Genomic DNA, 227,236 nt, shown 5'->3' with positions numbered 1-227,236 from the left:
TATCCATGTCCCCTCACTGGGGATTCCCCCACTGGTGGAAACATCTGGACATCCACCCTGTCAGCCCCCAAGGATCTCGTGTGTTTCAATAGGATCACCCTTCTTCTAAATTCCGAAGATCTAATTTCCTCAGCAGCTATCCCAGTAATTACTAGTGCCTCCAATACCAGTATTTTTTTTACCCTGTGCTACCCCAAGATAAGATTTCTTTATTAGTCACATGTACATCGAAACACACAGTGAAATGCATCTTTTGCGTAGAGTGTTCTGGGGGCAACCCGCAATTGTCGCCACGCTTCCGGCACCAACGTAGCATGACCACAACTTCCTAGCCTGTACGTCTTTGGAACGTGGGAGGAAACCGGAGCACCCGGAGGAAACCCACGCAGACATGAGAAGAATTTACAAACTCCTTACAGACAGCGGCGGGAATTGAACCCGGGTCGCTGGCACTGTAAAGCGTTACGCTAACCGCTACACTACCGTGCCTGCCCTTACACTACCGTGCTACCTCTCTGTACTCTCTGTACTACCTCAATGCATTGTGTAATGAATTGACCTGTACGATCGGTATGCAAGACAAGTTTTTCACTGCACCTCGGTACAAGTGACAATAATAAACCAATACCAATACCAATATATCATTTCTTAAACAAATGGACATCGACCTCATCATGGCCCTTGCACCTTATTGTCTTCCTCACTGCACTTTCTCTGTAACACTATATTCTGCATGCTGTTATTGTTTGCCCTTTGTATTACCTCAATGTACTTCTGTTTTGAAATATGGATGGCACGCAAATCAAAGTTTTTCACTGTATCTTGTTACATGTGACAATAATAAACCAACTACTAGCTACCAAAACTGTGCATGATACTCCAGGTGTGATCTCCAAAATACCCTGTACAATTGTAACAACTCTCCCCCATTTCTAAACTAAGAGGATGGATATACTTCACATCAGTCCCCTCAGCTTCTGGCACAGTTCCTTTCACTTGACCTGTAGGATAAATGGATTGTGTTTTTTATTATCCTTTAATCTTTCATTACATTATATGTTAAATGTGTTATTTATTTGTTTAAAAAATTGCATTTTTAACAGTTTCTAAACTTCAGGAGCATGAAGAAACCATGAGTAAGGCCATCGACAGTCTGAGCTGTGGGAAGGCCATAAGGGTGGTCCGTGGGTGGGGTCTCTGGTTCCACCCCTGAGGTCGAGTTGCCAGCCATGAACTGCCCCACCTTGTGGTATGGCCAAGCACTGAGGCCAGCGGGATGTTAGAAGCTTCGCCGCAGAAGGTAAGTGCGACCGTGGACATCTCCCAAGAGGTGAGCTCAAGGTGCGGGTCGGGGCAAGTATGATCCAACCCATTGTCAAGTGCATCACATTTCAATCTTGACAATTATCCAGGCAATGCAAACGCTTGATCAACTTCATTTGGAGCTGCAGTTCAGAACACATTTTAGTTAGTTATATCCTTCACCTCTCCGTGATCCGCCAATCACCTACTGGCCCCTGTCTCAACCCTCCCCTTCACCTCTTTATATTGGCAATCTTCCTTCTCCACTCTCAGTCCTGATGCAGGGTTTTGACCTGAAATATCAACAATTCCTTTCCTCTCCAATAGATGCTGCTCAACTTGCTGAGTTCCTCCAGCAGATTGTTTGTTACATTGCTAAAGCATGTTTCACTCGAATATATTGCTACTAGTATCCTGAAGAAGGGTCCTTTCCCAAAACATTGACCACCTTCTTTTCTCCACGGATGCTGCCTGGCCTGCTGAGTTCTTCCAGGATCATCGTGGTTTTCATCTAGAAATATAGAAATGTAGAAAAACTACAGCATGATTCAGGCCCTTCGGCCCACAAAGCTGTGCCAAACATGTCCCTACCCTAGAAATTACTAGGCTTACCCATAACCCTCTATTTTACTCAGCTCCATGTACCTATCTAACAGTCTCTTGAAAGACCCTATCGTATCCGCCTCCACCACTGTTTCCAACAGTCCATTCCAGGCACTCACCACTCTCTGAATAAAAAACTTACTCATGACATCTCGTCTATATCTACTCCCCAGCACGTTAAACCTATGTCCTCTTGTGGCCACCATTTCAGCCCTGGGGAAAAGCCTTTGACTATCTACCCTATCAATACCTCTCATCATCTTATACACCTCTATCAGGTCCCCCCTCATCCTCCGTCTCTCCAAGGAGAAAAGGCCGAGTTCCCTTAACCTGCTTTCATACGGCATGTTCCGCATTCCAAGCAGCATCCTTGTAAATCTCCTCTGTACCCTCTCTGTGGCTTCCACATCTTCCCTGTAGTGAGGCAACCAGAACTGAGCACAATACTCCAAGTGGGGTTTGACCAGGGACCTATATAGCTGCAACAATACCTCTCGACTCGTAAATACAATTCCCCGATTGATGAAGGACAATACACCATATGCCTTCTTAACCACAGAGTTAACCTGTGCAGCCGCTTTGAGCGTCCTATGGACTCGGACCCCAAGATCTCTCTGATCCTCCACACTGCCAAGAGTCCTACCATTAATACTATATTCCGCCAACATATTTGACCTACCAAAATGAACCACTTCACACTTATCTGCATTGAACTGCATCTGCCACTTCTCAGCCCAACTTTGCATCCTATCTATGTCCCTCTGAGACCTCTGACAGCCCTCCAAACTATCCACAACACCCCCAACCTTTGTGTCATCCGCAAACTTACTAACCCACCCCTCCACTTCCTCATCCAGGTCGTTTATAAAAATCACAAAGAGTAAGGGTCCCAGTACAGATCCCTGAGGTACACCACTGGTCACTGACCTCCACTCAGGATATGACCCTTCAACAACCACTCTTTGCCTTCTGTGGGTCAGCCAGTTCTGGATCCACACTGCAATGTCCCCTTGGATCCCATGTCTCCTCACCTTCTCCATAAGCCTTGCATAGGGTACCTTATCAAACGCCTTGCTGAAATCCATATACACTACAGCTACTGCTCTCCCTTCATCGACTTGTTTAGTCACATCCTCAAAAAATTCAATCAGGCTCATAAGGCAGGACCTGCCCTTGACAAAGCCATGTTGACTATTCCTAATCATATTATACCTCTCCAAATGTTCATAAATCCTGCCTCTCAGGATCTTCTCCATCAGCTTACCAACCACTGAGGTAAGACTCACCGGTCCATAATTCCCTGGTCTATCCCTACTCCCCTTCTTGAATAAGGGAACAACATCCGCAACCCTCCAATCTCCCAGAACCTCTCCCGTCTCCATCGACGACGCAAGGATCATCGTCAGAGGCTCAGCAATCTCCTCCCTCGTCTCCCACAGCAACCTGGGGTACATCCCGTCCAGTCCAAGCGACTTATCTAACTTAATGCTTTCCAAAAGTTTCAGCACCACCTCTTTTCTAATATCTACATGCTCAAGCTTTTCAGGCCACTGCACGTCCCCACTACAATCCCCTAGATACTTTTCCATAGTGAATACTGACGTAAAGTATTCATTAAGCACCTCAGCTATTTCTTCTGGATCCATCACACTTTCCCACTGCTGTACTTGATAGGCCCTATCCTTCCTCATCTTATCTTCTTACTCTTCACATACTTGTAGAATGCCTTGGGGTTTTCCTTAATCCTGCCCGCCAAGGCCTTCTCATGTCCCCTTCTGGCTCTCCTAATCTCTTTCTTAAGTTCCTTCCTTTTAGCCTTGTACTCCTCCAGATCTCTAACATTATCTAGCTCTCTGTACCTTTTGTATGCTTTCCTTTTCCTTTTGACTAGATTTATTACAGCCTTCATACACCACGGTTCCTGTATCCTCTTGTGACTCCCCTGTCTCATCGGAACATGTTTATGCAGAGCTCCACACAAATACCCCCTGAATATTTGCCACATTTTTTCCGTACTTTTCCCAGAGAACTTCTGTTCCCAATTTAATCTTCCAATTTCCTGCCTGAGAGCCTCATAATTCCCTTTACTCCAAGTAAACGCCTTTCTAGTCTGTCTGTTCCTATCTCTCTCCAGTGCTAACATAAAGGAGATAGAATTATAATCACTATCACCAACATGTTCACCTACTGAGAGATCTGACACCTGACCAGGTTCATTTCCCAATATCAAATCAAGCACAGCCTCTCCTCTTGTAGGTCTATCTACATACTGTGTCAAGAACCCTTCCTGAACACACCTAACAAACTCCACCCCATCTAAACCCCTCACTGTCTGGAGATGCCAGTCAATGTTTGGGAAATTAAAATCCCCCATCACAACAACCCTGTTGTTCTCACACCTTTCTAGGATCTGCATCCCTATCTGCTCCTCAATAACCCTGTCGCTATTGGGCGGCCTATAAAAAACACCTAGTAAAATTATCGACCCCTTCCTGTTCCTAACCTCCACCCACAGAGACTCCGTAGACAATCCCTCCACAACGTCCACCTTTTCCGCAGCCGTGACACTATCTCTGATCAACAGTGCCACTCCCCCACCTCTCTTGCCTCCCTCCCTGTCCTTCCTGAAACATCTAAAACCCTGCACTTGAATCAACCATTCCAGCCCCGAAGCCATCCAAGTCTCCGTAATGGCCACCACATCATAGCTCCAAGTATCGATCTAAGCTCTAAGCTCATCCTCTTGTTCACAATACTCCTTGCGTTAAAATAGACACATCTCAAGCCTGTCTGAGCAGGTCCCTTCTCTATCACCTGCCTGTGATACTTACTCCTAGCTTCCTCTATTTGAGAGCCAAACACCTCTTCCCCAGTCTCTCCAGTATGGATCCCACCCCCCAACAATTCTAGTTTAAACTCCCCCCAGTAGCCTTAGCAAACCTCCCCGCCAGTATTTTGGTCCCCCTGGGATTCAAGTGCAACCCGTCCTCTTTGAACAGGTCATACCTGCCCCAAAAGAGGCCCCAATGATCTAGAAAACTGAATGCCTGCTCCTTACTCCAATCCCTCAACCACGCACTTAACCTCCTCCTCATTCTGTCCCTATACCCACTGTCTCTTAGCACAGGCAGTAATCCGGAAATTACTACCTCTGAGGTCCTGCTTCTCAACTTCCTTCCTAATTCTCTATAGTCTCTTTTCAGGACCTCATTCCTTTCCCTACCTATGTCGTTGGTACCAATATGTACCACGACTTCTAGCTGTTCTCCCTCCCCCTTCAGGATATCTTGGACGCGATCCGAAACATCCCAGACCCTGGCACCTGGGAGGCAAACTACCTTCCGAGTTTCTAGATTCCAGCATCTGCATTCCTTTGTTTCTCTAGAATCCTGGTAAACCTCTTCTGCACCCTCTCCAAAGCCTCCACATCCTTCCTGTTATGGGGCAACCAGATTTGAATGCAATCGAGATGTGGCCTAACCAATGTGTTATAAAGCTGCAACCTAACTTCCCTGGTCTTGAACTCAGTGCCTCAATGAGATTCACTATCCTCTGAGGAAAGAAATGTCTACGGTCCTCAGTTTTAAATGACCAGCCTCCAATTTTGCAGCTATGTCCCAATTGTTCATGACTCCCCCAGTAGCGAAAATGTCTTTTGCTGTTTCCTGAGACTGTGATCCCTAATACCAAACCCCACAGCCAGGGGGAACATCATTCCTACATACAGCCCACTAAGCCCAGTCAGAATTACTCATATCTTGTATTATACGAATGAGAGTCCACTCTTGAATAATGAAAACCTCATTTGATCTGGTTCCATCTGCCATGCACCTCTCCCCTAATGGTTCCCATTATCACCTCCTTTGCTTATCAGATTTTCCAGCGCTGATAGTCTCTTGTGATCCTGCTTCTCCCCCTCCTGCAGCTGTCTCCAGCCTTCACCCTTCCCTCCCCCCATCTCACTCCATTTGCCTCTCATTTTCTCTCTCTCTCTCTGTCTGCCTCCATCTATCATTCACCTGCCACCATCTTCCAATTCCACCCCTTCCCTACCTGGCACAATCTGCGTGTCATCTTTCACCCCTCCTCAGTCCACCAATCACCTCGGACTCCTTTCTCATCACTTCCCTTACCATAGAAACCATAGAAAACTACAGCACAGAAAACAGGCCATTCGGCCCTTCTAGTCTGTGCCAAAATGTTATTCTGCTAGTCCCATTTACCTGCCCCCAGCCCATACCCCTGCAGACCTCTCTCGTCTATGTATCTATCCAATTTACTCTTAAAAGTTAAGAGCGAGCCCGCATTTACCACGTCAGATGGCAGTCCATTCCACACTCCCACCACTTTTTGACTGAAGAAGTTCCCCCTAATGTTCCCCCTAAACCTTTCCCCTTTCACCCTAAAGCCATGTCCTCTTGTACTTATCTCTCCTAATCTAGGTGGAAAGAGCCTACTCGCATTAACTCTGTCTATGCCCCTCATCATTTTGTAAACCTCTATCATATCTCCCCTCATTCTTCTCTCCTCCAAGGAATAATGTCCTAACATGCTCAATCTTTCCCTGTAACTCAAATCCTGAAGACCCGGCAACATTCTAATAAATCTCCTCTGCACTTTTTCAATCTTACTGACATCCTTCCTGTAGTTCGGCGACCAGAACTGCACACAATATTCCAAATTTGGTCTCACCAATGACTTATACAACCTCACCAAAACATTCCAACTCCTATACTCAATACTTTGATTTATAAATGCCAGGATGCCAAAAGCCTTTTTTACAACCCTGTCTACCTGTGACTCTACTTTCAAGGAATTATGTATCTGAACTCCCAGATCCCTTTGTTCCCCTGCACTCCTCAGTGCCCTACCATTTACTGTGTATGTCCTCCCTTGATTTGTCCTTCCAAAGTGCAACACCTCACACTTGTATTCACCTCACCCCACACCTCACACCTTCACCTCTTTACGCCGACCATCCCCCCTCTCCACTCTCAGTCCTGATGCAGGATCTTAACCCGAAACGTCGACAGTTCCTTTCCTCCCACAGATGCTGCTCGACCCATTGAGTTCCACCGGCAGATTGTTTGTTGCTCCAGATTCCAGCGTCTGCGGTCTCTTGTGTCTCATTGGATGTGTTCTGTCAGCACCTACAGAAAAGCTATCACTCAGCTAGCTCTCCTGAGGCAATGTTTCTTCACTGCTTACATTTTTTAATCAAATTGAACAGAACCACCAGGATCTACCAATTTAAGTTGAAGCAAGTCCAAGACATTCATGCATACTCGGCCACACACATAGGTCCCAGACTTACTGACGGTTTTGGAATGCTGATCGGTCAATTCACTCTGTCCCTGGCCTCCACATGGAGTCCTGTAGCAAAGCTCATTCTTGTTGACATCCCCCCTTGTTTCCACTGGGGAAGCATTCCACAGACCCCTGCACCAAGCTAGACGAGGCATGGGAATCGAGACCTCCATTGATGTCAAGGGGGAAATCACAGTGCAGCAGGTAATAAAACAGATGGGAAGGTGAATTATTTTTTTGTTTACGTTTAGTTTAATGTTTTTAATTATTTAAGTGTCGTTTGGAATTTTGGCTTTTTTGTTCATATTTTTAAAATATTATTTCTTGTTTTCCTTTAATGTTTTTGATTATTTATGTATCTTTTGGGATTTTGGCTTTTTATTCATATTTTTGAAATATTATTTCTTGCTTTGCTTTAGTTTAATGTTTTTAATTCTTTAATTGTTTTTAGGAATTTTGGCTTCGTTTTATTCCACCACTCCTTGAAAAGGGAGGCCCACTCACCTCGAGGAGAAAACATTCTTCTCTCATCTCTTCAGGATTTACTGGTGTCTCAGTCAAACCCTCTCTCACCCTTCTGAACTCCAATGGATGCAATTTAGCCTGATCGAACTTTCCTCATAAGCCAATCAGCCCAATACAAGTTTTAGTTTCGTGAATCTTTTCTGAAATTCAAGGAATGCGCTGCCTAGGGTGGTGGTGGAGGCTGACACGTTGGTCAAGTTCAAGAGATTGTTAGATAAGCATATGGAGGAATTTAAAATAGAGGGATATGTGGGAGGAAGGGGTTAGATGGTCTTAGGAGTGGTTTAAAGGTCGGCACAACATGGTGGACAGAAAGGCCTGTATTGTGCTGTATTGTTCTATGGTTCATATGTTGCTCCAGTGTATCAAACCATGAGGGGCCTAGATAGGGTGAATGCACACTGTTTTTTTCTCAGGGAAAGCGAACCAAAAATTAGAGGGCATAGGTTTAAGATGAGAGGGGAAAGATTCAAAAGGTGGTGCGTATATGGAATCAGTTGCCAGAGGAAGTGGTTGAGGCAGGAACAATAACAACACTTAAAAGACATTTTGGACAGGCACATGGCTAGGAAAGGCTTAGACGGACATGGGCCAAATGCGGACAAATGGGACTAACAGGTGGGCATCTTGGTGGGCATGGACGTGTTGGGTCGAAAGGCCTGTTTCCACGCAAAATTACTCTATGACACTATGACATACTTACAAAGGCCGGAGCTAACTTTGCTCTCTGCCCAAAAACAAGATAATGCAGGTGCTGAATACATGAAATAGAAGAGTAAATACTCAGAAGGTCAGGCAGCATCTGTGGAGAGTACAGAATTAATTGGTACACTTGCAGTGAGCTACTGGTTTTATAGAGAATTGTTGGCTTGCTGCCATGCGAGATAGTGACAGGCAGGTGCGGGGGACGGAGGGGAGAGCAGATCCACCGGGGGATGGGACAAAGGTAAGGAGAGAAAGGAAAGGAAAGGGGGGGAGTAAAAAGAGAGAGAGGCCAGGAAAGGGAAAAGGAGAAGCATGGTGGGGGTGGGGGCTTGTGGGGAAGTGGGTGGGGATTACTTGAATTCTCCCACTTTAGGTAAGTGTCTATCTCTTACCTGCATCTCCCTATCACCACCTTGTGCCCACCCGCCTCCCCTCTTTTGTCCACCTATCACTGCTCTGCTTTTCCCTCCTATATATTGGGCTTCCCCTTTTCCTATCTTCAGTCCTGAAGAAGGGTCCTGACCCGAAACGTTGACCGCCTGCTTTTCTCCACGGATGCTGCCTGGCCTGCTGAGTTCCTCCAGTATCACAGTGTTTTTCCCTTTCCAGGAAAAGGGAAGCAGAAACCAGAAGACATAGGTTTAAGGTGAGAGGGGAAAGGTTTAAAAGGGACTTGAGGGGCAACTTCTTAACTCAGACAGTGGTGCATATATGAAACGAGCTGTCAGAGGAAGTGGTTGAGGCAGGTACAATAACAACATTTAAAAGACACATGGATAGGAAAGGTTTAGAGGGATATTGGCCAAACATAAACAAATGCAACAAGCTTAGATGGGCATCTTCTCAGTATGGACGAGTCGGGCCGAAGGGCCTGTATTACTCTATGACTATACTGTATAATATTCACACCACACAAATGCCAGACAATGACCATCTCAGCATGAGCATCTAATGCCTCCCCTTGTCACTCAATGTCAATCCTCCACCATCAATAACTTGGGGTCACCACAGACCAGAAACTCAATTAGACCAGCCACATAAATACTGGGTCAGAGGCTGGGTATACGGGGATCAATGACTCACCTCCTGGCACCCCAAGGCCATTCCACCATCTACAAGCCACAAATCAGGGACATGTTTAACTACTCTTTACTTGCCTGGATGAGTGCATTTTGAACAGTGCACAAGAAGTTCAACACCATCCACAATAAAGCATCCTGTCATATTGGTATCTCATCCATCATCCTGAACATTCATTCAGTAAGCTATTCTAACATCATCTCCCAAACCCATCATCTCCACCACCAAGAAGTTCAAAAGAAGGAAGCACATGGAAATACCACACCAGCAGGTTCCTGACTTACAAATGCATTGCCATCCCTTCTTTGTTACTGGTCTAAATCCTGCATCTCCCCGTCCACCATGGGAGGGCTGTGGTAGTTTAAGATGGTGGCTCACCACTACCTTTTGGATGGACAATGATGTGCACACACTAAGAAAGAAATGAGTCAAAGAACTATGCAGATGTTGTGCATTCTAGGGAGTTGTTATAGCCAAGAGTGTTTAGTGAAAGAGTTGATGTATAAGATTAGAACATAACCACAAGCTTTGCTGGAGGGCTACAAATGAAACTGCAGCTTAACAAAATAAAGGAAAGAATAGTCTTGTTGGAATGTTTGTCATGTTGCAGTTTGCTAGGGTGCTAAAAGTGATAGAATGTTCCAACAAGCATAACGTACCGTATGTACACCGTGACAATACATGGCAGTCAGTGAACACACTGTGGTCCTTGGGCTCTGGTTTGGAACCAACAACATCAACTTGTATTTGTATAGCCCCTTGCTCAGTTAAATATTTTAAAATGTTTCACAGGAGCAATCATCAAACTATTGACACTGGAGTTCATAACAAGACCTTAGGGGAGGTTGCCATTGGAGTCTGGCAGACTGACCTCTACCTGGCAGAGGCTAGGAAGCAGCTCTCAGGTAGCTCCTCATACCTACCCCTTGAGAATGACTGCACCAGTGATCATCAGGCCACTGTCCCTCATACCATCACAGATCTCATCACTTCAGGAGATTTTCCTTCCAAAACTCCAACCTGAATGTTCCCCAACCCTGCACTGCCTGTTTCTATCTCCTACCCAAGATTCACAAACAAGATTGCCTTGGTAGGCCCATTGTTTCTGCCTGCTCTTGCTATAGTCCAGATGAAGGGTCTCGACCCAAAATGTCGACTATCCATTCCCCTCTACATGTGCTGCTCAACCCATTGAGTTTCTCCAGCAGTTTGTTTTATGGTCCAGATTCCAGCATCTGCAGTCTCTTGTGTCTCCTGTGTAGACAAATCATAATCTGGGAGGTAGGTTTTGCGGTCTTCTTTAAAGGGAATGAATGTTTACTGAGAGAGTTCCAAAGCTGTAGGACGGATTGCCCAAGTGGTGGAGATACTAAGGGCCAGAATCAGAGGAGCATCATGTTCTCAGAGTTCTGTAGGGCTGAAGGGAGTTAAACGGACAGAGCAGAGGGGATGGAGGGAATTAAAAATAAGGATCAGAATTTTATTAGTGAAGTCAAAGTCAAAGTTAAGTTTATTGTCATATGCATAAATATATATATGTAATGAAAATCTTACTTGCAGCAGCATCATAGGCACACAGCATCAGATAAACAACATTCACAAGAAAAACATAAATTAACAAAATAAATTATACAAAATTATACAAGAAAGAACACAATTAGAGCAAAAAAAGTCCATTGTAGTAAAAAGTGGTCAAAGTGGTCATAGTGGCGGTCTACTGAGGTAGTGATTAGGGTTGTGCAGGTTGGTTCAAGAACTGAATGGTTGAAGGGAAGTAGCTGTTCTTTTGTATAAGATATCTTTATTAGCCACATGTACATCAAAACACACAGTGAAATGCATCTTTTGCGTAGAGTGTTCTGGGGACAGCCCACAAGTGTCGCCACACTTCCAGTGCCAACATAGCATGCCCACAACTTCCTAACCCCTACGTCTTTGGAATGTGGGAGGAAACCGGAGCACCCGGAGGAAACCCACGCAGACACGGGGAGATCGGACAAACTCCTTACAGACAGCGGTGGGAATTGAACCCAGGTCGCTGGCGCTGTAATAGCGTTATGCTAACCACAGGAACCTGGTGGTGCGGGACTTCAGGCTTCTGTACCCCGTGCCCGATGGTGAAGCACTGCTGAACTGGGAGCTAACAAAGGTCAGTGAGCAAAGGTTGCTGGGTGACTGGGACTTAGACTTGGATACGAGTTAGCATATGGGAAGCAGATTTCTGGATGAGCTCAACATTCCACAAAATACAAAGCAGAGAGCTAAAACAGTGGTGCAAAAAGAAGCAGTTCAAGCTTCTGCAGCCGTATAGATGAGAGGGATGCATTCTACTACAGGGGTAGAATATCTGGCAGTGCGGATACTGTCTATTTTATGTTTCAAAGGCCACACTATCATAGTTTTACATTGATTCAGTGCCTAAACTAACCCTGCTGGTGATGGCATCTGTCACAAGCAAGCTTATGAAAATAACAGCCAGGAAACAATGGCTGATCCATCAAGCTAACCACACAATCTGATACCTTGAACACTGAGTCTCGGCATTTCCTACCCACCCAACCTCGTAATCTTCTGGGAAAGGCACAGGATCTTTTCTCCGCAGCCTCTCCATCAGACCATCAAAACAAGTCAGGGACATTGCATTAACCATTAACATTTAACATATGTTAATCCACTTAACTTCTATATACTGCACACATATTTATGTTTGTTTATAATAGAGTCATAGAGTCATACAGCACAGAAACAGGCCCTTCAGCCCAACTGGTCCAGGCTGACCGAGATTCCCATTTAAGCTGGTCCCACTTGCCCGCATTTGGTCCATATATCTCTAACCTTTCCTATCCATGTACCCGTCTAAGTACCTTTTAAATGTTGTTAATGTACCTGCCTCAACCACTTCCTCTGGCAGTTCATTCCATATATTGACCACCCTCTGGGTGAAAAAGTTGCCCCTCAGGTTCCCATTAAATCTTTCCCCTCTCACCTTAAACCTATGCCCTCTAGTTCTTGATTCCCCAACCCTGGGAAAAAGACTGTGTGAGTTCACCCTATCTATGTCTCTCATAATCTCATGCACCTCTATAAGATCACCCCTCATTCTCCTACACTCCAGTGAAAAAGTCCCAAACTGCTCAACCTCTTTCCCTCATTACTCATTCCCTCGAGTTCCGGAAACATCCTCGTAAATCTCCTCTGCACTCTTTCCAGCTTAATGGCATCATTCCTACAGAAAGATGACCAAAACTGAACACAATAATCCAAATGCAGCCTCACCAACATCTTGTACATTATATTTCCCTGATCCTCCTCAGCTGCCTTCTTTCAGTGGCCTAAAAGCAGCCCCTTGATTTACAGTATGGATCCCTTCCATCGAGAGGCACATGGACATGTTCTTCACCAAGAGAGAACTCCAAGATAGGAGACCACCAGCCACTATACATGGCCACCTTCACTCCCACGAAAGCCTTCAATTCCATCAATCAGGAGGGATTGTGGAATACCCTTCTCAAATTTGACTGCCCTCAGAAATCTGTCTCCATCTTACGTTTGCTTCGTGATGGTGTACAAGCCATGAGACTGACCAGCAATCTACAAAAGAAACAATCTCATTCAAACAAGTCTCCATTATCGCCCCAAAACTTTTCTCAGTCTTTCTCACCACAATGTTGCATTTCATGTCCAACAACCTTCCAATGGGGGTGGAGCTAATCTGCACTGTTGGGAAACTGTTAAACCTATAGTGAGTACACTCCAGAACCAAGGCAAGGTTGTGGAGTACACTCCACAAACAATATTTGTGTTTGCTTGTAAGCTGAGCTCATCAAAGCATATGAGGGAATGTAAGATGTAAGATTTCTTTATTAGTCACGTGTACATTGAAACACAGTGAAATGCATCTTTTGTGTCGAGTGTCCTGGGGGCAGCCCGCAAGTGTCACCACGCTTCCGGCGCCAACATAGCATGCCCGCAACTTCCTAACCTGTACGTCTTTAGAATGTGGGAGGAAACCGGAGCACCCGGAGGAAACTCACGCAGACACGGGGAGAACATACAAACTCCTTACAGACAGCAGATGGAAGTGAACCCGGTTCGCTGGTGCTGTAAAGCATTACACTAACCGCTACACTATGGGCCTTACACTCAACACTGTGAGACCAAAGTCCTCCACCAACTCTGCCCCCTTTGAACAACACTGCACTCTTACGCTAAAGGTTCATGGTGAGACCCTGGAAGATGTGGACCTCTTCCCATATTTCAGGAAGAGCTACCTCTTGGTGAAGGCAGACATTGATAATAAAATTGGTGGCCACCTTCAATGTGGCAGCACAGCCTTTGGTTGCTCAAGGAAAAGAGTATCTGAAGGTCAAGTCCTCCACCGGCCATGGTGCACGTCAGTAGCATTGGCATGGGTTGGAAAGGGATGAGGTCCTGCAAGATGAATTTAGGGAATTAGGTAGTAGACTAAAGGGCAGGACTTCTAAGGTTATAATTTTTTTGCACTAAGGTCTTGTTTCTTTCTCCCTCTCTTCACTGTCTTGTATATTTTATATTCTGTGTGTTGTCTGTACCTACATGCCTGTGATGCTGCTGAAAGCAAGTTTTTCATTGCACCTGTACCTCACCGTACTTCTGCACATGACAATAAACTCAACTTGACTTGATCTCCTGATTATTTCCAGTGGCATGTGCTGCTGAGTGTAGGAATAGGAAGGCAGGTCAGATGAAAGCATGCCTAAAGGCACAAAACCCATGGTCTACTGGGCAGCAATGATCCCTACTGTCCTACGTGCTTCTGAGACCTGGACTACCTACAGCAGGCAACTGAAGGCACTAGAAAAGTACCACCACCACTCTCTGTGTAAATTCTTCCAAAGGAGGGATAAGCAAACCCTCGTCTGCATCTTCCCTTCAGCTAACGTCTCTAGCATTGAGGCCCAAGTTACTCTCAGTTGGCGAGAGTGAGCAGGTTGCATCGCTCCATGACCCTCACCAGAGTCCCCAAACAGACATTTTACTCTGAGCTCTATCGTGGGTGGACGCAACCTGCCGAAAGAGAAAAAGATGCAAGGGTGTGCTCAGAATTTCCTTGAGGAAGTGCAACATTCCCACTGAGTCCTGGAAACCTCTGGCCCATGTGAAAAAGGAGCAATGGGGATGGGATTGAGAACCTTGAGGCCACGCATCAGGAGCAGACAAAAGCCCCTTTTTACCAATGGAAAGAGGAGACCACCTCACAGATTACCAACCCACCCATCCATCCACCAACTCCTGACCCATCTGTAGAAGAGTCTGCATTATCCACATTAACCTCTTTGGTCACCTCAGACCCTACAAAACTAGAGTGGAACCAAGTCGTCCTCAATCCTGTGGCAGTATCTGAATGCCGAACGTCAGCTATAGATCAGTTGGTGGGACTCTTGCCTACAAGTCAGAAGAGCAGTACAGAGGCAATGTTGTACTCCTGGAACTGCTATAAAACACAGAACATAGAACAGTACAGCACAGGAACAGGCCCTTTGGCCCACAATATCTGAGCTGAACATGATCCTAAATTAAACTAAATCCCTCCTGCCTGTAGATGATCCACATCCCTCCATTTCCTGCATATTCATGTGCCTGTCTAACAGCCTCTTAAATAACACGATCGCATCTGCTTCCACCACCACCCCTGGCAGCCTGTTCCAGGCATCTACCTTTCTCTGTGTTAAAAACTGCCCCGCACATCTCCTTTTAACTTTCCCCCCTCACCTTAAATACATGTCTTCTAATATTTGACATTCCTGCCCTGGGGAAAGGATTCTGATGTCTGCCCTATTTACGCCTCTCATAATTTTATCAGCTTCTATCCCCTCAGCCTCTGACACTCCAGAGGAAACAGCCCAAGTTTGTCCAACCTCTCCTTACAGCTAATACCCTCTAATCCATGTAGCATCCTGATAAACCTCTTCTGCACCCTTTCCAAAGTCTCCACATCCTTCCTGTAATGGGGCGACCAGAACAGATCTCATGTTATTATCTATAATAATAGCAGCAATTGCTGGAAATAGTTAGTAGATAAAGGCAGAGGATCAGCTTCAATGTTTCAAGTCTCTCTTTTCACTGACGCCACCTGATACTTTCATCTGAAGTGCTAAATCTGTTTCTGTCTTCATCTCTGCTGCCTGACCTGCAGAGTATTTCTGACACTTTCTGGTTTTATTTCATATTTCCAGCATGTGCAGGATTTTGCTGTTGCTCTGCTACCGTTGGGAGTTTGCTGTGTGAAAATTTGATTGGCACCTTTTCTATTTTACAACAGCGACTGTCTTTCAAAACTTTTTCACTTTCTTCCGAAGCAGAACTTGGGCATGAATCAAAGAAACTTGCTTCATGGTTTCTTCTTGGATTAACATCTTAAACTCACTTTGGGTATGCAGTAATTTTTGGAAAATCTTTATGCAAACATGATGGAACCAGTTTAGAAACTTATCAAAAGGAGAAAGCTATTTAATTCACTGCTAATCAATAGTAAAACTATTAAATATTTTAGTCATAGAGTCATAGGGTTGTACAGCAGAGAAACAGGCCCTTCGGCCCACCATGTCTATGCTGACAATCATGCCTATCTACACTAATGCGCAGGCACGGTAGTGTAGCGGTTAGCATAATGCTACTACAACGCCAGCAACCCAGGTTCAATTCCCGCCACTGTCTGTAAGGAGTTTGTACGTTCTACCCTTGACTGCGTGGGTTTCCTCCAGGGGCTCCAGCTTCCTCCCACATATGGGTTAGGAGGTTGTGGGCATGCTATGTTGGCGCTGGAAGCATGACGACACTTGCGGGCTGCCCCCAGAACACTCTACACAAAAGATGCATTTCACTGTGTGTTTCAATGTACATGTGACTAATAAAGATATCTTATCTTATCTTATCTTATCTTACTCTTGTTTGTCTGTATGAATTCCATATCCCCCTATGCCCTGCTCATTCAAGTACCTGTCCAGATGTTGTTCCCACCTCCACCACTTCCTCTGGTACCAACTCCTTTCTGTGTAAAAAATTTATCCCTCAGATCCCCTTTAAACCTCCTCCCTCTCAAACCTATGTCCTCTGACTTCAGACACTTCTCCCATGGGAACAGACTCAGACCGTCTATCCTATCTATGCCTCTTCTAATTTTATACACTGCTATCATGTCACCTCTTAGCTTCCAGGGAAAACAGATCTAGCCTATCCAATCTCTCTTTATTATTCAAGCCCTCCAATCCAGGCAACATCCCTGTGAAGCTTTTCTGACCCCTCCAGCTTAATCATGCTTTTCCTGTAGTGCGCAAGCATAACTGAACACAGCTCCCCAAGTGTGGTCTAACCAACGTTTTGTACAACTCAAACATAACGGCCCCACTCTAGTCCTCAGTGCCTCGGCCGATGAAAGCAAACAGGCCTTCTTCACCACCCTGTCTACCTATGTTGCCACTTTCAGAAAACTATGTTCTTGTATCCCTCGGTCCCTCTAACCATTCACTATGTATTATCTTGCCCTGGTTTAATTTCCCAAACTGCATCACTTCACACTTGACTGAGTTAAATTCCATCCACCATTCCCAGTTGATCGATATCATGTTGTAACGTTAGTCAAAGTCAAGTTTATTGTCAAATGCACAAGCATATGTAAGCACAGGTGCAATGAAAAACTAACTTTCAGCAGCATCATCAGACAACCTTAGACAACCTTTATCATTCTCCACTATACCACCAATTTTGGTGTCATCTGCAAGCTTACTAATCATGAACTCTACCAAGAAAAGTGCTGCTAAAACATTACATTGATCTACTTTAATGCAAATGAACCAAAGCTACATAGCCAGCAGTGTTTTGAATGTTCTTTATGTTCAGAAGTGAAAAGGGGAGTTCTGTCACTTACCATCTCTTCCCTTGTGTTCTAATAATAAATTTAATTTTGACTTCTGTCTGCCAATATTCTGATAAAAAATATCGTTGGGATTGCCATCAGCAGTGTTATAAGACAACTCCCTATCATGAAAATCAAAACTAAAATTAAAAAGTTTCAGATGCTGAAAATCTAAATTAAAATTGGTTTATTATTGTCACATGTACTGAGGTACAGTGAAAAACCTGTCTTGCATACTGTTCATACAGATCAATTCATTACACAGCGCATTGAGGTAGTACAGGGTAAAACAATAGCAGAGTGCAGAATAAAGTATAAGATAAGATTTCTTTATTAGTCACATGTACATCGAAACACACAATGAAATGCATCTTTTGCGTAGAGTGTTCTGGGGGCAGCCCACAAGTGTTGCCACACTTCCAGTGCCAACATAGCATGCCCACAACTTCCTAACCCGTACGTCCTTGGAAAGTGGGAGGAAACCAGAGCACCCGGAGGAAACCCACGCAGACACGGGGAGAACGTACCAACTCCTTACAGACAGTGGCTGGATTTGAACCCGGGTCGCTGGCTCTGTACTACCACCAGTTTTGAAACAAAAGAAGGCAAACTACAAAGGCATGAGCCATGAATTGTCTGCAGGAGATTAGGAAACTACATATAAAGCTATAAAGAAAGCAAGCAATGGCTAATGTTTAAAGAAGGAATACTTTGTTTTCAACTAATATATTTCCCTTTGAGGCACAAATCCCAACAGGAAAAGTGATCCAGCTGGATCTAACAAAAGAAGTTAAAGATAATATTAGATCAAAGGAGAAAGCTAACTATTGCTGCAAAGAAGAGTAAATGTGAAGATTGGGAAAGCTTCAGAATTCAGCAGAGAACCAGGGATGGGATGAAAAGGGAAAGTAAAGTTCACGAGTAATCTAGAAATTTAAAACTGGATAGTAATATCTTCCACAGGATTGTAAAAGGAACAGAGGAGCAGAAGTTAATATGGTTCGTGTATAAACTGAGGCAGGAGAAATTATCCTGGGGAATGAGGAGATGGTAGAGGAATTAAACAAATACTTTCCATCTGTCTTCACAGAGTAAGACACTGAAAGCCTTCTGGAAATTGTGGAGAGCAAATGAGGAACTGAAAGAAATGTGTGTAAAATAAAGCCCAGATGAAGGTCTCGACCCAAAACTCCGACCGTTCATTTCCCTCCATAGATGCTGCCTGACCTGCTGAGTTCCTCCAGATCCTTTCTGCGTTCAAAGTCAAAGTCGTGTTTATTGTCATACGCGCAAGTACATGTATGCACAGGTGCAACGGAAAACTTACAGCAGCATCACAAGCACATAGCATCACGTTAGCAGCATTTACAAGAAAAACATAAATCAAACATAAAATATACACAACTTTTACAAGAAATAACACAGTTATAACAAAAAAGTCAATTTTAGTGCAAAGTGGTCATAGTGTTGCTAAACTGTAGTGATTAGGGTTTTGCTGATTGTTTTGAAAACCGAATGTTGCTGCAGATTCTAACATCTGCAATATCTTGTCTCTTTGGTAAAATAAATCATATTGGAGAAATTAATGGAACTGAAAGTTGATAATTCCCCAGGACCTGATGATTCTCACCACCACAGTTCGAAAGAGGTGGAGATAGTGAATGCACTGGATGTCATCTCTCAAGACTTCATAGATTCTAGAACAGTTCCCATTGATTAGATTAAAGATGAGATATCTTTATTAGTCACATATACGTCAAAACGCACAGTGAAATGCATCTTTTGCGTCGAGCGTTCTGGGGGCAGCCTGCAGAAGGCAGCAAATATAACCCAACTATTTCAGAAAGGAGCGAGAGAGAAAAGAGGGATCTACACACAGTTAGTGTGAAATTTGGAATGGGGAAAATGCTAGAAGCTATTATTAGAAGTGGTTACAGGATATTTACAAAATAATACTAGGATTAGGCAGAGTCAACATGTATTTATGAAAGGAAAATCATGTTTGACAAATCTGTTACGGTTTGCTGAGGTGGTAGCTGGTTGAATGTATAAGGACGAGCCAGTAGTTGTCGTGTATATGGATGTCTGTTGGGCCTTCAGTAAGGTCCATTGAACAAAATAAGATGGTGGGTAAATTACTGACATGATTGAAAATTTGGTTAATGGACAGAAAACAGAGTCATAGAGCACTACGGCACAGAAACGGGCCCTTCAGCCCATCTAGTCCATGCCAGCCTGATCTTCTGCCTAGTCCCATCTACCTGCACCCGGACCATATCCCTCCAAACCCCTCCCATCCGGGTACCTATCCAAACTTCTCTTAAATGTTACAATTGAATCTGCATCCACCACTTCCGCTGGCAGCTCGTTCCACACTCGCATCACCCTCTGAGTGAGGTAGCTCCCCTTCAGGTTCTCCTTATATATTTCACTTTTCACCCTAAACCTATCCTCTAGTTCGTCTCACCCAACCTGAAGGGAAAAAGCTTGCATGCATTCACCCTGTCTATACCCCTCATAATTTTGTATACCTCTATAAGATCTCCCCTCATTCTCCTGCACTCAGGTAATAAAGTCTGAATCTATTCAACCTTTCCCTGTAACTTAGGTCCTCAAATCCCGGCAACATCCTTGTAAATTTTCTCTGCACTCTTTCAAGCTTATTGATATCAAGAGAATAGCAATACTCCACGATATTGTAATGAATTGAATCAGAGAATAGCAATAAGTGGGTCATTTCTGATTGGGAGGCTCTGTCTAGTGGGGTCCTACAGGGATCAGGGCTGGGGCCACAGATGTTCACATTCATTCATTGATTTGGAAGAGGCATCAAGTGATCAAATGATCAAGTGATCACTTCAGTCCACATGCTATCAAGAAACATCTGAGACACTGGTTGCACAAAGTCTACTGGATGAGTCAACATCCCAGTTATAGTATTAAATACCTGCTCTCCAGAACTAGTTGCACCTCTATCCAAACTGTTCCAGTGCGGTTACAATACTGGGTAATTACCTGCCTGACAATGTGGATAATTCCTCCAGGTATATCTTGTCCACAAACAACAAGATAAATCCCAATACGGCAAATCAATCAACTCTCAATCATCACTTGCCATCGGCAATGCTACCAAGTGGTACTTACTCACCAATAACTGAGTTAGCAATGCCATTCTGGGTTTCACCAGGAACATTTGGCTCGAGATCTCATCACAAACGTGGACTAAACAAGGACTGAAGAACCGAATTCTTGAGGTGACATGAAGATGACTGCCCTAGTCACGAAGGCAGCAGTTGACCAAGTGTGCCGTCAAAGTGCACTGGTAAAACTGCTCAATGGGCATCAAAGGACAAACACTCCAGTGGCTGGAGTCACACCTCGCACTAAGGAAGGTAGTTGTGGTTGTTGGATATCAATCACCCTCAGGACATCATTGCTGAAGTTCCTCAGGGCAGTGTTCATTAGGAGGTATAATTTTAATGTGATTGGAGGAAGATGTAAGGGGGATGACAGAGGTAATTTTTCACACAGAGTGTTGGGTGTGTGGAACGCACTGCCTGCAGAGGTTGTGGGGGCAGATACATTAGGGACATTTAAGATAGACATATGAATGACAGAGAAATGGAGGGCTATGTGGGAGGGAAGGGTTAGATAGATCTTAGAGCAGGATAAAATGTGGCAACAAGATTGTAGGCCGAAGGGCCTGTACTGTGCTGTAATGTTCTATGTTCTATGTTCTATTAATGGAATTGAAGGGTATGGAGTTAATCCAAGTACAGGCCATACCTTGGTTCCCCACAGACTCTGTTTTTATAGCCATCCATAAGTCAATTTTGTCCAAAAGTTGGAACATCTCTCAACACAGTGGCAATGTTCCACAGTATTGCAGTGAATAGTTCTGATGAGGGCCAATTAATATCAACATTTACTTATTGTCTTTCCCCTGCCTAGTTACAATGGTACAGAATCAGGATGTCACATGTTCGATGGCTGGTTTTGATTGGCTTGAAGTATCAGTAGGTTCTGTTTTGTTTCATAGAGTGGAAAAAAAGGAAATTACAGTGACATGAGAGAGGAACTGGCCCAAATTGATTGGAAAAGTAAGCTAGATGGAGGGACGGCAGAGCAGAAATGGATGAAATTTCTACAAGAAATGAGGAAAGTGCAGGATAGATATATTCCAAGAAAAAAGAAAATTATGAATGGAAAAATGGCACAAATGTGGCTAACGAGAGAGGTTACGACTAAAATAAAAGCAAAAGGGAGGGCATACAAGGAAGCAAAAATTAGTGGGAAAACAGAGGACTGGGAAACTTTTAAAAACTTACAGAAAGAAACTAAGAAAGTCATTAGGAAAGAAAAAATGAATTATGAAAGGAAGTTGGCAAATAACATACAAAAGGATACTAAGAGCTTTTTTTAAATATATGAAGAGTAAAAGAGAGACACGGGTAGATATAGAACCGATTGAAAACGATGCTGGAGAAATTATAATGGGTAACAGAGATGGTAGAAGAACTAAATGAGCATTTTGCATCAGTCTTCACTGTGGAAGATATCAGCAATATACCTGATAGTCAGGGTCTGAGGGAATAGAATTGAGTACAGTCAAGATTACCAGAGAGAAGGTGCTTAGGAAGCTAAATGGACTAAGGACAGATAAGTCTCCTGGATCAGATGAAGTGCACCCACGGGTTCTGAAGGAGGTGGCTTTAGAGATTGTGGAGGCATCGGAAATGATTTTCCAGGAATCAATAGACTCTGGCATGGTTCTGGAGGACTGGAAGGTCAGAAATGTAGTTCCGCTGTTTAAGAAATGAGAGAGACAGCAAAAAGAAAACTACAGGCCTATTAGTCTGACATCGGTGGTTGGAAAGTTATTGGAGTCAGTCCTCAAGGACGAGGTTATGGAATTCCTAGAGGTGCAGGACAAGATAGGTCCAAGCCAGCATGGCTTCATGAAGGGAAGATCTTGCCTGACCAACCTATTGGAATTTTTTGAGGTAATCTCAAGTAGGATGGACAAGGGAGAGGCTGTGGATGTTGTGTATTTAGATTTTCAAAAGGACCTCGACAAGGTGCCACTTAAGAGGCCGCTTAATAAGATGAGAGCCCATGGAATTACAGGAAAGGTATTAGAATGGGTGGAGCATTGGCTGACAGGCAGAAAGCAAAGGGTGGGAATAAAAGGATCCTGTTCTGGTTGGTTGCCGGTTACTAGTGGTTTTCCACAGGGGTCGGTGTTGGGGCCGCTTCTTTTTACACTGTATATCGATGATTTAGATTATGGAATAAATGGTTTTGTGGCTAAGTTTGCAGATGACACCAAGATAGGTGGAGGAGCAGGAAGTGTTGAAGAAACAGTAAGGTTGCAGAGAGAGTTGGACAGTCTAGGAGAACGGGCAAAGAAATGGCAGATGAGATACAATGTTGAGAAACGAGCGGTTGTACACTTCGGAAGAAGAAATAAATGGGCAGATTATTATCTAGATGGGGAGAAAATTCAAAATTCGGAAGTGCAAAGGGACTTGGGGTCCTCATGCAGAATACCTTAAAGGTTAACCTCCAGGTTGGATTGGCAGTAAGGAAGGCAAATGCTATGTTGGCATTCATTTCAAGAGGAATAACGTATAAAAGTAAGGAGGTGTTGATGAGGCTCTATGGGGCACTGGTGAGGCCTCATTTGGAATACTGTGTGCAGTTTTGGGCCCATTATCTTCGAAAGGATGTACTGATGTTGGAGAGGGTTCAGAGAAGATTTACGAAGATGATTCCCTGAATTCAAGGGCGAGGAGCATTTGTTGGCTCTTGGACTGTATTCATTGGAGTATAGAAGAATGAGAGGGGACCTCAGAGAAACATTTCGAATGTTGAAAGGATTGGACAGAGTAGATGTGGCTAAGTTGTTTCCCTTGGTGGGTGAGTCTAGGACAAGAGGGAACAGTCTTAGAATTAGAGATTACCCACTTAAAACAGAGATGAGGAGAAATTTCTTTAGCCAGAGGGTCATGGATTTATGGAATTCTCTGCCACATACAGCTGTGGAGGCCCGATCATTGGGGTGTTTAAGGAAGAGATTGATAGGTATCTAATTAGTCAGGGTATCAAGGGATATGGGGAAAAGGCCAGGAACTGGGGCTAGATGGGAGAATAGTTTAGCTCATGGTGAAGTGATGGAGCAGACTCGATGGGCTGAATGGCATACTTCTGCTCCTTTGTCTTGTGATCTTGTGATCTTGTGAGATTATCGTTGCACAAGTATCAATAAAAGTGATCGCTTGCCAATTTCCAAAGCAATTGTCCTAAGTGGCCTCCCATGGTGAAACTGGCAACCTGGGTTCTTAAGAGACAAGAGTGTCTGATTACTGTTATACAAAAACTTGTTTCAAGGCTGCCTTTCATTTAAAAGTTAATAATATGGGAGCTCAGTTATATGTATAGATGTCCATAAGTCAAGTGAATGACTTTGGAGAGAAGGAGGACGAGAGGGGACTTGATAGAGGTGCACAAGATGATAAGAGGCATAGATCGAGTGGACAGTCAGAGACTTCTTCCCAGGGTGGCAATGGTTAACATGAGGGGATTGGAGGAGATATAGAGGGATGTCAGGGTAAGTTTTTTTTACACAGAGAGTGGTGGGTGCGTGGAACGCACTGCTGACAGAGGTTGTGGGGGCAGATACATGAGGGACATTTAAGATAGACATATGAATGACAGAGAAATGGAGGGCTATGTGGGAGGGAAGGGTTAGATAGATCTTAAAGCAGGATAAAATGTCGACACAACATTGTGGGCTGAAGGGCCTGTACTGTGCTGTAATGTTCTATGTTCTATGTTCTATGTTCTATGAATGGCCTGTAAGTGACAGTGAGGTAACTGATCAGCCTTGATCATACAGAATAGTGAGGCAGGCATGAGAGGCTGTATAGCCTATTCCCTCTTTCTATTTCTTATGTGGTAATATTCTTTTATCTTGAACATCAGCTTTAAAAATGGAAAAGGAGAAAGAATTTTAAATCATGTTCTACACTACATAGTCTGAGTCTGCAGTTAGTGATCGATTTTACAGTTAGTTCGTAAGTCTAGTTCAGAGATGTGTCTGTCTGTTTCAGTAAAAATATATGTTCTGGATTCTGTGGTCGGATTGTCTTCTCTGAGATCTTTTCTGTGGTTCAGCAGGTAGCACTCTTGCGTCTGAGTTAGGAAAATGTGCTGAAGCCAGAGATTTTCACACAAAAATCCAGGCTTCTGTTTCAGCAGAGAACTGAACGAGTGCTATACTGCTTGAAGGTGTGTCTCAAGTAAGTGAAGCTTGCTTATGTGAGATAAGATATCTTTATTAGTCACATGTACATCGAAACACACAGTGAAATGCATCTTTTGCATAGAGTGTTCTGGGGACAGCTCGCAAGTGTTGCCACGCTTCTGGCGCCAACATAGCATGCCCACAACTTCCTAACCCGTACGTCTTTGGAATGTGGGAGGAAACCAGAGCACCCGCAGGAAACCCACGCAGACACGGGGAGAACATACAAACTCCTCACAGACAGTGGCCAAAATTGAACCTGGGTCGCTGGTGCTGTAAAGTGTTATGCTCACCGCTACACTACCGTGCCTCGTACGTGGATGTAAAAGATCCCATGGTACTGTTCTGAAAAGGAGCAGGGAAATAATTCCTAGTGTGCTGCCTAATATTTCTCCCTCTTTCAATATTGCTAGAACAGATTATACGCCAATTTGCTTTGGGAGCTTTCTACATGCAAGGTGGTGTAGCGGTTAGCATAACGCTATTACAGTGCCAGTGACTCAGGTTCAATTCCCACCACTGTCTGTAAGGAGTTTGTACATTCTCCCCGTGTCTGCGTGGGTTTCCTCCGGGTGCTCCGGTTTCCTCCCACATTTCAAAGACATACGGGTTAGGAAGTTGTGGGTACGCTACGATGGCGCCGGAAGCGTGGCGACACTTGTGGGCTGCCCCCCAGAACACTCTACGCAAAAGATGCATTTCACTGTGTGTTTCGATGTATATGTGACTAATAGAGATCTTATCTTATTTTCTATATTATGACCGAAAGTGCATTCTTGAAGTATTTCATTGGCTCTAACATCATAGAGTTGAAGCAGACCCCTCAGCTCATTAAACCATACCAAATATCAACTATGCATTTACACTAATCATTCACTAATCCCATTTTATCCTCCCTACAATGTCATCAACTCTTTCCTGATTCTGACACTCATCTAAACAGTTGGGACAATTTTTACAATGACCAATTAACCTCATCTTTGGGATGCGGGAGGGAACCAGAGCACCCAGAAAAAAAACCCACGCGGTCACAGGGAGAACATGCAAACTCCACATGAACATCACCAGAGGTCAGGACTGAACCTGGCCCACCGGAGTTGTGAGGTAGCAGTTCACTGCACCGCCCAAAAAGGGACTGGGATGTCCCAAAAGAGATGTGAAAGGCCTGTATTCTATCCTCTAGCTGCTTTTCTTGTCAGGAGGCTGTCACTCCTTAAGGATCTTGAACATATGTATTAATGCCTTTCATTGTGTGAAATTCTGTCCTAAACAAAATGCCTGCAGTTGTGTTGATGATTCAGGATGAACAACGTCAACACATTGGTCCAAAACATTGGTGAGGCTGCACTAGGAGTACAGTTTTGGTTATGCTGTTATAGGAAAGATGTCATTAAGCTGGAAGGAGTGCAAAGAAGATTTACAAGAATGCTGCCAAGTTTCAAGAGCCTGAGTTGTAGGCAGAAATAGGGGAAGCTGGGACTTTATTCATTGGAGCATAGGAGACTGAGGGGTGACCTTATAAAGGTGTGTAAAATCATGAGGGGTATAGATAGCGTGAATGCACAGTCTTTTTTTCCAGAGAATGGGAACTAGGAACTAGAAGGCATAGGTTTAAGGTGAGAGGGGAAAGATTTAAAATGGACCTGAGAGACAACTTCTTCATGTAGAGAATGGTGTTTATATGGAACGAGCTGCCAGACGAAGTAGTTTCTTCCCTCATCTGAATCTCATCTGAAAGTGTCTACTGGATCTGTGTTCATCATAGAGTTACAGAGTCATACAGTACTGAAGAAGGCCCTTCAGCCCAACTCATCCATGGAATCAAGATGTCTATACAAGCTAGTCCCATTTGCCTGCATTTGGCCCATAACCCTCTAAACCTTTCCTATCCATGTACCTATCTAAACGTCTTTTAAATATTGTAATTGTACCTGCCTCTACCACTTCCTCTGGTGGCTCATTCCATACACCCACAACTCTCTATGTAAAAAAGTTTACCCTCAGGACCCTTTTAAACCTTTGCCTCTCACCTTAAATCTATATGCTTGTTTTAGACTCCCCTACCCTCGGAAAAAGTCTGTGACCATCCACCTTCTCTGTGCCCCTCTTGATTTTATGTACCTCTATAAGGTCACCCCTCAGCCTCCTACATTCCAAGGAAAAAAGTCTCAGCCTATCCAGCCTCTCCTTATAACTCAAGCCCTCCAGTCCTGGTAACATCCTCGTGAATCTTCTTACACCCTTCCCAGCTTAATGATGTATTTCCTCCAGCTGGGCGACCAGAACTGCACACAGTACTCTAAGTGTGGTCTCACCAACGACTTATGCAGCTGTAACATGACATCCCAACTCCTGTACTCAATGCCCTGACCAATGAAGGCAAGCGTGCCAAACATCTTCTTCACCGCCCTACCTATCTGTGTCACCACTTTCAGGCAACTTTCAGCAAAACCTAAATCACTACAGTTTAGCAACAATATGACCACTTTGACTATTTTGCACTACAATGGACTTTATTTAGTTCTAATTGTGTTCTTCCTTGTAAAAATTGTGTATAATTTATGTTTAGTTTATGTTTTTCCTCGTGAATGCTGCTTATCTGATGCTATGTGCCTGTGATGCTGCTGCAAGTAAGTTTTTCATTGCACCTGTGCACACATGTACTTGTGCATATCACAATAAACTCAACTTTGACTTTGACTATGAACCTGTACCCCTAGATCTCTCTGCTCCACAACACTCTTCCAGGTCCTACTGTTTGCTGTCAAGCTATGAATTTCCCTCACAACTCATTGGTAAGCATGGTAGTGAGGCGGTTAGCGAAATGCTATTACAGCGCCAGCGACCTGGGTTCAATTCTGGCTGCTGTCTGTAAGGAGTTTGTACGTTCTCCCCGTGTCTGCGTGGGTTTCCTCTGGGTGCTCCGGTGTCCTCCCACATTCCAAAGACGTACAGGTTAGGAAGTTGTAGGCATGCTATGTTGGCGCCGGAAGCGTGGCGACACTTGCAGGCTGCCCCCAGAGCACTCTACACAAAAGATGCATTTCACTGTGTGTTTCGATGTACATGTGACTAATAGAGATATCTTATCTTAATATTGGTTTATTATTGTCATTTGTACAGAGGTACAGTGAAAAACTTGTCTTGCATACCGATCGTACAGGTCAATTCATTACACAGTGCATTGAGGTAGTACAGGGTAAAAACAATAACAGAATACAATCATAAAATGCTAACAGTAACCATCATGTCTGCCATCATTGTGGAGAGTGAAATGGAGTTTGCATTTCAGCTTGATGGTGTTTTGGATCATTACATTAACAAAATGTTGTTTCTGACTTTTTTTTGCCAATAACTCAAAATATGTGTCCTCCGGTTATAATGGCCCCAAACTGGATGATGGTCCTTTTCCTGATACTTAAGAAAACTAACACAAGAACACAAGAAAGTAGAGGAGGTAGGCCACTTGTTCCCTCAAGCCTGCCCGACTATTCAATATGATCCCAGCTGCTCCACCCCAGGCTAGTCAGGAGTTGAAGGAAGCTGTGTTCCTTTCACAACATAGGAACATAAGGAAATGAGAGCAGTGGTAGACCACTCAGTCCCTCACACTTGTCCTGCCAATTCAGTCCAAGAATGTTCATGGCTGATCTGCCCAAAGCCAGTTCCCCAAAGCCTCACTTTATTCTGCATTCTGTTATTGTTTTCCCTTGTACTACCTCAATGCACTGTGTGGATGGCATGCAAGACAATATACCTCGGTGCATGTGACAATAATAAACCAATTTACCAATTTACTAATTTAATTTACCAATTCCCTGATCTTTTAAAAATGTCCCTACTTTCTCTTTAAGTTCCTCCAATGATCCAGCCTCCACAACCTCCCAGTGCAGAGGCTTCCTGAGATTCACCATCCTCTGCAAGAAGTTCCAACATACCTCAGTTTTAAATGACCACGCCCTAATGTCGTAACTATGTCCTGTCATTTGAAAATCTCCCTCCAATGGAAATATCTCAATACCTTCCCTGTCTTGTCCCCTGAGGTTCTTCCAATGATCACCCCTCATTCTTCTAAACTCCAAAACATACAAATCCAACTTCCTTCGCAACTCACGATAGAACAACTTCTCATCCCAGCAACTAGCCTGGTGAACCTTTCACAGACTGCCTCCAACGCTTGTATGTCCTTTCTTAAATAAAGGGGGCAAAACTGTGTGCAGAACTCCAGTTGTGGGCTCACCAGTAGCCTGTGCAGATGTAACAATACTTCCTTATTTCTACACTCCAACCTCTTGTAATAAAGGCAAATATCTAATTTGTGTAACACTTTCAGCTTGTTCTTCTCCTTCTGGTAATGAGTTTTAAACAAAGTTCTTTGCAGGACAAAGAGTTAGATTTATCATTGAGTTATACAGCACAGAAACAGACCCTTCAGCCTCTCGCTGTCTTGGTGTAGCAGCCAGCATAATCAAAGACCCTACCCACCCGGTACATTCTCTCTTCTCTCCTCTTCCATCGGGTAGAAGATACAGGAGCCTGAAGGCACGTACCACCAGACTTAAGGACAGCTTCTACCCCACTGTGATAAGACTATTGAACAGTTCACTTATACAATGAGATGGACTATGACCTCACGATCTACCTTGTTGTGACCTCGCACCTTATCGCACTGCACTTTCTCTGTAGCTGTGACACTTTACTCTGTACTGTTATTGTTTTTACCTGTACTACATCAATGCACTCTGTACTGACTCAATGTAACTGCACTGTGTAATGAATTGATCTGTACGATGGGTTTGTAAGACAAGTTTTTCACTGTACCTCAGTACAAGTGACAATAATAAACCAATACCAATTCATCCGCGCTGACCAAGATGCCTGTCTCAGCTGGTCCCACTTGCCTGCATTTGCCCGATATCCCTCTGAAACTTTACTATTCATTGGATTATATCTGAAGATATAAATCTTGGTAGTGCAGCGGGCAGGCACGGTAGTGTAGCAGTTAGCATAACACTTTACAGCGCCAGTGACCTGGGTTCAATTCTGGCCACTGTCTGTGAGGAGTTTGTACGTTCTCACTGTGTCTGCATAGGTTTCCTCCGGGTTCTCCAGTTTCCTCCCACATTCCAAAGACGTACGGGTTAGGAAGTTGTGGGTATACTATGTTGGCACCGGAAGTGTGGCAACATTTGCGGGCTGCCCCCAGAACACTCTACGCAAAAGATGCATTTCACTGTGTGTTTTGATGTACATGTGACTAATAAAGATATCTTATCTTATCTTATCGTATCTTGACGTGTACCCTTCCAAACCTGAGCCTTTGGTTTTTCAGATCTTGCCCACTCCAACAGTGGGGTGAATGGACCAAGATGCAGCCCGCCAACCTGATGGTACCTGTCCTCCCCACCCCCTGCCCCTCCACCCGCCTCACCCAATGAGGAGGACAGAATGAGTTAACCACTGCCCCCTACCAGCCACCACCACAGTGGACACACATCCACACACCCAGGAATTGCCTGGGGAGGTCTAGTCACAGAGACATAAAACACAGAAACAGGCCCGTCAGATCCACACCAACCATCGACTATCCATTTACACCAATCCTACACCAATCCCAGTTTTTATTCTCCCCACATTCTCATTAACACCCTCTAGATTCTACTACTCGCCTACACGCTAATTGGTAATTGGTTTATTATTGTCACATGTACCAAAATACAATGAAAAACTTGGTCTTGCATGCCATCCATCATTTCAGAACACAAGTACGTCAAGGCAAATTAGCCTACCAACCTGCACAGTAGTGGGAGGAAACTGGAGCATTGAGAGGGAACACACGCGGTCACAAGGAGAATAAGCAAACTCCACACAGACAACACCCGAGGCCAGGATTGAACCTGGGTCTCTGGAGCTGTGAGACAGTGGATGTACTACCTACATCACTGTGCCGTGGGGCTTCAGTGGTGACTCCCTACCTATCTGGGAGTCACTGATGTCCATACCCAGCACCAGTCAGCTCATCGTCATTTCTACCACTTCATCCCATACAGGCAAAACTGCAAGGAAGAAGAGAAGAGCAATGTTAGTATAGTGGTGAGCATAGCTGCCTTCCAAGCAGCTGACCTGGGTTCAATTCCCAGCCATCACAATTTGTTGTGTTTTAGGCGGCACGGTATTGTAACGGTTAGCGTAACGCTATTACAGCGCCAGCGACCCGGGTTCAATTCCGGCCGCTGTCTGCAAGGAGTTTGTACGATCTCCCCGTGTCTGCGTGGGTTTCCTCCTGGTGCTCCGGTTTCCTCCCACATTCCAAACACGTACAGGTTAGCAGCTGTGGGCATGCTATGTTGGCGCCGGAAACGTGGCGACACTTGCGGGCTGCCCCCAACACGTTCTCAGTAACACAAAAAAAGACGCGTTTCACTGTGTGTTTCAATAAATAAACATCTTAAAATATCTTAATTAGTTTTCATATCCCTTACAGTTCTCTCCTTCACCTTGTGTTTCCCTTTCCCTAGGATCTCCTTCAACCCTCCGAGACACCAGCACTCCATCAATGTTGGTCACTCCACCATTATACCTTATGCTGCCCAGCACCGGAATCCCCCTCAAAATCCTTGCAGCCCCCACCTCTCCTCACAAGCATATCTGACCAAAGGTCTGGTGGGCTGCCCTTACATGACTTCCTGCGAGACACTTGTTATTTTTGTACTACCCCACAGTCAAGTTGTGGTTGCTTTAGCCAAAGATACCGGGTGAGCTATGGAGACACAAGAGACTGCAGATGCAGGAAACTGCTGGGGGAACTCGGAGGGTCGGGCAGCATTCATAGAGGGAAATGGACAGTCGACGCTTCAGGTCGAGACCCTTCATCTGGACTGAGAGGGGAGATAGCCGGTATAAAGGGGTGAGGGGTGGAGCAAGAGCTGGCAGGTGATAGGTGGGTCCAGGTGAGGAGGGGTGATCGACAGATGGAGGAGGGGAGAGTGGGAGTAGCGACAGAGGCTGGGAGGTGAGAGGTGGAGGCGACAGAGGGCTGAAATCTGACAGGAGAGGAAGGTGGAGCCTGGAACCAAGTGTGGGAGGTGGGGAGGGCAGAGGGGAGCAGTGAACAGGAGGGGTGGGGACCCAGTGGGTGGAGTGTCTGGGTGATGGGCAGACAGAGTAGGTTGGGGAGGACGACAAAATTGGTTCATAGGGGGCTGGGGTGTGTGCAGGAGGACCTGGGCGCGTCAGAAAAAGGGATGGTGGGAGGGGAGTGGGGAAGGTCATCTGAAACTGGAGAATTCAATGTCCACGCAATCAGCTTGTAGACTACTCAGGCGGAATATGAGGTGCTGTCCCTATAGTTTGTAGTTGGACTCACCCTGGCAGTGGAGAGAGGGCAAGCACAAACTGGAGGACCAGCACCTCATATTCCTCCTGGGTAGTCTCCAACCTGATGGGGTGGACATTGAGTTCTCTAATGTCGATTTGGTGGGCTGTTGTCTGTGAATTTATTGACTGTGATCTGGGTTGGAAGGAAAGGCGCCCGCTGACTATACAATGAACCCCCTGTTATCCTCCAAGTCTGGACTTGCTGCTTACGTAGTTTTGTACAATCTTTATGTCGATTTATGAAGTCGACTTCGCTCCTTATAAGGAAAATGACGCGGGGGCGAGGCTCTCCAAATGGATTTAACTGTTTGATCCCGACGGATTAAAAAGCAGAACGTGAGGGAAAGATCCAAACACAAGCAAGGGAAATATTTATACTAGATTATATTTCTCAAAAGGAAAATAAAATCGCCGAGGAAGTGCCCCAGCAGAAGACACACGACAGTAAGAAACTCTTTACATACTTTGCTGAATATTTGCTTGATGTTATAGGGTTTTGCTCGACTAACTCCTTATGCGAGGAGACTTTATCTCTGTGACGAAAATGAACTTCGGAAGTCTGAACGTATGCCTGAGGATTGTTGTTCAGTGTTTGGCTTTAGATGTTGGCGACTGGGTATTGACGTGCTGAGACACAGTTCTCTTTGTGGACACTGGATAAGATTAACAACCCCTCACCCACCAACTCCAAATCAAATTAGGAAATGTTGGAGAAAGGTTATGGCTGATGTGTCCTAGTCTGTGTTTACACACTCAGACACAATAAACAGGACCGGTCTGGTATTGGTGAGCAGTCAATGGGCAGCATTGTGAGTATGAAGACGTGTCACTTTCCCTGAAATGTATGAATGATTACTTATACTGGGGTGGCCCCTGCTTGCACAGACCTTGGTAGAGATGGTCACAGCTCACGACCTCTGATTTCCACTGTGCTCCACACCGATAATACTCTGGGGAAAGGCAGATTTGTAACCATGCCTCATTCGAGCAAGGATTGTATTGTGCTTCTGTCTTTACAACCGCAGTGCATCGTCGCTTCAAAGCCTATTGCTCTTGTATTTTGCTGGTAAGAAGTTAAATGATCTCCATGTGAGGCTCTCTCTGTGCCCCGCTAACACGGTGGAGTAAGTGAGCAAGGTACTAGGACCTCGCTCTGTATGAACAGTTGATGTCACAACTGTCCTCAGTGCGATGGTTCAGTGGTTGAATAGCCAGTGGATGCAGTGAGAGAGAAAGGCAGGCGATGTTTCAGCGATAACGCACTGCGTTAGGGGCTTGGTTCAAGAGACGCAGGTCATTCACACAAAATGACTGGAATATTGAAGTTCAGATGGGTCAGGATTTGAAGGAAACTGTGTTCCTTTCACAACATGAGAACATAAGAAAATGAGGGCGGGGGTAGACCACTCGGCTCCCCCATTCAGTCCAAGAATGTCCATGGCTGATCTGGCCCAGGCTTCAATTCCTCTTCAGTACCAGTTCTCCATCGCACTCAATTTCAAGATCTTTCAAAGATGTATCTCCCTCATCGCCTCTGTGGTTGAGAATTCCAGAGATTCACCCTCTGTGAGAAGATGTCTGACACAACCCAGCTTTGTATGACCACCTCTTATTAAAATCAGAATCAGGTTTATTATCACTGACGTAGATGATGTGAAATTTGTTGCTTTGCAAAGACACAAAATGACTATAAATTACAAAAATAAATAAATAGAGCCAAAAAAAAAGGAATAACGAGGTAGTGTTGATGGGTTCATGGACCGTTCAGAAATCTGATGGCAGAGGTGAAGAAGCTGTTTCTGAATCATTGAGTGTGGGTCTTCAAGCTCCTGTACCTCCTCCCCGATGGTAGTAACAAGAAGAGGGCACGTAACAATGATGATGTTACAGTGTCCCCTCATTTGAGATTCTTCCACCAGTGGAAACATCTGGATATTTGCCCTGTCATGCCCCCTTAGGATCTTTTATGTTTCCACATTCTTCTAAACTCCTAAGAATATAGATCTAAACTCAGGGCATTCTACAGCCAATGAAGTACATTTGAAGTATAGTTATTCCTACAATGTGTGAAATCGGGCAGCCAATCTGCACCCAAGAACATCCACAGAATCAATGAACCACAGAGGACCACTTAACCCATTGAGTCCATGCCTATCACTGTGTAAGTGCAATCAAGCCAGACCCACTCCCCAGCCTCCTCCTCTTAGCTCTGCAAATACTTTCCTTTCAGATATCCATCTCCCTTTTGAATACTACAATTGAATCTGTCTCCACTACAACCCCAGACTATGCATTCCAGATCCTAGCCACTCACTGGGTATGAAAGATTTTCGTCATGTTACTTTAGCTTCATTTGCCAATCACCTTCTTCCTACATTCCCTAGTTCTTGACTCCCCTCCAACAATGTGAACTGTTTTTACTCTTTCTCCCCTGTTAATACCCTTTATTATTATAAATACTTCTGTCAGATTTCTTTCCAACATCCTCTATTTCAGGGAGAACAACCCTAGTTTCTCCAGCCACAATGGAAATCCCTTATCACGGGAATCGTTTTGGTAAATTCTCTGTCTCCAGAGCCTTCAAATCTTTCCTAAGGTGCAGTGCCCAAAAGTGGACACAATACTCTTGTTATAGCTGAACCAGTGTTTTATAAAGGTGAATCCTTACTTCCTTGGTTTTGCATGTATGCCTTTTCTTATAAAACCCAGGAACCTGTATGTTTTTGTCTGAATCACAAGAGCGATACGATTTTTTTGTTGATGTTGGCTGTGGGATAAATATTGGCCAGGAGACCGGGGATAAATCATTTGCTTCAAGTTCCTGGGTGTCAACATCTCAGAGGGTCTATCCTGGCCCCAACACATTGATGTAATCATGAAGAAGACACTCCAGCGGCTCTACTTCACTAGGAGTTTGACGAGATTTGGTATGTCACCAAAGGCTGTGCAAATTTCTATAGATGTACGGTGTAGAGTATTCTGACTGGTTGCATCGCAGCCCGGTATGGAGGCTCCAATGCGTAGGATCGCAAGATGTTGCAGAGGGTTGTAGACCCAGCCAGCTCCATCACGGGCACAACCCTCCCCGCCATCGAGGACATCATCAAGAGGTGGTGCCTCAAGAAGGCAGCATCCATCATTAAGGTCCCTCACAATCCAGGACATGCCCTCTTCTCATTACTACCATTGGGCAGGAGGTACAGGAGCCTAAAGACCCACACTCAGCGATTCAGAAACAGCTCCTTCCCCTCTGCCATCAGATTTCTGAACGGTTCATGAACCCATGGACACTAACTCATTATTCCTTTCTTTGTACTATTTATTTATTTTTGTAATTTATAGATTTTATGTCTTTGCGCTGTACTGCTGCGACAAAACAACAAATTTCATGTCATATGTCAGTGAGAACAAATCTGATTCTGATGCTCTTTTTCAGCATAGTGCTATGGGATCTTTTGCATCTGTGTGAGAGGATGGAAGTTGCCTCAGTTTGACTTCTGCAGGAGTTTCTGGGACGGCAAGGATACATGATGAGTTTAATTACATACAATTGAAACAAGCGATTTGCTCTGTAATGAGCTTGCAGTAAAGCTTTACATCTTAAATCTGTTATTTTTATAAAAAATAGTTTGCAATTTAATCACAGGCTGGTGCGGAGAGCAGATATTCCCCACTGCCATCCCCTCCTTGTGTGGGTATAAAGACTGTTTTTAAGATAACTCATGGCAATTATATATATAGCTACCACTTCACAGTGAGTATGTAATCTTTTGAAGACTGAAATGGTAATTTTCCCTTGACTTTAAATTATACCATTCTACAGAACAAAGGAAATAGCTCAGCATCCAGAAATTAACCATTTGACCTTGGTTAACAAATGTGTCCTTGTTATTGGTGCTGGCATTCAAGCTCAAAGCACCAAATCACAGCCACGTTTCATGAACCAAGGGAGACAACCCTCTATAATTATAGGGCCATTATGCTCAATATTTCCTCATAAGAAAAATCAATTCAGTGGGTCAAGAAACATCAGGACTAAAGCAGGGTTTCAACCTGAAAAGCTGACAATTCTTTTCCCCCTACAGATGCTACTCGACCTGCTGAGTTCTTCCAGTAGATTGTGTGTTGCTCCAGATTCCAGCATCTGCAGTCTCTTGTGTCTCCAACCCAGGAATCAATCTGCACCCCCTCCAAGGAAGGCAGATATAACAATTCCTATATAAGGAGAACCAAATTGTGTGCTCCTGCCTTTTCCAGTCAGGATAATTCAGGGTAATTTTCTACATTGTTGGGAAGATACTCATGTTGTGGTTCTGCTACAAATACTTGGTTAATTTTAGCATCTTGTGCAGTATCATACTTGGACCAGACAGAATATTTCTTTCCCTAAAGGACATTAATGCAACTTGTTTTACAACAATCCAACAATTTTGAAGTTGATCGCATTGCTAGCAACATTCTGTTTAAATAAAGTTCTATTTCTTAAATTGCTATGTTATTTTGTCTGGATTGTTAATGTGGACCTTCATGACACTAGTCCAGTGACATAGCAACTACAATGGAAAACAATATGTGAAGTTGATGAATGAAGGGCAAGTATGTCATTGTCCTGCATATCCCAAAGGACATAGTCCAGGAATTCACTGTTTATTTGTCCCTGTTCAGTTTTCTCTGATATAGGTGAGGACTCTGGGGTGTTTCTACAATCATGTTGCCATGTTATCCTTACACAGGCAAAGATGTAGCCTTTCATTAATTGTGAAGACAAAAGGCCATATATACAATGGCAACAGAGGTCCTCGCTGGATCAGAGATGATTGAATAATTCCCCTGTGATTCAAGTCTGGGATTGACATCATACACAGAATTTTTATTCTGCTACTGAACTGAATTTGGATGGAGAAATAACATTGCTTTTATCAGGAGAATTTACGGCTGTTTCTGTTGAGTCCTGTTTGCTGTAATTCTTAGAGATTCTGCTTAAATAAATTCTGTTTACCGAGCAAATAGATCGTTTTCTGCTGTCAAATAGAATCCAATGGTTGTGAATTTGCCTTTAACTTGGACAGGTTAGTGCAGTGGGTAGACACGTGGTAACTGAAACTCAATGTGGAGAATTGCAAAATGATATATTTTAGTAGGGACAACAAGGAGAGACATTTTCATCTAAAGGATACAATCTAAAGAGAGTACAGACAGTCCCCTGATTACGTAAAGGTTCCATTCCTGAGAACTGTCCATAAACCAATTTCCCTGTAAGTCAGAAATGTCTGGTTTCTATAGCTACCTGTATTGTATTGCTCTACATACACTTGCTATAATCCTTTCATTTCATTCAATAATCAACCTAACATTATCCGTAGTTAAACAACTGGAATATATTGTGTCCAGTCATTAATAGATAACATGAAACATTGTATTATTTCTATTACTTGCTTGAAAAATGCTTTAAAATGTATCGAGAATTGGTGTAATGTCAAATTACTGTAAGTCAGGTCATTCATAACTCAGGGAGCCCTGTACATGATTATCCTGGTACCGAAGAAAAACAAGGTAATGTGCTTTAATGACTACTGACCAGTGGCTCTGACATCCACCATCATAAAGTGCATTGAGATGCTGGTCATGGCACGCATCAACTCCAGCCTCCCAGACAACCTCAATCCACTGCAATTCGCCTACTGCTGAAACAGGTTTACAGTGAATGTCATCTCCCTGGCCCTACACTCATCTCTGGAGCATCTGGACAGTAAAGGCACCTACTTTAGACTATTGTTTATTGACTATAGCTCCACCTTCAATACTATAATTCAAAGCAAACTCATCGCCAAACTCTGAGACCTGGGACTCAACACCTCCCTCTGTAACTGGATCCTTGACTTTCTGACCAACAGACTGCAATCAGGATAGGCAGCAATTCCTCCGGCACGATTATTCTCAACACTGGTGCCCCACAAGGCTGCATCCTCAGCCCTCTACTCTACTCCCTATACACTCATGACTGCATAGCCAGATTCTGCTCTAACTCCATCTACAAGTTTGCAGATGATACCACCGTAGTAGGCCGAATCTCAAATAATGATGAGACAGGAAGGAGATAGGGAGCTTAATGACATGATGTCATGACAACAACCTTTTCCTCAATGTCAGCAAAACAAAAGAACTGGTCATTGACTTCAGGAAAGGGGGCGGTGTACATGCACCTGTCTACATCAATGGTGCTGAGGTCGAGAGGGTTGAGAGCTTCAAGTTCCTGGGAGTGAACGTCACCAATAGCCTGTCCTGGTCCAACCACGTAGACACCATGGCCAAAAAATCTCACCAGCACCCTTACTTCCCCAGGAGGTGAAAGAAATTTGGCATGGCCCCTTTGACACCAATTTTTATCAATGCTTCATAGAAAGCATCCTAACTGGACGCATCATGGCTTGGTATGGCAACTGCTCTGCCCAGGACTGCAAGAAACTGCAGAGAGTTGTGGACACAGCCCAGCGCATCACGGAAACCAGTCTCCCTTCCATGGGCTCTGTCCATACCTCTCGCTGCCTTGGTGAAGCAGCCAGCATAATCAAAGTCCCCACCCACCCGGGTCATTCTCTCTTCTCTCCTCTCCCATCAGGCAGAAGATACAGCAGCCTGAGGGCACATACCACCAGGCTCAAGGACAGCTTCTATTCTATGGTGATAAGACTATTGAATAGTTCCCTTATATGATGAGGTGGACTCTTGAACTCACAATCTACCTTGTTAAACCTTGCACCTTATTGTTTACCTGCAATGCACTGCCCTGTAGCTGTGACATTTTACTCTGTATTCTGTTATTGTTTTTACCCTGTACTGCCTCAATGCACTGTGTAATGAATTGATCTGTACGAATGGTATGCAAGACAAGTTTTTCACTGTACCTCAGTACAAGTGACAATAATAAACCAATACCAATACTAATACCAATGCAGTGACAGAGCAACCTCAAGGTGTAACTGCACAGACATTTGCAGGTAGCAGGACAGGTTGAGACAGGGATGAAAAAGCATCTGGGGTCCTGGAAGACTGGTTAAGTACTTGAAGAGAAAAAAAATTACAAGACTATGAAAAAGAATCTGCGGATCATCACAAACTGGATCACTTTTACAAAAATCAGACACAGGCCTGATGGACTGAATGACTTCCCTCTGAGTTATAATGTTCGAATGATTCCATGATTCCTGTCCGTTAACCCAGTCCGCAGGAGGTTAAGAATGGTATTAAACTAAAAGGAAAGATAAATAATATTGTGAAGATTAGTGCAGGCTAGAAGACTTGGCAGATTCTTAGAAACCAGCAAAAGATGATTAATAAAATAGATAGTGAGATCTATTTTCTAAGCAAACAAGAAGTATAAAAGATAATGAAAGAAAGAGAATAACTAAGTTAAGTGATAGCCCCTTAATGGATGAGACTGAGAGAATTAATAATGGAGACTCAGAATATTCTACATTCTGTTTTCTTTTTACTACCTCGATGTAATTATGCATGGTGTGATCTGTCTGGATTGCACACAAGCAAAAGCTTTTCACTGTATCTTGGTACGTATGACAATAATAAACCAATAATAAGCCAATAATAATAATAAATTTACAAATATATAAATAACTTAGGTGAGACAACCAAGTGTTTTGCAGCTAAATTTTCAATGATAAGCAATTCATGAGGAGGATGCAAAAGGATGTGGATAGGTGCAACTACATTTGGAGTATTGTGTACAGTCTAGACTCCTTACCTGAAAGGAGATGTACTTGTGATAGCGGGCACGTAACAAAGTATCATCAGGCTAGTTCCTGGGATGGCAAGTCTATCATTTGAAGAGAGATTAAGTAGGCTAGTCCCCTGTTCTTTAGAGTTTAAGTGAATACAAAGTGACCTCATTGAAACAAAATTCTTACAGGACTCGACAGGATAGATGTAGGGAAGATATTTCTCTTGACTAAGCAGTCTCAAACTATGGGTCATGGTCTTAAAATATGAGGTGGGCTATTTCAGACTGAAATAATAAAAAGAATTTCCTCAGTCAATGGGTAGTAAATCTTCGGAATTCTCAATCCTGGAGGGCTGTGGAGACTTGGTCAGTGATTATACTCAAAACTGAGATTGATAGAATTCTAGATATCATCAGGAACAAAGGATGTTGGGTGAGGGCAGGAGAAGGCTCTGATACAGAAGAACATGATCTTGAAGAATGATGGAGCAAGCTTGGTGCAGGCCAGAAGATTGGGAAGATTCTTAGAAACCAGCAAAGGATGATGAACAACGAGGATAAAATAGAATGTGAGATCTATTTTCTAAGCAAGCAAGAAGTATAAAAATAGACAGTGAAGGAAAGAGAATAAGTTACCCTTAGAGGATGAAACTGGAGAATTAATAACAGAGACTCAAAATATTCTGCATCCTATACTCTACATTCTGATTTCTTTTTACTACCTCAATGTACTGATGCATGGAATGATCTGCCTGGATGGCATTCAAACAAAAGTTTTTCACTGTATCTCTTCTTATGTACCTTGGGGTGGCATGGTAGCGTAGCATAGTGGTTAGCCCGACGCTATTACAGCACCAGCCATCGGGGTTCAATTCCCGTCGCTTTCTGTAAGGAGTTTGTACGCTCTCCCGTGTCTTTGTGGGTTTCCTCCGGGTGCTCCAGTTTCCTCCCACATTGCAAAGACGTACAGGTAGGTTAATTTAGGTTTAAAATGGGCGGCGCAGACTCATTGGGCCGGAAGGGCCTGTTACCACGCTGTAAATAAAATTTAAATTTAAAAGTTTACTTGCGTTAAGCGAGTAGGCAAAAATATGGCAGGAGTATAATTTGAGAAAATGTGAGGTTATCAATTTTCATAAGAAGAGTTGAGAAACAGAGTGTTATTTGAACAGAGAGAGACTACAGAATGCAGCTGTACAGAGGGATCTGAGTATCCTTGTATGTGGAACATGGGAAGTTAATGTGCAAATGCAGCAAGTCACTCAGAAGGCAAATGGAGTGTTGGCCTTCGTTGCATGGAGTATAAAGCAGGGAAGTCTTGTTCCAGTTGTACAATGTTGCTCTTACATCACCTGGTGTAGTGCTCTAAGTTTTGACTGCCTCACTCCAGGAGGGATATACCTGTACTTCAGGCAGTTCAGAGAAGATTCACAAGGTTGATTCCTGAGATGAAATGATTGCCTTCTGAGAAAAGGTTGGACAGATTGGCTTGATCTTCATTGGATTTGGAAGAATGAGATCTTATTGAAACATGTGAGATATTGAAGGGGCTTGACAAGGTAAATACTGAGAGGATACCTCCCTTTACAGAGCAAGCAGATTTGATTTCAAAATAAAGGGTTGCCCTTTAAGGATGGAGATTTGGAAGAATTCCAGTTCTCAAGGGATGTGAATCTATGGAATTCTCCACCTCACAGATGTGTGGAGGTAGATTTGTTGAATTATTCCATTCTGTGAGACTCCTTATCAACAGGAGAGGGAAGGACAATGGGGAAAAGTCAAAAAAGTGAACTGAGGTAAAGTTCTGATCAGCTGTGATTTTATTCATTGACAGAACAGGTTCGAGAAGCTTTATGACCTCCCCCTGCTCCTATTTCTTATACTTCCTCCCTCTAACTCATTAATTGAGGTCAAAATTTCAGCCACTGACAATGACACATGTATATGGTGGGCAAAAAGTATGGTCCTGTCACTCCTATCTCCAACCTTTCTTGAAGCTGCAGCAATGAGATGTCCACTTTTGTCATAGTAAATCAATATTTTAATGTAATGTCTTTTAAAAATGTCTCAGATAATGTTAAATTCACAATTGCACATTTATAAATTGATAGTTATTAATCACTGCAGCTGAATTTCTGCTGATGCCTAAAGGGGAATCAGCAACTGACATGAAAATCTCCTGTCAAATGTACTCTTAAATATGAAAGAGAAAATCAACCAAATCAAGAATTCCATTGTCAACTCTCCAGTTCAACTCTCCCTGACAACAATAGAGATTCAGCGAGGACTGCCATTGCTGGACACCGATTATTCTTTTAAAACACTCTAAGATTGACATGAAAGTTATTGAGTCATGCAGAACAGGAACAGGCCCTTCTGCCCATCACATACCCATCTATACTAATCCCATGCACCAGCACTTGGCTGTAGCCTTGATGAATCAAACACTCATCCAGATACTTCATAGATGTTGTCCAAGTTCCTACCTCCGTTCAGGCAGTGTGTTCTAGATTCCAGCCACACTCTAGATGAAAATATTCTTCCTCAGGTCCCCTCTAAAGCTCTTACCCTAAACAAGTGCACTCTAGCTTTAGATACCTCCACTGTGGGGAAAAACTATCTGTCCTATCTACATTCCTCACAATCATTATCGGTACTGTCCACCTCTGCTTTCCCCTGAGGAAGTGATAGGCCACCTTCTCACCATGAGGCAGCCCTTACGGTGAAGGTGCTGCCGCAATGCTATCCGGCGAGTTGCGCAACTCTGAACCAAGTGACAAGGGCGAAGGATGGTGAAACGAGGGGATGTGAGTGTAGTCGAGCACGTAGTGAGAATAGGTGGGAAACTGGGAGCTGGTGACATTCCCACAAGCCTGAGGCCCTTGTCTTCCCTTGGTGTCGGAGGCCATAGATTTGTGGGGTGCAATATCAACTTGGATGGTACCTGGCATTAGCAGCTATGTGCTAATACAGTGGCAATACATAAGCACATGGAATACATGAGTCCCCCTGGATGTAACTAGGGGCACTCATGTCCTGCTGACTGGATTGCTTTAGAACCACCCATCCCCTTCATACATTTCAGGGATTACACCCCTGACAGTCAACCTACTGTAAATGTTTGCCCTGGAGCATCACTGCAAGTGAAATTCCTCTGATTCCGAGGGCACAGCCTCAGAATAAAGGGACGTCCCTTTAAAACTGAGATGAGGAGGAATTTCTTCAGCCAGGGGGTGGTGGATCTGCGGAATTCGTTGCCATGGAGGGCTGTGGAGGCCAAGTCATTAGGTGTATTTAAGGCAGAGATTGATAGTTCCTTGATTGGTAAGGGGATCAAGAGTTACGGGGAGAAGGCAGGAGAATGGGGTTTGAAAAAACTATCAGCTATGATTGAATGGCGGAGACAACACGATGGGCTAAGTGGCCTATTTCTGCCCCTATATAAGACAAGAAGATAAGATATCTTTATAAGTCACATGTACATCAAAACACACAGTTTAATGCACACACACAGTTTAGTGCACCTTTTTGCATAGGGTGTTCTGGGGGCAGCCCGCAAGTGTCGCCACGCTTCCAGCGCCAACATGGCATGCCCACAACTTCCTAACCCATAGGTCTTTGGAATGTAGGAGGAAACCGGAGCACCCAGAGGAAACCCACGCAGACACAGGGAGAACGTACAAACTCCTTACAGACAGTGGCTGGAATTGAACCCGGGTCGCTGGCACTGTAATAGCGTTACGCTAACCGCTACACTACCTGACTATTGTCTTATGGATTCTTATACCCTTTCATTCTTACCAGGTACTCACATAATTCTCATGCCCTGTATGTTAGCTCACAGAAGTAACCAAGAACATACCACTAAATCTATCAATCACAAGAGCTGCTTTTTGGATGAAAATTTATGCCAGTTTGGGACCAAGTATTGGCACAACCTAGTGTGAGGGAATAACTAATCCTTTCAGCTGTTGCTTAGGTCAAAATAATACACACAGGGTAGAGTACAAGCATGTTCAGTGTTTGGAAGTGAACTGTGCCAGAGCTTGCAGCTTACTGGCTGACTGACATGTATTTCAGTATGGAGCTTTCTTTGTAGCTAACTTAGAAACATGCACTTATCTGCTGAGGCTGTGCTTACATTGAATTCTGGTGGATTTTACAGCTGCCTTTTAATCATTTATACAGAAAACAGTGATTTTAAATGGGTGCTTACGTGGAGGGTAGCTCACTGAAAGGTGACATCATGTGCTGGAAACTATTGGAACTCGTGACTATAATAAGAACATGAGGCCATTGTGCCCCTCAGGCCTATTCTATCCTTAGATCAGAGCCGATCCATAACAACCCCTTCTATCCATTATTATTCCACAATTCCAAATATCCTCACTCAACAAAAACACTTCCAATCCATCTCAAAAGCTCCAATTGATCCCCTGTCTCCATAGTTTTGCCAAGGAGAGAATTCTGGGTCTACACAACTGTGATGATATTTCACCCTTAAAGTGGAACGCACCTCACATATGCTAAAAGATGAACTCTTGATCTCCCAACTTACCATCGAGTCCACCATCGAGGACATCTTCAAGAAGCAGTGCCTCAAGAAGACGGCATCCATCATTAAGGACCCTCACCATCCGGGACATGCTCTCTTCTCGTTACTACCATCAGGAAGGAGGTACAGGAGCCTGAAAAACCACACTCAACGAGTAAACGATTCTGAACGGTCCATGAACCCATGAACACTACGTCATTATACCTCTTTTGCACTTTATTTATCTTTTTTGTAACTTATAGTAATTTTTATGTCTTGCACTGTCCTGCTGCCGCAAAACAACAAATTTCACGACATATGTCAGTGATAATAAACCGATTCTGATTCTACCTTGTCGTGGCCCTTGCACTTCATTTGTCTACCTGCCCCACACTTTCTCTGTAACTGTAACACTATATTCTGCATTCTGTTTTCCTTTTCACTACCTCGATGTACTTACGTGCGGAACGATCTGCCGAGATGGCACGCAAACAGAAGCTTTTCACTGCACCTCGGTACATGTAACAATAATAAACTAAACCATAGAACCATAGAACCATAGAACCATACAGCACAAAACAGGCCCTTCGGTCCGCCATGTTGTGCCATCCATCAAACCACCCTCACACTATCTAACCCTTTCCTCCTGCATATCCCTCAATCTCACATTCCTCCATATGCCTATCCAACAAACTCTTGAACCTGTCCAACGTATCTGCCTCCACCACCACCCCAGGCAGTGCATTCCATGCACCAACCACTCTCTGGGTGAAAAATCTCCCCCTGACATCTCCCCTGAACCTCCCACCCATAACCTTAAAGCCATGCCCTCTTGTCTTGAGCATTGGTGCCCTGGGAAGGAGGCGCTGACTGTCTACTCTATCTTTTCCTCTCAATATTTCTCTCAAAAACCTATTTATTGAACCAGAGAGATCAGTTTCTCTCTGTTCTCTCTCTCTGATCCACTAATCATTTACATTCCTTGACCTTTTATCCTCGAGAGAATACAAGGTTAATCTACGCAAACCATCCCATTACACAATTTATTTGGTCTCAAAACCATGTTACACGTGGAATAAAGAGAGAAAATGCTGAAAACACTCTGCAAGTGAGGCATCGCTTGTGTAGAGAGCAAAATGTTTCAGATCAGGCCTGGGAGATGTTAATACTTGAACAATTTTCAAGCAAGTATATTGTCAGGTAAAAATGGTGGTGCAATCGTTGGATGGGGGTTAAAGGGGTTTTTTTTTGGAGAGCTGTGGGTACATCAGGCAGGTACAGAGTGAATCAGAGAGGTTTTGTGATAGGGTGGAGAGTGGAGCTGATAAACTGGCAATTGGAAATAGCAGCCTGCTTGAAGGACATCCCAACCACACCCATTCACTCAATCCACCACCGACGCACAGTAGCAGCAGTTTGTACCATCTACAGGACGCACTGCAGCAACTCACCAAGACTCCTTAGACAGCACCTTCCAAACCCACGACCTCTACCAGCTAGGAGACAAGGGCAGCAAAAGCACGGGGAATGCCACCACGTGGAAGTTGCCCTCCGAACCACCCACCATCCCGACTTGGAAATATATCACCATTCATTTACCTGGGCCAAGATCCCGGAACACTCTCCCTAACAGCACTGTGGGTATACAAACACCTCAAGGACTGCAGTAGTTCAAGAAGGCAGCTCACCACCACCTTCTCAAGGGCAACTGGGGATAGGTAATTAAATGCCAGCTCAGCCTGCAAAGCCTACATCCCCTTGGATGAATATAAAGAAGTTGCACCGTCACCCATTCTGATTGGCCAGCTTGACTATGACTCTCCACATAATGCCTCTGGAGTTTTCATGACCAATGACTCAAGCGTTTTCACCCTATTACTCATAATTTACGCAGTCACCAAGGAAACGTTCAGTTTTTCGTCATTCCATTTTACTAATAGTTGAAGAGAAATATTGTTCACATTATACTCATCACTATGAGTTCTGACAAAGAGTCATAGACCCAAAGCATTGAATTTTCTCTCTCTATAGATGCTGTCTGACCTGCTGAGATTTTCCAGCATTTTCTCTTTTTATTTCAGATTTCCGGCATCTGCAGCTTTATTTTTTACTTTCATTTCACAATAAGTGTTAAGATTTCAGGTCCCCACACCGTCTATTGCACATTTCTTTACTAACTAGAAACATAATTAACCACATGTGTTATCAGGAGAGGCTGGACAAACTTGGGCTCTGTTCTCTGGAGTGGTGGATGCTGAGGGGTGATCTGTTGGAAGTGTATAAAATTATGAGGGGCGTAGATACGGTGGACAAGTAATATCTTTTTCCCATTATTAAGCAATCCAATACCAGAGAGAATGCATTTAAGATGAGAGGGGGTCGGTTCAGAACATATGTGAGGGGTACATTTTTTACTGAGAGAGTGGTGGATGCCTGGAATGCATTGCCTGATAGGGTGATGGAGGCAAATTCATTGGGGGCTTTTAAGAGGGGCTTGGATGGGCACATGAATGAGAGGAAAATAGAGGGATATGGGCATTCTGTAGATAGGAGGGTTTAGCTATGTCGGCACAACATTGTGGGCCGAAGGGCCTGTTCGGTGCTGTACTGTTCTGTGTTCTATGTTCTATGTTCGCATCTGAATTTTTAATCAGTGAAGTATGGTACTGGCGAATTTATTGTGTCATATGAGAGTGTTTTTTGCCTTGTGCCTGCTTTCTGTTGCACTTGTTATTGCCAGTCTGTTTATTGATTACTGTCAGGGCTATCGAGGGAATGCTTTGCACTACAGATGGGTATCTTGGCAGGAGTCAATGGACATAAGGGAGAGCAGTTGGGCTTTAGGCTATGTTGACTTTTCTGGGTTTATAATTTTTTAATGCTGTCACTCAGTTTATGCTGTTCTAATCATTGTGGAGTTGTATTTGATGGGTCAGCTCTTACACGACTATATTTTCATTTCCACTGTCATCAAAGTTGAACAGACCAACATGCATTTATAAATCATCTTTAACACAAGAAAATGGCCCACAGCACTTCACAGCGGTGGAAACAGAACACAATGAACACCAAATCAAAGAAGGAAGTGTTAGGAGGGAGGGTCAACAGTTTGATCCCAGAGGTGGATTTTTAAGAAGAATCCCATTGGAGGAAAGGGTGAGAGGGGGGGCTTCAGGGAGTGAAGCGCAGGCTGCTGAAGTGTAGGATGGGGTGATGGGGAGGGCAGTGGTAAGGTGCAGTGATTTGAGGATCTCAGGTTGGAGAAGGTTACTTTTTTTTATTATTCCAAAATAAACTTTATTCATCATAAAAAAAAACAAACTATGTACAACAATAAAACAGCGCAAAACCTTTACATTCGTGTACGGATCAATCATTAGTGTTACCTTATATAAAAAACACAGCACCGATGCCACTCGTGTGGCTCCCTGGGGTGCTACCCCCAATCCCGTATTTACAATATTTAAGGGGCTTTCTCGCCTGACCCTACCCCTCCCTAAATGTGAAGCCATGGTTTGATGATGAGGACAGGCATTTTAATTTTGAGGCTTTGATGTACTGGGATACACTTTTAGGTCAGGGAGAAGGAGAGTGAAGTGTGGGTGAGACCTGGAATTTTACAGCAGACCTTTGGAGAAATTCAGGATGTAAAGGTTGAGATGTTTGCTGTTGGTTGTGAAAGGGTGACTTTAAGGCTGCCTCATCAAGTTCAGAGTCATGTGACTGGCTTCCCTCTGAGCATGGTCGGTCGAGGCTTGTGCTGATCTCTTGAGATTGAGAGTCTGTGCAGTTCCTCACACACATGCTGACACAAAGGACCCGGACAGTACAAATAGCTGACTTGGAGAAGAAAATCGCCAAATCTGCAGACAAGAAAAGCCTGGAGTTTGAACAAAGAGCTGAGGTTTTGGACAATCTGGCTCAGCTTGAGCCGTATCCAAATTTTGCTGGTAAATGCTGGCAGGCACGGTAGTGTAGCGTTTAGCATAACGCTTTACAGCGCCAGAGACCCAGGTTCAATTCCGGCCCTGTCTGTAAGGAGTTTGTACATTCTCCTCATGTCTGCATGTGCTTCCTCCGGGTGCTCTGGTTTCCTCCCACGTTCCAGAGACGTACGGGTTAGGAAGTTGTGGGCGTGCTATGTTGCCGCCAGATGCATGGCGACACTTGCGGGCTGCCCCCAGAACACTCTACGCAAAAAGATTCATTTCACTGTGTGTTTCGATGTACATGTGACTAATTAAAGCTACCTCTTAGTTTAGAATGAAATCACTGGATTTCACCTATTTAACTGGCAATATGTATCTGACTGTACTCACGCATATACAAACATAAAAGTCTTGGACTTACTTTGTGCTGCGTCAGTCAATACTTCCAGAGCTGGACTCACCAGAGCACTACCCCACCTTCCACAAGGGAATCACCACTTGAATCCAATGCCATTTCAGACTGGATGGCACTCTGTTGATTTCAATTACAAGCCGTCCCTGGGTTACAAACACCCTACTTACGGTCGACCGTGCATGCAAATGAGCTCCCATAATATTACAGAATTCAAAGCCCAACATACGTATGCACATACAGTGTGTTCGTTCCTACAAATGGCAGAACTAGTTTACTCTCTCTCTCTCTCTCTCTCTCTCTCTCTCTCCATTTTTAGTGATTGTTCTTTAGTATCAGTCTTATGTGTTTTTGATGCCATTCATTACAATACTGTGGAGGTGTGATTACCGTATCGTGGGATTTTGTGCATTTTCCAACTTATGGACAGAATTGACTTAAAGACATCTGTAAAAGCAGAATGCATCCATTACCTGAACTCGGCCTGTAGGTTTGTAGGGCTGGGTAAGCTCCAATCATAAAATTAGTTTGTTTCATATTTTACTTATTTAAATTTTTAAGGACTTCCGAGAATTTTTTTAAAATATGCTCATTAAAATATTTCTAAATTTCTAACTTCCACGCACCCACCACTCTCCGTGTAAAAAAAAACTTACCTCTGACATCCCCGTTATACCTTCCTCAAATCACCTTAAAATCATGCCTCTCATGTTAGCCATTTTTGCCCTGGGAAAATGTCTCTGACTGTCCACTCGATCTATGCCTCATCATCTTGTGCACCTCTATCAAGTCACCTCTCATCCTCCTTCTCTCCAAAGAGAAAAGCCCTAGCTCACTCAATCTATCCTCATAAGGCAGGCTCTCCAATCCAGGCAGCATCCTGGTAAATCTCCTCTGTACCCTCTCTAAAGCTTCCACATCCTTCCTATAATGAGGCGACCAGAACTGAACACAATACTTCAAGTGTGGTCTAAACAGAGTTCTATACAGCTGCAACATTACCTCGTGGCTCTTGAACTCAATACCCTGACTAATGAAGGCCAACACACCATACACCTTCTTAACAACCCTATTAACCTGCGCAGCAACTTTGAGGGATCTATGCACTTGGACCCCAAGATCCCTCTGTTCCTCCACACTGCTAAGAGTCCTGCCATTAACCTTGTATCCTGCCTTCAAATTTGATCTTCCAAAGTGTATCACTTCACACTTTTCCGGGTTGAACTCCATCTGCCACTTCTCAGCCCAGATTTACATATGTTCTGTTGTAATCTACCGTAACCTTTTGCACTATCCACAACACCACCGACCTTCATGTCATCAGCTAACTTACTAAGCCATCCTTCCACATCCTCATCCTCACACATGTCCCACTTGAGGGTTGAGAGAACCACACACTGCATCACAACCTGCACCAAAATAAAGCAAGTGGAGCTCCACTTATGTGAACCAGAGAGTGGTGGGCCCAGCCAGTTCCATCACGAGTACAGCTCTCCCCACCATCGAGGACATCTGCAGTTCACGATGTCTCAAGAAGGCGACATCCATCATCAAGGACGCCCAGCATCCGGGCCATGCCCCCTCCTTAACGCTGCCTTCAGGCAGGAGCCTGAAGACCCACACCTCAAGGTTCAACAACAGCTTTTTCCCCACTGCCATCAGGTTCTTGAACCCACCTGAAGAACCTCGGTCTCTATTTCCCTCAACTTGTACTAATGTCATTATGTTTATTTTTGTTTTGTTTATTTTGTCATGTATTTATGTTAATTTAAGTTTATGTAATTTATGTTTGTCATGTGCGTAATGTACGGTGTCACTGCTGCGGAAAGTTAATTTTCATTGCATTTAGAGCCTGGGTATGTGTGCCCATGAAAATAAACCTGAACTTGAGTTGTGGAGGTTAGATCATGAGAAGTTTTTAAAATGGAGGTAGATATATTTTTGAAAGGTTGGGGGTTGATGGTACAGGAGAGAACTTGAGGTCTGGGGTAAATCAGCCAAGATCATATCTTGTGTTTCTCGTGACTTGCCCACCATCCAATACCTAACAAGCCCCAGTAGCAGAATCTCCAGGCACACTTCTTGGCCTCAGTACAAACTGGAGAATTGCGAGGAAGTTTTTTATGCAGAGATGGTAGAACACGCTGCCGGGGGAGGTGGTGGAAGCAGATACGATAGCAATGTTTCAGAGGCATTACACAGACACATGAACAGGCAGGGAACGGGGATACAGACCATGTGCAAGCAGATGGGATTAGTTTAATTTGGCATCATGGTCGGCACAGACATGATGGGCCGAAGGGCCTGTTCCTGTACTGTACTGTTCTATGTTTCTAGTTCCTTTTCTGGCTGCCTCACCTTCAGCAGAGTGGGAAGCAAAGGCTCTACTCTGATAAGACAAAGTGTGAACTCTCATCCTGGGTGAGTCTTGGGTAATATCCCTGGAGATCCCATCAGTGTCCAGCTGATGTTCCGATGTTGAATGTAAGTTGTAAATAAATTGGTTTATTAGTGTCACATGTACTGAGGTACAGTGAAAAACTTTGTTTTGCATGCCGTCCATACAAATCGTTTCATCGCATCGGTGCATTGAGGTAGTACAAGGGAAAACAATAACAGAATGCAGAATAAAGTGTTACAGTTACAGAGAAGGTGCAGTGCAGGCAGACAATAAGGTGCAAGGCCATAACGAGGTAGATTATGAGGTCAAGAGTCCATTTTATCGTATAAGAGGTCCGTTAAATAGTCTTATAACAGCAGGAAGAAGCTGTCCTTAAGCCTGTCCTTGGCTCTGTTTGAGATGAAAAATTATAGTCTGAAGTATTGAAGAGATACAGAAGGAGGCCTTTTTACCCATCATGCCTGTGGTGTGTGCTTTCAGGCTTTTGTATCTTCTGCCTGATGGGAGGGGGGGAGAAAAGAGAATGACCCAGGTGGGTGGGCTCTTTGATTATGCTGGCTGCTTTACCGAGGCAGTGAGAAGTGTAGACAGAGTCCATGGAGGGGAGGCTGGTTTTTGTGACATGCTGAGCTGTGTCCACAACTGTGGACCAGGCAGAGAACTCTAGGCCCTAAATTAATTAAATTTGGTGCAAGAGACTCAAAGATAAAATAAAAACTAACCTAGCTATTTTCTTGATATAATGCTTCTTGTTTTCATATCAAGACTGTGCACATCGGTATTCCAACTATTTTGGTCTGCTCTATTTTGGAAACCACATTAAATAGAAGAGATGAAAGGATTTTCCTGATGTTACACAGCAAGGAAATGAAGCAGCAATTCTTTGTTCGGATTACAACTGGCAATTCTGTAAACACATGCAGCAACATCAACAAAAAAAAAGGCAAATACCAACTTCGACCAAATACTTCCTGTACGATTCATTTGGCATTTGAGAAAGTCTGGGTTGTGGGATTATACTGGGCTCCTTTCTCAAAGGGCTAGCCCAGGCATGATGGATAAAAATGCCTCCTTCTGTGTCTCTTCAATATTTCACACCATAATTTTTCATCTCAAACAGAGCCAAAGGAAATCAATTTAAAAACAGTTCCAGTCAGGGGACCCCATATAAACCTGGCATTCAACAGCTACAGATAAACATTGCAGCTGGGATTTTCCTTGAATAAAACAAACGCTTGCTTTCTTTCCAAAAAAGTCCATATCCTGGCTCTAGTCAACCTTAGTAGGGGTGGTTCCCAAACCCTGAGCATCTGAATGGATACCATCAGCCGAGCTCTCCTGCTGAGTTCACAGAATCCTTTCATGGTCAACGTTCCTTCCATTCCTTCAAGCTGGTGACTGACAGCAAGGAATTCTTTGTAGGGAGACCTTGTCCACAGTTGGATAAAAAGTGGCACTCAAGTTTCTCGAGAGCCTAGCTGTGCTGGTGGCATAGCTACCAACTGGTTAGTGTAACGCTATTACAGCGCCAGTGACCCAGGTTCAATTCCGGCCACTGTCTGTAAGGAGTTTGTACGTTCTCCCCGTGTCTGCGTGGGTTTCCTCTGGGTGCTCCGGTCTCCTCCCACATTCCAAAAAAAAGACGTATGGGTTAGGAAGTTGTGGGCATGCTATGTTGGTGCCAGAAGCGTGGTGACATTTGCAGGCTGCCCCCAGATCACTCTACGCAAAAGGTGCATTTCACTGTGTGTTTTGATGTACATGTGACTAATAAAGATATCTTATCTATAGCCAGAGACAAAGCTACTTACAACAAGAAGGAAAGGATACTTAACAATAAGGCTTCCTGGGAATATGTCAGGATGCTACTCAGAGACAGAGCTCAGCTTTTAACACCATAATACCAAATAAGCTCATCTCTAAACTCCTGGACCTTGGCTTTAGGGTCCCCATGTGTAACTGGCTTCTGGACTTCCTGACCAGCAGACCTCATTCGGTTAGAGTTGGTCATAACATTTCATCCACCCTGACCCTTAACACTGGTGCTCCCCAGGATTGTGTGCTCAGTCCCCTGCTCTGCTCCCTGTATACCCATGACTGTGTGACCTGATGCAGCACCATCTCAGTCTCAAAGTTCACTGATCACCTCACTGTTATCAGCTGGATCAACAACAATGAGACAAGATATTGGGAAGAGATTATGAACTTTGTGTCATGGTGCCAGAACAACAACCTCGCCCTTATTGTCAGCAAGACAAAAGAGCTGGTTGTCGACCTAAGGAAAGAGGAGGATGAACACAACCCTGTTCTCATCAGCAGAGATGCTGTAGAGATGGTCGACAGCTTCAAGTTCCTTGGCATCCATATCACCAGCTGCCTCTCCTGGTCCCTTCACACTGATGTGGTGATCTAGGGTATGTACTTTCTTAGGCAACTGAGAAGATTGGGCTTGTCCATGAGGATTCTCTCAAACTTCTACTGATGCTCTGCAGAAAGTGTCCTGACAGGTTGCATCTCAGCCTGGTACAGCAACTGTTCTGCTCTGCTCTGGACCCTTGGAACCTGCGGAGAGTGGTAAACACTGCCCAGTCTGTCACAAGCTCCTCACTTCCTTCCATCCAGCCCATCTTCACCGTGCGTTGCTTCAGGAAGGCTGACAGTGTTGTCAAGGATACCTGCCACCCCGGCCATTCCCTGTTCTCTCTTCTACCTTCTGGGAGAAGATACAGGAGCTTGAAATCCCAGACGACCAGACACAAGAACAGCTTCTCCCCCACTGCTATCAGACTCCTGAACCCATCACCTCTCTCACATCCCCTTCCCGGTAGTGTTGCCCCGTTCTCATGTTCCTAACTCCCTCTCTCAGATATTCCTTTATTGTCACTTTAGCATTTCATTTTATACTACTTCAGATTGCTCTACAATCTTTGTATCATTCTGTTGTTTTGTGCTCATCCTTATATTTATTGCTGTATTTATTATCACCATGTACACTGTTTACTCTGTGAGCTTCATGCGAGCAAGGAATTTCACTGCACCCTGGTGTATATGACAATAAACTAATCTAATCTCTGCAGATTGGCTGTCTCATTTCCTATCTTCAAACAGTGCCTACAATCACTTTATGCCTTAAAGCACCTTGGTACATCCTGAGTTGATGCAAAATGCTATATAATTGCCAGACTTTTTCATTTTTGACGAATTACTTTCCATGAAATTATACACCTTCCATAATTTAATTAACAATACATGGGATGTCGCCAGGCACAGGGACAAAAGTACTTGTACATGGATGAACTACCTGTGTTGGTCATAGAGGGATCCATGGTAATATGGTTCACTGAAATGGTCCCTCAAGATGGTTGGCTCAGTACAGGCACAATGGACTAAGTGGCCTCCTCCTGTGCTTGTGTAACTGCTGATGATATGATTATCTGTTCACTATTGTTAACTACAGAATAATATGGATTGCATAGTATTTTTTGATATTAAATGGATTCAGAGGTAGACACAATGTCAGTGATGCTATTAAGTTAGAAAGAATGCAGAAAAGATTTACGAGGAAGTTGCTAGGACTCATAAGACTGAGATATAGATATTTAAAATATAAGATATTTATTTATCAGTCATATGTACATCGAAATGCATCTTTTTGTGTTACTGAGAATGTTCTGGGGGCAGCCCGCAAGTGTCGCCACTCTTCCGGCGCCAACGTAGCATGCCCACAGCTCCTAACCTGTACATCTTTGGAATGTGGGAGGAAACCAGAGCAACCGGAGGAAACCCACGCAGACAACGTACAAACTCCTTACAGACAGCGGCAGGAATTGAACCCGGGTCTCTGGCGCTGTAATAGCGTTATGCTAACCGCTACACTACCATGCCGCCCACTACGTGCAGCCTGGGACTTCAGTCATTGGAGCATAGGAGCATTAGTATGATATTATAAAGGTGTATAAAATCATGAGGGGCATAGATGGGAGTGAATGAACACAGTCTTTTTCCCAGGGTTGGGGAATCAAGAACTAGATGGCATGGGTTTAAGTTAAGAGGGGAGAGACTTAATAGGAACCTGAGGGGCAACTTTCTCACCCAGAGAGTGATCAGTATATGGAATGAGGTGCCAGGGGAATGTTGGGGAGGCAGGTACATTAATAACATTTAAAAGACACTTGGACTGGTAAATGGATAGGAAAGCTTGAGAGGGATATAGGACAAATGTGGTCAAATACGACCGGCTTAGTTGGGAACCTTGGTCGGCATGGACCCGTTGGGCTGAAGGGCCTGTTTCTATGCTCTATGACTCTATGATTCTCGAGTTGTAACAGCCCTGAAAAAAAATGACGTTGCGCTGCATTAGGGTTAAGTTTAGTGTTAGGGTTAGTATCTTGTGAGGTCAGGTTGTTCTACAAGGAAGATGTCTATTACATCAGCCAGCATAGCTGGGAGTAACATAAATCAGCCTTGACCACATTAAATGGTGGTGCAGGCTTGTAGGGCTTGATGGCCTACTCCTATTTTCTTGTGTTTAATGAGAATCAACAATAAAGCAATTTCTGACTCACTTTGTGCACAATCACTTACACAGTCAGAAGCACCTTGAAGTAGTCTAACAGGCTTCTTGATCTGCTGATACAGTGGTTAAATTACTGAACAAGCAACTAGAGGTGTGATCCTGGTGTGAACTCAGATCCCATAACGATAGCAGCAAAACAAGTGGGTTCAGTAAAATCTGAAATAAAATGCTGGTGTCAGTAATGACAGCCTTTAAACCACCTGACCGTTTAAAGTGGAGTTTACTGTGATATGCACAAGTACGTGTATGTACAGGTGCAATGAAAACCTTACTTGCAGCAGCATCACAGGCATCATATAAGCAGCACCTACAAGAAAAACATAAACATAAACTATACACATTTTTAAAAAGAAAGAACACAATTAGAACAAAAAGAAAGTCCATTTTAGTGAAAAGTGATCAAAGTGGTCATAGTGTTTCTAATCTGTAGTGATTAGGGTTGTGCCGGTTGGTTCAAGAACCGAATGGTTGAAGGGAAGTCGCTGTTCTTGAACCTGGTGGTGTGGGACTTCAGGCTTCTGTACCTCCTGCCCGATGGTAGGTGTGATGGTAGCTTGTTGTGGAAACCATCAAGTTCTCTGACGTCATCAACGGAAGGAACTCTGCCAGTCGGGTCTACATGTGACACCAGACCCACAGCAGAGTAGTTGACCCTTTAATCCCAATGCTTTCCCCACCAAATCACTCAGCAATGCTCAATCCAGATGGACAATAAATGTTGGCCTTGGTAGTGATGTCTGTATCTCTCAAATGAATAAATAAATAAATGAATGTGCATTTAAATATGGTCAGTTGTGGTGAATAGGCAAAGCATAATGCTGAAACCTTCTGCCTTAATAAAACGTGAATAATATAACTGCTTATACCTGTGAAATAAGGCACCAAAACATGTTTTTTTATATTCATTCAATGGATGTGAGCTTCACAGGCTGAGCCAGCATTTAATTGCCCATCTCTAGTTGCCCTTGAGTAGGTGGCGGTGAGATGCCTCCTTGAACCACTGCAGTCCATGGTGTGGGTCTACCTACAAATCTGTTGGGGAGAGAGTTTTGGGATTTTGAGCCAGTTTCAAATCAATTAAAATAGGGGACACAAAGAGGTTTCTAGTTAAACAATGACAGTCATGCCCTTAACAAAAGGTCTCTCAAAAGAATAGTCCCTAAATATTATACATTTCTTAACCACAACAGTGATATAAAATTTAAAAATATAGTTTGTTTTAACCGGGCTTTTGAAATACAATATTGTGCAAAGTGATTCACGACTGGACCAATGTTTGCATTTCATTGCTATTCATTTGATATTGTTAAGGTGAAAGGTTAGGGTGAGAGGTTAGAACAAAGGTCAAAATGGAGTTTCATGTTCTAATGAAGAAGTTTCTCAAGAGATTAGTCCCACTTCCCATTCCCTGGTGAGATTTATTGATCATTCATTGCCATTTAGTTGGCTGGTACCAATGGGTAAATAGACAGATAATTCGTCTTGTGATATAGTTAACAATGTTTATTTGCCAGGGGAATTTGAGATATGTGCTCAATTCTGTAAAATATCCCCCATAAAGTATAAAATTAAAGTCATTTATCCTTCCCTGCCACTGTGTTATAAGTTAGAGTGACAAGCAGGTCCATCAATAATAATAAGTTCACAAACATAAGGCCACTTCTCCAAAGGACACCACAATTCTTGAAGTCTCATCCCAATCCAAAGGAAAGGAACAGTTAGAAATTGTATTTCTATAATGACCGCACATAACTCAATGCATCATACAGCCAATTAAGTACATGTTTTTAGAAGGGTAGTTACTCAAATTGATGCACAGCAATCTTCCACAAACAGCAGTGAGATAATGATCAATCCACCTCCTATTTTAGTCATGTTGGTAGAGGGATATATATTCACCAGAACTTCAGGGAGAACTTTCCTGGTGTCATGGGATGATGTAGTTCCAACTTAAAAGTGCATTCAAAAAGCTATTCCTCACGTTCAAAGTACTGCAATGTAATCCAACCCTAAACTAAAATCGGGCAAAGGTCAGGTGTATATTTTGGTCCATACAGATTTCATTGGATTGAGGGATATGCTACCCATGTCCCTCACATTACCATCCGATGGGCTATTAGTAGCATTGTGGGTAAGTTACTGGACTAGTCTTCAGAAGTCCAGGCCATTGATACAGAGACAAGAGTTTAAATTCCACTATTCCAGGTGAGGGATTTAAAATTCAAGTAATTAAATCGATCTGGAACTTAAAGAAAAGATAGTCTTAGTAATGGTGACCAAGATGCCACTGGATTATATGTAACAAAATAAACCTCTGGTTTACCAATATCCTTCGGGAAGGGAAACCTGCTGCTCGTATTTGCTCCACGTGTGACTCCATAGCCTCCAATACGTTTGACGCTTGACTATCTCTGTTGTTCAGGGACAATTAGGGACAGAATAAATGCTAACATTCACACATGTAAATAAATAAAGATGCCAAATTATAAAAATGTTGCTGATGACAAGAGTTTAACCCCAAGTGTGTGTTTCATGGAGTCACAGAGTTATACAGCACAGACACAGGATCTTCAGCCCATCATGTACATGCTCACCCTTTTGCCTACCTACACCAATCCCATTTGCCCATGTTAAGATCGTATCCTTCTATGCCTTGCCTATATGTGTCCATCTAAATGAGTCTTGAATGTAGTAATTATATCTAATTCTATCACTTTCTCTGCCAGCACGTTCCAGATATCAACCAATCTTCACGTAAAAAACTTAGCATAGAACATGGAACAGTACAGCACTGGAACAGGCTCTTCGGCCCACGATGTTGTGCTGAACTAATCAAACTAGTAATTAAATGCCCAACTAAGCTAGTCCCTTCTGCCTGCGCAATGTCCATATCCCTCCATTCTCTGCACATTCATGTGCTTATCGAAGAGCCACTTGCATGCCCCCATTGTATCTGCCTCCACCACCACCCCTGGCAGCGCATTCCAGGCACCCACCACTCTCTATGTAAAAATACTTGCCCCGCACTCCTCCTTACTCCTCAGATCCCCATTAAAACACCTTCCTCTCATCTTAAACCTATGCCCTCTTTTTTTTTGTATACCCCTACCACAGGAAAAAGATTTTGGCTATCTGTGTCTCTCATTGTCTTATATACTCTAATCAAAAGCAGTCCCACAGGCCCCTTGGGTGACGAACTCAGATCTTTCCATTAAGATCAATAACAGGGTTATCTCAGTGAAGAAATAACAAAGTCTTCTGGATGAATTGGCCAGTATTATGAAGTTATATTCCCATCAACTTCTGAAGCTCATTGAATGTATTGTATCTGATTAATAACTTTGAAGAATTCCTAGTGTTCATCCGAAGGGTAAAGAGGTCCTGGGATCAAATGTCACAAACTCTCATGCAGGGTATATGGCTTGTCCTGTCAGGAGGGAATTTCAGATTTTGGGTTCAGAGACCACAGGGGTTAAATGGTGTTCTTTCATTAAAATTAATGGGGAGAGAAGCTAAATTGGTGACATACGCATCAGGCCATCAAAACCCCACATTAAAAGTATATGTTCTTTAAATGCCCTTTATATTAATTTGAAAGAAAGCAAGTTGCTGTCATAAAATATTTGAATTAAGTTGTAATAGCAAACAATGCAATTTAAAAACTATGAAATTAACCTTTTGAAATAGATTTGTTTTGGTGAAGTATCATGAACATAAACTCATCCAGGAGATGTCCTGCATTTCAAGTAACAGGAAAACATTCATCTTCCTGCTGATAATTCCTCATGTTTACACATGGTTGATGGATGACTTCCTTTCATTAGCTTAATGAGTAGCTTCTCTGTCCTATCGCTACAGACCTTCCTATGAACTATGGAATATTAAAAACAGCTCAACATTCTAATAAGAGTGATATCCACATCAATTATAAGTAAGAGATCCTAAAATTAACACTATAAATTAAATAATTTCCTTTTTTCTGCAGGTTATAGCGTTATATTCTGGAGCTCACAGAAAATTAACATTTCAAAGTAATAGGGGAAAATAATGTAATACTTTAAGACATTTTATCTTTGCTTTCAGACCAGAACTGCGTTGGGGAACTATGCACTTAAGTCATAGTTCTCCGCAGGACACAGCCCTACATGGTTAAACCTAAACTGTACCAATTAGGTGAGCCCGCACTGGAATATGTGTGGTCAGTTTTGGTCACCCGGCTATCAGAAAGATGCACATTAAGCTGGAAGGAGTGCGGAGGAGATTTACAAGGGTGTATTGGTTTTGGTTTATTATTGTCACTTGTACCAAGATACAGTGAAAAAAACTTGTCTTGCATACCAATCGTACAGGGTCAAATCATTTACACAGTGCAGTTACATTGAGTTAGTACAGAGTGCATTGCCGGGACTCATAGGGACTGACTTATGGAGAGAGGTTTGAGCAGGTTGGGACTTTATTCAGTGGAGTGTAGGAAAATGAGTGGTGATCTTATAGGGGTGTATAAAATCACGAGGAGCATAGATAGGGTGAATGCGCATAGTCTTTTTCCCAGGGTTGAGGAATCAAGAACTAAAGGGCTCAGGTTTCGGGTGAGAGGGGGAGACATTTAATAGGAGCCTGAGGGGCAACTTTTTCACCCAGAGGTGGTCAGCTCTTGAACGAGCTGCCAGAGGAAGTGTTTGAGGCAGGTACATTTACAACATTTACACTCGGACAGGTACGTGGATGGGAGAGGTTTAGAGGGATGTGGGCCAAAACGTAGACAAATGGACCAGCTTAGATGGGAATCTTGGTGGTATGGAACAGTTGGGCCGAAGGGCCTGTTTCTGTGCTGTACGACTCTATGACTCCAGCATTTGGTTTCAGAAGTGTCAAGTTGGTCGATAGTTACAGATGACTAAAAGTGAAGATGCCACATTTCCACAGTTAACATGTGTTTCTGATCAACAGTGTGTCAAGACAAGCAGAGAAATATAGACTTGCACTTTTTGAAATAGCTTTGAAACTACCCTGGACACTTTACAGTCAGTGAAGTACTTTTGGAATGTAGTCATCGTTGTAATGCAAGAAAATTTAGTGGCACGACCCTAAAGTAGCAATGAAGCAAACAGCCACATGATCTGATTTAGGTGATCCCACTAAAACTCTGACAATCATAGAATCATACAGCACAGGAACAGGCTCTTCGGCCCATCTCATCCATCCTATCTACACTAATCTCATTTGCCCGCATTAGCCCTTTCCTATCCAAGTACTTGTCCAAACACATTTTAAACACTGTAGTTATACCTGCCTCCATCACCTCCTCTGGCAGCTCGTTCCAGATATTCACCACCTTCTACGTGAAAAGAACTACCCCTCAGATCGCATTTAAATTTCTCCTCTCTCACCTTAAGCCTGTGTCCTCTAGTTCTAGACTCCCCTGCCACAGGAAAAAAGACTTTGACTATCCTATCTATGTAGCTCGTAATTTTATAAGGTCACCCCTATATCCACTGAGAATAAACCCAGCCCATTAAGTCTCTCCTGATAGCTACAGCCCTCTGTTCCAGTCAATGCCCTGGTGAATCTCTTCTGCATTCTCTTTATTGCTACCACGTCCTTCCTGTAGGGTAGTGATCAACCTGACGTCCCAAGTCGTATACTGAATGCTTGACCTATGAAGGCAAGCGTACCGAATGCCTGTCTCACGATGCTATCCACTTGTGTTGCCATTTTCGGGAACCTAATAACTCGCACCTCAAGGTCCCACTGTACGTCAATAATGCAGCACCTGATTAGAGATTCTAATAGTTTGACATCAGGCTCACTCATTGGGCTGGAATGTGAGTTGGAGTTCAGTGTGGAAGTGGGGTGTGTGGCCAGATCCAGGGGTCTGGAATGCAGCCAAGGCTGGGGTCTGGATCATGAGCCAGGTTGGTGTCCGAAACACCAGGGGTCAGGAATATACCTACAGAAGGCGCTGCCCCAAAAAGACAACATCTGTCATCAAAGATCCCCACCATCCGGGCCATGCCATCTTCTCGCAGCTACCGTCGGGCAGGGGGTACAGAAGCCTGAAGTCCCACACCACCAGGTTCAAGAACAGTTATTTCCCTTCAACCATTCAGTTCTTGAACCAACCTGCACAACCCTAATCACTACCTCAGTATGGCGGCACAGTAGCGTAGTGGTTAGCATAATGCTATTACAGCGCCAGCGGTCAGGGTTCAATTCCTGTCACTGTCTGTAAGGATTTTGTATGTTTTCCCCATGACTGCGTGGGTTTTCTCTGGGTGCTCTGGTTTCCTCCTACATTCCAAAGATGTACGGGTTAGTAGGTTAACATGGGTGTAATTGGGCGGTGCGGGCTTATTGGGCTGGTAGGGCCTGTTACTGTGTTGTATAAATGAAGTTTTAAAGTTTTAAAAAAGTTTTATGGCAACACGATGACCACTTTGCACTCTGTTCTAATTGTGTTCTTTCTTGTAAAAGTTTGCATAATCTATGTTTAATTTATGTTTCTCTTGTGAATATTGTATCTCAAATGCTATGTACCTGCAGTGCTGCTGCAAGTAAGTTTTTCATTGGACCTGTGCATACATGTACTTGTGCATATGACAATAAGCTTGACCTTGACTTTGATGTTGGTAGGTTTGCAGCTGGAGCTGGGGTCTAGAGTGCCATATATTTCCCACTCCATTTAGGCTCTGTGAGTTCATTGGAAAATTTATTATAGTACTTTGAAACATGTAAAAAATGTGAATTAAATGCATCCCATTGGAGAAGTAACATTTATCCTATCCCAACTTCCATTCCTTAAGTTCCATAGAAACTGGAAAAATCCTTGGATGTAGGAAGCTTGCCTTTAAATAATGACACAGCAGTCTGGAAGCTTAGTGTGTCAATGTACAGATGTGCTGTATGATCACTGTAGACCCCTGTAAACATTTTCACTACTGGGCCTGCTGTTATGAGCTACAGTATTGTGAGGCAGCAGGCTGTAGGAAGAGCTGTCATAGGGATTGAGGCCAGGACTGTTGAGTGAGGGTGGATAGAGACCGAGAGTGGACCCAAGAGGGTGAGGATGGTAGTGTCAGACCAGGGGCAGCTGGGAGGTGGAGGGAGTTTGGTGTTGTCAGAAGATTGGGTGTCTGGGGAGAGATCCGCATCAGAGGACCAAGGCGTTGGTTGGGATCAGGACCTCCCTGAGGGATTGGAGGACCTGGAAATCAGGAAGGTTAGAACATAGAACAGTACAGCACAGAACAGGCCCTTCGACCCACAACGTTGTGCCGACATAGCTAATCCCTCCTACCTAAAGATTGCCTATATCCCTCCATTTTCCTCTCATTCATGTGCCCATCCAAGCCCCTCTTAAAAGCCCCCAATGAATTTGCCTCCACCACCCTATCAGGCAACGCATTCCAGGCATCCACCACTCTCTCAGTAAGCAACATACCCCTCACGTCTGTTCTGAACTTACCCCCTCTCACCTTAAATGCATGCCCTCTGGTAGTGGATCACTCAATAATGGGAAAAAAGATATTGCTTGTCCACCCTATCTATGCCCCTCATAATTTTATACTCTTCCAACAGATCACCCCGCAGCCTCCACCGCTCCAGAGAGAAGAGCCCAAGTTTGTCCAGCCTCTTCTGATAGCACATGCCTTCTAATCCAGGCAGCATCCCGGTAAACCTCCCCTGCGCCCCCTCTAAAGCCGGGACATCCTTCCTATAGTGAGGTGACCAGAATTGCAGGTCTACAGGGTTGGAGCCTGAAGCTCCTAGAGGCTGTTGGTTCGGCGGAGGGGGTGGGGGTGCATGGTGAGATCACTGGGTCAGGCAACACACACAAGACACTTACAGCATTTTCTGTTTTTATTTAAGCAGAGCAAAGAAAGGTCATGCACAATACCTCTCAGATAACCACGTAAAACACACTATCTGACTATTATTTACTGCTGTTTGTAGGGCCTTTCTGTGTGTGAATTGGCTGCTCCATTTCCCACATTACAAAAGGATCCACACTATATTAAATCGCCTGTAAAATCCTTTGAGACATCATGAGGCCACAAAGGCGAAAATGAGAGACTGTTTTTTCATTATCATTTATCAGAGGATAACGTTGTCCTATAAATGGCTCTCAAGGTCCTACAGTGCCAGAGGCTCCCATCGGTTAGTCACTGTCATTTGACACACCGATATCCATTTCATTGTAACAAAACGTTGCTGAATTTCAAGAACTGGACATTTGGAGATAAATGTTATGGAGCAAATGATTGACTCTTGTTGGGTCCAGCGAGCAGAGTGTCACTGCTTCAAATGGGAGTATACTGTGCATTACAAGACCAGAAGAAACTAATCTATTTTATCCTTTGTTATCTCCTCAATCGTCCAGGGAGAAGATGATTGATAACATCGGGGTTGATTTGCCAGTGGAACTAACTCACTAAGGTCAATAGAGAGCCATTCATAACTAATTCAACTGTAAATTAGTAGATAATGAGCTTCAAGAAATAATTAACCTCCCTCATCACTTCATCAACATGCTACATGAGCAAATTGTCACTCTGACTATCCACTAATAATGTAAATGTGGCTGAGATTAGTTAATTACTAGTTTTATTACTGACTTTAACTAGATCAGTTAAAATCAGTAATAAAACCATCAACCAGAAAGTGGAAATTCTAGAAAATCAAATGCTGCCTTGAAAATCCTAAACCCCTCCATTAAAGTTGATTTAAATCATTTTGCAACAAAAGCACTTTGTATGGACTGAAATATTCTGGCACACCTCAATATTTTTTTTTATTTTCTGTTCAGGAAGTGGCAGACTATGTACTGAGGAAGTCAGGAATGAACCAACATTCCATCTGTCCCACCAAAGTCACAAGTTGACATTATGGGAAGGCACAACTCCTTCCAAGGAATACTGAAGCAAGGATAGAACTGAGATCTGTACAGCACAGGAACAAGCTCTTTGGCCCACAACGTCTGCGCCGAATACGATCCCGAATTAAGCTAAATATCTCCTGCCTGCACATGATCCGTATCCCTCCATTCCTGGCATATTCATGTGTCTGTCTAAAAACCTCTTAGACACTACTATTGTATCTGCCTCCACCACCACCCCTGGCAGCCCGTTCCAGGCACCCACCACTCTCTGTGTAAAAAAAACTTGCCCCACACATCCCCTTTAAACTTTCCCCTCAAGGACAAAAGACACAGATCAGAGGTGAGGCAAAGCCTTTTTTACAGAGAGTGGTGATGATCTAGAATTCACTCTCCAGAAAGATGATAGAATCAATCAGGGCTTCCAGAAGGTATTGGATGGACACTTGAGGGAAGATAATTTACATGACTACAGGAAAAATACATGGGAATGGAGTTCAGTGCGGGTCTGTACATGACTCGATGGACAGAATGGCCTTCTCTGCTTTGGATGGGGAGGAATTCATTCAACCTTTCCTCCCTTACCCTTCATGGCCTGTTCTGCTATTCCATACCTGGGTCTTAACTCTACCGTTCCCCCTTCTATCTCCTCTTCCATCATTGCCAAACAGAAGTCCCTTCACCCAGCTACAACGAGATCCCACCACCAACCACATCTTCTCCTCCCCACCCCTTTCCACCTTCTGCAGGGACCACTCCTTCCGATACTCCCTGGCCCACTCATCCGTCCCCACCCATCCCTCCAAGACCCCTGGCACTGTCCCCCTGCAGTCGCAGGAGGAGTAACACTTGTCCTCACACCTCCTCCCTCACCACCACCCAGGGGCCGAAACAGCCCTTTCAGGTGAGACACAGATTCACATGCACTTCCTCCAACCTTGGCAACTGGATTCAGTGGTCCTGATGTGTCCTCCTCTACATCAGTGAGACTCGGCGGCTGATTCTCCAGAGCACTGATGATCTGTTTGCTACAGCTGTCCCGAGCTCCCGGCTGCATGTCACTTCAACTCCCCTTCCCATTCCCACACCCATCTGTCCGTCCTTAACCTATCCATCCAGGGTCAGGCACAACGCAGACTAGAGGAACAACACCTCGTATTCCACCTGGGTAGTCTACAACCCAATGGTATGAACATTGACTTTTCCAATTTCGGGTAACCCTTGTCTCCCGTAGCCCTCTCCCCGCCACCTCTCTTTTGGATCAACCTCTAAGTCCTCCCACATTTGTTCTCTTTCCCACCCCTCTAACGGCCCCCTTCATCCATTTTCATTCCCCTCCTCCTCCTGGTTCCATCCACCTATTACCCACACAACTCACCCACTGGAGTCTCCCCTCTCCCATCCGACTCCTTCTGCCCTTCACCTCTCTCCCAATGGATTATCATCTTCCTTATCACATTCCAGCCCTGGTAGCCTTTACGTTCCCACGTCACCCTCCAGCAGTTGTCTCCACCTTCATTTCCCTCCCCCCACCTGGCTCCACCTCCCTGTCATACTTCACCCCTCCTCGGTCCATCAATCACCTATAGGCCCCCGTCTCACCCGTCGCTCTTCAATTTACGCTGTCTACCTTCCCTCTCCACTCTCAGTCCTGCTGCAGCGTTTCGACCTGAAACGTCGACAATACCCTTCTGCCCCCCACCCCCCAACAAAGATACTGCTCGGCCCGCTGAGTTCCTCCCGCAGCTTATTTGTTGCTCCAAAAACCCTCCCAGTCTCAGCTTTGCAAGTTTCAACTGGGAAGAGTGGAGAGAGTGTTCCTTATTTCGATGGCCTTCCACATGAAGGAGTATTACTTAACACAACTGCAAAATAACTATTTAGCTTTAGGTTTCAGATTATGTGCCCTTGTTCCATCCCAACCAAACCTTCAACTGCCTTAAACATCTTGAACAATTCAATTAGTCCACCCTTTAATCTTTTATATCACAGATCCATTCTTTACAATAATTTAACAGCTAATTTGATGCTATCATTGTGGTGAACATGTCCTGCAACCCCACCTTAGCCACTGTATCCTTCCTGAGGTGCACTGCATACTTTTAGACATTGGTTTGAATTTGACTTTATTGAGTTAGATGCGATATTCCTCAAAGGCAGTATCTTTTGCCCAAACCTCTTCCTTTCTGAGTTGACTAAGTTGTTCATTATTTATTCTTGCTACAGATGACCCTTTCCATCCCTAACGGAAACATGATCCTAATCATTTTTAGATCAGATGCATCTGAGTCATAATCCTCCATTCCATCTGACAGATTGAAGACATTATGCTGAAGGGATTATTTTTCAGCCTTCTCTATGAGTTCCTGGCTGGTCTCCCATCTGCCACTTCATGTGAACATTTAAAATTTCGTGGCCTTATCCTGTCTCACAGCAAGTCTTTTTTTACCTGCCATTCCTGTGTTCAGTCCCTTGGGGCAAGACCCTAAATGTCCTTATGCTTGACCTCTCGCCCTTATTTTTGATTTGTTCCAAGGTTCTGCCCCTCCCACTTTCTGTTACTTCCTTCACTGGGACAACTTTCTGAAAACTCTGCTCTCCTCCGTGTCTGGAATTTTGTGCACTTTCCCTGTCTTCACACAGCCATTGTGTGAAGTGCAATGCAATAAAAGTCATGGAGTTGTACAGCAAAGATACCAGACCCTTTTGACTCCCCGTGTCCTTGCAGACCATTGCACTTATCTGGAGTAATACACAAGATGCTGGAGGAACTCAGCAGGTCAGCCAGCATCTATGGAGGGAAATGCACGGTCGACGTTTTGGGTCGAGACCCTTCATTTGGACTGCTCGTCCAGATGAAGGGTCTCAACCATAAATGTCGACTGTCCATTTCCCTCCATAGATGCTGCCTGACCTGCTGAGTTCCTCTAGCATCTTGTTGTTTTGCTCCAGATTCCAGCATCTACAGTCACTTGTATGTCCATTCTACTTAACTATACTGGTCCCATTTACCTGTATTTGGGCAGTGGCCTTCTATGTCTTGGCATTGTTTTCTCTGCCTTGGGATATTGCCTTATGTTAAAGAAACTACATAGATGCAAATTGGTATTGTTGTAATGCATGAGTTTGGATATACACTGGGGTGGAGCTTGCTCCCAGTGACTCATACCCTGCACACTGATAACATAAATGTGTGGACTGCTATTTCGCCAATTCCCAATGCTCTTGCTGGTATGTGCTATTCAATTCCAAAGTGACAAGGTCCTGCATGTCACTAAGGCCTCTTGTGATGAGATGCCATCACCTAGGTAGGCAAGAACTAGCTCTGCCCATGGAAAAGCTGATAACATTTTGACATTTTTCAACCCACACCCCAGGCATTGCCAGCTGTTCAAGCTTTCACATATTTTAAATGCTTCTGAATGTCAAAACAATTAAAGCTCAATTAAACAATTGAAACACTTGAGAATTACTAAAATATGTTGCAATATTAAATCACAAAGAACACCTTTACTAAATTTAAAATATTAAAATAAAATCATACTGTAAGAGAGAGAGGGAAAGTACATAAACAGGCCCTTCCACCCACTGGGTCCAGGCCAACCGCTAACCACCCATTTACGCTAATCCTACATTAATCCCAACTTTATTCTCCCCACATTCTCATCAACTTCCCCCAGTTTCTACCACTCACCAAGCTAGGAGCAATTTATAGCGGCCAATTAACCACCAACTTATATGTTTTTGGGATGTGGAAGGAAACCGGAGCACCCGGAGGAAACCCACATAGTCAAAGGGAGAACGTACAAACTCCACGCAGTCAGGACCCGAGGTCAGGATTGAACTCAGGTCACTGGAGCTGTGAGGCAGTGACTCTACTAGCTGCACCACAGTGCTGCCCTAGTGATTCAAAACACATTAAACTCGAGTATAAGACATCCCCGGGTTACGAATGCCCAAGTATAGACACCTGTACATACATACAAGCTCCCATAATATTAAATTCAAAGTCTGACGTATGTACAGATGTTCATTCCTATGAACGGCAGAACTAGCTTCCTTTGTCTCTCCACTTTTATTAATTGTTCTTTCTTATCAGTCTTATGCGTTTTTGATGCCATTCATTACAATAATGTGGATGTGTGGTTACCATATTGAGGGAAATTTGTGTATCTTCTGACTTATGAATAAGATCGACATGAACATCTGTAAAAGCTGAACCCGTTCATTACTGGGCGACGGCCTGTATCTCAAAAACCTAAATTATCCTACACTTACCATTCTCCTGCACATCTGATCCTCTCCATTCATCTGTTCCTGGTCCAGGTTCAGAATCAGAATCAGCTTTATTATCACTGACACATGTTGTGAAATCTGTTGTTCTGTGGCAGCAGTACAGTGCAAGACGTAAAAATTACAATAAATTACAAAATATATAAATAGTTCAAAAAAAGGAATAACGAGGTAGTGTTCATGAGTTCATGGACCATTCAGATATTTGATGCCGGAGGGGTAGAAGCTGTTCCTAAGTCATTGAGTGTGGGTCTTCAGGCTCCTGTACCTCCTCGCCAAATGGTAGTAACGAGAAAAGGCATGTCCTGGGTGGTGAGAGTCCTCAGTGATGGATGCCACCTTCATGAGGCACCGCCTCTTGAAGATGTCCTTGATGGTTGGGAGGATTGTGACCGTGATGGAGCTGGCTGAGTCTACAACCCTCTGCGTCCTCTTGCGATCGTATGCATTGGAGCCTCTATACCGGGCTGTGATGCAACCAGTCAGAATGCTCTCCACCGTACATCTATAGAAATTTGTAAGAGTCTTTGGTGACATACCAAATCTCCTCAAACTCCTAACAAAGTACAGCCGCTGATATGCCTTCTTCGTGGTTGCATCAATGTGTTGGGCTCAGGATAGATCATCCAAGAATTTGACACCCAGGAACTTGAAGCTGCTCACCCTTTCCACCGCTGACCCCTCAATGAGGACTGGTGTGTGCTCTCCTAACTTCACCTTCCTGAAGTCCACAATAAATTCCTTGTTCTTGCTGATGTTGAGTGTGAGGTTGCCCCAGTGTGGCGCTGAGGCATTCTGCAAATTCATAGTCTGCTGTTGGATTCCTCCTGAAGTCCAATCCTGGACCATGAAATCTTCAGTGGAACTTGGGCAGCAAGTTTGGGACAAAGGTTTTTGCGCAGGATCTCCAAACCTCTGCCATCTTTGATGGGAGTCAATACCATCATAACATGGAGGCACTCCTGGACCAATAAATCTTTGCACTGTCCAGCATGTAATTCAGGCTGAGGCTCCATTGTAAAACCGAGGAAGTCATGCACACTCAGAGCTACAGCCTTTGGATGAAAATCCTAGACCCTTCTCCTTATATGGACATAAAACTTCACAGTGCTATTTGTATACCCAATGAGGTCTCCCTACTTTCCTAGACAACCTTTTTTCCCTCAACGAGCAGCACTAAAGCAGATCATCTAGTCATTATCTCACTGGTGATTATGGGACCTTACTGTATGTAAATTGGCTTCTAGACTTCCTATGTTGCAATAGTAATTATGATTGTACTTCAATGGCTGTGAAACACATTGGAAAATCCCCAAACTTACTTATACTAGACTGTTTTCCATAAATATTGGTTAGTACAGAGACAGTCCTGAAGATAGCACACAAGGAACATGTACAGGTATAGCCAGTACTGCTTGTCATGTGAGATCACAGTATCTAACATAAGACCAAAATATTACACAGAGAGTGGTGGGTGCATGGAATGCAATGCCGGCAGAGTTTGTGGGAGCAGATACATTAGGGACATTTAAGAGACTCTTAGACACATGAATGATAGAAAAATATGGGGCTATGTGGGAGGGAAGGGTTAGATAGATCTTAGAGCTGGATAAAATGTCGGGACAGCATTGTGGGCCGAAGGGCCTGTACTGTGCTGTAGTGTTCTATAACCAGTGATGAGACAACATCATTTGCCACTAAGAGAGTGAGGAGTGTGGTTAAATTGCTTCTTGCTGAGAATTGTTGGAATGTAGAATGTAAAAATGCAACAATCCCATAAGCTTTCTGTTATAGGATAGTTGGATTTTTATCTGAAGGAAGTTTGGTGAGGCTGATGGAAGGGGAGGGAACACTCACCAATAGTGACCTCCAGGGCAATTTCCTGCCCCTTTCGCTGCAGTGTAGTGTTCATGGTATCAACTCGAGCATAGGAGGTCAAATTCCACCATGGCTGTGAGCTTCAGCAGGTCAGGTTGCACTAGATAGTTACCAGAAAACAACACCAAATAAAGTCCTTGTAAAATGAATTAGGGTTAAAGGAAAGGAGGAAAGTGGAGAGGTCCAGTAAATTTCACATCCTAGGTAACAGTCGGGTAACCACCACTGGTGACCAGAAATGGAGCAGTGCAGAGATCTCGGATGGTAGAGGACATCACAAAGAGGGGGATTCGTGGAAGGATTTGAAATCAAGGATGAACATTTTAATATCAAGGACATGTCAAAGAAGGACTCAATATGTGTCACTGACTGCAAGGTGATGGGTGAACTGAACTATAAGAGACTGCAGATGCTGGAATCTTGAGCAACATCAAAAGCACTGGAGGAAGTCCCTTGCTCCATCCCTTTCTCTCCACCTTTTTATACCGGCTATCTCCCCTTTCTTTCCAATCCAGATGAAGGGTCTCGACCTGAAATGCCGACTGTCCATTTCCCTCCATAGATGCTGTCTGACCGGCTGAGTTCCTCCAGCACTTTTGCTGGTGTAATTTAGGATATAGAAGTTACAAGAGTATTGCATGAACCTAATTGGCCTTCTAACCAAGACCAGATCCTTAGAGTCTACATGTAACACCAGTCCCAGAATAGGAATAAAAGTGCAGATACTGGAAATTCAAAACAATATCAGAAAATGCTTGAAACATTCAGTAGGTCAGGCAGCATCTGTGGAAAAAGCTAATGCCACAGGTCAAAAGGTCTTCCATTTGAGGTCCTCTGTCTCTTTCTCGTTCCGTGGGCAATGTCTGATCTGCTGATCAGCATTTTATGTTGTTTTTAAGATAAAGGCTCGAGAGTTTACAAAGACAGACTTATCCTCAAACGTTTTTCAGAGTAGGAGGACAAATAACAGTAACCAGAATAGATATTTTCTGCACCTCTTTGCACTCCCAACCTTAAAAAGAGAACATCTGTTGCCTGTTGAGAGTTGATTAATAATCAGATGCCATAAATTCTTTAGCAAATGATCTAGGGTGGGGATGAGAACTACCCATAGATAAGGTGACTAGCCAAAGTCTTTTCCCCAGGGTAGGGGAGTCCAAAACCAGAGGGCATTGTTTAAAGTGAGAAGGGAAGGATTTAAAAAGGACCTGAGGGGCAACTTTTTCACGCAGACAGTGGTTTGTATACGAAAAGAGCTGGCAGAGGAAGTGGTAGAGGCAGGTACCATTACGACATTTAAAAGCCATTTGGAACAGGCACATGGATAGGAAAGGTTCACCAGGGTATGGGACAAATGTAGGTAAATGTGACTAATTCAGTTAGGCAACTAAATAATAGGGGAGTGGGTTCAACAGAATGGAAAAGTATGGATAAAGTTAAAGGGAAGGAGAGTGCAGCAGAGGTTACTGAAGCCTCCCGAATAAAGAATAAAATGGAAAGTTTCGAAAGGGATAAAAATTTAACTTCAGGCAACATGAAGACAAATTTGAGAAAAAGGGTGGTGAATTCAGGACTGAAGGTGTTATATTTGAATGCACACAGTATACAATATAAGGTAGACGAGCTCATAGTGCAATTAGAAATGGACATTGTGGGCATCAAAGAGCTGTGGTTGAAAGAAGATCACAGCTGGGAGCCAAACATCCAAGGATACACATCCTATCGAGAAGACACACAGGTGGGCGGGGGGGGGGGGGGGGGGGTGGTGGCTCTGTTGGTAGAAAAATGAAATCAAATCCTTAGCAAGAAGTGACACAGGATCAGAAAATGCAGAATCCTTGCGGGTAGAGTTAAGAAACTGCAAGGGTAAAAGGACCCTGCTGGGAGTTATATAAAGGCCTCCAAATAGTGTCCAGGACGTGGGGTACAAATTACAACAGGAGATAGAAAAGGCGTGCAAAAAGGGCAATGTTACCGTGATCATGGGGGATTTCAATATGCATGAATATTGAGATAATCAGGTTGGTACTGGCTCCCAAGAATTTGTAGAATTCCTACAAAATGGCTTTTTAGAGCAGCTTGTGGTTGAGCCCACGAGGGAAACGGCAATTCTGGATTTGGTGCAGTGCAATGAACCAGATTTGATTAGGGAGCTTAAGGTAAAGGAACCCTTAGGAGGCAGTGATCATAATATGATAGCATTCACCCTGCAGTTTGAGAGGGAGAAGCTGAAATCAGATGCATCCATATTACAGTTGAGTAAAGGTAGTCGAGGCATGAGAGAGGAGCTGGCCGAAGTTGATTGGAAGGGGACCCCAGCAGGGATGACGGTAGAGCAGCAATGGCAGGAGTTTCTGGGAGTAATTTGGAAGACGCAGAACCAGTTCATCCCGAAGAAGAAGAAGCATTCTAAAGGGAGGATGAGGCAACTGTGGCTGACAAGGGAAGTCAAAGACAGCATAAAAGCAAAAGAGAGGGCATACAATATTGCAAAAATTAGTGGGAAGCTAGAGGATTGGGAAGCTTTTAAAAAACAACAGAAGGCAACTAAAAAAGCAATAAGGGGAGAAAAGATGAAATATGAAGGTAAGTTAGCCAATAATATAAAAGAGGATGCCAAAAGTTTTTAGATATATAAAGAGTAAAAGAGAGGCAAGAGTGGATATCGGACCGCTGGAAAATGATGCTGGAGAGGTAGTAATGGGGAACAAAGAAATGGCAGATGAACTGAATAAGTATTTTGTGTCAGTCTTCACTGTGGAAGACACCAGCAACATGCCAGAAATTCGAGAGAGTCAGGGGCAGAAGTGAGTGTAGTCACTATTACTAAGGAGAAGGTGCTTGGGAAGCTGAAAGGTCTGAAGGCGGATAAGTCACCTGGACTGGATGGACTACACCCCATGGTTCTTAAAGAGGTAGCTGAAGAGATTGTGGAGGCGTTAGTAGTGATCTTTCAAGAATCACTGGTTTCACGAATGGTTCTAGAGGACTGGAAAATCACAAATGTCACTCCGCTCTTTAAGAAGGGAGGGAGGCAAAAGACAGGAAATTATAGGCCGGTTCGCCTGACTTCAGTGGTCGGCAGGATGTTAGAGTCCATTATTAAGGATGAGGTCTCGAAGTACTTGGAAGCTCATGATAAAACAGGCCGACGTCAGTATGGTTTCCTTAAGGGGAGTTCTTGTCTGACAAATCTATTGGAATTCTTTGAGGAAATAACAGGCGGGAAAGACAAAGGAGAGTCAGTGGATGTTGTTTACTTGGATTTTCAGAAGCCCTATGACAAAGTGCCACACATGAGGCTGCTAAAAGAGCCCATGTTATTACAGGAAGGTACTCGCATGGGTAGAAGATTGGCTGACTGGCAGAAGGCAAAGAGTGGGAATAAAGGGGGCCTTTTCTGGTTTGCTGCCAGTGACTAGTGATGTTCCACAGGGGTCAGTGTTGGGTCCGCTACTTTTCACGTTATATGTTAATGATCTGGATGACAGAATCGATGGCTTTGTGGCCAAGTTTGCGGATGATACAAAGATAGGTGGAGGGGCAGGTAGTGCTGAGGAAGCAAGGAGTCTGCAGAAGGACTTGGACGGGTTGGGAGACTGGGCAAAGAAGTGGCAGATGGAATACAGCGTAGGGAAGTGTACGGTCATGTACTTTGGTAGAAAGAATAAAGGCACAGATTATTTTCTAAACAGGGAGCGAATTCAGAAATCAGAGGTGCAAAGGACTTGGGAGACCTAGTGCAGGACTCCCTAAAGGTTAACTTGCAGGTTGAGTCAATAGTAAGGAAGGCAAATGCAATGTTAGCATTCTTTCAAGAGAACTAGAATATAAAAGCAAGGATGTAATGCTGAGGCTTTATAAGGCGCTGGTCAGACCACCTTTGGAGTATCGTGAGCAGAGTTGGGCCCCATATCTAAGGAAGGATGTGCTGGCATTGGAGAGGGTCCAGAGGAGGTTTATGAGAATGATCCCAAGAATGAAAGGGTTAACGTATGTGGAGCATTTGATGGTTCTGGGCCTGTACTCACTGGAGTTTAGAAGGATGAGGGGGGGATCTCATTGAAACCTACTGAATATTGAAAGGCCTGGATGGAGTGGACGGGGAGAGGATGTTTCCAGTGGTGGGAGAGTCTAGGACCAGGGGGCACAGCCTCAGAATAGAAGGACGTCCCTTTAGAACAGAGATGAGGAGGAATTTCTTTAGCCAGAGGGTGGTGAATCTGTGGAATTCATTGCCACAGACAGCTGTGGAGGCCAAGTCATTGGGTACATTTAAAGTGGAGGTTGATAGGTTCTTGATTAGTGAGGGCATCAAAGGTTACGGGGAGAAGGCAGGAGAATGGGGTTGAGGGGGAAAAATAAATCAGCCATGATTGAATGATGAAGCAGACTAGATGGGCCGAATGGCCTAATTCTGCTCCTATTTCTTATGGTCTTAACTCAGTCCGCACAGATGTGTTGGGCTGAAGGGCCTGTTTCTGTGCTGTATAACTGTTACTATGGCTCCAGGGAGTTATCAGGGTGTGGACCAATGACCTAAAAGGTGTTGGGAGCTGAGTGTGTGAGTTCTTTTTAATGATAGGGAGTTGGACAGGACTTGAAGAAGTTGCAGTTGTGGGACTAAAATGCAAGTAATCTGAAGAGCTAGCTCAGGTACAACAAGAACGCGAATTAAAATAAAGCCCACAGAATGAACAAAATGCTTAACAGGACATAGGCTAGAAATGCCAAATGCAATTAAAGTAACAGCTTATGCAAAGTTTTAAAATGGGAATGAAGTCAGCAATGGCGTTTTAAGTCCAGGGACAGGGGCTGCTGAGTTGTTGTACACTTTTCTATAAACCCATGCTTGCTAAAAAAAACACATCACTTCCTCGAGGCAATTTCTACCCATTTAGTAAGTGAGGGAAATCATTGACCGCGTCGATAAAAACAATGTCAAGCTACACATCTGGCCTCTGAGATACCATGGGCATGGGGAGGAGAGTCGGGAGGGAGGAGGTTGGGTCCCTCGGGAATAGTGGCTGTGGTTACATGTGTGGAGTATTTTGGAGGCTGCTGTGTTCTGGCGAAGGGGCCTCTTATTCGTGTCATTCTTGAGCGTGATCAGTGCCTTGACTGGCTGGTGATCAGACACATTGTAGAGTCGGTGTGTGTGTGTGTGGCCAGTATACTCAACAGAGAACCACTGACCGGGACCCATGACTTGGAGAGAGTGGAGTGGGGAATGAGGTCTCTCTGACCAAGGATGGCGGGGCTTTATTGCTGTCTTCGAGGCAGCTCTGGGTAAGAAAAAGCTGTTTTATTTTTCTCTCTTAAAGAGGGTGGAAATTATCCTGTTATCTTGTGCGGGGACAGAAGGTTTCTTTGCAATCCCGACTGAATCACAGACACCCAGTAATCAAGTAAGAATTAAGTTGGGAGAGGAAGGACTTTTGTTGCATGGAAGCTTTCTCTGAACAGTGGATTCTTATTGAAAGAAATACTCCTGGTTAAAATGAGATACCTTTTTTTTGTGAGGGGAGTGTTTACGTTGGGGCATGACAGTGAAATTTGTGTTCAGTTTGTCTCTGATGTACCAGGAAGGGAGTTGGAAAGAGTCGGCATTACTTTAAACTTGCAGCCATGATATACAAGGTTTGTCCCGCTCACTGTGAATCCTTATCACCGGCCTCCCGTGGGTCTCTCACTGTCTGAAGTTAAAAAAGTAACTCATTATCCACACTGACTTGTATGTGGAACTTGTGGCAGTTCCTAGGCACCGTTTTCATGCAGTCCATCCGAGTGACTAATGAAGCGAAGAATTATTCTTGCAAAATTTTTACAAGAGATTTGGTCACATGAGGAAGTTTTCGCTGCATATTTCTGTGGAGGCAGTGATTGTATTAATTGTAACTGATGATTAAACTGGATAGATTTCTCAGACAGAATGTTAAAGGCGGGAATCCTGAATGTTTAGCCTGTTTTATTAATAATCAGGAAGATTTTAAAACGAAAACTCTGGTCTTCAGTTATCGATTCACTGGGGCAATTAAAGCTACCAGTTCCTCTCTCAGGAAGTGATGAGTTTGCAAGCCGACTACTGGCCCTGGGTATCACGCATCCTGAAGGAGAAGGAACAACATTTTGGTTCTGCGTGTGGTTTGCGGGAGGAGTGAATGGATTAAGGTTCGGCAGGGTAGATACAGAGGAGTATTGTCTGGCTGTGGTGGGAGGAGGCATGGGTGAGAGTGCCCAGATGGTATCCGGCTGACAATACCAACGAGGTCACAGTTGAAGCTCAGTCATCTAGTTCTCCGGTCTTCCGATCTCACTGCTTATTCTGAAAGTCATTTGAGTCTGCATCTCAAAGCATCATCTACCAAGGATAATGAATATGCATTTCTATAGCACCTCTCCTAGCCTCAGTTCACCATGGACTCTGGCTGCACTTCTCTCTGTTTCGATGTACGTGTGACTGATAAATAAATATCTCCTATCTCGCTGTCATAAGACTATTGAATGGTTCCCTAGTACGATAAAATGGACCCTTGACCTCACAATGTAGCTCGTTATGAACTTGCACCTTATTGTCTGCCTGCACTGCACTTTCTCTGTAACTGTAACACTTTATTCTGCATTCTTTTATTGTTTTCCCTTGTACTACCTCAATGCACTGATGTGATGAAATGATCTGTATGGATGGCATGCAAGACAAAGTTTTTCACTGTACCTCAGTACATGTGACAATAATAAACCAATTTACTAATTTACCCTAAAGCACATTACAGCCAATAAAGAATTGCACATAGAATACTGCAACACAGGAATAGCCCCTTTAGCCCAATCATCTGTGTCAACCATGATGTCAAATTAAACTAACCCTGCTTGCAAATAAGCCATATCCCTCCATTCCCTGCATATTCATGTGCCTGTCTAAATGCCTCTTGTAATCAGTACTGTTGGATTCGACTGTTTTAAGTACTTTTTTTTAAACATGTATAGTGTTTAATACACCTCAAGTGTCTGCACAAGGAATGGACGCTTCCTAGCTTATTGGTTCATCCATCAGGTGAATATGTGTTTTCTCATTGGTTGATTTTGCCGCAGGTATCTGCTAGGTTTCCTGATTGGACCATTGTTATCTAAGGAGTACCTCTTATCTCAGGTATAAAAGGTGTTGCTTTTTGTTAATCGCCCTCTTGCTTATCTCTGTCTCTCTCTCTCTCTCTCGCCTCTGTCTCTCTCTCCTGCTTACCTTGCTCTCTTGCTCTCTTGCTCTCTTCCCCCCCTGGCCCCAGCTCATCTTTAGTTCCTTTGTCTCTGCTCATCTCCTAGTAGTAAAGCTAGTGCCATGTATTCTGTGACTGTTTCTTTGTTTTAAACTTTTCCAATGAAACTTTGTGAAGCACCAAGTTGTTTTCAACTCGTTCCTGGACTCCTGAAAGAACCTGTGGATTCGAAAATAACCGGATCTGACAGTACAGGAAATTTGGCAGCAATTTGGAGTGGCTCAGTCACATCCTCTAATCAAGCCACTGCTTCACAGCTCCAGCTCCCTGGGTTCAATCCTGACCTCCGGTGCTGTCTTTGTGGAGTGCACATGGTCTCCCTGTCACAGTATGGGTTCCCCCCCCACCCCCACCCGGTATTCCATGGACTTTACAGGTAGATAGTTCTTGGCACTTTCCTAGTGCTTTGTAGTGCTTGTTCTGTTTCTCCCTTCACAGATGCTGCCTGACTAGTTAAATATTTCCAGCATTTTCTGTTTTTATTTCCTATTTACAGGAGACCATGTCTCCAACACAATCAGGAAGGCAGGGGTGACTGCTGCCCAGAAGACCATTGGAATTGGTTTATTATTGTCACATGTATGAGATACAGTGAAAAACGTTTATTTGGTGCCATCCAGGCACAATCATGTCATAAGTACATCGAGGTAGTAAAAAGGAAACAGAAAGCAGTATGTTGGTATTGGTTTATTATTGTCACTTGTACTGAGGTAGAGTGAAAAACTTGTCTTGCATACCAATCGTACAGGTCAATTCATTACACAGTGCAGTTACATTGAGTCAGTACAGAGTGCATTGATGTAGTACAGGTAAAAACAATAACAGTACAGAGTAAACTGCAGTGCAATAAGGTGCAAGGTCACAACAACGTAGATCGTGAGGTCATAGTCCATCTCATTGTGTAAGGGAACTGTTCAATAGTCTTATCACAGTGGGGTAGAAGCTGTCCTTAAGTCTGGTGGTACATGCCCTCAGGCTCCTGTATCTTCTACCTGATGGAAGAGGAGAGAAGAGAGAATGACTCGGGTGCGTGGGGTCTTTGATTATGCTGGCTGCTTTGAGTCCAAATAGTGGAGGCTGGTTTCCGTGACGCGCTGGGCTGTGTCCACAACTCTCTGTAGTTTTTTGCAGTCCCGAGCACAGCAGTTGCCGCACCAAGCCGTGATGCATCCAGATAGGATGCAGAAAAATTGCAGTGCAGGTAGACATATAAAGTGCAAGGGCCATGACAAGGTAGATTGGGAAAAAAAGAATTCCTCTTTAGCATATGAGAGGTCTGGTTCAAGAGCCTGATAACAGTGGGATAGAAGTTGTCCTTGAGCCTGGTGGTACGTGGTTTCAGGCTTTTGTATCTTCTGCCCGATGGGAGGGGGGAGAAGAGAGAATGTCCGGGATGGGAGGGGTCCTTGATTTTGTTGGCTGCTTTCCTGAGATAGCAGGAAGTATAGGCAGAGTCAGTGGAGGGGATGCTGGGCAGAGCAGTTGCCATACCAAGCTGTGATGCACCCAGATAGGATGCCTTCTATGGTTTATCTGTAAAAATTGGTAAGAGTCAATGTGGACATTCTGAAGTTTCTTAGCCTTCTGAGGAAGTTGAGGTGTTGGTGTGCTTTCTTGGCCATGGCATCAACATAGTTGGACCATAAGCTTAATGCCAAGATTGAGCTTTTGATCTCTGAATGTGTAAACCATAGTTCTGATCAGTGACATAAAAGAAGGCATCTCTGATAGTCCCGCACACCCTTGGTACTGAACTGGAATATCAGCTAGTTTTTTAGTCAAGATACGCTGTGAAGGTTAAACCCAGGACCTTCTCAGCCAGCGCTGGGACTGCTGTCTACTCAGGAACAACTGACATGCATTGCTCGTGCAGCTACCTGTGTGAGGAGAGAATGAATGGGGTACCGATTTATGAATAAAAACACATCCTGAGCCAATAAGAGTGAATTGAAACAACATTTTAGTTTCAGTTCAGTTGGATGTCAACTTGGACATTGGATCCAGTTGGTAAATTGTGCAGGTGCTTAAGCACTGTGCATCAACGTGTGACAATGTAACGGCACCCCAGGACAGTGAGATGGATCTCAACTTTGCGCCATAAGTGAGATGGTAAGTCAGTAGTCTTCATTTCATGTCTCTCCATCTCACTCCCAAAGTTAAAGTTGAGTTTAATGTCACATGGCACAAGTACATGTAAGCACAGGTGCAATGAAAAACTTACTTGCAGCAGCATCACAAGCACAGAGCATCAGTCATGAGAAAAACATAAATTAAACAATTTTTACAAGAAAAAACACAATTAGAACAAAAAAACACAAAGTCCATTTTTAGTGCAAAGTGGTTATAGTGTTGCTTTACTGTACTGATTAGGATTGTTCCGGTTAGTTCAAGAACCAAACTTTTGAAGGGAAGTAGCTGTCCTTGAACCTGGTGGTGTGGGACTTCAGGCTTCTGTACCTCCCGCCCAGTGGTAGCTGTGAGAAGATGGTATGGCCCTGTTGGTGGGGATCTTTGATGATGGATGTTGCCTTATGTACATACCACCAATGGCGGGCAGGGATGTGCCTGAGATGTATTGGGCTGAGTCCACTGGATTTTCACAAGATCAAACTAGATGAGGCCCTAGATTTCAAACAAGAACTGGGCGCATGGGGGAAACAGGGGTATGAGCTCTCCCAAACAGTCAACTGAAAAGTGAGGCGATTGCATGTTCACCACATAACATTAAGACGTGTACATAATCCTGCTGGTATGAGTTCCTTTGTATGCTCTTGCTTCAGACAAGAGTGATGAGACAATGACCCTCTCCTACGCCTGAGGTTCATTATGAATATTGTTTCACAGCATCACTAATTCTGTATGTACTTGTCAAAATTCCTGATGACAACGCCTGTTGCTTAAAGATATACTTCCTTGTTGAACATGACGGGTCATTGACTTGAAACTGTAACTCTATTTCTCTGTCCACAGATGCTGCCTGACTGCTCGAGTATTTCCAGCCTTTTCTGTTTTCATTTCATACTTACAGTAGTTTTTTTTTTGCAGCTTATTACTTTCCAATCCCTATTGAACTCAGTGAGTTCAGGCATAATTGAAACATGATACACAGTTCAGGTGAATTACATTTAAATATAATATTTTAAGTGATGTGACAGATGACATAAGCTCAATGACAGCGGCCATATCGTAGAGCCCCTTATTGTACTCTTATGTGGTCTGTTCTTGTGTTATAGGGTAGGTTCAGACAACCAGATGTTCCATGATTTATGAAAGGGATGTTTTCCTGGAAAACATTTCATTCAGTGTAATTGCAAAGGCTGGGTGAATTGCATTATGGAATATTGGTACAAAGTAGTTCTATGCACAGAGAGTGGTGCGATACTCACGTCAGCAAAAAATAGCTTCGTAAATCAAAGGCACCTACCCAATGAGTCAATGGAGTTATAACAAAAAATGTAAACTCAATGGTCATACATCAAGGAATACTTCTATTATATTTAAAATTTTGCAAACAAATGATGCATTAAAAAGCTTTGTGCTGCTAAAAGCTCCTGAAAGAACATTATTAGTTTCACTACCCTATCTGCTTGACCCTGAAGAGAAAGTCTGAGTTCTAGACAGTTCTTCAGGCCATTAACAATCCTCCGCAGAACTTCAGTATGGTTTTGTTTATTCCAGTTTATCTGGTGACCAGATGAGTCTCAGTTGAGTGGTTTAGGCACAGACTTACTTTCTTATCGAGACCAAGAGCTTCCCAAAGTCAACCCAAGAACACAAAAGTACCTCCAAATGACAGCAGGCTGCCCCAGGAGCACAGCACATGACCTTTCTGTTGGGAGTCAGGCACTTAACTGCTTGAATTACCAGGTTGTTGCTAATTAGTTTTCAATGAACAAACATTTCTTGCCACCAGCACTGAACAGCTGGTGTCCCCTTCCCAGAACCTCTCTGTTGATTTAACATGAGCAGAAATTTCAAAATGAAGATGCTACATTTAGTTGGAAGTCTATATATAATCTGGTTTGTAATGATGGGGGGAAATAAACATTAAAGTATATTTAAAAAATGAGACACAAATGCTTGCAACAATATTCCTCCCCCCCCACAGCCCCACCCTGGGACAGTTTGAATAGAACCAGGAGGATATCCACAATCTTTTAAGATTGTAGCTTTTAACATAATGTCGAATTCTGACCCCAGTGTGTTTCTAGCAAATTGGCAAATGTAGTTCTGGGGTTTAACCCCCATCTCCTCACCATTAATCCCTGCGTATACACACCATTAATCCCTGCGTATCTGCACCACTAAGCCCCGTCTCCTCACCATTAACCCTTGTGTATCTTCACCATTAACCCCCATGGTTCCCCATCATTAACCCCTGTGGTTCTTCATCAATAGTCGCTGTGTTTGTTACCATTAAATCCCATGGTTCCTCCCCATTAATCCCTGTAGTTCGTCCCCATTAACCCCCATGGCTCCTAACCGTTAACCCCTGTGTTGCTCACTACTAATCACCACGTTCCTCACCATTAACCCCTGTGGATCCCCAACACTAATCCCTGTGTTCTTCCACACTTAACCCAAGTGGTTCCTCACCATTAATTCCTATTTGGCTTCTTCGGGTTCCTTCACTCTGCCATTAACTTCTCATACAACCCACCTCTTTGATCAGCCTTTTCATCGTGGAAACACAGTTACCTATGGCACGAACAAGGCCTTTCAGTGTACTGTGTCAATGCAGATCAAAAAAAGACTTTGTTAATATCTCTTCCTGATACCTTATTCATTGTCCCTATATGCTCACTTGTGGGATGTATCTCAGAGTCATTGCCTGCTTTAGAGATTAAATTGTTGACATGCTCATTACAAATGGCTTCATAGCCATGTTGGTCTTGCTAGCAGCAACCAGTGAGAAATGAATGTGTCTGAGCTGAAACCTAATTTTCTTTCTTTGCAAATCAGAATGTAAACATCTTCATTTGAGCTAAATTCTTCAGCTGAATTACCTTTAAGCAACACAGCAAAAAGACCCAAATGGTCTCTCAGGGATTAATCATGAGAAGCAATGAAGTTCAAGAGTGCATTGTGGTATGGGGTAGGAGGGAGGTGAAGTGGGCTGGATAATGAAGAGCTATGCCAGTTTTATGATGAAGCCATGGGGATTAATGATGTTATGGTGTTAATGTTGAAGAGCTGTTGGATTTATTCTTCTTCCCAGGTAGTCCCTGGGCTTCCACTCTGGTATGGTGGGTTCTGAGGTGACTAATGAGGCCAATGCAGGAACCACAGACTCCTCCACCGCTGGGGCAGGAGATGGGTGATGTGGATGGGTAGTGTGTGAGGTGGTATACTCTTTCTACCCCTCTGTGTGTACCCGAGGTCTCGAGGTTCTCAATACCACCCTGAATGTTCCTTCTCTGCTTTGAGCAGTCATGGGGTAGGGGTACCCAGGGGTCAGTGGGGATGTTGCACTTCTTCACGGAGGCTTTGAATCTTTTTTCTCTGTCTGCCTGTTAATCTCCTGCTGTGACAGAGCTGAGGATAGAGTGTCTCTTCCAGGACTCTGGTGTTGGACATGTGAGCAACATGGTCTGCCCAATATGGTTGATTGAGAGTAACTTGGGCCTGAGTGCTGGAGTAGATGCTGGCATTGATTCACTTATCCTTCCTCTAAATTTGGGGGATATCGCAGGTATGACATTCATGGGATTTTTCCAGAGCTTTGAGTTGCCTGGTGTAGGTTGTTAAGGCTACAGAAGCACGTAGGAGGGCAGGAATCACCATGGTAGACCATGAATTTTGTGCCAGGTCTGAGGCCTTGATCTTCAGATACCCTTTTTTCCTCAATTGATCAAAGACTATGCTGGTGTGTCAAAGACAGTGGACTTCAGTCGGAGGTGGCCACTGAGATGTGGGAAGTAAGATAAGATAAGATATCTTTATTAGTCACATGTACATCGAAACACACAGTGAAATGCATCTTTTGCATAAAGTGTTCTGTGGGTAGCCTGCAAGTATCGCCACGCTTCCGGTGCCAACATAGCATGTCCACAACTTCCTAACCTGTACATCTTTGGAATATGGGAGGAAACCGGAGCACCCGGAGGAAACCCACGCAGACATGAGGAGAACATACAAACTCCTTACAGGCAGTGGCCGGAATTGAACTCGGGTCGCTGGTGCTGTAAAGCGTTATGCTAACCACTACACTACCGTGCCTGCTTTTGGGTTTTATTGTGAATCTTTATTGCTGGAGGAAGGTGTGGTGCGGTGAGGGCTGGTTGGTAAAGGAACTTGGTCCTGTGGATGTCGAGTGTAAGGCCCATCTTCTCACGTTCTTCAGTGAGGGCTTTGACAATGTCTTGGAGCTCAGCCTGTGAGTAAACACATGCACAAGTGGCTTTGGCATACCACAGCTGGACTAACAAAGTTTGGGTGATCTTGGTCTGGAGTGTAGTTGCTGTTTATTAGTGAAGAGCAGTTGGATTTTCCACAAATACAGTGTGGTTTTGAAGATAATAACCTAAAACAACCACAAGAATTGTGGATAAGCATAAGGAATTGGATATACAGGTGACCCCTGCGTTAAGGCCATTCAGGTTATGGAAATCTGACCTCACAGAATTCACAAATTTGAGATATGGAACAAAATTCACTTTCATAGAATTTATGTGAAAAATATAGTAAAGAAATCAACATAAAATTTATTGTTTTTCAACTCGTGTTTCTTGACGCATGTGCAGATAATGTAGCTTTGTGTTATGGACATTTGCAATACAGCCCATTTTCTAGGAACGTAACCCCCTCCAGGATCACCTGTATTAGTTTGAGTCCCTGTAACTCACAATGCATTTGATGTGCAACCAATTTTACTGATGTAAAAAGAATGAAAGTCATACTAATGTGTCATAAATGTGTCCAACTGTGAGTAGAGGCAGTTTACTGTGTACAAAATTAAAAGGGCCTGTTGCGAAGTTAGGAATTGTGTGAGTTTTATTGGAATAATAGTTGAACACAAGAGTTGTGGATTCCATTGCTGAGCTTCTAGTCCTCCTCACTGCAATAAAAAGTGTTTTTCTCTCATTGTTCAACACTCAAAATAGGATATAGATTTGAGATAGTGATTTGACATTTCCTTTTTCCTACCACGGAGAGACCTTGTTCAGATAAACACATTGAATGTCAGCTGAGCCTTGGGGTTAATCACTGAATTTCACAGGAGTGCCATCAATATTGCTGTTTCTTTGCCGTTACATCTCAAAGACGGAAACCAGAATAATTCATCTTGCTTTCATACGTTCATCAGCAGTGAAGGGTTCGTTTCTTTAGTATTGGTATTGGTTTATTATTATCACTTGTACCGAGGTACAGTGAAAAACTTGTCCTGCATACCGATCATACAGCTCAATTCATTACACAGTGCAGTTACATTGAGTTAGTACAGAGTGCATTGAGGTAGTACAGGTAAAAACAGTAACAGTACAGAGTAAGGTGTCACAGGTACAGAGAAAGTGCTGTGCAATAAGGTGCAAGGTCACAAGGTAGATGGTGAGGTCAGAGTCCATCTCATTGTATGAGGAAACTGTTCAATAGTCTTGTCACAGTGGGATAGAAGCTGTCCTTAAGCCTGGTGGTATGTGCCCTCAGGCTCCTGTATCTTCTACCTGATGGGAGGGGAGAGAAGAGAGAATGACCCGGGTGGGTGGGGTCTTTGATTATGCTGGCTGCTTCGCCAAGGCAGCGAGAGTCCATGGAGGGGAGGCTGGTTTCCATGACGCGCTGATCTGTGTCCACAACTCTCTGCAGTTTCTTGCGGTCCTGGGCAGAGCAGTTGCCGTACCAAGCTGTGATACATCCAGGCTAAATCATGCACCTACTGCACCCCCTACCTCCCAACCCCATGTGTATTACACTAATTGTTTCCATTACTTTGTGTGTTTGTACAGGCGATGTTCCTTCAGCATTCAAAAGATGTATATATGCAATCCATACTGTGTATATTGAGAGTACATATTAATGCATTGCACAGGTTTGAACCTTCTAAGGGGCTTCTAATTAGTTTTCCATGCACTTTGTGTATTATAAACGGTAAAACAAAAATTTTGGGTTACCTTGTCCTCCAGATATCAGAAGGTGTTGGACAACAAAAGGATAATTGAGGTCCAAATATAGAATAATACAGTTCAGAGGAGGTCGTTGTGCCTGTGAAAGGGACCCCACTCATCTGCTACTTCCCTGCAAGTACTTGTTGAACTTTCTTTTGAAAGTTCTCCCAGTGACCACATGGGTTTCTCCCCGGTGCTCCAGCTTCCTCCCACATCCCAAAAACATGCAGGTTGGCTGATCAAAAGACGATGTAAATTGACCCCGGCGTTAACGAGGAGTGGTGGAATCTGGGAGGATGGGAACGTGGGAAAAATTTTTTAAATGGGATTTTAAGAACGTAGAATTAAGATAAATGTTTGCTTGATGGGCACAAAGTCTGTGGGCCAAAGGACCTGGTTCTGTGGTGGATGTCTCTATGATTACATCTACTTTGATTTCCTAATATAATTAAATTCACTGTGTTACTTAAGTAGGGCTTGAATTTTTTAATATACTTTAACAGATATAAACTGAAAAAAATACCCTCAAAGCCCATCTGAAAATAGTTTTTTTAACTATGCTTTTGCCAATAAAACTCCATTACTGTAATACATATCAGCCATACAGAATTTACAATTTTCATTTGTATTGCTAAAAGGATACTGCACTTAGCTTTTAGAATGCAAGTGTAGACTAGTAATTAAGCCCATTTCTTAGTGGGATACTCTGGTGACAAGTTGGTGGTAAATTCAAAGAAGATAACACGACTTTGAATATGCATACATGGTTATTACCAACTTCAATTTAATTGCACTTTATGGGGCTTGCAAATTTATTCAGAACTTGATGGAAGTTTTTTTTAATAACAAAATCACTCGTTAAAAGAACAAACTAATTTAGAAATAAAAATCAAAAAATTCAAACACTATGCCTCAGTAAATAAGGCAACTGATCAGCAATGTTTTGCAAACAGCAAATAAGTGATCAGATGATAGTTTTAAATGGTGTCAGCAGAATATTTATGAAGACTTTGAATCTTTCTGTGTTTGGAAAACATACTCAGGGACAGTGTGCCAAACTCTATTACTGACATAAAGACTCGAGTGTTCCATGCTCCCCTGTGTCTGTTGAATAAGCAGGGATTCTGCACTCTTCCATTTATTCAAATGCTGTCATAATTCAATTGTGCTTGACATATTGATGTGCAAGAATTGTAATAACTCCAGCACTGAGTGAGTTTTTATTTCCTATATTTAGGGTTGGAAGAGTTGTTGAGGTTTCTCCCACAGTTGAGTATTTGGACATTGAGTGTAGGAGTTGAGATGTTATGTTGTAGTTGTATAAAACGTTGGTGAGACGGCACTTGGAGAATTGTGCACAATTTTGGCCGCGCTGTTATAGGAAAAATGTCATTGAACTGGAAAGAGTGCAGAGGAAATCTATAAGGATGCTGCCAGGACTCAAAGGCCTGATTTATAGGGAGAGGTTGGGCAGGCTGGGACTTTATTCCTTGGAATGTCAGAGATTGAGGGGTGACCTTTATAGAGGTGTATAAAATCATGAGGGGCGTAGATAGGGTGAATGCATGTAGTCTTTTTCCCAGGGAAGGGGAACTAAAAACTGGGGGCATAGGTTTAAGGTGAAGGTTGAAAGACTTAAAAGGGATCTGAGAGACATCTTCTTCATGCAGATGGTGCTACATATATGGAATGAGCTGCCAGAGGAAGTAGTTGAGGCAGGTACAATAATAACATTTAAAAGGCATTTGGATAAGTGCATGGACAGGAGGGGTTTGGAGAGATGTGGTCCAAATGCGGGCAAATGGGACTAGCTTGGTATGCACCATGGTTGGCATGGACGAGTTGGGCTGAAGGGCCTGCTTCCGTGCTGTATTAGTCTACGACTCTATAATCGTAATAATGTCACAAATGCTGTGAGTGTAATTCTCAGAAGTGGCTGAGTAATCCTTAGCGAGTTAACCAACATGTAGTTCAGAGGAAGTCTTTCCAAATTGCTTTCCAAATTTCCTTGCCTGATTTGCTTTCCTTTGGCTAACCTCTCTAATCTGCCCCCAAGGAATTCCTTCCTCCCAACAATGCCATTTACATCCATTCTGTTTTCCCTGGTAAGTCTCATATAGTTGATGCCTTCTACAGAAATCTCCAGAAATCCACCTTCCTTCAGACACACTTGAAGAACACATAACAGTTCCACATGCCAGTTACTCCCTTACGTCCAATCTCAATCAGATTCCTTGTGACATTACCAGTGAGACACAATGTTCTAGCACCAGGCTCCCTATTGAGGCACGTGCTTAGTTTTGACAAGCATTCATTCCCGAAGGGTATTACTAATGGCTGAAATAAACATGAGTCCCCGTTTCTCCAATATCCAGTGTTGTGCTTGATACCACATTCTCTACCACTGTTTTAACGTTAGAGTCAGTTTAAATAAATCCAGACATTAGCATGCAAGTACTCAGATTATGTTGCAACATTACCACTGAAACTTCAATTAATTATTTCAACATCCAATCTCACAGTGAAGTTTACAAAAACTTGCTTTTACTTTTTTTATATACTGGAGCTTGCTGAGGTAATCTCTCCATAGGAATTTCCTTTTTCCCTGCATAACATTCAGAATTCAGCCAAGGGCAGAGCAGCTGTACTCTATTACACATTTATAAACACAGAGTGGTATTTGATGCACTCAGCCACACTGCAAAAGAAAATAAAGATGTCTACATATATGACATATATCGAATCCTTATTATGGATGAACTATTTGCCACTAATATGGACACACACACACACACACACACACACACACACACACACACACACACACACACACACACACACACACACACACACACACACACACACACACACACATACAAAATACAGGGAAATGTTTCAGGATACATGGTCAGCCATTTAAGATTAGGATGAGTAGGATTTTTTTTTCTCTACCAGAGAGTTGTGAAACTTTGGAATTTTCTATCCCAGAGAGCTATGGAGGAGTCGTCACTGAATAGAATTAAGGCTCAGAAAGATATCTGCACTTCAGGGAAATTAAGCATCATGGGCACCAGGCAGGAAAATGGAGCTAAGGCCAAAGTTTGAATCAACCACAATCTTATTGAATGGCAGGGAGTCAGCATGGCCAAGTCCTTTTCCTATTTCTTGTGTTCCAGTGTCTACGCAGTACATGACGAGACATGGTACCATATACAATAGGGACTACACTTCCTATGTAATCTGTGGCTGTAGAGGTGACCTGAGATCTTGAAGGACTCTTTATAAATGTGTTTTTCTTCCTTCCTCAAACATATTGTACACAGACAGACAGTGACACATGCAAAGGCAAACATCTACAGACACTGGAAATCATGAATATAAACAGAAAATGCTGCAAATGATCAGCAGGTCAGGCAGCATTGTGGAGAGAAACAGTAATGGCATTTCAGATCAAGGACCTTAATCAAACCCTGCCATCCTTTTTTTTTGCGCAGACTTCCTGCCCCTATAAAATATTGGTATTGGTTTATTATTGTCACTTGTACCGAGGTACAGTGAAAAACTTGTCTTGCATACCGATCATACAGGTCAATTCATTACACAGTGCAGATACGTCGAGTTAGTACAGAGTGCATTGAGGTAGTACAGGTAAAAACAATAACAGTACAGAGTAAAGTATCACAGCTACAGAGAAAGTGCAGTGCAATAAGGTGCAAGGTCACAACAAGTAAATCATGAGGTCAGAGTCCATCTCATCGTCTAAGGGAACCGTTCAATAGTCTTATCACAGTGGGATAGAAGCTGTCATAGTTTTGTTTGGTTCCACATACCCAGTGAATGGTTTCAGTGAAGTTCAGGAAGAGTCAGTATAATTGCTGTAAGGCTTATACCAATGTGTGCTCCCCACAAAGGAGGTGCTTCATAGAACACAGGATACCAATGTCTATTGTAGATGGAGCTCTGTTATTAATCAGCATGGGATTCCTTATTTTCAGCAGGCAATCCTCAAGAAATAACCAGTTTTCATTTGGTTACATCAAACCTTTGTGACAGTTTCATATCTGACTGTAAGATAAGTGAATGAGAAACATGGTGTAACTATGTAGTGTTAGATTTATCTTGTCCTGCCTTAAACCCAATTCCATCATCCTTTGTGTACAGGTAATAAAATTGATGCTTCTGTTAAGAGGCGGAGAAGAATATTTATTAACCTACTAATGAGAAGGATAGGATGCCCAGTATAAAGTCACAGAGTCATACACCATTGAAGCAGGCCCTTCGGCCCAACTCATCCATGCTGACTGTGTTGCCCAGCGAGCTAGTCCCATCTGCCCCATAGCCCTCTAAACCTCCCCTATCCATGTACTTGTCTAGATGGCTTTTAAACATTGCAAATGTGCTCGCCTCAACCACTGTTTCTGGCAGCTCATTCCAAATACGCACCACCCTTTGCGTGAAGAAGCTGCCCCTGATGTGCCTTTTAAATCTCTCACCTCTGATCTTAAACCTATGCCCTTTTGTTTTAGCACTTCCTTCCTGGGAAAAAGACTATGTGCTTTCACCCTGTCACTCCTACATTCCAGGGAATAAAATCCTAGTCTACACAACCTCTCCTTGTAACTCAAGGCCCCAAGTCCAGGCAACATCCTGGTAAATCTTTCCTGCACTCTTAACAACATCGTTCCTATAACACTATAACAGGGTGACCAAGACTGTATACAATACTAGTTATACTAGTTTAAGTGTTGTTGTTGATGCCGAACTCTGTGTTCAGTTCTGGTCGCCGCATTATAGGAAGGATGTGGAGGCGTTGGAGAGGGTGCAGAGGAGATTTACCAGGCTGCTGCCTGGATTAGACCGTATGGAATATGAGGAGAGGCTTAAGGTGCTAGGGCTTTATTCACTGGAAAGGAGGAGGATAAGGGGAGACATGATAGAGGTATATAAATTATTGAGAGGAATAGATAGAGTAGACAGCCAGCGCCTCCTTCCCAGGGCACCAATGCTCAAGACAAGAGGGCATGGCTTTAAGGTTATGGATAGGAGGTTCAGGGGAGATGTCAGGGGGAGGTTTTTCACCCAGAGAGTGGTTGGGGTGTGGAATGCGCCGCCTGGGGTGGTGGTGGAGGCAGATACATTGGACAGGTTCAAGAGCTTGTTGGATAGGCTTATGGAGGAGTGTGGGATGGGGGGATATGCGGGAGGAAGGGGTTAGGTAGTGTGAGGGTGGTTTGATGGACGGCACAACATGGTGGGCCGAAGGGCCTGTTTTGTGCTGTATGGTTCTATGGTTTTATTCATAAGCTCCATTCACCTCGTCTTCTCAATGCCTCCAAATAGTAAGCATTGAAACAAGGCATCCAGAGGCTTAGAATTCTGCCCATAGCCATCCATGGTGCCAGCAACATATTCCTCCTTTCTCCATTTCATACTAGTTCGATGGACTGAATGACCTCCTTCAACTGTGTTTGGTGTCAAAAACCCCTTTCAGAAAATCCTCACCTCCTCACACAGCAGCATTTCATTGAAGAGCTGGGTGAATGCAGAAAACATCATAGAATGCACTTTGCAAAAGCTGGTTCACTATTTAGAGCCTGACTTGCTGCTTTAGTAACCAGAGAATGGGGGAAGACCATGTCCTGGGCACTGACTTTAGACCCAATTCTCCAATATGCTCCCCTGATCAATGGGTGTGAATAGACTCTGCAATAGTTTTCATGCTATAAGATGAAGATGTCTTCTCAACATACAGGGGTTTCTGCATTTGTTGCTCACCCTTTATAGCCTGTCTTTGAGAAGGCACAGTAGTGTAGCGGTTAGCGTAATGCTATTACAGCGCCAGCGACCTGGGTTCAATTCCGGCTGCTGTCTGTAAGGAGTTTGTATGTTCTCCCCATGTCTGCGTGGGTCTCCTCCAGGTGCTCTGGTTTCCTCCTACATTCCAAAGATGTACGGGTTAGGAAGTTGTGGGCGTGCTATGTTGGCAATGGAAGCATGGCGACACTTGGGGGCTGCCCCCAGAACACTCTTCACAAAGATGAGTTTCACTGTGTGTTTCAAAGTACATGTGGCTGATAAAGAGATCTTATCTTGATTCAACATTGGGTCATGCCAGCCTCTTTCAAGGGTGTCCTCCTCTGGTGTGAGACTGGAGTCACATAAGAACCACTCTTTGCATGTTTATAATTCAAAAGATCAGTGATTCAGTTGGTGTTTAATTGGTATTGGTTTATTATTGTCACTTGTACCGAGGTACAGTGAAAAGCTTGTCTTACAAACCAATCGTACAGGTCAATTCATTACACAGTGCAGTTACACTGAGTTAGTACAGAGTGCATTGATGTAGTACAGATATAAACAATAACAGTACAGAGTAAAGTGTCACAGCTACAGAGAAAGAGCAGTGCAAAAAGGTGAAAGGTCAGAACAAGGTAGATCGGGAGGTCAGAGTCCATCTCATTGTATCGGGGAACCATTCAATAGTCTTATCACAGTGGGGTAGAAGCTGTCCTTAAGTCAATCTAACAGCTTGATGATCGACTTACTGACAATCTGTACTTATATAGCACCTTTAACATGGAAACTATTTTAAGGTACAGTCAGACAAAACTCTACGAACTGGAAATTGGGATTGGAGGTTAAAAACATTGGTTTTAAGGAGGGCTGTAAAGTGGATGGAGAAATAAAATGGCAGCGTCTTAGACCATATTTTAAATTTAGCTCAATTTAAATTCCCAAGCAATGATGGTGAGAATCGAATGCATATTGCAGGCTACTCGATCACTACTATATTATCATAACCACAAGACTACCCAGCAGGAGACTGGTCCGCAGCCTGGCCAAGATTTAGATTGATAGACTTAAGCAATGAATAAGGATCACCCAGACACTCATCCTGTTAAGACTTTATTGGGACTTCATCACAATAAAAGTAGTAAAGCTAATTCATTAGAGTTCAAATTGCAAACCCCATTACTGCCTAACAATGAATCTTGTTCACACCTTCTTATCATTTAGCACAGAGCTGCTGTTATTGATGGTTTAATGGTTCTACTTCTTGTCCAGATCCACAATCAACTTCTGGATGAAGGAGGCCTCATTGTTATGATGCTGTTTTCTTAATAACTTGATTAAACAAAGGAAACGTTTTTCTCTTGAGAGGAGTTCTCCCAGTATATAGTCATGTTTATTTTGGTAATGTGTTATTCCTCTGTTACATTGTTATAATTCGACAGTCAACATTAAGATAAGATAAGATATCTTTATTAGTCACATGTACATCAAAACACACAATGAAATATAGCTTTAGTGTAGAGTGTTCTGGGGGCAGCTCGCAAGTGTCGCCACGCTTCCGGCGCCAACATAGCATGCCCACAACTTCATAACCCGTAAATCTTTGGAATGTGGGAGGAAACCGGAAACCCGGAGGAAACCCACACAGACACAGGGAGAACGTACAAACTCCTTACAGACAGTGGCTGGAATTGAACCCGGGTTGCTAGCGCTGTAATAACGTTGCATTAACTGCTACTCTACCATGCCTGCCCTAAAAGAATAATAATAGATTTTATTCTGGGTGAAATCACTGGTGATTACCAGCAGCTCAAACCATGACTTGCTCAGACTCCAAATCGGATCTTCCTGACTGCTGTTTAATTATAAGGTTTATTTGAGAGTATATTCTGCTACATCGTAACACAAGTTTTAAGTTAGTTTACATATGCTGTAGCATACAAAAATTAGAAATATTTTCAGGATGTTCCAACACACTTTAGAGCCAGTGAGACACTTTTAAAGTGCAGACACTCTTATTCAAACAGACAATGTTGGAAACACTCAGTAGGTCAGGCAGCATCTGTGCAAAGAGAAACAGTTAACATGTCAGGTCGAAGACCTTTCATCAGAACTCGTGTGATAAGTCCAACAGAATGGGCAGCACTGCTGGGATATATGAACAAATAAATATCTGATAACAATTTAATAATTAATTTTAGGAACATGAGAATCATGGAGTCACACAGCGTGGGAACACACCCTTCGGCCCAACTGGTCCCTGCTGACCAAGATTCCCATCTAAGCCAGTCCCATTTGCCTGTATTTGGCCCTTATCCCTCTAAACCTTTACTATCCATGTACCTGTCCAAGTACCTTTTAAACGTTGTTAATGTACCTGCCTCAACCACTTCCTCTGGCAGCTCGTTCCATACACTGACCACCCTCTGGGTGAAAAAGTTGCCCCTCAGATTCCTATTAAATCTCTCCCTCTCACCTTAAACCTATGTCCTCTAGTTCTTCTCAAACCTGGGAAGAAGACTGAGTGCATTCACCCTTTCTATACCCCTCAGCTGATGAAGCATACTCCACTGTTCAACAACTTCATGGTTAACTTGTATATCTCTTCCTTTTTACATCTTTTGTTCAACATCTCTTGATATCTTTAAGTAAAATAAAATAAGATATCTTTTTTAGTCACATGTACATCGAAACACACAGTGAAATGCATCTTTTGCATAGAGTGTTCTGGGGGCAGCCCGCAAGTGTCGCCACGTTTCCGGCACCAACGTAGCATGCCCGCAACTTCCTAACCCGTACGCCTTTGATATGTGGGAGGAAACCGGAGCACCCGGAGGAAACCCACACAGCCACAGGGAGGACGTACAAACTCCTTACAGACAGTGGCCGGAATTGAACCCGGGTCGCTGGCGCTGTAATAGCGTTATGCTATCCGCTACACTACTGTGACTGCCCTAAAATACTAAGCTAAGGGGGCACCCGGATTTGAACCAGGGACCTCTTGATCTGCAGTCAAATGCTCTACCACTGAGCTATACCCCCATAAATAAAACATCAACTTCAGTCTTGAAAGCTCTAATCCTCCCTCGGTATCTCCATTTCTTCACAGGAAGAGAGGGCAAGGTTCCTGCTACCCTTGTATAATTTGCACCAATCTGCCACTCTCTAATTTTAATATTGTCTTACTTATCCTGTGAGCAGCTGAGTCCATCCACAGGCTAAAGCAAGTTTCAAATCACATTTGTGGTAAATTGGCTGAACCTAAGTGGTAATTGGCCACAGTATTGCCCTCATTTGTGGGGTGAAATAATCTGTTGCTGCCAGGCAGCTGGTAATTCAGACATCGTGAGCACTGGATACTGTCAGAAATAGGCTTGAATGTAATCATCCCTGTGGTTAAATAGCATGCCAACATTCATTATTGAGGTGCATTCATGAATAATGCTATTGGTATAACACACACAAAACACTGGAGGAACTCAGCAGGTCAGGCAGCATCTATGGAGGGAAATGAACAGTCGACGTTTCGGGCCGAGACCCTTCATCAGGACTGGAAAGGAAGAGGGCAGTAATCACATTCTGCCCTGATGGCATTCAACAACTGAAGGTATCAGAGCATTTTTCCATTGCTCCAGACAAATAATAGAAGAAATTTAGCTGAAACACTTAAAAATAATTAAAAATCATGACTAAAAATTTTTTTTAAATATATTTATCTGTAAACACGTTTACCTCATGTAAATTAACTTGAGGCATTGCTATCAATTGAAAGGTGAAAAGGAACACTTAACCACTTTTTAATGAAGATCAGTGATCCCATTTAAATGAATGAAGTCTCTCTGCTCTGCACAAAATGCGTTGAGAGTGGTGGATGCCTGGAATGTGCTGCCAGGGGTGGTGGTGGAGGCAGATATGATAGAGGCAATTAAGAGGCTCTTGGACAGGCACATGAACATGCAGAGAATGGAGGGATATGGGCTGTGTGCAGGCAGAAGGGATTAGTTTAATTCAGTGTCATTGGCTTAATTGGTTTGGCACAGACATCATGAGCCGAAGAGCCTGTTCCTGTGCTGTACTGTTCGAGGTTCTGTGATCATATTTTGCTTTCAGAACAGGAGGTCACCATCTGATCTCTAGTACGTTCTGTATATCCACAGACACAGAAGTCCAGGATGTACCAGCTAACTAATTAGTGCGATCAGACCCAAGAAGGAATTGCATTTCTATAGAGCCTTTCACGTCCCCCAAAACTCTAGTTAGACCACACTTGGAGTACTGTGTCCAGTTCTGGTCGCCTCATTATAGGAAGGATGTGGAAGCGTTGGAAAGGGTGCAGAGGAGATTTACCAGGATGCTGCCTGGATTGGAGAGTATGCATTATGAGGAGAGACTAAGGGAGCTAGGGCTTTACTCTTTGGAGAGAAGGAGGATGAGAGGAGACATGATAGAGGTGTCCAAAATATTCAGAGGAATAGATAGAGTGGACAGTCAGCGCTTCTTTCCCAGGGCACCAATGCTCAATACAAGAGGGCATGGCTTTAAAGTAATGGGTGGGAAGTTCAAGGGAGATATCAGAGGAAGGTTTTTTACCCAGAGAGTGATTGGGGCATGGAATGCGCTGCCTGGGTCGGTGGTCGAGGCAAGTACATTGGTCAAATTCAAGAGATTACTAGATAAGCATATGGAGGAATTTAAAATAGAGGGATATGTGGGAGGAAGGGGTTAGATAGTCTTAGGTGAGGTTTAAAGGCCGGCACAACATTGTGGGCCGAAGGGCCTGTATTGTGCTGTACTGTTCTATGTTCTATCAAAGCACCTCACAGCCAATTAAGCATTTTTTGAAGTGTGCACACTGTTGTAATGTGGAAAACAAGGAACCTTATTTCTACACAGCAAGCTCCTACAAATGATATGATGGCAACCAGACCGATTGTTTCTGGATATGTTGAATGGGACGACTATTGGCCAAAATGCAGGGGATAAGTGATTTCAAGACAGCATTTTGAGATCTTTTCAATAAACTGAGAACGTAGTTGGGACCCTGGTTTAGCACCATGAATAAATTAGCTAAAATGTTTGCTATATTATAAGCATGTCTCCATTTCAATCAGTGCCTTTGACAGTGAGATTTGGGACATTCTGAGGTTATGAAGGATGGGGGAAAAATATAGATTTATTTGCCATTATGTCATAGGTTTTGAGATCAGCAGTGGTGGGCGGGGGAATGTGGAGGCCAAGGGGGAGGGGAATTCCTGGGCCTCAGAAGATCAAGTATTTGTTGACCTGAAGTGAATTTTGGAAAATTTCTACGCTTGTTGATTCATAAGCACAGTACTGGTGGAGCTCTTTCAGTAAATACTTTTAAATATTGGTAATAAACCTCAGAAGCTATGAAAAACAATAATCATATTTAACAATCATATTAATATGTGCAGGGAATTATCATGATTGCATTCACATTTTCATAGAATGCCTTTGAATCGAGGAGTGTATCAGGATCCTCAAGAATGCATCATTATTTATAGGAACTCCCAAGGACCGTATCGGTATTTGCAGGGATCCCTAGGCCTATATAAATATTTGCAAAGATCCCCAGAGGCGTATGTGTTTTACACAGAATTCCCAGGACCGATTCAGCATTTCTGGTAAATTTAGGCAGCCAATTTTTACACAACAAGATTGCATAAACAGGAAATTGACCAATGTCCAAATAATCTTGTTGGAAGTGTAAATGTTGGCTTAGACAATGGAGAGAAGACTTCTGCTCTACTTCATTTTGGTGCCTTTTTAGACTGGCCTTTAATAAAAGAGGGCATCAGTTTAATGTGAATGACAGCACCCATATTTCTCCATTTGGCCCATCAAGTTTATACCAGCTCTCAGAAAAATCCCATTCCTCCCACCATTAGTAATGATGACCACGCAACTACTAGATTGTCTTGGAAACCCACCTGGTTCACCAACACTCCTACTGTAACCTAGTATCTTTCATATGCCCATCAACTCCATCCCAAGTCTCCCACCAGGCGTTTGCACACTTGGGACAATTTACAGTGGCCAGTTAATTTCCCTACAGGAACATTTTGGGAGGTGGGAGGAAACCGGAGCACTTGGAGGGAACGCATATGGAGGAAAGGTGAACACTCCATCCAGACAGCACCGGAGGTCAGGATTGAACCCTGGTCACTGGAGCCATGAGACAGCTGCACTACACACGACACTACCCTAACACGGTGCAGCAGTACCTCACCATCTTACTACAGTGTCTAGGTTTTAGAGCCAGATCTCAACCCATATCATTTGGGTATGGTGACAATACAGTGTTAAATTGTTGAACTAGTAAGCCAGAGGCTGGAGTTAGAATCCTGCCATTAGTAATGATGACCACACAACTACTAGATTGTCATGGAAACCCACCTGGTTCACCAATGCTCTTCAGGGAAGGAAATCTGTTCTCCTTATCCAGTCTGGCCTGTATGTGACTCCAGACCCACAAATGTCCTTGCAACCGCCGCTTGTTTTAGGTTGGAGGAGGTGCCCATGAATCTTTGCCTCACCTGGAAGGGCTGTTTAGGTCTCTGGATGGTGGTGAGGGAGGAGGTGTAAGAACATGTGTTACAGGTGCTGTGATTGCAAGGGAAAGTACCAGAGGCCAGTGAGGTGTGAGGGAGGAGGGATGAACCAACTTGGGAATCACAGAGGGAGCAGTCCCTGTGGAAGACAGAAAGGGATACGGAGCAGAAGATCTTTTCTACCAGCTGGTGGCGGGATCTTGTTGCGGCTGGTGGAAATGACGAAGGATGATTTTGTGGCGGTTGCTACCGCGGAATAAAACAAGACTCACTCGGAGGATTGCCAAACAGAACTGGTTTATTTTCCCGCCTTGCGCGGGCCCTTTAAGGGAGAAACTCCCGCCCAAAAAAACAGGCAATGACGTAAGTCCTACATCATCAGGACTTTCCCGCGCGCAGGTTCTCCCCGTCGCTCGGAAAGACGAGGCCCGCCGCCATCTTGGGCCTCGTCGCTCTGACACCGCGCGACCCGACTGCCGAGCCGGTTCGCCCGACTAGACAGTGAGTCGCCACACAACCCCCCCCCAGAACCGCCGAGACAGTCCCCAAGGTCCGTGGGCTGTGCCAGCTGCCGCTTAGGGGGGCGGCCTCTGCGTCGCGGCGTGGCAACTTCGACAGGCTGTTGCAGATCCAAATGGGCCGGTTTGAGGCGGTCCGCCGTGAAAACCTGTTCCCTGCCTCCATTGGGCCTCGTCGCTCCGACACCGCGTGACCCGACTGCCGAGCCGGTTCGCCTGACTAGACAGTGAGTCGCCACAATGTGCTGAATGTGAAGACTACTAGGGTGAAAGGTGAAGTCCTGATGCAGGGTTTCAACTGGAAATGTCGACAGTCCTTTCCCCCCCACAGATGCTGCTCGACCCGCTGAGTTCCTCCAGCAGATTGTTTGTTACTACAAACATGATTGACTTCTAATTGAGTGGCCCACTCTGTTCAAGGCAATTTGGAATGGACAATGAATGCTGACCTTACCACTGATGCCCAGATCCCAAAACTAACAAACAGACAATTCAGACTGCAGAGAAAACACCATCTCTGTTTTAATTCTTTACAAGGCTTGAAATGATACTTTGCTACATTTCAAATCTTGACCTGAATAAGTTCAACTGGACAAGTTCAACAGCTGGAATCAGTTGTCACTGTTAGTTATTTTCCTGGCACACAAGAAACATTAGAACTAGAAACAGCAGCAGACCATTCAACCTTCTGTGCCTGCTCTACCATTCAGTACGATCATGCTGATCTTTTCTTGTTGCCAGTTTCCTGCACTAAGACCCCTTGATTCCTTTAATATACAAAAATCTATCGATCATTATCAGTAGATCAGAATCTGATTTATTATCACTGAGATGATGTGAGATTTGTTGTTTTACAGCAGCAGTACAGTGCAAAGACATAAAATTACTATAAATTACAAAAATAGATAAGTAGTGCAAAATAAAAAGGAATAACGAGGTAGTGTTCATGGGTTCATGGACGGTTCAGAAATCTGATGGCGGAGGGGAAGAAGCTGTTTCTGAATCACTGAGTGTGGGTCTTCAGGCTCCTGTACCTCCTCCCTGATGGTAGTAACGAGAAGAGGACATGTCCTGGATGGTGAGGGTCCTCAGTGAGGGATGCCGCCTTCTTGAGGCACCGCCTCTTGAAGATGTCCTCGTTGGTGGGGAGGGTTGTGCCGTGATGAAGCTGGCTGAGTCTACAACCCTCTGCAGCCTCTTGCAATCCTGTGCATTGGAGCCTCCATACCAGGCGGTGATGCAACCAGTCAGAATGGTCTCCCCTGAACATCTACAGAAACTTGAAAGAGTCTTTGATAACAAACTGAATCTCCTCGAACTCTTAACGAAGTAGAGCCACTGGCGTGCCTTCTTTGTGATTGCCTCAATGTGTTGGGCTCAGGATAGATCCTTCAAGATGTTGGTGCCCAAGAACTTGAAGCTGCTCACAAATCTCATAACCAAACTGCTTTCCTAGTTTACAAAGCAAGAATCCAGAGAGGGAGAAGGAATTCCTCTATGAGAGTGATCTAAGATATAAAAACTAAATTAATCCAGGGTGAGAAAGATCAGAGAGCCCCACAGCCTAGTGTTATGTTTCCAAATGAACTCTGTAAATATAATGTTCACAGCCAATTTCGGCACTAGATCATTCCAATACCTTAAGAAAAATACTGTTAGTCTAAAGCAGGAAGCAAACTTTTAATTCAGCCACATATTATGTTCCTAAGTTGTTTTATTTAGATTAACTTCTATTTATTTGATTCTGCCGGGGCACTTGGACAAGCTGAATAAGCACAAACTGAGGCTCCTGACGGTATGCTGATATCTCTGACAACTTTGTAGCAAATGCGACATGTTTAAGAACAGGACAAATGCTAGTTTATCACGACAGTCTGGAATTTGTCTGTCGGATGGCATATTGTTTACAGACTGAAACACTCAGCAAATATGTTCACAGGCTGACAATTCAACCACTCTCCACAAATTCCAACGTCCATAGTTCTGCCTCATGCATCCCAGACCCACAGAGTCATAGAGACGTACAACATGGAAGAAGTCCTTTCGGCCCACTGAGTCTGTGCTACCATCAATCACCATCCTGTCTAATATTACTTGACACATATTGCTGCCCTCCATTGGAGCCATAGTATACCTTCCATTCAATTTTAAATGATTTGTTCCTTGTCTTCAAAATTTCTTGTAGTCTCATTCTAGCTCTGCAATCTCCTCCAGTCCAATAATCCATCTTTCTTTTGTGCCCTTTGGTAGAGAAATCCATGTTTGGTCACAGTCATGACAATACTGCACAGAAACTGGCCCTTCGGCCCAACTGGTCCAGACTGACCAAAATCCCCATCTGAGCTAGTCCCATTTGCCTGCATTTTTATAAGATATCTTTATTAGTCACATGTACATTGAGACACACAGTGAAATGCATCTTTTGCGTAGAGTGTTCTGGGGGCAGCCCGCAAGTGTCACCACGCTTCCAGCGCCAACATAGCATGCCCACAACTTCCTAACCCGTACGTCTTTGGAATGTGGGAGGAAACCGGAGCACCCGGAGGAAACCCACACAGACATGGAGAGAATGTACAAACTCCTTACAGACAGCGGCAGGAATTGAACCCGGGTCGCTGGCGCGGTAATAGCGTTACGCTAACCGCTACACTACCGTTCCTGCCATTTGGCCCATATCCCTCTAAACCTTTCTTATCCACGTATCTGTCTAAGTGTCTTTTAAATATTGTAAATGTACCTGCCTCAACCACTTCCTCTGGCAGCTCATTCCATGAACAGACCACCCTCTGGGGTCCTATTAAATCTCACCGCTCTCACCTTAAGTCTGTGCCATTAAGTTCTTGATTCCCCAACCCTGGGGAAAAAGACTGAGTGCATTCACCCTATCTCTGCCCCTCATGATTTTATACACCTCTATAATATCAACCCTCATTCTCCTACACGCCAATGAATAAAGTCCCAACCTGCTCAATCTCTCTACATAACTCAGTCCCTCAAATCCCAGCAACATGCTCGTAAATCTCCTCTGCACTCCTTCCAGCTTAATGGCATTTTTCCTATAGCAGGGTGACCAAAACTAAACACACTATTTCAAATGCGGTCTCACCACTGGCACTAAATGTGTTTGAGACTTCTGGCCCCAAAATGTAGAACAGGATTGTGCTCCATCTGACCTGTTGAGGCTGGAAAATGTTTAGCTCTGAGGAGAGATTAGTTAGGCTTGGGTTGTTTACTTTGGATTGGAAGAGGCTGAACAGAGACATAATTGATGTGTGTAAAATGATGAGGAGCTCAGATAAAATAAATCACAAGATCACAAGACAAGGGAGCAGAAGCAGGCCATTCGGCCCATCCAGTCTGCTCCAAGGAAAAGGGAAAAAAAGAAATGAGAAATGGGGAATGGGGGGCAGGTGGGGGGAACAAAAAAAACCTATTCTAATCCCAATTTCCAGCCTTATCCCCATATCCCTTGATACCCTGACTATTTAGATATCTATCTACCTCCTCCTTGAACGCCCCCACTGATCTGGCCTCCACTGCTGTACGTGGCAAGGAGTTCCACAAATTCACCACCCTCTGGCTAAAGAAATTTCTCCTCATCTCTGTTTTGAAACCCTCTAATTCTAAGATTGTGCCCTCTGGTCCTGGACTCACCCACCAAGGGAAACAGCCTAGCCACATCTACTCTGTCCTTTCCTATCAACATTTTAAATGTCGCTATGAGGTCCCCTCTCATTCTTCTGTACTCCAGTGAGTACAGTCCAAGAGCCGACAAACGCTCCTCATACGTAAGCCCTTTTATTCCTGGAATCATCCTCGTAAATCTCCTCTGAACCCTCTCCAACGTCAGCACATCCTTCCTAAGATGTGGGGCCCAAAACTGCGCACAATATTCCAAATGAGGCCTCACTAGTGCCCCGTAGAGCCTCATCAACACTTCCTTACTTTTATACACTATACCTCTCGAAATGAATGCCAACATAGCATTCGCTTTCCTTACCACCGATCCGACCTGGTGATTAACCTTTAAGGTATCCTGCACGAGTACCCCCAAGTCCCTTTGTACTTCCGTACTTTGAATTTTCTCTCCTTCTAGATAATAATCTGCCCGCTTATTTCTGCTTCCAAAGTGTACAACTGCACATTTCTCAACATTGAATCTCATCTGCCATTTCCTTGCCCATTCTCCTAAACTGTCTAGGTCTCTCTGCAACCTTCCTATCTCCTCAATACTCCCTACTCCTCCACCTATCTTGGGTGTCATCTGCAAACTTAGCCACGAAACCATTTATTCCCTCATCCAAATCGTTAATGTACAAGGTAAAAAGGAGCGGCCCCAACACCGACCCCTGCGGCACACCACTAGTAACCGGTAACCAACCAGAACCAGATCCTTTTATTTCCACTCTTTGCTTCCTGCCAACCAGCCAATGCTCCACCCATTCTGTTATCCTACCTGTAATTCCATGACCTCTCATCTTATTAATCAGTCTCTTGTGAGGCACCTTATCGAAGCCCTTTTGAAAGTCTAAATACACAACATCTACCGCCTCTCCCTTATCCACCCTACCTGTGATTTCTTCAAAAACTCCAATAGGTTGGTCAGGCAGGATCTTCCCTTCACAAAACCATGTTGGCTAGGACCTATCTTGCCTTGCGCCTCTAGGTATTCCGTAACCCCATCCTTGAGGATAGATTCCAATAACTTTCCCACCACTGACGTCAGACTAATAGGTCTGTAATTTCCTTTATGCTGCCTCCCTCCTTTCTTATACAGCGGAACTACATTTGCGACCCTCCAGTCCTCTGGAACCATGCCGGAATCTATCGATTCCTGGAAAATTATCACCAATGCCTCTGCTATCTCTAAAGCCACCTCCTTCAGAACGCGGGGATGCACCTCATCCGGTCCGGGAGACTTATCAGTCTTTAGCCCATTTAGTTTTCCTAGCACCTTCTCCCTAGTAATCTTAACTGAACTCAGTTCCATTTCATGAGACTCCTGACTAACCGGCACATTGCTGATGTCCTCCACGGTGAAGACCGTTGCAAAATATTCATTCAATTCCTCTGCCATCTCTCTATCGTCCATTATATCAACCCGTGTCTCTCTTTCACTCCTTATGTATTTAAAAAAACTCTTAGTATCCTCTCGAATGTTATCTGCCAACTTCCTTTCATAATTCATCTTTTCTTTCCTAATGACCTTCTTGGTTTCTCTCTGCAGGTTTTTAAAAGCTTCCCAGTCTTGTGTTTTCCCACTAATTTTTGTTTCTTTGTACGCCGTCCCTTTTGCTTTTATTTTAGCCTTCACCTCTCTCGTTATCCACATTTGTGCCTTTTTTCCATTCAAAACCTTTTTTCTTGAAATATATCTATCCTGCATTTTCCTTATTTCCTGTAGAAATTCCTTCCATTTCTCCTCTGCCGTCCCTCCAGCCAGCTTACTCTTCCAATCAATTTGGGCCAACTCTTCTCTCATACCATTGTAATTTCCTTTGTTCCACTGAAATATCGATACACCAGTTATCAGCTTCTCCTTCTCAAACTTGAAACTGAACTCAATGATATTGTGATCACTGGTTCCCAGTGGTTCCTTTACCTTTAGTTCCCTAATCACCTCCGGTTCATTACACAGCACCCAATCCAAAACAGCCGACCCCCTGGTGGGCTCATCAACAAGTTGCTCCAGAAAAACGTCCCTTAGGCATTCCATAAACTCCCTCTCCTGAGTTCTACTGCCTTGCTGGATTTCCCAGTCCACCTTCATGTTAAAATCCCCCATAATTATCTTCACATTGTCACTCTGGCATGCTTTTTCTATCTCAAACTGCAATTTATCGTCCACTTCCTGGCTGCTATTAGGGGGCCTATATATGACTGCTACTATTGTCCTTTTACCCTTGCTATTTCTTAGCTCCACCCATAAGGATTCCACCTCCTCTGACCCAATGTCCTTCCTTTCTATTGATTTTATATCACTACTAACCATCATGGCCACACCTCCCCCTCTGCCTACCTGCCTATCCTTCCTATACACTGTGTACCCCTGGACATTCAGTTCCCAATCACATCCATCATGAAGCCATGACTCAGTGATTGCCACAATGTCGTATTTATTAACCTGTAGTTGTGCCACTAGGTCATCTACTTTATTCCTAATGCTACGTGCATTTAAATATAGTACGTTTAGTCTGGTATCTGCTATTGATTTAGTTGTATTTCTATTGTTCAGCAGATTATCCTGATTTTTCACTTGTCTATCCTTCTTACCATCTTCACTACATACTACCTTAGATATGTTCCCATATACCTCATCCTCTATCCTAACATTCTGTATCCTAACACCCTGATTTGTTGTACTTCTATTATTCAGCAAATTATCCTGACTTCTCACCTGCCTGTCCTTCTTGCCATCCTCATTGGACTTGTTTCTATAAACTTCCTCCCTTACCTTAGCATCTTGTAACCTAACATCCTGGTAGATGTAATGGTATAAAGATCAGAGAGGAGATGACAAAAATTATTTTCATTGGAATGTGGTTGGGTTCTGGAACTCACAGCCTCAAAGGGATGTAAAAAGCACTCATCCCAGTTGAACAATAGATAATTGGCTCCCCACCTCCTTCCTTTTATTCTATGGTCCACTGTCCTCTCCTCTCAGATTCCATCTTCTTCAGCCCTTTGCCTCTTCCACCTATCTCCTCCCAGCTTCTCACATCATTCCCACTTCCCCCTCCCTCCCCCACCTACCTACCTTCCCCCCCACTCACCTGGATTCACCTATCACCCACCAGCTCACGGTCCTCCCCCTCCCCCCAGCCTTTAATTCTGGCTTCTGCCCTCTTTCTATGCAGTTCTGATGAAGGGTCTCAGCCCGAAACGTCGACTGTTCATTTCCCTCTGTAGATGCTGCCTGACCTGCTGAGTTCCTCCAGCATTTTGTGTGTGATGTACATGGACATGCAGGGAGCATGGACAGTGCTGAAAAGTGGGGTCAGGTTGGGTAGCTCTCTTTTGACCATGACAACCATGATGGGCCAAATGGCCCCTACGGTGTGGTAAATTTCTGATGATTTCAGTACAGTGCCTATTCTCCCTGTATAAATGACATAAATGACATCATTGACTATAGAATGGTCTGAGATATTCTGAAAGGGATATGAAAGATCTATATAGATGCAAATCTTTCTTCAACAAAAATCCACAGAGAAATGTCATGAGCTCAAGATGGCGTGCAAGGTTGAAACTATTTCTGATGTTCTCCTCCTGAGAGAACATCAGAACATCTGATGGTTGTAGCTCCACTGCTAACCTGGAACAATGTCACAGATGTGGCTCCAACCATCAGTGGTTGCCAATCTTGGAGGGGGTTCTTATAGAGTCCATGAGTCTTTAAGATATAAAGAGAATGTTGTTAGAAATAATTACACTTGGCATACTGACTGTCCCAGCTATGGGGTGGTGAGCATTCCCTGGGGAACCCTGGGACAGCTCCAACTCTGAAAAGGTCAGCCCATGACTTCATCGGGCAGCCACGGTAGTGTAGCGGTTAGCATAACGCTATTACGGCACCAGCGACCCAGGTTCAATTCCGGCCACTGTCTGTAAGGAGTTTGTATGTTCTCCCCATGTCTGCGAGGGTTTCCTCTGGGTGCTCCGGTTTCCTCCCACATTCCAAAGACGTACAGGTTAGGAAGTTGTGGGCATGCTATGTTGGCGCCAGAAGCGTGGCGACACTTGCGGGCTGCCCCCAGAACAGTCTATGTGAAAGATGCATTTCACTGTGTGTTTCCATGTACATGGGACTAATAAAGAAATCTCATCTCATTTATAGTGGTGGGAGAGTGGGAAGTGTGTGAGCAAGGGCAGCTGTCATTCAGAACGCTTGAGAGCCATTGCCTTAGAACACATTCATTAAACCAGAGGGAAAACTCATCGCTTGATTTTGACCTCTGACTGCTTGTCAGGACTTGTAAATTACTGTACAGGGGCAACTTTAGATTTTTTGCACGTGGAACTCTGTTTTTGTACAGGTGGTAGAACAGAGAACTGTACAGCACAGGAACAGGCCCTTCGGCCCACAATGTTTGTGCCAACCCTGATGTCAAGTTAAGCTAAACATATCTGCCTGTACATGGTTCATATCCCTCCATTCCCTGCATGTCCATGTGCCTGTGTAAATGCCTCTCAAATGCCACTGTCGTATCTGCTTCCAACGCCTCCTCTGGCAGCGCATTCCAGGCACCCGCCACTCTCTGTGCAAAAAAACTTGCCCCGCACATCTCCTTTGAACTTGGATTTGGATGGATGGATTTGAATTTTTAAACATGCAAGTCTGGATTTTTCTGTTTCTCTTTCCACAGATGCTGCCTGACATGCTAAATGGTTCTGGTGTTTTCTGTTTCGGAAGAGTTTTATGTGGGGGATTAAAATTTTTGCCTGTGGCAAATTGATTATTTTTTATATGGGAGTCACCATGCATAGCAGCACACATTGCTTTGCCAACATTCACAACTCATGTGTTTTTTGGAAGTATTTTTGCGTCAAATAAGAAATTTAAAACCTTATTTTCCTGTTTAAATTTCTTGTGCAAAGCACGCTTGTTAATTAAACATAATTTACCAATCAGGAGATTCACACATGAATAACAATGTGTAGTCAGCAATGATCTAGTTTATTAATTGCAGCCTTCAAAGTGTGGCTTTCCCAAGTTAGTCATCACCTGTTGCTAAATCGAACATTAGCTTCACCTGTGGTTTAACAATGTCACCTTTGAGTCAAAGGTTTCAAGTTGTACTTCAGAAACTTCAGCACATAATTTCAGTTAACACGGAACTGAGGGAATATGCATTGTTGGGGTGAGGGTCATAGAGAGATACACCACGGAAACAGGCCCTTCGGCTCACCGAGACTGCACAGACCATCAACCACTCATTTACACCAATCCTGCACTATAGTTGGATTACTATTCTACAGTTGAATTATTATGCTATGGTACACTTTGAGAGGTTGGACAGACTTAAGTTGTTTTCTCTGGAGCGGCAGAGGCTGAGGGGAGACCTGATAGAAGTTTATAAGATTATAAGAAGCATTGATAGAGTAGACAGCCAGTATCTTTTTCCCAGGGTCGAAATGTCTAATACTAGAGGGCATGCATTTAAGGTGAGAGGGGGAAAGTTCAAAGGAGATGTGCCGGTCAAATTTATTACACAGAGAGTGGCAGCTGCCTGGAATGCACTGCCAGGGGTGGTGGTGGAGGCAGATACGACAGTGGTGTTTAAGAGTCTCTTAGATAGGCACATGAATGTGCAGAGAATGGACGGATATGGACATTGTGTAGGCAGAAGGGATTAGCTTAGTTAGGCATTTAATTACTAGTTTAATTAGTTTGGCACAACATCGTGGGCCGAAGGGCCTGTTCCTGTGCTGTACTGTTCTCTGTTCTACTCTATACAATTGCTTGCTTTCAAGTCGAGTTTATTGTCATGTGCACAAGTACGGTGAGGTACAGTGCAATGAAAAGCTTGCTTGCAGCAGCATCACAGGCACGTAGGTAATGACAACACAATGTAAATTATACATAAATTCCTATAGAAAACCATACAGTGAAAAAAAAGACAGTACAAAAGCTATTGAACCAAGGCCTTTGTTTTGCCACCCTAGGCTGATTTAAAAAAACCCCTGCATTTTGAAGAACATGTCTTGCCAGAATCACCAAACATCAGATTATCTAACCTTTATCACATTGATGTTTGTGAGAGATTGCTAGATTGCTCGGTGCAAATTGCCTGTTGCATTTCCTAAATTACAACAGTGACAGCACTTCAAAAGTACTCCCTTGGCTGAAAAGAGCTTTGGGATTTCCTGAAGCTGTGAGAGGTACAAATCTTTACTAGATTTACACATGGCTCCAAGTGTTTGGATGCTGTGGAGAAATGAGGCATGACATTGTAGCCATGGAGATGTGTTAGTCTCAGCTTTTCTAATTCACCAAGTATTCCTCCTCAACACTTCCGTAACTGATTAGGAAATCGTTCTGTATTACTTGCAAAGCAAATCAAAAAATGAACCGTAAAGTAATTAAACTATTTTTCCTTCAGTTAGATTAGTCATATTTAGCAATGCAACAGGAAATGGAACAGAACAAAATTTGGCACCAAGCCTCATAGTTATACGAGACCAAAACCTTGATGGTAAAGGCAGACTTCAGGGATTATGGTGAACTCGCATCTAAACGTCCTTCTCCCTATCACTGTCATTGAACCAAGCTCTTTCACACCCCAAGAAATCCAGCCCTGGTACTGATTTCCCCATTCAGCCATTGAGGAAAATCTTATTTCTGTGTAAGTGATAGTTTTTGAAATATTTTGGGCTTCATGTTTCATTGATATCATGTATTTGTAAGGTTTGAACAAGTGTTGTATTAGTGCTTGATCTACCATCTCACTGTCTTCTTAAGAGAAGTTGAATTAAACTAATTGGCCTGAGGAGATGCAATGAAGGAGCTCTATACTGAAACTATGACTGAAGTAAACTGAGCACCAAGTACGTTTGGTGATCAATAATACCACCACTGAATCTATCATTACATCTGTTTCTGCTTACCACCTGAAATTGCTGCCTCCTTTAAATCCCCTGAACTGACAAAATATCAAGAATTTTAGACCACAAATGAGACGCAAGAGGCTGCAGAGAATAGTGGACACAGCCTGGTCCATCACGGGCACAGCTCTCCCCACCATTGACAGCGTCTACAGGAGATGCTGCCTCAAGAAAGTAGCATCTATAATCAAGGATCCCCACCATCCGGGTCATGCCCTCTTCTCACTGCTACCATCAGGCAAGTACGGGAGCCTGAAGTCCCACACCACCAGGTTCAGGAGCAGCTATTTTTCTGCAACCATCTGGTTCTTAAACCGACCTGCAAAATCCTAACCCTACCTCAGCAACGGAATCCTACAGACCACCTCTTGCATTCTGTGGACATCTCTGTGTTTTTTTGCACTAATTTCTTGTTTTGCAAGCTTTTTTCCTCTCCACTGTCTTGTATAATTAATGCATAATTTATATTCTGTGTGTTGCCTGTGATGCTGCTGCAAGCAATTTTTTCATTGTACCTGTACCTCACCGTACGTGTACACACAACAACAAACTCGACTTGACGGAACAATGTGGTTAGGTGGAATCAATAGGCTGAAGGTCTTATCCTGCTAGAACTAGGTCTACATTCGTTAATATTTTGGACATTATTAAAGCATGCTTGAATTGATGTTCTTTAAAATAAACCAAGCTCAGTTGCTCTTGCGTTAGTAATAGATTAACTCTAAATGTAATTCTCCCCAAATGTACAAGCTACTCATACCCATTCCTGCACATATGTCTCGCTAAGAGAGGGGAGGCAGAGAGAGTTGCTTTGGGAAGTAACACTTTGATGTCAGCGTCTTTGCAACACTTATGCAAAGAAACAATTACTGGGAACTTTGTAATCCATGTGGTTTAATGACTTTAAACATTGCCTCAACATGGATTTACTCTGCTTGGCTAAGCTTTTGATCAAACAATGTCGTTGTCTATATTGGTTTAATTCACCTTTTCAATCACCTTACTGTGGCTTAGTTTAACATAGAGTGATAGATGCACTTGGAATGTAGATGATTATCAGTATATGATGTACCCTGACTATTGATTACAACTCAGTTTTGTTCTACATAGCAATCAATACTGCATTAATTCTGCTTAGTTGCAGTGCAGATGGTGCAGTGGTTAAGTTACTGGCCTAGCAGCTAAAGTTATGGACCATTGATTCAGAGACAAAAGTTCAAATCCCACTGTGGTAGCTAGAGAATTTATATTTAACTAATTAAATAAATCTGGAATTCAACTGATCTATGTAAAGATAACAATGAAACTGGTGGAGGAAATCTGCTTTACTACAGAATCCGGTCTTAGATGTGACTTGAGACCACCATAGTTAAAGCTTCCCCTCAGTTCAAGGGGAATTCAGGATGGACAATAAATATTGGAATGACCATCCTGTAAGTGAATAAATGAAAAAACTGAAGTAATAGTATTGCATATTCTGAGTAGGGTAGGGAAGCCCCTCAAACAATGAAAGGTGTATCACCTCTGGGAGCCACATAAGCGGCAATGGTGCTATGTTTGTGTGTTTTTTTTCTCTCCTTAAGTTTTACACTACTGAATATATCAACCACAAATGTTAAGCTTTTGTATTTTGCACTGTGTTCTTCCTTTGTGTATATTTTTCTTTTATATGAATAAAGCTTATTTTTGAAATAAAAATATTCTTCACTTGCAATAAGTTTCAGATAAAAACATCTTACTAAATTTGGTTCTACCTTCCATTATCTGACAAAACTCAGAGACAAACATGACTAGTTTTATTGTTTTGAAGCAATAACTTAATTTTTAGAAGAAGGAATAGAACCAGGTCCTAGTTTAGACCATTGTTATGATCACTGAGGGACAATATTACTCTTGACTATCTTTGCAGGTTGAATGCCAACATAAAAGAGCAGGATCCCCTGTGCTGAGCTAAAACCTGCTGAATATAACTCAGCAATCAAGCTTAGGCAAATGATTCCTTCAATATTCTGTCCCTTATAATATTTATTGTAATAGCATCGCTTATAAGAGACATATTTGGGTGCATTTCAAATCTCAAAACCTTTCCAAGCACATTACCAATGAAAAGTATTCTTCATTTGATTTATTATTTTCCTTGACAGAAATATGTTACAATTCTTCATTAAATCAATCCATTGATTTTTTTTTCCTCTGCTAAGAGGAACAAGGTGACTACTGCTGTGTACAGACCAGATAATTCAAGTGTCATGTCCATACCTTCAGACTCTGCAGACAATGTCCCATTACATTGGCACAGCGGGATAATAGCTACATCCATTAAAAAAATTTGGCTGATGAATCACTGAAAGCTGGCACTGCACTTGTTTGCTGTCCAGTTAATCAACCTTTCTGCTTTCCAGTTTACAGTTTCTATGTTTGGTTCTACTGCAGGGTGCATTCAGTCACTGTGCTGCCATCTGTTAGAGAGATCACAGACCTATTATGCAACACTCTTGTCCCCGAGCTGCCAACTGATGTATCTGTAAATTAAATTTAAAAATCTTTCCTTTCGCAAATCAACAAGCATTTTATCATTCAGGGTCAACCGGCATGGCTGGGAATTTTTCCAAGAAGCTGAGCAAGGGACCTCTAAGACCACTTGATGCAGGGGAACCCCCTGAACTTTGCACCCACATACCAATTGGAGCCTGCAGCACAAGAGACCCCTGAATAAGGTTTCCATATGTAGACTGTCTACATGCAAAGGACTACATTCGCCACTAACTCTCTCAACATAATTAGATTGCACATCTGAAGTTCACCTCGTGGTACAGTCATGCTACATTAACGCAACAGCTAAATTAGTGAAGGTACAAATTTCAGACCGATGTACGTCGGTCACATACATCGGTCTGAATAATCTCTGGAACCTCTGGAGTAATCTTTTTGATAATCATAAATTATTCAATGATACTTGGATCCCTCTGCTGTGTACACAACAGTGGCTGCATTTGGAAGTCTAAAGTAAATGGATGGTTTATCAGTAAGAACTATACTTTGGTCTAAAACAAAAAAGGTACAATGTTCAAATGTCTCCATCTCTCATTGCTCTCATAATAAAATTAGATTCCATCCAATAATATGGTTCTTGGTTTGGATATTTAATTGTACTGCAGTAATGTGCACAAAATTAGAGTCATAGGGTCATACAGCACGGGAACAAGCCCTTCGGCCCAACTCGTCCATGCTGACCAAGATGCCCATCTTAGCTAGTCCCATTTCTCGGCTTTGTCCCATATCACTCTAAACCTTTCCTATCCATGTACCTGTCCAAGTGCCCTTTATACCTGCCTCAACCACTTCTTCTGGCAGCTTGTTCAATACACTCAACAGCCTCTGCATGAAGAAGTTGCCCCTCAGGTCCCTTTTAAATCTTAAGATAAGATTCCTTTTGTGACATGATTAGTCACATGTACATCGAAACACAGTGAAATGCATCTGTGTAGAATGTTCTGGGGGCAGCCCGCAAGTGTCGCCACGCTTCCGGCGCCAACGTAGCATGCCCACAACTTCCTAACCCGTACGTCTTTGGAATGTGGGAGGAAACCAGAGTACCAGGAGGAAACCCACACAGACACGGGGAGAACGTGCATACTCCTTACAGACAGTGACCAGAACTGAACCTGAGTCGCTGGCGCTGTAATAGCGTTATGCTAACCTCTACACTACCGTGCTCACTTTAGACTTAAGCCCTCTAGTTTTTGATTTCCATTTCCTGGAAAAAGGACTGTGTGCATTCACCCTAACTATGCCCCTCATGATATTATATGTCTCAATAAGCTCACCCCTCAGTATCTTACACTCCAAGAAATAAAGTCCGAGCCTGCCCAACCTCTCCCGATAACTCAGGCCCTTGAGTCCTGGCAACATTCTCATAAATCTTCTTGAGAAGATTTACAACTCTTTAGAAAGCAGCTGTGAAATGCAATAACAACAGCTTGCATCTTATGCTATTTTTAATGTAGTAATATCTTCACAGGGAAATGTAGCACAGTTACCTAAGGAGTTATTAGGGCAGGTGACCAAAGACTTGATCATAAAGGTAGATTTTAAGGAGCTTTTTAAAGGAAGAAGCATGGATAGGGAGGCCAAGACATGTAGGAAGAGAATTCAGCTTTGGCTACGATCACCAATGGTGGGACAATTAGATTCAAGGATGATCAAGAGGTCAGAATTTGGAGAAGTACAAACTCTAAGGTTTTGGTGTTGGTGGAGATTTCAGAAATAGAGAGAGAAAAATTGGAAGGGAAGAAACTCAAGGAATAAGAATTTTGAAACAGAGTTGTTCTCGCCATGATCGGCAAGACTAGTGTGATGCGCATGAGGGACCTGGTGTGAGTTAAGACGTGCAGGCCATATTTTGGGTTTGCAGGGAATAGAACAAGGCTGGCTAGAGTGTGTTGGAATTTTTAAGTCTAGATCTAACGAAGGCATAATTTAGGCCTCGAGCAACATATGAGATGAGGCAGTGACAGATTTGGGCAGTGTTATGGAAGTGGAGATATGTGGTAATAGCAACACACACAGGAGCGGCACGGTAGCTTAGTGGTTAGCACAATGCTATTACAGCGCCAGCGATCAGGGTTCGATTCCCATCGCTGTCTGTAAGGAATTTGTATGTTCTCCCCATGTCTGCGTGGGTTTCCTCTGGGTGCTCTGGTTTCCTCCCACATTCTAAAGACATACTGGTAGGTTAACATGGGTTTAAAATGGGTGGCTTGGACTCTCTGGACCAGAAGAGCCTGTTACCGTGCTGTATAAATAAAGTTTTTTTAAAGTTTAAAGTGCTGGAGGAACACAGCAGGTCAGGCAGCATATGTAGAGGGAAATAAACAACAGATGTATTGGGTCATATTTCAACTTGCCTGTTTGGTCCATAGCTTCTCTTGGGGTCAAATATGACACCGATTTTACAAATGTTCTGGGTCAGATCCAGATGGTCTGAGAAAAAGATCTAATTATTTTGTTTATACTTTTACTTATGATATTTTTTCTACTGTAACCACATTTGTGTAGAGATGTAAAATGTTAAATCAGTGAATTAGAAGTTGTACTTCTTGTTTTTGGTTTGTGGTCTTCCATTGGTTGACCTGCCAAGCCAACTTGACGATATCACTACTGTTGGGATCAGGGATCCCCATTGATCTGGTCCACAACCACAACTGATATCATGAAAGGGAGATTGTTAGAGCCTTCTTTGAGCAGATTGTTGATCCCTGACATGTCTTCATTCAGCATAAAATCTAAGTGACATAACTTTTCATAGACTTGTTAATGCCATCTGTTAAAATGGCTTGGAAAACAAGTTATTGTATTTCAAAGGAGAACTGTTAATCATATTTGCCTCTTGAAACCATGGGTACGCATCAAGTTAAAAGGGGGTGTAAGTGTGAGTTTTCTGTGCAATGATTCCAGTTTTCAGCTCTGCAACGGGTTTAAGATGGGCAACAATGGATTTCTGCCTTTTCCCTTCCTGCTTGAGGTACAACAGAAAGTATAAAGGCTAAGCAAACAGCTATCAGTCATTCTGCACCCAGTTTGATGTTAAAGTTCTTGTCCCAGGTGTCAATAGTAGCCTCATAAGAGTTATAGAGTCATGCAGCACTAAAACAGCCCCCTTTATGACCCTAGGAGCCCCCAAGTGCCTATCTATTACTAATCCTATTTGCCAGCACTTGGTCAATAGCCAATTATGCCATAGCGATTCAATACTCATCCAGATGCTTCTTAAATGTTGTGAGAGTCTCTGCCTTCATCACATTCTCAGGTAGTGCATTCCAGATTGCAAAGTTCTTCTGCAGATCCCCTCTAACCTTCTTAAACCAGCTTAAACCCATGCTTTCTGGTCTGAGTCACCTTTGCAATGGGGAAAAGTTTCCTACTATCTACCCTATCTATGTCTTTCATAATTTTATAAACCATAATTTTTCCCATAAAATAAAACACAGTATTTTTCCCAGGATTGGGGAATCAAGAACTAATGGGCATAGGTTTAAGGTGAGAGGGGAAAGATTTAATAGAAACTTGAGGGGCAATTTTTTTACACAAAGGGTGGTATGTATTGGTATTGGTTTGTTATTGTCACTTGTGCCAAGGTACAGTGAAAAACTTGTCTTGCAAACCAATTGCACAGGTCAATTCATTACACAGTGCAGTTACATTGAGGTAGCACAGAGTGCATTCAGGTAGTACAGGTAAAAACAATAACAGCACAGAGTAAAGTGTCACAGCAACAGAGGAAGTGCAGTGCAGGTAGACAATAAGGTGCAAGGTCACAACAAGGTAGATTGTGAGGTCAAGAGTTCATCTCATTGTATAAGGGAATCGTTCAATAGTCTTATCACAGTGGGATAGAAGCTGTCCTTGAGCCTGGTGGTATGTGCCCTCAGGCTCCTGTATCTTCTGCCTGATGGGAGAGGAGAAAAGAGAGAATGACCCAGGTGGGTGGGGTCTTTGATTATGCTGGCTGCTTCACCAAGACAGCGAGAAGTAAAGAGAGACCATGGAGGGGAGGCTGGTTTCCGTGACGTGCTGGGCTGTGTCCACAACTCTCTGCAACTTCTTGCGGTCCTGGGCAGAGCAGTTGCCGTACCAAGCTGTGATGCATCCAGATGGGATGCTTTCGATGGTGCATCATCAAAAGTTGGTTAGTGCCAAAGGGGACATACCGAATTTATGTATGTGGAATGAGCTGCCAGAAGAAGTGGTTGAGGCAGGTACTTTTAAAAGACAGTTGGACAGATACATGGCTAGGAAATGTTTTGGAGGATATGGACCAAATGCTGGCAAATAGGATGAGCTTGGATGGGCAGTTTGGTCAGCATGGACCAGTTGGGCCAAAGGGCCTTTTTCTGTGCTGTATGACACTATGACTCCATCTGGTCCTCCCTCAATTTCCTTTTCTCCAAGGAAAACAAACCCAGCCTCCCCTATCTCTCTTCATAACTGAAATTCTCCATCCCAGGCAAAATTCTGGTGAACCTCCTCTGCACCCTCTTCAGTGCAACCATATCCTTCCTATAGTGTGGTGATCAGAACTACACAACATATTCCATTGAGGCCAAACCAACATTTTACAAAGTTGTAACTAAATCTCCATGCTCTTATATTCTATGTCCTGGCCAATGAAGGCAAGCATTGCATATGGACTTTACACCATTCTATCTTGCTTTGCTGCCATGTTCAGGGATCTTTGAACTTGTACACTAAAGTTCCCTTGCTTCCCTATACCTACTAGGACCCTACCATTCACAGCATTAGACCCCCTCAAAATGTTTCACCTCACACTTATCAGGATTAAATTCCATCTGGCACTGCTCTGCCCAACACCCCAGCTGGTCAATGTCATTCTGTAGCCTCAGACCACCCTCTTCACTTTCAACAACACCATCAATTTTCATGTCGTCTGCAACGCATCATTTTCTATGTTGCCCCACCATTGAAAGTGATGTCTTCACCATCCAGCTGCAGAACTGCCTCCCTTAAACTTTCTACCTCTCCTCCTTCTTAAGTTCCTGCTTAGAATCTCCCTCCTTGTCAAAGCTTCTCAGCCCAAATCCTCAATTTGTCTCCTTTGAATCAATATCTTTTTTACTGGTATGCTCCTAAAAACTACCTTGGAATCCTTTACTTCATTAAAGGCACTATATAAATGCAAGGTGTTACTGCTCCAGTTAATTTCCCCTGGGCAAACAGCAATTCAGACAGTTTTCAGAATGCATTGAATTAGATAATGCAGTTTGCACTGCTCTTCAAACACTGAAAAAGATTCCCCCTGCAAGAGTTGGATATCATCACAGTTGAATGGCTTATGGATATTGGATTAAACAGCCGTGCAGGACTTGGAAATATTATCCAGGCTGATATCGCCAAGTATGGAGATGTGGAAGAATGTAAAAATACTGGCTTTGGAAAATACCTGCCGAGTTATCCTTGTCTGCCCACCCATTCATATATTTTTTGGAAGATTATTGAGGAATTATCATCCCATCCCCCACATGTTCTTGCCTCTGGTGCTGAGGATGGGAGTCTGCACTATCAAAACTGGAGTCTTTCAGATGCGATGTTGAAGGAGGGGGGAATCTTCATTTCAAGTGGACCTAAAATACTTGGATTGCAGTATTTGAAAAGAGGCTGATACCTTGGGCAAACATAAAACCAAACAGCTGGTTATTTATCTTGCAGCTGTTTGTATAATTACTTTATGTAGAAACTATCCTTCAGAGGCTTACTCATTATATCTGAAACATTTGGGGATGTGCAGTGGATGTGAAAAGCGTGCTACAAATGCAAGGTAATTCTCATCATCGTACAGTCAAGAGGTTCATTGTCAATGTTCTGTTAAACAAAGAAATTCTACATTACTGTAAGCTCTCAGCTCAAGGGAATCAAGTTCAATCTGACCTCTGATGCTGTCTGTGTGCAGTTTTGCACATTTTCTTTTTACCAAGTGGGTTTCCCCACTTTCCTCTCAGATCCCAAAGACATGCTGGTAGTTTAATTGACTACTGTAAATTATACCTTCATATGGGTTAATGGTGAAAAGAATCTAAGGGGAGTTGCTGGACTTGTGTGTGAGAGAATACGTTGCAGAGGAACAGGGAAATAAGGAGACAGGGAACTGGACTAATGGGATTACTCCCCTGGAAGCTGGCATGAACCAAATGGCCTCCTTCTATGCCATTACAAAATATACAATAACTCTCGGATCGCAGCTGGTGAGTCAGAGGATCAGAAGAAGACACATTTTCTCTACTTCATCTCTTCATCAGTCTCGGTACAATGAAGGAACCCCTGAGGTAATGTATGAAGCTAACATTAAGGGCTGGAGCAACACGAGAGAGGCGCTGGAGGAACTCAGTGGGTCGGGCAGCATCTATGGAGGGAAATGGGCAGTCGACGTTTCAGTTCGAGACCCTTCATCTGGACTGGAAAGAAAGGGGGAGATAGCTGGTATAAACAGGTGGAGGGAAGGAGTGGAGCAAATGCTGGCAGGTATTAGGTGGATCCGGTGAGGAGCGGGTGATAGGCAGATGGGGGAGGGGGGGAGAGCGGGAATGATGTCAGGAGCTGGGAGATGATGGGTGGAAGTGACAAAGGGCTGAAGAAGATGGAAGGAGCATGGGAATAAAGGGAGGGAGGTGGGGAGGGGAAGCGGTGGGAGGAACGGGTGGGTGATGAGCAGCTGGAGAGAGTGGGAGAGGGGAAAGACTTTGGATGGTGAAGGCCAGTTGGATCAGGAGGAGAGAAAATAAGAAAAAAAAGACGAAATATAGGGGAAAAGGGACAGAGGGGAAGGAAACATTTACCAGAAGTTTGAGAATTTGATGTTGATGCCATCAGGTTGGAGACTGCCCAGGCGGAATATGAGGTGTCCTTCCTCTAACTCACATTTAGCCTCGAGCTGGCAGTGGAGGAGGCCGTGGGCAGACATGTCGGCGTGGGAATGGGAAGTGGAATTAAAATGGCTGGCCGCCGGGAGATCCTGGCGGATGGAGAGAAGGTGATCGACGAAGTGGTCCCCCAATCTGCAACCGGTCTCACCGATGTAGAGGAGACCACACCGGGAGCACCGCATGCAATAAATAACACCAATGGATTCACATGTGAAGGACACCCTCACCTGGAAGGGCTGTATAGGGCTGGGTCGCATTTGGCTGCAAGACTTACAAGTGCAAGCATTCACTGGGAAAAGTATAGTCACTTAGAATAAGTGGTTGAGGATGCTGCGTTGTGAAAATACTGCAGAACAAGTTTGGCACTGAGTTGGGGGAAGGGTGTGTGTGTGAGGACCGGAAGGAGAAAAAACTCAAATAAATAAAGAAAAGCAATTATCACTGTGAAAAATGATATCCCCATAACCCAGTGCTGGAACTTAAAACATTGATATCATGAATTATGAGGAATAACAGGCTCACAGTCCAAAGAGCAAAGAGAGCCACAAATCTGATTGGTGATAACTTTTCACATGATTAATAGCAAAATGAATGTTATCTTGCCACAATTCCCTTGCTGAGGGCGGTAACTTGAGGCTAATTAATCACAGCGGGAAATTCTCCAAAGAATAAGAGTCTCTGTTAAGAGCAATAATACACTGTAAATCAGAAGGCTTCAGAGGTCTAAAGGTATCTGAAATCCAAAGGAAATTTCAGAAGACTAAATATTTTTATTTTGTTAACATTCTTCTTTCCACAGAGTTGAAGAATTCTCTTTTTGGTGGGCAAGTTTCCTGCCTGGAAGATATTTTGCCTCTTATTTCATTCTACGATTCACCCTATCAATAAGTGAGCCCCAACACTGACAGAATGTGCAAGCTTGCATTTATCTAACTTCAACATCAGGATGTTCTAAATTGCCTTCAAGTCAACAAAGTACTTTACAAGTGCAGTCATTGCTGTAAAGAACAGCCGTCAGTTTGCACACATCAAGCTCCCATAAACTGCAGTGATTGCACCCAGACAACCCCTTTTGTAAATGTAATTATATTTGGTTTATTATTGTCACACGTACCGAGATACAATGAACACCTTTTGTTTGCATGTCATCCAGACAGATCATTCCCTACACAAGTACGGTGAGGGTAGTTCAAAAGGAAAGAAAAACAGAATGCTGGATATAGTTACAGAGAAAGTGCAGTGCAGGTAAACAAAGTGCAGGGGCCATGATGAGGTAAACTGAGAGATCTTTATCGTATATGAGGTCTATTTAAGAGTCTTATAACAGTGGAATAGAAGCTGTCCTTTTTTAGTGATAACTGTCGAGGGATTTTTTTTCCAAAACTATACTTTATTCATAAACATTGCCATTATTCAATGCAGGATATTTATTTGTCATCATTCAAAATACCAAGCATGTCATTACATTCGCTTACAACATTTGTAAATTTTTCATTCTCAAACATTTCGTCAGAGTCTAATGGGTTCATCTCCTCAATGTCCAGTGCTGGGATGATGATATGCTGTGGTCTTTCTCCTTGGACACTTTGTGGCAGCTGTACCAAGCTTCATTGCATCCGTAGGATATACCGCTGTATCCTGGAATCTGCCATTCAGCAGTATTCAGTTGCAGGCAACCGCTGGCATCAGAAGACTAACAAGTTGCAGGAAGCCCAAAGAGGCTGCTTCACCATTGATGATTGATGTGTGTGTGTATGTGTGTCCTTGCTTCTTGGGAACCATGCATAGTGACATTTGGGACTAAAATCAATATATGATGGTTGGAATCATACTTCGCATAAGAGATATGGTTGTCATTGTTGAAGATCAGTGATACGAGCCCTATAACATCATTGCAGGAATTCCTCAGGGTAGTGTCCTGGGGCCAACCACCTTCAGCTGTTTCATTAGTGACCTTTCTTCTAGCATGACGTTAGACGTGGGGACATTTGTCAATGCGTGCACAATATTCAATTCCATTTGTAGCTCCTGAGCAAATAACCCAGACTATGCCAGCAGAATTGAACGGCATTTGAAAGGCAAGTAGCGTTCATGCCAGAAAAGTGCCAGGCAATGGCCATCTCCAAGTAAAGAGAGTCCAAGCACATAGCCTTGACATTCAATGCCATTACCATTGTCTACTCATAGAGTCATGTAGCACGGAAACGAGCCCTTCAGCCCAACTTCTCCATGCTGACCAAGATTCCCATCTAAGCCAGTCCCACTTGCCCGCATTTGACTCATGTTCCTCTAAACCTTTCCTATCCATGTACCTGTCCAAGTACCTTTTAAATGCAGTTAATGTACCTGTCTCAACCATTTCCTCTGGCACCTTATTTCATACACTGACCACTCTCTGGATGAATGAGTTGCCCCTCAGGTTCCTATTAAATCTCTCCCCATCATCTTAAATCTATGCCCTCTGGTTCTTGATTCTCCAACCCTGGGAAAAAGACTATGAGCATTGACCCTATCTGTGCCCCTCTTAATTTTATACATCTCTATAAGATCACCCCTCATTCTCCTACACTCCAATGAAAAAAGTCCCAACCTGCTCAACCTCTCTCCATTACTCAGTCCCCCAAGTCCTGGCAACATCCTCGTACATCTCCTCTGCACTTCTTCCATCCTACTCTGCCACAGCCAACATCCGAGGGATTACCATTGACCAGAAACTCAACATAAAAACTGTGGCCACAAAAGCAGGTTATTCTTTCCATCTCCAGTATGTCATGGCTGCAGGTATGTTTAATTTACAAAATACACCACAGTTAGTACCTAGACTACTCTGACAGCAAACCTGTGACCTCTATCACCAACAATAATCATTGAAACACCATCACCTACAGGTTCCCCTCTATTTCATACACCAGCTTTACTTGTAAAATCTATCACTGCTCCTTCAACATCATTGCATTTAAATCTTGGAATCGCTCACCTAACAACACTCAAATATTTTCTCCAGACAGACTGCAACGGTTCAAGAATGCAGGTCACCACCACCTTCTCAAGGGCCATTAGGAATCAGCAATAAATGCTGGTCTTGCCAGAAAGACCCAGATTCCCCCAAAAAATTAATAAATAAAAATAATAAAATGAAATTGAGTTGGTTTATTTGGAGGCAGGAAGTAAAACAGAAAGGGGTGGCCAATTTACGGGGATTGGACGTCAAAGAAAAACCAACAGATGCTGGAAATCTAAAACAAAACAGAAAATGTTGGAAACACTCAGCAGGTCAGGCAGCATCTGTGGAAAGAGAAACAGAGTTAATGTTTCAGATCAAAGACCCTTCATCAGAATCTGTAGGGACTGTTAAGGAAGGGGATTAGTGTCCTAGTACATTGGAGAAAAACATGCTGGAGCTCTGCATGGAATGTCTGCTTTCTGTACAGCCCCAGTTCCCAGCGCAGTGACTTGGTTATGTTGAGGAAGAGACAGTGTGAGGAGGAGGAGAGCAAATTAGATTAACACCAGTCACATACCAAAGCATCTGACGGAACATTTTATGGCACGATCTGTTGTTTATATTTAGAATTCAGTAACTTACAGTAATAAAAGTTTTTTTTGTGCTTGGAAGTCATGGGGCACAGAAGAGCCGTTAACCATCAGGGGATATTATAAAGGTTCATCTGTCTGGAGGAGAGATTGAAATATCTCCCAGATAAACTCCTTTTGGATTGTCATTTTTTTCCATGTTTTCATTCACTTAGAGTCATGGAGTCAAAGATTAATACAGCACAGAAACAGGCCAATTTGTCCAAGGCGCCCATCTAAGCAAGTCCCATTTGCCCACGTTTGGCTCATATCCCTATAAACCTTTCCTATCCATGTACTTATCCCAATGTCTTTTAAATGTTGTTATTGTACCTGCCTCAATTACATTCCCTGGCAGCTCGTTCCATATACGGACCACCCTCTGTGTAAAGGACTTGCCCCCCTGTCCCTTTTAAATCTTTCCCCTTAAACCTATACCCTCTAGGTTTTGGTTCCCCTTCCCTTGGATAAAAGACTATGTGCACTCATTTTCAAATCCTTCTATTGTCGTCCTTCCCCTACTCCATAAGCCCCCTCCAATCGTACCCCCTTCACATTTCTCCAAGTCTAGCTCTTGCACACTCCAAATTTCCTTTGCTCTCTCATTGAGAGTCATACCTTCAACAACCTCAGTCCCACCTTCTGGCAATCTCTCCGTAACCACTCTGCCTCTTCACGACTCTTTCCTTATTTATAACGTCTCTTGACTCCTGCCTTTTTGATTAACTTTAGCTGACCTATTATCTGAAAAATTCACCTCCACTGAATTCAGATAAGTGCGGGGTGTTGCATTTTGGGAAGACAAATGAGGTTAGGACTTTCACAGTGAAGAGTAGGGACCTGGGGAGTGTTGTAGAACAGAGGAACCTAGGACTAAAAGTACATGGTTCCCCAAAAGTGGCGTCACAGGTAGTCAGGGTGGTGAAGAAGGCTTTTGACATGCTGGCCTTCACCAGTCAGGGCACTGAGGGATGTTACGTTGCAGTTGTACAAGACATTAGTGAGGCCACATTTGGAGTATTGTGTTCAGTTTTGGTCGCTCTGCTAAAGGAAAGATGCCATTAAGCTGGAAAGACTGCAAGAAAGATTTACGAGGATGTTTCCAGGATTCGAGGGACTTAGTTATCAAGAAAGACCAAGTTGGCTAGAACTTTATTCATTGGAACTTCGGAGAGTGATTTTATAGAGGTGGAGAAAGATGTTGTGGCCATTACAGAGACTTGGCTGTCGCAAGGGCAGGAATAGCTGCTTGATGTTCCGAGCTTTAGACGTTTCAAAAGGGATAAGGAGAGAGGTAAAAGAGGGGGCGGAGTGGCATTGCTAATCAGGGACAGTGTCACCGCTGCAGAAAGGGAGCACGTCATGGAGGGATCGTCTACAGAGTCAGCGTGGGTGGAAGTCAGAAACAGGAAGGGAGCAACCACTCTATTGGGAATATTCTATAGGCCCCCCTATAGCCACTGAGGAGCAGATAAGTAGGCAGATTTTGGAAAGTTGCAAAAATAACAAAGTTGTTGTCATGGTTGACTTCAACTTCCCTAATATTGATTGGCACCTCCTTAGTGCAAAAGGTTTAGATGGGGCAGAATTTGTTCGGTGCGTCCAGGAAGGATTCCTGACACAGTATGTGGACAGGCTAATTAGAGGAGAGGCCATACTGGATCTAGTACTAAGCAATGAACCTGGTCAGGTGACAGATCTCTCGGTGGGTGAGCGTTTTGGAGAGAGCGGCCACAGGGACTTTTAGCATAGGAGCAGACGATATGGGAAAGTATTTAATTGGGGGAGGGCTAATTACGTTGGTATAAGGCAGGAACTTGGGAGCATAAATTGGCAACAGATGCTGTCAGGGAAATGCACAGCAGAAATATGGAGGCTGTTTAGGGAACACTTGCATGAGGTTCCGAATAGGTTTGTCCCACTGAGACAGGGGAAGGATGGTAGGGTTAAGGAACCATGGTTGACAAGAGAGGTGAAACATTTAGTCAAGAGGAAGAAGGAAGCATAGTTAAGGTTTAGGAAGCAAAAGTCAGGTAAGGCTCTTGAGAATTATAGGGTAGCCAGGAAGGAACTTAAGAATGGACTTAGGAGAGCTAGAAGGGGGCATGAGAAGGCCTTGGCGAGTAGGATTAAGGAAAACCCCAAGGCATTCTACACATATGTGAAGAACAGGATGACGACTAGAGTGAGGGTAGGATCACTCAGGGATAAAGGGGGAAACATGCCTGGAGGCGGAGGAGGTAGGGGAGGTCCTTGATGAATACTTTGCTTCAGTGTTCACCAGGGAGAGAGATTTTGATGGATATGAGGTCAGCATAGAACAGGCTAATGTGCTGGAGCATGTTGTGGTTAAGAAAGAGGTAGTGTTGGAGTTCCTGAAAAAACATTAGGATAGATAAGTCCCCAGAGCCAGACGGGATATACCCCAGGTTATAACGGGAAGCGAGGGAAGAGATTACTGGGGCGTTGATGATGATATTTGCATCCTCCCTGGCCACAGGAGTGGTACCAGAGGATTGGACGATGGCAAATGTTGTTCCATTGTTCAAGAAAGTTAATAGAGATAATCCTGGGAATTATAGACCAGCAAGTCTTACGTCAGTGGTGGGCAAACTATGGAGAGGATTCTTAGGGACAGGATTTATGAGCATTTGGAGAAGCATAGTCTTATTAGGGATAGTCAGCATGGCTTTGTGAGGGGCAGGTCATGCCTCATGAGCCTAGTTGAGTTTTTCGAGTAAGTGACAAAACAAATAGATGAAGGTAGAGCGGTGGATGTTGTGTATATGAACTTTAGTAAGGCGTTTGACAAGGTTCCCCATGGTAGGCTCATCCAGAAAGTTATGAGGCATGGGATCCCTGGAGACTTGGCTGCGTGGATTCGGAATTTGCTTGCCTACAGAAGGCAGAGGGTGGTAGTAGATGGTGTGTATTCTGCCTGGAGGTCGGTGACTAGGAAGTGTTCTGCAGGGATCTGTTCTGGGACCCCTGCTCTTTGTGATTTTTATAAATGACTTGGGTGAGGAAGTGGAGGGGTGGGTTAGTAAGTTTGCAGATGACACAAAGGTTGTAGGTGTTGTGGATAGTGTAGAAGCTTGTCGTAGGTTACAACAGAATGCAGAGTTGGGCTGAGAAGTGGCAGATGGAGTTCAATCCAGACAAATGTAAAGTGAGATGGAAGATCGAACTTGAAGGCGGAGTACGAGGTTAATGGCAGGATTCTTAGCAGTGTGGAGGAACAGATGGATCTTGGGGTCCAAGTCCATAGATCCCGCAAAGTTGCCGTGCAAGTTGATAGGGTGGTTAAGAAGGCATATGGTGTGTTGGCCTTCGTTAGTCGGGAGATTGAGTTTAAGAGCCATGAGGTAATGTTGCAGCTCTATAAAACTCTGGTTTGACCACACTTGGAGTATTGTGTTCAGTTCTGGTCGCCTCACTAGAGGAAGGATGTGGAAGCTTTAGAGAGGGTGCAAAGGAAATTTACCAGGATGATGCCTGAATTAGAGAACATGTCTTATGAGGAAAGGTTGAGCGAGCTAGAACTTTTCTCTTTGGAGCAATGGAGGATGAGAGGCAACTTGATGGAGGTGTATAAGATTATGAGGGGCATGGATAGAGTGGACAGCCAGCACCTTTTCCCCAGGGCGGCAATGGCCAAAACCAGAGGATATCCATTTAAGGTCAGAGTATGAAAGTTTAGGGGAGATGTCAGAGGTAGGTTCTTTACACAGAGAGTTGTGGGTGCCTGGAACACACTGGCAGGGATGGTGGTAGAGGCTGATACAATGGGGACATTTAAAAGACCTAAATGGGCACATGGAAGTAAGAAAAATGGAGGGTTATGGGCTGCGTAGGAGGGAAGAGTTGTATTGATCATGGAGTAGGTTTATATAGGTCGGCACAACATCGTGGGCCGAAGGGCCCGTACTGTGCTGTACTGTTCTACGTTCTATATTCAATAAAATCATGAGGGGCATAGATAGGGTGAATGTGCGCAGTCTTTTTCCCAGTGTTGGGAAAATCAAGAACCAAAGGGCATAGGTTTAAGGTGAGAAGGGAGTGATTTAATAGGAATCTGAGGGGCAATTTTTTCACCCATGTATGGAATGAGGTGCCAGAGAAAGTGGCTGAGGCAGGTATACATTTAAAAGGCACTTGGACAGGTACATGGATAGGAAAGGTTTAGAAGTTTATGGGCCAAAAACAGGCAAATGGGACTAGCTTTAATGGGCATCTTGGTCAGCATGGACCAGTTGGGCCGAAGGGCCTGTTTCCTTGCTGTATGACTCTGTGACTCCAGTCGATAGCACTGTCTGCATTCTCTGGTCTTGCCAGCTTCTGAAATTCATTCCGTTAACAGAAGTAGAATGAGTTTAAGAGGCAGAGTACTTTGCACTAACATTCTTAACATTGACGAATCCAATGAATTCCAAGGCAAACATCTTCTACTGTGGCTCAGTGTCAAATTCTTTTGCTAATAGATGGATTGGGATGGATTACTAGGTTTCAGCTGCTATATAAGTACAAGTTATTGCTGCTGTTGTTGTTGAACAGGCCAGCAGAATCTGTCTTTTAAGGTGCATAATTATATCACATGAATTAATGCTCTTGTTTTCTCTTCCTTGACCCACCCTTCAGGGACTATATTATGGCTACGGGGTTGCCAGATATCAGACAGGCATCAGAGATGGAAGAATTCAATGAAGAATGTTCAGGTACAACATTTTCAGTTTTCCCATTTAACGTCCTTTTGCAAGTTGAAAGAGTTTGGTATTGAGATTAGTTTTCTCGGCTGTTGTCTGTGAATAATGGGCAAACTGGCAAGTTGATGTTCCAATGTCATTGCAACAGGAAATCAGATCCAATACCTCACAGTGCTCCCAAGATTAGAATTGGACTGCCAGCAGTTTCACCATATTTCTTTATTTCACTGGTTGATAGTGTTGAGATTTGGTGTCAGTTGCTGTCTGCATGAAAATATCAGAAATCAAAATGGGCTTCATAAAGAAAAAGAAAACGTTCTGATGCCTCCCAGCTGGGCAAAGCATTCTGGAGATCAGTACTCAGCTGAATCAAGTGAAACAGCTTCATTCTGCCACTCTTCCATTTAAATAAAGTCAAAGTCAAAGTGGAGTTTATTGTCGTATGCACAAGTACATGTATGCACAGGTGCAATGATAAACTTACTTGCAGCCGCATTACAAGCATGTAGCATCATAAGATAAGATTTCTTTATTAGTCACATCTACATCGAAACATGCAGTGAAATGCATCTTTTGCATAGAGTGTTCTGGGGGCAGCCTGCAAGTGTCGCCACGCTTCCGGCGCCAACATAACATGCCCACAACTTCCTAACCCGTACGTCTTTGGAATGTGGGAGGGAACTGGAGCACCCGGAGGAAACCAACGCAGACATGAGGAGAACGTACAGACTCCTTACAGACAGCGGCTGGAATTGAACCCGGGTCGCTGGCGCTGTAATAGCGTTACGCTAACCGCTACACAACCGTGCCTGCCTATAAGCAGCATTCACAAGAAAAACATAAATTAAACATAAATTAAACACAAACTTTATGAGAAAGCACAATTAGAACAAGAAGAACAAAGTCCATTTTAGTGCAAAGTGATCAAAGTAGTAATAGGTTTGCTGTACTCTAGTGATTAGGGTTGTGCCGGTTGGTTCAAGAACCGAATGGTTGAAGGGAAGTAGCTGTTCCTGAACCTGGTGGTGTGGGACTTCAGGCTTCTGTACCTCCTGCCCGATGGTAGCTGCGAGAAAATGGCATGGCCCAGATGTTGGGGATCTTTGATGATGGATGTTGCCAAATAATGTCTTTGATGCACGTTCAAATCTTCCCAGTAGATGTGGTAGTGAAGTATAGCAAAGATGAGCATTCGTACATAGCTTCACCATTCCCTCCTCTGTAATACCTGCCCTTCCTGCAATCCTATGGGGCACTGGTGAGGCCTCATTTGGAATACTGTGTGCAGTTTTGGGCCCCTTATCTTAGAAAGGATGTACTGATGTTGGAGAGGGTTCAGAGGAGATTTACGAAGATGATTCCCAGAATGAAAGGGCTTACATACGAGGAGCATTTGTCGGCTCTTGGACTGTATTCATTGGGTTACAGAAGAATGAGAGGGGACCTCATAGAAACATTTTGAATATTGAAAGGACTGGACAGAGTTGATGTGGCTAAGTTGTTTCCCATGGTTGGTGAGTCCAGGACAAGAAATAGATGGTACCCATTTAGAACAGAGATGCGGAGAAATTTCTTTAGCAAGACGGTTGTGGATTTATGGAATTTGTTGCCACATACAGCTGTGGAGGCCTGATCATTGGAGGTGTTTAAGGAGGAGATTGATAGGTATCTAATTAGTCAGGGTATAAAGGGATATGGGGAAAAGGCCGGAAATTGAGGCTAGATGGGAGAATAGTTTAGCTCATGGTGAAGTGATGGAGCAGACTCGATGGGCTGAATGACTTACTTCTGCTCCTTTATCTTGTGCATCTTTGAGTTCTTTCACTCCAGTGTTCTGCTTCCTGGGGCCAAAGCTCCAGAAGTCCTTCCCTGAACCTCTTCATCTTTCTCTCTCTCCTCTTGAAATTGCCCCTCAAATCTCAAGCAACTTAAAACAGCACTGCACAGTGGCTCAGCTAGTAAGAGCCGCTGCCTCACAGCTTCAGTGACTTGGGTTTAATCTTGACCTCCAGTGCTGTTTGAGTGGAGTTTGCCTGTTCTCTCTGTGATCACTTGAGGTTCTCCAGATTCATCCCACATCCCAAAGATACGAGGGTTGATTGGTTAGTTGGCCACTGTAAATTGCCCCTAGTTGTAGTGCGTGGTAGAATCTGGGGGAGTTGATGAGAATGTGGGGAAAATAAATAAAGGGATTAGTGCAGGATAAATGTATTGGTATTGGTTTATTATTGTCACTTGTACGGAGGTACAGTGTAAAACTTATTTTGCATACTGTTTGTACAGATCAACTCATTACACAGTGCATTGAGGTAGTACAGGTAAAAACAACAACAGAATGCAAAGTAAAGTGTCTCAGCTACAGGGAAGTGCATTACAGGTAGACAATAAGGTGCAAGGTCATAACAAGGTGGATTGTGAGGCCAAGAGTCCATTTCATTGTATAAGGGAACCGTTCAATAGTCTTATCATGGTGGGATAGAAGCTGTCCTTGAGCCTGGTGGTATGTGCCCGCAGGATCCTGTATCTTCTGCCTGATGGGAGATGAGAGAAGAGAGAATGACCTGGGTGGGTGGGGTCTTTGATTATGCTGGCTGCTTCACCGAGGCAGCGAGAGGTATAGACAGAGTCCATGGAGGGGAGGCTGGTTTCCGTGATGTGCTGGGCTGTGTCCACAACTCTCTGCAGTTTCTTGAGGTCCTGGGCACATACCAAGCCATGATGCATCCAGATAGGATGCTTTCTGTGGTGCATTGATAAAAGTTGGTGAGTGTCAAAGGAACATGCCATATTTCCTTAGCCTCCTGAGGAAGTAGAGGTGCTGGTGAGCTATCTTGGCCGTGGCGTCTACGTGGTTGGACCAGGATAGGCTATTTGTGATGTTCACTCCTAGGAACTTGAAGCTCTCAACCCTCTCGACCTCAGCACAGTTGATGTAGACAGGAGCATGTACATCGCCCCCTTTCCTGAAGTCAATGACCAGCTCTTTTGTTTTGCTGAAATTGAGGGAAAGATTGTTTTCATGACACCATGTCACTAAGCTCTCTGTCTCCTTCCTGTATTCTGACTCATCGTTATTTGAGATACGGCCCACTACGGTGGTATCATCTGCAAACTTGTAGATGGAGTTAGAGCAGAATCTGGCCACACAGTCATGAGTATATAGGGAGTAGAGTAGAGGGCTGAGGTCGCAGCCTTGTGGGGCACCGGTGTTGAAAATGTGAGTGGGTACTTTATCGTCAGTGTGGATTCGGTGGGCTGGAGGTGTTGCTTCAGTGCTGTGTGATTCTATGTCTCCATGAAAAGCTGTTGGTCACCTTTCCAAATATACTATTCCGAATTGAGGACAAGCGGGATCCGGCACAGAAGAGGAGTTGAGGCTTTTGGCAAATCAACTATGACCATATTGAGTGGTGGGACAGGTTGGAAGGGCTCGATGACCCACTCTCCCTCCTGCTCTTTGTGTTTTGCTTGGTGTCAATGTGCTTTGTCTGATTATACTCCTGTGAAGCACCTTGGAGCATTTTATTGTATTTCAGGTGTGTTATAAATGCAAGCTGCTGCTATTAGCAGACCTAAAATTCCTCTGACCTTAAATTTGCACAGGTTGAAACTCTCAAGTCCCGTAACTCTCTAGTCCATGTTTTGAGTATGTAGGACAGATCTGTATTAATTAACTAATTCTAAGATCTAAAATTAACGAAGATCTGTTCTAACGTGTTTTGCTAACTAACCTACTGGTGCAACTTTTGTGATCTCAGCCGACAGTGTTTCCAACTCACGGAAACTTTGAGTGACGGACATTTCTTGGAACCCAGGGAGTGTCTTTCCTTAGAAAGAACAGTTCTGCTCAGAGGAAGATGATCAGGGGTAATTTCCATGGTCTGGCTTTTCTGTGGTCAGGCACCAGTCGGATCCCAAGGATGCTGGACTACAGAGTTTCAACCTGTACTTGAAAGTAGGCTGTAATGTTCACTAATATATTGCACAACAGAATAATGGTCATACATTTAAGCACTTCAGAATCAGAATCAGGTTTATTATCACTGACGTGTGTCGTGAAACTTGTTGCTTTGTGGCAGCAGTACAGTGCAAGACATAAAAATTAATATAAGTTACAAAAATAGTGCAAAGAGGAATAATGAGGTCATGTTCATGGGTTATGTGTATCGTGTGTTTGGGGGTGAGGATTGGTATCAGTTCACCCTCACCCTCAGAGGGGTTCAACAAAGTCTGCAGGACAGCATCAGCAGACAGGGTCAGAGGAAGGAAAATCACAGACAAAAACGTCACAGGATGGACACGTGGCTGTTGTAGTGAGTCTGGGTGAGCACATGGTTGAAGAGTCAGAGAACAGATCACAGAGGGGGAGCAGTGAGAGAGGGTGTCACAGAACTCCCGTCGAAGAGAGCAGGGAAAGACCCATTTCAACATCGGCAGAGACCCAGCTTTGCCAGCTGACGTGTCCACGTACAGAAATTTTAATTCCTGGAGATTTTTGGGAAGCCCCTGGAGAGCTGGAAATCAGGTCTGCTCCAATGATTTTTCCCCAATCCTTACTTCAGAAGATCACCAGCAGGACAGTCCTAATACCCACTTCCTTCTGAGCACAAGTGCCTTGCCAAATTTTGGAATGCTGGAGGAACCATCCATCAGGAGCTTGAATGAGACTGCACAAAGCTCACTTAACATTAGACTTCATACAAACAGCAGATAACAATCAAACATGAACCCAGCTAGTGTCACCCATTGCATCCTCATTGTACTCCAACTTACTCTAACGTAAAGGACTGGCTGCAAGTTTTCACAAGAAAACGGGAGCAGGGGTTGGCCACCTTGCCCTTCAAACCGGTCCTGCCGTTCAGTATGATCATAGCTAATTTATTCCAGGCCTCAACTCTTCCTCTGTGCCAAATCCTCATAGCTCTCAATTCCCCAATCACGGTAGTGTAGCGGTTAGCATAACACTATTACAGCACCGGGTTCAATTCCAGCCACTGTCTGTAAGGAGTTTGTACATTCTCCCCGTGTCTGCGTGGGTTTCCTCCCACATTCCAAAGGCGTACAGGTTAGGAAGTTGTGGGCATGCTAGGTTGGTGCCGGAAGTGTGGCGACACTTGCGGGCTGCCCCCAGAACACTCTCTGCAAAAGATGCATTTCACTGTATGTTTCGATGTACACGTGACTAATAAAGATGTCTTATCAAAAAAAAACATTTATCTACCTTCATGTTATATACTTCCAATAATCCAGCCTCAACAACTCCATGGTGTCGAGGATTCCAGAGATTCGCTACCCTCTACTTAACTTGCTTTTAAATGACCAGCCTCTTACCTTGAAACTATGCCTCCTCGTTCAAGGTTCTCCCAATAGTGAAAACATCATGGCATCAGCCCAACAAACAATCTGCTGGAGGAACTCAGCGGGTCAAGCAGCACTGCATCAGAACCCTGCAGATCCTCTTGTGTCTGACGTCTACCCTGTTGTGCCCCCTTAGGATCTTATATGTTTCAATAACAAACCAGGGTAAGACTTGCACAGTGAATGGTAGGGCTCTGAGGTATGCGGTAGAACAAAGAGACCTACAGATCATTGAAAGTGGTGTCACAGGGAGACAGGGTCGTAAAGAGAGCTTTTGGCACTTTGGCCTTCAGAGCACCAAATACAGGAGTTGGAATGTATGTTGAAGTGGTACAAGACGTTGGTGAGGCCAAATTTGGAGTATTGTGTGCAGTTCTGGTCACCTACCTACAGGAAAGATGTCAATAAGCTTGAAAATTTACAAGGATGTTGCCGGGACTCAAGGACCTGAGTTCTAGGGAAAGGTTGAATAGGTTTGGACTTTATTCCCTGGAGCACTGGAGAATGAGGGGAGATTTTATAGAGGTATATAAAATTATGAGGGGTATAGATAGGGTGAATGCATGCAGGCTTTTCCCCTAAGGTTGGGTGAGACGAGAACTAGAGGACATAGGTTTAGGGTGAAAGGTGAAATATATAAGGGGAATCTTAGGGGAATCTGAGGGGAAACTGCTTCACTCAGAGGGTGGTGCGAGTGTGGAACAAGCTGCCAACGGAAGTAGTGGATGAAGGTTCAATTATAACATTTAAGAGAAGTTTGGATAGGTACGTGGATGGGAGGGGTTTGGAGGAATATGGTCCGGGTGCAGGTAGATGGGAATAGGCAGAAGATCAGGTGGCGTAGACTAGATGGACTGAAGGGCCTGTTTCTGTGCTGTAGTGCTCTATGACTCTATGATCACCCCTCATTTTTCTAAACTCAAATCCAAACTGTCAACCTCTCTTAATAGGACAACCCTCTCATCCCAGAAAATTTCTCTTCAGATCGAACATTAAGACATGGAGTGGAGTGCCCAGCTGAAAGAGAGGTTTAGTAAAACATGCTTGTCCCTTCACTGGATACACTTGTAAGTGTGTTACTTACCTGGGTGATGACTGAGTGGATCTCATGCCAAAGAAATCAATCCCTCATACAAAAAATTTGCATTGTAATTAAACCTTTCTAATGGAGTCTTAGTTTCATGTGAGTTATGAAGCAGTCATGTCCTTGTATTTGGCACTTTTCTAAGTAAAATGTTGTGGGCTATTAGAACAATATGTTTCTTCATGCTAATTGCAAGTGAAAAACAATGTAATTAACTGTGCAGTGTTGGTATGAAACATCTTAGTACAAAGAGGAAAAGTCTACACTGAGTCGTAAAATGGTTTTCTCACATTGAGTTTGAAATAACAATAACGGATGCTGTCTAAACTCGCTATCAGCCTTTTGCAGCAGCCTTTCTCATTTCCAAGGTAATCGCACTGCACTTCTATGTAACATTTGGAATTGCTTCCAGATGCCAACGGAATATGATTCAAAGCAGCAAGTCACTTTTCAGCTTCACATGCCAAGGGCCAGATTGAATTGCAAGACAAACAAAGTGTTTCAAGGCTGGAGTTAAATCAATGAGGACAATATCTTGAAAGGAAATTGGAGAGCGTACAAATGACATTTACAAATGACAGCTTTTAACATTACAGAGAGGGCAGCTGCTCAGTACAGCAATGCCTATCCATCTGGTTGTGTACATCTATGCTTTTAGTGGGCATTGTTAATAATGCCTATATACACATCAACATAATAAATAGTAGAACCACTGAAACTGCTTTGTTGATTGTCTCAGTCTTAGATCTACAGACTGTCAAAATGTGACCTTTCTTTTGGCAACTGAAGCACTTGACTGTTCTAAACTGGCAGGACTGAGTCAAGTGACAACCAATGCAATGATAACAACGAACTGAACTAGTCTCACTGGTATACTTCAGGTTCTCTTTTGCAGCCTTTTATTTTGTTGCAGCCCTCTGACCGAGGACTGCAGTTATAAAAATCCCTCATGACGGATGAAGTTCTCTAGCATTCATAGGTGCCGTATGCACTGACCCAGCACATGCAGGTTCAAATATTGGGTTTTGTGTGCTCAATAGGTTTGGCTGAATTCATTCACCTGCACACAATTCTACACACAATTCATCCACCTACACACAATTCTACACAATTCATTTATCTACACACAATTCTACACACAACTCATCCATCTACACACAATTCTATACACAATCAGTTCATCTACACATAATCCTATCACATAAGGTGCGATCTAAAAAGGCATCAAAATTTCAATGCGAGAGTAAGTTCTTCAATGAAACAATGCACTCTGTACAAACAGTATGCAAGACAAGTTTTTCACTGTACCTCGGTACAGTGCCAATAAACCAATACCAATACTCTCTAATTTTCTCACTCTGGGGCTTCTTGTTCCACAATTAGAGCTTGCACTATTTCTATCATCTTTGGATCAGTTTCTGTGCAGCATCTTTTGCCTTGCATGGAGTGAGAAGGTTTGCCAGCAGGCCCAGGATCCACCAGGAATATTGCTGTCATACCCTTCCATGTCACAATTCTCCATCCTCCAGGATATTGTTTGATTTAAAGCACACAGCCATAGCTTTGATATACCAACTGCATGGTTCTCAAACTCAGCCACACATGCTGAGGCTTCCAATTACAGCATGTTATGCTCTTCCCAATCAGCAGTCACAGGACTAAACTTGGTGCCGCCAAGTTTACTTGGTGTTAAGTCAGTGCTGCAGTCTCTTGCAGTGTGAAACTTGCCTGCACTCATGTCAATGGGCATGGACAACCTTCAACAGACATGACTGCACTAAGGAAATGACTTTGAAAATCAATTTTGGTGCTGTAAGTTTACTTAAACCTTGCCAAGCAAGGTTTAAGTAAACTGTCCTTCATCTATCTGAAGGCAGAAGCACTATCCTCCGCCAATTTATAACGGCAAGGTGGCACATTAAAATTGACCAGATACTGAAACGCTAATCAGACAAGTGAAATGTCTGCATCTATTACTTTGTTGAGAAGCTGACATACTGCATGACTCTCGGATATGACAGGATCACCACAGAGCACAACTATAGATGCTGAGAGAGCAGAGTGGCTCTCCTGAAAGATACACCACACTATCCTTCAGTGGGACATTCTGTTCTCCCTTTACTCATGTTTGTTCATATTGTGGCGCTGTTGGACAGGAGAACCGTGTACTAGGCCTTATTACACATATCAAACCGAATTGAAGTTCAAAACTTAGATTTGACAGGAGAAATTTTGTCAGTAAAGGATAAAATGAGCAATGGAGCAGAGGTAGGGGAAATGGAGTTGAGGTGCAAATTGTAGAACAGGATCAAGGGGTTGAATAGTCAACTTCTGTTCATGGTCCCATAGAAGGTACTTGGACAGGTACATGGATAGGAAAGGTTTAGAAGGATATAGGCCAAACACGGGAAAATGGGACTAGCTTAGATGGGCATCCTGGTTGGCATGGATGAGGAAAAAACTTCTGTTCATGGTCCCATCAAAGGTACTTGGACAGGTACACGGATAGGAAGGGTTTAGAGGGATATAAGCCAAACACGGGCAAATGGGACTAGCTTAGATGGGCATCTTGGTTGGCATGCATGAGTTGGGCTGAAGGGTCTGTTTCCATGCTCTATGACAAGTTTGGGTTCAATGATCCTTCAGATAGATTTCAACCCAAAACCTTTCCTTAATTTGAGTTTTGCCAGTGACTGTTTTCCTGGATACACATCAGGCTTTCCCTAACTGATAATGACAAGTGGCATTTTTTTCTTAATTACATTCAATATCACTGAATTTTTTTGTCCTATCTTTTATTAACCTTGAGAAGGTGGTGAAGCACTGCAGTCTTTCTGGTGAAGAAACTCCCACAGAAGAAGTTCCAGGATTTAGGCCCAGCAACAGTGAAAGATTGATAACATATTTCCAATTTAGTGTGGTGTTTCCATGCACCTGCTGCCCTTGTCCTACTTGGTGGTCGAGATTGCTGGTTCCAGGAAGCATTTACTGATGCTCATTATAGATGGGGTAGAATTGCTCGTCGGATACTTCAACTGATTGGGGCTCAGGCTTCATAACTGGGTGATGTTGAGCTAGAATTTTGAGCCTCTGAAGCTGAATCTGTCCCTGAACATTCAGCCCTACCGTCTGATTTATTATAACATCAGTGGCTGGGCAGCTTTGGGCAATTTATCATGCCATTGCAATGCAACCTTCCAGGCCTCCCCCACCCAGTAAAATGAAGATTCGTGATGTTCCATAGTCAAGAGACAAAACAAACTTCACAAATCGCAACATCCTGCCAGCCAGATGTGCAGTGCATTTCGTCAATTCACTGAACATCAGTTGGGTACTAGAGATGGCTTGACGTTATTTTGCACTACTGGGGCAAACCGTGCTGGCTCTAATTAGAACCACTGGCAATCATCTGTTGAAACGTCAGTAAGTCACAAACACAGGATAGGCTGGGTGTGTTTTCCTTGGGGCAGAGAAGGCTGAAGGGGAACTTGATGGAGATTACACTGCCTGAGAAGATGTAGAGCACTGGGGAGTGCTGTTGAACAGAAGGTCCTAGGAGTTTAAGTACATGGTTCCCTGAAAGTGACATCTCAGGTAGACAGGGTGATAAAGAAGGCTTTTGGCACTCTGGCCTTCATCAGTCAGTGCATTTGAGTATAGAAGTTGGGATGTTATGTTGCAGTTGTACAAGGTATTGGTGAGGCCACATTTGGAATACTGTGTTCAGTTTTGGTCACTCTGCTATGAGAAAGATGCCAATAACCTGGAAAGAGTGCAGAGGAGATTTATGAGGATGTTGCTGGCACTTGAGGGACTGAGTTACAGAGAGAGGTTGAGCGATTGAGAAGGTTGGGACTTTTTTCATTGGAGCATAGGAGAATGAGAGGTGATCTTATAGAGGTGTATAAAATAATGAGGAGCGTAGATAGGATGAATGCACACAGTCTTTTTTCCAGGGTTGGGGAATCAAGAACTAGAGGGCATAGGTTTAAGGTGAGAGGGGAGAGATTTAATGGGAACCTGAGGGGCAACTTTTTCACCCAGAGGGTGGTTCCTATATGAATGAGATGCCAGAGGAAGTGGTTGAGGCAGGTACATTAACAACATTTAAAAGGTACTCGGACAGATACATGGATAGGAAAGGTTTAGAGGGATATGGGCCAAATGTGGGCAAATGGGACTAGCTTAGATGGGAATCTTGGTCGGCATGGACCAGTTGGGCCGAAGGGCCTGTTTCCATACTGTATGACTTGATGAAACTATGACTATAGGTTGGAGACAAGAGACTCTCACAACAATTAAGAAGCATCTGGGCCACCTCTTGAATTGCCAAGCCAGTGTAGGTGTGGGTCAAGGGCTGGTAAATGGGCTTAGTATAGATAGGATGGTTGGCATGGACCTGGTCTACCAGAAGGCCTAGTTCTGTGCTGTATGACCCCATGAACCTATGACATCCATGCGCATGCTGTCAAATGCACGAGTCTGAGACACTGAGTAACTTCAGAGCTCTTGTTCTTTGGGGTATTGCCACTCACATCCAAGCTAGGTCAGAGTTGGTGCAGAATCCAAGACCATAGTGAACTCAATAGGAATATCAAGCCTGTAAATTAAGACATGAAGGGAAAGATATTTTTTATATATATTTAGAGTCATAGAATATACAGCACAGAATCAGACCCAGCAGAATATACAGCAGAATCACGGACACCAGCCTCCCATCCTTGGTCTCGCTGTCTTGGTGAAGCAGCCAGCATAATCAAAGACCCCACCCACCTGGGTCATTCTCTCTTCTCTCCTCTTCCATCAGGTAGAAGATACAGGAGCCTGAGGGCATGTGCCACTAGACTTAAGGACAGCTTCTACCCCACTGTGATAAGACTATTGAACGGTTCCCTTATACGATGAGATGGACTATGACCTCACGATCTACCTTGTTGTGACTTTGCACCCTTATTGCACTGAACTTTCTCTGTAGCTGTGACACTTTACTCTGTACTGTTATTGTTTTTACCTGTACTACATCACTGCACTTTGTACTGACCCAATGTAACTGCACTGTGTAATGAATTGACCTGTACAATCGGTATGCAAGACAAGTTTTTCACTGTACCTCGGTATGTGATAATAATAAACCAATACCAATACCAGTACCCTTTGATCTACCATCTCTATGCTGACCATTAAGTACCCAACTGTACTAATCCCATTTTCCAGCGCTTGACTCAAAGCAATCTATGCCTTAGCTAGTAAAGTGTTCATATAGTTGTGAAAGTACCAACATCCAACAGCCCTTAGACAGTACGCTCCAGATTCCAACCATCCTCTGGGTGAAAAAATTCTTCCTGAGTTCCCTTCTAAACCTCCTACCCTTTAATGCAAACCTATGCTTTGTGGTTTTAGATGTTTACCCTACATCTGCCCCTCAAAATTTTGTATACCTCAGTCAGGTCCTCACTTCGCCTCCCCTGCTCCCAGGAATACAAACTCAGTCTTTCCAGCCTTTCCTCATAACTGAAACCCTCCATCCCAGGCAACATTCAGGTGAATCTCCTCTGCACCCCCTCCACACATCCTCCCCACAGTGTTGAGACCAGAACTTCACAGAGCTCTCCAACAGTGGCCTAATGAATGTTTTACAAAATAGCACCATGACCTCCCTGTGCCCTGGCTAAGAAAGGCAAGTATCCCATTTGCCTTCTTAACCACCTCGTCTACCTGTGCTGCCACCTTCAGGGATCCTTGGACTTGTTCACCAAGGTCCTCAACACTGCCCAGGGCTCTACCATTCCTACACTTACTATCCTCCTTTGTAGTTCTTCCAAAAAGCATCACTTGCAACTTACCAGGATTAAATTCCATCTGTCTTTGCTCTGCCCATTTTACGAATTCATCAACAGACGACTCTCTTCACTATAAGCAACACCTCCAGTTTCAGTGTCATCTGCAAACAACTTCCTACATGCATGCAAATCATTTATATATATATGAGAACCAGTAGATAGGATAAGATATCTTTATTAGTCACATGTACATCGAAACACACAGTGAAATGCACCTTTTGTGTAGAGTGTTCTGGGGGCAGCCCGCAAGTGTTCCCATGCTTCCGGCGCCAACATATCATGCCCACAACTTCCTAACCCGTATGTTTTTGGAATGTGGGAGGAAACCAGAGCACCCGGAGGAAACCCACGCAGACACACAGGGAGAACGTACAAACTCCTTACAAACAGCGGCCGGAATTGAACCCAGGTCACTGGCGCTGTAATAGCATTACGCTAACCGCTACGCTAAAGGTCCCACAACCAATCCCTGTGGTACACTGCTGGTTACAGGTATTCAACTATTAAAGCAACCCTCCAATACCATCCTCTGCTCCTATTACCAAGCCAATTTTGAATCCAATTATTCAATTATTCCTAAATGTTTTATGTACATCAAATTAATTTTAATCTCTAATGAAAAAAAATGTTTATTTCTTTCTTTTAATTTTAATAGAAAACATTTAAAAACTGTTAAAATCAGTGACAGCTTTACCAGGTGGCTCAGCTCCTTACCCAACGTTGCCTTAGGTTGGAGCTGATAGAGGTGTTCTGGGGCTGGGGCTCTGCGCAGCTGCCTGACGCCTTCTGGCTGTCTGGACCTCGCTGACTGACTCAAGAGCCTGCAAGGTCCCTCAACGTTCCCACCCAGGTGCATGCGCAGATGGGGAGCGGAGGTGATGATCCCAGGGGGCAAGTTGGCTCTAGACTATTGTGAACTTCACAGAGCTGCACTTGGACATGCTTGAAGGCCTGATTTTAAAAACCCCCTTCCCACTCCTAGTGTCTCATGGTAATGGGTCAAGGGAGGAAGTACAGTATTGACAGCTTGGAATGCACCCACTGCATACAGGAAGGATGTGGTTGCACTAGAGAGAGTGCAGAGGAGATTCACCAGGATGCTGCCTGGTTTAGAGTGCATCCATTATGAGGAGAGACTAAGGGAGCTAGGGCTTTAGTCTTTGAAGAGAAGGAGGATGAGAGGAGACATGATAGAGGTGTACAAAATATTGAGAGAAATAGATAGAGTGGACAGCCAGCACCTTTTTCCCAGGGCACCAATGCTCAATACAAGAGGGCTTGGCTTTAAAGTAAAGGGAGATATCAGAGGAAGGTTTTTTACCCAGAGAGTGGTTGGGGCATGGAATGCGCTGCCTGGGGCGGTGGTGGAGGCAGGTACATTGGTCAAATTCAAGAGATTACTAAATAAGCATATGGAGGAATTTAAAATGGATATGTGGGAGGAAGGGATTAGATAGTCTTAGGTGAGGTTTAAAGCTTGGCACAACATTGTGGGCCGAAGGGCCTCTATTGTGCTGTACTGTTCTATGTTCTATGTATGTTCTATGTTCTATTTTGCCTGGATTGGAGAACTTCCTAGCGAGAGACTGGATAGACTGGGCTTGTTCTCCCTGAAGCAAAGGAGGCTGAGGGGTGCTGATAGATGTGTACAGAGGCTCCCTGGAACATGGAAGACAGGACTTATGGAAATCCTGCCATAAATGTTTGAAGAAGCCTAGCAAATACAAGACACCTCCTATGTTACAGGGGAGATGCATTCCTAGAAAACTGTCTATATCATGATTTTCTGTAAGGCAAAACCACATCATCTGTGCATGTGTCAAGAAATGTAAATTGAAAAAATATGATTTTTGTGTTCAGTTATCTGGTTTTTGTTCACACAAATTCCATGAGAGCGGATTTTTATTCCATACTTCAGATGTTTCAATGGTAATTTGTGAGACCTGTAAGGGTGAATGTGTCTCCTTCATTCCCTCTGACACAGCCTCCAGCATCACGCTGCTACATATGATCTCACGTTTCCGTAACGCCTCCCCTCCCCCAGTTCCTCTGACATTGAGAGATCACAGCTGCCAGTATAAATCAGCCTTTTGGAAAGCAGATGTGTGGATCAGGCTTTCATCTTTTACAAGTATCTTCATCAGCCCTCACCTCTCTGCCAATTTTACTCCCAAAGAAGAGTCTTGGTATTTAGGGCTTTTATTGTCAATAATAATCTCTGCAGTTGAACCATTCACAAGGAAAGTTTCTGCCAGAACAGTCTACGTTCATATTGATTCTGAGAACCAAGACCCTGAGCTTTGAATTCCATTCCTTGACAACTTCACCTTTCTTTCTTCCTGTATAAACATTCCCTGAAACCTACTGCTTTGAACAAACTACTCATCATCTGTCTAAATATCTCCTCATATGGATCAGATGTAATCTGTTAGTGCATCTGTGGAGACCTTCAAGACCTTCTACTCTGATGAATGTGCTGAACATATAGTCACTATAAATTGTGCCTTAACTCCTTCATATAGATATTACAGGAATCTAAATCAGGTTTAATTAAATAGTGTAGGTGGAGAAGATTGGATAAGGGTTCAAGGTGAACTCTCTGTGTCAACACTGTTGTCAGAAAGAAGTTTGGAAATTAGACGGGTAATCCCAAGAAGTTCCAAACAAACTACTTATGCTGAAAGTCCCTGGTTTTGATCTTTCATGGTTAACTCTAAATAACAGCTACACAAACTACAAGAGGAGTGGATAAGTGCGAAATTAAAACTATGAGTGTGGTCACCAGAACAGACCTTGGAATATTTAACAACTCAATGTCTGATTGACAGATAAAGAAGGACTTCCCTTTGATACACTCAGCTCCTCCTGATAACATTGTTGGGTTCAGCTACCTGAGGTCAAATTATAATTTCTGTTCATTATATTTATTTTATGAAAAAAAGAACCTCTTAAATAATTGGGTATCTAATAATCCGGTGCTCCGGTTTTCCTAGCTATTCCTTTGGGATTATTTCTCAGGGAGCCCTTGATTCATCGAGCTTTCAAAAATTTATAACACATGCCTCTTGACCCATTACATCTGTGCCAGTCAGAAAGGAGCCACCTAACATGATCCCACCTTCCAGCACAGTCTGTAACACCTGTAGAGAAATGCTTCAGGTAGACACATGGAGAATGGCAGGTACCTGCGAACTCTTACCCTGGGGAGAGGGTCAGTAAAAGCTATCAAGAAATTAGCAATTTTCTGATTACTTTCACTCAGCTTGTCCAATAGTTGAAGAACGATGGCTACACATTACAGATCTGTTTCTACTTATCTACCTCAATATTCTGCGCCAGTGCTCACTGTAAGTCAGGATAGATTGCTGCTTGGTAGATGTGTAACTGAATCTTGGGGTTGGATTCTTGCTTTGAAAAATGGCCAATCCATTGAATGAAAAACAGTCAGTGTCAATAATGGGCAAACCACAATATCAATTTTACACTGAAACGAGTTTACGATCTAGTCTAGTATAAGTAAAATTCATTATATTTTTCAACATTAATTAATAGCATGTTGGCTCAATGGTAGCTCCAGTGGTTATTGTCCACCCAAGGTGTCATCGAGTCATAGATTAATAAAGCATGGAAACAGGCCCTTCGGCCCAACTTGTCCATGCCAACCATGGTGCCCACCAAGCTAGTCCCATTTGCTTGCATTTGGCCCATATCCCTCTAAACCCTTTCCTATCCATGCACTTATCCTTCAGAAATGTCACATATTTTTGGACATCCTTACAATATAGGAGACTATTTCAGCCCAGCAAGTCCCTCTGGCTCACCAAGCAATCCCATTCCCACCAATATTCCCAGTAACCTGTTCTTTCTCCAAATTCTACTACACACCTACACACCAGAGGCAATTTGCAGTGACCAATGAACTTTTTGGGGTGTGGGAGGAAACCTGAGCAACAGGAGGAAACCCATGGTTACAGGGAGAACATGTAAACTGACAACGCTGGAGGTCAGGATCGAACCCAGGTGGCAGGATCGAACCCAGGTCGCTCTACCAGCTGCGCCACTGTGCCCATTCGAAAGCTTTTGAGCTGCTGCAGTCCTTTAATGAAGCCACTTTTAGTCAGAGAGTGCTGTTAGGTAGGGATTCCTGGATTTTGACCCAGTGACACTGAAAGGACAGATAAATCTGTGCCCATGCCTCAATGTGATTTGAAGAGGAAGTTGGAAGTGATGGTTTCTCATGCATCCTTGAAGACGGCAAATGATGATGAGGGAGTTGATGGAAAATCTTTGCTGAGTTACTGCGCCATACTTTGTAGATGTAGCCACTGTGTGCTAGTGGTGGAGAGGGAGGACGTTTACGGTGGTGAATGGGTTGCCAACAAATGGGTCTCTTTGACAAGCTTCTTGAGTATTGGGGCTGCTCCATTACAAGAAAGTACAGAGTTTTCTCTCATGTTCCCGGTTTGTGTATTGTCGATGGTACAAAGGCTCTGAAGAGTCAGGAGGTGGCAGCCACGGTATTATGTATGTATTATTTTGTATTGAGATCTAGACAGGGAGAAGAGATGAGATCTAACTTCCTTGACAGTAAGATAATATACTCCATTGACTGTAAAGCATGTTGGGACTTCCTGAAAGGGACGTAATGGGTGCAATGTAAATGTAAGTCCTTTTCTTTTTAGCATCAATTTCCAAATGCCAGATTAATCAAAATAATTCAACAACAAATCAGCTGTTAAAGTGATAATCATCAGTAATAATGCTTGGTGCCTTAATTCATGAAGGGTCTGGGCAGGATGGAGTCAGAGAATTTGTTCCCAGTGGTGCAGGGAGCAAGATCCAGAGGGCAGAGAATGGAGATGATTACCAAAAGAGATGCATTTTAGGTATGGGCATGGATGGACTGCCAGGGTGGGGAGTGGACGCTGATTCAACCATGAACAACAGAACTTGCGGAGAGTGGTAAACACAGCCCAGTCCTTCACAGGCTCATCACTTCCTTCCATCCAGCCCATCTTCACTGTGCGTTGCTTCAGGAAGGCTGACGGTATCGTCAAGGATGCCTGCCCCCTGGCCATTCCCTTTTCTCTCTTCTATCTTCTGGGAGAAGAAACAGGAGCTTGAAAGCTCAGATGACCAAACCTAAAGAACAGCTTCTTCCTCAAACTTCTCAGCCTCTTTCACATCCCCTTCCTGGTGGTGCTGCCACGTTCTTGGACTCTTAATTCTACCTCTCTCAGTTATTCCGTTATTGTCACTTTTAGCATTTCTTTCTGCACTACTTCAAACTGCACTACAATACTTTGCACCATTCTGCTGTTTTGCACTCATCATTGTATTTATTGTTGTTATTATTACCAGGTACACTGTTTACTCTGCAAGCTTCATGCAAGTAAGAAATTTTATTTCACCCTGGCATATATGACAATAAATTTATCTAAAACCGAATCTGGCTTTCAAAGGAGAATTGGAAAACTACTTGAAAGGAAGGAAAATTGCAGGGCTACAGGGAGAGCGTGGGCGAGTGGGATTCTTGCATGGAGCAATTATGGGCTCAATGTGATGAATCTCAGCATTGTAATCTTTCTGTGAATCTGTTATTAACTGAGACTTCTAAGCCTGAATGTCTTGTGATGTGACTCCTAGGGTTTCATTTGTTTTTAACAGGTAAGAAGAAATCAAAGTTTAAAACTTTCAAAAACTTTTTTGCCAAGAAGAAAAGGAAAGTTACGAGAAGACCCAAAGGAGAAAACAGCCTGAAACCAAGCCAGTCAAGCACTGATGTCAGCACTGCCGAACCTTCTGAAATACAGCCTGACTCTGAGACAGGGTAAGAGTTGTGGGGAACCAGCCAAATGAGGCACTAACTTCCAGAAGTGCATTAGGTCTGAAACTTCCATCCCACTGATAGCAGATTCTTGAACGGACCTCTCGTACGTTAAAGGATGAAATCTTGATCTCCCAATCTACCTCATCGTGGCCCTTGCACTTTATTTGTCTACCTGCACTGCACTTCCTCTGTAACTACAGCACTATATTCTGCATTCTGTTTTTTCCTCATTAATTTAAGAAATTTTAAGAGGGGCTTTTAAGAGGGGCTTGGATGGGCACATGAATGAGAGGAAAATAGAGGGATATGGGCATTCTGGAGGTAGGAGGGATTAGCTATGTCGGCACAACATTGTGGGCTGAAGGGCCTGTTTTGTGCTGTACTGTTCTATGTTCTATGTTCTATCAATGTATTTCAGTACGGCATGATCTGTCTGGATGGCATGCAAAACAAAAGCTGTTCAATGTATTTTGGGTACATGTGACAATAATAAACCAATACCAATATCTCTTATTGACAGCTTATAGATTTATTATTGTCACATGTACTTAGATACAGTGAAAAGCCATCCAGACAGATCATGCGATACATAAGTACATCAAAGTAGTGAAAAGAAAACAGAACGCAAAATATAGTGTTGCAGCTACAGAGAAAGTGCAGTGCAGGTAAACAAATAAGGTGCAAGGGCAACAACGAGGTGCATTGGGAGTTCAAGAGTTCATCTTTTAGTGTATGAGAGGTCCCTTCAAGACCAATACCAATACAACATATTCAACTTCCACTTTGGGTGGGGTGCAGACATGTGGAAGAGGGGTATGTGCAGGGCATACACGTGCGTGAGGTATAATGTAATTAAATGCTCCGTCCCCATGCAGGGTTTTGAAACATCGAGATTTCCCTTCCCCCATAGATGCTGCTCAATCCACTGAGACTTTTTCCCAGGGCGACAATGGTATTGGTATTGGTTTATTATTGTCACTCGTACTGAGGTACAGTGAAAAACTTGTCTTACATACCGATCGTACAGGTCAATTCATTACACAGTGCAGTTACATTGGGTTAGTACAGAGTGCATTGAGGTAGTACAGGTAACAACAATAACAGTACAGAGTAAAGTGTCACAGCTACAGAGAAAGTGCAGTGCAATAAGGTGCAAGGTCACAACAAGGTAGTTCGTGAGGTCATAGTCCATCTCATTGTGTAAGGGAACCGTTCAATAGTCTTATCACAGTGGGGTAGAAGCTGTCCTTGAGTCTGGTGGTACGTGCCATTAGGCTCCTGTATCTTCTACCCGATGGAAGAGGAGAGAAGAGAGAATGACCCGGGTGGGTGGGGTCTTTGATTATGCTGGCTGCTACCCCAAGACAGCGAGAGGTAAAGACAGAGTCCAAGGAGGGGAGGCTGGTTTCTGTGACGCGCTGAGCTGTGTCCACAAATCTCTGCAGTTTCTTGCGGTCCTGGGCAGAGCAGTTGCTGTACCAAGCCGTGATACATCCAGATAGGATGCTTTCTATGGTGCATTGATAAAAGTTGGCTAACACGAGGGGACATAATTTTAAGGTGATTGGAGGAAGGTATAAGGGGGATGTCAGGGGTAAGTTTTTTACACAGAGAGTGGTGGGTGTGTGGAACGCACTGCCAGCAGAGGTTGTGGGGGTAGATACATTAGGGACATTTAAGAGACTCTTAGATAGACACATGAATGATAGAAAAATAGGGGGCTATGTGGGAGGGAAGGGTTAGATAGATCTTAGAGCAGGATAAAATGTCGGCACAACGTTGTGGGCCAAAAGGCCTGTACTGTGCTGTAGTGTTCTATGTTCTATGTTCCTCCAGCAGATTGTTTGTTGCTCATAACGTAATTACATAAAGGAATTCAAATTTTCAAGTGATTTTACCAATCAAGTAGCAACCAAAGTGCTCAATGTCAGCCCTGGTTCAGTGGGGAGAACTCTTGCCTCTAAGTCAGAAGATTGTGAATTCACCCCACTCCAAAGACCTATGCACATAATCCAGGCTGATTGTCCAGTGCAGTGGTAAGGGACTGGTGTCTTTTGGATGAGACATTAAACCAAGGCCTCTTTGGCTCGATCAGGAGAACTATTTCAAAGAAGAGCAGAGGATAAAAATAATATGAGATATTCGCAATTCAGGCAGCACCTGTGGAGTGTTTCTGAACTGATATTTCAGGTTGAGTGGTCAGTGCGGGCAAGTGGTGCTGAAGTAAAAGATCAGCCATGGAACATAGAACACTACAGCACAGTACAGGCCCTTCGGCCCACAATGTTGTTCTAACATTTTATCCTGTTCTAATATCTATCTAACCCTTCCCTCCCAAATGTTAACCCTTCCCTCCTATTTCTCTATCATATTATATAAAACACCACTATTATATCTGCCTCCACCACCAGCACTGGCAGCCCGCACCAGGCACCCACCACTCTGTGTAAAAAAACTTGCCTAACACATCTCATAGAACATAGAACATAGAATATTACAGCACAGTACAGGCCCTTCAGCCCATGATGTTGTGTTGACATTTTATCCTGCTCTAAGATCTATCCAACCCCTCCCACATAGCCCTCCATTTCTCTATCATTCATGAGTCTAAGAGTCTTTTAAATGTCCCTAATGTATTTGCCCCCACAACCTCTGCCGGCAGTGTGTTCCATGCACCCAACACCCTCTGTGTAAAAGACTTACCTCTGATATCCCCTTTATACCTTCCTCCAATCACCTTAAAATTATGACCCTTGTGTTAGCCATTTTCACCCTGGGAAAAAGTCTCTGACTTTCCACTCGATCAATGCCTTTTATCATCTTGTACACCTCTATCAAGTCACCTCTCATCTTCCTTCTCTCCAAAGAGAAAAGCCCTAACTCACTCAACCTATCCTCGTAAGACATGCTCTCCAATCCAGGCAGCATCCTGGTAAATCTCCTCTGCACCCTCTCTAAAGCTTCCACATCCTTCCTATAATGAAGCGACCAGAACTGAACACTATACTTCAAGTGTGGTCTAACCAGAGTTTTATAGAGCTGCAACATTACCTTGCGGCTCTTGAACTCAATGCCCCAGCTAATGAAGGCCAACACGCCATAAGCCTGCTTAACAACCCTATCGACCTGCACAGCAACCTTGAGGGATCTATGGACATGGACCCCAAGATCCCTCTGTTCCTCCACATGATTTCATTGTCTGGTGGAGAAGGCACAAGGGGCCAAATAGTCTAGAGTCATAGAGTAATAGAAAATGGAAACAGGCCCTTCAGCCCAACTGGTCCATGCCAACCAAGATGCCCATCTAAACCAGTCCCATCTGTCAGTGTTTGGCTCATATCCCTCTAAACCTTTCCCATCAATGTTCCTACTTCTGCCTCAATGTCATATGACCTTTCATCAGCGGTGGAATTGTTGTTGGTATCCTTGAGCAATCTTTATCCCCTTGATTACTGCTTCTCAAATCTCCCAGCTTCCTATTAATTATTCTATTTAGATCCCTCATGATCTTGAACTCCTCAATGAAATCACCCCTCAACCTTTTCTGAACAAAGGAGAACAGTCCAGTCTATCTCGAACTGAAGTCTTTTGTATTATGGACCACTGTATTAAATCTTTTTGGCGCCTTTTCTTCCTATACCGTGGTGTCCAGAATTGGTTCGACACAAATTCCTTGCTTTTACATTGTGTCCCTTTACTTCTTAACATGCTTGCTTAACCAGTCCTATTACTTTCAAGGATTTATGCACATATACAACCAGGTGTCTATAAACCCTTTAGAACTGCATCCTTTTGCAGTTCCACCGATGTGATTTCATTAAATTTAATATAGATTTAAGAGATACTTCTATAAGCCATCAAATTAAGTAGAAGCAGTGAGTGCATCAAATATTTTCCTTATTATTCTATGGACCACCAACACGACCAATGAAATGTCATTTATGTTGTAAATGTTGATAGACCAGATCAATAAACTGCAGCAACTGCCATTTCATACTGATGGATCCATTAACAGACCATTGCATTGTAGTTATCTGTCCCAATTCTATTGATTAGTAGGATATAAAAGGCATTGAGGGTACTGTGACACACTTTAGTTTTATCTGTGGCAAAATAAAGCGATTTAAATGCTAGCCATTTGGAATCAAAACAGGGGAAGTTAGAAGTGCTCAGCAGATCAGACAGCCTCTGGAGAGTCAGAAATGCAAAGTTTACTTTTCACATTGGTGATCTTTGGTCAGATCAAGTTGAACCACTTTCCATGAAAGGTCATTAATCTTAAGGACTAACTTTCTGTTTTACTCTCCACTAATACTGCCTGACCTTCTGACTCTTTACAAAACTGTTTCTGTTTTTTTTTCCATCTAATCCATTAATTTTTAAAGGAAAAGTATTTTCAGAATTTTGAGGCTTTTTGTCCATTTCCTTCTATCTGTTTTTGGTTTCTGTCAGTCAGACTACTTTATCATACAAGCTCTTGCAAAATTGTAATGTGACATAGCGCAGAAGATGGCTGTTTGTACTTACGGCAGCTCTTTGGAAGAGTTAAGCAAATATTTCCACACCCCTTCAAATAAAGGGAAGACAGTTGAATAAGCTGATGGAGGCATTTAAGATTATGAATGAAAGTAGCAAGATATTTCCACATCTAAGTACATCGAGATAGTACAAAGGGAAAAGCAATAACAGAATGCAGAATATAGTGTTACAGTTACACTGAAAGTGCAGTGCAGGCAGACAATGAGGTGCAAGGGCCATGATGAAGTAGACTGAGAGATCGAGAGTTCATCTTTATCATACAAGAAGTCTGTTCAAGAATCTTATAACAGTGGGATAGAAACTGTCCTTGAGCCTGGTGGTACATGTTTTCAAGCTTTTGTATCTTCTGCCTGATGGAAGGGGGAAGAAGAGAGAATGACTGGGGTATTGCTTTTAAGACATATTTTTGATGTAGTACAAAAAATGTGCAATTAAGGAAAAAAATAACCTAAAATATTTTTCTTTCCTCAGAAGTATTATCTGATAAACTACTAAGTTATATTCATTAACATTTATTACTTCAGCTCCCAAGGTAATATTGGAAGCAGAGCTTTCTCGCATGACAGTATTTTCATCCCTGAACTATCCATCTCTGAGGCAGTGCCAGTCCGAGGAACATCCCAGGAGAATGTGGCTGGCAGGGTGAAAGCTTTACAGGTGAGTGCTGAGAACAGGTGCCTGCAACCAGGTGTGCATGATAACTGGCAGGAGAAGATCACATGGCCAATCACATCTGTCCCACACTTCCAGCAACAGGATGAAGTGTGAGGTGTCGCATTTTCAGAAGACAAATGAGGGTAGAACTTTCACAATAAACGGTAAGGCCCTGGGGAATGCTGTAGAACAGAGGGATCGAGGAGTACAAGCATATGGTTCCCTGAAAGTGGCATCGGAGGTAGACAGTGTGGTGAAGAAGTCTTTTGGCACATTGGCCTACATCAGTTAGGGCACTGAGTATAGAAGTTGGGATGTTATGTTGCAACTGTATAAGTCACTGGTGATGCTACATTTAAAATATTGTGTTCAGTTTTGTTCACCCTGCTATAAGAAAGATACCATTAAACTGGGAAGAGTGCAGAGGAGATTTACGAGGTTCTTGCTGAGATTTGGAGAGAGGTTGAGCAGGTTGAGACTTTATTTATTGGCGTGTAAGAGAATGAGGGGTGATCTTGTAGAGATGTATAAAATCATGAGGGGCATTGATAGGGTGAATGCACACAGTCTTTTTCCCAAGGTTGGGGAATGAAGAACTAAAGGGCATGGGTTTAAGGTAAGAGGGGAGAGATTTAATAGGAATCTGAGGGGTAACTTTTTCACCCAGAGTGTGGTCAGTATATGGAATAAGCTGCCAGAGGAAGTGATTGAGACAGGTACATTAACAACATTTAAAAGGTACTTGGACAGGTACATGGATGGGAAAGGTTTAGAGGGATGTGGGCCAAATGCAGGCAAATGGGACTGGCTTAGGTGGGAATCTTGGTCGGCATGGACCAGTTGGACCGAAGGGCCTGTTTCCATACTATATGACTCTGTGACTCTGTGAGACAAAGTAATCCGGGATTGATCAGAGCAAAACAAACACATTTACAAGTGGACAGACAAAACCCCTTCAATATCACAATGAAAGACCGACCATGGATTGCAAGGGCAGATAGGATTCAAACCTTACAAACCCCTGACTCAGAGAGAGGATGTTACCAGCTGAGTCCAGGGTTAGGTTGGGCTTGTTTTCCCTGGAGGGACGGAGGCTGAGGGGTGACCTGAGAGAAGTATGTAAGATTATCAGAGACATAAATAGGGTAGATAGTTAAAATCTTTTCCCATGCATGGGATACAAAATCAAGAGGTCATAGGTTTAAGGTGAGAGGAAGGAGTTTTAAAGGAGATTTTTTTTAATGTGGGCAAATGGGACTAGATGGGCATCTCGGTCGCTATGGACAAGTTGGGCTGAAGGCCTGTTTCCGTGTATAACTCGACAACAATGACTCTACACAGTGTGATTGAAATCTGGAACTTGTTGGTAGGTGAGATGGTGGAATCAGATTCAATTACTATGTCAAAGAGGCCTTTAGACCAGCACTTAAGTAGGCAAGGCATAGAAGGATACGGTCCTAATGCAGGCAAATGGGACTCGTGTAGATAGGCTAAAAGATCAGCATGGATGTGGTGAGCTCGTTTCTGTGCTGTACAACTCTATGATTCTATTACCCTATGAGCCAATCTGATGCTAAATACATCAACTAAAAATAATTAAGGTAAATATTGATTTAAAAATTATAGATTAGAAAGGAGTTTAATATCAAAACAACTATCTTTGAGAACGTGTCTGTAATATTTTTTCTAAGAGACAGAAAACTTATTTTATCATTGTTTTCTTTTGTTGCTTATTCTGAAATGGAGACATCCAACAACTGGGACCCACAAAGTTACAAATAACTCTGCTGAACAATTCAGGAGAAAATTCTTTAGCCCGATAACATTTTGCTATGATATGCAGAGAGATGGAGGTGAAGAAGTGTCTTTAAAATGATTGTAGAAAGTATGTGAGGAAAGAATGAGCAGATGTTGAAATATTTAGTTGAAGCAGGGCAAGTGGAGGCTCCATTTGGGATGAATGTCCTGATTCCACACTATACATTCTGTGAAATCTATATAACTCAGTGCTTTAGTAACCGGTGTAACTGTCCTTTACTGTGCGGTCTTGTGTGGAGTAAATGATTGATAGCAATGAGAGGCTAATTTTGTTGAATCCAAGTAGAACAATATGTAGTAAATCAAAACTGTCAACCATAGCTCATTTGATAGCCCCTGGAAAAATTGTGAGCTTAAGTCCCACTCCAAAGTACAGTATCCAGACTGAGTGCTCTAGTGCACTACTGAGGAAGTGCTACACTGTCAGGGTGGCCACCTTTTACACACATTCCTAAATCAATGCCCTGTCCACCTGCTCAGGTGAATGTAAAAGATCCTTTGGTGCCATTTCAAGGACAATCAGGGCAGTTCTCCCTGGTGCGCTGACACCTAGACATTATTAGTTTTTACCTGACTGTTATCACATTGCTGTTTCAGGGAGCTTGCAGTGTGTAACCCTTCTGTCATGTTGTCTAGATTACCTCATTACCTCATGTAAAGAGCTTACAAATATCCTGGGGTTGTGATAGGCCCTGCTATCTATCATTTTTATTTGATTCTGCAGTGTCACTTATGTAATTATTTGGTTCAAAATAAGATTTTAGTCACTTGAGCAGTAAATTATCAAATGCCATCTACCAGAAATTAATATATTTAAGTGAATCTGTGAGAAGATAGCCATTTAAATATTAATACTAAACTCTAAGAAACTAATTTGTAGGTTGAACTGTCTTATGTAATGTCAGACTGCCTCCTATTGTTTGCCTCACAAAGTGACAAGTGCAATATCATGGTGACAGGAGATACATGAAACATGTTGATGTTGAATGTGGTTCCAGAAAATATTTTGGGATCCTCTGCTTATTTGTGTATGGTACAGACAAGTGAATCCTGACATCTTATACTTAATGTGCAGTTGGGAATCATTTCAGCCAGAAATGTCAGAAAGTTAATGATCCAGTAGGCCTTTTTGCCCATCATTCCCATGCCAGTTGAAAAGAACTGCTCTATCTAAACATTAGGGACATTTAAGAGACTCTTAGATAGACACATGAATGATAGAGAAATGGAGGGCTATGTGGGAGGGAAGGGTTCGATAGATATTAGAGCAGGATAAAATGCCGGCACAACATTGTGGGCCGAAGGGCCTGTACTGTGCTGTAATGTTCTATGTTCTAAACCTAGGAAAAGGATTTATGCAGCAAAGAGTCTTGTTTGCACACAGAATTAAAGAGGCTTTCCAGTTAGATAATCATGTACAAAGAATTAATCTGCTAGACACTAGTTGCTCTGGTTATTTTAATGGAGATATAAACCCAGTTATTTTACACACGGTTATTTTTAAAAGCATTATAGAAGAATAGGAGAGAGAAAGAGAGAGAGAGGTGGGGAAATGTTTGCTTACAGTTCAAAGATGAAACTTACATTAGCTACAAAACCCTTCAGCACAGAGTCAAACCTCTTCCTTTCCAACAGTCTGCCCCAAGATGACTCCCGCCACACTAGACAGTAGCCTCGATGACAATTGGACCTGTGTTTGGGATAGTTTTATGATGCAGCTGCAGTAATTCTCAGTTGCTGCACATTAGATGCCGCACAGGAGATGGGGAAACTCAACCAAGTGAGCCTTGTCCGATTTGAAACCATTTCCGGGAGATGAAGCAAGTCATTCTCCATACCCAGGGATGCCTGCAGGAGGAAAACACTGCACCTTCCACTTTTGCTCTTCAATTTTAATTTTAATTCACTCTTCCACTCCTTCACCATCATCTCCCTATTCATCAGTGCCTCTCACCCTCCCCCACGAAAATGTTCAGTTCTCTCCGTATTTTTGTTCAATGTTTCTCTCCCTCCTTTATCTTGCCTTTCTTATTACTATTTACCTTCCCTTTAATTCATTTCATCCTCCTTCTTTTCAATTCTCTCACTCTCTTTTGGTTCTTTGAGGAATCAAGAACTGGGGGCACAGGTTTAAGGTGAGAGGGGAGAGATTTAATAGGAACCTGAGGGGCAACTATTTCACCCAGAAGGTGATTAGTATATGGAACGAGCTGCCATGTACTGGAAGTGGTTGACGCAGGTACAATAACAACATTTAAAAGACGCTTGGACACGTACATGGATAGGAAAGGTTTAGAGGGATACAGGTCAAATGCAGGAAAATTGGATGAGCTTGGATGGGCATCTTGGTCGGTATGGACGAGTTGGGCCGAAGGGCCTGTTTCTGTGCTGTATGAGCCTTCGATTCTCTCTCTCCATTCCCTCCTCCCACCCCAGCCACACCCCACACTCTCGATTTTCTACTGACCCTCCTCAGATCTCGACCCAAAACATCGACTGTCCATTTCCCTTCACAGATGCTGCCTGACCCGTTGAGTTCCTCCACATCTTGATTGCTTCTTCCTATTATCTTTCTCCACTGCTCTCATCCTTTGCTACTTCTATTAACTTTTCTTTTTCTTGTCACCTATGGTTACTACAAATAAGGAGCACTGGAGAAACAATTTAAATGCTTAAGCATTTGATCTCCACCAGTATTTGTTGAGTTAAACATTACCCTTCCATAATATAAGAGAAACTAACCTTTCATGACTAACAATCTAATCACAAAACCAGCTCTTAACATCTCTGATTTTGAAGTTTCTTTACATCCATTTGCAGTTCTGACTTGTATTCAATGATTAACACCTAGAATTATAGAAGGAGACCATTTGGTCCATCATGTTCCTGCCAGTCAAAAAAGAACTCTCCAATCAATTCCCAGCTAATCCCTTCTAGCACTTTACACCACAGTCAATTCTAGACACTCTGTGAAATGTGTAACTTTAAGATGATTTAAGAAATTAATTATTTAGGGTGGATAGATATGAAATACTGGTGGTGGGGAGATCAAATATAAGGGGGTATGAACTTCAAAATGGAGCTAGGCTGACCTTTGATGGGGGCACACAAGGGCTGAGGGAACTCTAAACCCCTCTGCCTCCTGAGCAATGTTGAAGCTCTGGATCAATTGAAAGTTTCCATGACTTGTTGGATAAGGCTATGAAGAATTATAAACCTAGAGCACGTTGATCAAGCTAAGATTTGGAATAGTCATTGCCTAATTGAATGACTCAGGGACCCAAATGGCTTTAATCTTGGACCAAAGTCCCTAACTTCTCAGCTAGAAGAGTCTGCAAGAGGGGAAGAAGCCAAACTGGGAGACAAACTGTCCAGTTATCCACCAGAAAATTGGATAACTTGAGATTTTTGATCCCTGTGGGGCACTATCATTCCACAGGACTGAAAAGTTTAAGAAGTAATTTATTTTGTGCTGCTTTCTTCAGACTCAAGTTAACAACTAATTTACTTGCAGTGATAATTTTTATAAGCAAGAACTGGCCCACAAAGCCTTAAAGGGACAACATGTTAAAAACAGCTGCAGTTCAGCAGCTGAATATTTCACATGCACTCAAATTGGGAGAGCAGTTTGTGGATAATTTACTAACTTCTTTCATAATTTTCAGAAATATGACTATAGTTCTTTAAAATTTATCGTGGAGGTGTAGTAGGAGAGCACATGGCTGTCACGTGACAGTAAGAACACTAACCCCTCTGGTCGGAGGACAGCATTGTTCCTCGGATCAGAAGTGACACCACCGTCAATCAAGGTTTGGCTCCACCCCACCCATCAAGTGTGGGCATAGGGATTGGCCTTGGAGAGCACCTTTGTTCCTGAACCTGCCTGACCATTGGCCTGTCTAAATCACCTGGCCAGGCTCCACCCAGCACTATAAAAGAGTGTTGCACTGCCCTGGCCCTCTCTCTTTCGACTTCCCCAGGAATAGTGAGACAACGCTGCAGAGACCACTGGTAAGAGTGTAAAACCATGTGGTTTGGGAGCGTCTTAGTCAGATTCCAGGGAGTGTTAGGGCCAATGCTTATTTGGGTCAAGGTATTCAGGCATTGAAGTGTTTATCCCTTGATAAGTTGTACCTTCTTTATTGTGTGTCTGTGAGTGTGTGTGTATCTCATCCTCGTTGCGATTCCCCCTCACATTTGCGGTCTCCTGCATGTGTGTGTGCGAGTGTGCATCCATTCCCATTCATTCTGTCCCCGTGTTTGCCTTTGTGATTAAACTATTTTTAAAATCCAAAGCCTGTGTCCAGAGCCCTTGATCTTTAGGATTCCAAAAGAACCTTTTCACACAACAGGAGGAAATGTCCCTCTGCTGGACAAGCCCAATCTAGGGTTTTTCTGCTATTTTAGCTTGTGAGTACTTGACCCATAATGTGATGGCTAATACAGTATGCTTGAAAACCCAGCAGAGTTAAATTCCTGAGCCCATCTCCCCTGTCAGCTGAGAGATTTCTTGCATCAAATATTGAGATTTTGAGTATAGGAGTCAAGAAGTTATGATGCATCTCGATAGAACTCCGGTTAGGCCGCATTTAGAGTATTGCATGCAATTCTGGTCACCTCACTATGGGAAGGATGTTGAGGCTTTAGAGAGGGTGCAGAGGAGGTTTATCAGGGTGCTGCCTGGATTGGAGAGCATGTGCTATCAGGAGAGGCTGGACAAACTTGGGCCCTTTTCTCTGGAGCGGTGGAGGCTAAGGGGTGATCTGTTGGAAGTGTATAAAATTATGAGGGGCATAGATAGGGTGGACAAGCAATATCTTTTTCCCATTATTGAGTGATCCAACACCAGAGGGCATGCATTTATGGTGAGAGGGGGTAGGTTCAGAACAGACGTGAGGGTTTTTTTTAATGAGAGAGTGGTGGACGCCCGGAATGCGTTGCCTGATAGGGTGGTGGAGGCAAATTCATTGGGGGCCTTGGATGGGCACATGAATGAGAGGGAAATGGAGGGATATGGGCAATCTGTAGGTCGGAGGGATTAGCTATGTCGGCACAACATTGTGGGCCGAAGGGCCTGTTCCGTGCTGTACCGTTCTATGTTCTAAATATGAAGGTGGGCAAAATTTGAGAGTATATTATCAGTAACGGGGAATGGCATAACACAGAAGTGGTAACATCCTTCTTTGCAGCACAGAGTAGGTTTTGTTTCACTGGATTTATTTTTATTTCCTTCCTGCCTTACAAAACAATGACTTTTGTAAGAAAACGATTATTTGTTGCTACTCCCTCACCTCTGACAGGACAGACCCTAAGACCAAAGAGAAGTGGTGCAGATATTACAGCACAATCCTCCTCCAACGGCCCCAGGAATATCTGTGTGGGTGACACGAACAATCCTGCTAAATAACACTTATTGCAAACTGTGGATGCTCACTGCGGACACAGTTCCGGTGACCCCGGTTCGATTCTGATCTCCAGTGCTGTCTGTGTGGAGTTTGCATGTTCTCCCCGAGACCGCGTGGGTCTTGGCCGGGTGCTGTGGTTTCCCCCACATCCCAAAGGCAGGTGGGTTGGTGGGTTAATTGCTGTAAATTACCCTTAGCTTGTAGATCAGTGTAGAATCTGGGAGCAATTGATGGGAACGTTGGAAGACTAAAACGAATTCAGGCGGAATTCGTGTGAAAATGGCTGCTTGGTGGTCAACACAGACGGTGGGCCAAAGGGCCTGTTTCCGTGCTGTATCTCTCTGTAACTTTGACTAACATATCATGACATTCTCATTTACAGTTTATCTTTCAATCAGGAAATGCCATTAAAAATAACAGTCTGCAATTGCATACATTTGTAACAACGTGCATGATCGAAAGAGGCTGCAGAGGGTTGTAGACTCAGCCAGCTCCATCACAGGCACAACCCTCCCCGTCACCAAGGACATCTTCAAAAGGCAGTGCCTCAGGAAGGCGGCATCCATCATTAAGGACCCTCACCACCTGGGACATGCCCTCTTCTCATTACTACCATTGGGGAGGAGGTACAGGAGCCTGAAGACCCACACTCAACAATTCTTCCCCTCCGCCATCAGATTTCTGAACAGTCCATGAACACTACCTCGTTATTCCTCTTTTGCACTATTTATTTATTTTTGTAACTTATATTAAATTTAATGTCTTTATGTCTTGTACTGTACTGCTGCCGCAAAACAACAAATTTCACGACATATGTATTTCATGACATATGTCAGTGATAATAAACCTGATTCTAATTCTGACCTTTCCTATCCATGTACCTGTCCAAGTACCTTTTAAATGTTGTTAATGTACCTGCCTCAACCACTTCCTCTGGCAGCCCATTTCCATATACTGACCACAATCAAACTGACTGCGATCAAACTAAACCTGTCACCCAGTCAAATAACAAGACAGGTGCTCAAAACCTTAAACAGCAGACAGAAACTGAATTGAGTCTGCCAGACAGAAGGCCCTTTCCTAAACTGTAAGTTGTAGTTAGAATGTAGAACATTACAGCACAGTACAGGCCCTTCGGCCCACGATGTTGTGCCGACATTTTATCCTGCTCTGAGATCGATCTCACCCTTCCCTCCCACACAGCCCTCCATTTCTCTATCATTCATGTGTCTATCTAAGAGTCTCTTAAATGTCCCTAATGCATCTGCCTAATGTAGTTAACTGCAGATCGTTCACCTGATACAGTTTGAGTCCATGAGAAATATTCTGTTGATGAAATGCAACTGTTTTTTCTCCTAATGTCCCTTTAAGGCTTTAAGGACCAGTTTTTGCTGATAAAAATTATCAGTTGAGGCTGAAGAAAGAAGCACAAAATGCATCATTTCTTGCATTTTGAGTACGATAGTCTGAAAACTTACATTAACTGATAAACCATTGCCTTTTCTTAGTTACAACTTGAACAGAACATCCGACTGGCTTCCCCTGGTGTGTTGATCTCTTCCAAAAGGAGTGAGGATGCAGGAACTATGTCTGAGGATGATGGGCTGCCCAGAAGTCCTCCAGAAATATCATCTCTTCATGCAGTTCTGAGGTGTTCAACTCCGAAGGTACAGCAGATCCTATTGTTAATGGAGAGGGTGTGAGAAGGTGGGGTGAGCCCATCAGGGCCAATCTCAACTGCTGGCTTCATTAAGTTGCTCTAATGATTCTTCTTCCCAGCCAAGTGGACAGGCTATATAGAAATGGGCAATTCTTCTTCATAACTCTTGTGCAGACCTTGGAGTCCAGAGACTCCAGTAACTTATGGGGTTTAAAGAACTTTAGAACAATCTCCAGGTCATAGTCTTGTAGCAATGAAACAGGCCCTTTGGCCCAACTTGTCCATGCCAACTGTGTTGCCCAGCGAGCTAGTCCTATCTGCCTGCATTTGGCCCATAGCCCTCTAAACCTCTCCTATCCATGTACTTATCTTGATGGCTTTTAACCTGCCTCAACCACTATTCCTGGCAGCTCATTCCAAATATGCACCACCCTTTGCGTGAAGAAGCTGCCCCTGATGTCCCTTTTAAATCTCTCACCTCTGATCTTAAGACTATGCCCTCTTGGCTTTAGCATCTCTTCATTGAGGAAAAAGGCTATGTGCTTTCACCCTGTCTGTGCTCATGATCTTATACACCCCTATCAGGTCACCCCTCAATCTCCTATGTTCCAGGGAACCTCTCCTTGTAACTCAGGCCCCTAAGTCCAGGCAACATCTTGGCAAATCTTTTCTGCACTCTTTCTAGTTTAATAACATCTTTCCTATAACAATTTGACCGATACTGTGCACAATACTCCAAATGCAGCCTCACCAGCATCTTATAAGGTCACAGCAGGCTGAGAAATCTGTCCCCACCGGAGCAACAGTTCAAGGTTTTGCATGTACCTAGTTGAATGCTGACACAATTGACTGCAGATGCTGAAATCTGGAACAACAAACAGACTATATGTTCCTGCAGCAGATTGTTTGTTGATCTACTTGGATGCTATAGTTTGAAGAAGGGTCCTGACCTGAAATGTTGACCGCCTGCTTTTCTCCACGGATGCTGCCTGGCCTGCTGAGTTCCTCCAGCATCATTGTGTTTTTCATCTAGATTCCAGCCTTTGCAGTCCTTTGTTTCTCTAGAATTACAGGAAAGCGGTGGTGAGATAAAAGATCAGCCAGCCATGTTCTTGTTGAATGGCAGAGCAGCCTTATGGTTGCAGTGACTGCAATTTGTCCATCATTGCTTGTCCCTATTCTATCTGTACATTCATTTTTACCATGAACTTTCCATAGCATACAATAAAATCAGCACCAGTTTATATAAAAAGGGATCAAAATAATATTCCTGGTGATCTATTAAGATCATATCATGTTAAAATATGAATAGTTACAAATGGTGAACATAACAGACTCTGAAAGGAAGCAAAACAGATTCATTTGAGGGGTTCAGTCAGGTGGATCGAGTGAGAAAGCTCAGCATTAGAAAAGCTTGAGAGGAAATGTGATAAAGGTGTCTAAGTTTATCAAGGGTCAAGTCAAGTCAAATTGAGTTTATTGTCACATGCACAAGAACATTTGTTTCTCTGCTACAGTCTGACAGGTTTTGGAAGAAGCTAACCTCAAAAGTTCCTGGGTTTGAGGTGTAAAAGGGCTTCAGAAAAGAGGGAATGAGTGGATGGAAAATTGTCCCAGAACAGAGTCAAAAACTACCCCAGAGTATTTCCTCTAACTTTGTGCATTGTTCCTTAAGAAACTTCCTCCACCAGTTAAGGGCTGTTGTCTACTGACTCTTCAGGCATGTGTTAGACAAGCATAGCCAACCTTTGCCCTTCACTGACCCTCTTTCTGTTTCCGCCCCACAGTGTGCTGCCCCCATTGAGCGACACAACTCTTTAAGTTTAGGTGGGACTGAGAGTGAAGATGAAGAACTGGTAAGTATTTAACCATTCTCTTTGGAGATGATATTGAACATAATATATGTAATTCCAAACAACAAAGCCTTGAAACTTATACAATGAGATGGACTCTTGACCTCACAATCTACCTTGTTGTGACCTTGCACCTTATTGTCTGCCTGCACTGCACTGCACTTCCTCTGTAGCTGTGACACTTTGTACTGTGATTGTTTTTACCTGTACTACATCAATGCGCTCTGTACTAACTCAATGTAACTGCACTGTGTAATGAATTGACCTGTACGATCGGTATGCAAGACAAGTTTTTCACTGTACCTCGGTACAAGTGACAATAATAAACCAATACCAAATTGCTGTTAGTTCAAATAAGGATGAGCTAAATACTGCGGAATGTAATTTGACCTATTTTGTCACTGTCACCTCTGTCAAAATAATCCATATTTTACTCTGCTGTTGACCTATTAACCTGTCATAAAACCAGAAAATGTGGGAAGCACTCAGCAGATCAGAGAGCATTTGCACAATAGAAACAGCATTAATGTTTCAGGCCAACAACCCTTCATTAGAACCATTTGACAGATGTTAAATCTGTCTCTCCCTCCACAGATGCTGCCTGACCTGCTGAGTGTTTTTGTTGCAACTATAAGTGTTTTGTTGACAGTGAACCACCTTGGGATGTCCTAAAGTTGTGCAAGGGGGTATCTATTTGCAGGCTTGTTTGTTCTTTTAGTTCCCAGTTGTAGAAAACAGTTTCATTTAATTTGTGATAACTAAATTAATTCAGTCAGTTCGAAAGGAGAGAGGGAAGTGTTTCCTTGGAAGTGCAGGGGTGGAAACACACCCATAAGAAGTGCGTGTACTAAATGACTCGGGACGATTACAGAAAAAGGAAAAAAAGTCTCTTTCTGTGAGATTTGGCACAAGTGCTCTGCTTTAGAATGAACTGTTGTTATGGTAGTCCAAACTGCTGTCTACATTTCTATTTTACAGATATCCTCGATGCCTTCTTCCAGACCCCTCTCACCACTGGTTCACATGACAACCAGCTCTGACTCACTTCCTGTTGATTTCAGCTCCCCAGCTAGTTCACTTGCTTGTTTGAATAACTCTGCAGCAAAACACAAGATTGCTGTCAACCCTCGTAGACAGAAGTTCTTTGCCAAGCAGACGAAGCCGACTATTGTAAGAATGCAGTCTCCGCTGACAATTGCAAGAAAAAAACAGAAACATATGAAACACTTTGTCAAACTTATCCATGCACTGTAATCCAAACTGTGGCTCTTAACACCAAACCACCCCTATCAAATGCATTCAAAAAGACAAATACAACAGAGGTTTTGAACTGTATGTTTAACTTCATTCTCTCAACTACAGTAAATAATGTAAGCTGCGAAGTACCCTATAATTAACCCTCAGAGTCATAGTGTCATAGACTAATACAGCAAGGAAACAGGCCCTTCGGCCCAACTCATCCATTCCAACCAAGATGCACACCTTAGCAAATCCCATTTGGCCCATATCCCTCTAGACCTTTCCTATCCATGTACTTATACAAATGTTTTTTAAATGTTAGTATTGTACTTGTCTCAACTACTTTCTCTGGCAGCTCATTCCATATAGGCATCACCCTCTGCATGAAGAATTTGCCCCACCAGTCCCTTTAAATCTTTCCCCTCTCACTTTAAACCGATGCTGCTTTGCTTTTGGTTCCCTTTCTCTGGGAAAATGAAAAACTTAACTAATTTGATCCAGGATTTGGCATTTTATTAAATCTAAACAAGAGAACAAGTTAAAACTAAAAATAATAGACACAGATAACATTCTTCAGCACATGTTAACCATCTGTGTTCACACAATTGGTTTCTTTAGTATGTTTCTGGTTATTTTCTTAGCTGAATGTGTTTGTGTTTAAAGCAATAGACTGTCTAGGAATTGGAGTCCACTCTTATTTAGGGGCTAAACAAATGTTATTGTTCGCTATAACATCCAACTGGGGGAATTCCCAACAAATATCACGGTATTGGTAAAATTCACCCTTGAAGTTATCAGGATGGTTTTCACCTTGTGAAAGCTGCATTAAAATGTGGTCTGTGTGGTACCCACAGGAGCTGCCTCCAGGGATTGTAGCTGTCATGTCTTTGTTGCTTGGAACCATGGGAAGTGGGTCATGGACTTAAAGACCTCTCTCCATGACAGTCACAATACAGGGGCACAATAAGCTGCCATAGAGGTGAGGGAAGCCACGGGGTAGTGTCATAGTCATACAGCACAGAAATGGACCCTTCGGCCCAACTGCTCCATGCCGACCAAGATTCCCATCTAAGCAAGTCCCATTTGCCTGCATTTGGCCCATATCCCTCTAAACCTTTCCTATCCATGCACCTGTCCAAGTAGTAATTTCAATGTTGTTAATGTACCTGCCTCAACCACTTCCTCTGGCAGCTTGTTCCATACACAGACCATCCTCTGGGTGAAATAGTTGCCCCTCAGGCTCCTATTAAATCCCTCCCCTCTCACCTTAAACCTATGCCCTCCAGTTCTTGATTTCCCAACCCTGCACATTGACCCTATCTATATCCCTAAGAGGAAAACGGGTCATCAGTGCGTGTGGGAACATCACTCCAGTGATTGTGCTCTCAGACTGAGTCCCATGCAGCGAGTGGCCCCAATTGCACTCTGTGGATTGAGCTTATTGCTCAGGTAGAGGTCACACCAGTGCTGGCTGAGGTCAGCACTGAAAAACTCAGGCAACAACATATTGGGCTCCCAGGTAGGACCCTTTGAATTGTCTCCTTGCTGCCTGACTGTGAGGTTTGCTCCTTTTACCGAAGGTCGTCCATTGCACCTTACTGCTCCAATTTCTGGGATGACCTCATCATAAGTGCGAATGGACACCGTAAGAAAAACTATCTGTGCTGAGATAAATGAAGCCCACAAGTGTCCAGTCCAATTTCCCGTTGGGTGGAACTCCCACCAGAAGTGGTTGCTAATGCATCAACATATCCGTTCTTGGAGTCATAGAGTAATACAGCACAGACAGGCCCTTCAGCCCAACTTGTCCATACCGACCAAGTTGCCTACCTGAGCTTAATCCCATTTGCCTGCATTTTGCCCATATCCCTCTAAATCTTTTCCATCCATGTACCTGTCCAAATGTCTTTTAAACATTGTAATTGTTTGACAGCCCGTTCCATATACCCCCCACCTTATGTGTGAGAAACTTTCCTTCAGATCCCCTTTAAATCTTTCCTCTCTCACCTTAACCTTACGGCCTCTAGTTTCTAGTTCCCTTTCCCTGGGAAAAACACTGTGACCATTTACCGTATTTGTCGTATTATGTGTGAATGATGCTTGGTTGTGTAGTGGGTCACATTAGGAAGTGAAGTGGTTGAGGCAGTGGAGGGTACAGAGAAGTGGCCATGAGTTGGAGCCTGAAGCTGCAACTTCAGATAACGTTGCTCAGTAGGAACATATTGTTGAGTAATAGAGCAGGGGAAGTCAGGGATTCGTCGCTCCTCAGTGGTGAAGTGGCCACAGGATACAAAGCCATTGCAGTAGAGTCTTTGGCTTAGAGAGGAGACATGAGAATGGAACAAGGCTAGCCACACCCAGCAAGGTCAAAAATATATATTGGGGAGGAGGTGGTTGAATATGTCAAAGGCTGTAGACAGGAAGAATGATAAGGAAAATTTTACCACAGCCACAGAGGATGTCATCCAGAGGATGTGGGATTGTTGACGAGGGCAGCATTTAAGATATCTTTATTAATCACACGTACATCGAAACACACAGTGAAATACATCTTTTGTGTAGAGTGTTCTGGGGGCAGCCCGTAAGTGTCGCCACGCTTCCGGCACCAACATAGCATGCCCACAACTTCCTAACCCGTACATCTTTGGAATGTGGGAGGAAACCGGAGCACCCGGAGGAAACCTACACAAACACGGGGAGAACGTACAAACTCCTTACAGACAGTGGCTGGAATTGAACCCGGGCCGCTGGCGCTCTAATAGCGTTACGCTAACTGCAACACTACCGTTCCTGCCCACATCACCACATCTGGGACTCTTAACCAAGATGGGTGGGGAGAAACCCTGGTTGAAAGGGTTCACATTCACAGGAAAGGTGAGCATGGATTTGTGGAAGGGTGCGTCAAGAACCTTCTGAGTTCAAGCCCCAATCCAGTCTTTCAGCGGACAGCCTGGTCTGACATAGAAACATAAGATGTTGGAGAACTCAGTTGGTCAGGCAGCATACGTGCAACAAGAAATAAAGTCAACATTTCAGGTCAATAACCTTAAGTCAGAAATAATGAAAGATGAAAGGTCATCGACCTGAAATGTAGACTGTTCCTCCAGAGATGCTGCTTGACTCGCTGAGTATTTCCAACATTTCCTATTTTTATTTCAGATTTCTAGCAACTGCTGGATTTTGCTTTTGGAACTCAACTGATATTTCAATTGGGTAGTGAGCCATTCACTGACACCTCAGTGAAGGTAGGGTTTCTCAGCCAGTTCAAATCATAGAACCAGCGATCTGAGTAGTCAGGATCTCTGATATTGTCGTAAAGTCATACAGCACGGAAACAGACCCTTTAACCCACCAAGTCCATGCCAACCATCTACGCTCATCCCCCTTTAGTCCCATTTCTTTTAATTCTCCATTCACATTCTCATCAACTCCCCCCAGAGTCTACCACTCACCTACACACTAGGGGCAATTGGTGCAATTAACCTTCCAACCTGTACATCTTTAGGACATGGGAGGAAACTGGAGAACCTGGGGGAAGCCCACACAATTACACGGAGAACGTGCAAACTCCACATAGACAGCACCAGAGGTCAGGAATGAACCCAGGTCTCTGGCACTGTGAAGCAGCCTCTCTATTAGCTATGCCACTGTGATGTCCTAATATTCTCATAACAAAGAACTGAAGCTTATAAATTTTGCCTAGATTTTACCAACTAAGAAACCATACTGTAAGACTGTACAAAGTAGAAGAAGGAGTAGGTCTCACAGGCCCTTGGGTCAGCTCAACTAGATAAGATATTTATTTATTAGTCACATGCACTGTACATCGAAACACACAATGAAATGCGTCTTTTTGCATTGCTAAGAATGAGCTGGGGGCAGCCCGCAAGTGTCGCTACTCTTCCAGTGCCAACATAGCATGCCCACAGCTCCTAACCTGCACATCTTTGGAATGTGGGAGGAAACCAGAGCACCTGGAGAAAACCCATGCAGACACGGGGAGAACGTGCAAACTTCTTACAGGCAGCAGCGGGAATTGAACCCAGGTCACTGGCGCTGTAATAGCATTACACTAACCGCTATGCTTTCAAGAAGATCATGACCTAGGTCAACTTTGTTCTACTTCTCTTGATTCTCTTAGATTCCAAAAATTCTCAGTCTAAAACACATATCCAACCACTGAACTCCCACACTCGATCACAGATAATCTCAAAGATTCGCTATTGACATGTCCTGGTGCATTTCTCTTCATTTCAGTCCTAAAAGACGACCCTATCTTCTGAAACTATGACCCCTTCTGAAATGAGGTCGATTCCACCCCCACCCACCCTCCACTCTGCATAAGTCCCTGTCCATTTTACCTCAAAATGTTTGAGAGTGAGATTGGCTTTTGCCAGCTACAGAAATGATTTTCCATTGAAAAAAAAATGTGAAATTAAAGAACTTGTAATTGTCCAGGACTAAACATTAGTCTCAATTCCATGTGGATAACTTGTACATGTACAAGCTCATTGTATTATTTTTAAATGAAATTATATTCTTGACATCTTCAAGGAACAATGAAATACACTGCATAAGTCTAAACTGATCCAGTTTAAAAATATCCTATGCTTTAAGTCAGAGAGTAGATGTCAGTAGAAATTATAAGCTGCTAAAGACAGTGTACAAAAGTAGCTCCTGGGACTTAAATCCAGCTGTGAGAAATTTTGCATGGTGTAGTCATTTATAGAACATTTGAAACATATATTATTGTTTCAATGTTTGGTGATATTTCCAGGATGTGAAGAAAGATTAAAGAGATTTTCCATCTCATAATTGGCAGTTGCATACTTTTAAAGTGGAATAATATGGTTTTGTGTGTTTCACTGGATGTTAGCTTTGACAGTGATTACACCTCCTGCCACTGGTTATATATAAAATACAACTGATTTAAGAATCAAATGCCTGTGTTCATCCTCACAGTTACTTTTTTGTGAGCCTGCTGGCCAGTTTCAGCCGGATACCTGGTTGCCATGGCTGACTCATGAGGAGGGAAAATCCATTTATCTTGACCAGGCCACAAGTGGTGGATCCAGAAGTTCTGCCTGGGAATGTCCTCGGCATGGGCGGCACAGTAGCATAGCGGTTAGCGTAACGCTATTACAGCACCAGCGACCTGGGTTCAATTCCCACTACTGTCTGTAAGGAGTTTGTATGTTCTCCCCGTGTCTGCGTGGGTTTCCTCTGGGTGCTCCGGTTTCCTCCCACGTTCCAAAAACATACAGGTTAGGAGCTGTAGGCATGCTGTATTGGCGCCGGAAGAGTGGCGACACTTGCGGGCTGCCCCCAGCACATTCTTAGCAATGCAAAAAGATGCATTTCACTGTGTGTTTCGATGTACATGTGACTAATAAATAAATATCTTATGACTGAAAATATTTAAAAGCAGCTTAAAAGATTTAACTGCAACGACAGTCAAACTACTGAAGGAACTCAGTGGGTCGAGCAGCATCTGTGGGGGGGAGGAATTGTCGACGTTTTCAGTTGAGACCCTGCATCAGGACTGAGGGTAAAGAGGGAAGAGGGAGGGTATAAAGAGGAGAGGAAGAGTAGTGAGGGCCAGTAGGTGATAGGTGGATTGAGGAGGGGTGAAGGATGATGGGGGAGATCGAGCCAGGTGAGTGAGGGGAAGGGGTGGATGTCTCCCAGGTGGATGATAGATGAAGGCAGACAAATAAAAGAGCAAATGGAGCAAGGTGTGAGGAGGGGAAGGGTAGGTGGAGACAGCTGCTGGAGGGAGATAAGCGGGAACACAAAGTTAACCAGTGTTAGAATCTGATAGGTAAGGGAGAATTTAACTAATTAAAAGAAAAATATTAAAAAAAAAATAAATTTATATAAGGAGTTTTAAGAACTGCAGATTAATTAAAACATTAAGTAAAATAAATAAATAAAAGCTCTTAGCTGCACTTACTTCTGCAGGCTGAGTAAATCTGTTGAATAGCATATTGTGTTACATTCACCAGCTTTCCCTGATGTAAAGCTGAGGGATTGGTGAACAAGTTCACCAGCCCCTGAACTCAGGACATTTGAGTTTCACCTGAGTCACGAGTATCCACTCCTATGCCAACATGCCCAGGACTGACGCCCTAATTATACCATTTTGTATGCATACCATATGCCCAAAATAGGCGGTCTGTTCTGAGCTCCGTCGAGGCAGGAGATCACCAGGTAGATAATTAGGGCGTCAGTGCTGGGCATGGCGTGACATTGAGAAACTCGAGTCCATTGGCCAGGAGCAAACAGAAGCCCAGCATCATTAGGGACATTTAAGAGACTGTTAGATAGACACATGAGTGATAGAAAAATAGGGGGCTATGTGGGAGGGAAGGGTTGGATAGATATTAGAGCAGGATAAAATGTCGGCACAACATTGTGGGCCGAAGGGCCTGTACTGTGCTGTAGCATTCTATATTCTATGTTCTATAAACAGCAGAAGGATCACACCACCTGCTATACTATCCATCTGCCTGTCCAGTCAAGTATCTCCTGCCCTACCTGTGCCAGAGGCTGCGGGTCCCAAATCGGCCTCAGACCCTACAGACCTGGAGTAGAAGCACATCATCCTCGACTTCGAGGGGCAGCAGCGGACCCCTGAGCTCGGTGGTGGTTCTGGAGGCCAGAAGTGCCAGCACCTCTCTAGTTTCTCTGTTGCGATACACAGGCACAGCAGTTGGCAATGAGTCATTGCAGTTCCCTGGTGGTTCCCTACAGAAACACACTCTGAAGACCAGCATGATCCTGCACATTATGTTTATTGCTGCATTGTATGTATAACCAAACTCATCTGGTTATATTATCTACCTGGTGATCTCCTGCCTCGACGGAGCTCAGAACAGACCGTCTATTGTATAATTAGGGCGTCAGTCCTGGGCATGTTGGTATGGGAGTGGATACCTGTGACTTGTTCATCCTGGGTGAAGCTCAGGGGCTGGTGAACTTGTTCACCAATCCCACAGCTTTACATCAGGGAAAGCTGGTGAATGTAACACAATATGCTATTCAATGGATTTATTAAACCTGATTCTGATTCTTGTTTCAAATAGTTGTACATGTGCATCTAAAAGTTACCCTTGCTGATACAAGTGCTTAATTCGTCCATAGTTCCAGAGACCCAAGTTCAATCCTGACTTCGGGTGCTGTCTGTGTGGAGTTTGCACTTTTTCCTGTGACCACGTTGAATTCCTCCATGCGCTCAGGTTTCCTCTCCCATCCCAAAGACATGAGGGTTGGTAGGTTAATTGGCTACTGTAAATTGCTCCTTGTGTCTATGTTAGAATGGGGGAGGGGGGAAATCGATGGGAATGTGGGGACAATAAAAGAAAAGGGATTAATGTAGGGTAGGCACGGTAGTGTAGCGGTTAGCGTAACGCTTTACAGCGCCAGCGACCGGGGTTCAAATCCAGCCGTTGTCTGTAAGGAGTTTGTATGTTCTCCCCGTATCTGCGTGGGTTTCCTCCGGGTGCTCCGGTTTCCTCCCACATTCCAAAGACGTACGGGTTAGGAAGTTGTGGGCATGCTATGTTGGCGCCAGAAGCGTGGCAACACTTGCGGGCTGCCCCCAGAACACTACACAAAAAGATGCATTTCACTGTGTGTTTCAATGTACATGTGACTAATAAAGATCTTATCTTATACTGTAAATGGGTGGTTGATGATCAGCATAGACTTGGTGGACTTCCATACTGTATGTCTCTGTGACTATTTGGAGAAGGTTCTCCACACTACTTATGAAATGAGCAGACCAACATACGCTGAACCAGTACCTAGGGAAATGTCTTATCGGTCCATTGCTTACTCAGTGAGATAAGTAATTTCTAAGCCAGTATTCTTAAGTCATTGCTATCAAACTAATGATAAGGAGCAGGGAGAATTCACATATCAGTGAAAGCCTTCAATTGTGGATTGTGCCAGAGAATATCATTAATCATGATTGATTGTTTAAAATATATGTAAACTAACATAATATTACATTCCTTTAGAGAGAAGATTCTTGTAGTCCAGAGGATAAAAAGAAAGGTGAAAGGGATCAAGTCAGAGCCACTGCAAGTCAGCTGCCGAATAAACGTAAGCAGGAAATTGGTATGCTCTTTACAACTTTAGTAAAAGTATCCAATGAAGCAATAAGGAAACAAAGGACTGCAGATGCTGGAAATTAGATGAAAAACACGATGATGCTGGGAGAGCTCAGTAGGCCTGGCAGCATCTGTGGAGAAAAGACAGACTGTAAATATTTCATTAAGGAGAAATAAGCTATCAAGGTATATCTTGTAGCCCAATGCTCCTATATAGTATTGGTTGTCAAGTGAGAGACCTTCTTACATCCCATGTTACTCTTCAAAGGAGGGAAGTCACAATGGGTCGGCCAGCAGCCCAGGGGATGTTTCTCTCACTGTTGATTGTGCACAAGAGAGCTGCCCAGCAATAATTCCCGCAGTTCATTTTTCCTGTTTATTCTTTTTTTGGGATGCATACTTGGCAGGCACAGCCAGGAATAAACAGCCATCGCACTGCAGAAAAAAGTGAACATAAGAAGATGGATTTCTATATCACTCTTCATAATGCCAAGTCAGTCCAAAATCCAATCAAGTACTCTGTGAATCTCCTTTTAAAGTAGATTTGGTATGTTACAGAATGACAGAATCATAGAGTTCATTGTCCATGCTAACCAACAAAGCACTAGTGAGGTAAATAGCACTTCCAGCATTCGGTCCATAAGAATCCTTGAAGGTTATGGCACATCACCATTCCTATGGTACCTTTTGCTTTCACTACCCTTTCAGGCAGAGTTCTAGGTTCCCACCCCTTTAGGTTAAAATAAGTCAATCCCTCTCTAATCCTGTTATCTTAAAACCTGTGCCTTCTAGTTAGTGACCTATCCACTAAAGGAGATAGCACCTTCCTATTCACACTATCTAGCTCTTTCATAATTTTGTTCACCCCTCACCCTCCTGCTTCACAGAAAGATAACTCCAGCCTAGCCAACCTTTCTTCATAACTAAGCTTTTTCATCCTTTTAAATCTCTGCACCCGTTCTAGTGCAATCACATCCTTCTGACAGTGTTACAAGTGGAACTGTGCACTCTGCTCTAGCTGTGGTCTATATAGTACTTTGTACTGTGCTAATATGATCTTCCTGCTCTTGTACACTTTACCTGTTCTGTACACCTTTTAACCACCTAGCTACTTGTCCTGTGTGAATATCCACTCTGAGGCCCTCTGCTCCTTCACTTTTTTTAGTATTCTAAACATTTTCTGCATTCCCTTGGCCTTGTTTAATTTTCCCAAATAAATCAGCTAAAACTTTATTATTCAAAATTGATGAACAAAATCTTTTGCAACTATGACAGTTAAATAAATCCTATTCCGTATTTCTTCCGAAGTCTGGATGGAATGTGCCTACTGTGAGCATCTTAACTAGACTGAAACAATTTTTGAAGCCCTGTGATCTCTCTGAATATCCCACAAAATACTGTTACGTCCTCAATGATACAACTTAAAAAATTCAGAGCAAGTATCTCTTGTTACGGATCATATTTTCCATTGTTGGATACTGTCACAAGTGAAATATATCATAGAAGGTTACACATGTTTGGTTGAATATTGACTACATCTGTCGTTTATACAAAAAGAAATGTTTAGTGTTTATTAAAAGGATGAACTACAAAACTAGCATTTAAATTAACACAACATGCAAGCAATAAAACTGACAGGTGACCCACCAAGCCTGAGATTTGAAGTTTAATAGTTAAGTTTAAGCTGTTGCTCATCATTTTAATTATTGTACCTCCTTTGATTTTCACTGTGTAACAGATCCATTGGCAGATGGTGACATTGATGTCCATCATAACAAAATGCCTTGTCCAAAGTTTCTCGAAATGAATGATGAGGAATGTGCAGGAAGAGTTCCAGACATTCCCAGAGCACCTGCTACTTCTGACAGTCACAGTGCAGAGCCTGGAGATACATTTGATGGAGAAATCACCACTCTGAATGGAGATACATTGCCTAGCCCTACAAGTCGAGAGGTACTTCCTCCGGAACCAGTCTGTACTTCTGAAGACCTGCTTGACCCTGAGCCGACTCCCGTTGTTGCAGGATCGGGACCAGAAGCATTCCCAGCACGTGAAGACGATTCCAAGTTGTCTTCCGTAAAGGCCATTGCTGACAAAAAGGAAAACGATGCATTGCCCTCCTGTACCACACCAATGGCCGTAACTCTGTCACCGGAGTATTCTGAGAATAGAGTTCAGGATGCAGACAAAGCTCCAACCAGTGAAGATCTCCTGTTCGGGGATGTTGAGGGAGATTTGGTTTCCCCCATTGCAGATGCACTTCCATCATTGAAATCCAACCTGGCTGCACTGCTCCAGGAGGAGAGAGAAGAGGGAATAATTTTAAATATATTAAGTGCACCAGAACATAGTTTGACACCTGAACAAGTAAAGGAAACTGCACTTTGTGATGAGACATTGGGTTCATCCAAAGAGTGTCAAGGATGTGTGGAAAATATCCCGACAGATCAGTCAATAATGGAAGAGACAGATGCCGAGAGCTTATTAAATCACAGACCAGAACGAGTTCCAAAGCCATACGATGAGTTGACAGACAATGTTGGTTTTATATCCGAAGTTCCACTTGAAGATTCAGTAAAGCAAGCTGAGCGCTCTACTCCACAATTAGTCCGCAGTCAGGCAGAGCCTGAGCTTTCATTTTCAGATGAGCTGTCACAGGAACATCTCAGGCCTACTACTCAAGGTTTCATCAAGTTCTCAATTGCATCTGCTTGGCAGAGGTCCATGATGGATGCTAAGAGAAGGAATACGGACGGTAGTCTCCTGACAGTGCCAAAACCTGGGTATTGTGAAGATACATCTGAAGGAAGTCCCAACGAAGCATTGTCAAGTCAGGGTGTCGAAGACTCCATTAGACATCAACAGATTCTTAATCTGCCGTTGAAATTGAAACCTGATGAAAATGAACAAGCATCTGTGGACAGCAGTCTCCAAGATATAGAACAACAAGCAGAAACTGGACAGGATACCATGGGAAGTCCATTTGGTGTCAGGCTGAGAAGAACTTCACCTCTTTATAAATATTCCACTGAAGGTGGCTTCGAACATAAAGTAGTTGAAAGAAGAGATGCTATAGGAGAGATACCATGCTCTGCAACATTAACTCCCGCGCTCTGGAAAGGAGATGGTGCAACAAGTGGCCAAGCAGAGGCTTCTTTGACAACTGGAACTGAAAAAGATGTCAGTAAAAATGCAGCCAAATCAATGCCAGAGGATCAGAAGGGTGGGTGTCCAACATCCGGGAAAACTGATTCACTGGACACCTCAACGGAACCTGTCATGCGAGAAAAGTATCATGTTCCTCGAGCAAAGAATGAGAGAAAGAGTAGTGAAACCTATCCGGATTTTGGTAAAACATCAGGTATGGAACTTTAGTTTGCTTTGAGCCATTACTTGATGTAGTCTTTCTTTTGCAGTTAACGCTGATGATGAGATAGATAATGGTCACTATTTCCAACATAGGAGACAATATTGCAGGTACATTATGCAATTTTGCAGTAGTTATGCAAACATTATTGCCTATTATATAACTGTATTTGCTCTGCCTGAGTTCCCTCCCACTCCTCTTCATTTAACAATGCTATCTATTCCTCTCTCCTTGATGTATTTACCTAACTTTCCCTTGAATGCTTTGATGCTCTCCACTTTAACTACTCAATGTGGGAGTGAGTTCCATATTCTGACCACCCTCTCAATAAAGAAGTTTCTTCTGAATTTTCCATCGGATTTCTTAGTGGCTAAATCATACTTAAGATCTCTAGTTTTGGTCGCTATCTTACCCAACAGCTTCAAGACTGTAGCGATCTCAGCCTCAATTTTCATTGCTCTGGAGAAAGTTGTTCCTTCAACAATTATTTTAATGCAAAATTATTGCAAATGTTCCTGCAGTAACTTACACCAGACAGCTATCAATTGTGCATTGTCTGTTGAAAGTAACCTTCAAGTGCCCCTGTAATTAAAAAGAGTATTTTGCATAGCCTGGTAGATCTAAGCAAATGATCAGATTGTTGCTTGTTTCCTTTTGCTGAAAAGGATGTTTGATTTCCTAAATCTATTACACAGAGAAGAACTCTCAGCCTGCCAAACCTGAACCAGGAGACAGCCCAAGAGTCAATTCTTCAGAGCCAGTCTGGGTCTCTTTAGCAAGACAAAAACAGAAAGGCTTTCAAGACCAGTATGCAGGGACACAGGAGAGAATCCAACTCTTAGAGGATAAATCCGTGATTCAAACAGACATAAATAAGGTAACACTTCTTTCATTAAATTGTTATTATATTGACATTGAAAGCTCAATTGCAATTAATTAGTCATTCAGGATCATGGTATAATTGTTTCTTTTCCTGATAATAAATTGGGAGCCACGTATTTCATTCACCTTGAAAGACCATCCAATTCCTGATTTTGCATCTTCCCATTACTTTTTAAATGATTTCACCTACCCATTCTGTTAGTTCTTCCATTTCCTCCTTCAGTCCAGATCTATAATGCATGTCTACAATGCCATGTTAGGTAAGGCCTGGGAATAAATGGGGTGATACCTCAAGGAAAAGTATTGGTGTCAGAGGATACATAATTTTTGTAACATTTAAGATACAGCAACTTGCATTTAGTTAGCACGTATAACTTCTTTCAACAACTGCACACACTTCACCAGAACATACTAAAAGATGATTTGGCAGTAACTTTGGTAAGGAAATACTTGGGACTGGACCAAAACTTGGTCAAAGAGGAGAACGGTGCAGAGGTGAAAAGGCCTAGGGTGCCTACGGTACCATATTTCCTTTCAGCATAGAAGGAGGCCTTTTGGCCCATGCCGGCTGACAGAACAAGCTCCAGATTCTCGCTCTGAGCAAAGGGTTTTCTCCTGAATTCCCTGTTAAATTTACCTTTGATTCTTTTGCATTGGGCCCATAGTTTCAGATTCCCCCACAAGGGAAAATTAGGAACCAGCTTAATTGAGAAAATCACCTGAACACCAACTCCATGCCATTAACGGTTACCAAAGTGAATAACGTTACTGAATGTTACTGAAGTGCTGTGGGCGAATTAACTTTGATTTCTTTTTCCTTTTAAGGAAGCGACAAAGCACCTGATGAAAAAAGTTACAGATAAGGAGCCTCTTTCCAGCTTTCAGAGCAAGGAAATGAAAACAAATGTGAAGGAAGAACACCTGTCCAGGATAACAACTCCCCCTACATTTGGTAAAAACTTTAGAAGGACCTTTTTCAAACTCAAGAACCACTTGCCAACAACCAGTGATGGATATAGCAGGGTCTTCTTTATTTGGCATTTATCAGCTCATTCCCTGTGGTCAGAGCATTAAGTTTTGAACTCTTAATGGAGGTAAAATGTTGACCCTTCTAAAGTGGTTGACATCCCCCCCACTGGAAAGGGTGCAGCATTAGGACTTGTTTAAACACTCTGAGCAAACTGGGAGTCCCACACCAACTTGTTGCCCAGTTGTGGGAGGGATATTTTTGCAGGGTCTCTCACAGTCCAAGACTGGGAGGGCATGGGCTTTGACCCAGGGCACTGGGGATGGGACCCTGTCTCAAACAGCTCAGCAGGAAGCTTGAATTTCTGTTATGACTAAGAAGAAACTGTCCAGTTTCTACTTCGCAAAGCAAGCTTCAACCATTTGTATTTGAATTCCCCATTCTGGATCCTCTCAACCAGCAAGGTGCCACAAAATGATACTAGTACATAGTTCGCTTAAAGCAGCATCACAGTAGACAGGGTGGTGAAGAAGGTGTTTGGCACACTGACCTTCATCAGTACAGGAGTTGGGACGTTATGTTGCAGTTGTACAAGATGCTGGTGAGACCACACCTGGAGTGTTGTGTACAGTTTTAGTTGTCATTTTATGGGACAGACATCAGTAATCTGGAAAGTGCAGAGAAGGTTTATGAGGATGCTGCCAGGACTCGAGGGCCTGAGCTTTGGAGAAGGTGGGCAGGCTAGGACTTTATTCATTGCAACGTAGGAGATTGAGGGATGACCTTATAGAGGTGTATAAAATCATGAGGGGCATAGATAGGGTGAATGCGCACAGTCTTTTCCCCAGGGAAGGGGAACTAAAAAATAAGATGGCAGAGGTTTAAAGTGAGAGGTGAAAGGTTTAAAAGGGACCTGAGGGGCAACTTCTTCACTCAGAGGGTGGTGGGTATGTGGAATGTGCGGCCAGAGGAGGTGGTTGAGGCAGGTACGATAACAACATTTAAGAGACATTTGGATAAGTGTGTGGAAAGAGGGGTTCAGCGGGATATGGACCAAACATAGACAAGTGGGACTAGCTTGGTGGGCACCTTGGTCAGCATGGACAAGTTGGGCTGAAGGGCCTGTTTCCACACTATTATTCAGTGACTTCCTGATTTGCAAACATATAGAAAGTGAAACACACATTACTAAAGTCAGTATGACACCTGTAGATGCAAGTGTATGTTATATTGGTTGCTATTTTTCATTTAAGACATTAAACAGAGACTTCACCTGTCCTATCAGATGGATATAAAAGACTCCAGTTCCTCCACACCTTCCCCCTCTCCACCCCAAGATTCTGGCCCAAACAGGTAATTTGCCCGTTTTCACACATCCCAAAAATGTGTGGGCTGGAAGGTTCACTGGCCACTGTAGATTTCCAGCTAGTGTGTAGTTGAGTGTTGTGTGATGTCTCTTAGTGTGGTAGAATCTGGGGGCGGATGCAGAGTTGATGGAGATGTTGGGAGAATAAAATAGGGTAGGATTAGTGGAAAATGGGTGTTCGATGGTCAGTACGGATTAATGGACCAAAAGGTCTGTTGCATAGAACATAGAACAATACAGCGTAGGAATAGGTTCTTCAGCCCACAATGCTGTGTCGAACTAATTAAACTAGTAATTGAACACCAAACTAAACTAATCCCTTCTGCCTACACAATGTCCATATCCCTCCATTCTCTGCACATTCATGTGCCTTTCTAAGAGCCTCTTAAATGTCTCTATCATATTTGCCTCCACCACCATCCCTGGCAGTGCACTCCAGGCACCCACCACTCTCTGTGTAAAAAACTTGTCCCACACATCTCCTTTGTACTTACACCCTCTCACGTTAAATGCATGCCCTCTAGTATTAGATATTTCAACTCTGGGAGTGAGATACTGGTTGACTACTCTATGCCTCTCATAATCTTATAAACTTCTATCAGGTCTCCCCTCAGCCTTTGGTGCTCCAGAGAAAACAACACAAGTTTGTCCAACCTGTCCTTAGCGCTTATACCCTCTAATCCAGGCAGCATCCTGGTAAACCACTTCTGTACCCTCTCCAAAGCCTCCACATCCTTCCTGTAATGGGGTGACCAAATGCTGTTACACAGGCCAATATGTTTCCCTGGACATTCTCTCTTCTCCCCCCCTCCCATCGGGCAGAAGATACAAAAGCCTGAAAGCACGTACCACCAGGCTCAAGGACAACTTCTATCGCACTGTTATCAGACTATTGAATGGTTCCCTAGTACAATCAAATGGACTCTTGACCTCACAATCTACCTCATTATGGCCTTGCACCTCATTGTCTGCCTGCACTGCACTTTCTCTGTAACTGTAACACTTTATTCTGCATTCTGTTATTGTTTTCCCTTGTACTACATCAATGTACTGTGCAATGAATGATTTCTATGGATGGCATGCAAAACCTCGGTACATGTGGCAATAATAATCCAATTTACCAAGTTAATATAACTAATAAATAAAATAATATTTACCCAATTTATTTCACTGCAGACTAATGAAAGCTCAGGTCCAGATGAGTGGGATATATTTTGTTGTTGAGATGATTGAGGTGACTTTTTGTTCTCTCAACAGGTTCACACCTACCGCCAAAGCCACAGGCCTGTGGAATGGGAATGAGGGAGAAGCGGCCAATGTCCAACACAAAGCTTGCTCCGTTGGCTGCAGTGGAGCCTCCATGGCTGGCCATTGCCAAGAAGAAGGCCAAGGCATGGAGCGACATGCCTCAGACTGTCCAGTAAAAGAGCCTGCAACAAAATAAGAATTCAAGACAATATTGCTCTTCAACCCACCTCAGAGACCCTTATGTGACCAGCTTTGCTGTTTATGCGGAGACTACTGTGGTATAAAGTCTAGCTATGAAGGTATTAGGTGGATGAAAGGACACAAAAGGGTAGAAAGATATGTTGAGTAATGTTACAAAACAAGAGCTTTTTATAGACCACTCAATATACCACATTCCCCTACACAGGGGTACGGTAGCATAGTGGTTACATTACAGGAATGGTAAACCAGAGGCTGGGACTCATAACCAAGAGACACAAGTTCAAATCCCACCATAACAGATGGGGAACTTAATTAAGTGATTCATTAGATAAATTCCCCAGTGTGAAAGCTTTGGATTGTTGTATTGGCCTTTTAGGAAGGAAATCCGGTGGTCTTATCTGGTCGGGCATATATGTACGTCAAGACCTGGTGCAGTATGTTGGATCTAAGGCTGGCATTCTGAAATGGCAAACTATTCCATTCAAGGGCGACCAGGGATGTGCAATAAATGCATTCACATGAATAAATAAAGGTATTCAGTTCTGTTGGTATCGATAGGACTGAGTTTTGGCGGGGTGTTGAACAAGTGGCCCACTTTGCATCAGTTAGCCCCAGTCTTTCAATCCCAAAGTATGTTGCTCTGTTCAGTGTTTTATGCATACTTGTATAAACTTGTTTTAAACAGCTTAGTGCTTCTGCTAAAGTAACAGCAGGGAAATGAAATATTTACTAATATCACCAGCAGTATGTCTAGGCTAATCACTTTTCTTGTCAATTTTTATATCTAAGTGGTTTCTTGTTTCAAAGTTATTTTAAACTTACCTGTTCAAGTGATTTAAATGTGTAATTCCTTGCATTTATTGGAATGGCTGGGTAACACCACTATAAATGCTCAACGATAAACTCAATTTACTTCTGGAATGAACAGCCACGTTGGAAGAAAATGTCTGAACTTCCAATCACACAAGCAGCTGGCACTGTTAGAATAGGATTTAATCTACTTTTAACTGACTACAGGTTAGAACATAGAACAGTACAGCACAGGAACAGGCCCTTCAGCCCATGATGTTGTGCCGAACTAATTAAACTTGTAATTGAACACCTAACTAAACTAATCCCATTTGCCTACGCAAGGTCCATATCCCTCCATTCTCTACACATTCATGTGTCTGTCTAAGAGCCTCTTAAACGCCTCTATCGTATCTGCCTCCACTACCACCCCTGGCAGCGCATTACAGGCACCCACCGCTCACTGTGTAAAAAACTTGCCCCGCACATCTCCTTTGAACATACCCCCTCTCACCTTAAATGCATGCCCACTAGTATTAGACATGTTGACCCAAGAAGAAAGATACCACCTGTCTGTTCTATGTTTTTCATAATCTTATAAACTTCTGTCAGGTCTCCCCTCAGCCTCTGACGCTCCAGAGAAAGCAACACAAGTTTGTCCAACCTCTCCTTTTAGCACATGCTCTCCAGTATAAGCAGCATCCTAGTAAACCTCTTCTGCACCCTCTCCACATCCTTCCTATAATGGGGTGACCAGAACTGAATGCACCACAGATGCAGCCTAACCAGAGTTTTATAAAGCTGCAACATAACTTCCTGACTCTTGAACTCAGTCTCTCCACTAATAAAGGCAAGCATGTCATATGCCTTCCTTGCCACCCTATCAACTTGTGCAGCCACTTTCAGGGAGTCATGGACTGGGACCACAAGATCCCTCTGTACATCGAGGTTCAATGCAGCGGACAGGTCTTTCACTTTGGTAACCTTAAGGCAGCACTGATGGAAAGAAAGCTCCCTCTTCTCTCTTGCTGTAAAATTCCTATGACATAGTATTTAATTGAGCCCTTGCTTCAGAGCACTAGACTGGTGGGCGAGACTTGGACAGAGACTCATTGGCGGGACAGAGTAAGTAAAGACTTGGCCCACACCCAAATGAAGTTTTCACACTGCCATCAATTGTATGAGGGAATTGCAGCAGGAATTTCCACTAGTTAAAGATCTAATCATATTAAAAAAAAACATCTGTTTGCTCGAGAAATCCAAAACTACTTCCACTGCATCAGAAGCTGCCAAAACTCTTGCATCTTCTTTTACTTCAAATAATTATCCATTTTTCCTTTAAATGAACACCAACCACTGCTTCAGCCATTCCTGTTGAAGCAAAACCTTTTGGGAAGTCATTTGCCCAGAAATTAATTCTCTGTCAGTGGTGCTAAATATGATTTATAGTTGTGATAAAAGGCTGTACTCCATCTCTAGAATTTATTCTATTGACTGTCTTGGCAATAACAGCCAATCTCCCACTTTTCTCTTTTAGTATCAGGTTGACGAAGATGCTGGGTGCAGACGTAGTGGGTCAGTTTCTATGCTATATGACTCTATGACTGTAAACCCCATAGCTAACCTGCAAATTGCAGGAACCATTTCTTTCTCATTCACTGTTTCTCAGCAATGCTCGAAGAGATCAGGGGCTCTTATTTTTCTGATTGCACCCAGCACTGATACTCTACACAATATGTCATGCCACGTAGTTGATTTCTTTCAGGGGCTTTGGCTCTTACTTTGAAGTTGGGTTGATCCCTTATTCATACCATCAGCTCATAGTCAGGGTGTGGTCAAAATCACCTCATGGTGAGGAAGAAATTGCAGTTTAAGGCACCTAAATCTCTGGGCAGATCTGATCCTGAGAGTGCATGAGGTGAAAAGGGCTTCACTACCCAACAAAGATTAATGAGATGAAAAAGTCTATTAAAAAATAATAAGACTGTAAGGGTTGGAGTCTCAATCAGTTCTTGATATAACTGGAATTGAAGTTTCAAATATTAACAGTTGCTTGAAAGATCAAACTCGCTTGAAAGATCAAAGGCAGCTGGTAAAGACATTGTCTCACGGCGCCAGAGATACAGGTTCAATCCTGACCTTGGGTTTACATGTTCTCCCTGTGACCGCATGGGTTTCACCAGCTCTGGCTTCCTCCCAAATCCCAAAGATGTGCTGGTTGGTAGGTTTGGTGGACACTGTAACTTGCCCCTCGTGTGCAGGTGAGTGGTAGAATCTGGGGAGGGCTGGTGAGAATGTAGGTAGAAATTTTTTAAAATGGGACTAATATAGGGTGAGTGTAAATGAGTGGTTGATGATCAGTGCGGACTTGGTTGGACACAGGGCCTGTTTTCAGGCAATATCTTTCTATGACTATGGTTCTCTAGTGATCTGTTGTTGACAATGAGGAATAGCGAGTAACATTGATGCTTTATGCTGTCCACTGAAATTGGTTATGTAGATTCTGGCATCCTCCAAACTGCAGCAACATGGAGAACTTACCAACAACCACTCAAGTTTGCACTGGAACATATTAGTTCATTACAACATGTAAACCACTTCCTGTTGTCTTGTAACATTCATCTCTCAATTATTTAACTAATATGTAATTTTAAGGTTGCAAAAGGGAAAAGTTAGAAATTTACTTTTCAATCAAAGGGCTTGGAACATTAGAGGAAAAAGAACAGCCACTCTATACCTTGAACATGTAGTGTTTCCGATCAGCGTCTTACTTCCATTTATCAGCTTGAGTTTCCTATGTTCTGCTAATCAGAGCTTCAAAAACCTAGGAAGCTCCGATTGTCCCTGCACACCATCGCTTTCCTTGGGCAAGAGGTTCTGCACTTCAAATAACTCTTTTATATTTCAAAAATAAACTTTATGCATCATAAAAATAGATATACAAAAGAGAAACAGTGCAAAACTTTTTACATTCATGGTCAATACATTCAGTCGTGTTATCTTATTTTTTTAAACCATATCACCATTGCCATTCATGTGGCCCCATGGGGTGCTACACCATTTCAATGTTTGAGGGGCTTCCCCATGTGACTCAGCCCCTCCATGTGTGGTCGCGGGAGGAGCCCAGCCTGTGGTCCTTCCCCACAGAGACTTTGCGTTGGCCGCACCGAGCTTCGGTGTGTCCCTCAGCACGTACTCCTGCAGCCTGGAATAACTCTTGTGTGGAAAGTGCCCCTCAATTTCCACTCCCAAAAGACTCCTATTTCAGTTTATATCTCCTGATTTTTTCTCCACTCGCCACAGTGAGGATTACAGAGTTGCAGTACATGGAGATAGGATTAGACGCAGACTCTGGAAAAGTTTTAAAACAAGAGTGGATAAATATTGAAAAGGCAGAGATTTGCAGAAAGGGATTGGAAGGGGCTGGAATCAAAGACCAAATGAATCTCGCTTTCAGAGAGCGGACATAGCAATACTAATAAAAGGACCTTTTTTTCTGGATAGTTCCTCTAATCCATTGCAGAATGAAAAAAAATCATCAAAGTCAAAGTCGTGTTTATTGTCAGAAGCACAAGTACATGTGTGCACAGGTGCAGTGAAAAACTTACTTACTGCAGCATCACAGGCACATAGCATCAGATAAGCAGCATTCACAAGAAAAACATAAATTTAAATTATACACAATTTTTACAAGAAAGACACAATTAGAGCCAAAAAAAAAAGTCATTTAGTACAAAGTGATCACAGTGTTGCTAAACTGTAGTGGTGAGGGTTTTGCCGGTTGGTTCAAGAACCAAATGGTTGAAACTGGTCTTGAATATCATTCTTGGAATATCTGCATGGCAGCATGACCAGCATTTCCCATTCCTAACTGTCGTTGAGAAGGTAGTGGTGAGCTACAACCTTGAGATGCTGCATTCTTTTGGTATAGATACACCCACGCTACTGCTGGGGAGGGTGTTCCTAGATTCGTCCAGCAACAATGAAGGAATGGCGTATGACGTGAAGAGGTCCCACCCTGGGTGGAGTGGAGGTGTCCCATGTGCCTGTTACCTTTCCACTTCTGAGTAGAGGCCACAGAGTTGGAAGGTGTTGTTGAAGAAGCTTTGAGGCATTTTGGACACACTGCAGCCACAATATGCTGGTAGGGTAGGAAGTCAATGTGTAACCTAGATGACGCATTGACAAACAAGAGGGTTGCTTTGTCCAGGATGGTGTAAGTCGTTCTCAGTGCTGAGATAGCAAACTCATAGAATCGTAACATCACAGAGACATACAGCATGGAAACAGGCTCTTTGGCCCATTGAGTCCACTCTAACCATCACCCATTTACACTATTCTTACACTGATGATCCCATTTTTTTTATTCTCCCCATTTTCTCACCAATGTCCACACCCTCCCTCCCTGCCCCATCCTCCCCAGATTCAACCACTCACCTACACGCTCGGGACGATTAACTGTGGCCAATTAACCTACCAACCCGCACGTCTGGGATGTGGGAGGAGAGCGGAGCACCCAGAGGAAACCCACACAAGGAAAACATTTCAGGCTCTGCGCAGACAGCATTGAACCTGAGTCGCTGGCTGACTGGCGAACCTGAGGCACTGTGAGGCTCCTGATAAATCTTGGGGGAAAAAACCTCCTCAGTAGTAACTGTGTTGTAATATCCAAACTTCTTGCAAAGCTGTGAATTTTAAATGAAAATTGAAGCATATCGTTTCAACAGAACCATTCCAATGATTGGTTATTGACCTAAAACATTAATCCTGCTTTTATTCCCACAGCCGCTGAATTTCCAAAATTGTCAGGCTTTGTTTTAGCACTGCCTCACTAAACTAGAATAAAATCCCGCTTACCGGCTGACTGCCTCCCCTTCACCCTCCTTTGATCCTTAGCTTCCCACAAAGGGAGCACACGGAGAAAATGAGAATTATCCCGATCTTTGACCAACAGGGGGTCCCCACACACGTGCTATTGTTTCACCAAACTGAACCTCCCTTGTTGTTCCACCTCCTTAAAACTATGAGTTCCAACTAACCACAGGTGGATGCAAAATGCTGAGGAGGAGGTGATGCACAATGCATTTGGAAATGTGCCCTGTTATCTATGTTGTTGGTGACTGGAATGCCTGTTGCTGGATTTTGAGTTCACCACCTGCTGACTGAACTGAGTTGAATGCTGGGTTAAGAGACACAAGAGACCGCAGATGCTGGAACCTGGAGCAACAAACGATCTACTGGAGGAACTCAGTGGGTCGAGCAGCATCTGTGGGAGGAGAGGAATTGTCCTGATGCAGGGTTTCGACCCGAAACGTCAACAATTCCTTTCTGCCGGCACATGCTGCTTGACCTGCTGAGTTCCTCCAGCAGATTGTTTGGATGCAGGGTAAGGTGTGTCCTGTTGCCTTGTGGAGGAGGAGACAGAGTTCCCAGCAAGTAACCCAATCCCAGGTATTTATTTAATCTGTATACTTATTAAGGCAAAACTCATAATCAATAAAATCTTTTTCACATAAAAACTTGAAGATTTTGTGATGCTTTCACCAGGACTTCTCAGGTTTTCATAAGATATGGACTTCTCCGGCAAGACTGGCATTTACTGACCATCCCTGCTTGCCCACCACCCCCCCCCCCCCAGCCATGTCAGAGGGCACATGGGGCACATTGGTGGGTCGGAAGTCACATACAGTCCAGAAAGGGTAAAGATGGCAGATTTCCTTTCTTGAAAGTAAATCAATGAACTAAACATAAATAGCCTGTCCTGGTCAAATCATATAGATGCCACGGCCAAAAAAGCTCACCAGTGCCTCTACTTTCTCAGGAGGCTAAAGAAATTTAGTATGTCCCCTTTGACACTCACCAACTTTTATCGATGCACAATAGAAAGCATCCTATCGAGATGTATCACAGCTTGGTATGGCAACTGCTCTTCCCAGGATCACAAGAAACCGCAGAGAGTTGTGGACACAGCCCAGTGCGTCACAGAAACAAGCCTCCCCTCCATGGACTCTGTCTTTATCTCTCGCTGCCTTGGTGAAGCAGCCAGCATAATCAAAGACCCCACCCACCCGGGTCATTCTCTCTTCTCCCCTCTCCCACCAGGCAGAAGATACAGGAGCCTGAGGGCACATGCCACCAAGGACAGCTTCTATCCCACTGTGATATGACTATTGAATGGTTCCCTTGTACGATGAGACGGACTCTTGATCTCACAATTTACCTTGTTGTGACCTTGCACCTTATTGCACTGCACTTCCTCTGTAGCTGTGACACTTTACTCTGTACTGTTGTTGTTTTTACCTGTACTAACTAAATGTAACTACACTGTGTACTGAATTGACCTGTATGCTCGGTACGCAAGACAGGTTTTTCACTGTACTTCAGTACAATTGACAATAATAAACCAATACCAATTATTCAATGTGCTGATAGTTTCAAGGCTTTTAATTTCTGGATTAATTGCAGTTAGGATGATGGTATGGATTTGTAGGATAAACATTCAGAATTTGCAGATGATATTGAAGTGTAGAAAATAATGAGGAGGAAAATCATCTTCAAGAAGACATAGAGACCCAGCAGCGTGGGCAGGTAAGTGGCAGATGAAGTTTCAACAGTGAAATGATACATTTTGACTGAAAGAACAGGAGAGAACATAATAGAACTGCAGCAAAAGGGAGACCTGAGCGTACAGCTGCATGAGTCCTTGGAAGTGGCAAAATGTGGCAGTTGAGAGTGTAGTTAACAAAGCATATGGGAATGTGGGCTCCATCAATACAGGCACTTGGTACAAGATTATAGGTTGCAGTGTGGCATCCAATTCAAGTCACCACACTTCAGGAAGGATATGAATCTCCTAGAGAGAGAGCAGGAAAGATTTATTGGTAGGGTCTCAGGGCTGTGGAGGTTTTAGCTACAAGGTTAGAAAGGAGAAACTGTGATTGCTCTCCTTGGCACAAAGAAGGTTGAGAGGAGTTTTGACAGAAGTCGAGTTTATTGTCATCTGCACAAGTATGGTGAGGTACAGGTACAATGAAAAACTTGCAACAGCATCAAAGACGCATAGATTCAGACAACACATAGAACATAAATTATACAAAAAGAAATATACAAAATCATGACTGGCTCAGATATGACAAATAGAGAGAAATTGTTCCCACTGGTCGATGGTTTAAGGACCTGTGCACGGACTGAAAATGATAGGCAAAATATTCGTGAAGATGGTCTATCAAAAAACTTCTTTTCCAGTAACTGGTGATGTGGAATGCACTGCTTATTGGGATGGTGGAAACTGGTAGGTGAATTGGCTAAACTATCCCTAGTGTAGGCCACTGCCAAGAAGATTTGTCTGTTTGTGAGAATAAGTTGCAGGGGGACAGGAAAATAAGGAGAGGTGGGAATGGGACTAATGGGATTGCTCCCTGGGAGCTAGCATGACTTGATAGGCTGAATGATAGTCGATGTTTCAGGTCCTGATGCAGGGTCTCGACTGAGACATTGACTGTCCATTTCCCTCCACAGATTCTGCCTGATCTGCTGAGTTCCTCCAGCAGTTTGGCTTTGCTACAGATCCCGGTATCTGCAGACTCTTGTGTCTCCAATAAAATCACACCTTTGAGTCTATTAACCTCATATGCAGATCTTGTTGGTTCGAGGTCGACTTTGCAATCAGTGATGTGCGAGTGAGGTTAAGCAGATTGAGAAGAAAGGAAGTAGTTTACAAGCTGGCTGAATTTTAGGTGCAAATAGAGTCTAAAATGCAGCCAAAGAGAAAATTTTATCCCATGTGTTTGTGCAATAATTGAGCAGAGTTTCTACTGGTAGTTTGTGCCTGAATTATCTGTGGAATCTGGATGAAATCTGGCAAAGCAGAGTAAAAAGTGGAACTTTAAGTGGGAGATATGTGAAGTGTATAATCAAAACTGGACAAGGCCCTAGATTGTTTGACTCTGTATAGTAAGTTTTAGTCAACTGTCTCCACACAAGGAGGTTTCTTAGACTGGGTTTGTTTTCTTGGATGCAGAAGTTCTAGTTGGGATGTTCAAATTCATTTTTTTAAATATTAAAATTATTTAACTAAGAAACTGACTATGGTACACCACTAATAAATGTGTCTGTACATTTCTGTCATTTACTACAAATGCCCATTTTTGCTGATATTGCCAGATAAGTTAAAGTGCACCAGGCTCGCTCAATTAAGCACATCAAGGAATTTTTTAAATGTACGGGTGACTTCTGCAATATGGCCATCCAGGTCATGGAAATTCACCCTTACAGAATTCACAAATTTCTACCCAAAAATTTGAGATACAGAATAAAATTCCCTCTCGCTGAGAGTCATACGGCACAGAAACAGCCCAACACACCCACACCTGCCATCAAGGACCCCTTTACATGAAAACAGCTTTATTCTCCCTATATTTCCATCATCACCCCCAGATTCTACCTCTCCCTACTGTAGGGGTGATATACAGGGCCAATTAATCTACAAACCCGCATGTCTTTGGGATGGGGGAGCAAACCAGAGCACCCAGGGGAAACCCACACAGACACAGGGAGAATGTGCAAACTCCACACAGACAGTACCTGAGATCAGGACTGAACCAAGGTCACGGAGCTATGAGGCAGCAGCTCTCCCCGCTGTGACACTGTGCAACCCAATAATTTAACAGTAACTGGTGTTACGGACTCAGTGAAAGTCCCTTTAAGATAGAGAGTGTGTGTGTATGTGTGTGTGGGGCGTGCTTACGTCAATAGAAGATAAAGGACGTAATGACGTTGTTGAAGAAGTCAGAAGAAGAAGAAGAAAGAGAGAGAGAGAAGGGAGAGAGACACCAGCCTGCTTGTTTTCTCTATCGATGGATGAGAAACAATAACTGTGTTTACCACTGAAATCCATGTATGGAAGTTGGAAGTAATCCGGTGGAGTTCACTTTGTTGCTGACCTGTAGAAGGAAACAGGTATTTGTGTGTGGACGACCACGGTTCGGATGCTTTTCGGGGTGAGGAAGTCACTACCGAGTAAACACTGAAGTGTCGTTTGGGTTCCATCGTGGAACATTTGGATTTCGTATGTACTCTCTCTATGTTTTCTACATCTACATCTTATCTTCAGACAATGGTGGTTGTTGAAGAAGAAGCCCTTGCTCATGTTTCACCTTATGGCTTGCGGAACTGAACTTTAAGAACCATTCAGGAACTGGGAGTTTTGGACTTTGTCACACACACACACGAAGAGTTTAGTTTTGGGGTTAACGTTCGAGGTTCAACATTCTTGAATTCTAACATACTAACATTTTTACTTTTATTTTACGTATTATCAATAGTAGTGATTAATAAAATAGTTTTTAACACTGAATCATGCTCAGTGTGTTTCTTTTGTTGCTGGTTCGTGACAAAATTGGGGGCTCGTCCGGGATCGTTCCCAAGGTTAACGAGTGTCGTCTGGGATTGTACCCCAGATTCACGAGATTTGTTCGAGATTCAATCCAAAGATTTTTGAGGGAGGTCTGATAAATTCTTTTTAATTGGCTTGTGTGTGTGGAAACCAGCAGCAATGGATATTAAGGCATTTTTGGAGTCACCAACCCAAAAGGGATTGGAGGTGGCGAAAAAGGATGATTTGATAAAGATTGCTACAAGGCTAAACCTTACAGAAGTAAAGCAGTCTATGAGAAAGGCAGATATTCAGAGACTGATAGCTGGCCATTATGTGGAAAAGAAAGTGTTTGAGAAGGAAGTGTTAAAACAGTTTCCTGGCAGTGAAATAGCAATTTCTGAGGCACAGGTGCAGCTGGCAAAGATAGAGGCTGAACGAGAGCAAAATAAATTAGAAGCTGAACGAGAAGAAAAGAGATTAGAGGCTGAACAAAAGCTAACTCAGATGAAGATAGAGGCTGATCTAGCAATGAAGCAGATGGAATTGAAGAGGATGGAGCTGGATAGTGAGGAGAAGGAGAAACAGAGGCAGCATGAGTTACAAATGAAGCGTAGGAGTTCGGAATCTGATTCTGATGATGGTTTTTCAGCCAGCAGGGAGGTTCGATTAGTCCCTCCGTTTGAAGAAGATCAGGTTGATCAGTATTTCCAACATTTTGAAAAGGTTGCTGTGAGTTCAAACTGGCCAAGGAAAGGATGGGCTCTTATGGTACAGAGTGTGATTAAAGGTAAAGCTCAAAAAGCTTATTCTGCTTTGTCTGTTGAGGATGCAGCTGATTATACCAAGGTAAAACAAGCTATTTTGAAGGCCTATGAATTGGTCCCTGAGGCTTATAGACAAAAATTCAGAGACTTGAGGAAATCTGCAGATCAGACTTATATGGAATTTGCCAATGGAAAGAGAATATGTTTTGAACGATGGTGCCTGGCTAAAAATGTAGATGGGGATTATGATAAATTGACAGAATTGATACTAGTGGAAGACTTTAAAAGATGTGTTCCAGCTGAATTAACAACATATTTAAATGAAAAGGCAGTGGAAACTTTACAAGAAACTGCTAGGTTGGCAGATGATTATGCTTTAACCCATAAATCCAAATGGGGACAACCTAAAACCTTTCAAAAGAGTTACAAAGACAATCCAGGTAAACCGGAGATTAAATTGGGAGGTAATCAAAAAGGAAAAGATGAAAAGAAGCCAGGGCTGGAGAAACCTGTTGAGCGTACTTGTTATTAATGTAGGAAACCTGGCCACGTGATATCTAATTGTGCCCTTTTGAAGAAAAAGAAGGAAGCTGGGCCCAATGCTTGTTTTCAGGCAATTAAAAATCAAGAAGGTTTAGGACATGCTGTTAAAGATCAGTCCTTGCAAGAGGGAAAAGCGGAAAAGTTGGAGGAGGTGAGAAAAGAATTCCGTTCGTATGTATCAGAGGGTTTTGTTTCACTGAATGATGAGTCACCCCAGGTGCCAGTGAAAATTCTTAGAGATACTGGGGCTAGTCAATCTCTCTTGCTGGACAGTGTTTTAAATTTTGGTGAAGAAAGTGACACTGGTGAAGTAAATCTAGTACGAGGCGTTACAGGTGAGACCATGTCTGTCCCTTTTCACAGGGTGATTTTAAAGTCAAAGTTCGTAGAAGGACCAGTCGAGATAGGGATAAGACCTAGTTTGCCAGTGGAAGGAGTTTCTTTGTTATTGGGAAATGACCTTGCAAATGGAGAAAGTGATCCTGTGGTACGGTTAACAACCAAACCAAGGATTGATGAGTCTGAGAATGATCCAGATGTTTACCCATCATGTGCGGTGACTCGAGCTAGAGCTAGAGAATTAGCCAAGACAGACAGTCCGGTGCAGTCTGATGTGGTTCCTTGTGACAGTCCTAAACAGGAAGAAAATTATGATGCCTTATCTGAGACTTTTCTGTCTTCACTGGAGGATCAACATCCTTACAGTGAGCCTGAATTTAAAGATTTGTCTTTGTCGAGGAAGGAGTTTATGGTGGAACAGACAAAGGACCCTGAGTTGACAGAATTGAAAGAAAAAGCACTCTCATGTGAGGAGATTGAAAAGGTGCCAACTGGATATTATGTCAAAAATGGAGTGTTAATGAGGAAATGGAGACCTCCTCATGTCCAAAAATTTAAAACTCGGTTGGAGAGAGTCTGCCAGCTAGCGAGAGAGAATCTGAAAACAAGCCAGATAAGAATGAAGACATATTTTGATAGACGTGCTCGGCCTAGGACATTCGCAGTGGGGCAAAAGGTGTTGGTATTTTTCCCTAGCCAAAATAATCCCTTGCAAGCTCATTTTTCTGGACCCTATGTTATTGAATCTCGAGTGACTGATCTAACATATATAATCAAAACACCAGATAGACGCAAGAAAACACAACTCTGTCATGTAAACATGCTAAAACCTTATTATGAGAGGGATTCAGTTGTGGCCTTGGTGGATGGTGAAAAGGTTGTTTCTAGAATGCCTGATGTTGATGTTGAGGAAGGCCAATTTAGACCAAATATTGTTCCATCGAAACTAAAAAACCAAAATATCATGGAGAACCTTGAAACGAAGTTGGACCATTTACAAGTTTCACAAAAACAACAGATGAGAGAATTAATTTTAAAATTTAAAAATCTGTTCCCAGATGTTCCAAACAGAACATCGATAATTACCCATGATGTTGATGTTGGGGATGCAAAACCAATCAAACAACACCCATATCGAATGAATGTGGAAAAAAGTAAACTTGTTGATCAGGAAATAAAATACATGTTGGAAAATGATATTATTAGACATTCTAGTTCAAATTGGAGTTCGCCCTGTGTTATTGTACCTAAACCTGATGGAACTATTAGATTTTGCACAGATTACAGGAAAGTGAATGCTGTAACAAAGTCAGATGCTTACCCTATTCCTAGGGTGGATGATTGCATAGACAGAGTGGGAAAGGCAAAATTTCTTACAAAGATTGACCTATTAAAAGGGTACTGGTGTGTTCCATTAACAGATAGAGGAAGGGAAATTTCAGCCTTTGTAACCCCTTCTGGATTGTATGAATACAATGTTTTGCCATTTGGAATGAAAAATGCTCCGGCAACGTTTCAAAGAATGATTAATTCAGTGATTCATGGGTTAAAACATACAGATGCCTACATTGACGACTTAGTGACTGGGAATGATACATGGGAGGATCACATCTCTGCGTTAGAAAGGTTGTTTGAAAGACTTTCCAAGGCTAACCTTACAGTTAACTTGGCTAAAAGTGAATTTGGCCATGCCACTGTGACGTATCTTGGTTATGTTGTAGGTCAAGGCAAGCAAGCTCCTGTTCAGGCAAAAGTTCAAGCAATATCTGAGTTCCCTATTCCCACAGGTACGAGGACTGTTAGAAGATTTTTGGGAATGGTTGGATATTATCGAAAATTTTGTAAAAGTTTTGCTGATATTGCTCTTCCCCTAACTAATCTTCTGAAGAAGGGAGTAAAGTTTGTTTGGACAGATTCTTGTCAAGAAGCATTTAAGAAGCTGAAAGCTATTTTATGCTACCATCCTGTGCTCAGAACACCTGACTTTGAAAAGCCATTTTCATTAGCAGTAGATGCCAGTGATGAAGCTGCAGGAGCTGTGTTGTTGCAGAAGGGTGACCTTGATGATATTGACCATCCTGTAGCTTACTTTTCAAAGAAATTTAATGAGCATCAAAAGAATTATTCCACCATAGAGAAAGAATTACTGTCGCTTGTTTTAGCCTTGCAACATTTCAGTGTATATGTTTGCACTGCTCAGAAACCATTGACTGTGTATACAGATCATAACCCACTGGTGTTTCTGAGCCGAGTCAAAAACAAGAACAGAAGGCTGTTAAACTGGAGTTTAATTTTGCAAGAGTTTGATCTCATGATAACTCACATTAAAGGCAAAGATAATGTGATTGCTGATTGTCTTTCCCGATGTTAAATGGGAAACATGTATCTGTACTAATCTGATAGTCTGTAGTTGTGTAGCATGATAATTATTAACGTTATTAACTATGCGCGGTTAAAATTTTCTTGGGAAATTTTTTTTTTAGGTGGGAGGTGTTACGGACTCAGTGAAAGTCCCTTTAAGATAGAGAGTGTGTGTGTATGTGTGTGTGGGGCGTGCTTACGTCAATAGAAGATAAAGGACGTAATGACGTTGTTGAAGAAGTCAGAAGAAGAAGAAGAAAGAGAGAGAGAGAAGGGAGAGAGACACCAGCCTGCTTGTTTTCTCTATCGATGGATGAGAAACAATAACTGTGTTTACCACTGAAATCCATGTATGGAAGTTGGAAGTAATCCGGTGGAGTTCACTTTGTTGCTGACCTGTAGAAGGAAACAGGTATTTGTGTGTGGACGACCACGGTTCGGATGCTTTTCGGGGTGAGGAAGTCACTACCGAGTAAACACTGAAGTGTCGTTTGGGTTCCATCGTGGAACATTTGGATTTCGTATGTACTCTCTCTATGTTTTCTACATCTACATCTTATCTTCAGACAATGGTGGTTGTTGAAGAAGAAGCCCTTGCTCATGTTTCACCTTATGGCTTGCGGAACTGAACTTTAAGAACCATTCAGGAACTGGGAGTTTTGGACTTTGTCACACACACACACGAAGAGTTTAGTTTTGGGGTTAACGTTCGAGGTTCAACATTCTTGAATTCTAACATACTAACATTTTTACTTTTATTTTACGTATTATCAATAGTAGTGATTAATAAAATAGTTTTTAACACTGAATCATGCTCAGTGTGTTTCTTTTGTTGCTGGTTCGTGACACTGGAACTGTGGCCTAACCAGCCCAAATTTCAAGAGCATTTTGCATCCAAAGTACAATCTCTGTCTTCATAAGGTGTTTTGCTCACGAATTTTGGCAACATTATGGCCACAAAATGACCTTTGTACCATGAAAGGTCGAAGTCATTGTGAAGGCTAGGCTGCAGCAGCTGTTATTGTCTGAACTGAACAAGGCATGGTTACACGTTCTACTTGTCTGACAATGCCCCCGTGTGGAAAAAGATAGAATGACATAGACTCTATTCCCAGCAGATACATCTTTCCAATATTAGAATATTATTATTTTTCACGGCCTGTAGTTGGTCATTTCACAGGATCTCTAGAAATGGTGCTGAGGGCACAGATGCATCTACAACTGGACAACACAAAAGGATAGAGTTAATTGGAAACTTGGCCAGTGTCACAATGCAGCAACTGTGCCTGCTGCAATTAAAATATAATGGACCAGATCTTTTGCTTAAAAGCTGGTGGTTCTGTTAACGACTGTAGGTTTTTCTTTGTGTAATTTGGCCAAAGTTCAGGACTCCCAGACATTCTCTCTTCTCCCCTCTCCCATCGGGCAGAAGATACAAAAGCCTGAAAGCACGTACCACCAGGCTCATGGACAACTTCCATCCCACTATTTAAGACCATTGAATGGACCCCTAGTATGATAAGGTGGACCCTTGATCTCACAATCTACCTTGTTATGATCTTGCACCTTATTGTCTACCTTCACTGCACTTTCTCTGTAGCTGTGACACTTTACTCTGCATTCTGTATTATTTTACCTTGTACTACCTCAATGAACTGTGTAATGAATTGATCTGTATGAACGATATGCAAGACAAGTTTTTCACTGTTATCTGGGTACAAGTGACAATAATAAACCAATTCCAATTCTAATTCTGAGCAAAGGCAAGAATCCCAAATTTCTACGATCACCATTCTTGGGATAACTGTGTTCCATCACTGAGAGCCTCTTTGGGCTGGCTGCCTACAGAGCAATCCTATCGGTCCCATTCCCCTCTCCTTATTTCCCTGTTCCCCCACAACTTCTGTTCTCTCACACGTTCATCAACTCTTTTGCCACCGACCTGCACTAAGGGGTAATTTACACCAGTCGATTATCCTGCCAGAATGTCTTTGGGATATGGGAAGAAAATGGGAACAATTGACAAAAACACAAGCGGTCACAGGGAGAAGTACAAATTCCGCACAGACAGAATGGAAGCTCAGGACTGAACTTCAATCCCTATGCCTTGTACAAGGTGGAAAGTCTTTGGGGCATCAGGAGGAGAATACATTACCTGCCGCTTTTCAGCCCATGCTTGAATATTATCTCGGTCTTGTTACATTCTGACTGGTTCATTTGTTGTGGTGCTGTGAATGGAATTGAATATTTGTACAATCGTCATATAAATATCAGAAAGTCATGGAGTAACATGGTAGGGAAACAGGCCCTTCAGCCCAACTCATCCATCCCGACCAAGATGCCCGCCAAGCTAGTCCATATCCCTTTTGGCCCATGTCCCTCTAAACCCCCCGCCACCACCCCCCCCCCATCCATGTACTGACCCAACGGTAGTGTAGCGGGTAGCGTGACACTATTACAGTGTCAGCGACCCAGGTTCAATTCCGGCCACTGTCTGTAAGGAGCTTGTACGTTCTCCCCGTGTCTGCGTGGGTTTCCTCCGGGTGCTCCGGTTTCCTCCCACATTCCAAAGACGTACGGGTTAGGAAGTTGTGGACACGCTATGTTGACGCCGGAAGCGTGGCGACACTTGTGGGCTGCCCCCAGAACACTCTACGCAAAAGGTGCATTTCACTGTGTGTTTCGATGTACATGTGACTAATAAATATATCTATCTATTGTACCTCCCTCAACCACTTCCTCGTTCCATATATACACCATTCTCTACGTGAAGAAGTTCCCCCTCAGGTCCCTTTTAAATCTCTCACCTCTCATCCTAACCCTATACCCTCTAGTTTTTGATTCCCTTTCCCTGGGAAAAAGACTGTGTGCATTCACCCTATCTGTACTCCTCATGATTTTACACACTTCTGTAAGGTCACCCTTCAATTTCCTACATTCCAAGGAATACAGTCATAGACTGTCCAACTCAGGCCCTCGAGTCCTGGCAGCATCCTCGTAAATCTTCTCTGCACTTCTTCCAGTTTAATGATGTCTGATGATATTAGGTAACAAAACCAAATAAATGTATTTCAATCCACTCAATTAAATAAACAAAACCTTATACTTACAGTTCTGCCCACAGAGGGTCTTCCCATTTCAATTGCTGGGTGACGGGACAAGCAAAGTACAACAGGTGGATTTCTTGGCTTAAGTGCTGGGCAATTTACAGAAGTTAGCATTGGCATGGACCCAATGGGCTGAATGGCCTCCTTCTGTTATAATGAATAAGTAAATAAGTCAGGAGTATGAAGGAATATTCTCTACTTTCCTGGATGGGTGCAGTGCCAACAGCTCTTGAGAAGATCAACACCATCCAGAAGAAAGCAATCTGCTTGATCGTCACCCCACTGACCATCCGAAGCATTCATTCACACCACCCTCAGCTGCAGTATCTGCCATCCACAGAATGCGCTGCAATTATTCACCTACTCTGACCTGACCGCACCTCTGCAACTCCTACCTTCAAGGACAAAGGTAACCAGGCACTTGCAGGTGCCCATCCATTATTCTGATTTGGAAATATAATACCATTCATCGTTGCTCAGTCTTTCCCCACCCAACAACACTGTGCGAGAGCCTTCACTAAGAAGACAGCAGTGGTTCAAGAGAAAGTTCCCCACTATCACATGCTCAAAGGCAATTAGGCATCCTAGCCTTGACGGTGCCGAACAGATCCTGGAAAATTAATAAATTAATAAGATGCTTTCATAGTGTTTTTGAATGTCATTGCATATCAGAAATACTCGTACCTATTCAATCTCAATCAATGACAGCTTTCATATCTGGTGACCCTGGGGTCCTACTTCAGCTTGCTCTTAAAACAATATTGGGAGAATATTGTGGTTTGTTATTTACAGTTGGAAAGACCTACACCATAGTGGGCATCACAGATCAGCTTAGGATCTGAAGTCCTGGAGGAAGATCAGAACAGCTAAGGATGGACTTCGATGGCAGGTAACCAGCAAGTTCAAGTAGCTCCTGTGTCAATGGAAGATTCGAGTCCAACCTTCCTGGAAATAATGAAATATGCTATATCATTAGTTGTGGTCAGTGGGGAGGTCTCTTGCCTGCAGGTCTAAATATCACAGGTTGAAACCTCACTCCAAAGCCATGAACACAATGTCTATACATCCACTCTGGTGTAGCGGAAATGCTGCACTTCAGATGGGACATTAGACGACAGGCCAACCTCTTCTCTCAGGTCAACATGGATGATATCATTTCAGGATCTTTTTGAGGAGATTTGGTACGTCACCAAAGATTCTTGCAAATTTCTATGGATGTGCAGTGGAGGGCATTCTGACTGGTTGCATCACCGCCTGGTGTGGAGGCTCCAATGCACAGGATCGCAAGAGGCTGCAGAGGGTTGTAGGCTCAGCCAGCTCCACCACGAGCACAATCCTCCCCACCATCGAGGACATCTTCAAGAGGCGGTGCCTCAAGAGGGCAGCATCCATCACTAAAGACCCTCATCATCCAGGACATGCCTTCTTCTCATTACTACCATCAGGGAGGAGGTACAGGAGCCTGAAGACCCACACTCAACGATTCAGAAACAGCTTTTTCCCCTTCGCCATCAGATTTCTGTACGGCCCATGAACCCATGAACACTACCTCGTTATTCCTTTTTTTTGCAATATTTATTTATTTTTGTAATTTATGGTAATTTTATGTCTTTGCACTGTACCGCTGCCGCAAAACAACAAATTTCACATCATGTAAGTGTCACAAACCAGCAACAAAAGAAACACACTGAGCATGATTCAGTGTTAAAAACTATTTTATTAATCACTACTATTGATAATACGTAAAATAAAAGTAAAAATGTTAGTATGTTAGAATTCAAGAATGTTAAACCTCGAACGTTAACCCCAAAACTAAACTCTTCGTGTGTGTGTGTGACAAAGTCCAAAACTCCCAGTTCCTGAATGGTTCTTAAAGTTCAGTTCCGCAAGCCATAAGGTGAAACGTGAGCAAGGGCTTCTTCAACAACCACCGTTGTCTGAAGATAAGATGTAGATGTAGAAAAACATAGAGAGAGTACATACGAAATCCAAATGTTCCACGATGGAACCCAAACGACACTTCAGTGTTTACTCGGTAGTGACTTCCTCACCCCGAAAAGCATCCGAACCGTGGTCGTCCACATACAAATACCTGTTTCCTTCTACAGGTCAGCAACAAAGTGAACTCCACCGGATTACTTCCAACTTTTCCATACATGGATTTCAGTGGTAAACACAGTTATTGTTTCTCATCCATCGATAGAGAAAAACAAGCAGGCTGGTGTCTCTCTCCCTTCTCTCTCTCTCTTTCTTCCTCTTCTTCAACAACGTCATTACGTCCTTTATCTTCTATTGACGTAAGCACGCCCCACACACACATACACACACACTCTCTATCTTAAAGGGACTTTCACTGAGTCCATAACACCTCCCACCTAAAAAAAAAATTTTTCCAAGAAAATTTTAACCGCGCATACAGTTAGTAATGTTAATAATTATCATTCTACACAACTACAGACTATCAGATTAGTACAGATACATGTTTCCCATTTAACATCGGGAAAGACAATCAGCAATCACATTATCTTTGCCTTTAATGTGAGTTATCATGAGATCAAACTCTTGCAAAATTAAACTCCAGTTTAACAGCCTTCTGTTCTTGTTTTTGACTCGGCTCAGAAACACCAGTGGGTTATGATCTGTATATACAGTCAATGGTTTCTGAGCGGTGCAAACATATACACTGAAATGTTGCAAGGCTAAAACAAGCGACAGTAATTCTTTCTCTATGGTGGAATAATTCTTTTGATGCTCATTAAATTTCTTTGAAAAGTAAGCTACAGGATGGTCAATATCATCAAGGTCACCCTTCTGCAACAACACAGCTCCTGCAGCTTCATCACTGGCATCTACTGCTAATGAAAATGGCTTTTCAAAGTCAGGTGTTCTGAGCACAGGATCGTAGCATAAAATGGCTTTCAGCTTCTAAAATGCTTCTTGACAAGAATCTGTCCAAACAAACTTTACTCCCTTCTTCAGAAGATTAGTTAGGGGAAGAGCAATATCAGCAAAATTTTTACAAAATTTTCGATAATATCCAACCATTCCCAAAAATCTTCTAATAGTCCTCGTACCTGTGGGAATAGGGAACTCAGATATTGCTTGAACTTTTGCCTGAACAGGAGCTTGCTTGCCTTGACCTACAACATAACCAAGATACGTCACAGTGGCATGGCCAAATTCACTTTTAGCCAAGTTGACTGTAAGGTTAGCCTTGGAAAGTCTTTCAAACAACCTTTCTAACGCAGAGATGTGATCTTCCCAAGTATCATTCCCAGTCACTAAGTCGTCAATGTAGGCATCTGTATGTTTTAACCCATGAATCACTGAATTAATCATTCTTTGAAATGTTGCCGGAGCATTTTTCATTCCAAATGGCAAAACATTGTATTCATACAATCCAGAAGGGGTTACAAAGGCTGAAATCTCCCTTCCTCTATCTGTTAATGGAACACACCAGTACCCTTTTAATAGGTCAATCTTTGTAAGAAATTTTGCCTTTCCCACTCTGTCTATGCAATCATCCACTCTAGGAATAGGGTAAGCATCTGACTTTGTTACAGCATTCACTTTCCTGTAATCTGTGCAAAATCTAACAGTTCCATCAGGTTTAGGTACAATAACACAGGGCGAACTCCAATTTGAAGTAGAATGTCTAATAATATCATTTTCCAACATGTACTTTATTTCCTGATCAACAAGTTTACTTTTTTCCACATTCATTCGATATGGGTGTTGTTTGATTGGTTTTGCATCCCCAACATCAACATCATGGGTAATTATCGATGTTCTGTTTGGAACATCTGGGAACAGATTTTTAAATTTTAAAATTAATTCTCTCATCTGTTGTTTTTGTGAAACTTGTAAATGGTCCAACTTCGTTTCAAGGTTCTCCATGATATTTTGGTTTTTCAGTTTCGATGGAACAATATTTGGTCTAAATTGGCCTTCCTCAACATCAACATCAGGCATTCTAGAAACAACCTTTTCACCATCCACCAAGGCCACAACTGAATCCCTCTCATAATAAGGTTTTAGCATGTTTACATGACAGAGTTGTGTTTTCTTGCGTCTATCTGGTGTTTTGATTATATATGTTAGATCAGTCACTCGAGATTCAATAACATAGGGTCCAGAAAAACGAGCTTGCAAGGGATTATTTTGGCTAGGGAAAAATACCAACACCTTTTGCCCCACTGCGAATGTCCTAGGCCGAGCACGTCTATCAAAATATGTCTTCATTCTTATCTGGCTTGTTTTCAGATTCTCTCTCGCTAGCTGGCAGACTCTCTCCAACCGAGTTTTAAATTTTTGGACATAGTCCAACAGACTCAAGTGAACTTCCTCATTAACCCATTGCTCTCTTAACAACTCCAAAGGTCCTCTCACCCTATGTCCAAACACAAGCTCAAACGGACTAAATCCGATTGACTCCTGGATCGATTCTCTAACGGCAAACAAAAGTAAATGGATACCTTCGTCCCAATCCTTGGTGTTTTCAAAGCAATAAGTCTTCAGCATATTTTTGAGAGTAGAATGAAATCTCTCCAGAGCTCCTTGAGATTCTGGGTGATATGCAGATGATACAATCTGCTTTGCTCCCAGCTCATAGACTATTTGTTGAAAAATTTTTGACATAAAATTACTACCTTGATCAGATTGTATTTCTTTTGGCAAACCAAACAAGGTAAAAAATTTTACAAGAGCCTTTGACACCGTCTTGGCCTTAATATTTCTAAGGGGTATTGCCTCTGGAAATCTAGAAGTGGCACACATGATGGTTAACAAATACTGATTTCCAGTCTTAGACTTTGGTAAGGGGCCAACACAGTCCACAATCACCTTCGAAAAGGGTTCACCAAAAGCAGGAATTGGTTTCAAAGGAGCCACAGGGGGTTTTTGATTTGGTTTACCTACCATCTGACATGTGTGGCAGGTTCGACAAAACATCACCACATCTTTTCTCAAACCAGGCCAATAGAATTGTTTCAAGATCTTCCCTACAGTTTTATTCACACCAAAATGACCACCCAAAGGCATACTGTGGGCCAGGTTTAAAATCTCATCCCTATAAACTTTTGGAACAACAACCTGATGAATAACTTCCCATTCCTCAGTAACAGGAACATGAGGAGGTCTCCATTTCCTCATTAACACTCCATTTTTGACATAGTATCCAGTTGGCACTTTCTCAATCTCCTCACATGAGAGAGCTTTTTCTTTCAATTCTGTCAACTCAGGGTCCTTTGTCTGTTCCACCATAAAATCCTTCCTCGACAAAGACAAATCTTTAAATTCAGGCTCACTATAAGGATGTTGATCCTCCAGTGAAGACAGAAAAGTCTCAGATAAGGCATCAAAATTTTCTTCCTGTTTAGGACTGTCACAAGGAACTACATCAGACTGCACCGGACTGTCTGTCTTGGCTAATTCTCTAGCTCTAGCTCGAGTCACCGCACATGATGGGTAAACATCTGGATCATCCTCAGACTCATCAATCCTTGGTTTGGTTGTTAACCGTACCACAGGATCACTTTCTCCATTTGCAAAGTCATTTCCCAATAACAAAGAAACTCCTTCCACTGGCAAACTAGGTCTTATCCCTGGTCCTTCTACGAACTTTGACTTTAAAATCACCCTGTGAAAAGGGACAGACATGGTCTCACCTGTAACGCCTCGTACTAGATTTACTTCACCAGTGTCACTTTCTTCACCAAAATTTAAAACACTGTCCAGCAAGAGAGATTGACTAGCCCCAGTATCTCTAAGAATTTTCACTGGTACCTGGGGTGACTCATCATTCAGTGAAACAAAACCCTCTGATACATAAGAACGGAATTCTTTTCTCACCTCCTCCAACTTTTCCGCTTTTCCCTCTTGCAAGGACTGATCTTTAACAGCATCTCCTAAACCTTTTTGATTTTTAATTGCCTGAAAACAAGCATTGGGCCCAGCTTCCTTCTTTTTCTTCAAAAGGGCACAATTAGATATCACGTGGCCAGGTTTCCTACAGTAATAACAAGTACGCTCAACAGGTTTCTCCAGCCCTGGCTTCTTTTCATCCTTTCCTTTTTGATTACCTCCCAATTTAATCTCTGGTTTACCTGGATTGTCTTTGTAACTCTTTTGAAAGGTTTTAGGTTGTCCCCATTTGGATTTATGGGTTAAAGCATAATCATCTGCCAACCTAGCAGTTTCTTGTAAAGTTTCCACTGCCTTTTCATTTAAATATGTTGTTAATTCAGCTGGAACACATCTTTTAAAGTCTTCCACCAGTATCAATTCTGTCAATTTATCGTAATCCCCATCTACATTTTTAGCCAGGCACCATCGTTCAAAACATATTCTCTTTCCATTGGCAAATTCCATATAAGTCTGATCTGCAGATTTCCTCAAGTCTCTGAATTTTTGTCTATAAGCCTCAGGGACCAATTCATAGGCCTTCAATATAGCTTGTTTTACCTTGGTATAATCAGCTGCATCCTCAACAGACAAAGCAGAATAAGCTTTTTGAGCTTTACCTTTAATCACACTCTGTACCATAAGAGCCCATCCTTTCCTTGGCCAGTTTGAACTCACAGCAACCTTTTCAAAATGTTGGAAATACTGATCAACCTGATCTTCTTCAAACGGAGGGACTAATCGAACCTCCCTGCTGGCTGAAAAACCATCATCAGAATCAGATTCCGAACTCCTACGCTTCATTTGTAACTCATGCTGCCTCTGTTTCTCCTTCTCCTCACTATCCAGCTCCATCCTCTTCAATTCCATCTGCTTCATTGCTAGATCAGCCTCTATCTTCATCTGAGTTAGCTTTTGTTCGGCCTCTAATTTCTTTTGTTCGGCCTCTAATTTCTCTCGCTCGGCCTCTATCTTTAACTGGGTTTGTTCTCGTTCGGCCTCTAATCTCTTTTGTTCTCGTTCAGCTTCTAATTTATTTTGTTCTCGTTCAGCCTCTATCTTTGCCAGCTGCACCTGTGCCTCAGAAATTGCTATTTCACTGCCAGGAAACTGTTTTAACACTTCCTTCTCAAACACCTTCTTTTCCACATAATGGCCAGCTATCAGTCTCTGAATATCTGCCTTTCTCATAGACTGCTTTACTTCTGTAAGGTTTAGCCTTGTAGCCATCTTTATCAGATCATCCTTTTTCGCCACCTCCAATCCCTTTTGGGTTGGTGACTCCAAAAATGCCTTAATATCCATTGCTGCTGGTTTCCACACACACAAGCCAATTAAAAAGAATTTATCAGACCTCCCTCAAAAATCTTTGGATTGAATCTCGAACAAATCTCGTCAATCTGGGGTACGATCCCAGACGACACTCGTTAACCTTGGGAACTATCCCGGACGAGCCCCCAATTTTGTCACAAACCAGCAACAAAAGAAACACACTGAGCATGATTCAGTGTTAAAAACTATTTTATTAATCACTACTATTGATAATACGTAAAATAAAAGTAAAAATGTTAGTATGTTAGAATTCAAGAATGTTAAACCTCGAACGTTAACCCCAAAACTAAACTCTTCGTGTGTGTGTGTGACAAAGTCCAAAACTCCCAGTTCCTGAATGGTTCTTAAAGTTCAGTTCCGCAAGCCATAAGGTGAAACGTGAGCAAGGGCTTCTTCAACAACCACCGTTGTCTGAAGATAAGATGTAGATGTAGAAAAACATAGAGAGAGTACATACGAAATCCAAATGTTCCACGATGGAACCCAAACGACACTTCAGTGTTTACTCGGTAGTGACTTCCTCACCCCGAAAAGCATCCGAACCGTGGTCGTCCACACACAAATACCTGTTTCCTTCTACAGGTCAGCAACAAAGTGAACTCCACCGGATTACTTCCAACTTTTCCATACATGGATTTCAGTGGTAAACACAGTTATTGTTTCTCATCCATCGATAGAGAAAAACAAGCAGGCTGGTGTCTCTCTCCCTTCTCTCTCTCTCTTTCTTCTTCTTCTTCAACAACGTCATTACGTCCTTTATCTTCTATTGACGTAAGCACGCCCCACACACACATACACACACACTCTCTATCTTAAAGGGACTTTCACTGAGTCCATAACATAAGTCAGCGATAATAAATCTGATTCTGAAAGATTTCTGCCTGGTATCTAAACAAAAAAATAATCTCTCAAGCAATAGCTCTAAAACAAGCTATCTGGTCATTCTTGCACTGCATTTCCTATGTTACAATTGAGATTCAACTCCAACAGCACTAATTGGCTGTAAAACACTTTGGGACACCAAACCCCTTCTTGGGTGCATTGAATTATACTTGATATTTAATTCTAAACTATTTTACTTAAACACCTATTACACATTACAATGTTATATTGCATATTGAAGTGAACTGCTCTCAGTTCCTCCCACATAGAGATTAACGGTTCCCCATTGTTCAGCTTTAGACTACTGCTGTGTAAAGATCACACAAGTGAAATGCTTAATGGTGTAGATCCCAGCAGCGATGAGCTAGTGGTTTGCACAGGAGCTGCTTGCTCATCAACACTGAGCCTCGACAGGGCTGCCGAGGTGGTGGTGGAGCCAGATTAGTTAATTTTCTTTAAATTATTTTTATTTATTTATTTTATTTTGTATTTATATTATTTTTACAGTTAGTGGCATTTGAGAGGCTGTTAGACACATAAATATGCAGGAAATGGAGGGATATGGATCATGAGCGGACAGAAGAGATTTAGTTTAATTCACTATCGTGTTCGGCACAGACATGGTGGGCCGAAGGGCCTGTTCCTGTGCTGTGCTGTTCTATGCTTTATGTTCTATGAATAGTGAGAAACCATTCGGCCAATTGTGCCTGTAAGAATAGAACGCTCGGACTATCTCTTTTTTCCACTCTTTCTCTTTCATCTTGCAGATCTTTTCTTCAGGTATAAATCCAAGATATTTGACAGCAGTTATTATTTTAATTTTGTCACTGCTTTTATAAACCTCCCTCTCTCTCTCTCTCTCTGAGGATGGATTCACTAACTTAGCCTTTGAGATTAGATTCTGATGTGAGAAAAAGACTTTGCTGCCTGACTTTTTGAGTCTGGCTGATTTGCGGACAGCTGACTCAAAAAGGATGAGTTTCAAACACAAACCAGCATTAGTGGAAACCACAAACGTGACCAGGTTTCTAGAGAGTGACAGCACAGAGGGTAACTTCTTCTAGAACTTCAGGCAAACAACAGTCTGTAGATTTATTGTCTGAGACTATAAAATAACAGGTACAAGATGTTAGGTCAAAATATGTTTGGTCATAAGTACAATTAAGGTCATGTGTTAAATTCACTTTCTAAAGACTAGAGTCATAGAGACATAAAGTAATACAGCACGGAAACAGGCCCATCGGCCCAGCTGGTCCATGCCGACCACAGCATCCTCCCTGCTAGTTAGTCCCAGTTACCTGTGTTCGGCCCATAACCCTCCAAGCCCCTCCCCTCCATGTACCCATCCAAATGCCTCTTAAATGTTGCAACTGTACCTGCCTCAACCACTTCCTCTAGCCGCTCATTCCAGGTACTCACCACTCTCTGTGTAATGAAGTTACACAAGGACCTTACTAAAGTCCATATAGACAACATTCACTGCCCTGTCTTCATCTATCCCCTCTTCGGAAAACCCCAAAAGATTCATCAGACATGATGTTTAGACTAAAGAGGAATGCCACACTGGCAGATGTGTTATCCTTTGGATAAGATCTTAAATGAAGACCTTTCTCTCAGATAATTATTAAACGTCCCAGGGAAATATTCTGCAGAGACACAAGAAATTCTGCAGATGCTGGAATCTGGAGCAACACACACAAGATGCTGGAGGAACTCAGCAGGTCAGGCAGCATCTATGGAGGAAATGGACAGTCAATGTTTCGGATCGAGACCCTTCATCAGGATTTTGAGGAAAAGCTGGAAAACAGTTTGGGACATTCAATAAGATTCCACAAACACCATCTCAACCCTTTTCAAAAAGTGTCAGGGAATCCTTTCACATCGACCTTGCGCAATAGAAGTTTAATATCTGAACTGAGAGAACACCGTGCTCCGTTCTTTTGGATGTGAAGATAAATCATGGACCTCTCTGCTTTCTCTCTCCAATTCCCTTCCTCAGCCTTCTCTCTCTGCCCTGCTTGCCTCTCTCTCAGTTCCCTAACATCTGAAAGAAAGCATCCTGACAAAGCAGTATTCCCTCAATACAACATTGCTGTGAACAACTATGTCTCTGTATTGTTCCACGAATTTGCTGCCTTCTGAGGTGCTAAATCCTGCCAAAGTTAACCTTGTTATTGCTCCCTTTTACCTGCCAGGCATATGTTGGTAAAATTATGAACTTTCACATTTCCATATTTCATGGAAGGAGTCTATTCTGGTCATCAACTCCCTACTGGCTCCCAGACCAATTAATGTGGTCTGGCTTCCTGCTATTTAAATTGCATCTGAGAATATTTTCAAAGAGAAAAAAATGCAAATATAAATTGGCAGTAACGAACATAAATTCATGTACTCTGTTGGCCAGGAACCCAACTATTTCAATGCCTGTTGCCATTGGAACAATTATGAGAATGTAAATCACTATCACACAGCAGAGCTCTTCAGCAAGACTTTTGTGCAGTTTCATATTAATTTCCAGAATAAATTTGAGAAGGATTGTGTTCATCAACCAGAAGGGGGAGAACTCAGCTGTAAATGGAACATTGTTTGAGTGTTACCGAGCAGAACACATACTGAGGATCAAAGAACTGGTCAGGCAGTCCAGAAACTGATGGACATTTAAAATAGGAGGTTAGTTTTGGGCAAAAAGATTGAAATGGCGGACAATTGCATTAAGATTTGAGATCTTAAATCTTTAAAAAAGGGAGCTTTAGGAAGATGGTAACAATGGAGCAATGAAGGGCTGAATCATACATATGGTGATACAGCAGTTAGTATTAATGCTGCACGGGTTCAGGACCCAGGTTCGATCATGACCTCGGGTACTGTCAGCATAGAGTTTGCAGGTTCTCCCTACGACCTCGTGGGTTGCCTCCAGTTTCCTTCACATCCCAAAAACTTGCTGGCAGGTTAATTATCTTTAGTGAATCCTTGAATCTTTTTCTCTGTCTGCTTGGTAATCTCTTATTGTGACAGAGATCACAGCAGAGTGTTTGTTTTGGGAGTTTGTGTTGGACATGGCATCAGCAGAGCCTGTCCAGTGGAGACAACTGTTAAACTGGAGCCTCAATGCTCAGGATATCAGCCTGGGAGAGGGAATTGACATGATTGACATATTTTTATAATGAACCTGGAGGATATTATGGAAAGTGCATTGGTGATGTTTCTTGACTGTCTAGAGGTGCTGCTATGGGTGGTCCAGGTCTCAGAAGCATAGATGAGCCCAGTAGACCATGAGCTTCCAGACAGCTCTCAGGCCTTGATCTTCATATCCCGTCTTCCTCCATCGACAAAAGGCTATGTTGGCACATTGAAGGAGAAGGTGAATTTCATCTTCCATTGCTGCCTTTGCCAAGAAGTTTGGGAAGCAGCTCGCATTTTCCAAAGTGTAAATCTTTATTTCCAGAGGGCAGTGTGGCGTAGCAATGCCAGGTTGGTAGCGGACACTCACTCTGTAGATGTTGAATGAATTAGGTATTAGGTATTGATATTGGTTTATTATTGTCACATGTACCAAGATACAGCGGAAAGCTTTTGTTTTCCAGTGCCATCCAGGCAGATCATGCCTTACATAAGTACATTGAGATAGCAAAAAGCAAAACAGAATGCAGAATATAGTGTCACAGTTACAGAGAGAGTGTAGTGCAGGTTGACAAATAAAATGCAAGGACCACCACAAGATAATTTGGGAGATCAAGAGTTCATCTTTAGTGTATGAGAGGTCCCTTCAAGAGTCTGATAGCAGTGGGATAGAAGTTGTCATTGAATCTGGTCATACATGCTCTCAAGCTCTTGTATCTTCTGCCTGACGGGAAAGGGGAGAAGAGAGAATGACTGGTGAATTTGTGGAACTCCTTGCCACGTACAGCAGTGGAGGCCAGATCAGTGGGGGCATTCAAGGAGGAGATAGATAGATATCTAAATAGTCAGGGTATCAAGGGATATGGGGTTAAGGCCAGAAATTGGGATTAGAATAGGTTTTTTTTTCTCTCCCTCCTCCCCCCCATTCCCCATTTCTCATTTCTTTTTTTTCTCTTTTCCTTGGAGCAGACTCGATGGGCCAAATGACCTGCTTCTGCTCCCTTGTCTTGTGATCTTGTGATCTTGTAAAGCTTGACCTTTTTTACACTTCAGTGAGCAAGTCAGCAATGACCTGGAGTTCAACTGCCAAGCACGCCCAAACACAAGCATCAGCTGCATGCTGCACCTCTTCTATTGAGCTCCAGTCTCCTAGATTCTGGAGCGCAGCTAACTTAGATTGAACAGTTTCCCATTAGTCCTGAAGACTAGCTCCTACAGGGAATTTGTTGGAGGTGATGTGATGTGTTGTGATGTGAAAGAAGGAGATAAGTGTCGGGGGCAATAACACAATACCCACCCAAACACCCAAACACCTGTCTACCCACCCAACAGCATCTCACTGCCTGCTTCACCCCACCCTTGCATCCAGTACCAACACCTTACAGAGTTATTAAGGGCAAGTGATCAGAGAGGGAAGATTTAAATGAGAGAGAAGTGAAAAAGTGGAACTGTTTCGGAATTGAATTCCTAAACTCAGAACCCAAGCCTCTGGCTGCACAGTACCCCACAGTGCAGGGATTAAATTCAGGGGTGTGCACGCTGTTAGAACTGAGGAGTCTAGCTATCTCAGATGGTTATGGTGCTGGAGGAGGTTCCACAGTTGGGGAGGATGTGGAAGAATTTGAAAAGAAGAATAGCAAGTTTTAAATCAAGGTATTTTTAACTGGGAGCCAGTGTAGGTCTGGGGGTAAAAAAAGGACCCAGCGTGAGTTAGGATGCTGGCTGGTGAAATTTGGAACTGAGTATCATTTCAAAGCATTCTCTAATTTCAACTGGGAAGCTGTGTTTGGTCACTGAAAAGGAATTGTCATGGAGAAAGTTTCCTGACAACAACACAAGCAAAAACTCAAATGGAACGGGATCCATGGAGCACCAATCAGATCTCGGCCACACACCGACTGTAACGCGGCTTTAAGGTTAACAATTGCAAACTATTCTCACCGGAATCACAGTTGTGCCTGATAGCTTGATCAAAGCTCCTGCTTTACTTTTTTTTAATTCTTTCATGAGATGTGGACATTATTGGCAATGCCAGCATTTCTAAGTACATAGCTCCCTGGAAGTGGCTACACAGGTTGATTGGGTGGTAAAGAAGGCGTATGGCATGCTTGCTTTTATTAGTCGAGGCACTGAGTTCAAGAGTTGGAAGCTATATTGCAGCTTTATAAAACTCTGGTTAGGCTGCATCTGGAGTATTGCATTCATTTCTGGTCACCCCATTATATTGGCATTGGTATTGGTATTGGTTTATTATTGTCACTTGTACCAAGGTACAGTGAAAAACTTGTCTTGCATATTGTTCGTACAGATCGATTCATTGCACAGTGCAGATGTGTCGAGTTAGTACAGAGCGCATTGAGGTAGTACAGGATAAAAACAACAACAGAACGCAGAGTAAAGTGTCACAGCTACAGGGAAGTGCATTGCAGGTAGACAATAAGGTGCAAGATCAAACAAGGTAGATTGACAAGGTTCCGTCTCATCGTATAAGGGAACCGTTCAATAGTCTTATCAACGTGGGATAGAAGCTGTCCTTGAGGCTGGTGGTATGTGCCCTCAGGCTCCTGTATCTTCTGCCTGATGGGAGAGGAGAGAAGCGAGAATGACCCAGGTGGATGGGGTCTTTGATTATGCTGGCTGCTTCACCAAGGCAGTGAGAGGTTATAGAGAGAGTCCATGGAGGGGAGGCTGGTTTCCATGGTGCGCTGGGCTCTGTCCACAACTCTCTGCAGTTTCTTGCGGTCCTGGGCAGAGCAGTTGCCATACCAAGCTGTGATGCATCCAGATAGGAAGCTTTCTATGGTGCATCAATAAAAATTGGTGAGTGTCAAAGGGGACATGCCAAATTTTTTTAGCCTCTTGAGAAAGTAGAGGCACTGGTGAGCTTTCTTGGCTGTGGTGTCTACGTGGTTGGACCAGGACAAGCTATTGGTGATGTTCACTCCTAGGAACTTGAAGCTCTCAACCCTCCCGACCTCGGCACCGTTGATGTAGACAGGTGCATGTACACTGCCCCCTTTCCTGAAGTCAATGACCAGCTCTTTTGTTTTGCTGACATTGAGGGAAGGGTTATTGTCATGACACCATGTCACTAATCTCTCTATCTCCTTCCTGTACTCCGACTCATCATTATTTAAGATATGCTCTACTGCGGTGGTACCATTTGCAAACTTGTAGATGGAGTTAGAGCAGAATCTGGCCATGCAGTCATGAGTGTATAGGGAGTAGAGTAGAGGGCTGAGGACGCAGCCTTATAGGAATGATGTGGAGGCTTTGGAGAGGGTGCAGAAGAGGTTTACCAGGATACTGCCTGGATTAGAGGACATATGCTATAAGGAGAGGTTGGACAAACCTGGGTTGTTTTCTCTAGAGCAGCAGAGGCTAAGGGGAGACCTGATGGAAGTTTATGAGATGCACAGACAGAGTAGACAGCCAGTATCTTTTTCTCAAGGTCAAAATGTCTAATACTAGATAGCATGCATTTAAGGTGAGGGGGAAAAGTTCAAATGAGATGTGCGGGGCAAGTTTTGTACAGAAAATGGTGGGTGCCTGGAACGCGCTTGAGGCGAATACAACAGAGGCATTCAAGAGGCTCTTGTTTGCCTCTACTTCTCTGTTGCTCTATTTTGATGGTGGGAAGTGATCATGGTTGGGTCTCAACATGTCTGGACTCCTTACTTAGACTCTGCTCGAGGAGTTCACTTTAAGCTGAAAATTACAACTCAGCAAGTAAGCCAGGTTCAATTTTATGCCTTTTAAATTCACGTTGGTAAATGGTTGCTGCCAAAAACATCCAATGTTGGTTCCTGCAGAAGATATGCGCAGCAATCTACAACCCCTGCTTGTCCCATGGAGCATGACAGCCAATGAACTACTATTGAAAACATTGTAATTGTTAGTTCGTAAAGAAGACAACAATCAACTTAAGCACAACAGTCTCCCATATACATGACCTGATGATAAGAAGACAGAAAACACGAGAAGCATTCAACAGGTCAGACAACATCTGTGATGAAAAACACAGAGTTAATGTTTCAGGTCGATGAGCTTATACTTGATGAGAATCGCTTCATCTAATTCAATAATTCACTTTGGCTTCCTGTTAACTACCCTGAAATACAAGTAAATGGGAAAGTCAGAAACCTTTCTCATTGAAAGACATTAGTAAATGAAAAGGGGACAAAATTGGGAAACTAAATTGGATGAAGCAATTTTTAACAGATCCTAATGAAACAAAATCAACCAGAGATATTAACTCTTTCCATAGATATTACCTGAACTATGCTAAGTATTACCAACATTTTCTCTTTTCATTTCAGATTTCTAGCACCTGCATTATTTTGCTTTGGTGAATATTTAAGCAAAATGTTTCAGAGATAAATGTTAACCAGGACACCAGAGGGAGAGGGAATTCCACTGTCCTTCTTTGTGTAGATCTGTGGGATATTTATATCCAACTGAGAGGACTGGTAGGATTTCACAGCTCACTTCAAGGATGGCTTTTATAGGTTTTCAGTGTAAGCAGATCACATATTTCCTAATAATCTTTACAGTTTTGTTGAAGGATTATCTGTAGATGGCAAAGTTGGAACAGTTTATTTTACTGAAAGGAATTTCTGAAAAATAGAGAAGGCAAAACTGTGACACTAAATCAGGAAATTAGATGAAGCAATCCTTGTGATTTGCTCTCTCTGGCTCATTATCTCTTCCGTGGCAGAAATTGAACAGGAGAAAACTTCCATTTACACCTAATGCAGCTCATCAGCACTGGAGTGTTGGAAATGTGTTCTGTGTCGGATTTCATGTGTCTTACATGATACTGGAATCAGAAGATGGAACATTTCATCTCTGTGTTTCAGTGCTGAGAAAATTCATTTTGATTTGTAAGGTCTTTTAAATCATTTCACCAGCCCAAGTGCTTCTGTGTTCCAATGTAGTATTGCTGGAGAGAAAATACTCAAATCACTGACCCAGAACCAAAGTCATTAGAGCGGAGGTGCTGTATTTTAAAGATGTGTCTTGAGGATGCTAATGTGTAGTTGGGTATTGGTTCAAATTATACTACCAATACATTTGCATTTATACAGCATCGTTCACAGATTCAGGCTTGTCACAAAGCATCTTACAGCCAAGTGCAGTTGCTGCTGTAAGATTGGAAACACTGCAGCAATAACTGGACAGCAAGATTTGGTGATGCCCAGATATTCAGCTTTGATATGTTGGTCAAGGAATAAATATCAATCCTTCTCTTTATTGAAATAATGTCAGGGGATCTTTTATAAGGGATCTTTGTGTTCCTCCAGTAGCTGTCTCCACCTTCACCCTCCCCTTCCCCCGCCTCACTGCATCTGCCTCTCATATTTTCTCTGCGTCCATCCATCCGTCATCCACCTGCCTCTGTCTCCCAACTCTACCCCTCCCTCTCCCCTACCAGACTTGACCTGCCCATCATCCTTCACCCTTCCCCAGCCCACCAATCACCTCTGGCTCCTGTCGCACCACCCACCCCCCTCTCCCCTTCATACTGGCCACCTCCGTTCTCCACCGTCAGTCCTGATGCAGGGCTCCGACCCGAAATGCCATCAGTTCCTTCCCCCCCCCACAGACCCGCTGAGTTCCTCCAGCAGAGTGTTGGTTGCCCCAGATTCCAGCATCTGCAGTCTCTTGTATCTCCGTGAGATCTTTTATATTCACTTGAGCAGGCAAGCCAAGCCTTAGCTTAAAGCTTCATCTGAAAGTGGGTACATCTGACGATGCAGCATTCTGTCAGAGCTGCACTGGTTGTATCTGTCCAGAATATGAGCCCAAGTCCCTGCTTTCTCATATTGCAAGAAAGTAGTTATCCATCTTTAAAATACAATTAGACAGGTACATGGATGGAAAAGCCTTAGAAAGATATGGGCCAAATGCAGGCAAATGGGACTGGCTTGTGTGAGCATCTTGGTCGGTATGGGCCAGTTGGGCTGAAGGTCCTGTTTCCGTGCTGTATGACCCTATGGCTCTATGACTCTATCCTGCTGCATGTCTCTCAATTTATGGACACTGACATTTATTGGTCTAGAGTGTGGTACTTTATGGAAGCCCTTGTGGAAATACTTGACTGAAATGCAAGAGCAAAGAAGGCCAGGTCAGTCAACCATTTAAACATTTCCAAACTGGTCTAACATTGACAAAGACAGCTCTCAGATTCACTTGCTACCACTCATATGGTATTGTCAAAAATGTAAGAAAAATTTGTCTCAAAATCTTTAAAGTTTGTACAATTGAGATAATAGCAGAGATTTTCCCATTGCTGATACCTTTCCAACGAAACTTAACTGACTTACACTAAGAAGTCTGGCTCCACAACACAGAATCAATGTCTACGATCTTAAAACTTCCCTTTGTGCTTGCTGCTTTCCTCAGTCAGAAGTTTTTAATGTGATTTACTGCTCAGAAATCACAGAAGGAAAGGTTCTTGCCAAAGAAGTGTGGACAACTTTAATGGGAAGAGGTGCTGGCAGCAAATTTTGAGCCAAATGAAAAAGGCTGAGCATACACAAAAGCTCAATGGGTACAACAACTGATGCATGTCTCAGCATAAGGAAGCTGGTCATTTGTGTAAAAAGGCATAAAGTAGACACACAAACATACAGAAGGAGGATGAAACAGAAGGAATTAGATCATGCAGGCACATGATAAGTAAGAGAAAAGTTGATGTCTTCTTACCACATCACTGGCTTATCACTTCAACTACTAATCTTGCTGCGAGGTGTAGCTGGACTAATGGATGAATTTAATATGTGGGTAATCAGATTTAAAATCCAAGCTTTAAATATGACAAGTACTGAATAACACTCCATTAAATCTGTTCCCTAATCCCCCTTCCTGCAATTATTGTTCAATGTCCTGTTATATAAAACAGATTAAGATAGCAGCTTGTCCAGGTTGATGTTGCTTTGTAAATGAGCTGCTATTGAATGCTTAAAGTTATTGAAGCTTGGTTAAAGATAAATCAGTGAAATATTCAAAGTCATATTTACTATGGGCTCAAAATCAGTCTTGCCAATGTTAGTAGGAAAACACTTTGCATTTTTTCAAACCCTTCTCAGGATGTGGTCATTGCTGACAAATCTGACATTTTTTTGGCTAACTCTAGTTCCCCTTGAAAAATTAGTTGCAGAGGAAAAAGGAATTTATTTAAATTGTACTTTACACAATGCCCGGTGGCACTTTCCACTGATGCACTTGAAGTGTGGTCACTCTTGTTATGTGGGAAATTTGGTCATTGCAGGCTCTTGAAGATTGCTGTGTGATTACAACAGATATTTGCACAGAAACTCACCTCTTGTTCATGCAATGAATTTCAGATGTAGCATACAATGTGCTGTTGTGACAATGTATTGCAGGCAGAAGGGATTAGTTTAACTTGGCATCATGTTCGCCACAGACATTGTGGGCCGAAGGGCCTGTTCCTGTGCTGTACAGTTCTATGTTCCATATGTTGCATTTAGCATGGTCAGCTGTTGATGACTGTCTGTGTGACTGATGGTGCTGTCGAGGACTCTGCCTGAGCTGTTTCCTGTCCCTCATCCAGGGTCACACCCATGCTCTTGTGTCCCTGAAGATGGAGCGCAAGGCATCCACGGGTACATAGGGGGCCTTCCGGGATCAGTGGACACTACAGGGGCTCTAGTGCGTTCTGGATAGAGATGACTACTTTGTAATTTGAAGCTATTGACTGTAAGTAGTCTGACTGATTTTGGTTAATACTGACTGTATTACATAAGTGCATTGGTATTGGTATTGGTTTATTATTGTCACTTGTACCGAGGTACAGTGAAAAACTTGTCTTGCATACTGATCGTACAGGTCAATTCATTACACAGTGCAGTTACATTGAGTTAGTACAAAGTGCATTGAGGTAGTACAGGTAAAAACAATAACAGTACACAGTACCTCAATCTGATATCATATCCAAAGAACAGCAGCTTCAACACTGCAGCACTCCTTCTGCACTAGAACGTCAGCCAAAATTTTTATGTTCAGTTCTTTAGAGTGGGATTTTGACTGCCAGGGCTAAGAACATTATCAACTGAGCCACAGCTAACACAAGGAAATTATGGAAGAGATGAGCCTCTTTCAACTGCTGCAGTCTTTTTGGTGAAGGTATTTTTAATTTTATATGACATTCATCCATCCATGTTCAAGTTAAAATATTAACCTGCTGAGCACTTGAGTACAGGGGTAAAGATGTCTTACTCTACTTATATGGAGCCTTGGTGAAACTGTGTCAAGAATATTGAGGACACTTCTGGTTTCCATTCATCAGGATGCAGCCTGGATTAGTGAGTATGAGTTATAAGGAGAGGTTGGACAAACCAGGATTGTTTTTTCTGAAGCATCAGAAGCTGAGAGACGAAGTATATAAAATTATGAAAGGCATCGATAGGATGGTCTTTTTCCTGGGGTAGAAATGTCAAATACTGGAGAGCATGTCTTTAAGGTGAGAGGAGGTTAGTTTTTTATGCAGAGTGTTAGGTGCCTGGAACACGCTGCCAGGGGTGATGGTGGAGGCAGACATAATAGTGGACTTTATGAGGCATTTAGACAGGCACATGAATATGCAGGGAATAGAGAGATGTGGATCATATGCAGGCAGATGGGATTAATTTAATTTATCATGGTCGGCACAGACCTTGTGGGCCTGTTCCTATGCTATACTGTTCTATACCAGATAAAGAAGGTTCACTGAAATAGTTCCAGCACTGATAGGTTCACCGTATGAGAAGACATTGAGTAGACCTGGCTTGTGAAGTTCAGAAGAGATAATCTCATTGAAGTTTACAGAATTCTTACCGGTTTTGACAGGGTGGATGGATAGAGGGTGTTACTTTGACTGAGGGGTATTGGCCCAGGGTTATAGTGTCAGTATAAGGGATAGGTTATTTAGGACTAAACTTCAGAGAGATTTCCTCACTCAGAAGGATTGAAATTTTGAAATTCTCAACCCTTGAGGTCATTCAAAACAAGGATCAACAGATTTCTGGATATAACTGCATAGTTCATTGAAAGTGGTGTCACAGGTAGACAGGGTGGTGAGAAAGGCGTTTAGCACGCTGGCCTTCATCAGTCAGGGTGTTGAGTATAGGAGTTGGGACATTATGTTGTAGTTGTATAAATCGCTGGTGAGGCTGCACTTGTGTACAGTTTTGGTCACCCTGTTATAAGAAAGATGTGGTTACACTGGAAAAAGTGTGGAGAAGATTTACGAGGATGTTGCCAGGACTGAGGGCCTGAGTTATAGGGAGAAGTTGGCCAGGCTGGGGTCTTTATCCCTTGGAATGTAGGAAAATGATAGAAGTGTTTAAAATGATAGGCATAGATAAGGTGGACGGTAACAGTCTTTTCCCCAGGGTAGGGGAGTCCAAAATTAGGGGGCACAGGTTTATGATGAGAGGGGAAAGATTTAAAAGGGGACCTGAGGGGCAACTTTTTCACGCAGAGGGTGGTGAGTGTATGGAACGAGCTGCCAGAGGAAGTGGGTGAGGCAGGTACAATAGTATCATTTAAGAAGCACTTGGATAGGTACATGGAGGGGCGGGGCTTGGAGGGATATGGGTAGAATGCAGGAAACTGGGACTACCTGGGTGGGCGCCGTGATTGGCATGGACTGGTTGGGCCGAAGGGCCTGTATCTGTGCTGTATTGCTCTATGATGACTCTGTTAAGGGAATCTCAGGAAGTGGGGGTGCAGCAAGAGAATGGAGCCAAGGTGGAAGATCAGCCATGGTTTTGGTGAATAGTGGAGCAGGATTGTGTGTCTGTGTTCATGCTGGGTGGGTGGCCAGAATACACCTGTGTGCTCTTAGTGTGTGTGTGTGTGTGTGTGTGTGTGTGTGTGTGTGTGTGTGTGTGTAACACGTGTGTATTTGTGCAAATGTCTACGTGTGTATTGGTGCATGTGTGCACATGTGTGTATTCCATGTGTGTGCACATGCATGTGTGTGTTTGCATGCACATGTATATTTGTGCATGCATGCACATGTCAGTACGTGTTCTGTATGTGTGTGTTGCATGTGTGTATGTGTTCCATGAGTGTATTTTGTGTGTACACATGAATGTGTGTGTATGCACATGTGTATGTTTTATGTGTGCGTGTGTTTGTCCCTGTGTGTGTCTGTGTACGCCCATGTGTATGTGTGTATACACATGTGTGTGCACACATGTGCATGCATGCCTGTGTGTGTTTGTGTGTATACATGTGTGTGCACGTGTGTGTGCACACACGTGTGTGAATGTGTGTATATACATGTATACATGTGTGTGTGCATGTGCGCATGTGTGTGTGCATGTGTGTATATGTGCGTGTGTGTGTGCGCGTGCGCACGTGTGTGTGTGCATGTGTGTGGATGTGTGTGTGGGCGGGTGCTAAATCTGTGCATTGGAGTCTGGCCTCCAATTATCCTTGGGCCTCGTTGCATTGGACTAAGACCCTGCTTCATTAACACAGTGCAGTAGCTGTCGTCCAACAAAAATCCCACATTCTAAGAAATCACAGACAAACACATTTTACTCCTCAGTGGAGGCAAGTTGTCCTCAATCTGAGGAACGGCCTTAGAAGAAGGGGGCCCTCATCACCCTCAGAATACTAGGTCCAAATGTCAGAGGCAGTGTTTGGGAGACAGTTGTTTCAAACCACTACCAGAGAATGGAATTATAATAAACATCAAAATCGGCCCAGCAAGCCCGACATTATCCCTGGGAAATAGTCCAAAGGATCTACTGAGATTACAAATATTCTAAACTTTACATTCAAGTCATTCAGTCTGCCAGTAATTGTCCTTTGTTGTATAATAAATATCACTGAGGTACTTCTGAAAAAAAAAGCAATAGACAGATTTAGGAAACAGCCTCGGCATAACTCCTGTATAAATCACAGGAACCCACATAATAAGAGCAAAGTTTGATTGATGTTATGAAACAATGGGACTGCACCTAATGAATGATTAAAGCCCAAAGCAGCAAACCTGAAGATTATATATACAGTAAATAATAACTGCCTGAACAATGTGACAGGTGGCTGCAAACAATCCGAGAGTACATGTGGTTTGTTAAACCCTTCAATTATATTGGCTTTCAAGTCGGTTTAAATTATACGCCTCGGCATGAGCTGTTTCTGGGTCCTTTCGGTTTTGCCGTGTAACATTCTCCCACAATTCAGTTCTACAATTCAATCCTTTTGGATATCAGGACCTGATGTTCTAACTGGTAATGATATCTGTCCCGTTACTACGGTGACATTACTGCACGACAATCTTCCTTTCAAACAAATTGTATAATCAGCTATTTGCTGGCATATCTATTTGCTTTCCTCTTTTAGCTTCACAACACAATAACACCTGTCACGCTTCTCTTAAATAGGACCACAGTTATATAACACTGGCAGGTGTTCCATTTAGTAATTACTTTTAACTTAGAAAATCTCCTTGTTCATTCTGGATAGAGTGCAGTTCCCTCTCAGACTCTATTTCCACAAATCTTTCCAAGACCGATGCGTCATTTGCATCAAAGACAAAAGCCAGGTGATTTAGATTAGGAAAGGAAAGGGATTAAGGAGTACTTTTGAGCTGCGTTACTGATTCGAAGGGTTTTAGATGCCTCAGACTGAAACCTATCAGCTGGACAGGACAGATCCCACTGCAGTGTCTCAAAGAGCAGGGGAGATTTCTCGCTGTCTAAAGCTTATTCCCCAACTAATATTAAGAATTAAGATCTTTATTAGTCACATCTGCATCAAAACACACAGTGAAATGCATCTTTTGCGCGGAGTGTTCTGGGGGCAGCCTGCAAGTATCGTCACGCTTCGGGCACCAACATAGCATGCCCACGACTTCCTAACCTGTACGTCTTTGGAATGTGGGAGGAAACCGGAACACCCGGAGGAAATCCACGCAGGCACAGGGAGAACGTCCAAACTCCTCACAGACAGTGGCCGGAATTGAACCCGGGTCGCTGGCGCTGTAATAGCGTTATGCTAACCGCTACACTACTGTGCCGTACATGCAGTCCTCAGGTTACGGCAGGGTTCCGCTCCTGAGAACTGCTCGTAACCCGAACTGTTCGCAAGTTGGAAATGAACAGGAACGGCCGTGACGGGAAGACGAGCAGGCGTGGGGAAACCAGCCGCCAGCCGGCCTCACTGACTCGGGGAGTGAGCGAGCGAGTCTGCTCAGGGCTCCCGGCTCTTCTCGACTCCACCCAGCCCCCGATTGTTGCGGCTCAGGGGTGGGGGAGTGGGGAGAGAAGGCACACGGAGAGAAACACCCTGTTCTGTTCCCACCTGGCAGAAGATACCTGCAGCCCCACAGGAGCCGGCAAATCTGTCCCCATCCATCCCGCCGATCTTCCAAACTCTTGTTCATATGTACAGGGTGTTCATGAGTCGGGAGTTCGTAACCCAAGGAGGACCTGTACAGAAATACCTGTTCATAGTCACATTGTTGTATGTGAAGCCCTCCACCATACTCATCGATGCCATGTCTTCCCAATTACACCACTGAGTACACTTGTCAAAACTGCCTCATTCACTGTAAAATAGTTTGTAATGTTTAGATTTTTTGAAAAAAGCATTATAAAAAATGCAAATTTTGTTTTGAGAGCAAGTTAAGCACTAGCCATAGCCTCCCCGACTGACAAAGCTGTCATGGTGATTGAATGTCTGTAAGTGCCCCTGACATTCAAAAACACTCAAACTTATAAATTCTGTTAAAATATTTTTATTTACTAATTACTTTTCCAGGATCTGTGTATTGCTGGGAAGGCCCATGCATTTCCCATTCCTAATTACCCTTGGGAAATGATTGGAAAAATGTTTCCTTGAAACACTTTGGTCCTTCTGGTTAAGGTGCTCCTACAGTGCTGTTGCTTGGCAAGTTACAGGATTTCGATCCAGTTCCAATGAAAGACCAGTGATATATTCCCAAGTCAGGGTGGTGTGTGACTTTGGTAGGAATCTGCAGGTTGCCCTGGTTGTTTCCACTGGTAGGTGAGACTAGAACTAGGGGATATAGCCTCAAGATTCGGGGGAGTAGATTTAGGATGGAGATGAGAAGAAACTGCTTTTCCCAGAGAGCAGTGAATTTGTGCAATTCTCTGCCCAGGGAAGCAGTAGAGGCTACCTCATTAAATATATTTAAGACACAGTCAGATAGATTTTTGCATAGTAGGGGAATGAAGGGTTCTGGGGAAAAGGCAGGTAGGCGGATCTGAGTCCACGGCCAGATCAGCCATGATCTTATTGAATGGCGGAGCAGGCTCAACGAGCCAGATGGCCTTCTCCTGCTCCTGTGTCTTATGTTCTAATGACTCCCAGTATGTTGATGGTGGAGGACTGGATGATGGTAATGCCATTGAATATCAGGGGTGAGTGGTTGGGTCCTCACTTGTTGGAGATGGCCAGTTCCTGGCTCCTTGGTGAGGCAAATGGTACTTCCCACTTACAAGCCCATGCCTGAACATTCTTGCTGCATGCTGATCTAGACTGAGGAATTGCACATGAAATTGAACAATTTACAATCAACAGTGGATGTTCCCACTTATCACTGAATGATGGGAGAAGCTGAAGGTGGTAAGACCTAGGACACTGCCCTGAGGAACTCCTGCAGTGATATCCTGGGGCTGGGATCTCTAACGGCCACAGCCGTGTTCTTTGGTACAAGGTATGGCTCCATCCATTGGAATGCTTTCCCTTTGCTGCACATTGACCAGTTTTACCAGAACTGCTGGAAGTCACCTTCAGCTAAGTGCTACCTTAATGTCCAGGGCAGTCACAAAGTCAAAAGTTGAGTTTATTGTCACGTGCACAAGTACATGTGTGCACAGGTGCAATGAAAAACTTACTTGCAGCAGCATCACAGGCACATAGCATCATATAAGCAGCATACACAAGAAAAACATAAATTGAATAAATTAAAAAAGAACACAATTAGAACAAAAGAAAGTCCACTTTAATGCAAGGTGATCAAAGTGGTTATAGTGTTGCTATACTGGGGTAGTGATTAGGGTTGTGCCGGTTGGTTCAAGAACCAAATGGTTGAAGGGAAGTAGCTGTTCTTGAACCTGTTGGTGTGGGATCCTCACCATCCGGGACATGACCTCTGTACATTACTACCATCGGGGAGGAGGTACAGGAGCCTGAAGACCCACACTCAGCGATTCAGGAACAGCTTCTTCCCCACCGTCCATGAACCCATGAACATGACCTCATTATTCCTCCTTTACATGATTTATTTATTTATTTTTGTAACTTAGAATAATTTTTATGTCTTGCACTGTACTGCTGCCACAAATCAACAAATTTCACGACATACGTCAGTGATAATAAACCTGATTCTGATAGAATGCATCAATGTTTCCACTTTTAACAATATGCCATGAAGTGGTTGTGGGGTTATTACACAGGACTCAGCCCTTCAGTGTCCAGTCACAGCAGGACACAAGACTGTAGTCCTTCACCACAAAGCCTTTGTGGTGGCTGCACTGTGCTTCAGTGTGTCCCTTAACACATAGCCTTGCACTCTGGAATATGCATTCGGCAGTGTTCACTTATGAACATTCCCTCACGTTGGAAGACCAACATGTTTCGGGCAGACCTAGTTGATGATCTTCCAGTACCAGTTGATGTCTGTCTCAGTATCCACCCCTGGGAACCGTCCATAAGTCAAAGAATCCTTTGTTATGCAGCTACTCAGGACGGACCTCAACAAGGCCCACTGTATCTTATTCCGGACCTTCTTGGCAAGTGCACAGTACACAAAGAGGTGGATGGTTGTCACACTGGAGGATCATTAACTCGGTGAAAGAAGAACATTGGCTATAATAACATGTTTTGATTCCAACAGTTCCTGGAGGAACTCACTCACAGCTGTGGAAGAAGGCAGGGTTTCAAGATGCTGTCCAGAAACCTCCTCCAAGTACCCACGCCATTGTGATTCATCAGTTTGCTTTCTTCAGATTCAGATTCAGATTAGTTTTTGTCATATACACCATGGTGCAATGAAATTCCTAGTTCGGGTGATGATCACAGAATAAACAGTGTACATGGTCATAATAAATACAATGATAAATACAGCAACAAGCACAAAACAACAGAATGGTGCAAAGATAGTCGTGCAATCTGAAGCAGTGCAAGAATAAATGCTAAAGTGTGGATCACAGAATAACAGAAAGAGGTGGAATTAAGAGTTTAAGAACATGGCAGCACCACTGGGAAGGGGATGTGAAAGAGATGATTGGTTCAGGAGTCTGACAGCAGTGGGGAAGAAGCTGTTCCTGATTCTGGACCTGGGCTTTCAAGCTCCTGTATCATCTCCCAGAAGGTAGAAGAGAGGAAAGGGAACGGCCGGGGTAGCAGGAATCCTTGACGATACTAAGTTAAAGAATCTGCTTTGCTTTTATCAAGTAATGTGATGTAATATTTTAATGTTAATGCAGAGAATTGCTTAGCTAATGCTTCGCTACTTTCTTCATGTGCCTTTACTTCCTCCTAACATCTTAAATGTTTAATGACTTTTCTACTCAATCAGGAGGAGAGCAATTTAGAAAAGGAGCAGCCTTAGTATTTCACAGGCCTGCTTCACCATCCAAAGCATCAGGAAAGAAATTAATTAACTTCATTTTTAAAATTTTACTTCTATAAATTTTACTTCCATTTTAATAACACCCTTTGGGAACTGAAATTGGAATTGGTTTATTATTGTCATTTGTACCGAGGTACAGTGAAAATCTTGTCTTGCGTACCATTCATACAGATCAATTCATTACACAGTGCATTGAGGTAGTACAGGGTAAAACAATACAGAATGCAGAATAAAGTGTCACAGCTACAGAGAAAGTGCAGTGTAGGTAGACAATAAGATAACGAGGTAGATTGTGTGGTCAAGGGTCCATCTTATCGTACGAGTGAGCTGCTCAATTGTGTTATAACAGCGGGATAGAAGCTGTCCTTGAGCCTGGTGGTACACGCTTTCAGGCTTTTGTATCTTCTGCCTGATGGGAGAGAGGAGGAGAGAGAATATACCAGGTTATTGCTGGCTGCTTCACCAAGGCAGTGAGAGGTATAGACAGAGTCCATGGAGGGGAGGCTGGTTTCTGCGATGTGCTGGGCTGTGTCCACAACTCACTGCAGTTTCTTGAGGTTCTGGGCAGAGCAATTGCCATAGCAAGCCGTGATGCATCTAGATAGGATGCTTTCTATGGTGCGCCGAAAAAAGTTGGTGAATGTCAAGGGGGACATGCCAAATTTCTTTAGTCTCCTGAGGAAGTAGAGGTGCTGGTGAGCTTTCTTGGCCGTGGTGTCTACGTGGTTGGACCAGGACATGCTATTGGTGATGTTCACTCCTAGGAACTTGAAGCTCTCAACCCTCTCGACCTCAGCACCGTCGATGTAGACAGGACCATATACACCACCCCCTTTCCTGAAGTCAATCACTAGCTCTTTTGTTTTGCTGACATCAAGGGAAAGGTTATTGTCATGACACAATGTCACTAATATTTGAAATGCTTACTGGTATTTAAGCTGACCATATATTGGCAAGGAGCATAGTTATAACTGTTGAGATATCTAACAATGCTCAGTGAAGGTTTATGAAGATGCTTAGGCTAAAGAAAATAATTCACTGGGTGGACGTATCGCAGACACTTGCCTATTACTACATGGTAGTTTTATGGCTTAACGTAAGAGAGTTTATTGACCATTTCCCATAATTGGAATGGCATAGCATGGAGACTTGCATTACTAACATATAAAATCTGTTGAATTTTTCTCAGATGTTGTTCCCTGTCTTCTACCCTCCTTGTCGAGTACGCAATGTCCCTTGCCCTGTAAATCCTGCATCACAGTTTGGTTTGGCAATTGCTCTGTCCAAGACCGCAAGAAATTGCAGAGGGTTGTGAACACAGCCCAGTCTATCACACAAACCAACTGTTGACTCCGTCTACAATTCCCACTACCTCGGGAAAGCAGCCGACATAATCAAGGACCCTTCCTACCCTAGTCATTCTCTCTTCTCTCCCATCCTGTTGGGCAGAAGATACAAAAGCCTGAGAGCATGAACCAGCAGACTCAAGGATAACTTCCATCCCCTCTGTTTTCAGACTCTTGAACGGACCTCCCATATGCTGAAAGATGAACTCTCGATCTCCCAATTTATCTTGTGGTGAACTTGCACTTTATTTGTCTACCTGCACTGCACTTTCTCTGCAACTGCAACACCATATTCTGTTTTTCTTTTAACTACCTCACGGTAATTATGTAAGGCATGACCAGTCTGGATGGCACAAAAACAAAAGCTTTTCAATGTATCTTGGTACATGTGACAATAATAAACCAATACCAATACCACTCGGGTATCATCAGTGTGCATTGAAGACCACCTGACTGGTCTTCACAAGTGATGAAGATTTCTAGCAGTAATGCTCCAGAAGAAACACATGAACTGGAAAAGTACACTGTTATACCAAGAGTGGGATATTCTGACATCTTAAAAGCAAATATTACAGTTATTTTGGACCAATGTTCTCTCTTTCCTTATTTGCATCTAAAGCTGCCTTTGTATTCATTTTTAGTGAGTCTTTCTTCACATTGCTGAGAGCAGCCCTAGTGTAAACTTAATGGTTTTGTCAAGAACACCAGCAGAAGTAAATCTTCCCAATCAGACTCGCAGTACGTCCAAACTTCCTGCCGAATGGTTATCATCCACGGGAAAATCCCATGGCCGGGAATGTTCAGTCACTCCATGCTACAGAATCCAGAACACTAACTTGTGTGTTCCCCAAACAGATCTAGTGTGTGCGTCCAAAATTTCATGGTTTTGTTTCCAGTATAAACATTTTCAAATAGCTTGCTTGTTGCTACACTCACTTGGGTGAATATTTGAAAAGTCTCACACCTCTTTCTTCCAGTAAAGTACAGCTCAAACAGCTAGATGCTGCACTGTTTCAGAACCTTACAGACATATCCAGACACATCAGCACATTAAGAAAAGAAATTTAAATCAAATTATTTTTAAATCATCCATGATGTAAACACCAGTCAACATTGTCAGACACTTATAAAACCAGTAACTAATATTTTGCATTTTTTACGTGGGTTTTAAGCGTGAATGTATCAATAAACTCGTTGATGACTAGAATATCAGATGGTGATGAGGAGGCGTACAGGAGTGAGATAGATCGGCTGGTTGAGTGGTGTTGCAACAACAACCTCGCACTCAACGTCAGCCAGACCAAGGAATTGATTGTTGGACTTCAGGAAGGGGAAGTTAGGAGAACACACACCAGTCCTCATTGAGGGGTCAGCGGTGGAAAGGGTGAGCAGCTTCAAGTTCCTGGGCGTCAACATCTTGGAGTATCTATCCTGGGCCTGACACATTGACACAATCAGGAAGGTACGCCAGTGGCTCTACTTCGTTAGGTGTTTGAAGAGATTTGATATGTCACCAAAGACTTACAAATTTCTATAGATGTATGGTGGAGAGCATTCTGACTGGTTGCGTCACTGCCTGGTATGGAGGCTCCAATGCACAGGATCATGAGAGGCTGCAGAAGGTTGTAGACTCAGCCAGCTCCATCACGGGCACAACCCTCCCCACCATCAAAGCCATCTTCAGGCAGTGCCTCAAGGGCGACATCCATCGCTAAGGACCCTCACCACCCAGGACATGCCCTCTTCTCATTGCTACCATCAGGGAGGAGGTACAGGAGCCTGAAGACCCACACTCAACGATCCAGAACCAGCTTCTCCCCCTCTGCCCATCTGATTTCTGAATGGTCCATGGCATGGTAGCATAGCGGTTATCCTAACGCTATTACAGCGCCAGCGATCGGGGTTCGATTCCCGTTGCTGTCTGTAAGGAGTTTGTGCATTCTCCCGTGTCTGTGTGGGTTTTTTCCGGGTGCTCCGGTTTCCTCCCACATTCTAAAGACGTATGGGTAGGTTAATTTGGGGGTTTAAAATGGGCAGCATGGACTCATTGGGCCGGAAGGGCCTGTTACCACGCTGTAAATAAATAAAATTTTTAAAAAAATTTAAAATTTAAATTTAATTTAAAAACCCTTGAACACTACCTCATATTCCTTCCCAGCCCCACCGCACAATTTATTTATTTATTTATTTGGTCATTTAGAGTAATTTTATGTCTTTGCACTGTACTGCTACTGCAAAACAACAAATTTCACGACGTATATCAGTGATAATAAACCTGATTCTGAAGTGCTGTAACTAACATTTTGCATTTTATTTTTCTTTGGTGGGTTTTGAGCATGAAATACCACAGCTGCTCACCTACTCCTTCTTAGTACAAAATTAGAAGTCCACCCAGTAATAAATCTCTCCCCCGCCATCCCAGCCCAGACAAGGACAGTGACCTTCCGGCCTGTCATCTCACTGAGTCACTGCCTATCATCCTCAGCAGCCTAGTTGCACCAAAAAAACTTTGTCCCCCGCCAGGAGCCTTAAACCCAACCTGGGTGGTTCCCAACAGTGGTGTCACAGTGGCCCACCTGGTAGAAACGCCACCCCGCAGTGTCAGAGACCCGGGTTCAATCCTGACCTCCGATGCTGTCTGCGTTGGCTTTGCATGTTCTCCTTGTGGTTACATGGGTTTCCTCCCACATCCCGAAAATGCGTGGGTTGGTGGGTTAATTGGCCACTGAAAGTTGACCCTAGTGTGCAAATGAGTGGTAGAATCTGGGGGGGAGTTGATGAGAATGTGGAGATAACAGAAATAATGGTATTAATGTCAGATTAGTGTAAACGAATGATTAATATTCAGTGTGGGCTCCGTGGACAAAAGGGCCTTTTCCATGCTGTATGACTCAAATACTTTCATACTCTTCTCTAGCAACAATGAAGGAACGGCCAATGAGTTTTAAATCAGGATAATGTGCAACTTGGCAGGGAACTATCCACGATGATGTTCCCTTGCACCTGACACCTTTTATCCT

General features: G+C 43.2%; 1 protein-coding gene and 1 non-coding gene across 3 annotated transcripts; one reads left to right on the top strand and one right to left on the bottom strand.

Annotated features, from left to right (window-relative positions):
- Nucleotides 1-32,441: 32,441 nt before the first annotated feature.
- zgc:66433 (uncharacterized protein LOC321250 homolog) lies at nt 32,442-185,776 on the top strand. 2 transcript variants are annotated; one of them, XM_052022268.1, is made up of 12 exons: nt 32,442-32,543; nt 127,248-127,324; nt 145,262-145,424; nt 150,488-150,620; nt 159,349-159,507; nt 161,288-161,356; nt 162,332-162,523; nt 170,614-170,698; nt 172,445-174,067; nt 174,769-174,950; nt 175,781-175,907; nt 178,546-185,776. In XM_052022268.1, exons 2-12 carry the CDS (start codon nt 127,258-127,260, stop codon nt 178,710-178,712), a joined length of 2,967 nt encoding a protein of 988 aa, XP_051878228.1. In that variant the 5' UTR covers nt 32,442-32,543; nt 127,248-127,257; the 3' UTR covers nt 178,713-185,776. The 2 variants fall into 2 exon arrangements, with proteins under 2 accessions (XP_051878228.1, XP_051878227.1); XM_052022267.1 differs by lacking the exon at nt 32,442-32,543 and adding an exon at nt 75,804-76,021.
- Nucleotides 94,875-94,946, bottom strand: trnac-gca (transfer RNA cysteine (anticodon GCA)). Its single transcript has one exon. It is a non-coding gene; the product is annotated as a tRNA-Cys (tRNA).
- Nucleotides 185,777-227,236: the final 41,460 nt, after the last annotated feature.

This window comes from Pristis pectinata, chromosome 8 (assembly GCF_009764475.1).
Source record: "Pristis pectinata isolate sPriPec2 chromosome 8, sPriPec2.1.pri, whole genome shotgun sequence".
Taxonomy (NCBI): domain Eukaryota; kingdom Metazoa; phylum Chordata; class Chondrichthyes; order Rhinopristiformes; family Pristidae; genus Pristis; species Pristis pectinata.
This window is presented reverse-complemented; position numbering and strand designations above follow the sequence as displayed.

Bases quoted from the DNA above. Each gene is read 5' to 3' on its own strand.
- zgc:66433 (XM_052022267.1), top strand. From the start codon at position 75,984: ATGGCGGGGCTTTATTGCTGTCTTCGAGGCAGCTCTGG. The intron at 170,699-172,444 runs GTAAGCAGGAAA...ACTGTGTAACAG, and splicing joins AAGTCAGCTGCCGAATAAAC to ATCCATTGGCAGATGGTGAC. The intron at 175,908-178,545 runs GTAAAAACTTTA...TTCTCTCAACAG, and splicing joins AACAACTCCCCCTACATTTG to GTTCACACCTACCGCCAAAG.